Source organism: Scatophagus argus, chromosome 15 (genome assembly GCF_020382885.2).
Source record: "Scatophagus argus isolate fScaArg1 chromosome 15, fScaArg1.pri, whole genome shotgun sequence".
NCBI lineage: Eukaryota > Metazoa > Chordata > Actinopteri > Scatophagidae > Scatophagus > Scatophagus argus.
The window spans coordinates 2,002,658-2,282,705 of record NC_058507.1 but is presented as its reverse complement, the minus strand read 5'-3'; the positions used below and the strand labels follow the sequence as shown (position 1 = coordinate 2,282,705).

Here is a 280,048-nt window from a genome sequence, read left to right as displayed (position 1 = left end):
TTCTCGTCTCCACACAGAAGAGTCTGACAAACATCCAAAGAAAACCAGGACTATACTTTCAGGGATCATTTCTTTAGTTGTTGACTTGAGAAATGTGCTTCTGCAGAGTTTGGTCTCGCTGTCCATGATGAAGAGTTCAGATGTTTCCTTCAGATCAGGAAGCTGGTGGAGGAAGACTTTGGTTCTTCTCCACTGTTGAAGACTGTTCAGAGTTTGACTGAGACTCTGATGGAGGAAACACAATCTGAGTGGGCTGCTCATCTTATTTCACGGTTAAAGGTTTACTGGTAGAGTTTCCTCAAAGTTCTTACACGGTTCTGGACTTCAAACATCTGGTTGTCAGTGGGGTTTATTACTTTACTTTGACTTTTATTCAACACAAACAACATCTTATTTGTTGCAGTGACCTGGCAGAAAACAAAACCTCTTGAGTGAAAAGGTAATATGAGAAGTTTCAGAGCAGCAGTACACATCCAAACATCATCAGACATCATCGTCATCACTGACAGGGGAAATGTCATTGTTCAAAAAGTTGTCTTCTTCTTCTTCTTTGCAGCGTCATGTTGTTTCCATGTTACAACTTAAAAGTTGATGAACACACTGAAGTCAGAAGAGCAACTTTCAGCTCAGGAAATGTGACGACTCAAGGAGGAGGAGGAGCAGTGACCTTCTGATCCACAGGAGCTCACCAGGAGTCAAAGTTCTCGTCTCCACACAGAAGAGTCTGACAAACATCCAAAGCAAACCAAGACTGTACTTTCAGGGATCATTTCTTTAGTTGTTGACTTGAGAAATGTGCTTCTACAGAGTTTGGTCTCGCTGTCCACGATGAAGAGTTCAGATGTTTCCTTCAGATCAGGAAGCTGGTGGAGGAAGACTTTGGTTCTTCTCCACTGTTGAAGACTGTTCAGAGTTTGACTGAGACTCTGATGGAGGAAACACAATCTGAGTGGAACTTTATTGTTTTTACAGCAGCTTTTCTCTTAGCATTTTGAGGAGCTGATTGGTTAGTGGTGGTTCTTTTGCAAATGTTATTTTTGTTTTGTGAGTGTCTCTTATCTGAAAATACTAAAAATGCTCAATATTTTTATTTTCTGCTGTTACCAAAGTTGAGTTGTTGTTCTGATTTTGTGAGACCTGCACAGGTTGGTTGGTTTTTGAGGTCACAACCAAATAAAACCAAATCTCAGTTTTGTTAATTACGTTACTTCAGACTTTCAGGTCATCTTTTGAACTGCGACAAAATCCTTGAGGGAGTTTCGTCTTCGCCGTGACGTTATCTGAGGATTAGGATGACTTTATTCATTCAAGTCAGCTTCTCCTTGTTTCTCCGTGTCGAGGTAGGAAATCATCCAGTGAGCAAACATGTGCTCACTGCCTCCTTACTGTAAAACACAGCCTGTGCTGTTGTACAGGATTACACAACTTCTGCTCCCAGATATTATTGTGCAAATCAAGAACAAAAGGAATGAACTTTGAAAGGAAATTCATCTTTTTCTAAATAACTAAATAAACTAAATAAAGAAAGACATAAAGAAAACATCTGGAGCTGGCTGTAACGTGTCTCTTGTCTGTGAGGCTTCTGTAAATTCTTTCTTTCATTCTACCTGTGGGTGCTGTGGTTTCTGCTCCTGTGTCACAAGACCTTTACTGTCTTCTGTCTTCTGGTGCTGATGCAAATTTAAAACCGCAGCAGTTCTTATGCTTTCGCTTTCGACAAGCCATCACAGTGCTGTTGTACATTATTGCACATTATTACACAACTGGGCGGGTCTTGTGTCATTCTGGAAGGAAATATGATCAAGTAAACCCTTTCAGACAAAGACAAACATGAGAAGACAGACGTCCTTCATGTGAACAGCGTCAAACACTGACACTTATTTAAAATCCTTTTCTAGAAAATGTGCCATCTGTGAACCAGCACATCCATGTTAATCTTTTGAAACACTGCCTGGCTCAACAAAAACTTTTTGATTTTGCACTGTAATGTTGTAAAAAGGAATTCACTGAAGATAAAACAGCTTTTATTTTAAATTATGCTTGGCTGAGAAACAAAAAAAGCTAAAATTCAAAATCCGTTTTTGAGCTTGGAGGCAGCTGCAGCTGTTCTGCAGATTTTCATCCCGAGTTTTTAGTTCTTTATGTTGGATGATTTGCTGTTAGATTCGGTACAGACATTCATGGCCCTGAATCTCCTGACTTTTCACCATCTGGTCCAAATTTCACTTTAGCTGCAAACCTTATCAGCAGGTGGTATAGCGAGGAGGTTTGGCAAATCATCTCCATAGTGACCGGAGAATCTGTCTCCAAAGAAACAGCAGTGTTTTTATGAATATTACATTTTATTCATTTTTAGTGTGAAACAACATTGCTAAATGTTCAGTATTCAGTACAACTCAGACATGAATCCAGGATTCAGTCTGCAGAAGTTTAACTTGCTATCCTTCAGACAAGCAGCATTTGGTGGATTTAGGTTTTGCGGGTGTTTTGGCTGCCAGGTTTGCCGCTGTTCCTGTACAGAGTCCCACCACAAAAACAGGCAACTTGCACCACAGGCGGAGACACTTTCAGCACATAAGCCCACTTAAAACCGAAAGCTTTCTAACCATGAGCACTGAGACCTTGTATTCAGTATGAACAACAATAATTGTTGCTTTAAGTCATCACCTTTCAAAGTGTCAGTGGGTGCTAACAGGTTAGCTGCTTCTCTTCAGGTCTTAAGCTAAGCTAACTACATCCTGACTCCGACACACACACATAAAACCCAAAATGCTGTTCAGCCCAAGTCACACATGCTGATCAACATCACATGAGATCATAACAGCACAGCTCACTTCTAAAGGTTCGTGAAACACTGCTGTGTGACCTTAACATAATTAGAAGTGAGATTAGTGGCAGACTTTCAGGCTTCTCAGTTTCTTAGGTAAGTGAAAACTCCTTCGACTTGCAGGGCAGTTTGTGGTGAGAACTATTTTCACCTTTGTGAGACAAAAGGTAAAAATGTATGAATGATCTGTGGATTTGCACGAACCTTGCTTGGAAGAAGTATAGGCAGACTTTGATTCACGGAGGAGAGGCAATGAGCAACTGTTTTCTGGTTGGAAATAGAAAAAAACTGAATTTGATTCAAAAAAATGAAATTATTTTGCCCTCCAAAAATATAATGAATGACAACATTACTGTGTATTTTTGCAGCTAAAATGAAACCTTTCCCACGGCGTGAGACACTGGTGACATTTTTAACTCGGGCAAGTCAGTTTACTGACGTTCATATCACCGTTCTCAGAGGAAATGCGGTGCATGCAGCTCATAGGTGCATGAAGTTAAAGCAGAGACTTTTTTTTAAGCATGACTTAACCAGCATCCTGACATCAAACGTTCAGTCTGCATCTGCTCAGTTCAGTGTGAACTCCACACACACACCTGTGAGCGTGACCGCCTTCAGGAGTCATGAACCAGAGGCTTCGCAGCTGCTTTCCCTGCAGATCCTGCAGAGTGGAAGGTAAGAGAAAGTGTTTACCATACAGCACTGACCAGGTCGTCCAAGCCTTCAGCAGGGGCAGATGTTACTAGTGACCATGCAAATGATGGTAGACACGGCTGACCCAAATGGAAACAGTCTGTTAGAGTCATTTATATCGTAAAACATGCAATTTGAAAGTTTTGTACATTAGCGTAGGCTATGTACAGAGGCTGACAGGCTATCAGCCTGGCTGATATGACAACCGATTGTTGGCATTCCTGTAACTATCAGTATCAGTGTTTTTTTGTCCAACTGATGAAACAATTTGATTAATTTTAGATTTGTCTTTTGTACTATTCATCAAAATATGCAAAGTAACTTGAGTTATCCATCCAAGAGCAATATTTGCCTCAAAAAGCGGTGGATTGGGAGCATCAAGTAGCAGAAAAGTAAAGTCCCAGAGGACGAGTGCTGAACATCCATCCATCCATCCATTTTCTATACCGCTTATCCGTCAGGGTCGCGGGGGAGCTGGAGCCTATCCCAGCTGACTACGGGCGAGAGGCGGGGTTCACCCTGGACTGGTGAACATTATAGACAATAAAACCTAAATGTGGGATTCGTGGCTCAGCTGTTGTTTTGAACTGCGACAGACTGTACAGGTGGGATTACTCACGTGACCACAGGAGGTGAACGTGTTGGACAAACACGGACAGATCAGGAAAATCAGTGCTGCTGTTTTTCTGCTGAGGGGAGTCTGCAGTCCCACCAGCAGCACCTGGAGGCTGCGACTCATATCGCACATGTGCAGGGCTGCAACAGCTTTTCCAAATGTATGATCTGCAAAAACTCACACTTTGATGATTCACTGATCGTCTCAGTTAACTTTTAAGAAAAAAAAATGCCAAACATTTGGCTCAAATGTAAGAGGTTTGCTGATTTCCTTGTTAAATTATAGCTCAGTTATAGACTTTGGGCTCTGAGAGATCGTGATGAGCAGTTGTCAGAGGAATGAAAATAAGTGATGTATGGATGAAAAATTAGACAGCTTTGTTTTTCTTCACGCTGAAGTGCTGTTTGTTGTCAGAAATCTCTGACAGAAAATTGGCCTTTAATTTTTGAGGGTATCCAATCCTGAATTTGAAACTTTGACTAGTTGGTGGCGCTAGAAGGAAAGTAAAGGGACCACTGAGGTCATTAAGCTTCTGGCCGTGAATGTTTGTACAAAATATCACAACAATCTATGAAGCGGTTGTTGAAATATTTCTCTCTTAACCAACGACAAGAGACTGATGTTGCCTCAGCGCCAGCGTTTCTAAAAAAAAGGTCCAACTGAGTGTGTGTGTGTGTGTGTGTGTGTGTGTGTGTGTGTGTGTGTGTGTGTGTGTGTGTGTGTGTGTGTGTGGACTTTCCACTGCTCTCATTTTCATGCACATCAGCTGCAGCAGGAGGAGCCTGCTGCTATTTAAAAACGCTCTCCAGCTCAGATCAGCTGTACTGTTACTTACCAACAGAGCAGCGACCCTCTGTGAGAGAACAGACACTAGGATACAAGGATATTTATCTGCATCGTGTAAGTCTCTGAGCCACTTTAGAATTATGATATTAATTTTAAATGTAGGGAAAAATGCATGCTATCACCATTCAAACTGTATTTTTCTGCATTGTCATTTCCATGTCCATTTTTTCTTTTTTTTCCATCAGGCTGTTTTTTGTGATCTCGCTTCATGAAGTACTGGATTTGTTTTTAGGTTTTTTATTTTATTTATTTATTTATTTTTTACTTTCTACTTTTAAAATGTACTGTGATGAGGATGATGGTAATATGGTACTAACAGACACTGAACTGTTACCCTCTTCTGTCACTGTCTTTTATGATTTTATTAATTTATTTATTCCTTTGTTGATTTAAAAAAAGTGCTGTTTTATTACATCTAAAAAACAACTAATTTAGGCCTTTATTTTGAAAATGACACAGGAAGCAAGTGCCGTCAGGAGCAGCTAGCGAATTGTTGAGTTAGCTAACTTTTAAACTTTATTTTTATTATAACGTATAAAATAATATTATGTGGTCATTTTTAATGCAGAGAAAGTGTTTGTCTGGAAAAATAGCAAACCGAAACATAAATAAGCAGGAAAGTAATGGACAAGTTACACAAAATTAAAATAAAAATTAGCTAAAATTAAATGTCGCCAAAGTTAACTAGCAAACACAGTCAGTGTTAGCTAGGTGAAACACTAACGTTAAATTTCATTTCATTTCATCTTTTCCTATTTCCATTGACGAACATTTGGTGGTTTTGTGTCTCCGTAGAGTTTTCATCGCGGTGTTTGGATTGTTGGTCCCGTTTCTCCGCTTGGATAACAATGCGGCTCCGCTCACACTCGGCAGAGACGGAAGGCCTCAGTGGGAGACCCGCTGGAGGGAGACGGTTTAACGTCAGACTGCCAAAGATCTTTGGGGGCCAGAGAAGACCGTCCGGTCAACACGCGGACAACACCTCCACGACTGATGGACACCAGTCACCCCACGAAGAGGAGCCCCGAAAAGGTCAGTCAGCAGCCATAGAAAGATGACTTCAAGGTCACTGAACGCAACGCCTTACACACAGTAAGTCTGATGGAATTAAAACATGTGACAGAAATAGTGATTTTAACTTCCTGTGCTTCATGGCAAGTAACATTTATGGAAGTGAAAAGATTATTAAACCCATTTAGTACTTCAAGACCGGAGATGCTGATGCAGAGAAAAATACCAAATCAACTGAATAAAGTTGGCTGTTGATCTCTGTCACAGTTATTTATAGCTTTAACATAACTTATAGACCAGAAAATAAGATTAACAGTGGAACATTAGAGTGATAGAGACACATGGAGACACATGGAGACAGGCCATCCAGTATTATGTATGTGAAGAAAAGCTTTAAATCTTTTTGACTTCATTAGCTGAAGTGTTTTGTCACTGACGCGTCAGAAAATTATTAAAAGTGTCCATCTGTCTGACTTTTCTGCTCTCTGCTTTTCTCCCATAGTGAACCTGACATTTGAGCAAATGCTGGAGGAGCAACTGTTTTGTGAGGCCAGCCAGCTGCTGATAAAGAGAGAGGAGCGTCTGTTTGGGGAGATAACTGAGGCAGATGCACTCAAACGTCGTGAGGAAGAAGCAGACAAACTTGCTGCCGACTACAGACAGTTGGCAGACCTCATAGTGCAGGCTCTGAAGCTCTCTCTTTCCCCGGGAGAAGTCAGCGTGGAGGCTCTGACGTCTGCTGTGAAGGCCATCAACCAGGAGGTGGTCCAGGACAAGCAGTGGAAACAGAGGGATCGCACACAGCCGGCCTGGAGGCCCAGCGAGTGGAAGAAGCTCCATGACGACACACTTCGCAGCTTGGTGGAGCAGCACATGGATAACCCCTCGACGCCCTCGGCTATAGAGATGGAGCAGTCGACTATCCTGAAGGACATCCACGCTATGGGCAGGCAGCTGAAGGAGGACCTGCTGTTGGTGGTGAGAACAGTGAAGAACTGCTACCCGCCCGAGATGAACATCTGTAACTTTTACGCCAGCCTGTACCACCAAAACCTCAGCGCCAGACTCAGAAAGATTGCAGAGTTTGTTCTGGAGGACAAGGACTGTACTTTTCTCCTGCGCTGGGTGAACGAGTTTTATCCAGAGTGAGTGATGACTTTAGTTTATATTTGAAGTAATCGGTGCTTTGTATTTCTGTGTCTGTTCCGTGCTGGTTTTGGTCCCAGTAACTTGGTGGGGGAAGAAGAAATTCATCTTTTTCATCATTTTATTATGTCAAACCAGTAAAATTAATGAGGAAGCGCTACGCTCACCCTCAGCTGCTATGGTTGGCTGGTGAACATAGCAGCTCAACCTGAAGCTGAAAACAAGCTGCTGCCTGTCCTCGTTCTGAACTGAAGTAGAATAATATGACACGAACAGACTGAGGATAAAAAACAAATCAACTTTGATGCTTAAAATGTCTTGAGGTACTAATGAACGTTGTCATGTTTGCTCTCTGTGTCAGAATCCTTCAGAAGCCGGAATTGGCCGCTGACATCGACGGTGAAGCGTTGGAAAAGCTGCTACCAAAGGAGTTACTGGAACCTCTGGAGGACCAGTACTTAAGCAAACAGGAGGTGAGCTGCTGCTGCCGCCTGCCTCACTCTGTTTCAGTGTGTTTAATTAGATTTTAGTAACATCTGGCTGTTTTTAAGTTGGAATTGGTGGTTTTACTCAACTTTCAAAGTGGAAGTTAGCGTTCAGAAAGAAGCTGCGTTTGAAAGACTGTACGTTACAAATGACTGCAGCGTGTTGTCGTGTGTTCAGGAGGAGCTGACGACTTACATCGGTCGCGTCCTGGACGAAGCGAAGGAGAAGTGGAGTAAGGGAGAGGAACCGACAAGAGAGGACGACTGCTACGCCAGTCCGTTGGCCTATGACATCATCCAGGTGAAAAGAGTGTGACGTCGTGTTGTGTGTATAGAGCCAAAGGAGAGCGAACGTTGCATTCACATGTTGCTCTGTAACTAAACGGCTTTCAGCTTCTGTCATGTCGATGTTGTGATCGTAAGTTTTCCCCAAAGTGGCCAAAAGAATCGAAGAAGATGAAATGTTTTCTGTCTTCTTCTGATCATGACCTCAATCTAAAAGGTTTTGCTTTGCTGTAATCACAAAACATTTCTGTTACGTCCATTTGGTAAAAGGCTTGGACAGATTGTGTAATGATGGAGTTTCTGCTTTAATCCCTAAATCACACGTTCATGAAACATTCTCCTTGGGATCATGAGACACCTTAATGTAAAAAGAAATTACTCATATCCTCTAAGAGGAGGAAGAGTTCCCAACACAATACTTTCTTGGCTGTTTCACATATTAACTAAAGCCAAACCAGAAAAGAATCAAACTGTCCAAATGAAAGAAAATGATTAACCAACAAGAGGGTACGCTTTGAATTATTTACAGAAAGTCAGAGGAAGGTCACATTGTTAAAAACTTGCAACCTGACAAGTTGGGTTTGGAGTTTCCTGCGTTAGTTTGACTAATTGGAAAAATACAATCAGTACACAGCTTTGAATCTTTCATTCACGTAAGGAAAATTGAAATAAAAGGGCCTGTAAAATAGTATCTTCCCTCACTGTCTGTGTCCTCCCTCTGTGTTCAGGTTGTCAGTGGGATGGTGAAGTCAGCTGAAAGGGTCGTGGGAGACCAGCACAAAGCCCAGAGCATCACGTGCCAGCTGAAAGACTTGATGCAGAGGTAACAACACTGATGACTTTCTCTTAAACAGTGTCCTTGTAAAGTGCGCTTCATGTTAGTGACGACAGCTTTGTGGAAATAAAAAAAAATAAATCTTTTCATTGGACTCCTGCAGCTTCAAGAACTTCCAGAATGACATCATGAAGCAAAGCAAAGCGAACAGCGGGGCGTTCATCAAGGCGAATCTCGGCTGCATCAAACAGTTCAGGTGCGTGACCGATGCTGTGAGATTGTGCTAAAAATCACAGGGGAAAATTTCCCTGCGAGCTGACGTGACTTTGTGTGGCCCGTTGCAGTGACGTCCTGCAGCAGCAGAGCCATCTGTTCCCAGAGGATGTGCGGAAAACATGTCTGCTCATTCTGCCCGACATGAAGCAGTCTGCCCACAGATATTTATTAAAACCTGTGCACGAGGCCCTCAAGGTGAGCTCATTCACAACTGATTTAAAGGCTTTTTCACCTTCGGTTTCAGCCCTGGTGAAGCATGCAAACACAGTAAAGCCTCAGGGATTCAACACACGGGACGTAAACCCTGAATTTGCTGTGTGTTTCAGTTCACGTGCAGAAATTGATTTTTGTAGACTGAAAATTCTCTACTGCTGTGGGTGAAAGTGTTCGCTGTCTGATGCATCGTGTTTGTACTGCACACAGCCACATTACCGCAAGCTGGGAACCAACGACTGGCTGAATAAGCCCGTGTTTGAGAATCTGCTGGCCGGCATTGATCAAGAGGTTCAGGATCTTCAGGGTTCGCCTGACTCGTGTCACCAGGTAGACCTCAGAAAACACATGAACCGTAGTATAACTGACCACCATTTTCCAAAGAAGGATTTAGTTTAGAATGTTTCAGTGTGTTTTTACTTTGAGGAAGCAACTTGTTTGCGTACAGTATGAACATCAATTAGCAGAACACAAAAATTGATCTTAACTGTTAGATTCAACAACTAAAGGAGGTATCAACAATGTGCACATTGACTGAAAAGTCTAAAATCAGCTTCATCGAGTAGAATTTCCAACATCAGTTTAGCATCTTCGTTATCTTCATCTCCATGAAATAAGTCAGAATGAAGCTGAAACAATTTATTTTATACTCAGATTTCTCATTTGCCGATTGGGTTTGTTTCAGGAGCTGATTGGCCAGCTGCACCAGGAAGTGACGACTGAGTACGTGAAGAGGCTCCTGAAAGGAGAGATCAAACTGAAGGACAAGAAGCAGCAGCAGGAGGCTTATGAGCTCATGAAAGACAACGCGGAGCATTTGTGCAAGTTATTTGACCACTTGGTGAGACTCGAGCACATGAGTATTTTAAATTTTGACAGAACATTATTTTTTGGTTGCAGCACCTTGTAGTTCAGCATCTAAAAACAAAACCTCAGAGTGTGATGAACAAGTGATACAGGCAAAGTGCAGTGGGAAAACTCGCCCACAGAGACCCTAACAGGAGTCCTCTGACGCAGCAGCTTTGTCTTCACAGAGCTCGAAGGAGGACTGGCTGAAGGACGTCCTCACCAAGATTGCAGAAGTGCTGAAACTCCAAGACCTCCCAGCCATTCAGATGCACATAGCATCACTGGGAACTGCTTTCCCTGACCTCAGGTAACCTTTGCATTTTGGATTAACTTGAGTGTTGAAACAAATATTTAGGGCATATTGTACACAGACGTGCTGTGGGCCTGTCGAGGTCTGTTTACGTTACACTGACTGAGCCTGAGATCCAGCTCAGAGGCTCTGCAGCACAGGTTTCTCTTCTTGTGGTGAAGAAACAGAGAAGGAGCTGATAAAGCAGCAGAAAGGAATTCTGATTCTGATTCTGATAAAGCTTGTTGTGATCTGTTGATGTTCATTGTTGGGTTCATTTGTTTCTAAATGTTTCTCTCAACACACTAAGTCATCCACACACTTTTGACCGTATTATGTGTGTAGACTCTGTGGGAACAACCAAGCCAATCAGAGCATTTCTGTGCCAGAAAAGATACAAACTACAGCTCCGTTCATGAATAAACAGTTTTGTTAGATTAGATTAGTATTTTTCTTTAACCGAATAGAAGAACCTAATGAGATATTATATTATTGGGACTAAAATGTCGATTCCTAACCTCTCTCCCCTTTCACCCACAGTGAGAAACACGTTTCAGCCCTCCTCAAGCTCAAGACCAACCTGTCCAGAGCGGACAGGAAAGCCGTCAAAGCCACTCTGTCGGATACTTTGAGGGAAACCAGCTGTGTCTCAGCGCGGACGTTTTTCTCCGACGTTCAGGTCAAATGAATGTGTGACGCTGCTGCTTAATCCCGTCTGTCGTGAGCAACGATGAACGTAACACAGAAGAACAAAGCTTAAAAGCCTTGAATGTTGTGAGGGCTGGGAAGAATACTGTTCTGTTTGTACTGTACGGATGTATAACATTCACTTCACATTGCCGTGGTAAATATGCTGCTTTTTACTGCTGAAACATCTGGTCAGGTGTGTGTGAGCAAAGCTCAGTGCTTGAATGTGTAATTCACTGTTAGTGTACATTTTTTTTTATCAAATCAGTGTTTAAGTTTATTTTCCTACTCATGTACAATTAAGGTAGAAGTCAGCCTTAAATTTTATTGTTTATCTCATGTCAAATGATGTACAGAATATTGCTGGAGAATGTGTTAAATGTAAATTAAGTTTATAAATAAACTGGGTGAAATCTCATTGTGATTTGATTTTTAATTCCAAAAGTTTAAGAACATAACTCCTCCAGAGCTCACCGGCTGTCTGCTAATTAGCAGACTGACTCGTTAAAGCCAAACACGCAGGTGACTGCAGTTACCTGACGTTAACACGTTTGTTTCTGCTGTCAAGTTGGAAACCTCGTGGTGATGCTGAAGGAAAAGTCAGGGAATCAAAGTGGGTTTCATCCTCTGGGGTTCATGAATGTGTCTACCAACCAAACAAAAGTCATTACAGTTTATGCAGATGGAAATATGAATGTGCTCATCCAACCTGTAGTTTTGGAGACATTGTAGTCTTGAGTGCAGCACTGGCCCCCCTTCACCCCCAGCTTGACAATGACCGAGATACAACGAACTGGCTCTTAGCAAGTCTTTCTGAAGAAATCAGAAGTATCAGGAGACCACTGAAACAACTGGCCCTCCACTTCAAAGACAAGTGATCAACATCACAAGCAGCCAAATCGGCCCTGAGCAAACAATTTCGGGAAATCATTGACTCCCCTGGTGTGGGAATCGAGGCTGTAGACCCTGAGGTGAGGGGTTTCCAGTTTGTCATTATTACCGGATCATAACGACACCCTGAGCAGGGGAAGGATGTAGTGTTTATAAAGGATGTTGCTGCAGATTTCTGTAAGTGAGTATTTTATTCCTGAAAGCCCGAGTGAGGGAGGATGTGCTCAGGAAGGCGAGTGGGAGGCGTGGAGGTTGTAGCTATGAGTGTCTCTCGGAAGGCCAGACGGAGGGGAAGCTGTCGAAGCCATTAGTGGACTGAGATGGTAGAAAATCCAGGGGCTTTCCTGTCGTACACTGACTCAAATTCTGGGTTCCTTAACTCAATAACAAGGACGGCTGCCAGTTTGTCTCTTAGGGTGCGTGAGCCTCTTCGCTGATTAAAGCCGTGGTTTACTTTCTGTTCTGAGGTTAAAGGAAACAGTCTGTCTCAGAAAGTCACGAAAGACCCCCCAGACTAAAGCAAAGTGTGCTTGTGGGTGGTTTGTGCGGGTCATGTGGCCTCAGTGCTGACCCGAGCTTTGAGCAGTTAAACTATTTTTTAGGCCTGAAGGGGTAAAAGCCACAAAACCACAGAAGAGTGAGAGAGAAAAATGATAGAAATCCATCCATCCATTTTCTATACCGCTTATCCGTCAGGGAATGATAGAAATAAGTCAAGAATTCCTGTCCATTGGATCATCGTGGGATTGCTTGAGAGGTCACATCCTGCGGCCTGACGGACACCCAAACATCGCTTTCATGTGAGAGGAAGTCAGCTGTGTGCTGGAGCTTTTCTCTTCAAGTCCCATTTTGGTGAAGTGATGTTAGTCTCCATCTAGTGGTGGAATGAAGCCACGAGCAGCTTTATAATTGAATCATCTTCAAGTTTATTCATTACACTGCTGAGTGTGTGTGTGTGTGTGTGTGTGTGTGAAGGAGAAATCAAACCAACACAGCACATGTCTCACTCTGTGCTTTCAGGGAACTGCGTCATTAAAACAGCATGTAGAAAACACAGTAAAGCCTGTGAAATGAATCAAATCATTTTACAGCACATCCTGAAGTGATTCAAAAGTCCAAAAGTCAACAGACTCTGAAGTACCAAAACCAGAAAAAGGATTTCATATGATTGATGGCAGGCTTGCAGATACTGGAATGTTTCTGTAACAAATGTATATATTCTCATAATTAAATAAATAAATATATTAAATCTTATCTCTGTCTCCATCCGACAGTGGGGGAAACGGTGCGTCTTGGTCAGTGCTGTTAAAGTTTTTACCGGCGTGTCGGATTGAGGGTCAAAAATGAAATATTTACAGTCTTGTTTTTGAAAGAAGTTTTCGCTACATAAGAATGAGCCTTGTTTCTACAGAAGCCCAGAACGGACAAACCAAATGTGTTGGCAGCAGCCAGCGGGAGAGACGAGGGGTAAACACGCCACCAGACGCCACAGAATCCGACATGCTGGACCTTAACGTTGCTGTATGAAGCACCAACAAAGCAAACGAAAGGAAACAAACTAAAAGCAAGCTCGAAACAGGAGAAAGATCATCTTCTACCCGCCTCACAGAGCGCAAACAGAACACCAAAACTGTGCTTTGGACTGTCAGACCCCAGCAAAATAATCTTCCCTTCCGACAACAATTTAAGTCTTAAATTCACCTCTTAATCCTCTTTTTTACAAACACATAGTTTACTGCTAACGGCGTATAAACATTCTGTAATTTTCCCTCCACTGTAATCCACAAGTAAACATTTTCAAAAACACACACACACACGTGTAAAACAACTCATACACAGGCAGCCTGAGAGCTTACAAGAACCTCTTCTTCTCCTTAACTACACCTTTAGATCCACCTTACAGCAGGTAAGCGAAGGCGGTAACGGGTGTCGGGTTTAACAGCATTCAGATGAGACGAGAAGTTCATCCAAAGTCTCTCAAACATTTCAGACAATCAGCTCTGTCTTCTTCTCTGCTTGTTGTCGTTGATGCTCAGCTCATCCATTGACAGCAGCAAATAGAAGAGTACCAAGATGTAGATCTGGGTCTGGACCGCTGCCCGGGGAGGGCGTCCAGCACCTCCCTAACCTTCCTCCCAGAGAGACCTGTCCATCGCAGCAGTGCGGGCAGAAGATCCTGGTCCTCGCTGCAGTGGAGGCCAAAACAGGGAAGAGTGAGACGGAGGTCTTTGTCACCTTGTCAGTCCTTCTAAACATCTACAGAGGACAGGAAGACTGGACACAGAAGTGTGTACAGGAAACAGCAGGATGACTTACCTCCATGTGAGACTCTCCTGCTGCATGCTGGCAACTGTGAGCTTCACCTCGTCGGTGCTTTTGCACTTCAGCAGCTCTGGGATCTTCGACAGCGTGAGGTTCCACTGCTGGACGTCAGGGGCCTGATCGTACACATCACACACATCTCATCAACACACACGGCTCATCAAGACTGACCCTCTGGACAAGCAGTCTGTTTCCAATCATTGACGCTGTTGCCGAGGGTCAAAGCACAAAAACTCAAGCTGGCTGCAGTTGATTACAAATCCAGTAGTGGGCAGTATTGTGTAGGCTAATGAAGAGTCAGAGCATTAGCCCCAGTGCATTATGGGCCGGTCGGTGGACGGCTAATAATCAAACAGCTTTGACTTGGATCAGGATTTATCGTTCTGGATTTATTTAATGGAGACTGCAGAAAGACACACCAGAGGCCTCAGTAACACGGTAACGGTGAGTCAGCCGCTAACATGCAGCTTTCTGCACACAATCAGCCTCTCAGACATGACTTGTTTTGATGTCATATATGACACAGATGACAACAGATGAGGAGGTCGGGTCATAACATGTCACTTGACATAACGAATGTAATATTATGAACAAAATCCTGCTAGAAATGCATCATACTTTGTTACTGCTAAAAGGGAAATATTACTTTTATCATGCGTTACACTTAATATCCACATCATGATATATGTGTATATACATATACAACATCCTCACCATGTCTGCGAAGGTTTTGTGAAGTAGCTCAGCATCTTCAGTGACTGCTTGAACAACATCGATACTCCAGCATCTGCTCAGTTTGCTTTGGCTGCTTTGGATAAGATGTTTGAGGTAAACGTGAACGATGAGCTTGTAGGCCTCATCCATCACCCTCTGAGGGACACAGAGACAGACGAAGACACGGGTCGGTTTTTGATGTGTTATGATGTAAATACTTATTTTTAATAAATACACGCTTGTTTGATATGCTGCGAAAATCAGATTGTGTTTGTCAAGATTTTCACTCATTTTTCGTTAAAATCCAGATTTTTAACGTACGTTGTGTACATCCTGACACCACCGCAGCTTGGGAAAATGAGTCTCTACTTCACGGATCAGAGAGAAGTACTTCTCCTGCTTGAAGTAATTCTTGAGGTGGCTCTGTGGGATGGATATCGTTAAAAATGTTAAGATTTGTCCTAAAAATGTCATCTAAAACAGTCACTCTGTTATTTCCAATAGAAACAATGTCATAAATAACCAAAAGAAAGCTGAACGGGTACCTCTGCAAAGTCAGCAACAATTTGCTTTAGAAGTTTCAAAGTAAAAGCCTCCATGTTTTCAAGAGCTGCTGCGGCGGCCTGGAGAAGGGCTTTGCTGATGCCTTTATTTTCGGTCTGGATGTGCTTCCTGAGGAGAAATATCATAAACATTAACTAGAAACATCCCGCTGTGACATTTCTATAATGTACTGGCTATTTTAAAAGGTGTGTTTTTTGGTGTAAAGACAGTTTGCAAACCAAATAAATTAAACGAATGACGAAACTGTTAGTACTGAGCTGACTCAGCAGAGAGACAGAAATGCTCAAATACTCACTTGAGTTCTTTACAGGTTTTCAAAGTCTTGAGGAAGTGTGTCATTTCTGGTTTGTCTAATTTTGCTTTCTTGTTGAGAATTTTACTCTGGTGAGTCGTATAACTGCAAACCAAAGAGAATATATCAGCTAAAATGTGCCAAATACGGACTTTAAAGAGTCAGATAAGATCAGTTGTTTTAGAAATCTGTGTGGATGGAAAAACCTGTGGATTCTCACCTCTGCAGAAACATCAGCAGCTCTTGGAAACAAACCTCCTGGACATCAGCAGAGAGTTTTGAGCTGATTTTTTGTGCCTCTTTGGGTATGGCATCAATGCACTTAAAGAGAAACCAAAAATATGAATATGACTAATATCAGATAGATATATACTTTATTGATCCTGAGGGAAATTCAAGAATGCAACAAATAAGGCGAATAAATTAAGAAAAGTGCTAAGTACCTGAATAGTGTCCACATAAAGTCCAACGCAAGCCTCCTCATGATCACAATCTTCTTGGCTCTTCTCAATCAGCAAGATTTTCTCCAGAGACTTTCTGACCTCTTTCTGTGGACAAAAAATAAACAAGAAAATAAACATCTGTGCCAACTGCTAAATAACCTGTAGTATCCAGGACTTGGACTCGAGTCCAAATTCTTGTGACCTGACTCGGACTTGAGCACTGTTGACTTGGACTTGGACTCAGACTTGTGCATTAACTGCATTCAGACTCGTAAATTAGAGACGAGTCCTCAGATTTCTATTTTATTTTGTGTAATGTACCGTGGGCTATGATAATATCTACGTCTAGATTAAATTTTATATTATATAATAATTATACAATAATATATTTGGATTGGACTTGACTCAGACTCGAACACTGGGAACTCGAAATTGGACTTGGACTCGAAGTTTGGTGACTCGACTACAACACTGTGGAACAGTCCAACCACAGCCTCCAGCCTCTTTTTGTGACATCTAGTGGTCATCCTAAAAGGGTCAGTGCCACAGCAGGGACTCAGTTCGGACTGACTTTTACCCTACTGCTCTCCTGCTGCATTTCTTCATGACTGAGAATGAAATAAGCTTTTAGTGATCCCAGTTAGAAGCAGTCCTAACAGTGTACGTTAGTGATCTTACCTTCACAGTTTCGAGCAGTTTGTCCTTTGTTTTTGCTACCCATTCAATGCACAGCAGTAGGTCGACTTTTTTTATGGCATCCATTTCTTGAAGGCTGGGATGACCGAGTAGATCCTGACTGAGAAAGTATCATAAACAGCAACATCAGAATCTCTCATCTCTCCACACCTGAATGACCTTGTCGCACATTAAAAGTATGGCTGCACCTATGCTGTGTGTTGGAATGACTCAACTGAATTCAGAGGTGAATCGGCGACTTTACAACCGCAAATAATATCAGTAGTGTTGGGAAATGTCTCTTTCTAGGTTCAAATGTTGTTCAGGTGGCCTGTGGTCTTACTAGGTTTTGTTTGGGATCTCTCACATTAATTTGTTTTGTGAAAGCAGTGAGTAAAGTTAGTTTTTTAGCAGTTAAGAGTTAAATGAGAAAATGAAAACCAATTTCACATTTGTCTGTTAGGTACAGACGGCTGGGTAGTTGTTTCCCCCTGTTTCAAGTCTTTATGCTAAGCTAAGTATTTGCAAGGGTAAGATTGATATTTATGCTAAAGACCAGTTTTATCAGTTTAGTTTTCCCATCTCACTCTTGGTGAGAAAATGCATATTTCCCAAAATGTCATTGTTACAGGCCATCAGATGCACAAAACAACATGCTGAATATTTAAAATAAATTAAGTAAAAGAAGATACAACAGGTGAAATTGCAGGTACCTCAGATATGACTGTAGGACCCACTTCATTACCACCAGGTAATTCTTGGAGAACTGGATGTTCATGAGAAGATCACTGAGGTGATCAAATGTCTGACGATGGTAGCAATCAAGCAGACATCCCATCAACCCAAAGCGTTCCAGCAGGGGACCCATCTTAACAAGCGTATTGCACATCCTCTCCTGCATATTTGAGAGGTGCTGCTGAAGGTTCTGGTCCAGATCTGCTGGCAGCTCAGGGAAGTTATTTGATACAGAACTTTGTATGAGGCAGACAGCGTTTGAATTCTCCTGTCCTGAGCAGCAAGGTCCATCCTCAGAAGTGCTGGCATCAGGGTCCACACCCAGAAATTCAGCTAGTTCCTCAAGGACTATGTTTACTGTGCTTTGGTGGCTTTGTTCCTCGATGTTGTCTGTCTCGTCATATCCTATGAGAGAGAGACAATCTTAAGCTTTAGGGTGGAGTAAATATAACTTCAGACATACAAAGAAATTACACATGCCTGTCACACTTTTTGTGACACTGTTAAACTTGTCCACATCGCCAAGCAGTAGTAGTGACAAAGTGTTAGTGACATACTTTATATTCAGCCGTGCTAACAGTGTGCTTCTATGGATGACAAAAGTAAAGTCATTCCCATCAGTGTCAGCTGTATTTTGTGATCAGTGCTAGTGAAAAAAAATATTAGTATGCTAGATTTCCAAAATTAAGACCGTGAGCATGGAAGGCATTATACTCACTGTGAGCATATTAGCATGCTAATGTTATCATTTAGCTCAAAACTGCTAGCATGACTGTAGTCTCTTATTTTGGTCTTGCTCCTAATGCTCCTAAGTCCTGCATACAATAAAGCTAATCATTTTGTTATCGGTTTAAGTTCTACATTTTTTGCTCTGCTCTTAATTTTCGACTGTTTTAGCATGCTAACTTTAGCCTTGTGAAACAATAGCAGCTCCGTGTTGCCACGCTACTAAACACTACCTGTTTTCTCATACTATGTTCATTTTGACGGTCATGCACCATCATAAAAAGGCTAAATGTCTTTGTTAAGACCTGGAGGCTACTTGGCAGGAAAACCAGTTTGTGATTCTGAGTCTGATATGTTTTTAATGTACGCCATTTTTCAATAACAACTGAATGCACATTTGATTTCTGGTTCAAGTTCTTGTTAAGCATGCCTTTAGACCCAGTCATATTAATGCAGAATAATGGATTTGTTTTATTTTGAAGGGTTTATAAAGTAAAATCAGGGCAAATAAGAAGTTCACACAGACAGAAACAGGAAGAAAACCTGTCTCAAGGTCTGTCAGCATTGTTCTCTGCACAACCTTTCTAAACATGAATTCGGCTTGATTGTGGGTTTAATAGTTGGGAATCCCCAGCATGCCCAGAGGCCTGCCACGCTTGCCACACTGTGCTTTGGTCAGATTGGAATGCGTGCACGTTCCTCTCTGCTCTACAGCTTAAAAGTGTAATCTTAAAACACAGCTCATCAGCCCTCCTTTTAGAGAGGTGAATCAGAAGAGAAGAATTTACCGTCATCTGTCTCAAGTTGCTTTGTTAGTTTAACACTTTAGTTTTCATTGGTTTCTTAACTGCATTTCACACACTCATGAGAAAATAATATTTACATTTGACCAACTTGGATCACATTTCAAGCTGAAAATAAAAGTCTACACTAACACAACTGACAGGTGTGAGGAGTGTGATAATGATGGTCTAAGTAAGCAGAAGCTCACCAGTGCATATAAAATATGCATACAGAGCACATCCATCATAAAAACAATAATAAGTCTTACCTTCTTGCATGTCGTTGTTATTTTCCTCTATTAAAGGTCTCCTGCTCCTGGTCCCCCAGCGTCTCCTCCTGCCTTGAGCTGTCCACACTGTCCACAACTGTCTTTTCATCTCCAGTGTTTTCTGTTTGCAGTCAGTTTCTCTCGAGTGATACGCACTCCTTATTACAACTGAGTCTTATTCAGCAGCTTCAAAGCCATTTATAAAAGCACATGAAGGGATTTTCCCACTGCATCACTTTCATTTTCCACAGGCACAGTGAAAGGAATCTCATTGGATCACGTTGCTACAATGATGGTGACAGGGAAAACGAAAAAGAGTCACCTGACAAGTACCTGCCTACATCACAAATGCCACTGCAGTCATGTGTGAAAAGACGTTGCTAGTTACACACTTTACTGGTGATTGTTGTGAAAATAAAAAACAGACAAAGCTAATTCGAAATGTTAAAAAATTACAGCTTGTCCTTTTATTCAACATGAGTTCTTCTCCATGAATGAGTCACATTTATTGTATTTAGGTGACCTTGATATAAAAGATTAAACACATCAATCATTAATAATTCATCTATTTACTGTGTATATAAAGCATGCATGGATTAATCCGCATGCACAGTTTTCAGGTGTGTGTGAGCGTGTCTGGTGTCAGAAATGAGGAAAACAAATTTCCCACTCTGAGAACAAAAGCTTTCTGTGACTGAAAGCCATAAAGAATTTATCACATCCTATAACTGGAGAGCTTGGGGATATCCATTATCCTACTCTAAGGCACCCTGGGGGGATTTTCCTTCTAACAAACTAACACAGTAAAATTCAACTTTTGAAAGAAATAGATCAATAAATTTCATTGGCTGAGTTCAACACTGGAGGGTGGAGCCAACATGGCTAACTGATATGTGGCTGCTTTCCACAACATGTTGGAGTGTTTCTGTGGGAATTTGTGCCCATTCATGCAGTAGAGCATTTGTGAGGTCACACACTGATGTTGGACCAAAAGGCCTGGCTCACAATCTCCGTTCCAGTTCATCCCAAAGGTGTTGGATGGGGTTGAGGTCAGGGCTCTGTGTGGGCCAGTCAAGTTCTTCCACACCAAACTCATCCAACCATGTCTTTATGGAGCTTTGCTTTGTGCACTGGGGCACAGTCATGCTGGAATAGAAAAGGGCCTTCAACAAACTGTTGCCACAAAGTTGGAAGCATAGCATTGTCCAAAATGTCTTGGTGTGCTGAAGCATTAAGATTTCCCTTCACTGGAAGTCAGGGGCCGAGCCCAAACCCTGACAAACAGGCCCATAGAGAGGTGTGTCTGCATACTTTTGTCTATACAGCGTTGTTGTTTCACTGCACAAACTGGTAAACTTTGTGCTCTTTTGCAATTTCTCATCAGTTGTTTTCAGTCATGTTCATATCTCAGTGTTTCACAATTTCTTGGTTATACAAAATCAGACAAATGTCTGATTCAGCTGAGTTTAATGAGCACAAAAACAACATAAAAATAAATTAATTTGAATAACATCAAATCAAATAAAAAAACAGTTTACAGAATGAAGTGTTTCTTGTGCAAGGAAACATTTAATTTTTCCATTTATTTTTATACTTGTATGTTTCAGAGACTGAAGACTTTAAACACCACACATCAGCTCAAACACTGAAGGGTAAGAAGAGCTTTCAGACTCTCACTGAGTTTGTTGTTTTCCCTCTTTGGTTTCACCAAATTGGCTGCAGCTTTGTGGGACGGGACAGGACGCGCCCACTTGTCCTTCAGGTCCTCAGTAAGATCAGCCAACCTCTTTACTTCAGGTCTGTGGACTGAAGTGGACTGAGCACGGACGGACCTCAGTGTGTCTGAAACAGGAGTTAAACTGGCTGCTGCTGCTGCTGAACCAACATGAAGAAACAAGTGACATTTGCAGAAAGTCAGGTGGTCCACAGGCTCCATCAGGACGAGGCTTTTCCCAGGTGACGTGATAGTAACAGCAAATCTTCTGTCCTAATTAAATACTTTGACTTGTGAGTTTGTGTTAATGTCACTGAGATGAGATGTTGTCTGTCTGCTGCAGGGGTGCCGGGACCAACGGGACGAACATGGGTACGTTTAAATCCTACAAAAAGTCACTTTGCATTAAAACTAAAGAAGAGGAACAATACGAGCAGAAATAAGAGGAAATTATGACTGTCCCGTGTCAGATTGTGATCCACATATTGAATCTGTCATATTCTGTCCACTGGGTAGTCTTTCCTTGGCTCAGATTTGAGACGTGCGTGCACTACCTCCCTGTTAAATAAACCAAACACGTCTTGTATCCTGTCTGCTTTGAGAGTCGAGAGTCAGGTTTTCTACCAGGGACAAAGCAGTGTGAGGACAGCAGCGGAAAGGAGAGGAAAGCCGAGCCCTGAACCTGACCCGGCTCACGCATGATACGTTACAGGAAGAAAGCTCACCTGTGCGGCACCGTTTGGTCTGACGCTGACCCACATACGAGCCTTTAGAAGGCAAACAGGAAGTTCGTGTCATGTTTCACGCTGCACCTCAGCCGAGTGTAAAATCGCTTTCCGACATATTGAGCTCTTTTATCAGTTTTCTAATGTTTCCTCTCAGGCATAAGAACAGAAGGATGTGAACACTTCGTCACACTTGAAGGTCTCAGAGAAACAAAGTGCTTGTCAGACTGTCTCTTGGTCTGGCCTTTGATTAGTTGGCGGGTTGGGTACTTGAAGTGGTCTCAAACTGTGGTATCTCGTTTGGCAGCCGTCGTCAAGGAGTCACGTCACAGACACGCCAGCATTAACTTCAGCAACGGTTTGAACATCGCCAGGCCACCAGCCACGAGATGTGAACCGCAGCTGCAACACGTGACGACCGTGCGGATCCCCCAAAGCGTGACGGCAGCCCCGTTTCTGAAGGTAAACCCGCTGGTTGTTGTGGTCTGTGTTCACATCACGCTGTGCTGCAGTGACTGAGACCGTACGGGTGCCTGTAAGGGAGCCGAGAGCTCGAGGCCAAAGCGATTCATCTGGTTCAGACTAGTGAAACCTGAACCCGTGTCCGCCCCTCAGCACGCAGCGCTCACGCCGGCCCAGAAGGAGTTTCTGCGCACCATTGCAGTCTCCCACAGCAGCGCACTCGTCCGCAGCCTCATCACGCAGCACTACATGAACGTCCTGCACAGGTGCACACGAGCAGGTGAGAGGGGAAAAAAGGCGGGTCTAAAACCCTGATGCGGGTCAGCGAGACTCTGCCTCACCACTGATTTGATCGTTGCTCTGTTTGTGGGCTACGACCCTGAAGCAGGAGACCTGGCTGGGACTTCTGGTGCCTCACCTGGGACTGACGCGGGCCACAAACACCAATCAGAGGTCAGGGAGAAGATAAACACTGCTGCAAGGAATCCTGGGAAATCATTTCTGCCAAAAATCCCAAACAGGTGAGCCAAGCAGCACACACAGGTATTGGTGTACAATAACACGATTCAAAGGACATTACAGGATGATATTTCCAACGCGATTGGTCATAAGTTTGGAAAGAGACAAAATGGAGGACTGAAATTTACTGTCATATCATAAGAAGCAGGAGAAAATATTATAACTTTGTTTGTGTGCAAGTTTTCTTTTGACTTTAAACACGTGTTATACTCCGGCGCCTCATTAACACTGCAGGCCTGCCAACCAATCAGCGTCAACACAAAGAAAGACGAAGACACGTGCAACAACGTCAGCGTCAGCGAGGAGGAAACGTGCGAGACGTAAGTCAGCGAAACGTGTGGGACGACAGCCGCCTTCAGCTGTGTGGTCCTTTCAGGGATTCTACCGGATGTGGTAGGCCTCATCTAATCAATCAGTGCATTGATAAGTCTGGTTTCTTTACCAGGAAGCAGGATAAAACTGCTGGAGGAGGAGGAGGAGGAGGAGGAGGAAGGGCCGGACGACTCGCTGACAGAATGTGTGCGTTCACTGTCCGTCGGAGATTGGGATGAGGACGCTTTTTTAGATTTGTGACGTTTCTTTCTTTTTTCTTTTTAATTAATTAATTGTATTTACAACACAAGATAGGGACAATTGAAAAAAATGAACACAGGAATCAACCAATCAAGGACGGAGATCAGCAACCGAATATAACCATTAAACAAAAGAGAAGTCATATTGAAGAACAGATAAGAAAAAAACAAAACAAAAAGAGACAGAAAGAATGAATTGCAAGAATGAATATGATATTTACCCATCATAATAACAAGACTGGTAGTATCGGAAATGTTTGCATCCAAGTTGTTCATATAAATAATATCATTATAGGAAAAAGGGGGTGTATTATCCATTTTCAAAGATAACCAACATTCAAAAAATAGATTTTTAATAGTTTCGGCCTCTGAACAGCAAACTTAAATCTTCTATGCAGGAAGTCACTATCAGAGTAAATTGCTGATACTGTTTTAAAATGGGTTTCCTTAACTTCAGGAGCAACAGGGGAAGTTATATAAAAAGAAAGCGCCTGTCTCTTTAGGGACACCTCTGTGTTATTCTGAACAGAACATGAGTTAAAGTCACCAAAAATTATTTGTTTAAAATGCAGACTTATCATTTTGTTGTTACATTTTTTATCCAATAAATTAATGTCACCAGTTTTTAGAGTGGGCAAAAGGGGTGTAACAGACCAAAGCTGCATACTGTTATGAGTCAGTTGGGTTACAGGAGTAGGAATTGCTTTGCAGATCTTTTTCTTTGAGATGACAGTGTTACACTTTGAGGTGAAGTCAGTCATGCGTCTGGCTTCAGTGGATCATAAACATTACCTCACTGTTACACCAATCAGATTTGAATATGGATTTTTTTTGTTTATGGTAATAACCCTGTTGTTCTACAACAAAGAGTCGTGTGGTGAAAAGTTATGGGTAAATAACATCCTTCCGAACTGCAGCGCTTGTTTGTGGAAATTGGATAGTATTACAGGAACGATTTGTGACGTTTGTGCTGCAGTAATATTTTGTGTGGCCGCAGAATGACTACTAGTGGGACTTTTCTTCTTCTCCTTTTCCGTCCACTTTCATGGCTCCAGACAGGAAGTTCAAACCTTTTTGGTCAGCTGTGAAACAGAAAGCGGCTCAGTTTGCGGTGTGAAACCTGCGCCCTCCAGTGGCGGCCAGGGGGAACTTCTTGAAAACTTCATTTCCGGGAAATGATTTGTTTGTGTCAGTGAAAACCGAGCGATGAGTTCAGCTTCAGGTCAGACAAAAGCCAGCAGCTGCAGTCACCGTTTGGGCTGCTTTTTTCCTCAAAATAATAATAATTAAATTTTAGATTCATTTAACTACTTGGGACTAACTGGTACTACATGCTATATATTTGGTACGATATAGTTTTACATCAGCTAGAAAGAGGAGATACTCAAGTAAAAGCAGTAGCTCAGAACTGTACTGAAGTACGGCACTTGATAATTAGAATTAATAATGCAAGGTTTTCTGTTTTGCAGAGTATTTCTGACACAAAATTCACTTTTTAAGTAGTAAATCTCACGTTCTCCACACGTCCGCTGCAAGTTCTGGGAGAAATGTATCAAGAATAAAAGGCATCGCTAATTTATTTGATGTAAGCACTAAATATTTCTGTTTCTTAAACCCCTTCAGTGTGTTAATGTACACCACAATATTTATTATTATTATTATTATCAATAAAGACAAAACAATGGATAGAGTGAAAGTAGATCTTTATTGTGGGGAAGAAATAACTGAAAAAGGCAGACTACAAGAAGCTACAGGTCTCTTGGTTACATGAAGAGGGCAAAAAAAAAAACAAAAAAAGAGGAAATGGCACCAAATATTTCTTTTGATAACAAATACATGTGACATTATTGCATTCTCTACAGTTACCAAATGACAGCTTGGATACAAGCAAATGCTGATGACAATATAAACAATATAATACACAGGTCTTTAGAGTTAACTTACTGAACAGCTTGTTACAGCATTAACATTGTGGTGACTGCAGGGCAGCTGCTGCCCCCTGGTGGACAGGAATGAAACGACACGCTGAGCAACGTTAACCCAACTCCTCTCCTCCTGCTCCTCCTCCTGCCATCCTTTAAGATTTCTTGTACTCGATTCTCTCCACCTTGACGTCGTCGCCGATCAGCTGATAAACATACGTCACCACGGTGGACGCCTGGATGTCCATTAATACAAAGGAGGGGATGATGTTGCTGTGAGGAGAGGACACAGATGTGTTTTAGGTCGAGACGTTTCCTGACTGCTGCTGGTAATTATCGTCAGTCTGGTTTCTATGGTTACACCTGTTGCACTGTATGTCACAGAGCAGACGATCGTCAGCTGCTGTAACCTTCTCAGGGTAGAATTAATCCACAGCAATATCTATTATTTTATCTAAAATCTATTAATTTTGCTGCAGAATGCACTAAATGTAAACTTTTGAAAGCTACGGGCAACCGGAACCTCAGAAACAGCAAATTTCAAAGCTTATACTGAAGTGTGAAGGACTCCTCTACCTTTCCAGTGCGCTGTAGGCTCCAGTGGCCGAACCGGGGTTGATGTAGAACTTGTTTTCGTTCTCAAAGGCCTCGAACTTGTGCGTGTGCCCTGAGATGAGGATGTCGACGTCCAGCTGCCTCTGGAGCAGCGCCAGACTGGCCATGTCGCCCCAGGGGATCACCTGGTGGCCGTGGATCAGACCGATCTTGAACTGGCCCACTGTGACCACCTTCTGCTCCGGGTAGTTCAGGTTCTGAACACGTGAGAAACAGCACATGGAGATTTATGCACAGTTGTTTTCATTTGCAAGTGCCTTTCTTATATTAATACACGTGTTCTCAGCGATGTGCACGAGTTTAACCAGGCACAACAAACAGTGAAATCTGCTGCCACATCCCTGGATTAAAGGACGCCCACTCTTCACTGTGGCTGTTTCTAAACATTGTGAACCAGGCAGGTAAAACTCAATTTGCAATAGGGGGCCAATTAGAATTTCATCACGCTGAACTTGTGGCATGAGATCCATTTACTTCTCTCTTGCAACTAAATATTGAGACAGATAAGTTGTCTTTTTCCCCGTTTGCAGCCTTAGTTGCGAAGCTCTGATTCTAATTCTGTACAATGAAAACTGGACTCTGAAGAGCATGCGCTGCCCCCAGTGATTCTGCACCCACACTGAGAGCCCAGTTAATGTCACCGAATTAATGAATCCCTCACCCAGGGCTCATTCTTATTGTCACAATAAGACACACACAGACCTCGTCGAAGTCTCCTCGGACTATGTGGACGTCTCCTGCGAGAGTCTTCAGGTAGTCATAGCTCTCCTTGGTGCACAGGTTGCCCGTGCAGAGAATGTGCTGGATCTTCCCCGGGACCAAAAGCTTCTTGAATTTGGCTGGCAGGGTGTTGCACCGGTGGGGGATGTGCAGGTCACCTAACACCAGGACCAACTGACAGCATCGCACACACACACAGACAGACAGACAAGTAAGTCAACCCTTGATGAAGCCTCGGGAGATTCAGGCTGTAGCCTCTGAACACTGAAAAATGAGGTGTGCCGAGGACAGAGCCCTGAGGGACGCCGCAGGTCAGGTTTCACACAGACTCCACCAGAACTGATGTACTCTTCACTTAGCTATTAGTAAGTCATCTTGTAACTTTTTTTAACACTAGAAAAATACTGTCAGGCTTTATTTTACCACACCAAAACAACAGCCTACACCAGATTAATACAGTAAAATGGATAAAGAGACTTCATACATAAAGCTCAAACTTGTAAATAAGCAGTAGATAAGGTTGTGAGTAACAAGCCGAGAATATTAAGTGTCTGAACTCAAACTGAATGAATGTTACTTTTGACATAATCTAAACTAAATCTAAACAGTTAATGCTGGAAAATATAGATTGATTCAGCACAGCTGAATTTCAGACACTCAATAACAGATGTAGGACAAAAGAGCAAGATTATTATGTTTTCACACAACACTATAAGTCAACGAAAACCAAACACCAACAAATATGAAGGTTCACACTGAACATGACACCCATGAATAACCTTATAACTCCACTGGCCAGCAGAAAGATGCTGCAAATGTTAATTGTGGTTGTGTGTTACTGCTTTGGTGAGAAACAAACCAACATTTTAAGGTTCTGTCCTAAACCATATTTCCTCTTGGCTGATGAAGCAGTGCATACACCTGGTGAATTTCAGACAAACCACAAAGTGTGACTTCTGAGTTCAGTGTGTGAGGTTATATTTTTGTCACTTCACACTCATGTACTGACAAAACATTGGGAAATTTTTCAGCCTAAACTTACAGTAACTGTTCAAATGTTCATCAAATACTCAACAGTAAACCTGGTTTGGACTGGATTTCCTGACCAAAGAATTTCTAAAAATGTGCCAAATCAGGACAGCTCATTGGGTGGAAAGCCCCTTCCCGTGTTCCAGTTTTGAAACGGATGCGTTTCTTGTAAGGATTCCCCAAAAAAATATCACTTTAAATTGAAAAATATTTTCAGGAACATGACCTTGAAGTCTGGCTGAGTCATTGTAGTTATCCATACTGGTTCTCGAAACCTAATACAGGAGCTTTAGATTTCCTACTTATTTCTAGACTACTTTGGATGGAAAAGTAATGAGTAATTTCTTTTTAGGACAACAGCCGAGAGCAGAGAGTTAAAACACCACAGCCTGTCAGGCGCCAGATGCACTTCCTGAATTAGCAGCGGCAGCTCGTTGCTCTGAAACGCAGCAGACCTCCACAGCTGTGCAATCCCAATCCCATGTTAGTGTGCCAGGCAGAAGAGCGAGCAGAAAACAGGGACCCAACACAGAGCGAGGGCACTTACCCGGTGACCAGCCTGGTTGATTGGAGACAGGCAAGGAGGGGTGGGAGGACGAGAGTGGGTGAGACAGGGAGAAAGGCAGAATGTGCATGGAGAGAACGACACGAGGCATCGATCAAAGACAAAAACAAAGTAAAGAAAGAGTTGGGACAAGAAGGGAAAACTGAAATTAGAAATTAAAAAGTGAATGGATTAAGTAGACAGATATTAATCATCAAAAAAAATAAAATAAAAAAAGAAAAGTTAAACAACATTGTGGTTGAATCGATTGTTAATTTGATGGTTAGTGGTGATAATAATAAAGCAAATGTAGTTTTAGCCTGAGTCTGCAAAATCATGTGGTGGAGCAAATCAATGCAAATCAAAGTACTGACTGGATTTATATGGATCCAATTATACAGATTTAAACTGTACCTAAACTTGCTATTTTCTACGAATACCCTGGTCCAAAATACTGTGCAACCGAAGGAAAATCCAGAAAGGAAAAGTAAAGACGGAGAGAGTGAATGAATGAATAAGTTCATGAATGAAGTGTACTTGTGGCCCTAATGTAGTTATGTCTAACTCGGCAATTTACCTCAAAACTCATTTAAAGTTACAGTTGGGGTTAACTACTATGTGATTAACATTATTGTTGCTGCACATGCAAAGTGACTCGTAAGGTAAAGTAGCTGTTAGCCTGTTAGCTCAGCTAGCTAACCGAAAAAGTACAAAATGTCGTGACATCAATTAAACAGACAACAAAAATGGTTGATGAACAAATATGACAAACCGAAAGACAAGCGCGCAAATGAAAGAGTGACTTTAGGGAGTGCTTATGGCTTGTTGTGTTGAATTTTAAGGCACTAAACTGTTCAGATGTCATGTGATCGTTGCTCCATCTCGGAATGAAGCTTCACTTAATACCCCGAAATTGACACTGTGTTTACGCGCCGAAACCATGATGTCGCACTCCTTACATCGACAAGTGATCTAAGACAACATCATGCAAACAAAGTGATCGAAACGCCGCCTGTAAATATGAGAAACTGTGGCTTTTTCGCCATTTCATACTCACCATCTTCTATTTTGCTGTTTCTGCTAGTCAAGTTGAGGAAGCGCCTACGCACGTACAGCGTCAAACCGCCAGCCAGTGAGAAGAGAGTATAGTATTCAAGCTGAGTATAATGCTTCCTTTATCCTTTCAAAATAAAACAATCGAAACTTATCATGTCTACAGTCATTTGGGAAAAATTCCATAAACAATTTCAATCTGTTCTGAAAGACATATTACATATTTTTATTATGTAAAACATCTTGTAAATCTACCACAGAAAACTCTCACATTTTGTACCTTGTATATTATGTGCCACATTTACAAATACGAGGAAAGCGGACGTTTACTTTAAAATGATGCTACCACCGGACGTTTCTAACTTTGTTGTATCTGTTAGCTTGACACTTGTCAGTAAAAGCGACGTGAGTAGCAGTATTTCGCAGAACATTCGAGAGGTAAGGTGCGAAATAATTTCGCCACATTTTACTCGACTCATCGTGACGTGGATTGCAAAGTGATGGTCGAAATTCCAAACAGAAAAATTAGCTACATATCCATCGTTAAGACTACTACTTAATCAAATGATCCTTACTCGATCGCGTCGACGGAGCTTGGCTAGTAACTGCATTAGCTGCGGGACGTTACTTGGCTTCGCTTTAGCATTGGGCTATGACTATTTCCTGGAGTTCTAATGTTACGGGCGACTGTTTTTGTAACGGACTTGACTGACGGCGCTTCTGTATTGAGACGTAGAATTTACCTTCATCACTTTGTGATTAACCACACTCTTACCAACTTATACTCCAATTAATTTGTCAAAATTTGGGAAAATCTGCTTACGAGACACGTGTAATGCTATCTTTAGCCAGTTAGCAGGCTGTCGTTACACAGTTAGCTTTGCGTTACATAACGTTAAAACTCATTGACATAACGGAACGTTTGAGAAATATTCTGGTTTTGTTAGCGTTAGTTCTTACAACAATTCCATTGTACGTGACAGTTGTGCCGCCCACCCAATGAACGACAACGGCTGTCACAACTGATGTTGCTAACGTTAGCGTTTTAGTGCGCAGTTTGTATGAATAACAACGTTACGCTTCATCTCCCAAAGGTCCCCAAACCCCGAGGACGTTCCAGATAAACGCTCTTCTGTCGCTGAGCTTGGCACTTGCACCGTTCGGACGCTTTGGGGTGTTTAACTGTGCATCTTCGAGAGCCAAAAAATCATTAAGAACCCTGCTGCAATCAATACAACACCAGCACCAGCTATCGACCACCGTTCACTGCGGCTCTTGGACGATCAGCATTGTGTTTATGTCTTTGTTTTGCGAAAACGGTAAGTGGTGTGAACTATCGATGATCACTTTTAAATGTTTGGCGACATATGTGATATGTGGTTGTGTCTTCTCTGAGTTATTAAGGCGATAGTAAGCGGTATTGTGCAATATTAGATGATTTCTGTTCCTCGGTATCAAAATGGCGTCTCCCAGGCGCCCCACTCGTGTGCAGTGACTGTATGACGCACTCTGCACCAAGCAGGCAGCGGAGCTAGCTAGCCTCCTTCTGAAATAGACTCGACCTCTGCCCTTCTGAAACGCCTTAACCCTGGACACAGTCACACCGGTTGTGAGTCATTTTATATCGAATCACGCTGACATGGCTGAGAAAATAACTATTAGAGACTTGGTGGTTGTTGGGGAGAGCGGTGTGGCAGCTGTTAGGCCTCCTGTTTTTGACCTAATAACAAGAGAAGGCCTTATGTGACTAAAGCCAGAGGCCCTCATGTCACACAAAGGGCTTTCACAAAACAATTTTTGTACGTATATAGCCACAAAAGCATCCAGTTTAGTTGCTGGGTTTTATTTTAATCTGCCATGCTTGCTCACTGTTGGATCACATGGATATTTGTTGGATTCAGTTTTGTCAGCAGTATTGCTTGAATGCAGAGGCTTTTGACTCAGCCTTTTCATATTTTAATCCAGCTGTCAATGCAGTTATTTATGCTCAAACTTGTCAAATGTTGAGAAATATTTGTATAAGAGTTTCTCTGTTGACTGACCTTCTGGTTTTGCAAACTTGAGTCATAATTCAGTCTAGTCTGTCTAAATAGTCATTCAACTGTCATTATTCACCACAGGAATCGGTTATTATCCTCTTGTGAATTGTGGGCCACCAGTAGTTCAAAACCACTGTTAATTACAGAACAAATTACATAATCGGATCTGCAACCAGCGATTATTGTCATTAATTGTGTCGTATGTGCTTATTTCTTCAGTTGCTTGGTCTGTAACTCTCAGACAACAATGAAAACATTAGTCTTATAAATTTCTTTCTGAGTGCTGGCACAGATGAATGAAATGTTGCAACACAACTTCATATGTACCACTTTGGCATCAGTGCATGTTACGTGGTTTAAGAATTGACTAAAACTTTTAATTATGTTAATCTATATTTCCTAGAGTTCACACACAGAGTTGCTGTTGAATGATTTTTTTTTTAAAATGTATTATTAATTATTGATTTCTGTCCCTCCCCTCTTTCAGAGCTGTTGCGCAGCCGTTGGAACCTGTGTGGTGGAAATCTAGCCTTCAAGCAAGGAGCTTGCGGCCACAGCGGCACAGCGTTTTTCATGTCAGAGACCGAGCACGCTTGCAGTCGTTTATGTCATCCCCTCTTTTCCAGACAGAAGATCCCGAAAAATCCCCAACCAAGATCCTTTTATCTTACTGATAGTGCTAACATCAAGCCAAAATGTCTGTCAACGTCAACCGCAGCGTGTCAGACCAGTTCTATCGCTACAAGATGCCCCGTCTGATTGCCAAGGTAACGATTCGCCGACATCGCTTTGTCAGTTTGTGTTTTGAAAAGTTATTGCACAAGTGGAAAAGACCAGCAAAGTTTAAATCAATGTTTTCTGATAAAACATTTTGATGCAAACTTCTGAAAGGAGATTTCTCCCTCTAACAGTTTGGGTGTTGATGGTCTGTTTTGTGTGTGTTTTCGTCTGTCTGCATCTCACCCAGGTTGAAGGCAAAGGGAATGGAATCAAGACGGTCATTGTCAACATGGTTGATGTTGCAAAGGCACTGAACAGGCCTCCAACATGTAAGTAGTAACACCATGTGCAGCATCATTCTCTGTTTGTCCTCTTCCCGCCACTTGGCTGCTATTAGATCAAACCCTGTAGGTTGGTCTAAAGGATTATGTGAAAAGGCTGATATTTTCCAGGAATTAAAATGAAAAAAACAAACAAACTTATTGGTACTTTTAAAAAATAAATGGCATTTGTTTTCAATCCGTGTCCACAGATGGGGGCTAAGTTGTGGCCAGTTTATGCTTTCATTTCATTTTGACATCTGAGGTCATTCCTGATCTTCTCCACAGACCCGACCAAGTTTTTTGGTTGTGAACTCGGCGCTCAGACCCAGTTTGATACCAAAAATGACCGTTACATCGTCAACGGATCCCACGAGGCGAACAAGTTGCAGGACATGCTTGATGGGTTCATCAGAAAATTTGTGCTGTGTACCGAGTGTGACAACCCTGAAACTGATTTGGTAAATATTTTGCAGCATCTGTAGAACAGGTTCTAGGATGTTTAAGAATTATTAGTTTGTTGGACTTGAACGAGTAGTTTTTAAGATCCAACCTGATTTTTCTCTTTTAACAGCATGTCAACCCCAAGAAACAAACCATTGGCACTTCCTGTAAGGCCTGTGGATACCGCGGCATGCTAGACACCAGACACAAACTCTGCACGTTCATCCTCAAAAACCCACCAGGTGAGAATATTTGCGCTCTCTGATATTCAGAGTGTGGCAGTGGAAGGGCCAGATCCCTCTGGGCTCCAACCTGATAGGAACTGGCACTGATGCGTGTTTGATTGTAACCACTTTGCTTCTTCGTAACAGAGAGCACTGACAGTGGATCCGCATCTGTGAAGAAAGAGAAGGAGAAGAAAAACCGCAAGAAGGACAAGGAGAACGGCTCTGGCAGCGGAGAGGCTGGGAACCAAGACAACTTCAATGCTCCTGAGGCTGTGGTGAGTTTCCCCCTTCATCAGATGTCGTGCTGGGCTTTTGATCCAGTTCAGCCAATCAGAGAGTCTCTTCAGGAGCTTCATTTCCACTGGTGTGAGAGTCAGACGTCACCAGATGTGGGATTTTCTCAACAGCAAATACATGATAACAGTTGGACACATGAGTTCAACGCTCCAGTGAGCAACTGACTGAACTCCTTATTGCACAAACCAGCACTGCTTTTGATTCTTATTTAGTTTGCATGGTGTTGTTTTAGGTTTTAAAAACTAGTAGTTGACGGCACACGCTTTATCTTTCATACTGACGTTTCATCAGTGCGAGTAGTTTGAACGAACTCCATTCAAATATTTTTTGTTCCGCTCACTCTTCAAATAATAAAGGTGAGATTCTGAGTTTTAACCTTTAAACAAACAGGTTTGGTCAGCTCGAACAGACAAGGTGATGAGGTTCTAAGGTTCTGCCTGGAGCCACAAACCACCAGGAAATGAGGGTTGTGATTAGTTCAGTTTATTGAGTCAGAATGACACCAGTGTTGATGTTGAAGGAAACAAATAAAAATATCTCGCCCAAACAAATCATAAATCTAGCCTTTATATCATGTCAAAGTTCCATAAATAATTTAAATGATGATTAGCGACACACGCACTTCATGATTTTTGTCATTAATGTTAATCGCATCATTTAAAGATTACTCATAGCCATTTTCATTTCTACTTGCATCGAAGATTATTCGAAAGACACACAGCAAACACTCCATCAAGGTGAAGAGGAGGAGCCTCCTGCCCAGGCCTCTATTTATAAAGTGGAAGGAACCACCAGTATGCTGAGCCACCACGTGGTGTCTCCTTGTGGGGTGGACATAAACCTGTGGACAGTCATCTGTCTGTGAATCAATCGTCTCAGTTCGGTTTTTAGCCTTTTTGTATGAGCTGCAGTAAAAAACTGTGAAAGTGTTTTTCGTCACTGCCAGCCTTTCGCTTTGTCTGACCTGTGTGTGTGTGTGTGTGTGTGTGTGTGTCTGTTTCAGGATGGAGACGACGACGATGAGGACTGGGCAGAGGAGACGACGGAGGAGGCGCAGAGGCGGCGAATGGAGGAGATCAGTGACCACGCCAAGAACCTCACGCTCAGCGAAGACCTGGAGAAACCCCTCGAGGAGAGGGTCAACTTGTTCTACAACTTTGTCAAAGTGAGTTTCCCCTGACAGAGACTTCCTGTTCACAGTACATCTGATGTTGATGCAGCCATAAAGTTTTGCTAAGTTTCAGGGTTCTTGACAAGTCAGTTGTTCTCATTAGTTAAGCGAAAAAGTTCCTCATTCTGTAAAAATATAAACGACTTCCCTGTGCAGGACTTATTGGAGTCAAAGTGTGGGGGGACTTGAAGTATAACATTCATGAGCTCCAATTTGATTTCTTAACATTGATGAAACAGTAACCGACAGTGTTTGATATTTTTATGTCGAAAGTGATAACTTTGGGATCTTAAATTTGATCTTCAGTTGATAAACTGACTGATCTTTTAAACATTTAAGAAAAAATATCTGGAAGGAGAAAAGTGATCTTAAGCATCATTGATAACTCTACTGTGGAGATAAATTCTGTTGCTCACACACGTTTCAGTCCAGAACTCGTCCAGGTGACTCTTGCATCTCGATTTGTGTGTCCACCTGCTCACTTGACTGCCTTCCACTTCCAGCAAAGGAAGGAGAGTGGAGCCATCGACGGAGCTGATAAGGAGATCTTGGCGGAGGCGGAGCGTCTGGATGTGAAGGCCATGGGTCCCCTCATCCTCAGCGAGCTGCTCTTCAACGAGAACATCCGCGAGCAGATCAAGAAGTACAAACGCCACTTCCTGCGAGTAAGTCGACTGATGCCTGACTTGTTTTTAAACGTTGAGGATGATGCTGATGTCCATCGCTCCTGCACCGCTGAACATTGGTGTAGATGACCTTTTCCCCCTGAGCTGAATCGTGTCCCTTCATGAGTGTTGGGTATTTGGCTCATGTTTTCTGGTTGAATGTTTCCCTCAGTTCTGCCACAACAACAAGAAAGCCCAGAAGTATCTGTTGGGAGGTTTTGAGTGTGTGGTGAAGCTGCATCAGGTCCAGCTGCTGTCTCGGGTTCCCATCATCCTCAAAGACCTGTACGATGCAGACCTGCTGGAGGAGGACGTCATATTCGCCTGGGCGGAGAAGGTGGGCACAAATCCCCACGCTTTGATCCCATATTAGATTCACCCAGCGGTCGCAGCGCTGCGCTTTGTGATCCCGGAGAGGGAAAAGTGAAAGAATTAATGCTGAACGTGGATGTTTATTTCAACCAGGAAAACTTAGCTGATAGCTTTTAAATATAAATGTTCAGATCAGGTCTGCTTTAGTTTTAGTGCTTCTGGGTGTCAAAGATTTAAATTGCTATTAAAGTAGCAACCAGTTTTGCACATTTAATGCTAATGTATGTGAGAAAATATCAGATATTGGCTCTGGCTTCCGAAAAACATTTGTCACCTGTTCCTGTGTGCCTTGAAATTTTCTGTAGATTAAAATCGCTAGAAGACTTAAATGTCCTCATAATAACTGTTAGTTATTGCCACATTATGAAATATTTTCTTGTGTAGATGGAGCGCAGATGAAGGTGCCTGTAATTAAGCATTAGATCTGAAAGAAAGCACAAAGTAAAATGACTTTAAATCTGCTCCACCCCTAATGTGGATCATCTTTTGTTGTTAATTTACAGTGCGACACTAAATTGGATTGTGATTGTGTTTAATCTGGCCGACTTCGTTTGCGTCCACCAGGTTTCTAAGAAGTACGTCTCCAAGGAACTCGCCAAAGAGATCCACGCCAAGGCTGCTCCTTTTGTCAAATGGCTGAAGGAGGCAGAGGAGGAGAGCGAGGGCAGCGAGGAAGAAGAGGAGGAGGAAGATGAGAACGTCGAGGTGAGCGACAGATGTGGGACACTCTGGTTTGTCTGACGTGGCCACTTAACAGAACACTCTGTGTAATTTGCATTTGCTTACATGCAAATGTAACCACAAAGCTTCCGTTTCACATCAACAGTCCTGTTAGTGGTGACGTTCCAGTAATGAACGGCTCTAACGGCAGATGAGAAACTGCTCTTCCAGTTATGCTGAAATAATAAACGATTTGTCCGCAAAGCAGCAGAAATACAAAAGTTCTCCACCAGACAAACGAGGAGTCTTCATCTGCAAAATGAACGTGACTTTCAGAGGTTTCATCTTAATTAGAAAAATCTACTTTGTGCTGAAAATATGGAGGCCAAGAAGCGACTCGCTTGAGTTCCACACTCGCCAAATCCAGATTTAGTGTGTGTGTGTGTGTGTGTGTGTGTGTGTGTGTGTGTGTGTGCGCTCGTGCGTGCGTGTGCGCGCTCGTGCGTGGGACTCTGACACACCAGCTGTGTGAGACTGGGCTTGCAGTCAAACTTGTGAAATCCACAGTATTTGTACATTCATGAATTCTGGAGTGGATGTGATCAATTTTTGACCAGGTAATTGAACTGTCATAAATTATTAGTGGGAGCAGAGTGTTAACTCGTGTCCGGAGGCTGTTTTTTGTTTTTTTTTTTGGTACCAACTGCAGCGTGAAAACAAGTACTGAAAGTCCTCATCTTATTCTTTTGATCAAAGGAGTAAGTAAATCCGACTCGCGGTACAGCTGCGTCTGTTTAAACGATTCAGAACTTGGAGTTCTTTTTGTAAATGTCATAAAGGGTTTTGAGGAACAGCGTACTCGTGGTTCTGGTGTCGGTACCAAAACCTGCAGGTCACGTCAGCACTGAAGACACAGGATCCAGCTGCAGTCTCAAAGCTGTGGCTAACAGGAAGTGTTGTTGTCTGTCCTCAGGTGGTGTACTCGTCCTCCGCCCGCGAGCTCAAAATGGAGACGGTGAAACCAGACACGCCTGAGAAAGAAGAGGACGACATTGACATTGATGCGATCTGAGAGACTCGGAGGAGGAGGAGGAGGAGGATGATGATGATGATGATGATAATGATGCTGATGCTTTTGTTGTGTTGTGGCTTTGATTCGCGATGCCCTGTACGACCTAAACGGCTGGCCTCGCCCTCCTTTACTTACTCCACCCCCCGCCCCCCTCCTCCACCCACGGCCCTCCTCTGCTTTGTGGCATGACTTAACATAGCGCTTTACTCGCTGCACATTAACTCTGTAATTCTGAGACGTAGTCAGTTGATGAAATTAAGTCGCTTCGGGGGATTTTAATCACGGGTGTTTGGGGGAAGCTTTGACTGCACAATTATTTTGTTTTTTGTTTTTTTTTGTTCTTTTTGGTCCTTATATTTTTCCAGTCAATAAAGAATGAATGTTTTACTATCCACCACACTTGAGTGTTTGTGTGGTCGCTGTCTGTGGTGATGAATGGGCGACTTTGAGCGTCTGCAGCGACGACTCGTGTTTGGGAACGTCTGCAATCTGAATAGTTTTGACTTCTGTGATGGCTGTTTTACCTTCTGAACTTCATGATTGACTAATAATGAAAACGGTCTCTGTTTACCAAATGGGTGGAATTAATCGAACAACAGGCCAGTCTGATTCGCATTTCATTTTGTTAGCCTGTCATGAAAAAACATTGTTTAATTAGTAGTTGAAGGCAGCTTTCAAACCACCTCTTGAAACCTTTAAACCAGCCGGTGGTTGACAGAATTGTAGGTTGTCATGTCAAAAAGCAGTAAGACTTTTAAATCATGTCATATTTCAGGATAAAAAGTTGAGAAATTGAATTTATTGTGCTAAAGCTGGACATAAAATGGAAGTCAAGCAGGAACATGACATCCAGACAGCATCAGAAGTGACGTGCGATGCCGTCCTGAGTTTCAATAATGAAAGAAAAGTTCTGAAATGTGAGTCATTTTGAAAGCGGGCTTCAATTCTTTTCTTTATGGAGACGAGTGCAAACAAGAAGGCTTGTGTGAACAAAAGCTTTGCTGATGTGCAAATGTTTAAGCAGCGCTGGAGGAAATATTCAGACCTTTAAAGTAAATAAAAGCGGATAAAACCACACAAAGCATTGATGCAAGTCTAATCGTACGAGGCACCTTACTGCATGGTGTACTTTTAGTACTTTAAGTCCATTCTTTCCTGACATCTGATCTCAATGTAAAAGCAGGGTTTTGCTGTCAGAGTTGGTTGAGGTGGAGCTCCTTTTGAACTGCTTATTTATTTATACTTTCACTATGATGTGCTGTGTCTTCAAAATGTTCAACCTACCGACCAAACCTCAAGGTATTCATAAATGCACTACTAAAAATAATAAAGGAGCGCAGCAAATCTTAATATTCAAGAGGCTGGAATCATCAATGTGGATTTTTTATTTTAATTTTACATGAACATGTTCCTCCTGAGTGCTGACACTCTGCTCTGGACTTCTCGGTCCAATGGGACTGAGCTCAGCCGGTTTCCTCACTTCCTCCACCCGTTCAGCTGGACAAACTCATGCTGCGTTCAAGTGCAGTCGGAAATATCGACAGCGAAACCTCGCACAATCCTGCAGTGTGTAATGTGGAATTTTAGTGTTGTAATTGTATGTGAACTCACGTGGTAGCTGTTTCAAGTGTGTAAATGCTCAGTAAAATTTACAAAATTCCACATATTAGTTCACGTTACTTTTTAATTATATATCGATATATCTATACCCATATATAATGTAGGCTACATGATGATGATAGTTAAATAGAGATTAGGTGCTCTGGTTTTTAGTTGAATGTAGATTTTTTGTCTCCATTTCTGTTGGAACCGTGAGAGAAAAACCGGATTCAAAGTCCTTGTATGTGAACACATACTTGGCCGAGAAAGCCGATTCTGATTTTATTGCTGCTCCTGAGAAACACTCATCATGTGTGCGTAAATATAAAATCTCAGCTGCACCTCACCATGTCATGAAACCATGCCAATATGCAGAAGTATTATAAGGATGCGACTCTGGTGTCTTCAGTGGTAGCAACCAGCATAGCTTTTAGAGTAATGCTATGCATTTATGGGGAAATTTAATTTTATTATTTTTATTTCTATAAGCTTTCTATTTTACAATATTTAATTTTTACTTACCTATTTTTTGATAGTGGGGACAAAAAGAATTTCACTGCACATTGTACCGTGTATGATTGTGTGTGTGACAAATAAACCTATCTTGTATCTTGTAAACAGTGACAAACCCTGATTATGATGAAATTGTTTTCTAACGTGACTTGGATATTCTAGCTATACGTTTGTTGTAATAACAAACGGGAAACTATTCTTAACCATTCAGAGACGTGGCGGCCAGCTCGTGTTCTGGATGGCCTTCATTGTACTGCATCACATTTCTGCACTGAAAGGCACCCTAAAGGGCTCTTTGTCATGTTGTATCTACCATAAAGGCATCCATTCATTCATGCTGCATTCACTCAAACATGCCAACTCCTTGAGTCCACCAGATGCCTTATTTACTTAATTAGGACTTTAGTGACATCAGTTTAACCTGAGAGGATGATGTCTTATTTTGAGATGGCAGATTACTGCAGTGGCCTCATCGGTGGCCAATTAATGATGAGAAACTGTGACGTGGTGGAGGAAGTGAAAGGAAGTGAGTCTTTTCTATAATAAATATTAGAAACTTTTGTCAAACTCCCTTTATGTTGTAACATTTTCTAGAGCTGAAAGAATGACCCGTGAAGCTGATTCATTTCAGACGCTGACAGAGTTAACTCTTAATTAAATGACCAGTTGATTGACAGAAAATGAACCGATAACTATTTAGATAAGATTATTCAAGTCATTTAATAAGCAAAACATTCTCTGTTTCTTTTTTCACTATTTTTTGACATACAGAAGCCAAATGTCAGACTAATCAGTAGTGACAATTACAATTCGTATAGTTTTTTCCTTTTATCAAATAAAACGGATACTTTCTGCATAGTTTTACAAATATGAAAACATACTTTCTTCTGAACTGAGCACTCTGACATTATATGACTGCTTCAAGATAAACTGATGCATCTAGTCGACTAATCAAGAAAATGCCCGACAGAATATTCGATAATCAAACAGTTGTTTGTTGGATGGCAACTCTGACGTCGGAGCCTGGGAGGGGTCCGTGAAGGCAGCCTAATCCAGCCCAGCCGCTGAGTAGCCATTTTGGTCCCACCTAAAACAGACAGACCAGCTTCACTTTGGGCCGACGGAGATGGAAGAAACCGAGTCGACGGCGAGTATATCGGCCACCCAAACCTTTTAAATCTCTCGCAAGAAATACTGACTGGTGACACTAGAGACCATGGCTTGTTTCTAGACTGAATTTGTTTTGTGGGGGGAAAAAAAGCCTTGGGCGATTTTTGGAAGTGGCGACCGACAGCGCCTTAGTTTAGTTAGCTTCACTGACTGAAACCTAAACGGACAGACGGACAGTGATTTCGTTTGCCTGTCGAGTTTGAACACAGGCCATGAACGGTATGTACGCGCCATGTAAACATTGAAAATAGGATTGTTATGGTGTTAAGTGAGGATTTTTTTCCGGTCCCTAACAGTTCAGGTGCTCGGCTCTAACACGTCCGGTCTCGTTTGAAAATTGTCACGATCCATGCTGAGACTGTTTCCCCCGGAGAGAGCCGCTAAGCAAAGCAATAATTTCATTTTTCGGTTGTGGGACTGAAGACGGTTTTGGTGGATTTTGGACAGCAGACGGCGACTGGTGGAAGAAGGACGAATAATAGAAGATGTCAACAAAAACTCCTTTGCCTACGGTCAACGAGAAGGTGACGGAAAGTGTAAGTATAAAGAGTTGTTTGTTGGGTTATTTAGCTAGCTGCGCTTTGGGTCATTGTTGTAAAATAGCATTAAACTGTTCCCATAAAAGGGAAGGGGGGTGTTTTCACTGAAATGGATCTTGGTTAGTGTCGCTTTATTGCTTTATTGGGCTGGATGATTGCTAATGGTTTCACTTGGAGGGGTTACACTTTGTTGGTAAATCGTAAACAAGTATATCGTCTACGTCAAACACGCCCTTTAATTTTATTCAGCGTCTACTTTAGGCTTAATTCACGTTTTTAGATATTTTTGTGTAGGTGAGTGATGAGTTTTGGTGTGACTGTCGGTGATTAGGATGTAGTCAGAATATTTAGGCCCAGCCAGGAACATAACTACAGTACTTTGCCTGCTGATTCTGGCAGGCAACAGTAGACTCTGTTCAGGCCAGCTATTGGTCCCCCCAGCTGTCACTCAAAGGTTTCGACCGTTCAGCTTCCAAATATGGGCTTAATTAGTCCCGCCTTCTCGTGACCAGCAGACTATCCTGTCTGCAAGCACGTTGTCAAGCTGGCCAAAATCGTAGCTTCCGGTCTGGATTTTTAAAATTAAACTCATCCCACACCCGTGACATGAACGACATGTCAGTTTAGCTGTTGTTACCTTCTGGCTTTTTAACATACAGATCTTAGAATTGTAGAAAAAGAAAAACCTCAATCCCAATTTTCAACATCCTCATGCATTCGGAATTTCATGCTTCTCAGTTTTTCACAATGCGAAGCAACATCCTGAAAATGTTTGACATTATAACTCTGAGAATGATTAGTGGCTGATCACTGAAGTTGGCACAGATTAATTTGCTGCCAAGGAACTAATTTAAGGCGGCAGTGATTATATCGACTAATCTGTTGCTTATTTTAGGCTAAAAGATGTCAGAAAATAAAGATAAAGATTACACTCTTCCAGAGTCAACAGTGATGTTTTTCTTTGGTTGATATTTTTGATATTTTTTATTAAACTCCATAAAACATTGGAACCCCCCCCCCCCCCCCAAGTCTTCACAATTGAAATGCTGGGAACAACAGTTTAGCTTCACAAATAACCTAAGCGATAAAGTGGTCATCCTCAATCGTCAGCCTTTAATCTGCTGTCGATCGACTAAATGTTTCAGTGCTGCCGAACATTAACTCTTGGCAGGAAATGAACCAGTGTGAGCTGCTGCACATACATATTTTATTACCTCGAAACTGCAGATTACTTTAACCAAAAAATTGCACAGCTCCTTTAAAGCTTTATTACGTCATCTTTGTGAGCAGTTACGTTTATGTATCCGTTTGGCAGGACATGTCTCACTGTTGGATTCAGTGGGTTTTATAAACTCGTACAGTAATAATCTCCTTTGTGTTGTATCTTCACTATGCATCCCTTTATTGTCTCCATATCCCCTCTGTGTAACTGCAGCCTCCTAACGTCCACATGTGATACCATGAGAATCTCATGACTCATCACGGTAGCAGGAGAGAGTCAGCTGGAGATAAGTCTTATCCTGCACAGACAGAGAACAGAGGGTTCAAAAATGTGGTGAAACTTTATTGATCCCTGTAGGGGAAAATGCAGCCAATCAGTAGCCAGAAAGGCCTCTTTGAAACTTGTGGAAGCAATAATGGAAATGGAAGAAACAGTAAGACTTTGTTGGATCAAAAGACAACTTTCGTGAGAAGCGATGAATCATTTGAGCCACTTTTGTTTAACAAAAGTGCCGAACATTTGATGGTCCAAGTTCCAACGTGAGGATGTCCTTTATGTGGCCTTTATTCTCGTGTACATTTAATTCACATCACAGTAAATTTAATGTTATGTTGGGGTCTTGGACTGTTGGTCACACTCTAGGATATTTTGATGGCCATTATCCGGCATGTTCTGGCTAATTCGGCGTGAGAGCCAAACAGCAATTGAAAAAGAGATAGATTAGACTGAAACTCCCCAACTCCGAGAAAGCGTCTGACTAAATGCTTTTAATCTGAAAGGACAGTTCTGGTTTCCGGATTTCGGTGTGTCAGGCTGCAGCAGGCTTGACATGGGATCAGTGCATCCCCACCACCACCACCAGCTCCTGCCGTTTCCCTCTCTGGTCTTTCTGTGGTTATCTGGGCTCTGAGTTGGGAAAATCTGGTGTTGTGGGAATCTCTATGGGCATCGTCAGCAGGGCAGAGCGTTTTCCTGTTCAAACATGACGGGCTCCCAGTCAGCCAGGAGGCACCGCAGCTTTGTGAGTAACCGCTGAAATGGAAAGGATCAGATTGTTTTGTTTTTTAACTTACAGGAAGTTTGAATCAGAAAAATGGAAACCGTGTTTTTCCTCTTTCAGAAAGATGTAGCTTCTTCCGTGTCCTTTATGTTTAGCAGATCATACGGTAGAAGAAAAACACAGTTAAAGGCTCCCACAGGGTGTTTTTGTGTGGTATTCAACAGTGACCTTATCCTACTTGATGGTATTTTTATCTCCGCTGCTATCACCGTAGAAGTCCTAAAATATTCCTCAGTGACTTAAAGTGTGTGTGTGTGTGTGTGTGTGCTGCTTAGTCGAGAGTTTAAAGTGACCTTATTGTGGTTTGTGGCATTTAATATCTCCTGTGGAACCTCTAAAATAGCTCATATTGAGATTTTTATTATCCGTAGTGTTTGGTTTTCTTGAGCCCTCATCCTACCTACTGCTGCCTTTGCATTGACTTTATATTTTTTAGCTGTAATGTCTGCACAGGATCTCAAAGATGTGACTTACTAACGTGACCATAAATCTTTTTAACTGGACTGATGCACTTTGGAGTGAAAATGTGAAGCAGAGAGAAAGATGTTTGATCTCCGTTCTGGATTTCGATTAAATTCATCATCAGTCTAAAGTCTTCCCGCTTTCATTGCTGTCCTTTTCATTGTCTCCAGGGTGAATGGGGTCAGTTGGGTTTGTGGACAGGATGGGAGGGGTCGGGTAGAGCCGGGCGGGGCAGAGGGCACAGCCACTGCTAATGAACCATCGGCCGGACAGTCGATACTGAGGCCGCACCGAGTATCTATCTGATTTTTGTTTTTTTTGTTTTATTAGTTGTTGGGACACAGAGGAGTGCATTTGAACACAGCAGCCAAAAAAAAAAAATCAATCCTTCCATTGGTGGTGCTGTCAGAGCTGTGCATCGCAAAATCACAACACCGAGCGCTTTGCCTTCGATTTCACCTTAAAGACGTGGTCCAGAAAGCACTGGATTTTCTGAATGTTTAGGTTCCTGTTGTTGAATATTTTCATTTTCCGTCTTCTTTTCACAGATGGAACATCAAACATGCACGTGTTCTGATTCTGTCAGTCAAAGCTGAAAAGTGCCATTAGCTCCGTTAAAATCCCAAGTGTTTTACGTAAAAATGCAAAACTAGATTTTTTTTCCAATAACTAATAATTAGCGGCTTCTCACTGCTGAAAGTCCAAGTCACATGTTGGACTGTCTCGTCTCGTCACTGTGTCGCTCCACTGAGGTGCAGCAGTTTGACGTCATGAGCAACAGCAGCTTGCAACGCTTGTTGTTGTTGTTGTTGTTGTTGTGCTCGGTTTGTTTGTCTCTCCTGCTCTTGTGGTAGCTAACCGGCTGTTGTTCAAAACAAGGCAAGAAAATGAGAAGGACGTGAGGCAGAAACATATGGAACAAACAAACTAAAGCGTCCTCGAGTCGAGTACAGACGTCTGCTCCTCAACGAGGTCACATGTTTTCACTTTAGTGTCCTTTACTTTGTGTGCGAATGTGACCTTCATTAAGATGTGGGAGCCAGTGACTGGGCCTGTCTCTCCAGTGCATTATGGGTAGGAAAACAAATCAAAAGTCTGCTGGTCACATGGCCATAAAAAGTGATCTTAAACGTCTAAAATCTTTGTTCTAATTCAACTTCATACAGATGTTACCAGTGTAACTCTGTGGTGTCGATAAACTGGAGGTTCATCTCAAACAGGTTTGATAAATAATAGATCAGTCACTGAAGTCATTTTTCGGGGAACATATTTGAAACATTAACTGGTAAACTGAGTGTTGTGTGCTTTTTGTGGTGTGACGTGAGAGTGAACAGAATGTCTCTGACAAAACAAACTTTTTGAATAAGTCACCAAGGAGTCACATTACAGAATTATTACCTTTTTGAAAAAGTTGGAAATTTGGAAAGGAGGCAAAAACCTCCCACAAGTAATGAAATATCTTCCTCTAGTTTTGATATTTGGATGATGAAACAGTGAAACTGATTGGAAAAATCCTGAGTGTTTTATAAGCAGAAAAGCTTCCCTTCCTTGTCTGCATGCAGAAACAGTCAGTAGTTTTTCCTGCAGAGCTGAAGTGTACGTCACAGTGAGGACAACCAGCACTCGTCTAAAATGACCCGTCTTGTCCACAGCACACGTCTCACAGTAATGGACGTCAGGAGATCAGCACACGCTCGGGCCGGACCGGCGTCCGGTCCCGCAGCTCCGAGGAGACGCAGCAGCCCCACGTCGGGAACTACCGGCTTCTCAAAACCATCGGGAAGGGCAACTTCGCCAAGGTCAAACTGGCCCGACACATCCTGACCGGCAGAGAGGTGAGACACACACTCACACACACACACACACACACACACACACGCGCTGCTTTCACATGGAGAGAAGTGAAGTTTTGGCTGCCATTGACATTGTCAATGAAACAACAGAATCACACTTCATTTGTGTTTGATCATTACATATCAATAAAGATGTAAACGACCAAAGCGAGAGCAAGCTGAGAAATCTGGTAAATGATGTTTTTCTGCTTTTGGAATAATAGAAACACAGTAGGTTAATGAAAATGCACTCAGAGGAGATGTGAGATTTGTGTAATTTTTCCAATACCTCCATGTCCCTGAGGGGGGAAAAGGGGCCCCATGTGAATTTTATATCAAATCTAAATTCATATTAAAAAGCTCGCACACTGCAGGTTTGACTAAATAAGTGAGACCACCCGTAGTTAAACCTCCGCACTCATGACGATGAAACTAAAAACAGTTTTGTGAATCTCAGCATCGCTGCAGCTTTTGTGCTTTTACGCTTCGCTCCAGGTGAGCTCGTCCCACAAGTCTTTTCTTCATACAAGTGAGAAGTGAGAAAACTCTCAAGAACCAGAAGCTGGCGTTGAATTTCCAGTCAGATTCACACGCTTGTTTTCTTATTCCTGTTTGATGAGACGGTTCCTGATTTAACTAATTGTATTTAGGATGTGTTAAAACACTGTGCTGCTTGCGTTTGGACATTAAAAATTTCAGAACTTCTTTTCTTAAACAGAGTAAAGGCTTTTAAAACCTTGCTCGCTCTGGTATGGGGTGCATTTCAAACGCTCAGGCCTACCAGCTGCAGATACTGGCAGGTTCGTCGCTCTAAACCTTGTTGGCACTAATGGATGTTTTCAGGGTGAGCTGCTGCTGCTGCTGCTGAGCGTTTGATTTGTTCATAATTGATGACCAGAAAGAGCATGAGCTTCTTCTTAACACAGCGCACGGCATTTAACGAAACGACGGTGCTCTTTTCCCCTTCCTGATTCGCTCTTTAATTATTTGGTAGCTGAACTTTGCCGTGTTTTCATTCTCTGAGAGGAAGCTGAAACCGTCTCGCTGCTCTCTAAAGACGTTAGTTTTCCTGACGAACAAGATCGATTTGGTGTCAGTTTCCTTTTCTCTTGTGTTTGTCTTTTTGATTTCAGTGTCATTTTCCACTTCCTTGTTTTTCGCAGCTGCTGTGTCCCATTTAGCTCAGTTTCGATGACGTTTTTTTTCTCTCTCTCTCTCCACAGGTGGCAATTAAGATAATAGACAAGACGCAGCTGAACCCCAACAGCCTTCAGAAGGTAATTCAGCCTCCTTCTCTCTCTGCTGTTGTACTCTCACGCTGTGGCAGAGTTCGTTTACAAATTCATGAAGCACAACAGATTGACTATTAATTGTGTAAATGGGGAGCAGGGCATGCTGGGACTGAGCATGTGTTCCCCATATAGAGCGAGGAGCTGTTATTATTTTAGTGTGGTGCCTCTGCTGCAGCTGTTCTTTTGCATGAAAAGTTTGGAGTATAAAGCTTGTTAAACGGACTTTTCACCCCAGAATCAGAAGTACATGCTTTTCCTCTTGCCTGCAGTGCTGTTTAGCTAGTTAGTCTGTTTAGTTTAGTTAGTCTAGATAGTTTTGGCGTGAGCTGCTGAGTTTTGAAGATGTCTGTCCTCTCTTGAATATGGTGGAACTGGATGGCGCTTTGGATATCTTCAAAATCACGACCAACTCACACTGGAACAGTCTGAATAGCACTACAGATGAGATAAGGCACATGTATTTTTGAATTAGTGGTGAACTGTGCCTTTAAAATAGAACCCGAGTGCTAAAGAGATTCAGCCTGTTCTGCTTGGTTGTCATGCAACTGGGAGTGACAGTTTTGTTTTCTTTGTTAAATCAACCAAATCAGGAAACGGGTTTGCTTTTAAAATGCAAATTTCAGAGGCTGCGAGCGAACGCTCCCCAGTGAACAGCAGTTTCAGTTTGCAGATTGAAGCCCGCGTCCCTTTGTTCTGTGCACGCTCATTAGCCGAGGAGACGCGTGTGCCTGGTTGTGTTGATCTGTACGTTTTGGCTCTGTCTCTCGGCGTGGACGTGGTTTCTGGGAAGTCAGAGCGATATTGACTCGGCTGGTGCAGCTCCGCAGGCTTTTTGCGCTCATCAGAGAGGAGGGAGGACAGGGCAGAGGGTGGTGGTGGCGGCGGCTGTGGCTGCTGGTGATGGTGATGTTGTGTTGACGTTCAGCTGGCCCCTGCCGCTCGGCCCGTCTCTCTCTCTCTCTCTGCTCCCGCTCAGCGATCGGCTAGTGGTTTTCCATCAGTTTTTCCAAAGCTCTATTGATTCTGGCCTTTGTATCTCAGAGGCCTGGGCCCTTTGGCGTTGGCTGTGACACGACGCTGACAGAAAAACACTGAGTCATGACAGCGCCGTTCACGGAAACACAAAGCGTGAGGCTTTTGTCGGCAGTCCTTGTTGTTTTTAGGTTACTGCTTTGTCACAGTCAAAGGATAAAAAAAAGAAAATGCTTTGAGGAATTTGTCAGGTTGTTTTTCCTGCCTTTCACCATGGATTTAGATTTCTTTAAATGTTTATTTTAAGCATTTGGAGCACAAGAAACCGCTTTAATCATCCTGTAGTACTTTTGCATGACGGACACATTGAATGTTCTCGTTTCTGTCTTGTGTTTCTATTGACAGGCCAACTCTGTGTTTTTTCTTTGTTGCTTGATAAACTGGATGACCAAATGAAGGAAATCCTGACGTGTTAGATTGTGTTTTTTTAAAACTTATTTTAAGAGAGTGTAGTTCAGCAATTGAGTCCCAGCCATGCTGGCTTCATATCCACAGGGATCTCTGGTGTTAAAGGAGTAGTTTGACTTTTTGGTAAAAGGACTTACTCACGCTAAAAGTTTGATGAGAAAATCAGTACAGCTCTTCTGTCTGTATAATACATAAAGTCCCATAAATATGCTGTATTACCCTGTGGTTTTTGTGCAGATCAAACAACCGAGACGCAACTTGTTAATTAGCTTGTAGAGGTGCTGGTAGGTGGATTTTGTTACCTTTCTGAAAAGCCATGCTAGCTGTTTTCCATGAGCGGAAAACAGCCAATCCACAGACTTTGTTGTAAGCAGTTTTGTATAGGAACTATTTTTTGTCTGTATCACTGCGCAGAAGGAAGCGTGCGTCCACTCATGTGCTCATGACAGACTGGGATGAAACATTACGGACGTCCTCCTCAGCTGAACTGTAATGTTAGCTAGCCTCTCCATGCATCCCTGCTTTGGGTGGTGATTGAGAAGAAAAAATGTCCACATAGTTAATTGTATAACTCTAAATGAGCCACACATTGCCACAGATAATCACAAATGCTTGTTGATTTACTGAAAATAATCCCCAATAAATGCTGTAGTTACTTGCTTTGGAGTAATTTTGTGCTAAAACTGCAGAGCCCCAAATTAATTGGTGCTAAAAATGATTTAATGTATTTGTGACCCGTTTTTTAAAGATTTAAGACTTCAGTAGGAACCAGTGGGTTGGGCTGAGAGCCACAGACAGACTGGGGAAGGTGGGACATACTGAGAGACGGATTAGCACACAATAGAAAAGCACCAGCTTAATCCTTTAACACGTTTGCCTGAACGTCATCTCAGGTTTGTGTATCAAATGTTCAGGTTCAACTGCGGTGGACTGGGTTTTTGTTTATTTTCCTTTATTCTCTTCAGCTGGTGCTGCTGTCACGGACCAACCTGCATCAGAGCCGGCGCCGCTGCGTCCTGACCTCTTATGTAACTGGAAGAATTGGCGAGAGGCTGATAGCGCGGGATATCGTCTCTGAAGCCTAAATGTTTATTTTCAGCCTCTGTTCTTAATAGTTTGGAGGAGCTGAGTGTACGTTCGCATCTGTCATCGGCAGCTGGCAGTCGGCTCTCAGCTCTCTCCCTTTGTGTCCTCCTTCGACCTGCTGTGGTCTGCCTTGCCGTGGTCCTGGTCAAAGGTCAGGGAGGGAGTGCGACACATGGAAGTCTTGATTAAACGTAAACACAGTCTGTCATGTGCTCTCCGTCAGAGACGACCTCCGCTCCCTGTGCTGAGGTTTTGCTTTTCAGTAAATCGGCTGTAGAGCAGTTATTAAGGCCTTATACGTCATTTGTGGCATCACTTTTCAACCAGGAGGCAGGAACTCCGCCGTGCCCCATGAAAAGCAGTAATCTGACAGGAAGAAATATATTTGTGAGGAGCCTTTCTTCGTACTTCCAACTATCAGCTGTTTGAGCACTGACTGGAGTAGTGAGGCGCCGGGGCTCAAACCTGTACTAAAAGCTGGCATCAGTCTTGTTTACTAATTTTTTAATTGTGGATATTCTGACTGCAGGTTGTGTACTGGATGACTGCTTCAGAGTACCTAACAGTTAATTTCAGTACTTACTACTGGAGTGATTAGACCTTTGATTGACTGATTTGATCAGTTTAGAGTAAGTCCATTTGTTTTAATTCATCTACCAAACTTTACATGCAGTCTGGACCCCCACAAGGAGTCCCACAATAATTTCTGTGGGGGCAAATCCTGAATTGTAAAAACAAAATCCTGCTACACAAAATTAGTATTGTACGATTAACATTTTTAGGACTCTAATCTTTCTTTTGAAATGCCGTATAGTTGTACATTTTCAGGCCTCTAAATATTGTTAAACAATCTCAGTGGAGTCTTTTCTGTCCTGTTTGTGGCCACTTGACAGGAAACTTTTCCATATGGAGTCCTGAACTCGGTGTGATTGGGGCAGCTAATTCGAACCAGATTGTTTATTCCGTCAGGTTGATTGGTTGTTTGGTTGTTTGTCCAGATGGGAGCAATAACATTGGAGCTTCAGAGGGAACCAAATAACTGCATCAAGAAGCAGCCTCTGTTGCTTAGAAAGCTGAGCGACACAAAATGCACTTGGGGTAAACTGCAGTCTGGATATTTTCTCTCTCCCCTGAAGTAAACACCGGAGGTCATTTACAGCAAGAAGTGCACCGGCATCCACCCTCCTCGCTGATGTTTCAGGGGCTGTAATCCGATTTGTTGTGACTCACCTCAGAGTCTCTGACCTGGTGGGATGAAAGTTAACCAAAAACATGCAGTAAATGATCTAATGGTGAGCCCACAGGATTTGGTTTACAAGCCTCAGATCAGTTGTAATTGAGGCAGCGAGGGGAAGTTTTCCACTCAGGTCTGGACTCTTTGGGGTTGATTTCATCCACAAACCATGTGTCACTTGGCCTGAAGGTGATTTGTATTGATCACAAGACAGGTTGTGTAATCAGGACAGCTGTGCATCACTGTGGTGGTATGACTGGATCCACCAGCAGGTTTACGTCCTCGACCTAATGCTTGTATTATGTGGTGAATCATCTGTCTACCTCGTGTTTTTTCCACTAATTCTGTTTACTGGGCAACATACCTGACAAAGTGTTGCCATATACTCTTAGGTTTGCCGTTTCGCAGCCTCCCCGGGTGTCGTATCTGCTATGTAGGACAGCACAGACTGTGTCAAAAACTCGACAAAGTCGCTTAGTTTCAAATAAAAGTATTACAGTACAATCTACAATAAAGATTTCCACTACTAAGAGTTCAATTGTTGATATCAATTACTGATATTTTGACTAGTAGGAACTAAGTTGTAGATATCATTAATTAGAATTCTAATGTGTCAAAATTACATCATGCATGCGTTGACTTCTGATTGGTCTCAAGCGACTGTTGACGCGTGCTGATTAATGTTTTGCCATCTGAGCAAACATGAAGTTCCTGTTTCTGCTGTCACACAGAAAACCAGCTCAGATTTATTCCTCTGTGCTGTGTCAGAGCTCAGAGTCTTTTCACTGTGATGATGGGCAGCGAGCAGGATCACAGGCACAGTGTAATGACAGCGAGGAGACCTCAGACTCACCACAGAGCTGCTCCTCTTCATCTTCCCTCCTCCTCTTCCTCCCCAGCTTCAGCAGCCAGACTCATCCTGGTTCAGTTTGTTAATATGGCTTCCAAAATGGTCGACTCCATCCTGAAGACTTAGAGTTCATAGTTAGCCCTTCAGTTTTTTCTAAACCTGAGAATGAGATTCATCTCAGGACCTCCCACAGGCGGGGGGGCTCCAACTAAACTTTATTTTCATTTTTGATCATTTTAAGTACAAAAAGCCGAGTGTTTCAGCTCTGAAGTTTTATGTAGCCAGGCTGTGGCAGGACCAGATAGCCTCTCCGCCCCATTTAGGCCTGCTGTTAAAATGGCCAAAAAGTCATGACTAAAAAAATGTGAGGAGTAGAGCTGTAGGATTTATCAAGGCCTCGTGAATTTGTCAGAAGTTTTTACATTGGTGTTCTTGAGAAAATCCCCGACATGAACTGGGTTCTGGTTTTGAATTCTGGTTGTGTTGGCATGCAATGACCCAATATGGGGGCAGAACAGAAACCCACAGACACACAGGCCACGTTATGATTGGCCACACTCTGCGCAGTCAAACCCTCTGTGAGTAAATACTGTTGTGTTACTGCAAAGAAGAAAACATCGACGGCACAAGACCTCCACCCGAGTGGAGAACCCGTCGGTGCAGAGGCGTCAGGGTGAAACATGAAGGTCAGGCGTGTATCTCTGCATCTAATCCCTGTATTTTCATAGTGTTGAGTAAATCGGCGCGTGGTGTTCAAGCGGCTCGTCGTGCAGCACCAGTGCAGAATGTGAAAACATCACCCGCTGTTTGTCACCATCTGTTTGCCTCTCGGGCAGACACCAGCAGTCCAGGGTTCAGGACAGAAGGCTTCATCAGGGCGTCCCGGTGGATCTGCCGTGGGTTCGGATCTGTCAGTGAACTTTTTGTTTCTTTCGCTCAGGAGTCCCTGCTCGCTTTACTGTCGTTATTTATTTCATCCCCCCTTCCCGCTGAGTGAACACATTAAAGATTAGAGATAAACGCCAAAAATGAGCAACGATTCATTTTCTCAATGAGGCGTGTCAAAAACAAAGCCAAAAGAAAAAACTCACAGAGAGGTGCTGAAGCAGTTTGTCAGGTCAGTGATTGGTCGATCGACAGGAGAAAATACGTCAGTTTTAGCAATTCATTAGGATTTTAATCAAGTAAAAATGTCAGGTATTGGGAGGTTGTACTTGTAAAAAATGGGACATAAAAATGAGATCTGATTACTTTAGTCATCTTTTTTTTGTTATTTCATGATTATTTTATCTTAACATGGTCATAAAAACAGCACATTAATTGATGAAAATGTTGAAGGAAAGTACCAAACGGTGAAGCCCTGTTATGGCTTTATGGATACGGTTAGGTTTATTATTGGCTGTCGTCCTGCTTAGTCTTTGGTTCTGCACTCCTTCCATCAAATCATACAGTATGTTTTCTAGGCTTTATTTGCTTAATACTTCCATGTTAATGTCACGTCAGCTATGTCAGCTAGAAAAGGGAAACGAAACAAGGAAAATGTGTTTGTATTGTACTTTTTCTGTTTAAAGGACAGCTGTGAAGAAAATGTCAGTTTGAATAATTAATCTTGTAGACGAGTGGCTGTTGCTGCTTTACGAATGTGATGTTTTCTGTCGTTGACGGGACAGTCGGCGTTCAGGCTGCAGTTTGAGCTCTGACGAGTTAAACTTCGCCTCTGATGAAGCTGCACAGCAGTGGATGATCTGTCAGCTTGTTTGAAGGTTTATGTGTCTGCATGTGTTTTCCTGCCGCTCAGCCTTACAATTCGTTTGCTTGAACGCCAGCTAGCAAACCGTGGCTACTCCCACCTCGTGAAAGATTGATACCTTTTTATATTTCCATGGAAGAGCAGAGGGAGAGAGAGCGAGGTGTAGTTAACAGTGGATCAATAATAAATTGCACTCCCTTCCTTTTGTGCCTCTTTCAGCGGAAGACTTAAAAGCACTTTTGGCCGTTACAAATCTGCTTGTCTGTTCACTCTGCATGCTGATGGAGAGGAGAGCGTGTGTTGACGGAGTGTCTCGTTATTAGTGCAGACGGAGGGAGATGTGATGCTGCATGTTTCACTTAATTCAGACCCCCATCTGGTCCCCGCCGGGTGGTGTCGGCTGTTGTATGAGCGTCTCTCAGGCTGGTTCGAACCGATGCTGAGCCGCAGGAGGTCCCGCCGTTGTGACGATGTGCCAGCGGTGACAACGCGGTCGCATTTCCTTGACAAATGTGTTGATGCTGGCACAACACAAGGCCCACTGTTTAGGTCTCTGAACCCGTGATCTCATGCTGTGAGCTGAATATGGATAAGAGCAGCAGTGTTGAAGGGGGGGAACCCGATGAGGAGCTTCTTCATCGTCAGGAAAACTTATTTCAGATTCATGTAATCTGAAAACAAAAATATTCAAAATAAAATATTAATTATTGCTCTCTGATATGGAAATATCATGTAAATGTCATTAAGAAAAAGCCAGGTTGACACGATTTAAACAAAAAAAAACAACAAAAAAATCCAGTCCACTGAGTTGGCCCATGTGCACAATAATGTCCTCGAACTTTAGAGATAACCAACTGCACCTTGAAGTAAACAGGAAGTCCATGTGTTTACACAGAGGTTCATTAACTTCTGAAGTGTCACAGCTCATTTTGGTCAGATTTACTTCCTCTTTGTCAGTATTGTGGTCTTTGCCCAGTGATTTCGAATGAGGTGGTTTTTATCACTTGTTTTGTTTCTCAGTGTAGTTACTGCATGCTCTCTCCTCAGCTTTGTTTTTTATGGGCTGACCGAACTATGTTGAAATATCCAAGTTCTGAATCTTGAATCCTTAAGAGTGAATTATAAACGCTCATGTTGTCTTTCTTTCCAGCTCTTCAGAGAAGTAAGAATAATGAAGATCCTGAATCATCCCAATATAGGTAAGTGGATCTTTGTCCGAGGCGTGACCGACTATCTGGAACATTTTTATTGCCTCACCAGTTTGATGACTGTTGTCCTCAATAACTGTTTCCGACTGATGAGACTAAAACAGGACGTTCATTCTTGGCACTTTGTTTTTGGATTAGAAAGTGAAGCAGTTTTGATGAATAAACGCACTGCCCAGAAGCGGCGGAGACGCACACACATCCAACTGCATGAGGAAATGACATCTAACACCAAACCACTGCAGCAGCGCGAAGCCAATGTGATGAAAACCTCAGCTGCTGAAGGCTTGAGTCTGAGCCAGTTTCGTGGCCTTTCAGCTAACCGTTGTTTTCATCATCAGTTAGTCTGAGTGTTGTCTCGAGCTCTTCCCTGCACGTACCGAAGACGAGAACTGGAAGATAATATCAGTCGTACTTCGAACTTTTTCATGTAGCAGATTTCTTAGGAAAAATTGCCTCCAGTATAAAGACACAGAGGAATAGAAACATTAACAACAAAGCAGAAAGGCTTTCATTTGAAGAAAGAGACTGATAACAGGTTTAAAAGCCAGTAAAACCGCAGCCAAAGATGCAAGTGACTCAGAAGTCGAGTGGTTTGATTCTGAGCCCGCATCTCCTCTTGTTTCTGTCTCAGCTTCACTGTCGGCTGTCCACTAAAGGCAGCAATGAATGAAAAATAATCTTAGAATTAAACAAATAAAGTATATTGTGATTGAGGTTGAAATTTCCAGGTAAATACAAGCTTCAAGCTGGAATTCTTTGCTTACAAACAACCAAGACTTAACTGATTACCCATTAGGGCTGCATGATAAATCGTTTCAGCATCGATGTTGCAGGACACGCAGTGAGCCAAATTAACTTAAACACGCCGTGCAGTACAAAAGAAAACACAATTTGTTTTGTCTTTTGAGCCTTTGTAGCTCGCACATACATTTGAATTGTTTATTACATTTAAATAACTAGTTGGTGCTTATTTTTCATTTTACATTTCAGCCAAAGTTGTGTTGATCACAGCACAAAAAGCCCATTCTCCTCATTTCCTTAAACTTACTGCTGCGGTGCATTTTGATTTTGGAGACGGGATTCCCTTCCCTAATTACTTTACATTTCCTTTCGCTCTCGCTCCATGGTTTCCTATGCGTGATTACAATTACCAGGCTGATAGTAAGACTCCCCATCTCTGCCTCTCCGCTCGCTCTCATTGTCGTCCATCCCACCTTGTCTATATTTAGCGGTGCAGCCCTCAGCCGCTCGTCACACAGTCTTTTATATCCTCGAACACACTGCAGTAAAAATAAAAAAAGAGAAGCTTTTGGGCTGTACAGTAAATATTGAGTGCTGCTGCGCTCGGCTCGATGCTGCACTTACATGGTCACGACACACACACACACACTTTGCTTTTCCCCTCTACTCTCTCTAGGTGTGTGTGTAGACAGCTTTTCTGTTTGTGTCCATGATTTCATTGCCATTTCTGTGCAAATCCTCCATCTTTAAACATAGTTGAATTTATAATGTCCTTTCTCTCTCTGTCTTTTCTTCAGTCAAGCTTTTTGAAGTGATAGAGACGGAGAGGACGCTCTACCTGGTGATGGAGTACGCCAGCGGAGGTGAGGCTGACAGCAAACCGTCAACATTTTGTCACTGTAAACTGAAAACCACGTCCCATCCCTCATGTTTTTGTTTTTTAAAAAAAATGGTTAGAAAAACAGAATTTCCTCAGCCTGAAAAGGAACCTGTTGTAGTCACGCTGACGTGAAACGCAGGTGTAACTGTAAACTAAAAACGTTTCTGAACAGCTGCTGCACAGGAGATCAGATGCAATCGGCAGAAATCTGCACACCGTGTGCTGCTCCCGAGTATGATTTATTAACACCAAATGTGATAAATGTGTGCATTAATAATTTATATACATTGGGAGCAGCATACAGTCTGCAGACTCTACTTCTGCCTGAATGTCCAGTACAAAAAAATCTGAGTAAACTGCTAGAGCTTTGACCTTAACTGAGATTTGAATAATCGAGTGAAACGTGATGAATCGTGCTGTTCATGCATGCTGAATGAGTTGAGGTCACTTGCTGAAAGAAAGGAGTCTGCAACTTAAAGAGTTTACAGATCTGGTATTTTCTAATTTCTTACCTTGTAGATCATAGCGGAGATCAAAAATAATATCACAATATGTTTAATCGCGATCACATTCTAAGTTTCCATCTTTATTCTAAGTTTTGAAATACAAACTCCAGTCAACCGTGAAATAAAATATGAAATTCATCCTTGCCAATAAAGCCCAATACTTTATTGAAGTACTTTCTTCAATAAACGAAGAAAGTACTTTCTTCAATAAAGTATAGCCGCTAGCTTTAGCGCAGGTCGCCACTAGCTTTAGCTCAGTTCGCCGCTAGCCTTAGCTCCAGTCGTCCAATGTCATCTAAAAAAGAGTCACCCGAAGTGTCCGAGTTATTTATATTTTTGCAACTCAATAAAGGTTACTAATAAAACAGAATCTAAACAAAGAAATGTTTAATTTTTCCAAATATGAGAGCTGCATGATCTCAACACCAGTGAGTTTACGTTTGGAAGTTTTCCTTTGGGGGAAAGTATCCCTTAATTTCTCATTGAATGCTGCGTCACACATACGCAGGCCCTAAAAGGTTGGTGTCGTCATTGATTTCTTGGAAAGGTCAGACTCGCACTGCTGAGCCAAGCGGACACGACAAATTGTGAGGATCAGTTCGCCAGGGAGCAAAATCGCATTACGTTTGAGATGGGAACTCTGATCGTAGGCCAATTGCATTAGATCGTAATGAAGTAAATCTAATATTTCTCTCAGTTTGGGATTGATTGTCTTGGAATTCAAGCATAATCTCAAGGCGACCCTTCAGCTCTGTCTGCAGCGCAGCAGATTGATCTCTGCAGGAACTTTTCAGTTTCAGATCCAGTCATGAAATTTGTTAGGAAAAGGATATTAGAAATACAAACTCACCAGATGGGCGCAGATGTTCTGTCCAGCCTGTATTTCACTGGAAGAAATGTTTCCGTTTCAGGCTAAATACTGGTTTTAAGCAGTGAGGATGCTGGTCTGTCACTTGGTCCTCGACTTTGGCCCAGACTGAAGTATCTCTACAGCTCCTGGATGGATTGTCATGATGTTCTGTAGAGACATTCATGGTTCTCTGAGGATGAATCCTCCTGATTTTATGAGTTCCAGGATGGATTTCTGTCTGTTCGGGACCCCGTCAGTGTTACATGGTACTGGACTGCATTCAAACAGGCAATCTGTGGAGCAACATGGTTGCCTTTGCATTATTGAATTATTCAGTCATGTCATGCTGCCAGGAAATGTTTCAAAACTAATTTTACTTCTTCTCTTTACGCATTAAGTTTTTGAAACAAGTTCGTAGTTTCCTTGCTACTCTCCAGGTTTGGTCCCTAATCTGATCCCCGTGTACAGCACTCGATGTGCCCCGACATGAAAGGTGTGAGCTGGCACATTCTGTCTCCAGCAGATGAGTCACAGAGCGGCGATGAATTGTTGCTTTTCTAGAGCTCTGAAATATAGAACCGTACACTGAGACCGCCTCTGCAGGTCAGCACTGAGAGTGTGGGCGGGTTTCGAGGATTCAGGAAAAGTGGGGGAGGTGATTTTGTTGCTTGTTATGTTGTTAGTTGCCTTTTTTTTGTTGCCTCAACGTGGATGCGCACACACGCACGCACACGCCAGCCACTCGGATTTAATTAGCACACGAGTGAACGTAGTCACGTTTTGGCTCGAGGTGTGCAAAAGTGTGGGCCAACGGGAGGGAAGGGTTTGCTGCTGGACCCGAGCTCGGGAGCAGCTTTGTGCCTCCAGGAGAGGCTCAGTGTGGAGGAAGCAGTGCCGCTCTCGTCTCAATATGGTTAAGAAACACCCTCGAACCAAGCACATGGGTGACGGTGCAGCCCAGCTGCGTAGAAAAGTTCATCCTGAAGTTGTTTTTGTCTGCTTATTTTTATAAATTGTGACTCACTTTTTGGTTCTGTCTTCTTTGTATCTCATTCTCCACCTTCTCATTCATTGCTTTCTGTCTCTGCCTCAGTCTTTAATCTCAAAGTCCCTCTCTTTGTCTCTCCTTTGCAGGGGAAGTATTCGACTACCTGGTTGCACATGGAAGAATGAAGGAAAAAGAGGCCAGAGCTAAATTTAGACAGGTACGGAGCTCAACTCCCCCTGCAGTGCTCTGGTTTCACACCTCTGCTCCCGGCTCTGCCTCAGACAGGCCGCTGTCCTCTGTCCTCCTTCTGTGACAGCAGTCTTAAGACTGATGAGAGCTGTCCACACCTGCCTCTTCCCTCATCAGTTAACTCTCAATGACTTGTCACACACAGTCCAAAGTCATTGAATGTCACTTTGTGATAAGAAACTGGCCAAATACTGAACTATTTTATGTGTTAAAAGGCAGCTTTAGAACCTCTTGAGCACCCAGGAGTGCTAATCACAAACCGTGACCTTTCCCTCATGCATTTCGGCAAGCACCTGCACATCAGTGAGACATGAAGACGTGAATTCAGATCACGCCAGCGAGACAAGATCCATTAGATTTTTTCTTAGTGTGCTAAAACGTTGTTGTCAGAGTTTTATGACAGAGCGTGGCTGCAGTTTGGGTCAAAGCAGTTCCAGCCTGAGGATTTTCAAGCCTTTATTTTTCTCTTTTGGTTTGATCTACAGTCGACCAAAGTAAACTCTCAATTCACAGTCCAACTTTGAGCAAGCAGATGTACACAGTCAGTCAGCAGACACAGTGATGCAGTCTGTATTGTGAAAATGACAAATCATGACTGTAGCGGCCGCCATCGCTGTGTTTGGTACACCAGAGTACACACTGCAGCATCGCTCCCACAGACTGTTTGCAGTGTGTAAAAAGTGTGCGTTTCTGTACCCTAACATTGATAAAACATCACAGCTGTTGTGTACCATTTATGCAGGCTGTTAGCTGGACTGTGAGACAGATGAACACACAGTAGTCTCACCGCTCTGGTGTCTTCAACTTCTCCTGCGTTGTGTTTTATCCTTCCTGTCAGTGTCGACCACATCTCCTCCTCCACCTCCTCCACCTCCTCCACCACATCCTTTATCACAGCCTGAGAGCAGACAAGACACTTGACTAAACTCTTCTTGTCTTCCTCCTCGTACAGATTGTATCGGCGGTGCAGTACTGCCACCAGAAGCACATTGTTCACAGAGACCTCAAGGTGAGTTCAGAGAAGCCACGCTGGCTGCTACCAGAAAATTATCTCAGAAAAAGGCTGAAGCGACGTTTTTCTGCACCGACAGTGGCTTCAGTCGAGCAGAACGCAGTGCAGCCACATGAAGGGCTGTTCAGAAGGGCCGAGTGTGCAGCCCTTATCGTCTGCAACATCACTGCGTTCTCCAGGTTTTAGGCATTTTGGGAAATGTAGGCAACTACCGAGGGTGACGAGGTGAAGGTTTAAACATGAAAACAATGAAACATAAGAGCACAGGTCACTTTGTAAATAAATAAAATTACAGCTGAAAAGAGAAACTGGTTAATCAGTCAAGAGTAAAACTAGCTGACCAACCATGTTGATAAAAGATAAAGTCACTTTTTTAAACAAACGTTTTCAGCCTCTCAAACATGATTTATGGACCGAACCATCAATTGAGGAAATTATAGCCAGATTCATCATTCTTGTGTCATACCATTGCAATGGTTCATCCCGCATGGGAATTACGTAACACATAAAAAGTACATTTGTGTTCCAGAGAAAACCTCACACGGCTCACGTTCCTGAAACAAACAGTTCGTACTGCACAACCGTTTATCATCCGAACGCTCTGACAGTCCCAGAGTGTTTCATTTTCACAGTCCAGAAACGAGCAACAAGTCACCCCTATCGATTAAACAGCTTGTTAACTCAGTCCAAATTTAGTCAGAGCCGATCTCACTCTGTCTTTGAACTTTGATCACGCTGGTGATATCTGTGATCATTTGGACGCGTTATTCCCCAGATTTTCTGCATGATTTAATTCGTACTCCCCGAATTCTCCCCGCTGCACAAAACTTGATATTTAGGATGGTAATGAGCGCTATAGAAGAGGCACGTTGTTGGTGGTATTCATGTTAATCAGCAGTCCTATTAGGAGTTCAATGAGGCATCTCCACCTTTGAGGCTAATTACCCCTGACTCATATTGGACAGAAAGGTCACAGAGGAGGCAGCTGGCATCAGGGTTGCGTGTTTCATGACTGTCCTCTTAGCTGCCACACTCTCACTGATTACTCCAACACAGCACGTCTAACGCCAAAACATGGCGTACGCTGCTAATGAGGGCGATGCCTGCCCTTTTCCGATGATTCCCTTTGCCGTGCGACCAACGTATCATCGTGCCGCAGTCGGCCTGTGAACGTACATGTGGGCGTCCCTCTTAAAAGCTCACATGTTCAGCACCACATCACCCGTTGTAGTGTAAATGGACCCGTTCTCAGCTCTCCAAGTATAAATATTGATGCTCCTGTATTTTTATCCCATCGTCAGTGGGAGTCGCTCGGCTCAGAGGAGCCTGCGTATCTCGCTGCACGTTTGAGCTGTTTCCTCTGAAGAGCTTCATGAAACATCCATGAGGAGGGAGATGTGAGAGCAGTGTCCTCTGCCCCGCTCCATATATGCACTGGATACAAGCGAGCGACTGTCCCTGTGTGAGGACAGGTGTCCTCTCGTCACAGGACTGATTGTGGACAACCTTATGAGGTTAAATTTTAACCGCTAAAGGAGCCACAATCCCTCGGGCTTGAGGCTGCTTTGTTCTTCTGAAGCTCGAGCAGCAAATTATGTAATTAATTTGTTGTTGTTAGCGGTCAGAAGGGCAGAGTGCAGGTTCTGAAACCCTCATGCTGAGGATGGCAGTTCAGTTGTTTTTCTGCCCTCTTTGCCTCCTAATTAGTCTATGGCCCTCAGCTTCATGTGAGCACCGAGCAGATGTTTTAGCTGAAACCTTTCATTCACAGAGACGACGTTCACTGTTTTATTAGATCACATGATATCAAACAGGCCACCCCATTAATGTGCAAAACCAGAAGTTATTGCAGAAATGAACAGGGAGGTGAAGATCTGCTGCTGTTCTGTTTTAAGTTGTTGTGAACTGAACATCTTTGCAGTTTGAACTGTTGGATGAGGAAATTTATATATAATTTAAACTCACTGTTGACCAAGTTAAGGCTGATTCTTTTCTTGAAATGTCTTAACATTCTTTATTGATACCTTTAGAAATTTTTCATGTCAGAAAAGGCTCATAAGCCCCCGACTTTGGTGTGTCTGTGCTCAGGCTGAGAACCTGCTCCTCGACGCAGACATGAACATCAAGATCGCAGATTTTGGCTTCAGCAACGAGTTCACTATGGGCAACAAGCTGGATACGTTCTGCGGTTCTCCACCGTATGCAGCGCCAGAGCTTTTCCAGGGGAAGAAGTACGACGGGCCGGAGGTGGACGTCTGGAGTTTGGGGGTCATACTGTACACGCTGGTCAGCGGCTCGCTGCCCTTCGATGGACAGAACCTCAAGGTAGGATAGTGCGGGTATACTGGACCTGACCTGGTGTCCACTTAAAAATTACATTGTGGGCTCTGTGATCCTTATGTTGCTATGATTCTGTAAGAATATGACGCATTGTGTGTGTTGAAATGCTCTGCTAACTTCCTGTCCATCGACCTCTCTGCAGGAGCTGCGGGAACGTGTGCTCAGAGGGAAGTACCGCATCCCTTTCTACATGTCCACAGACTGCGAGAACCTCCTCAAACGCTTCCTGGTGCTCAACCCGGCCAAGCGGGGTACTCTCGAGGTGAGGGAGGACGCAGAAAATGTAAATATACCTCTCAGTTCTTAACACTTGCACCCCCCACAGCACGTCTGCACCATCGGGGAATGCCATCTATCCTCCACCTTTCCAGCAAGCCCCCCTCCTCTCCTTCTGGTTCCTGCATCCCCCCCACACCCCGCCCTGCATCATCATCATCTTCATCTTGACACCCATGGTGTCCTGTTTTCTGTGTGCGCCCGGCTCACACGCTCCTCCTCCCTCCTGATGTAAGCCAGGGATAATACGTCACCGTCCTTTTGTTTGTACCAAAATGATCTTCTCAAGCTTCTCTGCCTTCATCTGTGAGTCGAGGGTACGTCACGGCGTGAAAACCAGCTCGAGTCGAATCCATTATTAATAAAACAGAAAGTACAGCTGAGTTCAAGTGATGAACTTCATTTAAAGCAGGGTTATTCATGACTGAGACAGGGCAGATGGTGTCTCATGTCGGGGCCAGTACCAAATAGACAAATCATGAATTTTATCATGACAAATAAACAGAAACTGAGTTTTTCTCTCCCACTTCACACTGAGGTTTTCATAAGTATTGGATTGTTGATGCTTTTTCAGTACCACATCTTTATAATGGTACGATAGCCGCATTTGATGTTACTGAAAGATCTGAAACAATAAAAAAAAAAACATTTTTTTTTTTTGTTGTGGTGGCATCAGAGAGTCGTTTTTTTAATACTGGTATTGTATTGTGCAACGTTAGTCTGAACTTCACACAAATGATGAAAGATCAGGTGATTTCGCACCTCAGTGGTCAAAGTAAAAGTCCGTATTTTACAAAATGGCCCCTGTGGGTTTTTGATTGTCATTATTATTGACGCATTAACATTTTTGCTTCGTATTTGGACAGAGTGATTTTGGTACTAACTGTACTGCATTACCCTCTGAAGTACTTGTTAGTGAACTTTTGCGTCATAATTTGTTAGTGACGAGTCAGCCCACATTAGCAACATGTGACCACAGCCACAAACACGTTCTAGTTTTTAGCCTGATACTGTGAACAAAGTCTGTCAGAGGTCATGTTGTGTCAAAACGTCCAGACACATTCTCGTTAAACACGTTGAACTGCGAATCGTGATTTTATTTTCCACCATTCATAATCGGATAATAGCGGAAACATTTAGACATTTCACTTCCCTTGGAGCTTCTACTGAGATTAAAATAGTCGTGTTTGATGTCAGAGGCAGAAAGGACGGCGAGACAGTCGTTCCACAGATCAGTCAGTCAGATCACCTTCTCGGAAAACTGTTAATGATCGTCTTTTTAGTTCTAATCATGCTGCCCCACCTGACACCCAGCAGTATAACATTAACATATAAAACCTTATTTACTTTTGAGTATTTTTGGCTCTTAAAGTCTAATTTGGATCAGCTTTAAAGGCATTCTTGTGTTTTTCATAGCAGCCATTTAATTAAAGAGATGCTTTCCATCTGTTATTTGCTTCTGAAGAGAAGGGAACTTTAACTGCATCTTGTTGTTTTCTGTCCAGCTGAATGTAAGTGAATTAAACAAAATGTTGTTGGCTCAACTCTCAGTGTCACATGTGTCGGCCTCAGATGCCACACGATTGCTCTGGAATATGGCAGAAGGTCTGGTTACATCAGAGCATGATCAGTGATAATTAGTTTGGCTCTGTCCTTATTAAAACTCCATAGAGCGATTGATTGGCTGCAAATTAAAAATAAAGGTGCAAGCAAGCGAGATGCAGCACAACGTGGACGTTACTGTGAAAGGGCAGAGTAATAATTTAGGTTTAACTGTTTAACTGACTTTGTGCAGCAGTCTGTTGGCCCTTTTAAAGCGAATGTGAAACTTGCGGAACAAATAAACTGTACAAAACTCAACAGCAACCACAATGCTCAAAGAGACTCCTGTTGGTTGTTCAGATGGGAAAAAAAATATTTGCCTACATGATAGCTTTAGGGCCTGCTCTTCTAGCCACAGTTTTATGACAAATAACCACTGGACATTTTAACATGCGCTTTTATGAAGCTTGAGTCACTATTGGAGCCAGCTTCAAGTGGCCTTTCAAAGAGCTGCAGTTTTTGGCACTTTGACAATAGATTCAGTTTTTAGCTGTGGAGGCTGCTGCTTGGTTTCTTCCTACAAGTTTCTCATGTCGGTGGAGATTCTAGAAAGTAAAAATAACTACAATAATGAAGACTCTGTGATCACTGCTGTCAGAGACTGCTGCAGTGATCACGTTGGTGTCACAGGATCTTCACCATGGACGCCAGGAACTTGGTGTTTTGGCCAATACGTCGAATATCTGTGTCAGTCGGGCTCTAATTGTCTCACTTTGCTTTTTCAGCAAATCATGAAGGATCGATGGATCAACGCAGGATTTGAAGAGGACGAGCTCAAGCCTTACACTGAACCAGAGCTGGACATCACGGACCAGAAGAGAATAGGTAACCAAAAAAAAGTAAAGAAAAGCAGACTATTGTTGATGATTGTTGAAATCACATAACTGCATTTTTTTCCCTCATCAGAGGAAAGTTTATTCAGGCATTTAACTTTATATAAAGCTTTATGGCCATTGTGCCTGTGATGCCCTATTGCGTAATCACAGAGGTGCGCAGGCATCAAAACAACCCCCCCTTTTTTGTTCATTACAGTAAAACATCAGTTTGGTTTTTGTCCGACGGCAAGAAAATGTCCGAGGCGTTAAACGTGCAGCTCTTACAGTCGGTCTCATTATTTCAGAGCTGAAGAGCTTTAAAAGAAAAGATGAAACGTGATGGTGAATAAATAAACACGAACGTTGGTGCTGCTGCATGCAGAGACAGCGTGAAGACGGCGAGCGAGAGAGAAGCCTCCCCGTCGCGGCCTGGATGAAAGCTGCAAACGAGGGGGAGCTCTTACGTAAGAGCAGCTGAGGTCGGCTGTCGGTGCACATGTGTCGGTGCAACCTCAGAGTCAGTCAGTGCAGCGCCAAAAGCAGCAACAGAAAGCTTTGTCTTCCTGAGGAATCCCTGAATCCTAAATAATGCATGTAAAACTTTATTTAACACGTTTGATTAAACCTCTGAAGCACTTTAACATAAAAGTCCCCGTGGCAGTTTTACACAGTCGGACGTGTTGATGTTGTAACACTGAACGCCGTCAGATTAACGTGAAGGCAGCAGAGATTAATTCTTCTTCTGCAATACATTTATCAACAATCATCAGTCTATCACAAAACAAAATCAGTTTATTAAACCAAGAAATGGCGAATGATCCGAGATGTTTTGTAATTAACTGAATCAGAAAAGTGTTTTGATTATCAGTAATTGTTTTATTTTCAATCAATAATACCAAAATTCTCCATTTCAGCTCGTCAAATGTGAATTATTGCTGATTGTCTTCTATGAAAGGAAGTTGGGCTTTGCTCTTGTGAAGGTGTCATTTTAGGTCGGGGAAACTGTGATAGACTCTTTTCACTATTTGACATTAAATCGACAGTTTGAACAGAAATGAAAATAATTGTTCAGTTGTATTCTCGGACGAGATTCGTTTCATGTCAGCTCAGTCTGATGCTGTCAAACGACACATGAGCTTCGTGGCTCTTTCTGTCATGTCTGAATAAAGCTGTAACAAATATTAACGTGACAGAAACCCATGTTTCCTAAAAGCTACAAATGTTACTCATTACACGTCCGATAAGGACCCAAATCATGCACACTGTGGTCCTATTGGAACGTCACCAAATCAGATCTGGTCGTTAAAATATCCATCGATATGCGCTCTGAAGATGAGCCTCTCTGGATCCGATGCATCGATGTTGAAGCACGTCGAGGAGAAGAAAGGAGCAGAAGTGTTGAGGGGGAGCGGGAGGGTGAAAGTGAGAAAGAAGAGAAGAGAGGGAGTGTGGAGATGGATGAGCGATCACACATTCTGCCTGGTTACAGCAGCAGAGCCAGTTTCCCACGGCGGACTGTCATGTTTTACCCTGCGGGTCGATCACAGTCAGAGTGTTGGCTTCCGGGGTAAAAACACAGATGTTCTTTTTTTAAAAAATTATGACACAAGGGTTTTTTATTAGTTTGCTTAAATTTGTCCTTCCTGCCAGGCTGGATTACTCGTGCTGGTGTGGAAAGATTTAAGTCGACCAAATTAGAAGCCTGCGCAGGAGAGCCGTTAACCCACCGAGAATAAATGCATTAGTGCGGCTTTCAGTAGCGAGTTTCAGTGTGACGTGATGATCGGAGTGCTGCCCGAGAGGCTTTTTCCAACCTGACAGCAAGAAAACTCTGTTGGACAGGATGAATCATTTTCATTTGTAGGGTTTTTGGCATTTAGAAAACCCAAAGGCTGCCAACAGCAGGAATCGAAACAAGCACTTTTGGCTGCTTTAAGTTGATACCTGCAGTGTGTTTTTGTCAAGAAATTCTGCTGATCTGTAATCACGATCCAGGCAGGCTTATGTCAGCTGTAGGCCAGCTAGCTCCACAGCTGACTGAGCTAACGGTAGTTAGTTATTTTGGAGGCTGAGACCAATATTAATATTTGAGACTCTAAAACTATGACAACATTTGATAATATGTAATAAACAACAGCAATCAAAATTGACTTAAAATGTGCACACAGGATGAGTGTCAGCCCCCTCTAGTGGATAAATTGTGTAATGAAGGTGCTGTTTTTATGCTCCCGTTTAAGCATATCTTTACAAATCTCTACTGCAGTTTCTTGTGGGTTATTGGCGGGCATATACGCTGCTACCAATCGAGTCATATTTTGTTTATGACATTACCAATATAATACATCACATTTTACAGTGAATGCCGGTACATAGCAGTTGTCTGTGTGCACGGCTTCTAACTGCTGTGTAAACACAGCAGCCAGCTTCAAGGACATGTTTTATATTAGAAGCTAACATTTGCTAAAAATACTGAGAGGCTCTGACGCACACTCACTCACACTCTTCACTGTTAGCATCCCTGTGAAGCTGCTCTGCCTTGCAGCTCAAAACGACTTAAGGCTACACATAATTAGTGAAAGTCAAAATATTAAAAGTAAAACCAGATTAATGTCTGAAGAGTTTGATCTCAAAATGACAGAGTGATTCATGTCAGGGAGTCGGAGCACATTAACGGGCGCCATGAAGCTCGTGACTCATCTTAACACCTTTCACTTAGTCCTGCCTCTGAAGATGTAATCTGCTTTGATGAGAAGTGTTCTCCGACATGTTTCAGACAGAAGAGCGTCTATTAAAAATTAATAGGCTGCACAGCGTCGAGATGAAAGCATGAAAGCCTTCATGTGATGCGTGTTGGGCGGAGGGACACACAAACAGATAAATGTTTAAAGCAGATCAGGCTGCAGCAGGAAGCGCCGCTCTGCTTCACCTGACATGCTGCTGAAAACGTGAGCTGGACGATGGGGGGCGGGGGGGGATCAAAGCTCTGTGTGTGTGTGTGTGTATGTGTGCGTGTGCGTGCACTGTACGCTCTCTCATCAGCAGCTTTCCGCTTCCGATTGATCGAGGCAGGATTCTAGTTCAACATTCACGTTATAAACATTGAGAAGCTTCTGCAGGACGGCGAGACTGATGATCTTACCTGAAATGTTAATCTGCTGTGTGTGTTGTTGTTTATCAGGGTTGTTGTCTCTTACTGTTTTATTGCTTCATGTGGAGCAGAAACAGTAAATGCACAAAAAGCCATGTGGTTTTGCTTGTGAATGACCTGTTGCTTAATTAGCTGCAGTGATGATTTCCCACTGTGAACATCAGGCGTCTGTTTTCCTGCCACACACTGAACAAAACCCCTCAAGTTTTCAGTCATTTGTTGCGTAGAGTCAGCTGAGCCTTGTTTGTGTTTTGGTTTCGTGCAGATGTGATGGTGGGGATGGGCTACAACCTGGAGGAGATCCAGGACTCTCTGGCCAAGATGAAGTATGACGAGATCACAGCCACCTACCTGCTGCTGGGCAGGAAGGCCTCTGAGGTACGAACGTCGTTATCGTTACGACACGTCACGGTCGATCGACAGGTCAGCACAGAGGAGACGGGATGGTGGCCACGACCTCCTTAATCACAAATCCATTTAAAGTGCTATCAGTGAGTTGCTTCAGGATAGCAAGTGGTCAGAGCTGAGGACTGAATTTAATTTGGGTAAAAAAGGAAATTAATTAACAGAGATAAGGTGCAGTCCCATATAATAACTCAAGATAATACAGGCTAAGAAAAGTGCTCGAGGTTTTGTCGGCTGTTCGCCTTATTCTTCACGCTCAGTGAGATTGTCAGCACACATGAAAAATTAAATGAACTCTACCTGCTGATGACAGTGTCAGAGGTCTGAAGGTGGGGTTATGCACCTGTCTGTCTGTCTGCCTGTCTGTCTCCCAGCTGGAGCCCAGCGACTCGGCCTCCAGCAGCAACCTGTCGCTGGCCAAACCGCGACCCAACAGCGAGCTCAACGGCCAGTCGCCCTCCCACCTCAAAGTCCAGAGGAGCGTCTCCTCCAACCACAAACAGAGACGTTACAGCGAACAAGGTGAGCAGGACGTTTTGTCTCTTTGCCTCCTTTGTGCTCTTCATCTCAAAACAAAAGCTTTGTGGTCTTTTTTTGAGCTCAAACTCTGCTATTGTTGTCAGGCCCAATTAAAGCAGTTGAATCAAAGCAGTCACACGGTGGAGGCACTTTAACCTTTAGCTTATTTGCACAGCTCAACGCTGTCCACTGTGATACAATGCTTTGTCAATAACCTCAGTTTGTACGACTGCCTCTCTGTTGGACCTGCTGCTCGTATGGCTACATTGAGAACCTTTGAGCTCCAGCTCTAACACAGCGATTCACAGGCATCGTTCACTTTTAAAGAATCACAGGCCACAGAATAGCAGCCTACTCTGATACCATTCAACACCAAAATACGCACTGATTTACACATGCAGGACTGGGACAGAAGGCTGTTTTTATCTTTAATTAAGCTGTTGATTATTATCTGAATGATTGTTTGCTCCCATACTGTAAGTTTAAATAGCTTGTTTTGTCTGACCAGCAGTCCAAAAGCCAACAATATTCAGTTTGCTGTCACAGAGTCAAGAAAACCAGCAAATATTCTCATTTGAGAAGCTGGATTATTGCAGAATCTGCTGACCTCAATATTTTGTGTCATTTTCCCTGAATGTAGCTCATCTAGCTTCAGATAAAATCTCTTCAGCTGAGGAGAAGTCTTCTTGTCAGAGGTACAAACAGCACCCACACGTGGCTCACCTGCGTCTCTGTTTGCTGTCTCTGCAGTCGGTCAGAACGTCCCTCCAGGGATGGCTCATCCAAAGAGGAGTCAGACCACCACGGCGGACAACAGCACGAAGGAAGAAGGCGGAGTGCAGCTCCGTAAACCCAGCACCCCGGGCAGCCGCGGGGCTCCGCCCTCCAGCCCTCTGCTGGGCAACGCCAACAACCCCAACAAGGCTGACATCCCTGACCGCAGGAAAGGCGCCACCACCGGCCCGAGCGTGAGTTACTTTGTCAGTTACACAATACGGAAATACTGACCTGATCCCACACAGGAGCTTGTTACACATCTCCAGTCTGACATGCCCTCCTCTCCGATTGGTTCAGCCGATTTCCATGGGAGAAGGAGATTCGATTTCCCCCATTTGACTTTGCAACCAGTTTGTACGTACCAACAGTCTGCCCGAATATAACGTCATCACAGGACGACGATGACGAGTTGTCCTGCCAGCATGCTGCTTTGGTGTTAAGAGTGAAGTAAAAGCAAACTCCAGCAACATTTTCTCCATGCAAAAGCAGCAGCGGTCGCCATTGTTGATGTTACTCTGACAAACATGGTGTTAGTCCCGCCCCTGCTGCTGATTGGCTCAGCGTTAGTCCTGACTTTTCCTGACACTTTCAGCCAAGAAACCGCTGGTTCATGTCACAACGCTCACAAGAGTCAATAACTTCTTCATTTAACAACAAGCCATTTTACACGCTAATCTACATGGTGACCAGCCCACGTCAAATATATGATCAATCCAAAAACCTACAAGTGGAATATATCAAACTGTGACTCATCAGGTACCAAATGTATGACTTAAAATTTTATTAGTCTTTGTGATGTTATTTTGTTTTAATTTTAACAAATTTTTACATTTCTTCTATCATTCATGGTTCCAAAAGACCAGACTTTGCATCAGCAGGAGCTGTTGTCGACCCCAGATACAATAAACTGTTTTGTGAAAAGAATTTCTTAATTCTTCACAAGTTGTATTCATGCCGTGTCACCAGTTTCCTCCTTCCCTGTTGCTCTACAGAATAACACTGCGTCGGCCGGCATGACCAGGAGGAACACGTATGTCTGCAGCGACAGAAACAACACGGACCGCCTGTCCGTCATCCCCAACGGGAAGGAGAACAGGTGAGGCAGGGCGTTGGTTGTCTTGGATCTGGTTTTCACTTAAGATCTGCGTCAACACAGAGAGCCGCCGGCTCCTCTTTATCACAGACACAGAAAATTTAATCATTACTTCTTGGTTCAAGCAGTTTTTAATGAGATTATTGAGCCTGTACATTTTTGTGGAACCTGTTCAGGAAGCCAGTATGTTTATTTTTTCATTTCAGCCCCAGTCAGTGCTTTCCTCTGCCAGTTTTGTGGTCTGAATGCTGTTTGAGAGCTTTTTCTACCCAACAAGAATGCAGAAATTCTCATCATGAACACGAACGTGGTCAAATTCAAAGCTAGTAAATATGGAGATATACAAAAATACCCAAGTCAGCCTTCCAAACTCATACTGGTTGAACTCTTAATAGCAGTGTTTCCACTTGAGGCCAGATTCCTTCCTTTACTGTTGAAAGAAAATCCAAACAGGATCAGGAGAAACGATTTCCTTTGTTTCATTCCCTTATTTTCTTTCTATTCCTCCTCTCTTGTATTTACTTTCCCCTTTTCTCATCATCTTATTTTTCGTTTCTGCCTGTGTGTGTTTGTGGTTCGGGGGTGGGGGGTGTTCTTTTTTTTTTTTTTTTTTGTCCAATGTGGCATGACCAGCATGACTGAGATGGCTTGTGCCACTAGCCCCTCCTCTGCCTTTGCGGCCACCGCGTTCGGTGCCTCGTCCAGTTCGGTGCGGCTGAGGTATCAAACCGTCGGCCCTTTGTACGTTTGCCAGGCAGGCTGGGCCACGCTGCCCCACTCCTACTACGCTCTGGACTACTGCTCGCCCAAGTAAGACGGCAGGGCCTTCAAACCCCCCGTCTGTCTGTCTCCTCTCGTGTCTCAGCCCTCGTCTGGTCCCTCGCTAACCCTCACATCCAGCCAGCTTCACACTCTGTAACCCCACAACTAAACCATGGACACCATTTCCTGCAGAGGACAAGAAGGAAAGTGTGCGTCCAACTTGTTTTTTGTTGTCAGTGTCTGAAATTGGTGCTTATCAGGAAGCAGCAGGTAGAAGAAAAGACTTTTGTCAAAGTTAATCAGGCCACGGTGTTCTGACTTTTACCACGTCCAGTATTGTGCTTATGCTGATGCTTGTGCAGAGGAAAACACATCATTTGTATTGTGTACAAACAGCTCTGAGCCGCTGTGATAAGACATGTTCTGATATCATTACCAGGATGGGAAATGGATCTGGTTCTGCCTAAAATGCGGGATTCTGATCCAGCGGACTGAATGTGTCACATTTCCTGTTGTTTTGTGCACAGTATCAGACACAGCGTGACCTTGTAATTGAAAGCTCTCATGATGACAGCGGAGTAAGGCTGGAGTAACGCGGCGTCGTCCAGGCCAATCAGGTGCTCAGAAAGAAAGATTAAATGTTTTCTGCAGTCCTGTGCTGTTTTTCACAGGGCTTTTACCTCTTCAGCCACCACAGGCAAGCGACCAGTAATTATCCTTTTAAAACTGGGTCAGGTTTTTGCTTCTGTTTGATTTTTCATAAGCACAATCAGTTTTAAATTTAAAAAGTCCGCACTGAGTGAAATATCAGATTTTCAGATGAAGAGCAGTTTTATCCAGCAAAAACAAATTTTACCTGCACTTGGAACCTGATGGGTGTTGATTTCAGACCATAATTGAAAATGGAAGCACAAGTTGAGAAAAATATGTATCCTCACACTGAAATCAAGCTGCCAGGCTTTGATGAACGAGCTCTCAAACTCTGTGTGTGATAATATTTTTCCTCGTTCGCATCATCCCTCTGCCAGCCATCATCCAGATGGCCTCTTGTCTCCTGCTGCAGACATTTGCAATAACAGACTCTGACAGCTCTGTTCCTGATCTCTCTCCTCCATCCTGTGCTGTGACCTCTGACTCCTGGTCCTCTCCGTCTGGATCCCTCACCTGTCGGTGTCCGACACGAAGGCCGAGCTCCGCCGCTCACCGGCTCCCCTGCTGTCCCGACACCCTCAGACCATCGTCTGTTTCTGTTTAACTGATCAGGGTCGCAGCTCACTCTTCACATCGTTAGGAAGCTTGATGTTCAGGGTGGGAAATTAGCATTGGCTGAATGCTCTTAAATTTGAATCACAGATGTTAAATTTTAATCTGGACTTGTTGTAAAATGATCTTGGGCTGGTGAATTTCTGCAAAACCATCTCTCACACTTACTCACAACATTTTATTTAAAGGTGTTTTTGTCCTCTCGCCTCGGCTACAGCCAGAGGATCAGCAGACTTTCCATGAAAGCTCCTGTCATAATGTGTGGCCCCCAAAAAGTCCCTCAAACACACAAACTGGAACCTGCTGCACCTTTTGTACGGGTTCACTCATGCAGTAAACCAGCACGAGATGAGAGGAACAAAACTTAATCTGCTGTTTGTTGCATTGCAGTTTTAGCCTAAAGCAGGAATTAATAAGCATACACAACTTTGGAGACAGACGCTTTCAGTCTCCTCTTCCACCTTCTTTGTGACGTCCACTCAGATAATCAGAGTCAAGCAAACAGGAATGAGCTGAGAGAGATTTTAGTTCCTGTGGCTCTGTGCTTCATAAAGTAATCTGGTAAAAATGAGGCATTATAAGCCATCATGAGAGTAAAGTTTATTAGTAAAAAGATGATCAGAGGGCTTTTGGAAACACTGACCTGAGTGCTCGCTGTCTGGATCCACCAGCTAATCAGACTGGATGATGTGCTTTTTTTATTTTTTAATTAATTTCCTACCCTGTTGACATCTAACATGCAAGATTCATTTAGTCCAACCCCATGGCAACAGTAGAAATCCATGTAGGAATAACAAACTGTCAGCCATTTCAGAGATAAGGAGGGAAATGTGCTGAAGCTGTGATGAGCTTTTCCACTGCAGTCGTATGTTTGAGCACCAGTCCGTACAGCAGCGGCGACCTTTCACACAATCTGCAAAATTCTGCAAAATTAGTCATCGTTTGTGACTGAGGCAGGAGGTGTTAGCTGCTGCTTCAGGTGAAGAACGTCTGCGGTGGAAAAACGGTCAACCTGTGTGTTTTCAGGTGTAAGTGCTGACCGGGTCTTGACTGTTTCCATGTTTCTTCCTCCACCCTCAGCAGTGTCGCCGTGTCGCCCAGCAGCCAGAGGAACCCGGTGGCGTCGATCCACAGCATCGCCAACGCCACCACACCCGACCGACTGCGCTTCCCGCGAGGCACCGCCAGCCGCAGCACCTTCCACGGGGGCCAGCTGAGAGACCGCCGCACGGCCACGTACAACGGGCCGCCGGCCTCGCCCACCCTCTCCCACGACGCCTCCCCTCTCTCCCAGACCCGCAGCCGTGGAACCAGCAACCTTTTCTCCAAGCTCACCTCCAAACTCACCCGCAGGTAGGAGAGGAAACGCCCCGTGTCAGATTTAAGTGAAGCACCGCGGGTTGGAGTTTAGCTCTCTTTCTGTTCAGTTTAAAGCTAAAAATTAGAATTAGAAAGTCAGAATTAGAAAGAGGACCGACTCCAGACCCGCTGTGTGCGCTGTAACCTTCTGTGACTGTTAGAAGCCAATCAACACAGGGCCTTGTAGAGTTACGGTGATGAATTACATGCTGTGGGGGGAACCCTTCACTGTCCTGTACGATGTGATTTATACTAAAGTATGGATTATTTATCTGTCGCTGCCTGGACGCCTGCCACAGAGACCTGAAACCACTCTGGATGAGCCACAATTTGACCTCTCTTAATGAAAATGGCTGTTAACGGTTTATAGCAGTGGGGTGAATTTCCCCACTGCGGGATCAATAAAGTTCATCTTAGCTGAAGGATCTCAGGCCGCAACACGACACGTGACTTTAACCAGCCTTAGTCCTGTGATTCATTGAAGATGTTTGCTGACCGTTTTCTTGCATTTGGTGTCGTGAGGAGATCTTTTCATGCAGTCCGTACAGTTTAAATATGAAATGGTGAAATCACACCTACAGTTGGTTTTCTTTGGTCCAAATCTGGAAACATTTCTGGGGCTGTTGAAGTTCACGCTGTCAGCACAAGCAAACCAGAGCTCCAGTCAAAACAATCAACTGTTTTCACAACCAATTAAAGTTATTTTTCAAGCAAAAAATGAAATAAGCCAGCTTCTCAAATGTGACTTTTGGCTGCTTTTCTTGTTTTAGTAAACTGAATATCTGAAGGTGTTGGACTGTTGGTTCAAACAAGACACCTGAAGGCTTAACTTTGGGTTGCGTTAACCGTGTAAAGTAACTACAGTTACAGTATTAGTAGAGTAGTATTTATTCAAGTACTGTACTTCAGTACAATTTCTAGGTACTTTTTAACACCAACCTAACAGTCAACTATTATAAATAACTGTAAAGAAACAAATTAAACAAAGCCCAAGCATCTGTTCTCACATTATGATCATCGTGATATTGGACAACATATATGCTTATACAAATACGCCACTTTTACTCAAGTAGATTTTTGAATGCAGGACTTTTTCTTCTAACTTCGTGCTTCTTCCACCACTGGCTCTAGTACTTTGTGATGGTCTTTTTTTTTTCTTATTCCAATAGATAATTCAGTTAATCGAGACGGTAATCAGCAGCCAATGAAAATAAGTGTAAGCTGGTTTGGTTAAAAAACATCACATATCCTCCATCTCCTGCATGAAAAGGCTCTTAAAGTGGCAGCCAGGCCAGCGACATCACTTCCTGCAATGACTGACCTAAAATGAGGAATTGAAATCATTTGATAACCAATGAAAAGAAATGAATCTTCCCCTTCACTGTTGATGATTCCAATCACCCCATTTTTGTTCACTCATTCAGCCTCCTCATGCCTCCCTCCCTCCCTCCTTCCCTCCCTCCTTCACCATTTTCACTGTTTCTTTGTCTGATTCTGTTGTAGAAACATGTCATTCAGGTTTACCAAAAGGTAGGACTCTTGTACTGCCTTTCGCTCTGTGCCAAAAATAACGAAAAACACTGAAAAACTTCCTCTGAGACTCTACAGACGTGTGGGGCTGCTGGCGCTGAACTAACACACTGCTTAGCAGAACAAAAAACTCTCTCTGGGTACATTCACACACACAGTTAATGATTAGGATGACGATAACGTCGTGTCATTTGTCCAAAAGGCTTTTTTGGAAATTTGCTTATTTGCTTTCTTGCCAAGAGTTTAGATGTGAAGATTGAAGCCGCTCGTGTGTCTGTGCAATACCTATGAAGCTGGAGCAAGCAGCCAGCTAGCTTAGCTTAGCATAAAGACTGGAAGCACAGGGAAACGGCTAGCGGGATCGATCCGTCGCTAACAAAATTAACAAAAGTCCGTCTTTGCCAGCCGTTACAGTGTTAACCATTGTAGTAACCCTCCATTTTATGGGGTCAACTTGTTCACACTTGTTGATGGTTTATTAGGCAGTTGATGGTTTATTAGGCATTAAGATAATGAAATCTCATACTGCAGTCGTGCAATAAATACTCTCTGCATGAAGGTTAGAATTTTTATTGAAACGTTTATGTTTTGTTTTTTTTTGGTTTTTTTTAGAAGAGAGATGTTGATTTCACCGTCGATTTCATTTTGGGAGTCTCCAGATGTTTCTACTGTTTTGTCCACCCCACTTATATCAGTGATCGCAGGTTAGATAACAGAAATGTACAATTCAGCGTAATTCTCATGAAGATGCAGCTAATGTTAAAGCCTAATGTTAAGCTAGCTGCTGATGGTCGACTGAATCAGCGTCTTGTTTTTTAATTCTACATGTGTTAAAAACAGGAAATTGGCGATATTGAGCTTCAGAGGTTTACAGTCTTTATGCTAAGCTACAGGGGTGGGTACCCTTCACATTTGTATTCAGTACCCGTGAGTACCTTATTTCAGTACTCTTTCCATCCATAAAGTTTCTGACAAACAACCGGCTGTTGGTTCATATTCGCTCAGCTTTAACTGTTGACAAGAAAGCTAATAAAATGCCAGACTGTTCCTTTTAAGAGCATTGTAATTCAACATGATCTGGTGATAGTTGACAAAAACTACTAAATTTCTTTATTTCAGTATCAGAGCCAGTTTGTTCAGGTGTTAACTAACAGAGATGTTATCATGAATGAGAGGTCTGTCAGTTCTGCGTTAATCGGGTCTTAGCTGGTCTTCCTGTGTGTGTCGGTGTACTCAGCGTGGCTGTGGTTGGTCTGAGTGGATAAAGGCTGATTGGGAGAGCAGACCAGAGCTCCTTGAACAATCAGTCGATTAACCAACAGCAGCAACAAAGCAGCTTGCCACTAATCAATCGCCAACGCCTGCATGGGGTTGCTTCTCACAGCTGCCATTGATTGTGGTTTGTTTTCTCACCACGATGATTGTTGTTAACGACTGAACTCTCTCTCCTCTCTCTGCTGTTGGTGCTGCGCACTTTAGACGGTGCCTCAAAACGTTGCTCTGATGCTTTTATTCAACACAGAGCAGGTCTTTTAAAAAACGCTCTCTGCCCAGATGTGGTTTCATGTGGCTGTCAGAACAGAAGAGATCAGCGAGGATGAGATTTGTTCCCGTTTTCTGACAGATGAGGAAGTTTTCAGGCCATAAAGAGCTTTATAAGTACAGGCTTTGTCTACATTGTTGTGTTTTGTGCAGGACTTTGACTTTGCTGCATAAGGCTTTGCATTGCATATACTTACAGCTTTAGAAACTTAAGTTAAAAATGAAAACCTTCAGAAAGGCCTGTAAGTCAGTTTTGTCCGTTTTGCAGCTTCCTGTTTTGTTTTTGGGAACAGCTGGTGTTTCTGAACTGGATTTTTGGCTTTGGGGAATTTTTTGGGCTGCCTGACCCTCATCTGAGTGGCGTCACAGGTGGTTTCTGTAAATGCTTTTCATCTGTTGATCAGCTATAGATCTCCATAAACAACTGTTTTGATTGAAAACTGTGCAAAACATCACATTTACTCTCAATCGGCTCAGACATTTAAAAGAGCAATATAAATGACCACTTTTAAAAACCGTACAATAACAAAATTAACTCTCCAGAAACATAAACTCTTAAATGTTGACTCAAAGCAGCCAGCACACAGTGCACTCAAAGCCTTTCCAACATTCTCCTCATGTTTATGGATAATTACTGTAATTTCAAAATCAATCTTGACCATAAAATAGAGATTAGACTCGCATTTTTTTTCTGTCTTTGAACAACACTCACATCCTCATTTGCACAAAAGAGCCATTTGTTATGTAAATGTAGTGTTTGTAAGGCAGGACAAAATCCACAGCCCTCAAATTATTTTTTTTAAATTCACCTCTGAAACCTTCTGTTTTTTAAAAAGCCTTTGATTATAAATACAATGTGAGCCCAGAGGTTCATTTTTCCACTTTCCGTTTTCGTCCAACAATCACTCCAAAACCAAAAGAAATTCGACAAAATTTGCCGACAGAAATGACAGACGTGATAAATAAATCATCAGGGTGGTTGGACAGAAATGTGTGTTGAGTCTCTTTGGGCTGAGTGCAGTTACAGCAGCCGACAACATCTTCAGTGTGTGAAGATCGACATGAAAAACTGAACGTACCCTTTAACAAAACATCCCATTCATATAAAAGAGATATAATCCGTCTCTGTAGCTCTTCTTCTAAGCCTGAACAGAAGGTTTATCCCACTCATCACATCAGTACTTCCTGTTGGAGCTTGAAGCTTTCGGGACAGTTTCAGTTCCTCTTTTGCATGATGTGATGCGATGGCTGGGTGAGACGGAAGCAGAGGAGCTTTGTGGCCCTCGCAGGGTGCCGTCTCGGGGCTCAGCAGTGCCCCCCGGTGGCTGGCTGGTGGACAGTCTTCTTCCTCTGGCATCTTCATCATCCACAGAGTTGTGTCGATGAACTCTGGTGTCATCACCTCACTTTGATTTATGTGTTTGTCCTCATTTCTGTGGAGACAAAATGTGGTAAAAAGGTTATCAGAGGAGTCAGGAATCAAACTGAATACATGAATAAATAATGTTGATGGGTAAATATTTAAAATGGAGTAAAAAAAAAAATTATAAAAACTATAAACTAAAAAACTTATTTCATTTTCTTTGCCTTTTTCAGTTGTTTGTTTTCAGTTCATTCATTTTTCTGTTAACTCTGGACCAATCGCTGCTCAGGTGTCAGACAGCAGCCAACAACAGTTTAACTCATAGAGTTTTTAGAAAACAGTGAAAACGATGGAAAATGTCCATCAGTTTTCCATCAGTCTAAAAGGACAAGCTCAGAAGTCCAAAACCCAAAGATAAACCATTTAGAGTGATTTAAAACAAAGCAGATGAAGAATGTTCAGCGTTTGTGCTTGACAAATCACTTTGATTGATGTCGTTTTCTGTAGAGGTTCAGACTCTCAGTTTTAATTAGTCACCAAGCAATATTATCTGTTCATCTATTCAGCTGTGTTTTCGACTCGTCTGATGACCTTGTGCATTTTGTCAGTTTTGACCCTCCGTACGTTTCAGAGGAAAACCCTCATCACATCTTAACCGACGAGTTTTTTGTCAGGACGTCTTAGGTTCGGTCACCTCCTTCCACCTCCTCCCTTCGGTTTGTGTGTTTCTTTTGTCTTCCTAACCTTCCTGTGTCCTTTAACCTTGACCTCTTGCTGCTCTTCCTCTCCCGCCAGGGTCACTATTGACCCGGCCAAACGGCAGACGGCCAAAACAGGGCCTGCCATCCCCTCTACCCAGGGAGGAAAGAGCCTTAGTAAGTCTTCTGCCCTCTATCAGCCTGTCCTTCCTTCCTCTCCTTCCTTCTCGTCATCCCTCCATGTCTTTTCTTCTTCTTCTTCTTCTGCTTTTTATTTTTAATGGCCTGTCTTCATGTCATACATTTTTAATATTCTTTCCCTCTCTCTTCCTTTCTTTCTTGTCAAGTGTCCATTGACAAAATCGTCGTCTTTTTTTCAGATTCCCGTTTTTTCTTTCAGATTCAGGAGCAGAAGATATAGAGAGTTGTAGGAAGATGAAGATCTAGAGTAAGGGGCTGTTTCAATCCCTCAATCGCTCTTCTGAGACTGAAGTCTTGAGTGTCAGTTAATGTGGAGGGACTCACCCGCCTCACCCCTCCTCACCCCCTCCTCAGTCTTGTGATGTTCACGGCCTCTTTGGCCGACCCAGGACCTGCTGTCAGTCCTGTCTGTTCACTTGTCCTCTTGTTGTCGAGTCTCTTGAATTGTCGGGGAGCTCGGAGTCACTTCCTCCTCCACCCGTCCTGTTTTTCTGTTCTCCAGGCTGCAGTGCATGCTGGGAACCCGTCCTGTCGGGGGATCAGGGAGCTTTTTTGCTTTTAATCTAATCTTATGTTGCATTACTCAGACGTTTTTCTTTTTGTTCGTCGTCATTCGGGGACTGTTCTTCTGTCTGCTGAACAGTTTTCGCCCAGTGAAAGTCCTCGCGAGTCACAGCGAAGAGCAGATTAGCACAAAACCACGGCTGGTCTGTGGGGGTTTGCTGTCTTTAGAAAACTTTTCTGGCAATCTCGGCTAAGATTAACCCATAATCTTATGGTTTGTTTGTTTTGAATTGATGACATTTGGAGAAACATGCAGAAATTAGCAGATTAAATATCTGATGAATCAAAGTACTTGATCACGTTGATGCATAAATCATATAAATATTTATTGTTGTCATAAAGCTCATTTATTGCCCACAGGAGCCTAATAAAAGGCAGTAGTTACCACATGATAACCGTTTGGCAGAACATGTCTGACTTATGGTGGAGCTGACACGATTTTGATGCAAATTGATTTAAATGAGTTTTCTGTTTCGATCATCGAAATCAAACGCTGGATTGTGCAGGATGTTGCCTGATGTTCGTGAACAAATCATTTTTCAAATTGATGAACTGAAATTGAAAACTGATGGAACTTGAACTTGTTCTCCTTCGGGAGTGAGACGGTTGTGGGCACAGATCTGACCAGAAACCCTGGTCACCCTGGCCACCCTGGCCACCCTGGCCACCCTGGTCACCCTGGTCACCCTGGTCCATGACTTGGCTGACGAGTCTGTTGAGCGTTCACACGTTGACGCAGATTTAATCCCGACTAACATCCGACCTCTGAGTCCATCAACACTTTGCTGCTTCAGCCTCAGGAACTCATCAGTGGGTTTTATGTTCAGAGTTTCACCCACCTGCAGGTTGGAGGCTCCCGTTCGGATTGTGGACGGAGCTTTTCCTTTTAGCGTTTTAAAGAGTCACGATAGCGTAACTACATAACTTTATTCAGTAAAGTGACTTTGAAAAGGGACCTGAGAACAAAGACGTACTCAGAAGCTAAAATGGAGGAATTCATGACTCCAGTTTAACAAATCCAAAGTTAGACGAGCAACAATCACCAAACGATGTGACGTTTAAATCCTGTTGTTTGAATTAATACTCAGCTAAATCAAAACTCGTTAAATTAGCTGCTAAATGTAAGTTTTCTTAGTGTCAGAGAGTTGGTCGTAGTGAACATGAAGGTGAATAAGATTTCACAATTTGGAAATGAAATCTTCTTCGCTTTACAGTCTTAACCACAACTTTCTACGTGCTTGTGACCCCTAAATGACCGTAAATGGAAGGGTCCAGCTCGAGAGCTGTTTGCAGTCCTGACTTCACCGTCTCCTCACCTTGGAACCCGGTCCGACCCGAATCTCGAAGCCTGTTCGACGTCGTTCACGGTTCAGGAGCTTCATCTCCGTCCTGCTTTGTGTCAACACATTTTTCTTTGTCTTGCTTTCAGTTTGGGCTCACAGTCATCGTTCACGTTCATCACAGTTTATTCATTTCTGCTCATGATTCTTCACTGGAAGTCAAACAACAAAAACAATCTCTTTGTGTTTTTCTGTTTCTCGGTGGTGGTTTCACGTCGGTGTCACACTTTTCTCTTTTTGATTTTAATTCACTTGAAAATGACCTGAAATTATTTCTGTCGTGCACAATCCACATCTTTTGTTTTTGTTTCTTCTTTTTTTTTGTCCTCCTTCCTGTCTGATGTTGTCGTGCGTCTCAGAGTCTCAACCGAGTTTGAGAGAAACGGGAGACTTGAGGGCTCAAGGTGAGGTCCCCCCCGTCCCCCCCATCCCCCCTTTAAACGTAGGCTTGAGATTGTCCTCGTCTGCAGTCCCGAGGTGCTCGTCCCGCCTGAATAGGACCCCCCTCCCCTCCCCCGCTTTGTTTAAGGGATGATGTTTGAGTGTGTTTGGAAGCCTGCGTACTCGAGCTTTGTCTGTTGGCTTGTTGTTGTTTTTCTGATTGTATTTTGTGTGTTTGCATGGCGCTGCACTCGCCTGCTGCTCTGTTAGCTTTGTTAGCTTTGTTAGCATGGCATATCCGGGTTCTTGTCAACCGGAAAAAAATACCCCCAAAAACGCCTGCCGTTTTTAAAAAGCGCGGATGTTTCCAGCCCCAGTTTATGTTACATTCACAGAGTTTTAAATCCACACAGACGGCATTAAAGACTATTTTAACCATCTGGATGAAGAAATACTTCCTCCGCAGTTTTGAAGTGTTATATAAATTAATTAAGCATATTAAGCACATGAACTGTTGTTCTCTGAGCCTCTTGAATGTATGGAAACAAAATTCAGAGCAGCTCTGCCAGCTTATTTAAGTTTACTTTATCTTTTTATCTGTTGAGCTGAGAGTTTCTGCTCACTTCCCACTGCATGGGAATAAGAAGACAAGATACTTTGTTTGAATGAATAAAAGTGGGTTCTCACGCTGCGTAACTGCAACATCCCAGACGGATTCTGTTAATTCAGTGTCATCGAATGGGTGCAGAACTGATCTTTAAAATGACATAACATCAGTACAGACAAATTTACCAGGTAATTAATTGTTTTGAAAGGACATGTGTGTCTGATGTGTTAATGATATTTCATGCAGATGGTTAAGATTCTGAGAAAACGAATGCAGTCAAACAAAGTTAGCTTTGACTCTTGGAGGTAGAAACTGGGGCTAGAATGTGTCCTGATGGAAACTAACAGCAGCTGCAAGCTAAATGTTATTTAAAGGAGCAGTTCAACATTTTGGGAAGTTCACTCAGTTGTTTTCTTGCTGAGGTGGATGAGAAGCCACTTAAGACTCCAGGAAAACCTAAATGTGTTCAGAATAAGCAGAACACATAAGCTGGTAATTAGTGAGCTTTAGGGGTGAATCACAGCCGTCTTTATGCTAAGCTAACTGGCTTCTGTTCTCAGCAAGAAGGTCAATGAAACTCCCCAAAATGTCGAATTATTCCTTTAAATGTTTGACTCTAGCTGGCAGGTTTGTCTGTTCTTCCAGCCGCTTCCACTGACTTTGTGTATTAAAGACATGAAAGGTGGATTTTTTTTGCACGAAATCCACCTTTGTGATTCAAAGAAAGAGCAGCAAACCAAATCTGGGGCACTCAAACTGTTGTTGTCCTCCTCTCTGCCCCGACAGTCGCCATGTACCTGGGGATCAAAAAGGGGAAAATAAAGACGGTAAACCCCGCTCCCTCAGATTCACTTGGAGTATGAGGACCACCAGCTCCATGGAGCCTTGTGACATCATGCGGGAGATTCGCAAGGTGCTCGACGCCAACAACTGCGACTACGAACAGCAAGAGAGTTTCCTGCTTCTTTGCGTCCACGGGGACGGGCGAGCCGAAAACCTGGTCCAGTGGGAGATGGAGGTTTGCAAGCTGCCCCGTCTCTCCCTCAACGGCGTCAGGTTCAAACGGATATCCGGATCATCCATCGCTTTCAAAAACATTGCTTCCAAAGTTGCCAACGAGTTAAAGCTATGAACAAAAAGGGTTTAAAAGTATACATATATATATCTAGAAGTATTTAAGCTGTACAATCATCCAAGTAGCAGTTTCCAAATGTCTCCTTTTTTTAAACAAAATACAGAGTATGTATTGAATATTATAATGTATAGATTAAGGCTTTTGGCAATAATCACTGAATTACCTACTAATATCTCAGTCTATTCTGACCACACGGGGTCGACATTAACGAGTTGAATATGATTTGTCATGCTGTGAATGTGGACAAAAAAAACAAACATTTCTAGTCTTATTTATTTTTTTTCCTTCATGGAAAAAGAAAAAAAAATACGTAGCGTTTTGTTTTCAGTGTAAATAATGTATCTTACTTTAAAGACGGCTTCACTGCAATACTCATTTTGTTTTTGTTTTTTTTTTCTTTTTTGTATTTCGTTAAAAAGTAGAGATGATGGGGAGTCTGTGTAAATGCCCACATGGTTTAAAGGGTCACTCATGTCTCAATTAAAGTGTCTGTCAACCTGAACGTCTCGCGCTGGTCATTTGTAACCCGACGCCGTCCTGATCGGAGGGTTTGAAGGACAACTGATTTGGTAGAAGACTGACATGATCCACGTTCTGGATGGTTAAAAATAAAGAGCCGTCAATAAAAATGGACATTTATGTTAGAAGCACAACATGTATTTAAACAAACAGCACATATTGATATGTTTAGTCACTGATTGGTGTTTTTCAAAGATACTGAACTAAGACAAATTGTTTCCTGAGGGTGAAATGTAAGGTTCTTTTATTTTGAAACAGTCCTCCTTATATTGAGTGTATTGTGTGTGTGTTCTATAGCACAGGATCCCAGCAGGCATTTTGAGGTCCAGAGATGTCAAACAAGGCAGGAAACAGTTGAAAACAGGTTGTGACCTCGATGCATCTTTTTTCTTCAGAGCTGCAGATCCCACACGTGCAGCCGAGTTTCCTTGACGAGTCGTGAGTTTGAGTTATTCGGGTGTTGCAGCAGGTCAGAGCCCAGACTTGGTGACTCCTGGAATTTATATTTAAATCAGGCAACTGAGAGAACATATGTGACGTTTTCACTGAGAGAGTGAAGCTCCTGTTTGACACATCTGTCCTCCCACCACAGCTGGACGCCTCATAACAAACTACCTCACAACAGCGTCTGGATACTTTTGGCCCGACTCTGCAGAATAAACACGTGCAACAAAGTAGGAGTCCAGATCTTTTCAGGAAACTGCTTTTCTCAGACTTATGAACCCACTGCTGCTTTCAGGAGCTCATCTTCACAGTATAATCGTACATTTGGAGACAAACGTCATTCATTCGTCATGTGATGTCACAATCTACAGCATCAGACAAGTTCAGATACCTGAAGAAAACTACAACGCGTAGGTGCAGGCTCCATTAGACTCAATGTTGTAATTCTTTAGATTTTAATTTTTTTTTTTTTGTTTGTTTTTTGGTAAATAAAATCAAACTCTGCGTGGATTCGAGAACTTAAACCAGAACATTTTATTTCCTTTCCATCCTCACCACACAGGAGCAGTTTTGTCTTAAATACAAACAAATCCAAACTGTAATACAGAGTGCATTCCAGGAGTCAAACAGTCATTCAGAGGGAGGGGGTAGAAGGGGGGTTGGGGGTAGAAGGGGGGTTGGGGGGAGGAGGAGGTGGGGAGGTGGGTTGCATCAGGATGGTTTTACTTCTGGGCAGGCATGAGGTCGTCGATGGACTGGCCCTTCTCCAGCTTCTTCTCCATCTCCACCAGCAGCTTGATTCCATCCACCACCATCTGCACCAGCTCCACCTCAGAGAAGCCCAGTCTGTCAGCATTGGAAATGTCAAAGACTCCGCCCACAGCAGCTGTGTCCACGCCACCTGACGGCAACAAGACCGAACAATAAAATCAGAAGCGCATCAAAAAGAAGCTTGCCACCATTTCCAAATACAGGACAAAGTGTGTGTTCACAAAGACAAATAAATACGTTTATACACACCTGTTCCACGTTTCTGAAGCCTCAGCCTCTTGAGAACTTCCTCAAACTTGGCGTGTTTGCTCATGTTGGGCAGCTTTACGTGCACACCTGCACGCAGGCCGGTGCCCAGGTTAGATGGACAGGTGAGGATGTAGCCCAGGTGCTCGTTCCACATGAATGCATGGCCTCTCTCCTTGAACAGGTTCTCGATCTAAACAACACAAACAGGTTCATAAAGTCCTTCTGCAGAGCAGACGGTTCTCTGTTCACTTCGGTCTTGTGTGAAGGTGTTTCCACTAACCTTGGTGAGTCCAGTACAGAAGCGTTCAAACACTTCCTTCATGTTGCCGCCTTTCTGCATGGAAATCACACGCAGGTGGTCCTCCTCATTCACCCAGACCAGGAATGTCTTGTTGTCGTTGTGCCTTCAGACAGAAGACATTCAGTTTCACTCAGTAAAATCTCCCAGGACAAAAGTACACAAGGTTGGCTGAGAAGTGACAGTGAAGATGACGCCTCACCAGATGCCTCTGGCGTCGGGCCAGTCGCGGGCCATCCCTGAGGCCAGCAGCAGAGGGGACACTGGCTTGTCAAACAGGAAGTGGTCGTCAATGAGCTGCTGCTGCTCAGCATCAGTCATGTTCTTCAGGGCGTAGTATTTCCCCTTCAGGTCGCCGGTCAGGGAGGCCAGAGCTGCAGAGAGAGACAGTTTAAAGATCCCAAACCCAAATACAGGCAGCCATATTGGATTGTCACCCTGTGAACGACTTGCTTCAGTGTGGGAGGGCAAATTCAGGTTGACCTTCAGTGTACGGCATTATAATCTGTCATCTGTCATCTCTCGTGCTGCCACTAGAGGGCACCCACTGCTACACAAATGAGACCAACCAGCATCATGCTGACATTAGGGGATCCCTGATCAGACCACAGCCTTCCACTCTAATGCTGCTCACAACACAGTCATTCAGCTGCAGCCATGTCTCCATCTGAACGCACAGCAGTCATTATAACTGACAGTCAGCAGGGACAGAAGCAAAGCACCTGCGCTTAGTAACCAAATGTCCTCTTTACCTTCGATGGACAGCTTCTCCACAGCGCGTCTCTCTCCTCTGCTGCAGTGCGGAGGCAGGCAGAAGCCACAGATGCTGCGGCCTGTTCGGACACGGGAGCTCAGGACGTAGTTGGGGTCCAGATCGTCACCACCCTGTGGAGGACAAGACCCGTTAGCCTCTCTTCAGTCCCACAGTTACATTCAGTCCTGTGCACTGACAGGAATGTGGTACCTTCAGGTTGCCTGAGTTCAGGTCAGTCTTGTGCTTGTCTGTGGGTTTGTATCCTCCATGTCTGTCCTCGATCACGGGGTCCAGCAGCTCTTTGAAGACCTCGTATGTCTCCTCGTCTCCAGCAACACAGCCTACAGTCATGATGAAGGGATGGCCTGCACACAAAGTCAACAGGGTCAGCGAAGACCGGACAGAAGGACAGACAAAACAACATCTTCACTAACTCAATGTGCCGAGTGTCATCAGGTCTCAGGATGTGACTGTACCAGGATTATCAATCCCTGTCTGAATGACACCATCTATGGTGAAGCCGTTGGGTGTAGCCCGCTCTCTCAGCTTCTTGTACATGTCCAGGCTTAAGAACTTGGCCATATGGTTGTTGTGCTGGCTGAGATCTGGGAACTCGTCCTCAGCCGACAGCCTCTTCAGCGTCAGCTTGGCCACACTCTCAGAACTAAACAGAAACACAGTCTACATGGTGAGGGGAGGCCAGCTGCCTTACTTCACTGACCCGTTCATCAGAGTGCTCCTCTGAATGTTTCAGCGTGAGACACACTGCAATCTAACTGGCCTCATGGAACAGTGAAAGCAGCAGTGGATTATCAGCTGCTGCCCTGCACACATTATGTAACACTGGGATTGTGTAGCCTTTGCTGTAAAGAGGAGCAATGCTGCCCTGGTAATGCAGGCCCCTTTAGAGGAGGGCGACAGTTTCTAACTGTTTCAGCTCAACACACGTCTGAAAATGCTGCTCACAGTTTATCCCCTCGGCAAGGTCACAGTGCAGAAAGCTGTTAGTGTTCCCCTCAGGAACACGACGCACCGAGCGCCGCTGCGGCCATTAAACGCGCTCGATCAGGCATAACAGATGGCGGTTTGGCCGAAAAGCCGCTTGGGTTTTTACCTGGGTTATCAACCCCAGTCTGAATGACATCATCCAGAGTAAATCCACTGGGTGTCTGTTTGCTCCTCAGCCGCTCGTACATAGCAGGAGTCAGGATCTTGGCCATATGATTGTTGTGTTTGCTGAGGTCCGGGTACTCCTGGTCCGAGGTGAATTTCATCTTCATCTGGTTGTGCGTGTTACCGAAAGGCATGGCTGATCCCTGGGCGGAGGATGGAGGGAAGAGACGGTGAAAAGCAGCGAAACAGACCTCATGCAAAGTGTGCAAAACCAGCATCAAGTCCACAGCTCACAGCGACATTATTGTGGATTTACATTTTAGCTCAAGTAACCGAACCAGCGCAGACAGACGCTGAACAATCCCGCAGTGAAACAAGTGCCCTGAACGCGTTTAAACAGGTGCCGGAATGTGCATCCGACACGTTAAGTGAGCATCCTATCATTTTATATTATCCTATCAAAGTCTGTCAGCTAACACGGATGCTTGTGGTGGGTCGAGGCATTCATAAGACCAAGAGAATCTGTCTCCGCTATCATTTAATGTTTAAAAGCCAAGGATTCTCCGCCAGGGTGACGGGGTTCTGACTGAACGAACGATCCTACCTGTTGTCGTCGGATTTGTGGACTACTACTACTACCAGTGGTCGATACAAAGATCCCTATGTTTCCGGCCGAGGAGCTCACACACCACCAGCAGCGTCCCAGCAGCTCTCCGCTCAGACTCCTGACTTGAGATGGTGATTTATAGCGGACCGTCTCTCCTCCCATTGGTCAGTATTTGTAGTCCATTCATTCAATTGGCCGCGCTGCTTTGGCTGCCGTGCGTGAAGTGGGGACTCCTTCTGCATGCACAGAATGCAGCGCTAACGCAACCTTTAGTGCAATTTACAAATAATCTAAAATTATTATAAGATGTCACGTGTTCAGTGGAACTGAAGTTACGTTCAAGTGATCCTGTGTAAATCTATGAATTCCACAACTAATCAAACTAAATATGATCTTGTGATATTAATTGACTTAAAGGAGTAACAATATAAATTTACCGTTAAGAACTTAAGTACTGTTTTGAGGTACTTTATTTTAATATTTGACAGCTATTTAATTAAATAGAACAACAAACAAAAACAAGAAATGTAAATACAAAACATGTGACCATCTCATGAATTATTTGTTATGAACAGCCTATCATATCATCATTGGTTAGTTAGCACCACTTTGATCAGCGAAGATAAAATGCGTCAATACTAAAACAAAATGACCAATAATGTTACACTTGAGGCATCCCTTTCAGTTTTGATGCTTTACGTGCAAATTCCTACCAATACTTCTGTACTTTTAAGATTTGTTTTTCTGTACTTTTATAATTTTTTGTTGTTAATTTTTTAACTTACAGCTTTTCCTACAATTTAACACGGTGTAATATTCATAATACAAATAATAAAATATATATTTTGGGGGGGTCCGTGTGTCTGCGTCTGTAAAGTGTTCGCTCTCTCCTCATACATGAACAAAACAACTTTGCGGCAGCTGCGGATGAGAAGCAAACGTAGCAGATTTACAGATCATCTGGACTGTCTCTTTGCATCCACTTTATCGACGACTCGCGTTTATGAATCCATGAGGCGGCTCAGTATCCGGTTCTGTCGACTCAACTTCCTCCGAAAACAACACCACGTGTGGCGATTGAATGGGTCGCTGTCAGTGCGATCCACATGCATCGTTAGGAGCAGAATTTGCCGTTTACGGACCGCAGTTTGTGTTCGTTTGAGATCCAGAAGCCAACACACGTCACTTACAGAGAAGGTAGGCCGAGAGTCGCCAACGGTTCTGTTAACTGCGAGGCGTAACGGCTGCGGCTAGCTAAGGTTAGCATGTTAGCTAGTTAGCATGTCGAGCTGGCGTTAAAACACAAAATTCTGTTGTACTCGTTAATAAATCGTGCTCCCAGACATTTTGCACTGTGACGTTTCTGGCTTTACTTTGATGTTGTCTTAATACTTAGCAACATTTAGAAAGCGAAGTTAGAAATAACTGAAATAGTTTATAACATGTAAAAATGCGACCCAACAATGTTAGCTAAGTTAACGTTAGCTACCTAACGGTCCTCCGTCATCGATAAATTAGCTATTTAACGTTAAAGAAAGCCTTCCTCTGATGTTGTGTCCAAGTCTGTTTTCCAACGATTCTCATTTTACGTTATTTTAATGTGGGTTTGAACTTAACTCTGACTTCAGTAAGTTGAGCCAATTAACGACGCCCCTAAAAAATGAAGCCGAATCACAGAGGGCAGGGAAGGGAAACAGACTTCAACACAAATTCAGAATTATTCCAAGAAATATGAGAAGTGCAGTCGAATAGAGACAGCATTCAGTCATCTCAGCTCACATGTTCTCCATGTTGTCCGACATGTTTTCGTCCGTTTCTCTGCCGCGGTGAAAAGCAAAGCGAACCCGCCCGTGTCTCTCTGAAGTGAAGCTTATCCACAGCAAACGAAACGATCGTTGTTCTTCAGTTTGAAGTTCTCACTTTTTTGAAGAATAACTGCTTTTTATGCGCGTGACCCGTGCGGTGGGACAGGCGGTTACCGTGGCAACAAGAGGCCCCTGCTGCCAGCATCAGCTGGGACGGTCCAGCTTCAGTGAAACTTCACGTAAATAACGTATTTGTGTGTGCTCATCAGATGGTAACTGTTTATATCAGATTACACCACGAAGGAGAGATTTGCTGGTCCCGGGGAGTCCTTTTACAAAACATAAAACCTCTGTGGCTCCAGAGGGACCTGAGAGGAGACTTGAGGTTTAAAAGTTTGCCTTCAGTGCTGTGTTAATGTCACACAGGACAGATGCTAGAGACAGGAGAGGTTCCCATGTTTTGACTTGAGATATTTAATATAACAAGGAGCCGCACAACAGTTTGCTTGGTATTTGACCAGGATAAGCAACAACCACAGCCCACATATTCAGTTCTGGTGCAGTGAAACAGAGAAAAGCAGAAGATCCACACGTTGGGCAGACACACTGACATGTCTGTGCTCTGTGTGTTCCAGGCATGGGTATTCAAAATAAGATGCTGCTTCATGCTGTTTGTTGACCAGTAGTTTGCTAACCTGAGCACTCTGACCTCCTCGTCGCAGGGTGGTCACCATGAGCTTTGTGGAGTACTCGGACTTCATTCAGGACGGGGACGTTGCCATCGTCTACCTGAGCCACGACTCCATGATGCCAGTCAAGGTGCAGCAGGGCGCCCAGACGCAGACGCGCTACGGAGTCATTCGCCATTCCTCAGACCTGATCGGTAAGCGTTACGGGTCGAAGGTCACCTGCAGCAAAGGTGGATGGGTCCATGTGCTTCACCCCACGCCGGAGCTGTGGACGGTCAGCCTGCCACACCGCACCCAGATCCTCTACACCACCGACATCGCCACCATCACCATGATGCTGGAGCTGAAGCCGGGATCCGTCGTCTGCGAGTCAGGTGAGGGTTAAGCATCACATCGCATCCTGGAAACACCTGTCAGGAACCTTAATATGAATATGACACAAACGATGCTAAATGGCAGAATGAACGAAAATGGCACCGAGCGTGATATCGAAGATGGTAATGCAGAATGATTTTTAAAGCTCAGTATGATTCACATTCTTACAGAAATGTGTTTTAATGGATTATATGAAGCATCAAGGTGGGACTCTGTGTAATGAACTGGATTATTTTGGGGCTTTGAGCTGTGTGGCTGCAGTGGTACAGGAGGGCAGAGAAGCATATGTAGGGTTAATGTGCACATGGGGGTCCCTCTGGTTTCCCCACGATAGACGTTGTTTAAAACTGAAGACAGTGTCAGGCAAGCCTGAGAAAGGCTTAGTGATGTCCTCCTTTTCAGAGACACACTTTTATGTAAGGCTGTCTAAATGGCAAACTCTCTCCACACGAGACAAACATCTTCATTATGCGCTTTATACCACAAACTGAATGAAAGAGAGTAGAGTGAGTCACTGTGGGGGAAGTCTCACTCTGACCTTCACTCTAAGTATCTACAAGGTGGAACTGCTTTGAACCCTTTGCATCACCTTCTGCTGGCTTTATTCTATAATCTTTCATTCTAATCTTCCTGCTTTCACCTTTTAGCGTGCTGTTTTATCCCTCCTCAGCTGCTGATATTAAACATTACGTCACAGCCACAGATGTGCCCGAGTACATTATGTAACACAGTATGTGACACCGTTTCCCTCCCCTCTGAGTCTCCCTCGCCTCCTGCTCCGACCACTGCTTCGCCTCCTGCTCCGACCGCTGCTTCGCCTCCTGCTCCGTCCTCCATTTGTTTAATTGCAGTCACTCAGGAGTGTGTCAGTGTGTTTACAGGCAGCCGCTTCTGTTTCTTTCAGTCTGAGGGCAGCGAGTCTGGGAGGGGGATGGGAGAGGACCTTAATTTGGTGCAGTACTTCAGCTTATTGATGGTACTTAGTGAACGTGTGTGTGCGCGTGTGTATGTGCGTGCACTAGTGGAGATTGGAGGGGTGATGAATGAGTCCTGTGGGAAATCTGTTGAGTCAGCACACTCACTAACAGTATGGAGAGAGCTGCACTGGAGTCATATAGCACAGGCGCTCTTTGCATCCACATGTGTGCGTTAGATTGAAACCATCTCTGTGGTTTTGATGGTTTTAAATCCACAGTGATAATGGTTTAATTATCTGATTAAATGCCCAGTTTATTAACTCGCCTCTGGAATGCAGCATTTTATTAGCTCGTCATTATAACACTTGAGTGTCATTATGTGTCGACGAGGTGCTAATCAGTGTTTTGTACGACCCAGTGGCGACTCATACCGTTCAGCATTACAGTGGTTAACCGGTACACGGCGTGCTGTGGAGGGTCATTTCGTTCCCCCTCGGCCTGCATGTGGAGGAGTCACCTTGTGGAGGTGGTTGTTCTGGCTGGCCAAGTGTTTGGAGCTGTTTGCTTTGCGTTTTATTTGTCTCCGCTTGTATCAGGGCTTCATGTCAGGCAGCAGTGCCAACATACTCGATAAATACTCACCGTGACTCCAAGGGCTTTTGAGTCACAGTGTTAAAGCTGTACAAAAATGTCAAGTACAAGTACAGACGGTATGATGACCCACCGACAAAGAGACCTCGAGTCCAGTTCAGTGCAAACAGTTGCCATGTAGTCAGAAGGAATCGCTGATACGTTCTGAGAGACTCGCGTAATGTTCTGATTGACGTGGAACAGGAAGGAAGTGGCGGCTTAAATATGGGAACATTTCTGTGTCGCGTATCGAGCTGATTCACCTCAACATTTTGAGTCCGAGTGCTTTTCTACAGACACAGAAGAGAGTTAATGACGGGAGGACGGCACCAATTGCCTGCTGGGAAAATATTTCTGTGACCTCTGTGACCTTCTCATCCATTTAATAGTAAATGGAGAACAGAAAGCAGGGATGACCTGCAGTTCAGGTCAGCTGTCCCCTCCCCCACCCACATTTCCCTCATGGCTTCCTCTCGTACTGTAGCTGCTCACTGCTTGACATCACGACAGAAGCTCTCATTAAAGGGCAGTTTCACCGTTGTTTGTGCAGCCATCTTCAGTAGCGGAAAGACCGACGACAACCTGAGATTTCAGTGTGTTTCATCGTTTCTGTCCGCGATGAAGAGCAGCTGCTTAATGTGGCCAGCGGCTCCAAATCCTGCAGCTGACTCATTTCTCAGAGGTCAAACTGAGGTGAATTTCCTCTTCACGAAACCCTCAAGTACACATGGCTTGACACCACTTCTTTATTTCATGATCCAGATAGCATCACACAGTACTGATACTGACTCAGTGCATGTTTTTAGCCTTTAGGTCCGCCCAGTGTTGACCCCGTGGTCACAGATTTGAGTAATTTCCTCTTTGATAGCAGAGATGAGAACAACAGAGATGTTAGTAAAACATTAATATGCACTTTGTACAGATCTGTAAACATATTGTAAAAAATGTAAAATACTCAAATTCCACTTGGGAGTCACTGATGACTCAGCAGCTGCTGAGCGTCAAAACATTTTTACCTTCAGAAGCAGTTTGTCACGATTTGTCTTTTTGTTGCTTTGTCGTGGGAGTGTTTCATGCTTCGTCTTTGCTTGGAGGAGTTTTTGACTTCTTGTTTCCATCTCCTGCATGAAGAGCTTCATCTTTGTCTTTTTCCTGTTACTGCTGCAAGTTAACACGTCGAATCGGATCGTAGCTTCCCGTCTTCCGATCTGTTCTTGATTGAGTAGTCACTATTGTTTTGGTGTATCTCTAATCTGAATTAAACTGTGTGTCAGCCTGGGACTGCAGGCAGATGATGTGCGGGTTTATAGGAAAGTCTTTGTTGGACTTGAAGACTGTCTCACATTCCCAGTGTAATAACTTGTCTCCAGTTACAGACACTCTAACAGCACCAGACCATTTTTGTTATTAAATTTGTCCTCTTCCAGATTGTTCCAGTTGGGTGGAAAATGCACTTTGTGTACTCAGATCCCTCTGCTGATGAATAAAAACGTCACTTTTTAGAACAAAGATCGGGCATTTGTGCTCTGTGATCACATTTCATTTTGAATTTACAGATTTCTGACATGATTTCAGACACAATTCAATTTGGCTGCGATCCATCCTGTTCATCAGGATGAGCCCCGATGGAAACACGGAGCCCGGAGTCCAGAGTCTGGAGTCGGGTTCTGTTTGTGTGGATCAGGTTCAGGCAGTGTTCATCAGTGAGACCGAGCCACACAGCTGCTTCCTCTCAGCAGAGGCGGAGGAGGCGGAGGGGGTGGTGTTCAGCCTGTTTGACAGCCTTACAGCGTCATGGTGGTAGTGATGAAGGCTTGGTTAGCCAAATAATAATAAATCAAGATCTATTTTGATGAATGACTCATCATTTAAACCTCTCAAACCAAATCACAGCTTCTCGTTAGTGAAGATTTGCTGCTTTTTCTTTGACTGTAAATTTAATATCTTTGGGTTTTTGAGTGTTGCCAAAAGGGCAGCTGTTGTGGGTGTTTCCCACCATTTATTAGGGCCGTCCACAGCACCATGTTTGGCTGCCTTGTGTTCTGTATAAACTGTTATCACATAGCTGACGGTGTTTTGTCTTCGCTCTAACAGCCGGGAGCGACTGTGATGTCGGCGCCCGAGCTGTATGTCGCTCTTTGCCTTTGTTGATATGTTGTTAGCCTACGTTTAAAAATACAAAACGTTTCCAACAAACAGTCAAATATTTGTGTCCACGCCTGCATTTTATAGATGATTAATTGAATAATTGGTGGTTTCAGATCTGCACCGCCTGCAGATCTGTTTGTTTCTGGTCCTGGTCACGTAGTTCCTGAAAACTCCTGCTGACTGCAAGGGAAACCAATGGGAGTGAAAACATAACTTCCTTAGAGATGATGACCCATAGAGATAATGATGCAATGCAACAATACAACAATATGAAAACAAACAGCGTCAGGAGCTGCCACAGAGCTGAAGCCACGACTCATAGCCTCCTCGTTTTTGTTCTGCAGTTGATAAACATGTGGTGCTCAGAACTTCCAGTTCAGTGACAGAACAATCGGCACAGTTAGACCTTCACCCAGAGCGATAAAAATGTTGTCTTTATCACTAATCAAGTCATAATTAGCTTCCTCTCTCTCTCTTTTTCTGCTGCTGCCATTTCCAGCTTTTGCTTCCAGCTTAACTCTGCTTATTTACATCAGTGTGAGGTTTGCTGCATCCGTTCACAGCGTCCCGTTTGCTGTTCCCAGCGCAGACCGTCGAGCTCAGCACTGCGAGCTTTTAGCAAGTCAAAGTGCGGCTGAGGGGTAAACACTGAACTCTTTGTCGCCAAACAAAGGCAGCGGTGACGTAATATCAGGAGAAGACGGAGGTGGGAGGAGGACGGGATCCAGTTGTGTGCTTGACCCCCCCAGCCTTATCCACTAGTCACATGACTGCTGTTATTTCTCTTCCTGTAAAACCACACACAGTCACGTCCTTCTTTCACAAACTGCACATGAGGGGCGTTAAGGGCCGACCGCCGGGCCCCGAGGGCCCACTCAGCTTATCGAGTGCTGAGAAGTCCAGACTGAAGACGTGGTGTCGGAGAGACAGCTGTGAGCTCTTTGTGTAAACGTCATTTCTGAGACACAACAAGACGCTCACGGCTTCACCTTCACACTTCAGTGAGGAAGTAGAATTTGACCTTTTTCTTTATCTGTGACCAGACATTTTCAGAGAGGCCTGCTCAGTCAGTTTCAATGCAACAAAACAATCTTCCACGTGTCACTTCTGCTCTGTGTGTCCTCGTACTGTTTTACCAGGGATGGATGAGCGATGGCTTCATGTTTCAGGGTAGAAGAAATCATTTTAGAAAACGGAGCCCATTTATCTTTCAACACAGTCCTGTCCTACAGCTACACCCACTCAGTCCCAGCGAGTGTGGAGCATACAAACATCTTCTTTGTTGGCATCTTGGACCTCCAGAGAGTGGTCCACAACAACATCATCATCATCATCACTGTCAAAATGGCAACCGCTGAGCTCCTTCATGTCGAGGAAGATGAATCTCTTTTTGCATCATCACTCAGAGTGTTGAGGTGCACGTGAGGGGAAGCAGAGCTGAATAACTCGTATAATAACAGCACATCAAACTGTACCTGTTCTGTCTGAAACATTGGCGTTATTTTAACTGTTACCTAAAACAACATTTTCTCTGTGTATTTGTCACAAATGCACCAAACCTTTCGTCACTTTTGATAGATTTAAGGCCACACAAGCACATGATGTTTATTTTTAAGAATTTCTCCGAGTCCCTGCTGTTCTCACCGTCCCTGCGGTGTCCGTGTTGTAGGGACGGGCAGCGGCTCCCTTTCCCACGCCATCCTGCGAACCATCGCCCCCACGGGTCACCTGCACACGGTGGAGTTCCACCAGCAGCGGGCGGAGAAGGTGGTGGAGGAGTTCAGGGAGCACCGCGTGGATCATCTGGTCACCGTCAGGAACCAGGACGTGTGCAAAGACGGGTTCGGGGTGGCCGGGGTGGCAGACGCCGTCTTCCTGGACATCCCCTGCCCCTGGGAGGCAGTGAGACACGCCAAGGCTGCCATGAAGAAACAAGGTAGGACACCTGCGTCTGTGTGTGTGTGTGAGAGCTGTGACATTAGCACTCAACCAATCAAATCCTTCTAAAATGGTGTCTGTTGTCTGCCACGTCTGTTTCCTGTTTAAAAGGAGCTTTAAATGTTATGAAATTTATAACAAATAGCTGAATAGTGTAGTTAAAATTTACATAACAGCAAACACAGATTTTGTTGCGTTGTGGCACCTGTGTATGGGAGCGTATGTACAGTGTGTGTGTGTGTGTGTGTGAGTGGGGCCTCAGAGGATTCATTCAGCATCACCTGACGCTGACTTTACTGTGACTCGTCCTGGCTCAGCAGGAAGCGTCGTGACTGTGACTGAGCACATTTTAAAATACCAGCCAGTGAATTTATTTTCCCCGCCGGCCGCCTCACCCTGCAGTCCCAGAGCGCCCATCGATCCTCGCCAACACACATTAATTTTGTCCTTGTCTGTGTGTGTGTGTGTGTGTCCATGGGCACAGAATAAACCGAGCCACTGAGGCAGAAAACAGAGTGACGACCAGCCGCATGTTGAGGCAGGCTGGCAGCTCGCTCAGGTGTTCAGAAGTAAAGTCAAGGTTTGTGTTAGGCAGCCAGAGCTCATAGCAACACGTCCTTTCTCATAAACATTCAGGTAATTTGTTAAGGATGCGCCAGATTGAACCTGTACTGCCCATGGAGTGTTGTTGTGTTAGCATCCTACCCTGCCACCACATCCACTAAAATCGCTTTGCTCAAATCACTTTATCCAATGAGCTGACTGAAAAAAGAGAACAGTTGGATGAACCGTTTATGAGCCTAAAGGTCTCGGGTGTTCCTGAGGCACATAAATGCAGCATTTTAAAAAGTAAGCTCCAGTATGAAGAGGAACGCAGGAGGAGTGAGGATGCTGCTCTCCCTCCTCCTCTCTGAATCCCTTTTAAGGTGCCACTGCTGCATATTCCTTTCGTGAGCTGTTGACACACACACACACACACACACACACACACACACACACATACACACATACACACACACACACATATACACACATACACATACAGATAAACAGAGTGCAGCCATTGTAGGAGCAGTCTCATGACCATACAGGGTTATGCTGCAGGGAGAGAGCTGGTCAATGTGGCTCCATAAGGAAAGACTTGATTTACTTCCCACTGCTCAGGCTGCATGTTTTCTCCAGAGAGCCGGAGCCAAGCTGAGCACCAGGGCCCCCCTGAAATGATTCAACCAAAGGCCACCAGATAGAAAAGTTAACAAGATTCCCCTGGCGAAGGCCTGAGGTGTTGTGCCCACATGGGAGGAAGGTATTTTCTTTTGTTAAAGTGACTGTCAGGGTGGAAAGAAAAAACACCTAAAGACAAGAGAAGACAGGAAAGCACAAACTGCAGGAGGCAAGACATGTTCTTTTCTTTGTCTGGACAGACTGACCCCAGATCTGTTCTCAGGCTCAGGATGAAGTTGCTGAAAGCTTGTTTAAGACGAGGGGCAGTGAAATATTCCTCTTTTTCTCAGAGTTGTAATTCTTCTGATTTTTTGGCCTGCAGCCTGGGCCCCTTTTTAGCTGCTCTCTGTGAAGGACCGTGGAGCCTAACAGTCCCGACCCCCCACGCCAACACCACCACCCCGCCCTCGCTGCCCACTCAGAGACTCTTTATTATGCAACCATAAAGCAAACATGAACACAAACACTCAACAGCCTGATAAGGATTCATAGTTGTACGCATTTATAGATCCTCAGATGTGGACTTGAGGCAGCTTGAGGCGCCCTTGTATAATGATCAACCCGACCCCTCCCTGTGTGTTCGTCCTGGTTGCTGGGAGACCATTGAGTTGTGTTTATGGCCGTCTCGAGGGAGAACACTGGTCCTGTTAGCCGAAGGAACGACTGCTATCTGAAGCATCCCATGATGTTCACCAGCCACAACAAGGCTGCCCTCTGCAGAGCCGCTGCTCGCCGTTACGCGTTGATGGCTTCAGAATTTGAAGTTTGAATCGCAGACGTCAGCCTGCCGCTCATTGTTAGCGCAGATTAAGTAAGATTAATCACACAGACTGCGACACAGATGGGTTCTGTGACCCTCTGAAGCTCGATAGGTGAAAGAAGACACATTTGTGGTGATTAGAAGGCAAGAAGAATCATGTGGAAGTCGAAACGCTTTTATTTATACGTCTTGAACTTGAACGTGACTCGCTGGCAGACATGCAGTAGATGTGCTGAGCAGTGAAATTAAAACACAACCGTACAGAAAGACAGTATTAGCTATTAGGTTAATAGATTCTACACATGAAGAGGTTCCAACTAGCGCCATCATCAGGCCAGTGCTGTGACTGCACTGCACCTGCAAACTGTACACTTCCTGCTGAGCAGCTACCAGCAGACAGACTCAGTCTGGGCTTAGATTCACCAGGTGGACTTAAATCATCTTAAAAGTGAGGATATGTCAGTGCTGTGTCCATCTTGTTTCTGCGGTGGCAGAAAAATCAGCTGACGCAGTTTTAACGTGACATTTAATAATATATATTTTTTTAAATTAGTCATTTAAAAGTTAGTAAACTAATTGTGATTTTCACAGATTTTTTTATGCCCCACCTGCACAAATTGATTCTTTTCTTCATCCCCTTGAAATTATTTCTCACCCATTCAGAGTGAGACCACTCTGAACGCTGAAACTGGTTGGTTGTGTTTCGTTAACCTCGACTCCTCCCGTCTCCAGCTGCACAGGTCAGAGCCACATTCTTCCCTCTGCAGGTCAGCGGGTGAAAGTGTTGTTGTCCCGTCGCTGCGGCGTCACACTGCGGCGTCACACTGCGATCCCAGCGGGGTTTCGTTTGGAGCCGAGAGGCCACAGCCGGCATCTGGTCTCTGGTCTCGTCCTCGGACTCCAGTCTGGAGCCTGGCAGGTCACAGGCCTGCTTTGTTAAGGAAAAAAATCTGCTTTGAAAGTGCTTATGGGTGCAAGAAAAACAAATTATTAATAGTAGTAATAGTATCATGGGTTTCCCTTGAGTGAGTCTCAGTTTCTGAGTCCATATTGAGTTTATGAGTCTGGTTTAGATTATTTATCTTTGTCCATGACTGGTTTGTTTTTTTCTTTTTTTTTTGAACGGGCTGCACACAGCGATAACAGTGAAAATACACTCCTTCTACTCTCCTCTCTGAGATGTCTGAAACTTTGAGGAAGATTTAAAATGCAATCATGGTAAATGGTGTGATATTTCTGAGTATCCTTATTCATTAAGGGACCCTTCTTCTGTTCCCACGACGCTAAATTAGCATATCTGTTCCTAATCATGGTTAGTTTAGGTTATGTTATGTTGGGAGGTGTTGTCCTCGGTTGTGGACTTTCTTTAACCCGCTATAGCGGCTTTTCTGTCGTCATTAATTCATCGGCAAACACGCTGACATGTTGCCAGGCGTCTCACATTACCAAATATAACTCCATCCTGTTGCTGGACAGGGTGCCTATTCGGCCTGTTTGACATGAGGTGATGCCTGCCAAAAATATCAGCCGTGTTTGATAACAGTTGGGACATCCAAAATGAGATCCGAAACGTGGAAGGTCAGTTAAAAAGCGTAGACGGGGGGGCTGGGGTGATTTTCTTTCTAAATATCCCCAGAAACACTGATTTGGTGCTTCACAGGGCACAAGTTCTTCTTGATCTTGATATCATGACGTAGTTGAAAAGACAATGATTTTAGACATCTAGCATACAGCTAACACCTTTCAGCATCCCAGAAAGCCAGAAAAACACTTCAGACTTTTTTGATACATCATCTGGGAACCTCGAATGTCTGCACAAAACGTTGTCCCGAACCATCCAGTAGACGTGGATCTGATTCTCTGGATTGAGTGCAAAGTTCAGCGAACTGCGTCTGATTCAGCCTCTGGGGACCATAAAATGTTGGACCGGACCAACATTAAGACGAGTCCAGCTGGCCCAAAAGGAGACAACAGTTGGTTGTCAAAGGAATGAGGCGTGTTTGTTTGTTACTGACTGTCCAACAACTGTTCTGTCCGTCTCTCTGTGTCCCCAGGAGGTCGAGTGTGTTCGTTCTCTCCATGCATAGAGCAGGTTCAGAGGACGTGTGAGGCCTTGGCAGATGAGGGCTTCGAGGAGATCAGCACCCTGGAGGTCCTGCTCAGAGTCCACGATGTGCGGACCGTCTCCCTGCCGCTGCCCGACTTTGGCCCGGACCCCTCGGCTAAGACTCAGCCCGATGGCTTAGAGAAAACACCCTCCACCTCGGCTCCAAACCAGACCGCCGTCACCCTGAAGACCACCACCCCTCCCAGAGAAATACCAGGTCACACAGGGTACCTCACCTTCGCTACCAAACCAAGAACCTAAACCTCTCAGTGATTTTTCTCCACTTTTCACTGCCAGTAAAAGGCTTTATAATGGCTCCAGTGTGTTTTCCATGTACATTAATAGGACTGTGATAATCCAGCAGGGTACCAGGGTCCTCCTGGTCCTCCACGTCCCGGCTGGCACTGGAGCACCGACAGGATTTACGGTGGTGTGTTACATAATGTTCAGCTCCTGTCACTTGGCACCAGTTGGTTGCTTGCATCAAGCAAGAGTGAAAATCATTCGACTGCGACTTCATTTGAGAAAAATATACGTTGTTTTTTTCTTTTAGTCACACCTGATAAGAGGCCTCCCCTTTTATAAGAATCTCTTTTAATCAGTGTCTTCGTTTGTTGGGGGAAGAAATAGACTTATTTTTTCCTTTTTTGCACTTTTGTATTTAGGTAAATACAATAAATGTGTGAAGAGATCCTTGTTTTTCTTTGCCTTATCTTAATAAGTCCGGTGTTCCACCAGTTAATGTGACATCAGCCAATAACCAGACTGAACGTAAGTTCAGAACAGAAGTCAACAGATCGACACACTTGTCACCTGAACAAACTCCATCCTGATGATGATGCTTTTGGAAGCTGTGGGAAAAGCGAGATGGTGGACCTTGAGATGTGATCGTTTTGTCAGACGGTTTCCAAGTTGAAGGATGAACTTTAATGTGAAAGGTTTTTATTTTTGTTTATTCCTTCGTGTAAAAGCTTCATTCACGTTCAGCTGTCTTTAGTTAAAGTAATAGTTTCAGTTTGTCTCATGTCTGCACCATAAACATGAAGCTACTGCAGATTAGCAGTGAGGCTAGCTGTTTCCTCTCGTTTCCAGTCTTTATGCTAAGCTAGGCTAAGCTTCATATTGAATGCACAGATATGAAAGAGGTCAAATAAGAAAATTTACCCAAAAACTGTTCCTTCAGATTAAAGCTTTCTTTTCCTTTAATTGGGTAACAGATCAAAGTTTCATTTTCAAGACAAACTTTGAAAAGGCAGCAAAGAAAGGTCCTTTAACAGTAAAACAGACAGTATAGAGTATAAATAGACATTTATACAGTATAAGCACCCACACTACACAAAAGAACAAAGTATCTGGTGGAGATGCACATGAAAGTATGTCAGTTTTTAAGAAATATCCAAGAAGTTAAGAGTGCTGTTGTCCAACTCATGATTAAACTACATTGATTATCTCTGACACTTTCAAGTCTGTGCGACACATTAAACCTTCTTGTTTAATCCTTTCAGGTTTCGATATGTTTAATGTTCCCGTTAACTCGCGTCGCTCTCTGCTGAGGCTCAGCACCAAAAAAGGCAGCGAAGCGACTGCAGCTTCTGCTTCTTCCTCCTCCCAGACATCCACACAGTCACCTGCACCTTTCATAACCCGCCTGACTGCTGGCCTCTCTGAGAGGAAATCATCACTGCTTTTTGGACTCCGGCTGCTCCCATCCATCTTTGAGGGCCACTTTCTTCTCCGGAGCTTTACTGGAAGACTTTGTTCAGGGTTGAAATGTGCTGAACAAAAGACACACATTTGATCTGGTCTCATTGAATCAGGCCTTTTTTAAAAATGCTGTAACATCTGACTGCTGCCACTGTTATTAGTCAAAGCCTTGTGCTACATTTAGAAGCTGATGGTGTGTGCCGGGGACGTTACGGGCTGGTTAACGGTTTAATCCTGGGCTTTACTGCGGGTTATAAAAAGCTCGGTGGTTGTTTTAGTCTCCTGTGTTTGACAGCTTGCAGCAGTGTGTTTGACTGAGTGGCTGAGTGAGAACTGCCAGTTTTCCACTTCTGGACCAATCACAGCCTGAGATTCTGTTTTTATTGTTGATATATCACTGAAATTCACCAGCAACAAGACTCAAACTCACCTGGAGGTGTTACAAGCACCTGGCAGCACTGTAAATGATGTGTTAGTTGAAGTTGGAGTGAAATCAGGAAGCTCACAGATGATGAATAAGCCCCCGGTGGGCCTGGTAAACAGTGGAAACAGGGAAGTCGTTGAGCTGGAGAAATGACTGTTTGGGTGTCTTGAGTTTTCTGGTTTGTATTCCCCGATCAGCAGGGAGTGAGTGTGGGTGGAGGAAGTGAGTAACGCTCCCTGACGAGGAGGTAGGTGTTGCTGTGATTAAACCGGATTCGTCTTCGTGTTGTTAGGAGAGAGAAAAGGTTGTGAGGCTTCATGATGATACTGAATCTGCTGTCATTTTACCCTGCAAGTAAATTGAAAAAGAAACGTCCCAGCAAATATTTCCTTTTACTTCATGCAGTTAGCTGGAGATCGTTTGGTTTATGAGCAGTTAAAGCCGCACCGATCGATATTTATGTGTTTTCAGTGAGTGAGACGAGTCATGATAATCTCCTCAGTCTGCACTTCACCTTCGGCTCGGTGGCGTTTTAGCTTCTCTCAGCTCGTTGTTTTGGTTTTACAGCCGCAATTTTACTGCTTTGGTTCAGCTGATCAGCTTAGAGTCACTGAGCACCAAATCACCACCAGGAGGCTGACGGGAATATCATTCAGCCCTCCATTAAAGAAACACTCGCATCTCTGGTCAGCTTCCAGTAAGCTGAGTCATGTTTGTGAGTGAAAGCTGCATTTCCCTCCCGCAGACCAGAAGCTTCACGCAGCTGCCGAGGGTCTAATCTGCCCGGCCGAGGCTGGGAATAGCTGCTCTGAGCCGCTCGAAATCCTGCCTCCTAATCAGCTTGTCTTCTGCCCTCCTGAGCTCAGCGCTGAGACCCGGCAAACACTCAGGCCTGAAACCAGTGCTGCCAGAGTGTGAGGAGGGTGAGGAGGGTGAGGAGGGCGAAGAAGGAGAGGAGAGCGGGGAAGGTGAAGAGGGTGAGGAGGGCGAAGAGGGTGAGGAGAGTGAGGAGGGTGAGGAGGATGAAGAAGGAGAGGAGAGCGGGGAAGGTGAAGAGAGTGAGGAGGGCGAAGAGGGTGAGGAGGGCGAAGAAGGAGAGGAGAGCGGGGAAGGTGAAGAGAGTGAGGAGGGCGAAGAGGGTGAGGAGAGTAAGGAGGATGAGGAGGGCGTAAAGGGTGAGGAGAGTAAGGAGGATGAGGAGGGCGTAAAGGGTGAGGAGAGTAAGGAGGATGAGGAGGGCGTAAAGGGTGAGGAGAGTAAGGAGGGTGAAGAGGGCGTAAAGGGTGAGGAGAGTAAGGAGGGTGAAGAGGGCCTGCTCATGATGAGATCGCAGCGAGCCGTGAGGTCGTGTCAGGCCTCCACTCTTGTCAGTGAGAACAGGAAGTGGAATCAACACGTCGACGTGGGCTCATCGTTTTAAAGACTGAAATAGTTTCTGCTGATGAGCTGACGGCTTCACAGAGAGGAGACGTCACTGAGCTTAGACGTTTCATGTTACAGAGGAGACATGAATTATGATTGTAATTCATGAATTCATCAAATGAAGGACAGAAGAGTCTGTGTTTCCAAGATAAGAATGATTTCACTTCAGTTCAGAGGAAGTTCACACGTAGTTTCTGACTGAATTTAACAGCATCTGATTTCAGGAAGGAAAAACACAAAACACCTTCTTCAGTGTTATGAAATGTTAAGATCTCTTCACTTCACAGCTCATAACTTAACGTAAAGGAAGTAAGGTGTGTGTGTGGGGGGGGGGCGGGGTTTCTTTTTTTCTTTTAACCCTTTAATCCCAGTGGGTCTAAAAGAGAGTGAGAGGGGGATGAGAAAAGCAGCGATGATGGGATTAGAGGCTGGAAACGGACTCGAAGAGTAAATCTGTGCTGCTGCCTGTTGCTGTTGGTAAACCTGTTACACAAGTCTGCCAAAAGAGCTGCAGAAATGCATTTTAACATCAGTCAGAGAGTTTGAGGTGTTTGTGGCAGGAGATTAAAGAAGTTTAGGCGAACGGTTTCATCATTTATTGACGACCACAGTCAGTCAGAAATCGTTTCTCGGGAGCAGAGTTGCTTTTCAGGCAGCTGCTTGTCCCCTTCAGTCCTGACCGACTGGAAGGATTTCAGTAATTAATCTGTCAGAAGGCAGATTTAACTTTTTATACAGTTTGTGACCTTTATTTACATGTGGCAAAGCTTCATTAATCCCCAAAAGGGAAACTGGTTTATCACCTTCAACAAAGACACAACAAACACAATATTCATCTGCATAATCGACAGCACTAAGCAAACTTAATGCAATCAGTAAGTTTGATCAATAAGAAGAATATAAAACCCAAAAAGATGTCGATGTTCATACGTGTAAACAGTATGCAGACAGTAACAACACAACAGCTGCACACAACGAATGAGGAAATACTGAAATCTCATTAAAAAACCAAACTGCTGCAGGTTCAAAAGGAGCACAAATCCTCTTTTATAGGTGGTGGAGGTGGAGGAATTTCATCTTTTGTATTCATACGGTGGCCCTGAAGCGCAAAACACAATAGCACACAGAAAATGTAATGGACAAGACCCAAAACTTTCAGTTTCAGTCTCCCGAATTCCGTGTTTTGCACTTCAGGGCCTCCGTGCTTTGAGGCCAAAAAGAAACAAACTTGTGTTGATGCTGTTGTGAAGCATGTTGGAGCAGGTGATAACACAGGGAAGCCATTAGAAGAGAAGCCTTCTCTGCAGCCTGACGGAAACATGCTGTTAATGTTTTCATCCATCAGTAATAAAAATGTGTGTGACCCAGTTTGTCTGCGTGACGGTCAGTCAGGGACGAATGTTTCCATCCTGCAGAGCATTGAAAGCCACCGGCCTCCTCTGAGCTCTAATGACTGCATCAAATATTGACGAGAAGCTTGTTTGAATCTGTTCCAGTTGTTTCCTAAATTACAATCGATCTCTTTTGGGGATGGAAAGCTGATGCCACTTCGTCCTGCCAGGGAAATACAAAAGATGCCACTGTGTTTTATAATTACACAGCCAGTCTGAAAAAACGATCGTAGCACTATAGGGGTGAAATTACAACGGTGCTTTTGTATGAGCACCATGTAAGTGAATAATTTATTTACTTTCCATCTTGGAAAGCCGCAGCCCACAGATCTGCAACTGATCTTTATTTTTTGATCTATGATTTTAATCGACAAAGAAATGAGTGAAACATATCCAACTTACTTGTTTTGTCCTTTTAAATGAGCAAATATCTTTTATTTTTCCTCAGATATTCATGGAGGATAAATGGTAACATCAATAGCAATAACAGTTTTCCTCTAGCGCCACCATGAGGTTAAAATTCATGGATGTTTTGCTGTGACGTTCATGGTTCCCTCAGGATGAACTGTAACAACTCTCATTTATGACTAAAACTAATTAGCCAATTAGCCTCAGCTGTATGTGGACTTTAATGCTAATGCTAACTAGCAAAATAAAGATGCGAACAACGAAAACACGCAAGCTAAACATCAGCTTGTTAGCACGCAGATGTTAGCATTTAGCTTAAAGTGTCTGAAGGTAGCGTGACACAGTTGTAAGCTAATTTATTAGCCAAACAGATTGCAGTTTTTTGTCTGTCAATCAATCAGTTTATTGTAGTTGCTGCAGCAGTGCACCAATCACACACTGCTTTAAATCTAAGAATACTTCTGGTGATTGGCTGCAAGCAAAAACATCCAAACACTCATTTTTCCCCCTACATTTTACCACATAAAGAATCAAATGGTACCGTTTGACTGGGAAAGTTTTGATACTACTTGTGCTAAAGTTGTGCCCCAGTTCTGACTCTGGGAACCAGGCTCATTAAAAACAAAGCGTCCCTCTGGTCTGGTTGTGACCCTCCATCAACGTTCCTGTGATACAGTTTGGATATCAGCCAGTCGTCGTTATGACTGAGGCCAGGGGTCGGCCTGGAAGTGGGACAGCAGTGGAGGGTTAATCAGCGTTTCACGGCATTGGGTCAAAGAGAGAGCAGCGCCGCCCCACTCGTCTTCTTTTAACGGGCGATCTGGTTGGCGGGAATCCAGCGCTGAAAATGGGCACTCAGCAGTGGGAACACTGGGGACCATTATGGGCCTGGGAAAAGAGGATTGTTGTCAGCGTTTGAGGGGAGTTTGATCAAGAGGAGCACATTAGGAAAACTGTGAAGACACAGTGTGACAAATGTGCAAAAACATGTTCCAGATTTGTTCAGATTCCAGATTGTCAGATGTACATTCAGATAATATCAGCAGCTTTAGCCCTTAATGCTGATTTTACCTGTGCTTACTGCTTACTGCATACTGCTGCTGAATCAAGTGCAGAAATAAATGAAGGCAAAGCAGCTGAAAGTTGTTTCTCTGCACCACAGAGGAAGTTAAAAAGAAGACGACCAAATGAAACTTCCGTACAGCTTCATCAGTCACAAGTCTTTACCTTGCATGAGGCGTAGTGAGAAGGATTAGGATACGTTTGCTGTTGGTTCACATGCAGTCTGTACGGAACCTCAAACGGAAGTGTGTGTGTGTGTGGCCGTACTGTACGTCTTTGTGCCTCTGGCTGCCTTGTGGTCGCTGTGTGTTTTCGGTGGTGATTTCTCAGAGGTCAGAGGCGAGGCTTTGTTCTGCCTCGCTCTGACGTCACCCGGCCGTCAGCTGAGGCTTTGTTACAGTTTCTGCCGCTCTGAAAATGGATCCTGTGTTCTGCACAAACCACCAGGACTCTGAGAGGATTCACAGAGAAAATATTTCTGATACATTTTTTAGCAACATGCTCATAAAGTTGACGATGAATACCCTCTCATTGCACCCTCACATACACGCCTACGGCAGGAATTTCATGTAGTGTAACAAGTCACACTTCTGATTTTATTCCCACTGTCCTCTGCTTTGGGACCATTCCCTGTTCAGCCTAAACCCGATGCTGATTTGGACGACAGGTTCAAACCTTTTGCTTGAGACCATGATGTAATCGTGTCCCCGGCTTTGACTCCACGCAGTCACCTCTGCGGCGTCTCGCTGCTGGTAGATAACAGCCTGCGTTCATGCAGCGTATCTGCTCTCATATGTACTCTGTCTGCAGGCGCAGGACAGGCTTCACATTTACGCTTTGTTCAGATAAGATACACAAGACGGCTGCAGTACTTTTCCTACAGTTCCTGCATGTGCACACAGCGTGTGAGCTCACTGGCAACACGGACCTTATTTTGACTTTACCAGTTTGATTAGTGGTTATGTAAAGTGGCTGCATTTGGATTTTCTGTGCATGGCAGCGTTTTATTTGTCTATTTAGTAGCCACATGTTGGCTACTTTTCCTCATCACAGCTGAGTTTGTTATTCTCAGGTGTTGTCACATTTACAGTCCATATTTTTCATTAAAATTCAACTACAAAATAGGAGCCATGAAAATGTGTTTCCATAAGTTTTAGTTCTGCTTTTTTAATTGTGCTGTTTTGTTGTTTGTCAAGGTTTTCATTTAATTTAATCAAATGTATAAAATTTCCTTCACTGGGCTGAGTTCATATTGCACTAAAAGCACTTTGTTGTTGTTGTTGTTTGTTTGTTGTTACTGTAGCTTGTAGGGGTTTGATGGTAAGAGCAAAATGAACAAAAAACACAGAGAAGCTGTGAGCTGGGAAAAATAAAAATTAGGGCCTTGTATTGCTCCACTTTATCAAACTCATTCCGGTCGAACACTCTTTCCTTTGTCACAGTTTTACAACATGTTACACTGGCAGTTTATCGGGGGGCATATAAAACCCTGAGACGGCATCGCTACAGCCTTTCTGATTGGTTGCTGGTGATGTCACATGCTGTTCACCGAGGAAGTTAAAAGTCATAGAAAGGTGATATGAGACAAGGAGTGACCTGCATGTTGGCTCAGCGCCGGGCCTGTACACACTGACAGTCACAGGTTCGACTGACAGAGTTTAACCTTGTGATAAGAAAACAGGACAATGAAACCGACTTTACAGGCGACACACTCACGCAGAGCCGCCTGCTGTGGAAAAGAAGAGAAAACATCTTCCACAGCAAGAACTGTTCCAAGAGACCAGGAACATTTTAATGTTTTAGGAACTTTATTTGAACAGGGTCTGAATTTAGGTCTGGGGCCATCATTGGTGATTGATCAGGTGTGCGAGCGTTTTCCACGACTTTTTGAACAGACTCGAAATCCCACAGCAGCACAAACTGTGTTTGCTTTGCAGCTCTTTGTTCTAAGTTGTGGTGCCACAGAAATTTTATGATTGATAAATGGGCGTTTTCCCTGTGAATACCCTCCTCTGCATGTTCGAGGTGGATGAATTTGATGAAAAGCTGCATCATTAAAGCTTTTCTGTGGTAGCCAATTCTGCAGTCACGAGGGCAAAAGCGATCTTGATTTATAAAGGATCTCTCACAGCAGAAAAAAATAAATAATATTATTTGTGGCTTGAATTTGATTCAAACAAAAGGAAAACGACCATCACTGCGATTTGTATTCATTCCAACATTCAGGCTGTCACAGCCGAGCAGCGAGGAGTTAAAATCAGATCTATGTTTTCCATGTCTCTGAGTACGTGCGGCCTATGTGAGTCACTGTGTCATGGGATGCACTGAGCAGCATCCAGAGTATTATGGTTTTTCAGAAAATAGAAACATGGGGACGAGTGTGAGACAGCTGACATCTGGCTAACAATAGAAATTACAGCCTTCACAGAGAAAAAAGAAATACACCTACACTGCCAGAATGAATGACACGCAGACAGTGGCTAAAATATAAAAATGAACAATAATTAAATAAGATAAATGACACAGATATATAAACAGTGGAGTATAGCGGAGTGAAACAGGAAGAGCAAGACTCCACAGCCATGCTAGCATCTCTGTGAGGCTGCACCGTGCTAATGTTATATACATTTGAACTAAGAAGTCAAGTTCCCAGTTAGAAATTTCGAATCAAACACCCCCTGAAGTCAGATTTCTGACTCAAAAAGACTCAAATTTCATGCTAATCCATGTGATAGCTGAGATATTCCACAGCCTCACGGAGGCATTAGAGGAAAAGTCAGGGGGTCACCAAACCACATCTGTGTGTATACCAAACCACATCTGTGTGTATACCCTTTTTCATGGCAACTTACACAGTATTCCTTAAGGTCTTTCTGTTAGGACCAAACTGGATGACTGAGCCGCTAGTGAGGCTAACACTGTGTGCTAAAATAACAATGACAAGCAGAAACAGTGTTGTAGCTTTTCTTTATTCATGCCGTGTGGTAGCTGTGACAAGAGCTTGTGTCACATTCCCGGTGGTCCTGCGAGTTGCAGACTGTGTTTGTCCTCAGCTGTGTGAACGTGCAGCAAGTCAGGAAAGCAGACCTGAAGTCCTGGTTGGACTTTGACCAGTGAGGCAACACTGGAGCTCAGCAGCCCAAACGTTTTACTCCATCAGCTCCATATGGTTCAGTTATGAATCAGTACTTATCGAGCTAATAGCCAATAGCTTTCGGTGAACCTTGCTCAACAAATCAATTGGTAAACTGGTTTGAACAAAGATCACCGTATTACGCCACAGTTAATCAGTTCCATCAGTAATTAATAACTTAATTGTCCTTCATCACTGCTCATTTGTGCTACCGAGCTTTTGATTTTTGATGTCTAAAATGGCTTTGGGTGACAGTTAGGTTGGAAAACGAAGCTGATACAATGACTTCGTGCACACTTGCATGTACACACGACTTGCGATTCCACACTTGTCCACTAGTCCCACATATTATTATACAGTAGTTCATACACCTGCACACCTGCTCCTAATAACACCATTCGCCCACAGCACGATCAGTTACTCCAGTCTCTTCTCAGATCATCAGTGTTGTTATGTGATTACTGCCTACATGAACCACCTTGTTGTTCTTTAATCTACTCTTTTTAACTCTGCCTGCTCTGCCAGTGTTGCTTCTGAGTCCTCTTACACTTTGTCCTGAGCTCTGAAATGGGACAGAAATCACATAATCGGTGCTTCAACTGCAATTTCAGTCATAAGAAGTTCACCTGACTTTACACGTGGACTGATGACAGGAACGTTAAAGTCGAATTCAAGGTACACAGAGTGTGCCAGAGTTTGTCTCACATTTCCATGGGAAGGGCCTGTGATATATTTCCCTGACAATCATTAGCCAAACACAGGATGTACTTCATGTTTCTGTCTCGTTTCACTTCCTTATTGGTTTTTGCACGCAGCCTTAGCCTGACTTCACAGCCTTTTTCTCCCCTTAAGGACTCCCAACCTCTCTAGACTAAACTTATTGTAAGCAGAGCACAAATACAAACTGAAAAGGCTGGTTTTTTTTTCTCTTCCCCTCTTGTCTCTCTTCTTACCTTTGCCTGGAAGCTCAGGTGTGGAATAAACTGCACAGATTCCCACAGGGGGGTGAAGGAGAGGGAACAACAGCTTCCCTCTGTCCTAAAATCCCAAGGACAGAACACATCTCATTCAAGGTGAGGGAAACCTGTGTGGATGTGGCGCGATGGTCGGCTGCCCCCTGCAGCTCAGATGTGGGTGTGCCAGCCTGGTGTCATTCAGCCAGCACTGTACAATAGTTTGCTTCCTGAAATAGAGACGTCAGCTCTAAGTGGACTGTTTTCCCAACAGATGGCACTTCACATTAGATGTTATGGATCTGAATAAAGCATGACATTCAAGCTCTCACCCATGCAGGCGTCAGCGAGGGCACTCATGCTATTCCTGTCTGTCATGCATGCTTTAATAAAAAATACAGTGCATTTTTCCAGGCAGGAATTCAGGAGAAAACAGTGTTCTGGGTGGGGGAAATGACCTGTATTTATATGTTTGGGTGAAGGATAAATAGTCACATTTGTTTTTTTATTTCAGGATGAGCTGGCTTTAATGTCCACAAAGGCTTCTTAAGCAGACTTTTATGACACTAATACTCTCCCTGTCTGCAAATCCCACATCACGTTAGGTAACTCCCTCACTATTTCTGCTGCCGTTGATGCACTTTGCATCTTCCTCGGCTTGCACTCTGGGCTCAGAGTGAATTGCAGATGTAATACGTGGGAGTGGAGACACACAATAATATCTGCGGGGCAAACAGAGGGCAGCTGGAGCGGAGGAGTGAGTTAATTCCTACTGTTGCTGTGGCAACTGGCCAAAGATGGCACCATCACTGTCAGGTACCAGTGTTACAGGCACAGAGATAAAACCAGTGATCCAGTACACACATCCAGTACACACTAGCTATATTTTGACAGTACACATCTGTCAGATGTGTACTGTCAAAATATAGCTAGTCTCATTATCTTTATGTTATATTTATTATTATATTTATACTTTTCATTTTACATCCAATCAGTGGGTAATAAGAGAGAATACTAATTAATCTTGTCATTGTAGCTCATTTTGTTTTTAACCTGTTTGTTTTGGTTTGTTTTGGACAAGTAATCCTTTGTCTGCTCTTCTCCACAGGGTCAAAACTTTGTATAAAATTAGCAGAGGCCAAACAACAATGCACTACGCTCTGCAGCTCGTGATCACTAAAGTTAATTTACCTTTTGATGCTCCAACATCATAGAAATTAAGTTTATTATCCCGCCTAAATGAAACAGCAGCTATTTCATTGTGGGGAAAAAGCAGCTCAGATAAATTGGTCCTGCTAAAAGCTACCTAAACTATTTTTGATTCTTTTTAGATTATTTAAACACAGAGTGCTGTGTCTGCTTTTGTTTACTCAGCTTGTAGTTTGGTGACTGCTGTCTGCCTTTGTAGAACAGTATTGTTTATCTAGCTATTTTAGCCAGCAAGCTAATGCTAAAAAGTTAAGTTGCTAGGAAGACATTTTAGTTTGCTTGACATTATAAGAAAGGACAGAATGTAATGTAATAAATAAAAAAATATATTTTCATTGTGGTCTAAATTTCACTTTAGCTAGCTAACTCTGTTGTTGCCACGCATGTTATAAGAGTTAGCAGTTAGATTGTGGTGCCATATTTGGCCGACTGCAAAAGCAACAACAGAAATTAGTTCACTACTGCTAACGGTAACGGTTAGCAGTTAGCAGGCATACAAATACTCGTACAAATATGTTCTCAACATACAAATAGAAGTCATGTTATTATGTGTCTCTGTACTGCAGTCCTTCAATCCAACATACAGTATGTTGTCCTGTGGTCGGGACTCCTGGCCTGGACTGAATGAAGTTATATAAATTCTCATTCAACTGGAGCGTGATGTGCTTTCTCCAAATGTCTCACGTCCTCGGGCTGTCAGGTCACAGCAACCTAAAAGACATGAAACTGGTTTGTTACTGGAGGGTTGCCAGTTTGGATCCCTCATCTGGCATGAAAATAAAAACAGTTGGTCTTCTTTCAGTAGGACACAAACAGTGAGGTAGACAACCCATAAGTAAGTTTCTCACAGCGATGGTTTCTGTGCTGACTGTGAGGCTAAATGATGCCACTAATAGATCACAAACAGGCACTGAAAGTTTTATCTAAAGCCTGATTTTGCTTGTGTTTTATTTTTTTATCATCACATAACATAAATAAATGTTACTGAGCTTGAAATCTCCTCACCAGGCCTTCTCTAACTGTGATTTTCTTTCTAATCTTTAGCAACAAATCAGGAAAACGTTTGATTGATTTGCATTAGTACCAGGCTTACATGAATCCTGCAGTGGCAATCCTCTTTCAAAGCAAGTCAATGACAGAAAAAGAAGAATTTTTTCTAAGCCAAGTTTGCATTTATTGTATCAGGTTCCTAACAGGATCGATTTAAAAAAAAATATAAAACACCTGTGCACTAAATATCTTCTTTTTGCTTTGATGCTGATCTGTGAAAAGTAATTTTCATTTGATAATTAGGATTTTATGCATACAAACATAAGAAAGCAGACACCACATGAGGCAGGTTGTGGAAATTTGAATCATAACTAAAATCTCATTGACTGTCACATCTCCATTCGATCTGAAATCTGTCTTTTCACCGAATGACCGTGCAAAAATTCAGTTAACTCAGTGAATTTCTCACAGATCCAATGGGGGTCAAAATGAGTCTGCAGCTGAGTTTATCTGTCCAAGTTCCAGCAAAATTAGTCACCAAAACTACATTTACAGCAGACAGATGGACCTTGGACCGTAAGACTTCCAGCCTCAGCAGATTTACAAAGACCCAAACAAAAAAAGATTCTCCAACACAAATGTTGAATTTTTTTTTTTATTATTTATTGGTGTGTGAAATCACGTGGTTAGGATTTTGAATATTTGTATGTAGTATGAAATTATAAGAATTTAACATTGTTGGTCTCCTGGGAGGTCAAACATAAATAAAAAAAAATATTCAAAGATTCTGAAAGAGCAAATCCTGGCAATAAAGAAATGCAAGCAGGAAGAGTCTACAGGAAGACTGACTGCTAGCTGTGAGGTTGTTCTCAGAAGCAGTTCCAGGCTGTTCGTCATGATTAACATGAAATGCATGTGTTTAATAAAATGTTTAGTCTAAAAGATCTTGATAAAATATGAAAAAAACCAACACATTTTCGCAGGTCCAGAGGTCTTCAAAATATCTATTTTATCAAACTATTAGTCCATTGGGTTTCAGGGTGACCGAGGAAAAGCTGAAGACCTTCAGATTTTTGCTTGAACAATTGCAGACAATTAATTTTTAAAATCAGAATTGTTGCTGGTAAAGTAAATTCATGCTGTCCACAATGTCAGTACTTCAACAGACAAATTAAACTTTAATGTTGAGCCCACAATTAACTGTATAATAATATCTCCTGTAAATAGCCTCTGTATGGGTACACAGCCTGTTTAAAAAAGGCCAGAGATACCAGAATCACCAGGCCCTGAAGCTCAGATAAATTGTTTATACAGTGAGGACCAGCTGTTTGTCCTCAGAGAGGAGGAAAGTTCCTACAGTTTGACTGTGGGGAGATTTGCTAACTCCCACAATGCTATGAGTACAAGTACACAGATGCTGTACTATCCTATTATGTTCATTAGAACAAGAGCTGATTAAAAAGAGAACTAATTCCTTCTTATCACGGTCCAGCAGGATGCCTGCTCTTTACAATCAGGTGACTTTCAACTGCTTATTTCTTTTCAGGATTGTAATTTTCATTAATTTGTGTGTCCTGTGGGAATTATTGTCTAATTAAATTAATAAATGAGCGTTTAATCATTTTATTGTGAAGAAATTCTCCTCAGGTCTCAGACATTTCTGAGTGAATTCAGAAACATAAATAAATCCATACTTGTTAGTCTTCATTATGGAATATTAATCATTTGAAGATGAATTTTACATTTAACATGATTAGATGATGCAGGGTTTTATCAGACCGAGCGGGAAAATCCAGATGAAGCTGATTACTGCTCAGTTTTTGAGGAGATGTGGATGAGGAAAGAAAAACACTTCTGATTCTGCCAACACGTTCACACACACACACACACACACACACACACACACACACACACACACACACACACACACACACACACACACACAGCATGTAAACAACAAGGTGCAGAGTGAAGAAAGAAAAGGACTAAAGGAAAACTGGGGTTTGTGCTACTGACTAAATTTAGTTCTCTAAGGCTTTCTTTTATTTTATTGCACAACTACGGTACATCTCCCATGAAGAGTCAAAGTGAGGCATCTTTGAGTGAATATGACCTGGATGACTGAGAATCTCCACAGATATGCATCTCCCAAGAGACTAACTAACATTACTTTATTGAAAGAGAAGCCGTCTACAAGACACAACAAAATGTGCTGTTTTCATCAACATCTGTATGCCAACATAACAGTCTGGTTTCCCTCCAAATGCTGTGCAAAATTTCATCAAAATTGCATAAAATGTTATGTAATGTCAATCATATGCATTTCATCCACTACCCTCATGTGACTAAGCTGAACGCAATTCGGGCAAAGATTTCATGGCAGTCCATGCAGACATTGTTGAATAAAAATACGTTTTGTCTGTATTTTGCACATGGATGTTCATGTGGTCTGCTTCACTGTTTTATTACAAATATGTTTAGTGCTGCAATGCAGAAGACTGGAAGCCACTTTGTCACCAGACCTCATGTACAGACATTTTAAGGGTTAGAGTGCCGAATATCCAACAAGGCTAAATTCAGTCTTTTGTGTTTGTGAGGGCAGCAAACCCAAACCAGAGTCGAACCCACTGAGCCAGTTTCCTGACAGCCGGCGCTCCGTTGTATCTGCCACACAGGTCAAACAGATTAGAAACCATTTTATTTTAACCCCGCCGGCCCCGCAGATACAGAAGCTTATGCTAATCGACGCAGGCTTTTCTCACCCAGTAAAGAGGCCCTGGGAATATTACATAAGCTCCTCTGTTTGTGCACCGCTGCACAGCTGACAGCACCAGGGACCCTGCTGCATACTGCATGACATAACCCTCCACACATCCAACCACACACTGTCTCTCTATGTTTTCCTCTTCGTTTTACCCCCCTGGGTGCTCTCTGCAGCTCTCTGCCTCCCTCCCTGTTCAAAGATATTCTTCTGTGTGACTATTTTCACACGGAAAAACTAGACACACACTCAGTTTATTAATAGGCACTTAGGATTCGTCTTGAGGCTCTGCACCACGTTCTCGCACTCCTCAGAGTCTCATGCTTTCTCTGACTAATCCTTTTCTGGTCCTTTCAGGATCTTGTGTTCCTCATGATCTAACCCTCAGCACACAGTGAACACACGGCCATCTTGTTACTGCGCTGCGTTCAGCCCTCTATGTCCTCCTCCTGATGCTCTTCAGGCCGCAGCCTGACTCTCCCTGGTCAAAAAAAGGTTTTGTTGTGACATTTAACAGTTGAATAAGTGTTTGTAGTGGTGAATCAGCTGTTCTGATGTGACTTGTGTGCCCAAACCATCTAATTTTGTTTGGTTTATTTTCTCCCAAGCATGCCAAAAAAAATATAGGATTATATCTGTGGAAGCTAAGAAAGCTAGAAAAAAACATTGGCAAAGCTATAGCTAAACTATCAAGCTACAGCTAACACAAGGCTACTGCTAGCTACCATCTTCTTTTATATTTGGTTTATTTTCTGACAAAGACACCAATGAATTTAGAAGGTAACTTTTTTATCTGAAAAAGATGCCTTAACTCCTTAAAACTAACAGCTAAGATCAGAAAAGTTAGAGTTAACATATTGAGGATAAGCTAATTAAATGCTATTGGTAGCTACCATTTTCTCTTGTTATTTGGCACATTTTCTCCCAAAGACGCCAAAGAATTTACAATTTTTTGAAAAGGATTTTAAGAAAGCTAACATTAGCAAACATATAGCTAAAGATTGCCATCAAATCTGTCTTTTTGTGCAGACATTCATGACGCTGGCACGAAGACGACAGATTAGTTGATTATCTGAGTCACAGAAAACCAGTGCTTTGATATGGTTTTTGTGGATGTGGATACTATTTTCATTTCAAAATTCACCCATCACATGAGAAAATTAATTATTAATGAAAATGAATTTTATCTGCAGCCATCATGGATTTATATTCATGTCATATATTTTTTGTGCATTTGGATAGAATTACTGCGTGATAAACTACATTTCCCATGAGCACAAGTGACACAGCACAAATGTGCTCTGTTTGGTCTCATTAGTCGCTGATGAATTTGCACCTGGTCAAGTGTCTGAGGCTCTAGAGACTGAAATGTTTGGTAGTTTTTCATATTTCAGTAAAATATTGGGTCAGAACTGTTAATGTTCTGTTGGGAACTCCGAGGGCCTTGTGAGTGCTCCTGGTAAGTAGCTGTCTAATAAGATAATGTATGATTATTAGCACAAAATAAGCCTATTACCACTGTTTTACTTTGAGGCCTTAAACAGCTTATGATCGATATTTTTACATTAACAATGGAACTGCTTGTTTCCACTGCCCCTAAAGGCCCAAACAGTCTGATTATTGCAAGTTTAAGTTCTGCTTAATTCGTTTTGAAATGTTGGTATCACAACACTGTAATGGAGTTACCACTGAAACTTTGTACAGTGAAATTTAACATGTTATGATTACTGGTAATCATTTGTGTTTAGGAAATCCACATATCCTCCTAACAACTGTACTGGAACAAATAAGTGTGTTGTTATTTTAAAATGAAAAAGACAATAGCTAAGAGAACAACATAACTCTTCAAAATCATATGTGGTTGAAGGTTAAGTATTATAAAGTATGTAAAGTTTTAGAAGTAATGATGAGTGCTCTCTCTGGTTTTGTTTTGTTGATGTGGGACATGAATATGATTGGTTGATGGACTGTATTCATCAGGAAGCAGTGGTGGACTCAGGCAGGTGGTGGGGCAGAAAGTCAGAATACAAACCCTTTGTTAAGATTAAAATAGTTTTATTATGTGACTTACTGCTACACCTCATCGGGCGCAGCATCATGTTGTCTCCACTGTAGACATGGGGTCACCACTGATAGCGCTCACATTATGTGCAGCGTAGAATTTGATTCTCACCTGAAGTGTTTATTAAAGCCCCTCCTGCCTGGAAGTCATCACAGCCTCGATGAGACTGTGGCGATCAGGTGAAATGTTTATCACCTTTGTGTTGCAGCTTATGTAATTAGCACAGCCTCACAGAGCTGTGACACGCCACTGTCTGCTGCCACCTACACTCTGTGTGTGTGTGTGTGTGTGTGTGTGTGTGTGTGGGGCCTCGCCCAGAGCCCGTCTGTGCATATGACCCCCCCCCCCCACTGCTGCCTCATAGGCTGCCTGCAGAGCTGAGTGCGAGGCGCCCTCTGGTGGCTCTATGTAAAACAGTCTGATGCTGATGAGATGTTTCTTTCCACAGGAAGGTCAGAGGTCACCTGGCACGGATTCAGCAGGTGTGTCTCCTCTTTTTGTATCTTTGTGATCTGATTCTCTTCTCTTCCCAACCTTTTTGTCTTCTGACCCTTTGATTTGTGAGCAGTAGAATCAAAATCAGAAAGTGCCGTACTTGTCTGAGGTGCTCGTATTTCACTTTTAATCTAATGCCGCTTTTTGCTTCTCTTTCACAATAATTCAGAGGAAATGACTGTACTTTTCACTCCAGTTGTTTGACAGCTTTAGCTACTTTACAAATTAAGATTTTTGCATTAAAAACAAACTCAAAACTCAATCATTTTAATTTTTCTCACTGTTTTCAGAATTTGTACAAACCAATCAATCGATTAATGGGAAAATAATCAGCAGGTTAATCCATCGTGAAAGTAATCATTAGTTGCACTCAAAACGGTTCAAAATGAGCTCTGCTTCAATGCTGTACGTACATTTCCTGCTTGTTCTCTTACTGAAGTGACATTTCCAATACAGCACTTGAACTTGTAATAGAGCATCTTCACTTTTGGAGGTCTAAAGAGATGAACATATTCAGCATTTCATTTGAACCCCCCCCCAGGTTAGGGCCCACTGCTGTCGGGACCAAAATAAGCTTCTTCATTATCTCCTCTGTTGCTGCATTAATGCAGGGAAATTACAGGTTCCACCCTCGAACGCAGACAAGCTGCTCTGCCCAGAATAAACCTCCTGGTGACAGAAGCAGCTGGATTAGAATAAAAATCAGCTGTGTGATTCATTACACTCTGATATGTTTTCAGATTTAGGCTAACGTGGGATTAATGTCACAGTCCTGAATTTAACTGCAGATTCAGATTTGATGACATAAGTTTGACAGAAACGGGCAGCAAAAAAGTGGATGTGGATTATATTTTATTTTCATTTGGGTAATTTAATTTATAGCAGTGTTTCATATTTTATAAAACTGATCAAATATTTTGCTTGCAAAATTTTAATCTGTAACCTCAGCTGTCAAGTTAGAGTAAAATGTACAACATTTCCCTCTGAAAGAGTAATGCATAGCATAAAACTGTAATACTCAAACAAAGTAAAAACACCTTGAATTCATCGTTGCACACAGTATTTTAGTTACTTTCCACCAATGGAGAAACAGCAATAAAAAAAGACTTGGGACACATTTACTGAAGTACTTAACTACAGTCCTGAGGTACTTGAGTATTTCAATTTCATGCTACTTTACTCGCCTACATTAAAGTAATTCAAACAAAACAACACATGACTGCGTAACTTGTGTAACTAAAGCAGCCAACAGGATATAAAGTAGTTTAAAACAGAAGACTGCAGCAGCGATATGAGCCCAAACACATCACATATAATAGTAAAACACTGACAGAAAACGTTTTACTACACAGTGAGTACTTTTACTGCTGGGAATCTGTAAACTCCTGTTAAATATTTTCCTGAATTGTTGATGCTTTCATGTAGCTCACATCATTTATTTCCTGTCCATGTAAGCTCAAAAAAGGAGTAAAGAAATCTGCTTTACGGTCGTTATGTTTACATTTTTGGATGTTTTACAAATCTCATTCATTAGTTTCAGCGACGTACGCCCGTCTTTAAGTGTTATTAAGCAGATTAAAGCTTTTCGCTACAAATCCCTGCGGCAAGTAGTTTGGCCCTGCTTCAAAGACAAAGAAAGAAATGTGGCATCTGGCAGAAATTCTTCACGAAAAGAAGAAAACAAACAAACTGGCTTTCTAGGAGTTCGTTCTGCCTTTTTCCGTTCCACCGGATGCCAGCCTGAGTGCTGAGCAACAACAGAACCAAATCCACAGAGCGTGAACGCACTTGACCTCAGGGCGACTCGGGCTGTTGGCGCTGCTGATGGAGGCCGGACGTGAGCTCGAGCTGCGAGAGGTCACCTCCCACACACGGGAGCCTCTGTGTGGAGGCGGCCCGGCGCTCAAACACTGGAAAATGTGACCGTGGTCTCGTCCCGGACCCTGCTTCCTCCCTGTTGGTCTCTGGGAAAACCCCACAATCCTCTGGGCCGAGTCCCATCGCCAGCAGGCCCTCGTTCACTCATCAAATCTCACCCAGCAGCTCAGAAACAAAGTCTCTGATGGTCCTGGGAGAAGGATTTGTCAGTCAGATTACTGAAGGTGTCACAAGACCCATTGAGATCTCCAAACAACAAGTGACATCGGTGTTAAATCCTGTCAGTGTCCATCCAGTCCTGTGATGTCAGTCGCTGCCACGTCCATCAGTTTGTGTCACTTTTATTTTTAGTTAGTTAGTTTAGTGAATTATTAGTTATTATCGTGTGCCTTCTGTATTTAACTGTATGTGAGTGATTTAGCTTCAAACAGATGATTATTAATCACTTACTGGTCTGAGGATGGCTTTGTGGGGCCTGAATTGAATTGATTTACTTGACTCTCAGCTTGAGCACAGCTAACATTCTGCTAGCATGTTAGCACACCTGCAATCAGAGGAAATCTCATTTATGTTAATCTGTATTAAATTATTTATTTCAGCAGACTTTAACACATTATCTTTTCATACAGCTGTGGCTAACTTGTTAGCAAAGTGGAACAACATTAGCTTCTACTCTTTGATTCCCAAAGATTTGTCTCTTTATCTGCTAAATGCTACACTGTGTTAGCAACAGTAAATGTGCCGTAAAGCAAAACAACGAGCTGAAAGAAGCTCAAAGCTGCTGCAGACATTTTGAAGGGCTGCGTCACTTCCTCTGCAGCATGTTTGTACGGTTGTGTGGCGGCTGATAAAACAATCCCAACTTGTTCTGGGTTGGGGTTAGCTTTCTGTTGTCCCACATGACCTTCATCAGCGGATGTCACGGCGCTGAACTCATTCTCAGCACTTTCAGTTAGACTGACATAAAACCTCAGATACTCAGCAGATGTTAACAAAAGCGTCCTGTAACTGTCACATGACAGGTTTGACTCCCTCACCTGCTCTGGATGACAGCATCGGCTTAAATTTTAATGCCCATCTCCAGCAGGAAGTGAGTCTGTGGTGTGCGAAATGCCTTTTATCCAGCGTCCCTCGGCGGGACTGTATGCTTTCTTAAAATAACCCTGAGCAGGCATTTTGAAAGTTTGTTTGGCTTGTGATCACCGTTAAAGGAACTTGTCGGGTTCCTGTTCGTTCTCGTGAGAGCTGCCAGATTCAGAAATGAAAAACAAAAACACAAACCCTCATTAACATAACGCTGATCAACACACATTGTCTTTATTTTGCAGTGGGGATACAAATTGAAAACACAACCATCCATGGAGCATTCACACAGCTTGTTTGTTTGTTTTTTTCCAGTCTCAGTGTGCTTTTTGTACAAGCGCGTCTCGCAGGAGAAACAGCAAAAGCCTGTCACAATCAATGCAGTTAAAGGCGACTTATAAGAAAACATATTTGGGGGAAAAAAAGAGAGATGCAATAACTTTTCAATCACATTCCTGTCGTTTGCATAAAGGAAGGCGAAGCAGCAATAACAAACAGTGACTAAAGAATATAAAAAAGTGCATTTGAATGAAATTATTTTTTCCCCTCATGAGGGGGATCATCCTTGCTTTCTAACATCCTGTCTTTTATTTATCACCACATTTAAACGATAACTTTGGTCCTGCGTCGTACGATCGAGACGTTGCACCAGCTGACCTGTAAGATCAAATGCAGCTTCGCTTCAGTGTTGTTTCACTTTCTTCTCTTGATGAGAAGGTTGATACCACTCACGTCTGTATGCTGAATATGAAGCTACCTGACAGTGGATTATCAAAGGCCAATTTAAAAACATTATACTTTACATGAAGGAAGCCAATAGCTGATCAATCGGCCGATATCAACCTCCAAAAATGTGGAAATCAATGATTTTTGATGAATAAATCTAGAACTGATCAAACTAACCATGACAGAATTGTGTCGGTCAGAGTCAGCGACTTCAGTTGAGAGGATGCACAGTCATCGTTATCGTCCTGTCGGGGCCAAACCGATCGATCGATCTACGTCTGATTCAGAATAAGACAACGTTCTTGCATGAGGCCAAACGTTTATCTTCAGGCAGTCAGGCTGTAGCAGAAGTACAGAAGGTGAAAATGAACAAAGTGCAGAGTTTCACGTTGAAACCGTCAGTGTTTGACTCAAACCTCCGATCGAACTTAACGGTCAGCTGGTGCAACCGACCGCTCATCTTTAAACGTCAGGTCAACCTCAGGCCTCCGTAACCATCATGTTGACCCGCGAGATCTCAGGGTCATTTCAAATCAACTTTGGTACAACAACAAAAAAACCAAACGCAAAACATTCCTTGGTGACTACATTCAGTCGAGGGCGGGAAAAATGAAAACTTTAGACCTCTAAATGTGCCAGTCACTCACTCACAAACCAGACCGCTACCCTTCAATACCCACTGGATCCGAATCTGTTAAAGTCTAATGGACTCCAGTGCCACCGAGTTCAGATACTCGAGACGACCCCGAGCTGCTTTTAGCGGTGCGGCTGTGCGTTGGGGAATACGGAGCGTCCGGGTGGAGACGACCGTGAATACGGGCAGGACGAAGTGGACGGCCAAATTCTTTCAATCTTTCAAATCTTTCTTTAAGTGCTGATTCAAATGTGTGTTCAGTCAGTTTAATGAACAACTGATATCTTTCTCAGAAAACAAATCCATCAACAAATCCCGTGAAAATACCGAAAACAACCGTGAATATCTCCTCCAAACACGGATGATCTGTGTATGAAAGGATGATTTACCTGTAGCAGATCATCACGGAGCTCCATTGTTGGCCAAGGACTGTTCAGACACACCTGAACTGTCCTGACGCACAAAATGCCCATAAAGAGCAGCAAAGGTAGATTAATCTACAGCCGAAAATACTCCCAGACAAATGCACTCCAGTGCCCACCTGCTTTTGGAAATTACAGAAAATTTTTACAGAAAAGTAAATATTTGCTGCCCGTTTCTGCATCTGAGAGACACGTTCTTGGTTTTGGTCTTTTCACAGGATTTACTGAGAAAAATTAAGAAAAAAAATCTTTCAACTGCTTTTTCCTTTAAAATGTTGGCTTGTGACTTTTCATAGGCCTCAGCAGAAACCAGCCATCTGACAAACTTACACACTCATGCAGGGACAAAATGTAGAAATATGTTAGCCTTCTTTTAAACCTCTAAAATCCATTGTTTTTTCTTGTGTAAACACATGCAGCTACAACAAGAAAAGCATAAAAAAACTCTTATGATCTCCAGTTCTTACAAATTCAGAAGTGAAACTGGTTTGTAAACCTGTTTGGGACCAGGATTCAGACGTATAGCAGGGAACAAGATTTTCTTTCTCCATCCTGCTGGCAAAAACCTTCACTTCAGTAAAACGTTTAGAAAATGATGCTTTAGTGCACTCTCATCCTCCTTTAAGTTTGTACTTACGAATCACGGAGTATAAAGGTGTGTGGTTGCCATGACGCCCGCTCATCGAAGCGCCATTAATACTGAATAAAAAAGACACAGGGCTTCGAGACACTGATGACACGTAAGAGTAAGATTTCTTAGTGTAAAACCTTTGATAAGTAATTCAAATGAATGTTTAAATAAGAAGCAATGTACAGAGTAAATGTACAACTTTTATATATTACTGCATACAAAAAAGGAGCGTGCGAACTTAAGGTGTGTTCGGGTTGGTTTGGTCTGAGAGAGCATAAGGTTCGCTGTGAGAAAGCATCTGTTGCAGCTACAGCAGCCAGGCAGGCGGGCTGATGATATTTAATGAGCAATGTTTAATCAGATTCTCTCCCGTGTGAGTCAGCGCCGTACCCAGGAGGCCGAGCGGCAGGCCTGCTTCCAACAGTGGCTTAATGCACATAAAAAGGGTCTGTGGGAGTTCACTGGAACATGTTTTTGTGATTTCAGAAAAGCAGTGATACACAGGACAGCCTTCAGAGCAGCCGGGATGAGCAACAAAACCTCACAGCGTTGCTTTGGTTACTTTTGAGTAATTTGGGAAGCTAATTGAGACCAAACGTTTAGCTGGCGTTCAGACGGCGAACAACCAGGAAGTCAGAGGAAGACCATCCACACTGAGGTGAGAGAAACTTTACTGTCAATCAGATCAATCCAAAGCTGCTCTCGTTCCCTGCGACATCAGATGCTCATTTAAGGCAACCAATTGGAGAAGGCGTCTCTTCAAGATGGTGATGTGGAGTTTTTAACTTTAATTCAAATGTAATTTTTTGGCCAAAACAATCCAGACGGCTAAACAGCACTATGAAGGACAATATGTATTTTTGATTCTCCAAACTGCCCCAGTTTGAATGACGACTGGGCAAACTGCGTGTGCTGAGAAGGATCACGAACAGCGACTGAACGACGTGTGACGGGTCTGTCAGCTGTCCAAAGCGAACAACGAGCTCTGAAATTCAGAATCTCCTGCAAAAATCAACCGTCTTTTTGAAAAACATCACTCCGAGAAAGGTTCATGCGCCTTTTTTTTAGGTCAGCTGAATGCTGTGAAGTAATTTAATGGGCTCATTATTCTGTTTTGCCAGTCGATTTGGGGCGACCGTTGCCTGATGAAGAGCGGCCTCCTTAGCGAGGCTGTTTGCAGCGTGAAAGCACAATGTGATTCAATGTGACTCATTTTACGGCCTGCTGCACGGAGCGCCGTCAGACTGCGTCACCACGAATCACCGGAACGCCACCACCTTTAGTCTTAATCAGAGAGTGAATATCAATTGGGGAAAAAAGCCTCAATTTCTGACGGGTAGTGCAAATTTCTTGTGGCGATAGCGGCCAAGGTGCTTCTGATGCGTATCAACATGAGCGGCTACTTGCTCCTTACTCAGGCTGCTTTTGTCACGAAGCCGGTTCAAAGGGAAGGGTGAAAATAAAGGCACAGAGATTCGGACTTCTCTTCCAGTCCTTTCCCTCCCTCCTGCTGTCGCGAGCAGCAGCTTTGAGAACTTTCTCGAAGGCTCCGTCTGTCGCCTGCGATCACCATCAGTCCTCGCTCCCGCACAGGACGCGACTGCTGGCCCTGCGAGCTTCAGCCTTGATGTGTCAATCCGGTGGATCTCGCCGCCTCCCTTCCTCTTCCTCTCCCCAGGGATCTCTCACAGTCTCCACCAGGAGAAAGCAGCGGGTAGAAACAAAAACCTAAAGCAGCAGCAGCAGCAAAATTTCGCCTCCTCCATCTCTGAATTCAAACCTGATCCATTTTTAGCCTCATACAGAGTCACAACAAACATCTGAAGCGCTTCACACACTAACGGCTAACACAAGCAGCGAGGGGGAAAGGTGCTTTTATCTTTTCAAACATCCTGCTTTCTGTTAAACATCCTGTTCACGGCTGGCCCACAAGATAACGTCTCCACAAGGATTTTTAGTTTGCTGCTTAATCGATGCCTCTGAATCGAAGCTGTAACGGCGCTTCCCTCTTTTCTTTCATCGTCTGACCGGCTGCCCACCACAGCTGTGGTCTGCCCGAGTCGTGCGAACTGGACTGCAACCAGAGACACGGACCAAATGCTGAGGGGATAAACAGGGTCACGCAGGAGTGCACGGTGACCTTACATCAATAATGCAAACTCTCACTGTTCTCCCTCTAATAGCGGCTCTGTTTAAACACAGACTGCCTGGCTTCGACACCAGCTTGATGTTGGTGAAAACAGCCTCAGAATGTTTCACCTCCGCTGCTAAAATGCCCCGAATTATCTCTCAATTGTGGACAAGCACATTTCACTGCAGATTAAGTTATCTGAAAACAGAACAGATGTTCACAGCAGTCTGCCAGCCAGAGTCAGACCGATTTCAATACTACAGTGAAATGCAAGAAAATTTCACCCGTCATTTGAAAGTTTCTGATAAATTTGGACGTTTTAAATTGGCACAGCACCAACATGTATCTCAATCTAGACCGAGTTTCTAGACTCTAACAGCAGCAGTGGATGACTCTCACTAATTAGGTCACTGTATTTAACACATGCATTGGCTGTCTCCATTTCCAATCAGGCCAGACGGGAAGCCACCGCTAAGCGATCCATCACGCTCTGCAATTCATCGACATCAAGTGCAGTCGGGAGGATACGACCACCGGAACAGGCTTTGTTTAGTGCTTTGGCAGCAGGCTTCAACAACCACACACCAGGTATGACAACAACAGACGACAACTCATACACACGCACACGCACACACACACACACAAACGTCAAGGGAGGGTTAAAAATAAAATCTTCAAAAAGCACAAAAAAAGAAAAAGATTTTTCAAAGTGTGTTTCACAAAAGGAGTTCTGTGTTTTCTCAGCAGGGCCGACCACAACTACCACAAAGAGACAAAAGAAAAGCGCTGCTGAGGTGCATTCTGGGGATTCGAGTCGATATTTACAGCCCATAGAATGATAACGCACCAGGTTTTTAAATGTACACACATCATCAGCTCCTTTCGTTCCCGCAGCGACGTCCATCCAGTGTCCCCGCCTGCAACACGTCAACCACACTGTGCGTCGTGTCTCTCAACCAATCAGTACTCCCACTCGTCTGTCTTCATGTCCAGGTAGTTGAGAATGTTCTGGGCGAACTTCACCGCCTGCTTCCGCGCCATCTTGGTTGTCTCGTCCCCCTGTGGGTCCACGGCGTCCAGCGTCAGCAGCTGTTTGGTCAGCAGCTCCTCCAGCATCATGTAGCTCTTGTCAGCCCGCTTGCCGTCGAAGCCCAGCACCTGAGCCTGGAGGTCCGACAGGCTCCCCAGGACCAGCCACACGGCCCGGTGCGAAGGGTGCTCATTGGGGCCTGGCTGGCGGCGGGCCAGAGCCTCGCGGAGGTCCAGGAAAGTGATGATGGCTTGGACCTCCACCACGGCACGACGACGGGCCTCTCTGATGCACGGGTTCTTGGCCGTGTCTACCTGGTCCAGTTGAGTGAGGAGGCTCTGCAGCTCGGCTTTGGGCCTGAAGCTCAGATCCCCCATCACGCAGTGCCGCAGGACGCCCTCTCGCAGGTGGGACACGTGAGCTCTCACCGCCTCGATCTCACGGATGGAGTTGTTCTGCGCCAGGTCGTACCTGAACAAACAAGCACTGAGTCACCAAACCTGTAAGAATCATCTGCTGTGAGAATCAGCACCGTCCTGGAATCAAAGTACTCACAGCTTTATCATCAAAATATTAATATGGATATCTTAATATTTATGTCATATACTGATTAATGTACGATAAATTATACCTAAAATGATTAAAAATGTTACTGAGAGAGATTCATTCTGTTCCGTTACAAAATAAAAGAGATCAAATACTTTGCTAATCTCTAATTCTGACGATAATATTTTTAGATTTTACTACTACTTTCAAATATTGGTTGTCAGTCTCCTTGATTACTGATAATCTTTATCAGCCCTATAAAAGCACATCAGTCAATCTCCAATAACATTTTTCTTACTCCACACATTCTCGTTCCTTGTTCAAATCTGGAGCCTGAATTACCCAGAATGCACCTGGACCACACACAGTTTGGTTGGAGATTTCCATGTGTTATGCTGCTAGTAAGAGCTAAAGTAGCATCTAGCCATTAGCCTGCAGCAGAGATGAGGGCTGCAGGGAGCTCCATTTAATAACTGACTTAATAATAACTGTTCTGACAGCTCGTGACGAGCACAGTATGATTTTGATAACATTTTTAAGTTATCGCCCAGCTTCCGGATATTTCAAGGAGCTGTACTTTGTTGCAGCGAACCGCTCGTGTGGCAGGAGGGAAACTGTCTGCTGTGTGGGGAAACGGAGGCGTCTGAAAGCAGAGGAGTGGAGGAGGCGAAGCAGCTCCATCACACCCGGCCAGAGAACGACATTTAACACCACCAAAATAAAAGCACAAGACAAGGAATGTCATTTTAAATCTACCCAGGGTGTGCACATGCAGTGGGGTCCTACTAGACCTTTTTATTTTAGTTGGCTGGACAGTTAATAACATTCAAATGCTGAGATGTTGTTCTGAGTGAAAAAGCGTGAACATGTTTATTTTCAGCACATACTGCATCAGGCAGCACAAAGAAAAACATGTGAATGAGTGGTACTTTAATCAGTACTCGAGTCTGCCGTGTTCTACATAATGAAGTACTACGGTGGGCGTATTATTGCTATCAGTGCTTCTCTGGTGATGCGAGTCTAATTCACTCCTGACATTGCGGCATGATTCAAATCCACATTCAACAACACTAACCAGTCCCTCCGCCAATTCCCCACCCAAGCAGCTGGTGGTGTACAGTCACATCAGCGGCATGGACGGCACTGAAGTACAGAAAACGTTAAAGTGGTACTTCTGAGTGGGGATGTTGTATGTCTTTAATATGTACACGAGAGCTGAAACGGTGAGCCAGTCAGCAGAAAGTTAATCAACAGCCATTTTGATAACCAGGTCATCATCTGACAAAAATTCACAAACTTCTCAAATGTGAATATTTAGTCACAGTAAGTTGATTATCTTTGGTTTTGACCTGTTGGTCAGACAAAACAAGAAGCTTTCACCTTGGAATTGTTGGGATCTTTCCCTTATTTCTGACTAAAATTATTAACAAAAAGCATCATCAGTCGTAGCCTACCTGCGCGTGTCGTCTCCCTCCCCCTCAAGGTCCAGATGTTTCAGCAGCCCGTTTATCTCCTCCACCACCTGTTTCCGGTAATTTCTGATTGCCGCGTTCCCGGAAACATCCAGAGCGTCCAGCTCTACCTGCATCTCTGTCAGGATTCGTGACAGGTGGGCGCAGCTGTCCCTCCCACTCAGACCCATCAGCAGAGCCACCAGTTGACTGCGCGCCACGCTCACCTTCACCATCACCTGGTTGATGCAGTTCACGGCCTCGTGGGTGTCCCCCGACAGCGGCAGGGAGAGGGTCTGCTGCTGCGTGCGCCCTTCGATCACGTCCTGCACGGCGCACAGGCGTGTCAGCGCCCGGTAGCGCGCCTTGCGGAGCGGCACCCTCCCTTCCGTCTTGACTTGGGTGAGCCTCAGCACGAGCTCCTGCAGGGCATCCACCAGCTCGTCGTTTATTTCTGCGACCCCGCCGGCGCGTTGAGGCGCCACCACGCGTTCGTCCACCAGCCGCCGTGCCTCGTTGCTCAGCTCCTCAATGGCCAGGCGGGACGGATGAGTGACGTTCTCCTCCAGGTAGCGTAGGAGGCCCTCCACCTCTTGCGCTGCTCTCTTTCGCGCCCCCTGCAGCTCCGGTTTGCCCTCCGTGTCCACCTGGTCCACGTCCAGCAGCAGCCGTGTCAGTTCACGCTCCAGACGCTTGTAGTCGCGGTCGTTTTGCAGGCCGCTGAAGGTGCAGACCTGAGGCCCCAGAGATGCCACCTCCTTCTGGACCTCGTACAACCGCATCATGGCAGGGTGCTGGGGATAATACGGCTGCTGCTGATGCTGCTCCATTGGATGTTGCTGCTGCTGCTGCTGGCCGCCATGGTCCATCCTCTTCCCGCCATCAAAGGGCTTCCCAAACAGGCTGGAAAGAAAGGCAGCATGAAAGCAAAGTCAGAACAATGAGCAACAGTTCAGAGCAGGCACAAAGTGAGCCTCGGCAGAGACAACACTATTGTCTAAGGGGCCAGAATGGGTGGACTACTTGAAAAGTTTCCTTTCAGATCATCAGAGCCAACGCTGGTTGAATAGGACCTCCAGCTAATGTCGGGATCCCAGCCAAAGCAGCTGGCACAAAATACAAACGCTGTAACCTGAGCCTAACATTTAAATTCCACCAACTCCAGGGGAATTTACAGCAATGTGGTCGGCTCTAAACACTTTTAGCCCTGCTCACAGGCTACTTATTATTAGATTTATAATACATTTTTGTGAATGTTTCGCCATATCTCTAGTGGGATCAAAAGCATCAACACATGCTGTCTTATGATTATAACTTATGACCTTTTGATATAACTCTAATGGCTGATGTTTTGCATTGAACACAAAAAAAATCCAGCCTGTGGGCTAAAGAGTCGTTAAACATGAACATAATCCATCCACCTGAACTGGACCTGTCAAAAACGGAATCTCAGTTCACAGTTCAGTTTGTAAAAGCTCCTAATCCCTCGAAGCCTTTTAGACAAACTGTTTACAGTTTAAAAACACACTTATCACTGCTCTCTGGAGGACTGACCGTCACCTTGTATTAATTACCTCCCAAAATATTTCTTTCATATCTGTTCCTCAAGTTCTTGTGAATTATTTCATGTACCTGCAGTAAGCTAAAATCGATCAATATGTCTGCCAGGCCGTATCCGTTATACATACATACATATATAAGCAACTAACATACCCAAAAATACAAAAAGATAAAGAGTAACAGCTGAAAAAAATTCCAGGCTCTGTTGACCCCCAGGGATTCAAGTTTTGTCCCGCTGCACAATATGAACTAACAGATTAAAAATGTGGGGTTACAGCTGCAGCAGACTTAAAACTTTTAATCAGAAGAGATTCACTTCGTTTATTTGATTCAGAGTCACTGATCTCTTCACTTAAAACAGTACTTAGTGTTAATAAGCAGAAAACTGGGCCAAACAAACACACACATTGCAGAAAACAGCCTGTGCGATTCTGGAAATGTGTTCTCCAGCCAACTGAATGGTATTGGCTATACGTATAAAAATGTACAAAAGTCTTTCCTTCACCTTGACCTCCTGTTGAGTCTGCTCTTATTTCTCTTAAGACAGTCACTCCTGATCAGTCAAGGGACAAGCCTGCTAAAGGCAGCACAAGAAGAAATGCCCACATAATCATATGACATTACAATCACACAAGGAAATGAATAAGGTTAACCTACATTTGGTGTCGACAAGGAGAACACCCACACGACAACCGTTTGGAGTATCGCTGCGCTCTAATCCGTATAACAAAGATCCTTCCTGCACATCAAGCTTTAAATACTGAGGAGGAAATAAACACAGCTGACCAACACCCAAACTACGACACACATCTCCTCACTCGGCCAAACAGCCTCACAATCACAGGCGCCTCGAGCTTGGAAATGTTCTCCAAATTCAGCACTATTCAGAATTCTGATTGGCTGCAGGATGTCCTTTAACTCCTGATAATGAACATCTAAGGGTGTCCAGTTTCAGTCAAACCGTTGTTCACTCTTCTGACTTTGTGCTCTGGCTGCAGACTCCATGCGAGTATAAAAACTGAGCGTAGTCCTGCAGTGTCCCATCCTCACCACAGGGTGGCGACTGTAACACACAAGCTGCAGCAGCCCATCCTGCCTGTCTGAGCTTCCTCTGTGGGCTATCAGAGATCCTCTCACATCCCGGGCTGAGCAGACAGCACACATGGACGATCATCTGTTGGTGAAAAGCTCCAAACTGATTTGGGGTCAAAAACACAGCTGGATAGTCTTGTTGTTCAACATGCTATCAAATTATAATCGCTGTTTGTCAAACGTACCCAACCTGATCGACTTTGTTAGCATGACAGTGCCTCAATTTACTGACGAAACAATTCACCGATACTAGAAAATAATCTAAAAGCAAACAAACAAACAAACAAACTGGAGGTTAATCAATAATGAAAACGTAGTCATTGCACATGTTTGCAGTCGTTCGTGCAACTCTTTGTAGTTGTTTCACATCTCTTTTTAGCAACATTGTGCAGGTGAACCAGAACACCTTGGCGCTGCTGTCGGCTCAGTAACAACATCTGAACTTCACTCTTTCACAGTGGAGATGGAGAGCAGTTGTGTGACTTGTGTCCAAAGCTTCTCGTCACAGCAGAGTTATTACACCAAACACTACAGCACACTAAAGGAAATATTATGGGAAAGCATATAAAAAAGAACCTGAGATGCAGTTATTATTGTTTTAAAGTGGAGAATAAACTGCTTTATTATTTGTACTGTATGTGAATGAAGTAGTCCTTGCTGTGGCCTCAGAATCTGGAGCAGTTGCAATAAGAAAGAAAAATAAACAACAACAAATGCTGAACTGGACTTGTTTGGCAGATAACACATGTTAAAATCATGAGCAACCGATCCGTGATGACAATGCAGACCTCAAGTTTGCTGAAATGAAGAACAACCTGCAGCAGATTTTTTAAAATGAACAAACAAGAGGAAACAGCAAGTAGGAAAACAGTTACTGAGGAAACGGCTGCCCAGCCAAAATCAAAGTGAACTTTCTATACCTACAGGGCGAAGGATTAAGATGAGGAAGAGATTTTAGTCTTGACAAAAGAACATGGCTCAGGGGACAGGTTGCATCACGATACAGACCGTCATTATCAGTCGTGGTTCCCGCTGGCATGAGGTGATTGTTTGATTGTTGCATATGAACACTGTAAGCCACAGTATGATGATTTGTTATCCGCGCCATTGATAACACATATTAGAATAGACAGGATTATGTATCCCCCAAAATAAAATAGTTTTATGTAAGAGGGCGAGGGGCTGGGCATTTCCAGAACAGTGGATGAGTGCATGCAGAGCCAGAGCTTACAAATGTGAGCATTTATTCAGATAAGCTCAGCAAAACCTCATCCCTTCATATGATCCAAGACGGACAAGAAAAGGGGCCGGCTGCAAGCTGATGTGATGCTCGTAAAGACAGGTTTGCGAGTGGGGATCGGTCTTCCCTCCCATGAGTCATGCAGCATGGAGGCTACTGAGCTGGAGGTAACATGCAACCAACACCCCTTGCTTAAACCTTCCCCAAACCGTTCGTGCACCTTCCTCATCTCCAGGCTGCCCGCTCAGGTCCTGCAAGGCTTTGCGCATTATGTCACCACAGCACATCATGTTTGTCCAGCCGGTGAAGGCAACAGCCTCTGTGGGGACCTGCAGACCAGCCACAGCTGCACCAGAACCACCAACTACCACACCTCCACATCTCACAAAACACCCCGAAGCATCTCCAGAAGCTGTCAGCCGTACACACGCACACACACACACACCAGTCGTGTCAAACGGCACCCTTATTCCTCACCTTTTCAAAACTCCGAACACATTCGCGCACATTTTTGCGGATGTCCGTTTCCATCAGCCAAAGCAGGGCGGCTGGTGGAGCAAAGTGGCATCCAAATGGATAATCCTAAAAACGGGAGAGATTACGGCGGTGGCGCTGATGCTCCGGTCAGCTTCAGCACCTAACGGCTGACTGACTGCTGCGGTCGGGCTGGTGTCGCCCCTCCCACAGACTATCCGAGGTGCTTCCCCCACCGAGGCTCGCTTCAAAATAACTTGCTTTTCAAACAGATGTGACACTGAAGCTTTCAAACTATTTATATATAAATGGACGTTTTGAATTTAATAAAGCAATAACCGGAGTCTGTTTTCCCACGTAGGTTACTGCGCTCTGTGAATGCTATTGTCTGTGTCTGTGTGTTAAGCTAGCTACCAATGATCACCTGACTCTGCCCCACCTTGGCCAAATAATTTCAGTTTTATTTAGTCCAAATACAACAACGAGGCTTCGTCGCTTTAATGCTGTCAGCCTTACCTGCATAGCCAGCGTACAGCCATCTGAACTGTTGTGGAAAAGTGCGCACCTCGTCAGATTAAATCCAAACATTAGCTCACCTAGCTACCTTCTAGCAGTTACTTTCCGGCTCCCGCGTATGAACTAACACGGAGTTTCCGGGAGGCTATAAAACACTTTCATCAACGTTTGCTTAAGTCGACATATAAAAGGTGAGAACCAACGTGTGCTTAACATACAATAAATTCATATCGACACAGAGGAAGTTGTATTGACGAGTGATTTTGCTGGTGATCGGCTTTACTATTTTTAACATAGCGTAAGTTTTGGTCGACCAACAATCAGTGCGCTCCTTTTACACGTGCCGGCGTGCCGTTTGTTACGTGGCGCCGAGGGCGGGAACCTAACTGGAGTGCAGTAGTACTAGTAGAGTACAATATCGACGTCCTTTGTATACTGTTGGTCTTGTGTGTTTGAGTTTTCTCATGTCTTGTTTATATTTTTATGTCTATTTTATTTCATGTAATTATTTAGTTTCTACTTCATCTCTGCTTGTTTCCGTCCTCAAGTTGCTCCGACGCCTCATTCTGTCTTGAGATTTACAGACAAAACATTTGATCATTTTTTAAGATAATAGGACATAACAGGTTGCATTATTTTATATCGTCATCCATTGTCTGTTTTATATACCAGCACACAGTTATGGATTATCGTTTTCATATTGTGGTATTACTTTTGTTTGAGTTAAAATACGTGTGGAATGTAGCTATAAGAACATTTACTTGTGTACTGTACATATATACAGATTTGACGTATTTTACTTGAGTATGTCCATTTTATGCTACTTAATACTTATGCTCCACTACAATTTGGAGCCAAATATTCTACTTTTTACTCTACTGCATTTATTTGACAGCTTTAGCTTTCATTTTCAGATTCTAAATATAAAATACAAATCAACCAGAGTTATTTTTTTTTAGATTTAAAGTATATTGTCGTTCTTTTCAGTATTTTTAAACTGCATTATTGCCCCTTTTACATCAGTAAAAGATCTAAATACTTCTCCCACTGTCAATCAGAGGAGAAACAGGGTCGGTTAACCCCGCCCTTCTTTTTCATTCCGTTGAGGTTTTGGAGCTCACCCTTTTTGGACTCACGTGACCAAACGCCCGGTTACACGCGCAGAAGGACACTGACATGAACTCTTAAGAAGTGTAGTGTGGGTTAATGTGAACAGCGGGTTTCTCTGACCCGGAGCGCTAACTGGTTCTCTAGAAAACAGCCGTTTGGTTCCGGTTTATTAAAATGGCGTCTAAAGCAGCGGCGGACCGTTTAATATGGAGGATCTTCAGTCCACTGCGGCCTCACCGCTTATCAGCGGCCGGCAGTCGGCTGTGCAGCTCCAGACAAGCAGCCCAGAACGACAAAACGCCAAAGGTTTGTACGGTAGACCATAACCCTGAGTGAATATACCTGCTGTACCTGCTTCCAGTGCAGGTGTTTTACTCAAGTACTAATACTACCATGTCAAAATACTCCATCACGAGTGAAAGACGTTACGTTTAAATAAATGGATAAAACATCTTAAACCTCTTCTGTAAATCATCCATAAACAATATTAATGAATGATAATATAATACAGTTAATGCATCTCATATGCCGCCTTTAGAGGACAATTTGCTGAAAGTACATGAATAAACACTCAAAGTGTCTGCTCGGTATCCGATGTGATCTACACTTTCTAAACGATTTGTTACATGTTTGTAAATCTTATACATTATAAATATTACAAGTAATATTTAATTTAAAAGTACAAGTACTCACAATGCAGCCAAATGGGCTCTTTAAGTTGTACATTAAACATTATAAATTTATTTTTGATGAATGCATTAACATGTAGGCAGCAAGCCTCTGTTGTCATAATTGTAACAATATTATATATTTAAATAGGAAGCAGAGTACTGTAACAGCCATTCAGTAATGTACATATGCAGTAATTGTACACCACAGAACAGTTGAAAGTGCAGTTCTTGCCTCCTAAAAGTAGTGAAGTAAAAAAAAGAACAACATAAGATGAAAATACTCAAGTAAACACCACATTCTCCGCTGTAATCAAACAACTTTACATTTTTCCACAAACACGAGCTGAAGTGCAAACGGAAACCTCAGACTGCACCGCGTGTTGGCGTCCAGCTGATTGCGTTTGTAGCCTGACTGAAGCAGCATTAGACGGTTTTGTCTACCTGTTTTCTGCCCTGCGACTCCTGCCGTGTGCTCTCTGCCTCCCCGCTCGTCTGCTCAGGCAGCCTGCCTAGAAATGATAAGTAAGTTCCTGTAAGTCTGCTGCTAAGTTAAGCCATGAGACATCCCTCTGCGTCTGCCTGTGCAAACATGAACTGTTTACTCACCATGACTTCAACTCTTACATCACTGACACCACACCTGCACAGGTGGCCCACACCTGCACAGCCTCTCACTTCCTTGGTTAATAACAATAATGCAACACATAGCAACCCAGTGAAAGATCCTCTGTTTTGCTTGTTTCTGTCGGCTTGTAGAGATCGACCTCTCGACCGGTGGCCAGCTCCACGCACGACTGGATCGGTCCACCAAACCCTCTTTCCAACCTGCGGCCGATCGTTTACCACATCCCTGAGAAGGAAACGGAGCTGGAGAAACATCTGCGACACCTGAGGCAAGAGACCGAGGACTGGAACCACGACTTCTGGACCAGGCAGAACATCACCTTCTGCAAGGTCCAACCGTTTCTATCCGTCAATAAAAACTTTTTAAGGTCATGTAAAACGTGCTGTTAGCTGTGAGAGGGAGTCAGCGCTCGAAGGCGGGGCGAGTCGTGTTCCTCTGCTGCACAGAAGAGACGCACTGGAAGGTTATGGAAAAATCTTAGAGATAGAAGCTGGTAATAAAACCAGAGAAGCAACAAATCCTCACATTTGAGTGTATTGATGATTGATGGATTATCAGTTGCTGTTATTTATTAATCTGTTGATGGTTAAATTGAGTAAATGTTTCAGTGGTTATATGAAGAAGCAGCAAGTCATAGTCATCTTATCTTTAAGGTCGGTGGTGTCAGTGAATGTGGGTGTCTTCTGTACGCTGAGCTCCTCTGTAGGAGTTCTGATTTTGACCAGCAGGGGGCAGCACCACACAGCAAAGCTCAGACAGTCTGACGTGCTGTTCAAGGGGGAGGAATTACACAGCTTGGGTTTGATTGCATTTAACAGCAAAAGTTATTTTTAATTTTATGATAATGTGTTACTGTCATGCTGTCAGATTATTTTCAGATTCATCAGATTCATCTTTAGCTTTGTTTACTGTGCGTTTTCTCTCTTTTTGGAAAATACATTATGTTCAAGTTACGAGCGTAGGGATGTCTACAGATGGGCTGTAACTGTGTTCATGAATAGTGAAAGGACATCCAGATCAACTGGTGAACAAAATAAGGCCTAACCTCTGCACTTTCATTCATTCACACCATTTCATCATGTGTGTACTGTCATCATGATATCAGTATTTTATCTGTTGCGGGTAGCGTCAGTGCGGGCATATTCAACGCTCTGCGTATTCGATGTTGTCTCCACACTATACTCAACCACGTGATAAGTCGCTGAAACAAACAACGTGATTTTGTGCTTTCTGCAGGAAAAAGAGGATTTCATCGTTTCACAGCTGAAGGCCAAAGGCTTGACTGCACGCGATGAGCAAGGTGAGGACACGCAGCTTGTCCACATCCACCAAAGTGTTCGCAGGTTAAGGCACCAAACGCTTTCCTGTGTAGCAGCTTGACTAAGAAAGGAAGATTAAATTCTTCAATAGAATTTAAAAACTCTCTTTTCAGGCTCTGCTTTAGCATAGGTTGTTCAAAAGGAAGCCTGACAGGCTTAAGTCTGACAGCTGAAAGCCAGCAGAGGGTTTAAGTAACAGCTTTTGATTTAAAGAGGAAACGTATCTGAACCACAATGTTTGTCTGCTGCGTCTCCTCTCCCCCCTCAGGACGCCGGCGGTCCCTGAACAGCGAAGAGATGGCCATGTTTTACAAAAGCTTCCTGGACAAAAACAGAATAAGACATGCAAATTATAACAAGTGAGTTGTTTTGCAGCTCGGTGTCTCCCAGGATGCCGCTGGGCGGGCGGGTACGACTCCCACCTCGGGAGCCGTGGGCTTTAATGGAGGCTGTCGTGTTGCTGTGCCTTGTGCGTGCAGAACAACAGGCTGTGCAGAGCTTTCTGTGAATTAGCATTGCAAAGTGTTCTGACGTCAGTGAATGGAGGATTCAAGAAAGTTTTGTGCCTGCACATCAGCGGGATTTAAACTTTAACTGTGTTATTCCTGTTACTGTCTCAGGTTAGAGTAAATCAAAGAAACAGCAGCATCCCCGGGTGTTGCTGCTTTATACTGTACAAATTAGCCTCCAGCACAGCAAACCTTTTATTTCTGTGTATCTACTTTTATTCTTACTCGTGCAGTTGAAGTCAATCAGCAGGGTAGTTTGTTGAAGCTCTTAAGTCACACTTTTTCTTCTTTCCATACCCAGAGAGTGGTACCGACGCAACTTCACCATCACCCTGCTCATGGCCCGGGTCGCCCTAAACAACATGTGGAAGACGGTAACTGACAGACACGGGGGAGGGAAGAACAGCACCCCCACCACCTGATGAGAAGCAAAGTGTTCAGCCACCCTCCTGTCTTTGTTTTTTGGTCATCTGTTGGAATTTGGAAACCTGCTTGTCTCACCTGTCTGATGTGGTTAGAGCCCCCTCAGGCGTTCAAATGTATTTCTGGACACACAAAAAGATGAGCTGCTGATTTCATTTAGTGAGTCTCAGCATCTGTCTTGTAATTGCACTGAAAAACTTCAGAAATCTTAAGGGGTTTCCCATCAGCAGGGCGATGGTGCTGCAACAGTGACAGTGAATATTGCATTGAAAATAAATGTCTATTATATTTTGTTTTAATAAACTAAATCTGCAACATAACTTAAATCGTCTAATAAACGCTGTGGAGTTAAAAGGACAATATTTGCCTCTGAATTGTCGTGGACTAGAAATATAAAGTAGCAGAAAATGAAAAAATACTCAAATAGAGCTACCTCGACATTGTACCTAACTGCAGTACCTGAGTACATTAACTTTATTATTATTATTTTTCCACCAATTAATACACACCGCCAGCCCCACGAATATCAGACGACCAGCAGCGCTTGTTTCCGCTGCTGAAGTATGAAGTCAGTCTGGCCGCTCACCTTCACCGCAGCTTCCTCTTTAATCCTGCCGGGATGACATCATCACCACCGAGGAAGAGTCGTGGGGGGCGCCGCCGGGTAACGCCATTTTCACGCACCGCTCAGTCAGTCATCCAGCCAGCGGACCAGCGGGCTGTCATCTTCATGGGCGACTTTTTCCTTTTAGCCCCATGAAGCCGCTATCCAGTTAGTTTTGCGGAGCCGTTCCTGCCATGGAGCCGAAGGAGAGCGGGCTTTTCTCGTGTGGCTCAGTCTGAACTCGTTGTTTTGACAGATAGGCGGCTAGCTATGTAGCTAGCTGGTCATCCTCGTTAACGGCGGTTAGTGCAGCGAAGCCCAGCGTCACTCGGCACCGCGTATCGCCACTCGGAGACAGTTTTCGGAGACAGTTTGGACATTTTTGTTTCAGGACTTGTATATTTTTCTGCGCTTAACGGAACACGCTGTCGGTCACAGGAGCAACACCCACATCTTAGAAAAAGACGTGATTTAAAAGGTAAAGAGGGGAGGAAAACCAAAGCTACAGTCAGGCTACATTGGCAACGGATGTCCTAGAGAACGGTAAGAATGGCTCCGTGTATTTCCTGGACTGGTCATTAGCTAATTAACCTCTTTCGGATTTTTAAAGGTGTTTCTTCAAGTGTCATTTTGTCAGTCAGCAATAATTTAATTTATCGTGGTTGTATAATTTGGATGCTCGTGTTTTAAAGCATACAACCCTTTGATGTGCGTACGATGTTTACGTTAATTGCAGGAATTAGACGCCGTGAGCATATTAACTGTCACTGAGAGGGCTAGCTGAGAGTTAGCACCGCGGCTGGTCTGTGTGACAGGAAATTATTTGCCAACTGGTTCTGCAGGTTAATCCGTTTAGCCGGGACAAAGCAGCAGGAACCACAGAGGCGTGGACGCGACTCAAACACATCTGTTCACCGGTGAAAGGGTGCACTAGTTGGCCGCTGCAGCACCGTAAAGTGTCGATATTTGAACTGTCATGTGATGGTGTGGCTGTGCTGGATGTGCTTTTCATTGATATTCAGTGCGGGGTCGAGAGCTGTGAAAGCTGCCTGTGTTGAGGGGACAGCCTCAGGGGGACAGTGGATCTCAGTGTGGGGACTCACAGCTGGGATCTGAAAACCAAGAAGACTGACAGGATGAATATTTGGGATGTAAAACACACAAGCAAAAAAACAAACCTCTGAATCTACACTACATGACACAAATCCCAGGAATACACACAGGTATTCCTGGGAGTTTTGTTTATCCTGCCCTGCAGTCTTTAGTACTGAATCCACCCTGTTCCTGACGACCTGCAGGGCGCCTCCCCCAGGCTGACGCCCCTCTGCTCTCCAGGGGCAGCTTGTTGTTGCCTCAGAGATCCCACAGGTGTTGTGTGTTGACCTTTTTATAGAGTTCTTATAGAGTGCTGGTGGGAAATGACGATTGCGTGTTGTCTCAGCAGGTTTCGTGACGCTGCAGGTCGGGTGAGAGGTGCGCAGCGTTTGCACCAACGTACAGCCAGAGCACGATGGCTGACAGGAGCTGTAGTTCATGTGTAGCTCATTTCATAGCCCAGGCAGTACTGCAGTTCTGAAGTTGAAACCAGTATTAATGTTTGAGCGACCTGTAATTATTTATATTTGTGTTTTCCTGATTCCTTAAATTAGCTTAGGACACTGTTCCTGAAGCACCTTAGGCATCTTTTGGCATTTCTGTACTGTATTTTTTTGTAATTTATTGCCTGATGTATGTGTCTGCGCTAATATATCTGGCCATACGAATGACTTCGGAACAGTTGGTCAGGATTAAACAAGTGATTTTTGCTTTGAGGTTCTTGAAATATATCATGTATTAAGAAACTTAATGTAGAGCTACGAGTTTAACTCTTACTCATTGGCATCAATGCAGCAGATTTTCTGAATAACCAGACATCCTGCTCCCATGTTGAAATGGCTCTGTCATATGTGCCAATCAGACAACCAGCTCTTTCATAATTGCTGAATAGTGAAATGATACCATCAACTAGAAGAAGTGACCAGTAGAGAGATGCAGAAATGCTACGTGTTCTAATAAGGAAATCAGAACGAGTTCTTTTTCAGCCTGGTTTGGTAACACGATCCTGAGACCTGAAACTGAATCTGTGGAGAGGCTGAAGCAAGTTATATATCAGAGTCTGTTAAAGAACAACTCCAGTATATTCTCAGTGCTTTTGAGCCTTCAGGGTGCTACTGCTGTCTCTTTGGATCACAGCATCTTAAATCACTTCAGTGATTCGACTGATAAATTTAATCTCCTGCCTGAGGTCGGCTCATGGAAATAAAAAATGATTGGTGTTCTTGTCATGTGAAGACTCACCAGAAGTGAGCCTGCAACTCATTTTGGGGGATGACTCACAGTTTAACAGCAAATTAATTAACACCAAAGCAATTTTCTGTGTTGGGTTAATTTAGAAAAAGAAATACTCAGAGTTCAGCTTCCTCTGGATTAATGTCATGATGTCCGCCAGACTCAGAAGACCAAATCTGTGAGTTATTAATGCTGATCTTACTTGTCATTTCCTGTGTTTGTGCCATGTGGGTTCATGTGACTGCCTCGCTTGTTAACCCTTTTCTTCTGAAGCTAATAGCCAATACTGTAACGTGATGGTTGAGTATGAATGGACTGATAATTCAGCAGCACTAATCTTATACAGGAATAATGACGTGAAAAACTGCAGCACGTGGGAGATCATATGTGATCCGTAAACAGACTACAATCAGTGTTTTTATATTTACAGTGGATCACATGACTTGACCCTCCAGCTTCATAGTTTTACAGGATCTTTCAGCTTATTGTTGTCTTTCTTGGCTGTAGTTTATTGCTTTGTTTCACTCTCTCTGCTCTCAGCAGGCAGCTGGTTTCACCTTAAAAGCTCTGATTAACTCACTTTCCATGACCAGATGGTAAACAGGCCAAGTTAGAGCCGGGCTGCTGAAGGAAGAGGAATATTTAGGAGTGAAACAACTGCTACTAATGATTATTGTCATTATCAATTAATATGCTGATTATCTTCAGAATTAATCATTGGCGTTCTAGCAGTGAGAAAACCAATGCAGCTGAAAGGAGAGACAGTATTAGGCTTCAGTTTGTGGCACACGATGATGGGTTTAAGGTGTCAGTCTGAAGTTAGTGATATTAATTATAGTTGCACTGCATTTTTCCAGTTCTCTTCTTTTGTGTGTCTTTAGTCCTCAGTGCTTATTGCAGCTCCATTTTAGACTTTTTTAAACAAAAAATCCCAAATAATTCAAAGTGGGTGGTTCAACGCTGTTGTGTGGTTTGGGTTGGTTCCTTTTTTGTTTTCAGCTGCAGTAGACACAGCTGATGTTGTCAGTTACCCTTCCCAGTTCTAGTTTTACCTGACCGACTGGCATCAATTTGTGTGCAGCAGAGCAGCAAATGCATAATGTTTTCATATGCAGGTTACAGGCAGAACATTGCTGGCCTTTGAGTCATGGACAGAGAGCATCGACACATCGATGAGTGTGTCCTCAGTGGTTGCAGATGAGAAACTGTCCAGTAAATGTAATCTGTAGAGGCTCAGAGCGTCTCAGACTTTCTCTTTCTGTAAATGTGGTTGTGATTCACAGCTCTCATCAGCTCACACATGGCTGACTAACGCTGTTCTCCACAGTGCTTCTCCTCCATCTTCATGCGCGAAGCCAGAGCCAGCACTCGCTGTTCCTCTTCTTCACTGGTCCCAAACACATCCACACCCCCTGCCTCCTTACCGCTGCATTCGTCCTCAGCCTCCCTGTTGTCTCATATCACTGCCTTAACCTGCTTATATTGCAGCGTTCCCCCGGGCGCTCAGCTTCAACACAGCTATTTACATTTCAAAAGTTAACATCAGAAATAGTTTTCTCTGCCTTTCCCTGTGGGCCTTTGTGCTGTGAGACTCATCTGATGCCAGAAATAAAAGATTGTTGGATCAGAAGAGGAAGAAAGGCTTGTGCTGTCACTTTCACTTCTGCGTTACGCAGCCTGCAGTGGTAGTTGTTCTGTGTCTTGTTCTTTGCACTTTGGGATGTTTACACTGGTTGAAGATTGACTTTGCTGTTGGGGAGTAAAGCAGTGATACCCACATTCACTGCATGGCTTGTGGTTGAAAGGTAATATAATCTGTTGTGCTTCATATTGAATTACTGTTAGCGATTTAATAATGAGAACATTAGAAAAAAATCTTTTATAAATAAATGATTAGTCAGTTAATCAGCTGACTAAATTGAATGGCAGCTCTTTAATCCTTTCTTCAATCTTATCATCCAGCTTCTTAATTGTGAGTATTTGGTGGTTTCTCTTTCTGTCTTATGGAATATTAATAAAACAAAATAATTTGATCTTTGGGTGGATTTTGATTTTGATTTTTATTTTTTTCCTATCTTGAAAATGATTAATTGCCCTAATGAAAAGCCCCATTTTGTGAGTGTTCATGGGAAAATACCAGCATTACTTTATCTTTTGAAACTGATGAGAAGGTTGAATCTGAGAAACAAGTTAGACAGCAACAACTGGATAAACTCCAGTAAGTAACCTTTAACAGTCTGCCAAGACAATATGAGCCTTTCCTTCTGTAAATTGGACTCATCAGGACAAGGCTGAGGTTAATATTTATTCCTTCAAGTTGATTTCACTGAAAATTCCCTCATCCTGAGCAGCTCAGTGAGCTCACCTGAAGCTGCTGATTTCCATCTCCTCCTACGCACAGCGTCAGCTTCCTGCCCTGCTGTCAGCTGATAGGCTGCAGGCTGGTTGCTGAGTCACATGGCACGATCAGGGCTCTAACTCTTCCTCCGTCTGCCTCGTGTGCTTGGGGTGGCCTTCAGCTATTGTTTTTCTCTTTTCCACACTTTGAAGAGAAATGTGAAATCTGAGGCAGTTCAGGACAAGCCTGCTGTCTTCACCTGCTACCACAGCAGCTCTTACACTGAGGTGGGAAAGCTGGTTCAGCTGACTGTGCCATTGCAGCAGTAAGGATAAAACTGATGTTAGTTCAGTCACACCCGAGAGTGGTTTCATTTCTGTGCTTTTCACAGAGCCATGTAGTAAAACACAACTGCAGTCAGCGTTTCTTTAACTACTCAGTACAGAGAGTGTTTGCAGTTTGTCTTGCAGAGATTTATTAGGCAGCTTGCCCCAAGTGCTACCGAAGCGATCAGTCATAATCTTCTTAAGTTTGTTTGTATAATGAATACAACGCAAACAAAGTCTGTATGAAGTGGGAGGAGATGCACTGGGAGTGTGTTGGGGGGTCAAAGTCAGAGAGACAGGTATTAACCTGCAGTGTTTGGCTAATATACATAATGATAGCATCTGTTTCTACATACTGCACCGAGTGGTCTTCCTCTTTAATCACTAAGGCTGATTCAGGATCTGATTATGTGCTATGTCCGCATTATTGCAGCACTAAGAAGCTGAGTATTACTGAAGATACTAATCATGCATATGAATAGGTTGGTATTACTTTGTATTTTGTAACTGCAGTGCAGAATTAACATTCAAGCTTCCAAAAAAAGGCCTCTCTCTCTGCATGCATCCTTTCTGTGATGCTGTCAGACACTCAAAGTAATAAAAATAAAAAGCACTTTTAGTGGACGTAGCTTTGTCTGTTTTCCCAGACGATTACGTTGCAGCCTCTGCAGCCATGTAGGGCAGGGTATTGGTACTTTAGGATAGCAGCCACTACCGCCAGGTACCAAGTAGTGTCATTCATAGGTCAGATCCCAAAACAAAGTTAGTGTTTGTATGGTTTTGCTGGCAGGAGAAACGATAAATGTGAAGACCTGTGGCAGCCTCTCGTGGTTTTTCCCTCTCTGAGTTTCCTCACCTCACATCTGCTGTTATCTGCTAAGCCACACACATCTCACGAGCCTCAGCTCTGGATTTGAACTGTCAGCAGGCAGCAGGTTTAATGTCTGTGCTTTGGTTTATACCTTTCATCACAGCTGCACAGCTTTATTTTTTTTCCAAAAGCATCTCGAGTGATGACTCCTCAGTTTTTTAAGTGCACTTCAAACTGCATTTTACAAACGCCACATTACATTTGACGTTTGTTTATCCAGCTTTTCCTGGTGCAACACCCTGCTGCTGAGATGTGCTTCAGTCAGACTCACTCAAAGGCACCTTGAGTGTAGCTGGAGAAGAAAGCATGGATGTTTCTTATTAGCCGTCTCTTCACAAACACACAGGTCTAACCTGTTGTGTAAGCCAGTGTTGTTTCTCACTCTGACCTGAGAATCGATTGTAAAGGGAGATGAATCGCTGGCAGGGCTGTGAAAGGCGGTAGCAGCCATGAGACCAGGAAAGGTCAGGAGGATGCAGCTTTTAATGAAACATCTGAGAGTTACCTCACTGACCACTCTACAGTAATCAGAATGTCTCAGATTCCTGGTGAGGCCCAGTCTGTTGCTTTGTCAAGTGACTGATTCCTGTTTTAACAGCAGAGAACGTTAACTGAACCTTCTTGTGTTAAATTTGAGTTCTTTTCCTGTCGGGACTAAACAAGCAAAGAAGTCACGAGAGGAGTGGAAATGAATGTCAGCAACTTTAAAGCCTGCAGATGACAACAGGCTTTTGTCAGGATCTAGAACATTGTTTTCCCTCTTGCTTTAATGGGACACTGATGTACGTACTCTTAAAGTTTTAAGGAAACGCATTTCATATTAATTTCCTGCTGTTGTGTTTTGCAGCGTTTTGGCTGTGAATTTTCTTGTTTTGATTTGTCAGAGCTCAGTGGACGTACAGTATGAAACAGCATTAGTCAAAACAACTTTAGCCTCTGTAAAATGGATCTAAACATCATTTGGACGTTAACTTCTGCAGGATGCGTGAGGACATGTCCACCATGGTGTGCGTGAAGGAGGAGGAGGACCCTGGGGAGAAGCTGTCCCAGGATGAGATCATCTCGCGGACCAAGCAGGTGATCCAGGGCCTGGAAGCCCTGAAGCAGGAGCACCACTCCATCCTGGAGGGCCTGCTGGGCACGCTGCGCTGCCTGAAGCAGGACGAGGAGGGCGTCCTGGTGGAGGAGAAGTCCCACATGATCCGCAAGTCCCTGGAGATGCTGGAGCTCGGGCTGAGCGAAGCACAGGTACGATTGTCTGTAGGCTCTGGGAAGCTGATCTCAGGCCTGCTTTGATTTTATAGATTGATATTGATTGATACTGAATATCCAGCAGATTGAGGATCGAGGTTACAAGCCACAAATGATTCACACTTTTGTTAGAATAGAAATGCATTGATTTTGTGAGAAACAAGAACAAAACAAAAAAAATGCTTCCAATGTGGATGTTCCTTTAGTTAACAGCAATTTGTCCTGCTATAGTGAAGCACATAATAGTAGACGAACAAAAAAAAACATACGCACAAATTCCAGTGCAGAGTTATGAAAGTCACCTTATGAATTCAAACATCATAGTGCCTTTTTCTCTGTCTTTTATTATCTTTTTAAATACAAGCAGCATACTAAAGTGTTTTCCAAAAGTTCCTCTCCTGTGGTTGAAAAGTCACAAAGATTTTCCTTCTCCTGAAGAAAGACAACAGAAACAAAGATGGAAGCTCTGACCGCTCAGCAATAAAACATTTAAAAATGCATTATTTTTTCAGAGGAAGTTTGAAAATTTGTCATTGTTCGGTTGACGAACACTGGCCTATGAGTCACTGATGAGTCATTGTTGAAGCTTTAGCCCGTCATCTCTGTGTCCCAGCAGGCTTTGCCTATTTAATATACAATACTCTGCACCGAACAGACTCTAATATCCACCTTGAGCTGTTTGAGTAGCTGGCACTTATGGTAAAGTGCAGTGTGATTCATATTTTTCTGCATAATTTTGCTGCCATAACACCTCTAATGCCTCTCAGCCTCAGACTCGTCTAATTACACCCCTCCCAGCCTTTCACCTTACAGCGTATGCTATTAGGTGGCTGCTTTTACCCAGAGTGCCTCACAGTAACATTAGTGTACACATTTTTAGCTCTGATGGGGACTGTTGTCTGATTACTGGCAGTTTTAGTCCAGCACCCCACATGCTACGCTGCCACTGAGTCTGTCACTGTATCTCCTTGGATTAAGATGTCGGTGTATGTTCTATTCCAATTCTATTTTGTATTTTTGTTGATCAGAAGTTGTTATATTTATTATTTATTAGAAATATTATTTACACACTAGCTCAAGAATTGAGCTTCAGATCAGTATTTCTGATCACAAGAGTAAGAGAAATATTTACTGAACAATGAATAAACGCGTACTGACGCTGACACATTTTACTTGAATGACGCTTGGAAAAGTTTTAACTCAACCCTGTAAATATTAAACCCAAAAATGAGTGTGGGTGGTTGCAGTCCGTCCTCATGTTGATGTTTTATGTCATGAACAGCTGCTTGGTGTGTGTGTTATTGATCTGTGAAAAAAGCTGCCCCGCCCCTCTTTGTCCAGGTGATGATGGCGCTGTCGAGCCACCTGAGCTCCGTGGAGTCGGAGAAGCAGAAGCTGCGGGCTCAGGTCCGCCGGCTGTGCCAGGAGAACCAGTGGCTGCGGGACGAGCTGGCCGGGACGCAGCAGAAACTGCAGAAGAGCGAGCAGAGTGTGGCTCAGCTGGAGGAGGAGAAGAAGCACCTGGAGTTCATGAACCAGCTGAAGAAGTACGACGAGGACCTGTCTCCATCTGTGAGTCCTCAGAGTGTGTCGCTCAGGCTTGTGTTTGACTGAAGAAAGAAACTCCAGTGACAGGAGCACACAGATCTGATGCAGTGGGTCAGGTGTCAACCATGAAGTGGCTGATCCAGCTTATTCTTCAGCATCTCCATAAAATCAGATGATGATTTTAGTACCGCAGCGGTGCGATTTTAAAACTGGAAAAAGAGACAGTGCATATTTTAGATTAACACTCTGCGTTGAAAAAAATTTAATTCATCCTTAGACCAGACAAAGAGAGTCCAAGCTATTCATAAAAGACTAAGAATAATACTGTCATAGATTGTGACTAACCAGTGAGAACAGATGGAACTCCCCAAGATGCATCACATTCAGACTAGCTTGGGCAAATACAACCTTACTGTCTGTCGCAGTCGCCACGTGTCTGGGTTTAAAGTGTTTAATGTTATTACTCCAGCAATTAGCTGCCACTACTGATGGGAATACAAGGCAGGAACTCAGAGAGCCCAAAGGCTTTACAGTGGAAGTTTTTATAACAGAAAATGTTCAGACTTTTCGGAGTCTGCATTATATTCAAAAGTACACATAGTGTTAAACTATTATGGGATACATGATAGAAGTGGTTGAGACTGGCTTTTGTTCGACTGTACCTTCTCTTCTGTTTCAGGTTTCTAAATCACTTCCATTGAACTCCTTATCAGCAGTAGAGTTGATTAAAAGTCCAGTATAAACAATCTCAGGCATTTTAACACACTCAAGCTGCAGATTGACTGCATCAGCTGATAAATGAGGAGTTTGTGGTCAGTTTATTCATCGTCTTCTAAATGAATCCTCTCCTCTCTTCTCTCCCCCACTCCCCTCTCAGGAGGAGAAGGACTCTGACTCCAGTAAAGAGACTCTGGACGATCTCTTCCCAGATGATCAGGATGACCAAGCTCCAGGCAGTAAGTGTTCCTCCCTCTTCTTCTTCTCTCTGCCCGTTTTCAGTACCTGGACCTGATTATGAAATCCAGTTCCTGTAAGAGAGGCTTCTCTTGTCATGTGGCCCACGTGGGTATTAAATATATTAAAAGTATTCTGTTTGCGATGCTCTCTACGACAGTTACCTGAACTGTATTATGGAACAGATGAAAGGGAGTAAACTCCAGCTTCCACATCGTTAATACTTCTGCAGTTGAAGGCTTTGACTAATGACACGCTGGTTTTTAGATTAGATTTTCTTTTCTTCGACGGTGGCAGTAATTGCAAAAATGTCAGTGCTGTAAAATTGATTCCTCCTTTGGCAACGAAATCTTAGTATACCACAGTCTGTTCAGTGAGCGTCCCCAGAGGCAGAATATAGTGCATAACGTTATGTGCCAAGTTCCTCCTGACACTTCATGCACTTTCCTTAAGCCTCATGAATCTTTTTTCTTCTCTTTGTGCCTCACTTCACAGCTCTCTCACACACCCAGTTTTCCTCTTCATGTGTTCCCCTTCCCTCAGTGTTTGATGGGATTGTCTTTCAGTAGCTCTGCAGCCCAGACAGTAAAGCTGTGTTGGCTGTAAAGACCCATTAGTCAGGACCCAGTTTGGCCTGGACGGAGGCCAAATGGGGAGAAAACCTCCCAAACAGATTTGTGTTATATAGCTGCAGGATTTCTACAGTGTGTTCTCGCTGTGTGGCTGTAGTCAGGTGAAATAATGTTTGTCAAAAGACCACAGTAGTGTTGCTGTGAAGAGTTTATTTGGCTTTGAATGTGAATGAAATGTTTAAAATGAAGCATATAGTAATGGCTTCAACAGGTTTGTCTTTGTGGAATCAAATACAAAAGCCTCATTAGAACTAAAGTTAAGCTCCAACAGAAGAGCAGCTGCAATAATTTGAACGATCTTAATTTAGAGAACTATACTGTAGTTTTGAGCTTGTTTGGGACAACAGGGTTACCTTTACGCTCTGACAGCCGTTTGCTCCCAAAGTTGGCATCACTTAGAGTGTTTTTAACTCTTCGATTTTTGGCACTGAGGTGATTCCCATTTGGCTCCTGACTCCAGTTTGTCAGCCAGTTTAAATCGCTGACAAAATAGACAGAAGACTGGTTCACAGTGCAGCTACTGCAGCTCTTGCACTCCTGCCCTCTTTGTTTCTTCTTTGTTCAACTGTTTAATTTGACCTACCTGTTGGAGGTGCAGTCACAGTGGGCATTTCTCTTGCAGAACACATTTGATGAAAGTTAGAAACTGTTGAAATATAATTCAGCCTTTTTCACATCTGTATCAAAAGATGGCCAGTTAAGAAATTGTATTTTAATTGTTGACTCAGTCCTGTTTACATGGTCCTGCTGCCCTCAATGGTCACTGTGGCACCAAATGTGGATTAAAACACTGCTGGAAATGATCTCCAACAAATGCACAGTTTAGTGCTGTTTGAGTTAACATCAGTGACATCAGAAATTACTGAGCCAAAGGGAGAGAATGACGGGAAGGACAAACTACTGGCATTCATCTTTTCATGAGATTTACTGACTAAAACAGAAGTACATCACCAGGCTAAGTACATCAGAGGCTGAGACAGCAACACTAAGTGAACTGCACATTTATACTCTCATTTGTTCTGATATTTTTCTGTTACATAAAACAGAGTGTGTAAAATGTCAACAAATACTGATCACAATTGCATTTTTTTCTTTTTTTCTTTTCTTTTACTGTCATAAATGACAAGGAAAAGTAGCAAATCTTGACTTTTAAGTAGCAAGAACCAGCACAACAAGAACAATTTTGCATGAAAAAAATGACTGAAATGATTAATCAGTTGTCAAAATGTTTGGCGATGAATTTCCTTTCAGTCTGCTCATCCGTTGATCAGGTAATCGTTGCAGCTCCACTCACAAAGACATCAGACTTTTGTGTTTTTTGGCCGAAGTTCTGACTGCAGTGCAGGTTGTAGAGCAAAGGAAGCAGAGCAGGTTGTTTTTGGGCTCCTGTGTCTAGTTAAAGCTCTACATTTTTCCATGTTTTTAGATGGAAAACTGGCTTCATTATGCTGATTCTCAGCATTTTCCCCGGCTGTGTTTGCAGAGCCTTTGCTTCATCGAGCACCACGGCCAGATGTGAATTATGACCTGACAGAAGATGTAGACTTTAATAGAAGTAGCTGTGAGGGGGGTATCAGGCTGGGGAACGGGGCGAGCGTAAGATTGACTCACTGCAGCATAAATCTCAATTAAACTGGTCTCACTTTAGAGGTCAATACTGCATAATGATTAAAAAAACTGAATTTATGTGACATTTCTCCTATGAGTTACTGAGATTGAAACATAATGTAAAGGTGTATTTCGAACAAGCCCTGGAGCTGCAATCAGAGAAGGTGGACAAACATTTAGAAATGTTTTCATGGACATCTGGCACAAATACACACAATTCTTCACTCCATTTGGACAAGAAATGATATATTTTGAATATGATAGCAGTTATCATTAATCACTGGTTAGTGTGGAAAATTAACCATTGGTGTTTGTGAGGTTTGAGACACATCGAACACAAAGGTGTTTTAGATGCTCATTGTTACCCTCCCGCACACACCCACTGCTACATCTGCTTACTGTCAATACAGTCGCTACGTTTGTGGATGGGATCAACAGACCTTTAAGGACTCGCAATAAGATCCAAACAGACGGGTGGTAGCCTGGAGGGTCGAGAAGCAAGTTTATTGGTTTCAGGTTTCCAAACCACTGTGTGAAAGGAAAGATGGAAAGATTAAATGTCTCCTCTCTTTCATGTAAATACTACAAATGAGCAGATGATGTGTTGAGGATCTGCTGGTGCTCATGTGAGAAGAAACACATCACTGGATGCTTCTCAGACTGGCATTAATCCTCTCTCAGTGTGAAACAGAGCTGCCTGAGACCCTGTGTGTGTGTGTGTGTGTGTGTGTGTGTGTGTGTGTGTGTTGGAGTTGATTACATGTATTTCCTCTTCAAGCATTATTCAGACTGCTTGAAAAGCTTTTGGGTTTTGCTAAATTGCTGTCAGCAGGAAGAAGATAATGATGGAAGGAGGATGATGCTGTCTTCATTTAAATCGGCCTCAGGCTTATATACACTGCACAAATATTTAGATTTCAGTCATTTAGTTAACTCTGTCATTCACTGTGAGTTATAGAATGAGCTTGTAAAGCTTTAGTGTCCCGTTGCTGTTAAACTGAACGAATCGGGTGCTGTTTCAGTTAAACCTGCAGTATTCATTGAAGGGATATTCCTGGCATTTAATGCTGGACCTCATACAGATTTTGACACGTGCAGCTTGATGTTCCCTGGGTTGACTGACCCTCATGTTAAAGTGGTCGAGTTTGGGGTCTCCCTGTCTCGTTGGTTAAGATGTTGAACCTGATGAACCACAGGGTCCCCGGTCGGGTTGGAGACCCTTATAGCATCTCTCTCTCCACTGCCACCACTACCACTGCCAGTATCGAAGAAAGAAAGAAAGAAAGAAAACCACAAAAATAATTTAAAAAACATGTATAAGAACACTCACATTTTGTCAGTTAAACCAATACTGAATTTCATTTTGTGGTCATTTTTGACCTAAGAAATCTGTTCAAACTTTCAGACAGCTGAGCATCGAATTGTGAGGAACTGCCCTTTATGGCACTCATGGGTGAAAATTAAACCTGGAAATAATAGTAATAATAAAGATGCTGAGTATTATGTTGTTGCTGTTAAGATTCCACAAAAATAGCAGGTCCCAAAGCAGGTCAGGTCAATAAGTTAAGCTGCTTCGGTGCAGACTCAACTTAGGAGAAACGCAACCCAACATGACGCTGCAGTGACCACTCAGAAAACTTGGCTATGAGACTGTCTGGTCAACAGTATTGTTGTTCAAACTGTGAACAGCTTGACTTGTGGATGTAGAGAACTTCCCTGATAGAGTTGTTGCTCCTAAGCCGAGACCCGGAACCTGGAGTTTACGGATCAAGTCCCAGACCTGTCCTCCCACACTACCACACAAGCCAGCACTGATCTCCACACCCGCCTGATTGTGTCTGAATGAGGCCTGATTCTGGACTAGCCAGTGGTTCTGAACACCTGGTATCACTTCACTGTGGTCAGTGTTACTCAGGCAGTGGGCGTTTCCCTCTCCAAACCCCACCGGCTCGCCTTCAGAGTAAATATAGAGCTGCCTGGCTTTAATAAGAAACCCAATCAGGTGGTTTCCTGACCTCTTGCTCACACCCACGTTCATACATTCCTACACACACACACACACACACACACACATGCAGACTGCATGTCGTGAGAGAACATTCCAGCCATGTCCTCCTAACCCTGTTAAACAGCACATTTTGCTGTGCATCACAGCCGAATGAGGACTCTGTTTTTGAGTGAATAATCTTGTTTGTAGGGCAAATGTTTAAGTGCCAGTATTTGTTTGTTGTGGGTTCAGCTTGGACCCGTTTGTAGGAGCTTGGATAACTAATGAAACTTCAACTTCAAAAACTTCAGACTTTATTGCCAGTATATTTTCACACACACTGAAATTCTTCTCTGCATTTAACCCATCACTGGTTGAACACACACACACATACAACATGCAGTGAAACACACAGGAGCAGTGGGCTGCCACGCCAGGCGCCCGGGGAGCAGCTGGGGCGGGGGGGGGGGTTAGGTGTTTTGCTCAAGGGCACTTCAGCCGTGATTTTTTTTAGACAGAGTTGTTTGTCCTGACGTCAAATCTTCTCTTGTTTTCTCTTTGTGCCTGCAGTCCAGCCGAGTCACGGCAGTGCTGCAGCAGCTGCTGCCCAGCAGGGCGGCTACGAGATCCCAGCCCGTCTGAGGACCCTCCACAACCTGGTGATCCAGTATGCCTCTCAGGGCAGGTACGAGGTGGCTGTGCCCCTCTGCAAACAGGCCCTGGAAGACCTGGAGAAGACCTCTGGACACGACCACCCAGATGTGGCCACCATGCTCAATATCCTGGCCCTCGTTTACAGGTCAGTCATATATGAGATCAGGGAGGACTGCCTTTATTAAATGCGCTTCCATTTGGCCAAAGGATCTAATGTGGAATGCGGGAAATATCGACCACCTGCTTTGATGCATTTTTTATGATCGGTGGCATATTTAATAGAATTTTAAGTAAGAATTTTTCTCTCATGTCAGTATTAAACTTGTACAACTGCAGTGAGTGCTGGGACTGCTGTTCTGTTTGCAGGAAACGTTTCTGGCAGCACCATGAAAACAAAAGTCTTGATGAGCTTGTAAATCTTTTAAGTCCTGGCCTCTCGGACTGTTTTACAAGCCCTCCCAGGATTTCAGAATGAAGCTTCTTAGTGAATTCAGGGAAAGTGTTTGGTAGTTATCAATGAAAGGAATGTGTTTAATCTTGATGGTGTCTTCAGATCCCACAAAAACCCTCAAGAGAGAAAGCTGTGATGACAGTTGTGCCGTCTTTTTGTCCCCCCTCACAACACGGAGGCGTGTTCCCTGAAAGCGCTGTGCAACAGGCCTCCCTATAGGACCTCCAAATGACAGTTGGATGCCTTTCGACGTCAGAAGTGGAGCATAGCAAACATAACAGACACGAGCAAAGATTTACAGTACAGTAATGGAACTGGGCAAGCGTTAATTTCCTGGCTCAAGGAGGAAAGAACAAAAGAAGGACACACAAGAACTGGACCAGTATTTTACAGGGCTTGATCGCATGTTTTTTACTCTCACAAATCTTAACCTTTGAATAGTCAGTGCAGGTTTTTGGTTTGGTTACGCTGAAGGAATGAGAGACTGGGCCGACCTGTTGTCAGCAGGCTGTTGCGCTGACTGTGGGAACTGCTGCAGAGTTATTTGGACCGCGTCACCTGAAAATAATATAAGCAGAGTTTATGTTTGGTGTCTTTGTGTGCTTGTCTGTGATGCTGTCCATCTGTGTTTGTGTGTTTCTGTCTGACTCTGTTTGCTTCTGTCCGTCAGGGATCAGAACAAATACAAGGAGGCAGCCAACCTGCTGAACGATGCTCTGGCCATCAGGGAGAAGACTTTAGGCAGGGACCACCCAGCTGTGAGTCCATCTTTCTCTGCCTTACATCAAAGTTATTCACTGAAAACGTCCTTGTCGTTAGGTGCAGAAAAACATGTATAAAGACTCACAAAATGCCCAAAATAAATGTAAATGAAAGAAGAAACACAAGCCATATTTTAGCACCTTAACAACATTAAAGTACAGTACTATCATTTTCAGTCTTGTTCAGTTTCTTTGGGAGTCATGCTAGCTTTTTCCATCAGTTTCCTGTTTTTATGCTAAGCTGATGAGAGTAGTGTTGCTCTTCTTATCTCACTCTGAGCAATAAATGTATTTCCCAAAATTATGTCCTGTTGCTGTTATGTGACACTGATGATTGATGCCTGTCTGCAGCGTAAAACACTTTACTCTGAGTTATTACACTTAATGAAAAAGAAAATAGGTTTGTTACTTTGTTATACTGAGCCTTCCATCTTCCTTTTATTTCCTATTTGCTCACATGGTTATTGCCTTTTCCCCCTCCCCCTCACTGATCAATAAAGTTCATTTCAAGCCTCCCCTCAGGTAACACATATTACAAACAGAGACAGCCATAAAAAGCGTGCAGCCAAAGGTAGTGTTTGAAGTTATTTGTCATTGTTAAAGAGCCAGACTGCTGTTACTATTGCTGAAAAATTAGCGTGCTGAAATTGCCTGCTGTGTCTTTAGCCTTAACTTATTAAAAACTCCAGTGTAGTAACTTCCATGATCCACCATTTCCAAACAAAACAACAACTTCTGTGCAGCTGATATGAAGTTGGGAGAGAGTAGTTCATGACACCCTAAAACCTGTTCAAACCTCCTGCCTTACACGTTAATAACTTAGATTTCTAAACATACATCCCCTAATGTATTTGTCCACGGTTATGACTGTGGTTCAGATAACAGTAGATTTAATAAGTAATTGACTCAGGCCTCCTCTCAGACCCATTAATCTGTTTTGTCAGTGTGACTGTAAACACTAACTGTGTTAACCCCAGCAGGCCTGTTGTCTCCACTGTGTGGACCTCCATCACTCTCCATCACTCTGAGGTTAGATCCCTCCCCTCCCACCTCCTCCCTCTCATCCTGCCACCACGCCCTGATCCTTCTTTTCCACACGGAAACAGTGATTGTTGTCACCAGAAAATCATAGTTTTGACAAGAGTGTAGCCAGATATCTGACACTGATCCACCGTCTCCTGATTTTTCCTTTGCCTCTCGTCTTATTCTCCTTTTTCCCCTAATCTCCCAGTCTCTCCAGCCTTGTCTTCACCCTGTATTGAACCGCCAGTATAGGGAATCTGTTCTAAATTTGAGAACCAGCTGTTCACTGAGAAACATTATCTTGAATTCAGGTTTAAACTTGCTGGACTTTGTTCTGCATCACCAGCTGTGCCTGTACCAACACATCGCCTTCACATAATAGCTGACTGGGAGGCCTGGAGCTTTGCCATTTGGGTGGCAGGTGAAGGCAGGGCTTGGCGTGGTGGTTCCTGGCCATGAAAACTGGCATGAAGAAGCTGAAAGGTGGAGTTATTTGACCTCTTAACTCCTCTTACTGAACCAAAGTCTTGAACAGGCTGCAGTCTTTCCTGGGTGTGGGGCAACAGCTACATATGGAAGTAGTTTAGAGCCCCCCAGCTGATGGTCACGGTGGTGGAAGTCTCTCCAGACTCCTCTGATTGTGGTCTGGGCCTACACATCGAGCAGCTTTGAAGTATCTGCGAAGTGGAGTCCGCCTCGGGATGAAGCCTGGAAGAGATTCTGACTTTGATCTTCTAGTTTTGGTCAGTACTGGACCCGTCGTGATGACCTGAATGAGTTCAGCTGCATTCAAGTCTTTAATGCTTATTTTTTCATTAAATCACTAAATCTTAATGGAGCACATATACTTCAATACAACTTTCTGCACGGGCACACCTGGACATTTTAGGCTGAAGATGGGTCATTGACTTTGAAGCCACATGTCTTGGACACATGGAAACAGCCTTGTTCTCTGATATCTTCATCTTTTAGAGAGATTTCTTATAGACTGCGAAGGAAAAGTAAGGATTCATATAAATTGAACCGAACCAAAAATGAAGATAAATTAGTTTTGTGAGTGCAGTGGCTTTTCCTTTTCTTCCTGTTATAGCTCCCCTTCCTCCACTCACCTCACCCCTCTGCCCTTCCTCTCCCTCCTGTCCTCCCACTCTGTCCACATGGCCACCAGAGCCCGTCTGAATCAGAGATCAGAGGTGACCTCCAGACGCCTCGTCCTCCTCCTGAGTGCACGTGCGGGGGAGTCATCGTACGTGATTCAGATTAAATTACAGCCCACCATAATCACTTCCTGTTTCACCATCCACATCTTTTTCCTCCTCATTAATTACTCTCTCACCAGATCAATGGCACTGAGCTGCTGTGGTGGAATCTTGCGGTTGCATTAACACATACTGTGCACGTGGGTGAAGATGATCGAGCCTCATCAGCAGCTTTGAGAAACATTTTGAAGTGATGAAGGTTTCTGTGTCCCTGACAGGTTGCAGCCACCCTCAACAACCTGGCTGTCCTGTATGGGAAGAGGGGGAAGTACAAGGAAGCAGAGCCTCTGTGCAAGAGAGCGCTGGAGATCAGAGAGAAGGTGGGTCAAAGGTCATCGCACACCATGACTGAACAGATAGGAAGCTTACTTTTCAAATGTTGCAGGTTACTGGTTACCTTGTCAAAAGTAATACTAGTTAATTAACTCATGTTGTTAGCATTGAAATATCACCTCATTCCTGCTCTCCCTTCACTTTGTGCTGTTCAAAGATGCATCCGACAGCATGCATAGGCAGGGCGGACGTCATTGTTTTGTCTGGCCTCTGGATTGGTGCATGCAAAGATGCCGCTCAGCAACCCTGAGAGAACTGAAGACACTTTTTTTTGCGTGTCTGTCTCTTGCCTTTGAACAGAACCTCCTTCGCTCTGCTTTCCACTCCTCTCAGAATGAGACGTCAGCTTTGGTTAAGCTGAGCGCTTTCTCTTTTTTTTTTGGTGCTACTTAGACTTGGATGATAATGCGCTCATTTAAGATGAAGGATTTTTCCTGCACAGGCAGGGCTGTGCATGGCGGCTGCTGCTGAGCTGCTTCCCCTGCAGTTTGTCTTGTTATAGAAGTTCAGGAAAGCTCAGTTTGTGAGTGTGGTGAGCATCAGGGACACTGGGAGATGAAGCTGTAAAACTGCTGTAGAAGCTTTTGGCTGTTGAGTTTCCTTGAGAGGAAATAAAAATATTTGATTCTGAATAAAACGTGCAGAATTTTCATCTTTTTTGATGGGAAAGTCCAAATCTGATGCTTTTTCAGACTACAAAGCCACCAAACACTCTATTAAAGGGTAACTCTGGTTTGTTTTGACTCCGTCTCACATACAGCAGTTGGTAAATGTCCAACTGTTTGAGGAATTATTTCTTTTCAAGAATTTAATTGTTGACCAGTTAGAGTAAGTAGTAGTAGTAGTTAGTAAAGATTTACGTCTTCATTAGCACACAGTGTTTTACCACAAACAGGCTGGGACAGTTGGAAGTATTGCCTTGTTGTTTTTGGTGTTTCTATCAGGTTTGTTAATAAGCTTATCAAAAGCATATAAATAATTCTGGCCTTGTCGTTTAAATGAAACAAACCCACAATGTGCGACGTCTCCAACACAACAAAGACTCTCACTTCTGCTTTTGTCTTTTTAAACAGGCATCAAAGTTTCTCTCAAACTTAAAAGCACTAAATAAGTATTTAATTAAGTTAGTGCTTAATGGAGAGAAGAACCCGAACATCCTGTAACTGCAGTAAGAAATTTAATTTTCTGCTCAAAAGTCCTTGAACAGGAAACTGAAGCTTTGCCTGCTGTTGCTGCCTCTTTGTGTCTCTGCTGACGTTTTTATTGAAAGATGAACGTCTGTCTCAGCGGGATAGAAACAAACTGTCTGCTCAGAGATTCCTGTATTCAGTAAATATTTGGGTAAAACATGGATTCAGTCAGTGCCCTAAAGTACAGGCTGTTCTGCTTAATTTTGATGAAGGTGGTGTTTCTAAGAGCCTCCCAGAAACCACCACAGACTGCAGCACTTTTTGGCATTTGTAGGCCCGGCATCCCTCAGTAAACACGATCAATTCCTCGTCGCTGCGTGTGACTTGCGGCACTCCTTTTCCAGCTAACAGTGTTTCGAGAAGAGCTGTCAGATGTGTGGTGAGGAGAGGGAGGAGGAGGGGGAGGCGTGGGAGGCCAGGACTGAGTGAATACTGTAGGTGGCTCCGCTCATAAAGCTCTGCAGCATCCTGTGGATCACAGACAGCAGGAGGCTGTCAGCCTCCAACAGGGACGGAGGTGATCCTGTAATGATCAGGAGGGGTTTGATCTCAGACCTCCTACAGACGTCTGCTGCCAAAAAATCTGAGGCAAAATTCCTTTATGGACAAATACGAAGCTACTTGGTTTACCTTTCATATCTGATGCTCTAACTTTCCTCCCAGTGCTTTTCTTTATCCGTCCGGATTGTTCACATCCCCCTTTTCTTCACTCTTTTTAAAGGCGTCTCATTGAGCAGCAGCCAGCAGAGAGTACCAGCATTCCCTGACTTCATCTCATTTTCTCTTTAATGTTCTCTCCTCCGTCATCCTTTTGGAATCATCTTTTTGCCTCCTGGCACTTTCTTCTCCTTTTCTTTTTTCTTTTTATTCTGCATTTTTCATTCCCTCTGATCTCCCTCTCTGCGCTGGTCAGTCAGATTCAGTTAAAACCCTCTCTGCAGTTTCCTTCTGTCGTTTTCAAGCCTCCTCAGCACACGGGAAAAGCTCCCACCGCTCTTTTAAAGATTTTAATGGTCGTTTTTCATCTTTCTGCTCTCTGCAGACGGGAGAGGAGGTTGTTTGTTGTTGTTGTTTGTTGCTGCACTGATGTGTTTGTCCACTGCACTCAGGTTTTGTTTAACCAAGCAGGTCAATAGTCCACCAAGCAGGTCAGACCTTTAGTGGAGGTCGGTGTGAACACCAGCTGCAGCTTTGATTCCCAGTATGGCAGCACAAATTTTTGGATGTATGATGGCATGTGTTGCGCAGGTGTACACTGCTGTTGAATATAATGTGAGAGCCTAAACATTACAAACAAACTGCGAGGGTCAACACAACCTGACACGTTTCTTGGTTCAGTCGTGTGTTAGTTTGTGTTCATTTTCAGTAGCCCACAGTTTTGTTTTCCAGGAAATCCAAAATTACAAAGCTGGACATGAGGAATAAAACTGTGTTACTTATTTGAACTTCAAGGTTGACACTGAGGGAAAGTCAGAGAAGTAAGTAGAAGAATTGCCGACCAGTTACTGAGTGAGAATAAGCTAAATGGCTTCCCTGAGCTTCCCTGGCACCTGGTTTCAGTTTCTCAGCGTGGACAAGGGCTGTCAACCAAATGGCACAACTGAGACGCTGGTTGTTTGAAGTAATGACTGTCGCACTTGCTTGCATTCCAGGTGCTGGGCAAAGACCACCCAGATGTGGCCAAGCAGCTGAACAACCTGGCCCTGCTGTGTCAGAACCAGGGCAAGTACGAGGAGGTGGAATACTACTACATGAGAGCGCTGGAGATCTACCAGACCAAACTGGGCCCCGACGACCCCAACGTGGCCAAGACCAAGAACAACCTGGTGAGTGGCTTTAGAAATAATGATTTTACAACAAGCTTGACATGTTGGATCAACATTTTGTGTGCTGCAGTTGTGTGTGATATGTACCCTCCTCTGCAGACTCTTAACGTTTGGCTCTCTGCGTTCTTCAGGCATCCTGTTACCTGAAACAGGGCAAGTTCAAGCAGGCTGAGACTCTGTACAAAGAAATCCTCACCCGCGCCCACGAGAGGGAGTTCGGCTCAGTGGACGGTACGACATGTGACTGGATGATAACATTTTGGAGACGTCAGCCTTTAACCTCGTATCCAGACTTGATAATATGAAAAGTCAGACACACACACACACACACGCTGTCCCCTGCCTCTAATGTAAAGGTTAATGTTATCATTTTGGTGGCTGTAAACAAAAATGACCTTTCAGCTGAAAATCAGAAACCAAAGCTCTTCTTCACACTTGTCTCCTGCTGTTTACCTGCGTGAGCGTTTGTCTGTGCTGATTCACTGCTTACCTGCCGTGTGTGTGCGTGTTTGTCTGCAGATGAGAACAAACCGATATGGATGCACGCCGAGGAGAGAGAGGAGCAAAGCAAAGTGAGCCAAATCTGTTGGTATTTTTCAAATGCTTTCATGTTTGTCCCCAAAGTGTGACACATTCGCCAGTTAGCTGCCTTTAAATTACGCTGACTGCAGCGTGAAACTACTCTGACAGCTTTATAATCTTATTTAAGATGGAAAAGGAAGGACTGACTTTACAAAGAGTTGGATTAGCAGATTAAGACGCAATAATGACCATCTAATGCTGACCCGAATTTCCCAACAAGAGGTTTATTTTCGTCATGGTTTAAAAGGTTTAGTAGTTCAAGGAACGAACCCTAACTCGACCGTAATCCCACCATTTAAAATCCCTTCGTGTTATCTTTGATGGTATTAAAAATGGGATTAATTTAATGCAGAAATCACTTCACATTTTAAAGTTCATGGGTCCAGACATGAAACATTAATGTAAGTCCCTGTGGCTTCCCAGAAGCAGTTCTGACTAATGAACATGAGTTTTGTCTTTAAAGGGGAAGCAGAAGGACGGCTCACCCTTCGGAGAATATGGAGGCTGGTACAAAGCCTGTAAAGTCGACAGGTCAGTTTCATACGAGGATGCAGGACAAAAAAGGTTAAAAACATCAAACGTCTCCTTACAACAATGCAGAGACGAGTCGTGAAACAAAGTACTGCTCATCACTGCTTGTACACGTCTGCTGGTTCTCACGAGTGCATGTTTTTTTGTGTCTGTTGTTTTGCTAAAGCATCTTATTCAACTGTACATGTTAATCATTTGTATAGCAAACATTACATTTGTTGTTGTGTTCGCAGCCCCACAGTGACCACCACCCTGAAGAACCTGGGCGCCCTCTACAGGCGGCAGGGCAAGTTCGAGGCTGCCGATACCCTGGAGGAAGCTGCCATGCGGTCCAGAAAGCAGGTGTGGTCTCTGGATGGTGCGCCTGGATTGACAGACCGACTGACTTACCCACACTGCGTCAGCTCAGCAGCTACTGCAGATTAAAAAGAAAGAAAATGAAAAGAAAATGAAGAAAATGTTCCGTCCAGCGTAAAATTAGGGACGAAATGAGACGCTCGGGATGCTGAGCAGCTGGCGGTTGCAGCTTTTAAACATCTGAGACGTTATGGGGTCTCCTGTGGAGATGAGAAGTGTGCTGCGGCGGTGAAGCCCTGCAGCTTTTATCCTCAGGAATCGAATCTCTCATTTAGGGAATCAGACGTGATGGTATTTAAACGTGATTCCTGTGGCTCAGTGTTACAGCTGCGGAGAGTTTGGACAATTAATCACACTGTAAACAGATAACTTGTGCGTTAAATCAGTGTTTTGGGCCTGTATTTTACTGCTGAGAATGTGAAACTGAAGACAGTTTCTAGGTGTTAGAGGGCATGTTAATTTAAGCAGCAGGAAACTGAGAGATGTAGTGCTGCTGTATAAACTTAAGGAGCTTTTACAAATACGCGTGCACTTTTTTAGGCCGCCTATTCACACATTCAGAGCGTTTTCAGTCAGACAGCATCAGCGTTCTGCAGTTTGTTCTCCTGTTTCTTGTGTTCTTCACGTCTTGGTTGTTTTATTCTTCAGACAGGAAGCATGAAGTCTTTGCTGTCTGCGCTGTGGTGTAGCAGCGTCGATCGTCCAGCTTTAATTATTTGCCAGCCTGTTTCTGAAGTTACTTTCACTTAGAAACTTGCTTGGATTTTTCACCTTCACTGTAGAAAACGTGTTGAAGTAACTTTAAACTTCCTCTAGTGTTTTCTCTATGAAGACAAGTTGTGCTTCCAGCCTCTTCTCAGGTTTTTTTTAACAACTTTTTATGTGGAAAACTCGTGTTAAACAAAACATTCATGGCAGTATTTTTACATACTATTAAAACGTGGGAACTCAAAGCTGAATGTAACTGTAATTGGTTGTAGTGAAGAATCAACATCAGCTGCTGCAGGAAACGACAGGCTTGTGTTTGCTGTTTCCTTAACAAAAACCCGCTGAGTTTTCCTGCATTTTTCTTTTGTCAGTGACTTTGTTTGGTTCTTATCAGTCCTGATGTAAATGAGTGTCAGTGAGGGCCTGATTCAGCACAGCAGGTGGCAGAAGCCTACAGCTTCTATATTAATTGGATTGGTTTGAATTGGTGCTTGTGCCTGTCAGCTGAACAGCATCCGTGTGTGTGTGTGTGTGTGTGTGTGTGTGTGTGTGTGTGAGAGAGACAAGCTGCAGGTGGCCAAAGTGCTCAGCTTTTACTTTAATTGGATTAGATGAATTGGTATTTATTGCTGCTGTGTGTGTGTGTGTGTGTGTGTGTGTGCGTGCGTGTGTGTCAGGGTCTGGACAATGTGCATAAGCAGCGCGTGGCAGAGGTTCTGAGCGAGCCAGAGGCCCGTGAGAAGCAGCGAAGCCGCGAGAGTTTGACCTCTGACACGGTGAAGTACGAGAGCGGGCCGGACGGTGGCGAGGAAGTGAGTATGAGCGTGGAGTGGAACGGGGTAAGTACAGTACACAGCCCTCAACACGATACTGAGAGTCCTGACCAGGAACACACAACACGTCCGTATGACAGACAGCCTCCATCTTTCTGGACAGAAGCCACAAACAGATGTTTTACCAGTGCGAGGTCACATCAGACCGGTTTGGACAAAATGTTTCAACTGTGGAGCGTCAGCTGCTTCATCCAGTCGTTTTGATGTGCTTGGTGACAGTAAAACGTTTTGTATTTTCAGCTAGCAAAACAGTTGCTGATCTGTAACTGACCAAAAGTGTCAGCTAATTCTGTGTCCTTATGGCAACTTCATCTTTAATGAGCCTGAAGTCAAAGTCTGACTGTGGACTGTAAAGTGATGAGCTCTGAGTCTCTATTGCAGTTTACCCGCTAATTTTAATTAAGATCTGTTCAGATTGTTTAAATGTTGCTTGACAGATCGCATATTAAGACAAAATTGTAAAAAAAATGTTCATCTGTGGCTTCAGTCAAGAAAGACACCATGAGGTTGTTACTCAGGAAATGGATGTAAATTCTGTCAAAGCTGTTAAAATGTGCAAGTAAGATATATTTGTGCTGTGCTACACTGATAATGCTGATTGACTGTCAGAATTACTACAGTAGTTCCTGCTTGTACTTCACTGTTACACTGACTGATTAATAAAACCAAGCGAGAAGCTGCTCTGTGGAGACGCTCACTTGGCTCCATCTTAGATCGCCGACAGCAGGCGCTTCACTCGTAGCGTTTCGCATTTTCTTTTTTTAGCGCTTTGCTCGTAAGAAACTTCTCGGCTAAACTTTCCCTCCTGTAGAGGTTTCCTAGCTGTCCCCCCCCTCTGGCTACTGATGTCAACAACAGCCACCTAACACTCTGCTGCAGAGCCTCTCGCGACTGCAGTGTCACAACATGTAGATGTAGAGTCTCTGTAGGCTGCCCACCGTGTCATCTCTGAAAGGCTGCTGCTGCTGCTGCTGCTGCTGCTGCTGCTGCTCAGAGCTCGCCTGCTCACATAGCAACAGTAGTCATAGCGCCCTGAACAACCAATCAGCATCTCCTCCTGTACCTCAGCTCGTGGCTCTGGGAGGTTTGGTGTGAGGCACATCAGTGTGTATTTACACACGCACGCACACACACACACAGTGTGTCCTGTCAGCCAGTCATTAGCATACAACCTCCTGCAGACGATCTCACATCAGCAGCTGATCTTTGGGCTGGTTTTAGGCAGGAAAGCAGCCTGTTCTGTCTGGAAGAGCTTCAGCTGGAAGTCAGGAGAACATCAGATCAGAATTTACTGATCCCATAAAATCTAATGAACGTATATGCACAACAGATTTAGATCAAAGTGGCATCGCAGACACAGTCTGTGTGAATATACATATATAGATGCACAATGAATATAATGAAGAATAATATGAAAATGTATGCAGTACATTGCAGTTTTCTAATGTCATTATGAACTCAATGGGCTGCATCAGATGGGTAAAAACATGGTTTTTCCTTCCGGCCTGTCAAACAGATCATCACTTCCACTTCAGCTCTGTCCACAGGCAGGTTCACTCTTATCATTATTACTGACAAATGCTGTGAAAAGCTCGGTGACTCATCAGTGTGTTCATCTGACTCAACATGGGCTCTGTACTGTACTCCTTCTGTGTCCTCTGGGCACTTTGTTGATGCTTGTCACCTGTGTCCACTGTGCTGTTTGTCCCTCCTTTGCATTTCTACGATGAGCTGCTGCCTGAGAGTGTAAAGTGTGGTTTTTCTCATCTTCTTCTTTTCCCCTGCTTGCTTTGTCAGCATGTCAGCAGCCAGACAGGAAGCGTGTTTAGGTGGCCTGCAAGCTAAACGCGGACACATGAAATCTAAAAAACACTTAAAAACGCTGATTATCATTCAGCTGACTCGTGTTAAATCTCTTCTAATTGGTCTCCAAAGCCCTGTAATCTCTAGAAATGTGCCGTTCACTTTATACTTAACATTTTAGATTCAGCTCCATACAGACTGTAATTTATTATCGTTGGGTTTTGTACTGTCGGTCAGGCAAAAACAGCAATTTAATAAGTGAGTTTGGATTTGGGGAAATGGTGATGGACATTTTTGCTTATCATTAGTCCAAACAATTAATCATTAATGAAAATAATCTTTATTTGCAGCACCATTTTGTTCCCGTGTAGCCAAAAAATACAATCAGCAGAAGAAATACTGCGTTAGTCCAAAGTCTGCGTGAAATCGTGTGCAAATATTGAGTGAGTTGACTCAGATGTTCAGTTAGCGTCTGGCTGCTCTGCCCTGCGCCTCCTCTGTGTTTACGCTGTGCTCTGACGGAGTTTAATCTTGTTCTAAGTGTTCTAACAATGTTCCACATGCAGACACAGTATCTCTCCATCATCACACGCTACAAAACCTCCCCCTAGTGGTGACGCCTGTGAATTACAGCTCAGTCGCTCCTCAGCTGGAGTGGACTGAAGTTAAACAGAAATGATTAAAAAAATAAAAGAAATTTCACCGTCTGTTGCTCTGATCCTGATCTCTGGACGAGTCTAATTGCTGGTGTTGAGACTGTAAAGGCTTGTGCTCTTTTTTTTGGTTGCTTCAGTTAATGAGTTTACTTTGTGGTTTTCCATTTTCCCGTCGCCTCAGGTTTTTAGCAGCGTTAACAGTCGGCTCCATTCAGAACCTCCTCGTCCAGTTCTGCAGCATGTGGTGTGTGTAACAGTAAATCATAGTCTCTCAGTGAGGATCATTTATGTTTTGACAGAGTCTTACCAGTTTGTTCCTTGATTTGTACGGTGAGGTGGACGCACCGGCTGGTAGAGACGTATTGTGTCTGCTGTGGAAACCCTGCTCGTCTCTGTGATTTGCTGTTCCCCTTCCTCTCCTCTCTCCCTCCCTCCATCCCTCAAACTATTTGTCTGATTCTCATCTCACTTGTCTTTTATTCTCTCCTTCTTTCACGGCTCTCTCTCTCTCTCTCTCTTCACTTCCTGTTCCATCTGACCGACAGGCGTAACTCCAGATGCCTTGTAATGGTTCTAAAAAACTTGTCTTCTGCATGACGGATGCCTCGCCTCGCCTCGCCTCGCATCGCCTCAGCCCCTTCAGCTTTGCAGTTTTCTTCAGCTCTGACTCCCCCCCCCCTCTTTCTCCTTCTCCTCCTCCTCCCCCGCTGGGATTCTTCATGGGCCGGGTCGAGCCGGAGCGATAGCGTTGCTTTTACACGGAGCAGGTTGGGGGGGAAATGTGGAGACGGTCTGTGTGTCCAAATCCAAGTCCTGAAGCAGTGGACTGTGGGCGGGAGAGGACTGGGGTGGAGGTTTATTTGAGACAACATGAAACTTTAACACAAGCTTCTCTGCTCTCTCTCTTTCAGTCAGTCCAGGGTCTCTAAACTCTGCTTTCACACTGGCTGTAGACTCGTTTCATAGATCATTGGAGACCTTGTGAGGGCAGACTGACCGTACACCAGATTCTTCTTCTTTGTTCTAAAGCACAACTTTGTCCACTTTGACCTGGACTCTGGACTTTCTAAATCCTACCAAATCAGCACCAGACTAACCAGAGTCGCACCTGTTAATTCACTTTACAGTCTCGAGTACAGCCGAGAACTCGCTCAGCCCTGCCTGACAAACATCCAGAACTGTCTGTGCGATTAAAACAGATCTGCAAAAAGCTGCTTAGAAGCAGAAAACAGGAATGACAAACAAAGCAAAGGATGTTGAACATAACCTAAATATTCAAACAGTCAGTCCTTCACTCAGGGACTCGTGCAGGATAACAGATCAGTTTGACGTCCTGTTGACATCATGTTCCAACAAAAACCGCCACACATCACTTATGATCCGCCCTTCGACAGGTGCGTCCAGGTGTGAAATGGTCAGAGTTGAAGCTTTAACCTTTGTCCTCCTGCCTCTCCGGCTTTTCTCTCTGCGGAGGTTAAAAAGTTTTCGTCTGTCGTCCATTCAGCTAAAGCCATCGTTTGTATGTAAAGTCGTTAGTGGTGACTCGAAGCTCGTAGTGTTTTGACATGCTGTAAATAAGATCGGCGTGACTCGTCAGCATGACCGAGAGTGACTCTTTCTGCTCCTGTTAGAGTTTTAGTCATTAGTGTGTCGCACTGATATCAGACCAAACCGTGTTGTGATGTCGACGAGAGGACGCAGTCAAGGTAACAGGCTTCATGCACGATGCGTTCAAAGTCTGCAGCAGAAGAGAGAGCTCGCCTGATCAAGCTGCGATGTGAAACTTTCCGTCTTTTGGCCGATTGGAAGTGCAGACGTCGTGCATGCGGCCTGCGTGCCGTCTGTATATCTGTGTACATAGACGTCAGGGTGGGTGGGGGTGCTCAGGGGTCTCTGTGAACAAGCACAGCTGCATTGTGGGAAACGTGGGAATTGAAAAAGCCTCCTCGTCTGTGTTCTCAGCTCCTGCTAATAATAATCTGCGTGTCCTGTCCTGTTTGTGCATCTTACACTTTGTCTTTCTTAACTTCTAATAAAACCTAAACTCTTTGCTCACCTTGAAGCTGTGCCTGTCGCCTCTTTGTGTGTCCCCTCTCTTTTCTGTGTGTGTGCGAGCTCTAAACATTAACACCCCTCAGCCCTGCGAGGACGCCAGCTGGAGGCAAAGCGGTTGGCGGAGATGAACTGAACTCGTGTGTGATGAATGTGATCGAGTGTGGACTCAAAAGCTCTGCAAGTCAAACGTCACATTTGTCTCTGATGGAGGAGACGCCGTCAGTCAGACAGTCAGCCAGTCAGCCTCATCCCTCAGAACACAACAACATGACGTCCATTCATCATCACATTCATTAGTTACTTGTAGACGATCTTCATTAAGGACGCCGTTTTAGTGTGTGAAGTCTGTTCTCCAGAAGGAAACCCAGAGTTGAGCTTTTGATTCTGTTGTCTGGTTAATCAGTTTCCGACGCAGTATTGATCTCAGCAGACAGACAGACACACTTCTGTTCTCGTCAGTGTGACGGTAAGTTACATGGATGGGATGTCTGAGGTCCTGTGAGCTTTAAAACGTTTGTCTCGACGCATGTGTTGGTCACGTTTAGGAACTTCTGGTCAGAAATGTTTCTTATTGTTATTGTATGTAAGAAGGCCTTCAGCCTGGGTTAAACGCAGTGTGAAAAACCCTCTACTGCACTATTTTGAGGTACTTATACTTCACTTGATTCAGATGTGGTCGCATCCTCTGTATAGCATCAGACAGACTTTTTTGTCCAGCCACATGACCGACTCCGTGTTGGGACTGGTCCAGGTCCAGGTCCAGGTCCAGGTCCAGGTCCAGGTCCAGGTCCTTTGCACAGCCACACAGGTGTTAGCTAGAACAGGTCAGGTGGATCAAACCTGTTCAGGTGTTCTGGATCAAAGCACGAGTCTGCTGGTTTCTGTTTTACTGCATCGTGTTTGCACGTGAGCGTTTGCTTGGCACTCGTGTTCGTATGTTGGCGTCTGACGAGTGACGGCCGCCGGCTGATCTCTGACTGAACCTCACAGCCTCGTCTGAAGTTTTAACTCCCCGATCAGACCTGTGGTTCATAAAAATCCCTAAAGTTACTAAGAGTACATCAGTCCGCCTGATTCAGCGCTGATACTGAATCTTAGTGATGAAGGAAAACCACTAAAGGTTTGCAGGGAAAATAAAAATCTTACTCAAAGTACAATTTACTCAAGTGCTGTACTTGTATTTCCATTTCCTGCTCCCTTGTGCTTCCACTTCACTACACTTTGGAGACAAATACTGTAGTTTGTACTCCTTCACATGTATTTACTAACTTACCAGTTACATTGCAGATTCATGTTATTAATATAATTCTGTTTTGATGGATAGTTATTTTTAAATGAAGGTATTTTGTGTACAGCAGGACAAATGCTGCTCGATGTTCAGCCTACAGTCGGGTTTCAGTCCAAGCTTTGCAGACCAGAAGCAGTTCTGAGTCTGCTGGTTTTCACTTCCTGTTTGTGTGTGTGTGAACGAGTGTAACCCTGTGACGTCTCCCATCAGGACGGCTCCGGCTCTCTGAAGAGGAGCGGCTCCTTCAGTAAACTGAGAGCGTCGATCCGCCGCAGCAGCGAGAAACTCGTCCGCAAGCTGAAAGGCGGCGGCGGCTCGACCCGAGACAGCGAGCCCAAAAACCCCGGGTAACTATCCCCCCCACCCCCACCCGACTGACCCGCCACAGGTGACTCACTCTATGCACTGGAGGCCTGGAGGAACGAGCCGAGCCTCCAGCCCTCGGCCTGGTGGTGGTGGCGGCGGCGGCGGCGGCGGCGTACTACTAACCAAAAGTAAAAGAAGGGATTGGCTCTGTTTTGCTGGTGGTGAAGTGGTGTAACACTTCTGCTGTGTTTGCACATGAAATGTTCGAGGGAGCTTCTGCTGACACACACACACACACACACCTTTTTCTGCTCTGCGTTGGTTCACCTTTCTGTTCTCACGCTGCGTCCGTCCAGCAGCCGAGTCCTCCGCGGTTCAGTCCGGGTCTGAGTTTGGGGGAAAACATTACAGTAAAATGTCGTACTGTTTTCAGAACAGTGAAGTTGTAATGTTGTCAGGAAAAATACTCTTGTGCTTTTAATTTTTTTGCTTTCTTTTCAACTTTGTACTTAATTACAGTTCAACTTTGGAAATATTACAACCTTTTACTTTTTACTCGAGAAGACCAAACGTGAGTGTGAGAGAAACAGAAAGCTAACGAGGCGCAGCGAGCAGCGCGAGGACAGAAAGGTGCTGATGAAATGGGAACGTAACGCTTTGACCTTAAAGTCCACTCACGAGACGTGTAGAAAATCACCTGCGGCAGCACACAAACCACTAATGTCAGCTTCTGAAACGCCTTCGTGCTCCTGAGGCCTGTGGAGCTCATTGACTCTTATTGTTTTAACAACTAATAGTTAAAACTATTTATTGCATTTTGTGGCTTTGGATGGTTTATTTCAATTTGTTTTGAAAGATCACTTTTACTCGGCTTTGGTTTTTATCCCTCTCATTTCCTTTGTGGTTTTAAGTCTGGAAGGACACACCTGTCTGCATGGCTGTTTCTGTCGTGTTGAATTTTTATTTATGAATAAATTTTTTTTTGAACGTCTCCTTGCATGCCTCATCTGTGTGCTCACGGGTTTCCATTTTCCTTTCTGTGCTGCTCTTCTCTGTGGCTCCTCGAGATGATGGTGATGAAGATGTCACTGCTTCATCATCATCATCATCTTCATTATCTTTGTTCTGATGGCTCACAGTGCTGTTGAATCACTGCAGAAAGCTCCATTTTAACAAGTCAACACGTTCAAAACCCCCACAACTTCCAAAGATCTGCTCAGTCACTGCTAATTTTTTCCCCTTTTTTAAAGATCATTTTTGGGTGGCATTTTTGCCTTTTTTGACAGTTTAACAGGAAACGTGCAGGGGGGAAAAGAGGAGGACATACAACCTTCTTCAGTCTTCAGCAGCTGCTTCGAACTGGATGCTGTAGTTAGTTGGTACATGTTGCTTATCACTCGGCATGGAGGCTGCATCTTCCCTTCAGCAAATAACAAAACAACAAAACATAACAGATCAGCTAATCGCGAGGTTCTCAACTCACCTAAACGTTCCTTACTCTGGTGCCATCTAGTGGACACGTTAAGACTTACACCCTTTCACATAATAAAAACTCTTGTAATATTTTAAGAAAAAAAATTTAGAATTGAAATAGAGTGTTTTTTTTTTTTAAATAAAGAACTGAAATTGTCATAATATTCAGAGAAAGCAGTTGCAATGCTTTGAGGAAAAGTCTGGAAATATAAACATTTCCAGATTTAATTTCTGGAAGCTCAACTTTAAGTCTGCATTAGGATGAGGATCACATTTCTTGTTAGGATGGACGTGTTTCTGCAGTGTCTCCTCAGTGGACTCAAGTTTGTGTTCCAGCATGAGCTGATGTGAATATCAGACCTGAACCTTCTGATAAGGAACTTTTTTATAAAGGAACGGCGAGGTAGCTTCATTAATGGTTAGTAAAAACAAAATGCTCAGATCAGTTACAAGCCATTGGTAAGAGATAATTACAGGGTTTTGAGTTGTGAAAAATGTCTGGCTGGTAAATCCTTAGACCATCAATCAGTTTTCCAAATGGGCGAATAGCTTGACTGTAGCTGTTTTAATTAATGAGCCAAAGTGTGAGACGTGGATGAACAGCAGCCAAAGGTTTTTCACAAAATTACAGGGGCTGTCATATCAAAAAGTGATGTAGAAATGAAACATTTAACCTTCTAAACTTTCTAAGTGAGATGTTGTGAAACCACTTTAAGAAATATGAAACTAACCTCTGTGTGAAAATATTATGGATGTCATTAACCAACACATGCTTATCATTACTTCCATTGAGCTAAAATCCTCACAGCTGACTCTCCATCCCCCCCCCCCCCCCCTCACCCCACCACCTCCCTGCATGTCACCGCTCTGGGTGCAGCATGAAGCGAGCCAGCTCTCTCGGGGTTCTTAACATGGCGGACAAGGCTGCGAGTGACCACTACCAAGTAAGGAGACCGAGTGTCGGGCCTTAAAGTATCTGCAGAGAGTCGCTCGGTTTGTCTTTAGCCTTGCTGGTGGCCTTGGGGGATAACATCCTGTTATGGAAAGGTCAAAGGTCGACCTCCAGAAGAACTCCCATCTGCTTCTATTAAAGGACCCCCAATAAAACGGCTCGTAGTAACACTATTACATTAAGTCAATCAGCTCATTGCCCATACTCTCAACCATTAAAAAATATTTACATGTATGTTGATTTTTTTTTATTTTTTTGCTTTAACAAATAGATAACCCATTTCTGTATACAAAATGCAGAGCTAGTGAAATATGATTATTTATTATAAATTCGACCACACAACAGTACCACTGTAGCTGAAACAGCAGATTGGTCTCTTAGCCCTTCGACAGAAAATAAATTGGCAACTGTTTTGAAAATCAGTTTTCATGTAAAAATGTTAAATGGTTCCATCTAATAGAGAAAATAATCAGCACATTAATCCATAATTAAAATAATCATTCCTTGTATACAAAATGTTTCGGAGTGAGCTCCACCTGAAACTAACTTCAACGGTAAAATCCCGTTTTACGTTAATGCAAGGTTAGAAGCCTCTTCAGTCACCATCCTCATCTTCAGTTTCTTCTTCATGTCGAATAGTGAAACAGCAGTGCAGTTAAGTTTGATTATCATACATCACAGACTGTGAAGTAGCAGTAGATGAGGACCAGGAGCCAGCTGTATACAACAAAAACTAGATTACAGCATTTAATTTTGAATTAAGTGTGGCAAAAACTAAATTCCAAAATACATTAAAAAAATAAGAGTTAAGTTAAGCTCTTAATTCAACCCTCTGGTTTACCAAGAGGGTTAAAACAAATCCTTGAACTTTTTGCAGATATTTTTGATCCACTCTTTTGTTTTTAATGTCTTTATAAACGGTATCTCCTCAGTGTTTGTCCTGTCAGACTTATTTAATGACATGACTCACACGCTAACTTCACACCATCATTATTCTGACTAATCCACACAGATTATTAACAGGGAGATTGTTTTCTTATTTGAAACTTTAACTAGGGTTTGTTATCAAATATCACATTACTTTCACACCATACTGATAATTGGCTAAAATTGTTATTGCTGTTGCAATAGTTCACAATAATATTAGTCATAAATCATAATATTGTTTTAAACAATGGATCCTTGATTTCAGATAGCAATAGACAAAATTGACTTCTAGTTTCTAAAGGGAGAGACAGTCAGGCTGATGGCGCCTAGGGGCAGTCGTGGATCAGCGGTTAGGGTGTCGGACCCGTAACCGGTGGATCGCTGGTTCGATTCCCCGTACCGGTGTCCATGGCTGAGGTACCCTTGAGCAAGGTACCTAACCCCCACTGCTCCCCGGGCGCTGCACGCGGTCCGGCCCCGGGTTTGCTGTGTGTGTGCACGTCACTTGGGTGGGTTAAATGCAGAGAACAAATTTCGTTGGAGTGAGTTCCCTCCAATGACAAAATATGTCACTTTCTTATTCTATTTTCTTATTCTTCTAAAATGACAGCTGTCACTAGCTAGCCATAGTAGCTAACGTTAGCTCTGTCAGATGATTTAAAACCCTGACCTTTTAAATGTTTCTATCAGAATTCATATATGATATTGGTGGTAAAATATAAGGGTAAAGCTAACAGAAGGTAAGAGAACAGCTAACAGAAACTCAGGATTCGCCCCAGCTGTTTAGTTTAAATAGTTGGATTTAATGTAATGCTAACACTGGCTAGAGTCGCTAGTGAAAACCTCCCTAAATCCAATAAAAAGCAGGACAGAGCTGTAACGTTAGCCTAATATCTCAGAGCATCAAGGACCAGCCTCTGCCAGTTAATTTCAATTTATCAAGCAAAAGTGTAAAAATATATTTAGTTGTGGTTTCTCTGTTATGAGTAAATGCCACTTTTTTCCGTTAGATTATATCTTTCGGTTTTTGTACTGTTTGTAGGTCAAAACAAACAATTTTAAGATGATAACTTAACAGAATGTATGCTAACGTTTGTAGCTTATGTTTAAATCAGTCCTGAGACTTTTGCACATTGGTCAAGCCAAAATCAAGGTGGTTTTTTAGAAAGATGGCTTTTTAAAAATAAAAAGACAAATAAACCACATAAATTCTTAACCTTTCTTTTCACTACATTCTTTGCAGGAACGAAATAATCGTCTGAGAAATAGCCGCGACCTGAGTGCCAGCCACACTGACCTGGCGCATTGAAGGTTTTTTCAGCCATGTCAGACTTGAAGGATGAATCGTGGTGAGGTCACAGAGGTCATGAGGATCCACTTCCTGTCCACAAGCCTCAGAGCCCTCCTCACTGTAATAAACTGTGTGTGAAAGCATCATATCTCCCACATTATACTTAACACCAAGTTTCAAAGTTTCATTGCACTTTTGAAGGTTTGTGCTCTTAGAGCGGGGGTTTGTGGTGGATTTTCTTTTATCAATACATATCGAGGATCAAGAGGAACATGAACATACAGTGATCTGCTCTACCTTTGTGATTCGAGTGTGTATATCTTTCCTGTGTATATCCTTTTTGTACGTGCGTGTACTGTATGTAAGTGTGTGCCGGTGTAAGCGACCGCCCTCCCAAATCAGACGCAGAGTTCAGCTTTAGTTTTATCAACACTGGTTCAGTTAAACTGTAGTGGGTGAAGCCAAAGATCTACAAAGGTCAAGTCCACATACATTAATTTCTTGTACCTTCTATGTGGAAATTCTGTTAGAATTTGTGTTACATTTGGGTGGACATCTGGCTGTAATTCAGCATTAATTTGCACCTGGTGAATCCGTTTTGCTTCACTCGCTGAGGTTTAACTGAGGCACTGCAAGTGGCTCTGCCTCACCGGAAAAGTTTTAACAGCTTAAACTGCCACCTCTGCAGAGAAACTCGTCCAGCAATGACGTCTGTTTGTAGGCTGACCCGGACGTTAGCTTAGCTCTGCGTTCACTCAGCAGATTTCCAATGGAAGTTCTGCATTGGGTTTTCTGATTAGTTTAGAAAATACGTGCAAGAAAATCCTCCCAAATCAACAGGTTTTATTTGACAATATTTGAACCATGTGTAGTTAATATACAACTCTGAACATGTTTCATTTTCTGCTTTGATTCACTAAACTTCCATATGTGTTGGGCACCTGCTGAGTGAAACCTTCTCAGATGCTCCTCCTTTTCTTCTTCCTTTTCTTTGAATTTTCCTGCCTTTGCCGATTGTAGATTTTGCTTTCGATGTATGAAGTTCTGTGTTTACATTTGAGGTTTTTGTAAGTTATGTTGTGCTCTGTAAAAGCTTTGAGAATAGCAGAGCCGTCCTCCTGAACGTTGAGGTTTAGAAATAACGAGGCAGGACGGTGACTTTTATTGGCACATGAAGGCCGACCAACTCGTTCTCAGGATTGAGGCTGTAGTTTCACACACTGACTGCAAAGTTAACGCCACTCCACACTTTTACACATTAAGGTCATTTTCATCGATCGGATGAAATGTTACAGTTGTTTGTTTTGTTTTGTTTTTCCTTTTTTTATTCATGACAACACTTTACTATGCCGGTAAAGTTGAACAAATCCAACCAAAAAGCGCAAATTATGACTTATTTAAAAATTATTATTGATGCTATGTTAAATAAGACGGTGTATTTCTCCTATGGGTAACTAGTTAGACAAAGTTTAAATTTTACATCACTGCAATTCACTTCCAAACGTAAAATCCAAAGTGCTGATTAAAACTGGAACTGCTTTACCGACAGAATACAGAATATGATGTTGACTGATTTTATACAACAGCGTTATTTATGTGAAAATATTTTCAGTGTTTAAAATCTGGCAAGCTTCTGTTAATTTTTCTGGTTTTAGTTCACTGTGCGAAGAGCAGACTTCAGTTCTTTAAAGGGAAATATGAAATCATGTTATTGTGAAAAGCTTCCAACAGAAAAGCCCTGAACTTACTGATTTAAGTCTTTGCTAAAGATTTTTGTACATTTGAAATGAAAATGTGTGATACTGGTGCAGATAACAATACCTGCATTTCTTTACCAATACTGAAAACATATGGTGTCATACATGAATAAACCTATTTTTAAAAACACTCATTTTTCAAACCAAACCAAACCAAACAACAATACAACAACAAGTGTCCAAAACTGGAGAAATTATTGATTTAAGTTTAATTTAAATATCTGATTATGGGGTTGGGCTGCAGCTAAATCTTTTATTTAATCAATAATTTAGTCTATAAGATATCAGATAACACAATTTCCCAACTCATGAATTCCTGTCTGAATTGTTTGGTAAACCAGTTCATGTTGTAAACGTGTCAGTCGTGAAGACTTTTCACTGGAAACATCAGATTTAAAAGAAGAAATTCTTATTCTGACTTACATCAGATATTGTGACATTTACGGTATCATAATGTAAATTGTTTTTCCCGCAAAAGTTTCATAAGCTTTTAGTTTGATTTTAGGGGTGTGCAATAATCTTTTGTTTGACTTTACTCTCCTTTGTTGAAAAACTCTTCACATCTTACAGTCCTGATTCTGATTTGTAAATCTGATGAAAATGAGTTCACATCTGCGTGAAGGCTTTCATTCCCTGACATTAAACTGTAAATCTCTGAGAAGAATTTGTTCTCACTACCCAGAAAACAAACATGCCCTGAAATGTAAATATAAGCTGAACAGATTTGATAACTTGAATAATTTTTCCTCCTGTGCTGGCAATAATTTAAAGTTGTGGTGATTTATAAAAATGTTAGATATCTCATTTTGATGAATGAAATTCTTTGATGATTTCACTGACGTTTTGTCGAGTGTGTCGAAGCTTCTTGTTGACTGTTGATCAGTCTGCTTGTCAACCTGCTTTGCGCTCATTTTTTATGCTTTTTGTCTTCCTGTTCGAGATTCCACAAAGTAATGAGGCACATAACGAAGTCTGATGAGCTGGGCAGCATTTTGAGCAACACCTTCAGCGACGGGCACCAAAGTGACAGTAATTTAACGTTTTGAAGTCCTGAATGTGCACCTAGATGTTTTTTATTGTTGAGGCGTTGTTTCGGTCACAGTTGCCCAATGTCAGGTGAAAGTTGCTCAAAGTGTTGCCCCGTTGCACAGGACAAACTGCAGCAGCCTGATGCTGCTGATCACACAAAGGAAAGCTACAAATTATGATCAGGTTTCAGTACAAAAGAAGCAATTATGATAAAGTGAATGTAAATTTAAGGATTTATGGAAGTGCAGGCAACAATGACAAGTTTTTGTTGACTTTATGTTTGGTTTTTTAAAGTGGTGAAGGTTAAAGTCTCACAGTCCGCCCTTTCTTTTTGATTTTTTAATTATGTTTTGTTTCTGGTTGTGGAACTTGTTGATGGGTGGAGTGGAAATGTGGATGGTTTGGTGAAGTATATTATCAGCTTGGAACAAACTTCTGACTGTATTTAAAAATGGGTAATGTGAGAGCTCCCCAAAAGTGAGGCCAAGACTAAGAACATTAACTCCAATACTCAAGTTTAATTCTGGGAGTTTTACTAGTCACATGGCAGACAGTTACCAAGCAGTCATCGCCAGTGAATCTGAATAAGTTAATGGTTAGTTTTTCTGCAGAATAAATACTTTGCTTCCTCGTGTCCTGCTCCACAGTGTGTCCCGTCTCTCAGATCCTTCTTACTTTTATTAAATACAAAATTGAATCTCAAGTTGCACATAAACTCCCTCACAAACAGACTAAACTGTTTTTTAGTATGTGTGTGAAAGCTGTAATTAATTGAAGACGTTATGCTAACCACAAGGCCGCACTGTAGCCCCCCGTCATACAAATGAAACTAATCCGTCCCCTGTGTGTCTCAGAAAGTTTTCCTGGGTGAGACTGGTTTTCCATGAGACTACTTGTCCTCTGACTGCTGCTGTCTCAGACATGCAGGCTGTCCTGCAGGCTGAGGCTGTGCTGCGTCCCCTTTTCACCCGAGCAGCAGGGATGTTTGTTGTACAGCTTAACTGCATTTGAATTAAAAGGTCAAACTCGTGACTTTTGTGTTGTCGTTTTTAATAAGTTGATCAGATGTTGAACAAAACAGATTCAATACAAGTTACTGTACTTCTCTGGAGTACAGTGATGGGATGTAATTAAGTTCATTTACTCTTGATTATTTTACTTTTGATGCTTTCAGTACAATTTGCTGAGAATACTTATACTTGAAGATCACATACAAATGTGTATATTTTTCTGGGGATCGCTAAAAATCAAAACACTTCCCCAAGGTACCACGTGATGTCAGCTCTGTGCTCTGATTTGTTAAACGCCCTGTCAATCACTGTGGAGGGTGTGTCCAGACAGGAGTTTGTGGTTGAAGACGGAGTGTGGACAGTGTAGAGAAACAGCTGCAAAAGCAAAATGTCTTCAGTGCCTGATGGAAAGAAACTCGTCCGAAGCCCCAGTGGTCTGCGGATGGTGCCAGAAAACGGCGCCTTTAACAGCCCCTTCTCTCTGGACGAGCCGCAGTGGGTCCCGGATAAAGAGGTGAGACAAGGCGGGGGTGTTTGTTTGACAGCGAGAAGCTATCAGGATCACGGACACCAGCGAGAAGCTAACAAAGATGTTAAACAAGGATTTCCGGTCTTACATTTTCAAAATAAACGCGTTGGTTGACAACCAAAGTTTTACAAAAAGATATCTCAGAGAAGTGTAGAGAGAAATGTGAGCAGATTTGTGTAGTTACTCCCTCATACAACATATGACAATGTTACATTTAGTAATATAGCTTTAGCCTCTCGTGAGCGTCTCAGGTGAGGCGCTTTTATTTTCGAGGCGATGTCTCATAACTTCCGGTATCTTTGGCACTAATTGTGGCTAACGCTACGCGGCGCTGGACATGGCAGTTGGCCCCCGGACTGGGCGTTGCAGGCAGGCACGGCCAGCCTGGCAGCTAGCGGAGCCTGTTCGACAAGCAGTTAGCTAACTTAAGTTACGGTGTTTAACTTCACCGGACGTGTCTGGTGAAGTGACCGCACATCCGTTTGTTTTTGTGTGTTTTGTGTGACAGCTACGTCCAGTCTGAAGCTAGCTTGTCACATTAAGCTAGCAGCAGGAGCTGCTGTGCTAGCTCTGCAGTGACCGTTCAAACAGCCTTCTGTCCTGCCCGCTTATCTGTGTGTGTCAGTGCAATAAAAGTACAGGAGGAGGCACAGAAAGGCAAACACCAACTGTCTGCCAAAGTGTTAAACTGTGGCTGCTCACAGAGGCACTTTGACCGAAGTGACTGGACTGAAGAGCCAGCAGTTAATCATTTGTCACCTGCAGTGCAGAATCTGTAAATAAGAGGACCAGCATGATTATAATAAACTGAGCAAAAACATGACAAAACAGGCATCCCCTTCAGGAAAAATGAGAGAGAAGGTGTGTCAAACAGGAAGAGTAACCCACTGCAGTAACAAAAACAGTTCGTGAATGAATACAAATGAACACGGAGTAAACGGATAAGTGAAAATCAAATTAATTGTTTAAATCATTTTCCAAACAAAATAGTTAAACATTAACCACTTTTGACTACACAAAAGTGAATATGTGTTTTAGTCCTCTGTGATTTTACAGCAGATATCTTTGGGTAAGCACCAACGTGTTGCCTGTAAACTAAATGTTTGTTTTGTCGATGAGCTAACAGCAGGAAAGCTAAAAGAACTTCTGCTCTCCTCTCAGTCTGTTTTTGAGCGGCAGTTGGACTTGAATCTGTCCAGCTCAGCACGTTGTGTAACATCCTGTTTTTCCTCTTCCAGTGCCCGAGATGTATGCAGTGCGACACCAAGTTCGACTTCATCAGGAGAAAGGTCTGCTTTGTTTCGCAACGCCACGGTGACAGCAAATCACAGCTTAAATCTGACTGTGACGACAAACGCGCACGTAGCAGCTTCGTTTCTGTCGTGTTGTGAAACATGAGATGATCCACACCCCAGTTTGGCTCGTGGTGACATTTGTGACATAATGACACCACATCTGGTGGCTCTGCGAGAAAACACTTTCTTCTCACAGCGAAATCAGCACAAGAAATCTTCTGTCTGCTGGCGTCAGTTTGTACTTGCCAGCAGTAAGAAGTTTAAATGACTGAGAAATGAATCACTGAGTGTCCACTAAATGTCCAGGCCTGTTTCTGAATGTTGAATTGTGCAGCTCATGTCCTCTGTGTCTTTCACTTCTCCGTTAGTGTTGACACAGCAGTTTTAGGCATGAGATGTGGACTTTCTAACAGCTGAAAATGATTCATTTCCTGTCTCTTTAAAACGTTCAGTACTCATGATTTTGTGATACCACATGACCTCAGTATATCAGAACAGCGTTTTTTTAACCAGCTTCAGAGAATTCTGGTTAAAAAAAAACCCTTTCTGGCCAAAACTGCAGCAGATTCTGCTGATGGACTTCCTGTCACAAGCCACAGGCGCTCTGATTACTGTTGTTCATCTGTCCTTTCCTGATAACTTTGATTCTGCGTGTGAATATGCGGCCGATGTGGCTCAGAAATGTCTTGTTGCACTTTTACCGGCCTGATGAAGAGAAGTGTGACGGTCGCTCGTGTTTCCTGCAGCATCACTGTCGGCGCTGTGGGCGGTGCTTCTGTGATAAATGCTGCAGTAAGAAGGTGGTGCTGCCCCGCATGTGCTTCGTGGATCCGGTGCGGCAGTGCGCCGAGTGCAGCCTGGTCTCCCAGAAGGAGATGGAGTTCTACGACAAGCAGCTCAAAGTCCTTCTGGCAGGTCAGAAGATGTCATTTTGTGGTTGTGAAACACCTGTCGTGTGCTTACTGTAGGAAACAACACCTGAATGTAGACTGGAGTGACATCACTGTCTCAGGTACCAGCAGCAGAAATTTCATTTAAATATCGTCTGTTCAATTGTCCTCCTGATCTCATCTTTCTTCTTCCTTTAATCACAACTCAAGATTGTAACTGGACAGTCTGCATGTTCCCTTCTGTTCATTGTTTTTTCATTATTATATAATACATTTATTATTTTTTCATAATTGCAATTTCCAAAATGACATTCATTCAGACACAAAGAGTCCAATGTGCTCATTTAAGGAGCTAAAACATGTTTTAAATGTTGGCTTGAAAACTCATCATCATCATATTTTCTAATTGATTCTTTTTTATTGACTAATTGATTAATCCACCAATCCTTTCAGCTCTTCTGGTTGAGCGAATTCAGCGCTGAGAATAAAAATGATCAGCATGTTAAAATGTGGAATTAATCTCCAGGTGCTGCTTCACATGGATCAGTGATCAGATCGTGGAGTCTGTGCTCAGCACTTGATTGGTTTGGTCTTACGGCCTTCCTGTAGCGTGCGTCGCTCTGTGCACGAAGCTTCACGCGTTACTGATGACGGCGCCGTCGGACACGAAGCTGCGACGCCTTCACGTGACCGTCGGTCACTTAGGATGACTTATCAGAGCTGTTGGAGGTTCCTGCCTTTTCTGCTCCTCATGTTTGATCTCGTGTTCTGCTCGCAGGTGGAACCTTCGTCGTCACTTTGGGAACGTCAGACAAGTCAGAGACCATGACGTGTCGCCTCTCCAACAACCACAGGTGAGCCGTAAGTTCCACTTAGAGAGAGTGTTTAAAGGGACAGTTCACCCAAAAATCAAAAACTACACATTTCCTCTCTCACCTGTAATGCTGTTCATCCATCTGGATAGTTTTGTTGTGAGCTGCAGAGTTTTGGAGACGTCTTCCTGTATTTTTGATTTTGTGGTGAATTGTTCCTTTTGAGGGTCAGCAGCTGAAACCTAAACTCTGTGCATGACAGGATGTCACATGGGAACGGGAGGTAGAAATGTTTATTGTGATTTGAGTGAATTTGTCCTTTAATGAGCCTACGATGTGTTTAGAGGTCCTTAAATGATGTGATTTAACGGATGGCGACTGGGTCGTCTGTCCGGCTGGTTTGACTTGTTTTTTTTAAATTGGAACGTCAGGTATCTGTTCCTGGACGGCGAGAGTCACTTCGAGGTCGAGTTGTCTCGGATCTCCAGCATGCAGATTTTGACGGACGGGATGAGTCCAGGAGGTGAGACCCAACACTGAAGAGGTGTTTACAGACCTCATGTCCCGTGTTGAAATCCGAGGTTCACACAATGACAGCGAAAACTGAAACTGAAGCTTCTTGTTCGTCTCTGGTGCTTGTGTCTGCGTCCACTAACCACCTGAGATGTCCTGAGGGACACGAATCGAACACTAACCACCTCTTTCTCCTCTGCTGCCGCCTCTGCTGGGCTCAGAGGACGACGTCCACACGTACACCAGCCTGCTGGACGGTCACTGTGTCTCTGAAGGTTCGCTCCGTCCCGCCTCCTTTTCTCCACGTCTCATTTCCTCATGTGTTCATCTCACCAGGCTGGACTTTGTGTTTGCGCCTCACCGAGTCCCAAAAGCGTCCCGGCGGGACCTGAAACGGTCCCCGCAGTAATGCGACACTTGGTCAGCTCTGAATGGGTTCCGTCCTCTCGTGCTGACCAGGATGATGCTGAGTAACCAATCAGCTGATCAGCAGAAAATAAACAAGTTATTTAAAACTTCCTTATCGTTAACGTTTGCAGGGTCCAACTTCTTTAATATGGGGATTATCTGCTTTTCTCTGTTTTTATATCATCGTAAAAGTTGATATCTTGGGCTGTAGTATATTTATGGACGCTTGTCTCTATTCTTTAAATATATATATTTGAAATGTTAAAAGATATTATCAACAGATTCATTGATATTGAACCTAATTGCTCCGGTGTCATTTAATAAAGTTAGTTGTTTTGACTTTTGACCAGGCCACACATTTAAATTTAAAGCTCGCCTGCCTTACAGGCTTCGTCATCGGGATCTGAGCAGAATTATTGACGAGGTGATCAGGTCACGTGTCGCAGAGACAGGACGGATGGTGGACGTGTTCGTGGGCTTTCAGAGTCCTGCTTCACTGTGCGCCTAATTTAAATGGTAGTTTGTTTTCGTCTCCTGTCTGAAATGCTGGATCGGGTTAACATGAACACCAGAACGTGATGATTTGGGACGCTCGACCTCCTGCATGCAGCATGCGTGTGTGTGTGTGTGTGTGTGTGTGTGTGTGTGTGTTCGTTCTCATGTTGTCCCCCTCCGTGTTTTTGTTCTCCCATCAGTTTGAATTCATTTGTATGTGATTTTGACGCGTCTTCGTTGGGTGTTTGTGTACGTGTGAATCGTTTTGGCGTGTTTGAGGTGAATATGACCTCATGGGGTGTGTGCGTGCAGGAGGGACGTCGCGGGCCAGCGGCATGCTGCTCCACTACAAGCCAATGGGCTCCCAGGACAGCCAGCAGCTCCGCATGGAGGCAGCAGAGGACAAGAAGGTGGCCTCGCTGTGGTTGGCTGCGATGCACAAGGTATCCTCTTTAAAGGTGTTTGTGTGAACTCATGACATCACGTTCACCACGTGGGGCTGCTGCAAAGGAATGTTGATATCAGGCTCCTAATTTCATCTTATTCGGCTGATTTGAACAGCTTGATGCTAACATATTAGCATGCTAAATGTGAACATGGAGAGCTGACCGTGTAGAGACAACATGTCCTCTCCTCTGGCGCCCCCATCTGGCTGACTGTAGCTGTTGCTCACCCTGCAGTAACATGTTTGGTTTTTTTATTTCTTATTTTCTTTTCTCTTTGACAGGCAGCCAAACTGCTGTATGAATCCCGGGACCAGTGACGTGCAGGCAGCCTGTAAGACTGAACCCCCAGGCAGCACACACCCAAGTGTTTGGTACCCCGACTCACCGGGGTTTGGTATCGTTTGGATTTTATTAACAGCAGTTTTTATTCCGCTTATCCATCTGATTCCTCATTGATTCCTGATGCCAGTTCTTCTCATGGTAACTTCTTCAAGAAATGTTTATATAAGAAACACTTTATTACCTCTATAACCAGTACTTTGTACGTCACGTTTACCACCAGTAGGCTGATTGTTCTTCTTTTACTTTTTTTTTCCATCCATCTTTCGTCTCTGAGTTCTTTAATCCTGTTAAGTGTAGAAGATAAATCAGGGCTTGCTGCGTTAACGTTTCCACGGTGACACAGCAGGAGTAGAAGCTTTCCAACACGTGTTTTTATCTGCTTTTATCCGGAAGGTTTCTGCCTTTAATTCCCGTTCTTTGTCTTTGTCATATTTGAGATTTTGTTTTAATCATCCACACGATCCTGTGATACTCACAGTTTGTATGTTCCCACAGAAGGCGAACGTTAAAACATCCGTGAAACGTGACTTTCAGAAACCGTTTTTCCTAACGTCAGAGATGCAGTAAAACTTCAGAGAGGAACAGTTTGTACAGCGACAACACAGTAATTTTATACGCTGCTGTTGATTTTTTTTCTTTTTTTTATGTGCGTGTCAACAAGGATTTTCTTTCCTCGGAGAATTGACGAGACGCTTCTGAATCCCCGTGGGGACGTTGTATTTGTCATGTTGCTGACCGTCACATAAACAGCACCAAGTAGGGACTGAAAGTCTCGCTCAGTGGACCTTCAGCAGGACGGATGTTTGACGTGTGGAACCACTTTGAACCCGGGTCTTCCAGATGAAGCATCACGTCATGCAGATTAAAGGACACATCCACCATAAAAGTCTGTAATGTGGATAGAAAAGGAGCAATATGTGATGTTCTTTGCATTTCGGGATGTTTGAGACGGTCGTCCACCGGTCACAGGGGTCACAGTTCAGTCTCCAGCTCCTCCTCTGCACATGTTGAAGGGTCTTTGGACGGGACACTGAAACCCCGAACTGCTCCTGGACGTCTCGACTTAGCTTGTCGTCGCCTCTTTTCAACCAGATTAGCTCTGGTTCTTGATCGGCTTCGTTCGGGATTCTTTAAACTTGTTGCTGTCCAGCCGTTGTGGTCATGGATGCATCATCGACGAAGGCCGTTACGCAGTGCACAACAACCTGTCCAACAGTAACCGTGCTGGGAACCAGCTTTTCTGGTTCCATACTAATTTATTTTGGGGCCAAATCTTCCCAACTGCTCAAAATTCGGTGCTCAAACGGTGGAAGCAGTTCCACGTTGGTGGAAACGGAGTCCGTGTGGACTTGTCGGTGGGTTTTGCAGGGAGGATTTCCTGGGACGTCTGTGTTTGCTGTTTTCTGTGGACTCCCAGCCGACTGTGAGCTGAGTGGACATTTTGGTTCAGTAGTACACTCACAAGAGCTGAGGAAAGGCATTGTGGGAAATGTATGAAGAGGCAGGTGGAGGACCAACTCCTGAAGTGCAAAGAACATCACAGATTTGTTCACACTTTAAACACTTTAATTGACCTGCCGGTAGGACAGTTGGGGGTTTAGGTGACGTGTGTGTTAATAAATCTGCTCTGAGCTCCGAGTGTCCACAGACCTTCAGGCCTCGGCGTCTGAGGACACGACAGACTTTTCACTGATTCTAGTGAAGCATTAACAACACACACACACGTGCATAAATGCTTTAAATGTAGTTTCATGTATTAAAGTTTTGTATAAGCTATTTTGTTAACTATTCCTACTTTATGTACTTGCATAATTTTCAAAGCTGAGGTGTGACTGTTTTTGTTTTTGGAACATTTGTAAACAGTAATTTCTTTTGTCCTTCCTCAAAGACCTGAACAGACTCTGCTTTTCCTTTTTTATTTTGTCTTTATTGTCCAGACGTGTGAAGTCGAGCTCCTGTTCTGTTCGGGTCGGTGGGTTCGTCACCTTTTCTAAACAAACAGTTGAGTTTTGACTGCGATGGTGAAAGTGTTGAGTGCACGAATGCAAACTCTACAGCCAAACTTACAAACCGATCGACACCAACCGCTAAAGTCGACCGCGGTTCAGTTTGTGCCTTTTTATGTCATCATTACATCAGACTCACAGAGTTACTGAATCACCTCTTTGACACCATTTGTGGTCCACTGGCCATTCAGTCCATTTACATTCTGTGTTACTCCTTTAATGTCCGCCATTCCAGTGCTGGATTCCGGTAGCCTGCCGACATGTAAAGGATTTGCCGTAAAACAGCACAGCATGTAATCCAGCACAAATCCATTCAGACCAGCAGAAAGTTTTTAGCGGTTTTATTTTTACTTTTTCATGAAAGCAAACTGAACTCTGTGAGTCGAATGTAATGAGGCGCACTGGGCCGTTTGAAAGTCAGGTTTCACTTCCGAACAATAAAAGACATCCTAACATTCATTTTCCACCCGTGACCTTGTGAGACGATTTTGAAGATTTGGTCCCTCGTGTTGAGCTGCTTCTTCCGTAAATCACAGGATTGGTGGCATTTAGGTTTTATATCAAAGTCGAGATGTGCATCTTAAAACACGTTTATAATTTAGCATGAAGTGGATTCGTGAATTTGAGCAGGAATGTAAAATTGTAAGAAGTGTAAAACTCAACTCTGCTTCCTCTTTCTGGAGCTTTCAGTCACGACTCAAATCCTTCATTTGCTCGGTTGCCATCACTGAAGTTGTGGGCTTTTGGTAAAATGCGAGCAGGTCGTCGTGTATGAGACGCACGCGTGATGATGAAAGCTCCAGAAACGGCGAGCGAGTGGATCTCGAGCTGAGGATCTTTTTGGCTTTTGCATGCGTGACCTTTTAAATCTGTCAGAACAGCAGAGCAAACGGATTTTAAGTGCACAGTTGAATTTCAGTTGCTAACATTTTGTGCTAAACTTTAAAAAACTTCCTTGTGTCTTCCCCGTTTCTCTGAACAAAGAGCACAGAAGTGGCGGCCGTTCGGCCTTCGACCTTGTCGTGATGAAATGTGTGTCGTGTAACACTCAGCACTTCCGCTTTGTGACGTAAAGTTTTTTTTTTGTTTTTTTTTTACCTGCTGCTCACCTAAGAGTTAAAATCACACGTAGCTGTCTGGTTTGAGGCTTTGGGAACAGAGATGGAGGAAGATGAGGTTTGGTGGAGGAGGACGTGTAGATGTTCATGTTGTCAGGGCGATTTGAACATGTGACAGCTGCACACTGACAAACACTAACCATCATGACGAGTGATGTGCCTGTCAGGTACGTCAGCCCTTCAGGTGAAGTCTGAAACTCTTAGCTCGGTGCCTGAAGGCTCCGTCCTTCCAGCTCTGAGCCTGCAGTGCTTCCCATGAATCAGTTCATGGCAGAAGAGGCCTGATGATCCTGTCGTTTCGCCGTGCAGCCTCCTCAGTCTGTCCTCGGTTGAGTTTTTCCTTCCTTCACCAAGTCACGTTTGTACCTGCACTTTACATCCACCCTGATTACATCCCTTTTGTCCCTGTGCTTCGTTTTATTACGCTGCAGATACTACAGCCTTTGTTGGGTTATTCTGCTGAGAATAAAGTGTTTATACATTTGTGGTGTTGTCTGTGTCATTTGTGTGTGACTTCAGCTGCACAAGAAATACAAATCGTGCCATTAGTTCTCATTAGTACTTCATTTGCAGTACTTGATTTACCTGCAGCCTGTGTATACACCTGTTGTGCACAGGCTGCCTGTGGTTCCCCGTGTGGTGAAGCGGTGGACTGCTGAGAGCGAGGAGGCTCTGAGGGACCGCTTCAGCACTACTGCAGACTGGATCACGGATGACATTAACTTCTGCTTTGAGAACACCGTACCCTCCAGAACAGAGTCTTCAGACCAGGGAACAAGGAGGAGCTGAGGAGGGAGATCAGGGAGGGGAAGGCCAACTAAAGGAGGAAGATGGAGGAGCAGCTGCAACGACAGAACGTCAGCGGGGTGAGGCGGAGCCTGAAGACCATCTCAGGCTTCAAAGCACCCAACGTCCAGGCCGAGGGGGACCGACGATGGGTGAATGATCTCAATCTGCATTTCCTAAGTTTTGATCAATCTCCCTCCCCTTCCCCCACACGGCTGCATGCCTCCACCCTAACACCTGAACAATCCCCCACTCCCTCAGCCCTTCACACCTCTGGCCCAGCCCAACTCTGCATCACTTCACAGCTTCAGGCACTCATTACGCCTATCCTTAGCCAGCAGTGTGGGCTGTTGTTTAAGACTTCCTCCGTACAGTCACCCAGCCTCCCTGGTTTCCCGGCTGCTCGGTTAGCAGGAGCCACACTAGATCGGTCTGCACCGGCTAATGCAGGCTGGCTAACTACAGCAGCTAATGACTTTGTTTCCACGGTGCGAAGCCGCGTTCCTGATTCACTAAGCCTCGCCCCCAGCGCTGCAAATAAACTACATTTATTACATTTACCATTTTCACTAGTGCTTTGCAGTCTGACAGGGCCTGACTGCAACGGACAATCAGGGCTGAGGGAGGATCATTGGAGCTGACCTCCCCTCCACCCAGGACCTGTACAGGTCCAGGGTCAGCAAAAGGGCAACAAAGATCTCTGCAGATCCCTCACATCCTGGTCACAAACTGTTTAAACTCCTTCCCTCTGGCAGGCGATACAGGTCACCGTCCGCCAAAACCAGCCGGCACAAAGCAGTCACTGTGTTGAACACTCTGAAACAGGCCCCATCCTTACACTGGACGATGACAATCACAAATGTCATCCTCATCTACATCACTAATTTAACAGCACAGTACCATTATTATCTGCCTATTGCACAGCACTGCCTTGCACTGTATTTATTTATTTAAATCCTAGTCTACCTACACTGTCACTGCACTACTCCACAGATTCACTGCTATTGTATATAGTATTTTTTATCTTTATCTTATTGTATATAGTACCTTTGTGTTCTTACTGATTGGAGTTTGTTTTTGTACTCGAGAGCAAAGTCTAACCAGAGTCAAATTCCTTGTTTGTACACGCAAACTTGGCCAATAAAGCTGATTCTGATTCACTAAATGAGGCTGAGGAATAACTAAACATGAGACACACCCAGCAGGACAGCAAGGGGGGTCACAGAAGCTATCGCTAATAAACAGGCTAAGCTAGCGACCTTAACGATCACAAGATTAGCGTGGAAACCGCTAAAAGGAGTGCATAACAGTTTGACTCGAACAGGCGTTTAAAATAACAATGAAATTACTAGATGTAGTGGACAGTAGAACAGCTTGAGCGAGGTTAAATGAAAGAGCAGTGCAGAGCTGTTAGCAACAACAGGAAGTGACGTAGGACGCTTACTGTAGCCACGCCTCCACCTGTTGTCTGTGCATAGTATATAGTTCAGGTGAATGAAGCAGCAGCAGACAGCAAACCGTCCAGAAGTCAGCATGGATGTGAAGACAAACTGTGTGCTGCTCAGGTAAGTCTTTACTGTGTTAACCCAGCAAGTAATGCTGTGTTCAGGGACCGTTTGACAAACGGCGGTCAGGGTTACCTCCAACGAGGAGATTAACAGTAAATATACACTCACAACAAGTTAGGGATGTTCGACTTTCTGGAAAATGTAAAGAAGTTCATGCTGCAGTGATATTATGTCATGAAAGTGGGGCATTTAAGTAGAATCAAGCAATGGTAACTTCTTCAGCTCAAACAGAAACACAAGCTGACAACAGTGGTGAGTAAACCACAGCAACAAACGTCTCAATAAACTTCAGACTTTATTTTTTCTTCTCTGCGTTTAACCCACCACTGATTGAGCACACGTGCAGCACCACGGCTCCTCCCTCGTGTTGTCCTTTTAAATTGCTTTTGGCGCGTTTTTCTTGTTTTGTTTAATGTGGTCGATTCCTGTCCCTGTGCACACAGACACCGCTTTAATGAGTTTTGTCTTTCTGCTGTTTCCTGGCCTTTTCGGCACTCCGCCGGTCCCCCCTTCAGCTTCCGCCGCGGCCCGATTGTTTACACCCGGGATCAGCTGTTGGCTCTGTGCGGACCCGCTTATCTCTACGCAGAGAAACCAAACATTCCTGCGCAGATACGGAGGAGAAGGAGAGGCTGCAGGGCGGGACGGAGGGTCCAGGAGATGAAACTGAGGTACAGACCATACTCACCTTCCGTTATTATGGCTAATGTTCCTTCCCTCTCTAATAAGACCGACGGGCTTACGGCGCTGATGTTTCACCGAGACCCGACAGAACAGACTGATACAAGTCTGCACTAAAGACACAGAGTTACTTCCTGTTGGCATTCGGCCTCATTACGTCTCGGGGGAGTCTCGCACGTGATTGTGTTTGATGTCCCTCCCTCGGCCGACGCAGCAGCCGCCTGTGAGTTGCTCCACAGTGCGGTGACCAGGATGCAGACACATGACCCACAGTCCCTCCTGCTCAGTGGACACCCTCCCCACGTTCACACAGTATGTGAAGTGCCACACCTGGGACAACAACACGCTGGACCTTTTGGATGCTGATGTCAAAGACGCACACACCTCCTGTCATCTTCAGCATAGTTTCCTAGCAACAGTGTGACAGTGATTCATGTTGCTGCTTTGAGGCTGATGGCTGACGGTCCAGCAGCCCACCTCGGTGGTCTTGCACCAATCACCAAGACAAATTCCCAGTAATGTGAAACCTCTTCTCTTACAATGGCAGTAAAGACAATTCTGATTCTGATTTCTCTTGTTCCCTGACAGAAGGCATCACAGACAAGACTCCTGTTCTTCTGTCGAGAGCGATGGCTCTAAAGAAAACATTCCCATCCCCGATTTTGAAGAAGAATCCCTGTTCTCCTCCGATGAAGATAAAAATGTAACTTTACACACACACACACACACACACATTTAGGGTTTAGCAAACTGCTTGAGTTGAGGTCAGAGAAACATCATCTTTACATTTAAAAGAGGAGTTTGTGTTGGTTGTTAATGTGAGCTGCTACGCTCAGCCACGACGACGTGTGTGTGTGTTGAAAATGCATCGTGTGTTTCTGTCAGGAAAAGGACGAGACGAGCCTCCTCGCCGCCCAGCCGTCTGAAGACAAAGATGGGATGAAGACGTCATCGAGGCAGCAGCCAGCAGCTTCTGCTGCTTGTTGATGACGTCCCGTCTGCTGTTACTTGCGCTCATCCTGATGTCGCATCAGTTTTCTTTAGAAAAGTTCTGTTTTAAGCTTAGACAGTCACCTTTAAAGCATTAATGATTTGTACTGTTGAGAGTTCAGTTTGTTACGCGTCTGCACCAGCAGCTCCCTGAGGCGTAACAGAGCACGTAACAACAGGACCTCTCACTCTGCACATCCTTAGCAGCTCTGGGCTAACAGCTAACCCTGGGACAGCTTAGACCCTTTTCATGCATACGTCCTGCATCAGGATTAGAACGAGTGTCCTGCTCTTCCACTGTCTCCATCGTTTAGCTTGATTGTGTTATTGTTTAAAGTGTGAAGTCACCAAAATGACACCATAACACAAATAAGTTCAATATTTTTATAGTACTAATACTTTATAGTCATTTTTCTATAGAAGAGAAATTCCACTGCTATTTTTACTTTATACTAAGCAGCTTTTTTCTTTCCTCTGTATTCTTATTTACTGTATATTTAATTAATAGTCATTTTGAGTATTGGGGATGACTGTAGTGTTTTAAAATTCTGCAGTAAAACAACTTCAAGAGGTTCACAGAGGGAGCGTATTTGCAAACTGAGGTCCCTGCTGCCGTTCACAGACGTGTAGATTTCAGTGTTTAGGAGGTGCACCTGAATGCACCGTCACGTTCTGTCCACCTGCCCTCTGAGGTTTTGTGTTAAATTTCTGAGCGGTGGGCGTCTTTTACCTCCTGGTCCTGTCAGAAAGGAGCTTGTTCCTTGGATTGTGTTCGTCTTGATAATAAAACAGCATAATGCTGCTTATCTAAAGTTTTCTGTGGTTTCTGTTGTGTTCAGGTTCAGTCGGTCAAATGTAAATGTGCTGTGAGTTTCACACACACAACCCTCCATGTCTGTGATTGAGTGAGGTGGTCTTCTGCTTCCTTTTGAGAGTTTATTTCAGCCGAGCTACACTCGGTGATCCGAGCTACGAGTCCAGACTGTTTCTGAAGCTCTGTGGCATGAAGACGAGTCCACAGGCCTCAGATCAGCTGCTCGCTCAGTTTTCAGGACCTTCAATGGCCAGCTTGGAGCGATGACAGCAGGAAAAACCTGCTTCAAGTGAACCCAGAGCTCCCAGACCAGCTTCTGATGCTCCTGACCCTGATGCGGATGAAGACCATTTTACAGAAATGTGATCCCTCATGTGATGCTTTGGTGACGGTGATGGAGATTTTGAGTTTCAGGGCTTCATTTCAGCAGGAGGCAAAGTCTGCAGCCTGACTGAGTAAAACCTAAAGAGTCTTTGTGGTGCCTGTTATTGAGCTCAACACTTTGGCAGCATTTTAAGAAACCCTGTAGACATGAGAAGCTGCTGTAGTTTGTGAAATTGTTGTCAGTATGGAGCACTACGAATATTTAACTACATTAACACTCAGCGGGCCTCGTTCAGAAGGCTCATATCAAGCAGTTTTTCAATCCCTTCCTCTGATTTGGCTGCTATGAAGAACAAATGTCTCAATAAACTTCAAACTTTATCAGTATATTTCTACATACACCGAAATTCTTCTCTGCATTTAACCCACCACTGACTGAACACACAAACAACACCACACCTCCAACCTGTAGACCACGACTGCCAGCTTGTGGTGCAAGGGTCCAAACATGCTTTAGGTTTGGAGGTTGCTATCAGAGAAACTGTATTTGGTGGAGTATTACTGCCAATACTCACTCTGATGTTCACAGTCTTATCAGTGAAAAAAGTTAGGAGAAAGTTAAGAACTCATCACTGCTGAGTCAGGGGGATGCATGGCTCAACAGCACTATGGTTTTTAGTCAGCCTGGCTACAGTATTAAAGAGGAATCTAGGATGGTTCTGGTTCCTCTCTATGAACCAGCTGTCTAATTTTCTGTTTTAGGATGTGTGGATTTGCATTGTACCAGGGAGCTGCTCTCTTCTGGTTCATGACCTTCTTTTTCAGAGGGGCTACAGAGTATAGCGTCCCAAGAAGTGATGCTGCAGTGCTTTCTACAAGAAGGTCTACCTGTGAGGGAGTGAAATTGGCATAGTTGCCCTCCGTTGTATCAATGTAGGGTGTGATGTCAAGCTTTGCTGGAATAAGTTCTTTGAATTCAGATACAGCAGTGTCAGGAAGGCATCTGCTGTCATGGATTTTTCCCCAGGCAAAGTATAGTTTGCTAAAGTAAATTTAAATGTTATTAAGGAGCGGTCAGACAAGACAGGATCTTGGGGGGAAACTGTAAGGTGGTCAGCCTCAGTGCCATAGGTTAGCACCAGGTCTGGGATACGATTAAAGGGGTGAGTGGGTTTATTTACCCTCTGGGAGGAGCTGATTGAGTCTCATGCAGAAGTCAGGCAGTCATTTTCCACATCCACATGCATGTTAAAGTCTCCCACTATGATAACTTTGTCTGAGTTTATTGCCAAGTATGACAGAAAGTAAGGGAATTCATTTAAGAACTCAGAATAAGGCACAGGGGGACATGGAAAACTACGGTGTCCGACATTGTCTTAGCATAATTACACACCGAGCCAACAGTAACTTCACTAATCTCCGCCTGCAGTAGTCGGGTATCGTTAGCGCCGACATGAACTACGATCTCACTTCATTGAGGCTAACGCTTTGCCAGCAGCGTCGAGTTGGCTTCAGTGTCGCCCGCTCTGGCCCCGGGGAGGCACCTAACTATGCTGGATGGAGTCCCTAACTTCACCTTCCGAAGAACAGAGTCGCCAACGGCCAGAGTTGGCTTCTCAGCAGGTGTGTCGCTGAGTGGGGGAATCCGGTTGGAGACGCGAAGGGGCTGGTGGTGAACCACGGGCCGCTGTTTTGAGCTACGCTCCCCTCGCACTGTCACCCAGCCGGCCCGGTCTGCCCGGGAGCTGCGACAGAACGGCTAGCGGAGGCTAAGCTAGGCTGCTCCGCTCCGGCTACAGAGGCTAAAGGTTTACCATCCATGGTGCGGAGCCGAGACTCGCCTCCAGGGCCACTAAAAGGCTGCACTTGTAGTAGTAGTACCATTATGAGTTAACGAGGCGGAGGAGCAGCTGGTCATCAGGCACACGGAGCAGGAGAGAGGACATAGCTAAGTATGCTAAGTAAGCTAGCGATCCGACAGCAAGACTATAGACGAATGGATGAGTACAGAAGCAGTTTTCTATCAAGCTTCAAGAACTGACGCCTGTGGGCTGAGCTCAGGTTGATGTAAAGTAGCAATTAACGCTATAAAAGTTACAAAAGTACAAAGTTGGTGGAGAGCATGGAACACTACACGGAAGTGACGCAAGCCAATGCGCTCACATCTAACACACAAAAGAGCACACTAAAGTGAACCCAACCGGAAGAGGTGGAGTCTTAAAATTGTAATTTTGGGACGGAAACGGAGTTGCCTGACACGAAACAAGAGAGCACATGAATGGGACACCACCCACTGACAGTCAGTCAGAGGAGGACGAGGAATGTCGACAGATTCCTTCCCGACTTACATCAGCGCATCAAATGCACTTGCACTGCGGGTAAAGGATTGTGACGAGTCTGTAGTCCGCAGTCTGACCTCCGTCTGTGTTGTGTTTCAGCCCAGAGGAGCAGCAGACAGCAAACCGTCCAGAAGTCAGCATGGATGTGAAGACAAACTGTGTGCTGCTCAGGTAAGTCTTTACTGTGTTAACCCAGCAAGTAATGCTGTGTTCAGGGACCGTTTGACAAACGGCGGTCAGGGTTACCTTCAACGAGGAGATTAACAGTAAATATACACTCACAACAAGTTAGGGATGTTCGACTTTCTGGAAAATGTAAAGAAGTTCATGCTGCAGTGATATTATGTCATGAAAGTGGGACATTTAAGTAGAAGGGGAACTTCTTCATCTCAAACAGTTTATTGAAACAAAAGCTGACAGACTGACAGACATAGTGCAAGGGAGGTTTAAAGAATTTCCCCTCGGGGATGAATAGAGGAATTCTGATTCTGCGTCTCAGGCAACCATACGCCTCAGTTCCGTCCAACAAAACTATGCTGCCCCCTTGTGGTGTGATGACAGCATGACGAAGAGTCCTGTCTAAATACAAACTGTGCCAGAACATTTAGTGGTCGATTCATGGAGCGTGTGAACATTCCTGGGGGGGAGTGACAACACTCCGTGTCAGTATGTTTCCTTCCCACCCTGACATACACTCCTCCCAATGTGCACCCTGTCAGCTCTATAACTGCATTGAAGTTGGCCCTGCGGGTAAAGGATTGTGACGAGTGTGTAGTCCGCAGTCAGACCTCCGTTTGTGTTGTGTTTCAGTTCAGAGGAGCAGCAGACAGCAAACCGTCCAGAAGTCAGCATGGATGTGAAGACAAACTGTGTGCTGCTCAGGTAAGTCTTTACTGTGTTAACCCAGCAAGTAATGCTGTGTTCAGGGACCGTCTGACGGTCAGGGTTACATCCAACGAGGAGATTAACAGTAAATATACACTCACAACAAGTTAGGGATGTTCGACTTTCTGGAAAATGTAAAGAAGTTCATGCTGCAGTGATATTATGTCATGAAAGTGGGACATTTAAGTAGAATCAAGCAATGGTAACTTCTTCAGCTCAAACAGTTTATTGAAACAAAAGCTGACAGACTGACAGACATATGGATGAATAGAGGAATTCTGATTCTGAATCTCAGGCAACCATACGCCTCAGTTCCGTCCAACAAAACTATGCTGCCCCCTTGTGGTGTCATGACAGCATGATGAAGAGTCCTGTCTAAATACAAGCTGAGCCAGAACATTTAGTGGTCGATTCATGGCGATTCATGTTGTGATTTTTGCGGTTAATCGTCCTGTTAGAGAGCAGCATGTTGTGCAGTAAGTACTGAAACACTGAGCAGTCAGACCTGTGCATTCAGAAGTTTAGAGGTGGTCATCAAATTCAGTTCACCTGTAAAGCTTATCCTGCATTTTAGGTGCGTTCTTTCACCTGAAAGTCAGACATCCCCAACTACTTTGTGAGTCGTGTGTGTTCATTTGTCTCACACATCCACCAGCGGTTGCCAACCATTTCCAGAGTTTAGCCTTTTGTTCATCGGTGCTTATGATCGTCCAGAAATGTTGGGATTGTGCTATAAAAATGGACGGATGAGATCAGCTTCTCTCTGTGGCTCCTTCTCATGTCTCAGTCCGAGTTCACTGAATGCAGCTGCTACGTTAGCTAACGTGCTGCTGTTGCTACGGTGAACAATTCAGCTTCATTTGTATCCACACTGAAGTCAAACAGCTTGCAGATGTTGTCCTTATTAATGTCATCTTCAGCATAGTTTCCTAGCAACAGTGTGACAGTGATTCATGTTGCTGCTTTGAGGCTGATGGCTGACGGTCTAACAGCCCACCTCGGTGGTCTTTCTCTTGTTCCCTGACAGAAAGCGTCACAGACAAGACTCCTGTTCTTCTGTCGAGTCGTTTGAGAGCGATCGCTCAAAAGGAAGCGTCCCTGATTTCAAAAAAGAATCCCTGTTCTCCTCCGATGAAGATAAAAATGTAACTTTACACACACACACACAAACACACACATTTAGGGTTTAGCAAACTGCTTGAGTTGAGGTCAGAGAAACATCATCTTTACATTTAAAAGAGGAGTTTGTGTTGGTTACAAACAGGAAGTTGTTAATGTGAGCATGAAGGTGTGTGTGTGTGTGTGTGTGTGTTGAAAATGCATCGTGTGTTTCTGTCAGGAAAAGGACGAGACGAGCCTCCTCGCCGCCCAGCCGTCTGAAGACAAAGATGGGATGAAGACGTCATCGAGGCAGCAGCCAGCAGCTTCTGCTGCTTGTTGATGACGTCCCGTCTGCTGTTACTTGCGCTCATCCTGATGCCGCATCAGTTTTCTTTAGAAAAGTTCTGTTTTAAGCTTAGACAGTCACCTTTAAAGCATTAATGATTTGTACTGTTGAGAGTTCAGTTTGTTACGCGTCTGCATCAGCAGCTCCCTGAGGCGTAACAGAGCACGTAACAACAGGACCTCTCACTCTGCACATCCTTAGCAGCTCTGGGCTAACAGCTAACCCTGGGACAGCTTAGACCCTTTTCATGCATACCTCATTGTTAACCTAAGCTACAAGATTCACACAACACTTTGATTTTCAGAGGATAACCTTCTAAACTTTGGGCTAACTCTGCTCTGGAGCGGGCCAGTGAGTTCTATGCTAAAGGTTAGCCTGCTTTGGTAAGTGCTAACGTGAAAACTTCCTTACCCTGGGCTAACAGCCTCATTAGCTTCAAGCTAAAGGGTACGAAGGTTGTTTTCACACCTGCACTTCAGTTCATTTGGTTGAGAGCAAGAGAACAACGTGACACATTACTCAATTCTGCCGTTCGTTCGTTTTCTTTCACACCAAAAACTTCTCTAAGCTTTCGGTCACGGCTGCCCCTCAGCCGGTCAACACAGGAGTCGCTGCTCTTCCACTGCCTCCATCGTTTAGCTTGATTGTGTTATTGTTTAAAGTGTGAAGTCACCAAAATGACACCATAACACAAATAAGTTAAATATTTTTATAGTACTAATATTTTATAGTAATTTTTCTATAGTAGAGAAATTCCACTGCTATTTTTACTTCATACTAAGCAGCTTTTTTCTTTCCTCTGTATTCTTATTTACTGTATATTTAATTAATAGTCATTTTGAGTATTGGGGATGACTGTAGTGTTTTAAAATTCTGCAGTAAAACAACTTCAAAAGGTTCACAGAGGGAGCGTATTTGCAAACTGAGGTCCCTGCTGGCGCCCACCTGCTCTGCCGTTCACAGACGTGTAGATTTCAGTGTTTAGGAGGTGCACCTGAACGCACCGTCACGTTCTGTCCACCTGCCCTCTGAGGTTTTGTGTTAAATTTGTGAGCGGTGGGCGTCTTTTACCTCCTGGTCCTGTCAGAAAGGAGCTTGTTCCTTGGATTGTGTTCGTCTTGCTAATAAAACAGCATAATGCTGCTTATCTAAAGTTTTCTGTGGTTTCTGTTGTGTTCAGGTTCAGTCGGTCAAATGTAAATGTGCTGTGAGTTTCACACACACAACCCTCCAAGTCTGTGACTGAGTGAGGTGGTCTTCTGCTTCCTTTTGAGAGTTTATTTCAGCCGAGCTACACTCGGTGATCCGAGCTACGAGTCCAGACTGTTTCTGAAGCTCTGTGGCATGAAGACGAGTCCACAGGCCTCAGATCAGCTGCTCGCTCAGTTTTCAGGACCTTCAATGGCCAGCTTGGAGCGATGACAGCAGGAAAAACCTGCTTCAAGTGAACCCAGAGCTCCCAGACCAGCTTCTGATGCTCCTGACCCTGATGCGGATGAAGACCATTTTACAGAAATGTGATCCCTCATGTGGTGCTTTGGTGACGGTGATGGAGATTTTGAGTTTCAGGGCTTCATTTCAGCAGGAGGCAAAGTCTGCAGCCTGACTGAGTAAAACCTAAAGAGTCTTTGTGGTGCCTGTTATTGAGCTCAACACTTTGGCAGCATTTTAAGAAACCCTGTAGACATGAGAAGCTGCTGTAGTTTGTGAAATTGTTGTCAGTATGGAGCACCACAAATATTTAACTACATTAACACTTCAGAAGGCTCATATCAAGCAGTTTTTCAATCACTTCCTCTGATTTGGCTGCTGTGAAGATCTGAGCTTTGTTTTTATTAAGTTATCAACACAACGTATACACCAATGAGAATCAATACAGACATGGTGAGTCAAAATGCACAGTATTTAATTTTATATAATTCATTTATGTTTTATCAAATCTAATTCCTCAGGTCCGTTTTAGCTAAAAATCCATTTGAAAGCAGGACGTGAGGATGTGTCGTCACTCGAGTAGGGGAGACTGTTGCCGCTGCTAATTTCTTACATTTCTTAAATTTTTCACGCAGACATGATTTGACATTTTCTAACTCTTTCATGAAAAGAAAATCCTGGCTAATATTTCTAAAAAGTGACCCACTAGACAAAATTAATTTAAACCACATATTAACAGCGGTGCACCCCTCCGGTCCGAGTTGGTCTCGTCCGGGTCTACCCAGCATCAAATGCACATGTTGGGTGTGTTGTGTTAAGGGTTGCAGCGATATTACAGCATTTAGCAGACTTCTGCGGGTTGTCGCGTTGCTGTTTGCTCGTTACGGACACGATGCGATAAGGCTCACAGTCAATGAGAAATACTTTGAATATCAGAGTTGTCGTAGAAAACGCTGAGTCGAGCAGGCTGACACGCGTGACCCAGCGTGGCTGCTGCTGCGTGACTTCACCGGACTGAAGGTATGTGCCCCGGCGACACACACGGTCAGCATGTGTGTTTCACTGCCCGTGTGGCGGCTGCGTTAGTACACACTGTTTGCTGTGGTCAGAGCTGCCGGCTAGCGGCGCTCCGTTAGCTGTCAACAGCTCCATGTGTGAGAGACTTCAGACTCCTGCTGCTCAGCCACCGGCACACTTAAACAAAACCTGACTCAAACCTGACGTGGGAGTAAGATGATCCGTGGCTGTGATTTAGCAAATGTTTATCCCGCGAAAGAGTCGCCGTTTGGCTAGCAGATGAGAAAACGCCGAGTTAGCCGCCGGGCGCTGAGCAGCAGTGCCACGTAGCTAGCGGGGCTAACGGGAGCCGAGCAGCCGGTGAGGTGGTGCTCAGTCACTGCAGGAGGAGGACTGCAGCAGTACACACTGTGGTGGGACGTGGACCAGGACCCTGTACTCAAAGTACTGACACCACACTGTAGTAATACTACGGAACAAGTCAAAGTCCTGCACTGAATGTGCTGCTGTACAGTTTTATCGGGAAAATGTGCCGACAGCATTAGCACTGATGTAGAAAAGTGTCCCCCTGCGAGTTATATTTCTAAACATTATTGTCACTAATTCATCGGTGTGTAAGCAGAAAGTGGAGCCACTTTGAAGTATTTTGCGTACAGTCAGCTGGTTTACTCCGGTGTTTCCCAACCCGGGGGTCGGGCCCCTTCAGAGGGTCACCAGGTGAAGGCCAAAGGGTCATGAAATCAATGTAAGGAAGTAAATGTTTATTTAAATGACACCTCTTTAAAAACAAGGTTCTTACAACAGTCCACAGAATCAGCAGGTCTAATTGACTGGGGAAGTTTGTTCCGAGTTAGTTGTGGCCAGCACAGCCAAGGCAAGACCACCTTTTGATTGGAGGTTGGAACTCAGGTGGTTGAAAGGCCGAGATCAGATGAACGAAGTGGGCGAGCCGTTGGGTTAGCAAGAGATCAGGTTATGTAGAGACTTAAACGTGACCAGCAGGATTTCATCAGGTTTTGTGAGTCTTATTGGAAGCCAGGACGGGGGTGATGTGGGATCGATGACCAGTTAATGAACTGTTGAGCAGCGTTCAAGAGGACAGGATATAGACCTCAAAGACCTCTAAGCGGGGATCCAGCTGGATGCTGCTGCTGTGTCGGCTGTCAGATGAATAAAGTTTAGTGGAAAGTACATCATTTTCTCTCTAAAATGTAGTAGAGTACAAGTAGAAAGTGGCATAAAATGAAAATACTGACATAAAGTGTGAGAATCTGCCAAATTAATGGACTTCCTCTCCATCACACCCAGCAGCATTTTCACAGTTTCACGTCAATAAAAACTGTTTTCTTGTTTGTCTTCACATGTTTATTACATCAAGTGGAGATTTTTCCAGCCAGCTGAACCAACAGGGAAACGTTTACTTACAGAGCAGCTCACATGTTTCCCTGAAGGCCACACAGGGAGCCCACATTAGTGATCCTCAGTGTCTTTGTGTGTTTGTATGAGCGGGTGTTGCTACTTGATTAACGTCATCTCAGTGCAGGAGCTGAGACAGACTGGATATTTCTGACCACCAGCGTGCAAACTCCTTCATCGGTTAAAAATGTCACTTAAGGTAGAATGAGTGAAAAATCCTGAACGAAGGAGCTCGTGTCTTTTTGTGCTGACTGCTGAGGCGTTGATTTCTCTCCTTTGTCGTTACCCATCAGGCTTTGCGGCTCGCCGGGCGACACCATGAGCTCCAGGGTGTGTAAGAACTGCGGCAGCAGGGACATCGACGTGGACCAGGCCCGCGGCGATGCCGTCTGTATGGGCTGCGGCTCCGTGCTGGAGGACAACATCATCGTGGCCGAGGTGGAGTTTGTGGAGTCGGGAGGCGGAGGCTCGCTGGCTGTTGGACAGTTTGTCTCTGCAGAAGGTGAGAGCGATGAGATGACTCACCTGTGAGACTAAAAACTGTCTGCTGTCAGCAAAGCCCACATCTCACATCTCACTGCTGATTTTATTAGATTTTATTTGGCAGATTTTTGTCTTTTATTTTTACTGTCCTCAAGCACAAATTTGAGGTACTTTTACTTCACCTGTATACTACAATTTTCTGTTACCACTATATTTCAGAGAGTAAAAGCTTTTTTCTCCAGCCAGCCACCAGGGGGCGATCCAGAGCTTATGGCTTCACATTTGACGTCTGTAGTTATATTAAGTGATTTAATTCATTTTCAAGAACAGGCAAAAGAAATCCAAATATTGTCGGCCTTCAGTTTGACCTTTTCATTGATCTGCTGATTATCTGTTTGGACAGATTGATTGGTGATTGAAGACCAATCTGATGACTTTGCAGCTGCTCTGATTGTATTTTGGTTTATTTTATTCTTGAAAATCATAAAATTACTTATCTTAATGGTTGCTGTGCTGAAACAAACGTCTGAGAGAAACTTTAGGAGCTTAAACTCATGTCAGTTTTTCATCAGAACTTTCCATCAGAAGTTCAGCTGCGTCTGTTTTTCTGAACACTTTCAGGACGTCTCAGTGTTGCAGACAAGAAATTCTTCAAGCAAACATCCATCGTCTTGTGAAAACAGACTAAATTAAATTAGTTTTATTTGATGTTGTTCTTTTTCTCCATAATTAGAAATCTGTCATTTTAGGATTGGCTGATGTTGAGAATAAACAAGAGACGTTTAAGTCCTTGTCTTGGTGCTGCTGACCAGGAGGAGCATCGGGAGGTTCTGTTTCCCACATGAGTGTGTGGTGTTTCAGACACAGTTTGGCTCTTATGTAATGCTGATCTGTGTGTGTTGGTCCGCAGCTGCTTATGTGTGTGTAACATTTACCTGTAGATTGTATTTGACCTTCAGCCTGCAGGACTTTTCACTCCTGCTGCAGATGCACAGGTCTGAGTTTATGTCCTGTGCTGTGGTTCCTCTGAACGTCCACTAGAGGGTGCAGTTTGACCCCACAGGACTTCATCATCCACCTGTTTGGGACACTCCAAATGTACCATACTGAAACAATTAGCCGATTAGCTGACAAATTTCCTGTTCCAGCTTTTCACGCGTGCAAAGTTTCTTCATTGTCAGGTTGTAATCATAAGTTTTATTTAAATTTCATCCGTCTACAAATGTGAGCTACACATTCTGCAGCCACTGATCGACTGGCTGTCCACTGTTAAATTAATTGCAGACCACTTTGATAAGTGACTTGGTTTTTATTACGTTTTTAGGAAAGTTTCTTTACTCTGTGACAGTCATGTGAATGACTTTGGACCAATGAGTATTTTTCAGCATTTTACAGACCAAACGACATCAACGGTCAATTAATTGAGAAAATAAACAACCGAGTGTCACATTTAAACTGTCAGACCAGATCCATTCAGGTTTTGCTTTAAAACAGCCTTAAACAAAGAGTCAAGTATTGACATAATTGGCAGTTATTTTATTTGTCCATCAACAGCTTCAGTTCAGTATGTGGTTCATCTGTGCTGACAGGACTTTTATATTTTTGTATTTGACTTTTGTATCTGCTACACCTGCGCTGTGTGAAGGAGAGGTACCGCCGCTCCTTCCTGCCCCCTGCTGTCAGACTCCACAACAAGCACAGCTGATAGACTGGACATTTAATCTGATGAATGTGTTAACTGGACAATAAATCATGTGGAATAATGGGGACAAATGGTCACACCAGACCTACAGTAATAAATGTGTAGTAATAATTGTGCAGTAATCCATACTCATGTAACACTACTACTAGGATCAGTACCTACATACTTAGTCCCTGAAACAAATCTGTACAATAATCAATCCATCTACTAATCATAACTTGAGGGACTCTAGTGTGAATAGTCTTTTTCTTTTCTGTACTATGTACAGCTGCAGGTACTTGTTTCCTGTGTATTTATTCTTTTTGAATGCTCATCCTTCCCTTATCCTTGCATGTTTTGCACCCTCTGTATCCTGTTTACTGCTGTAACACTGTAATTTCCCAGTTATGGGACCAATAAAAGATATCTTATCTTATTGAAAACACTCTGTGCTGACAGGTGCTCATCACCAGGTCATCTGCCGTTTCATTTTCACAATCTGTAATGTGAACCGCAATCTTAAAATGAAACGTCACATTTGTTTGTGGTCTCCTGACGGCTGCAAATGCTCAAAAACCTGCAGCGTCCGGTGATGGCTGTGCACAAAGGAAATCTGTGAACTCGACACAACAAAAGTTTTGAAAGCCTGGAAAAAAGTGCTTCACTGTTTTAATGTGAAAGTCTTGTCCTTCCTCCTCCTGACACAAGTCTGTCTGTGTTTGTCTTCAGCCACAGGGACGGTCCCCTCATTTGGAGATGGACACTACACTGTGGGGAGGGAGTCCAGAGCTCAGACGCTGGCCAGAGGTGAGTGACCAGCAGGGGGCGCCGCCTGCCTTCATTAGAGCCACACTGACTCACTCAGCAGGAAGCCCGGCAGATGATTGGCTTCACACTTTGGCAGCTTTCTGTGTTCTCGATGTGAAATGTGTTTGTTGAAGCTGAGGATTCACACGTGTGTCACGTACAGGTTTTGTCTGTAGACGCAGATTAGCACAAAGTTAGGACTTTAGAAGAAATTAAAACGCGCTCTCTGAGTCAACCAACCCTGCAGCAGAGATTCTGCAGAAGAGGCAGTAAAGTATCTGAGATGTTGTTGATAATCAGCACGTTTTCACCTCTCCTGCGTTGTTTTATTCAGGCCTCTCTTCTTCTGCATCTCGTGCACACGTTCTCCTCTCGAAGCAGCTGCTGCTGCGACGCGACGCGACAGGGTTTGACCTCCTGTGACACAGCAGCCGAGCACTTAAAGGCTTTCCAGAGCAGATTTACCTTCAGTCTTTTTTTATCCTGCTTGTTCAAAGAAACTCCTCAGACAGTAAAAGCACCTCTGAAGTCGCAGCAGCAGACTTGTGTTCATGTAACATTTCTGATGAAAATATCAAGTCAATGTTTGTTAAACGTGTGTTTTTGTTGAATTTGGATGTTCGAGCCAAACCGCTCAGTTGTTGGTTTTTAAGCCGAGTCTCGGCTGATCCACGAGTCCGATCTGGGTGTGATTTCAGATTCAGTTTCATTCTCGTTCTGTGCAGTCCGTTTGTTTTGAGCAGATGAGAACGATGTCATCCAACAAGTTATGGGTGAAAATGTCACCATCACTGAAGTTTTTAAAGTTTCAGTTTGGAAATGGAAATGCTCCTGTACTTAGCTGCATGCCTGAACAGGATGTCACAGTAATTTAGTGGGAGCTCAGTGTGAAAAAGCCTTCACAGATGATGATGATGATGGTGATGATGATGATGCCGTATCTGTGATTGATGTGGAGTCATATCCAACAGGACAATATTTTGTTTACACGTTACCGGGTTGATTTAACTGATCAGGACAACATGTGGAGGAGGTGGCTGAAGGGTTTTTATCACGTCTGACTGATTCACTGAAATCTCTGGTCAGTAAAAGTTTTACTGTCCAGCTGTCAAAGTCCAAAGTGAGACTGTGAAAGTGAGAAGGACGCTCCTGCTCCTAGAGACTCGTTTCTCTTAGATTTTCATCTCGGCCATGTTGAATGTAGGGGGGGGCCCTGTGGGTGTCCCCAGACCCTCACGCTAATGGTCTGAGTCCAGTGTAGAAACATGTCAACAACTTGCAGAGAGACACAAAAAGCCCTCTTGGCTGAGGGCTGCCGGGCAGAGAGCCAGATCTCGGATACGACGGCGAGCAGCTGGTTACCGCGGCGACGACCGTCTGCTCTGCTGACGATGCTTCAGAGACGGAGCTGCAGAGTCACAGAGCTGTCAGACTGTGGCAGACGCTGAGTAATGGTGTGTGTGTGTGTGTGTGTGTGTGTACGGGGGATTAGTTTAGTCACACTGTCTGTGTGTGAGCAGATACGAGGATGAGGACTGAGGGAACACTGCTGTATTGTGATTCTGTGTGTGTTCAGGATGCCAAGCAGTTTGACTCTGTGTGTGTGTGTGTGAATATAAGGGTCATATCAGTCATGTGCAACTTAAAGGAACAATCAGAGAATTTTTGGGGGGGATCGATTATTGCCGAGAGAAGGTGCCACACACTTAGCTTAGCTCAGGATTGAGACTGGACCCCAGGGGGAAGCAGCTAGCCTGGCCAGCCTTTTCCACGGCAGACATTTTGACTCGTTATAGCAGCAAAACACACAGGTGCGATTAAACTTTTCCCGCTACGGTGGCTCAAAATGTCTGCCATGAAAACGACACATGAACATTTGTTATGCTCTGCACTGTTTATCGGCCGAGTCTCAGTGAGGTCCAGGAGAGCCAGGCTATCTGTTTGCAGTCTTTACACTAAGCTAAGTAGCTGCTGGCTGTAGCTTCATGTTTGCTGAGCAGACATGAGCCAATCGATCCCAGAGTCTGCGTAGGTGTGGAGGCTCGTCTGTGGCAGTGGGAATAGCCCGTGTGTGTGTGTGTGTGTGTGGAGATTTATGGCTGTCTGAGAATCTGCAGGCGTCTCTGAGGGAGGAACAGCTCCTCTTCTTCTTCTTCCCTCTTCCTTTCTGTCCTCACAGAAACTTTCCCCTGTGGTGGTCGTCTGCGCCTCCTCCGTCTCGCCGCCAACTGATTCATGTGTGGGAGCACAAAGCCGTTCTCCTCCTGCATTAGTGTTGGACAATAATGCATCAGCGGTCCCTCGTGTGTGTCCACAGTGTAGGCGTGATGACTGGAATTTAAATGTAGCGTTAAAAACGTCTCCGGGCGAGATTTATGTGCAAACAGTGTGAATCCCGAGCTGGAGCTGCGGTGAACACACATGTCTGATTCCACAGCTGGAAGGTGTTTGAATATGTTGATACCGAGTCGTGGCTCCAGGGCCCAGAGACATCAGGACGAAGACTGAGGCGACTGAGACACTGAAGTTTTAACTAATTCTGTCTCGCTAAATTCTGTGTCTGGTTTATTTTTTATTAACTCTGTTTGTGTTTAGTTTTAAGTTTCTTTCAGTTGAGCAAAATAAGTACAATACTTTATTTCCTCAACATCTTAATGATGTTTTTACCATGTGACTGGAGATGATCCTGACTGTTCATGACACGTCCTCACGTCCAACCAGGCCAAACATCTGTTTTCTCATCCAGGTGTTTGTAAGTGCTGCTGTAAATGGTCCCATCAGACCGTGTGGAGGAATAAATGCCACTCGGCTTCTTCTGGGTGTCCCACTTTCTGTTCGTGTAAATGTTATTTATTATCCGTCTGCTGGGCTGTTTTGAGCTTCTAGCTGAAGAGTCACGTAAGGGCCAAGCGAAGCTGAGGAGAGCCCTAATTACAGCGCCGAGTGTCTGCCCTACTTATCATCTGAGACACGAGCTCGCTGGAAAATTAGGATAGCAATTAACTTTAATCTTCACAGTCGCTGGTTCAGACCGACGCTGCAGATACAAAACTTCTTCTGTACCTCATGTCACATTTCTGAAGTGGGTTTTATTTTGGTCTCCTGCCTCTGAGGTCTGTTTTGCTTTTGATGCTGTCTGGCTTTTTGTTCGGTTATTTCCTTACATTTCTGTATTTCTGTTACGTCTTCGGTTTGGTGTGTAAATACCGCGTAGACTCTTGTTGTTGATCAGTAGCATCTCGTTGGTATCGAACATGTGAAACTCGCTGCAGGGTCCTTTTTAAGTGGACATTCTGGTACTCGTGTGTGTGTGTGTGTGTGTGTGTGTGTGTGTGTGTGTGTGTGTTCTGAAGTTAACGACGTGACGAGACACAATGAGCTCAGAGCCTATCATGTACACACACACACACACACACAGCTCACTGGCAGTAGTTATGGACTCTTTGCTGCTGATTGTCCTGCTGCTACACCTGAACCGGTTGGTGCAGTGTGTTGTTAAAGGTGGAGCACACGTGTTTCTGTGTGTTGTGTGTCGTGACGCAGGTGTACAGACTTGTGTGTGAGACTGTAGGGTGTGTGTGTGTGTGTGTGTGTGTGTGTCGGCGTCAGACACCACACAGCTATGATCTCGTGATCAGGTGGTCGTAACACAGAGACGTGCGAGGCTGCAGGTGGAACTCGGCCAATCACGGCTTGTTTTTCACTGACAGCAGGTCATTGAAATGTGATGAGGCGGGAGGGGAGCTTGGAGGATTAAAATAATATTCCCATGCTCGTATGCAGCATATGTAGAAGCAGCTGTGGGATCATCAGTCCTCTTGTCCGTGTCGGGTGCAGCCCTAAATTTAATTTACTGCGAGCTTTTTTCTAGATCCGCCATCAGGTGAAAATCCCTTTGACAGTCACTTCGTTTCACGGCGAGATGTCTTGAAAGCACTTGGCTTTCTTTCTCACCGTCAGGCTTGGGTTTCCAGTCATAAATGTTAAAGAAAACTTAAGAGTTTCTGAACACGTTCATGCACACACAAGATGATTCTGAAGCCTTTGGGACATGAGCTTTCTGCTTAAATATACTGTTTAGTGTATATGAAAATAACCTGCTCGTTTTAATGAAAATGGGTTTTCTGTTTGTGCGTCTCCTCAGCGAAGCAGAGCATCAACTCTCTGGGCCACCAGCTGCAGTTGAACCAGCGCTGTCTGGACACGGCCTTCAACTTCTACAAGATGGCGCTGACCAAACACCTGACTCGCGGCCGCAAGGCCTCGCACGTCATCGCCGCCTGCATCTACATGGTGTGTCGCACTGAGGGGACGCCGCGTATCCTTTCTCTTCATCCTCTTTGCTTTTCTATCAGAAAGGCTTTTTAAATGTTGAAAATTGAAATTGAAATTGAAAATTGTTGCAGCTCAGGAGCGAAGCGTCTTTTTGATCAGATGTCGCAGCCAACATGGCCGAAACAGAACCAGAGATCTGTTGAGGGATCGTGTAAAAGAGAAGCTCCTTGTAACTTAAGAACGTCCCTCAAGTTCATCAAATTTAGATGTTTTCTACAGAAAATACAAAAATCAATACAAATCAATGTTGTCTGTATCCGTGGTGACAGTGCAAACAGGAAGTGCTAGGCTAAGTGTTTTTCAAGCACGCACTCACCAAAATGTAAACAAATAAGATGTGTATTCCACGGCTACTTCACAGATTCCATGGCAACGTTATGCTTCCTGTTTTCACCACCCAAAGCATGATGGGAACTGTGAGTCATCAGTGTTTTACACACTGACATGATGAATGACTGCCATTAGCGGCGAAACGCTGCATTATCAATATATTGCTGATTTAATTATTTCATCTATAAAATATCAGAACACTGTGAAAAAGTCCTCTGAGGGAGGCGTCTGAATCCATTAATTTAGTGTCAGCTCTACAAGCCATAAGCCTGTAAACAGAGAATTAGGAACACTTAGAAAAGGTTAGAGTTTAGAAACGGTCGTGTTGTGTTAGCCTGCTGCCTGTGTGTGTGTGTGTCACTCTGATTAAAATCAAAGCCAAACATCTACATGTGGGAAACTTTTTATCCAACAGCAGAGTGAGAGTTTGTTTGCTGAGCCAAACGAACACATCAGGGTCTGATGTGAGCCAGCAGAGTCCAGGCGGCCTGTCGCTGCCTTCCTTCGTGTTTCATAACCTGCTAACGGCAGCTTAGCGAAGCCGACAGTGATGTGTCATCATCGGGATAATGGCACCTTTATTCTCAGCGTTTTTTCCCCCGAGCGGGGAGGCTCTGTCGGTTTGCTCCTGACTCACTTCACCTCCGAGGATGATTGTGTTGCGTAACGGCAGCACAGGATAGGTTTACCGAATTAAAGAGCGCTGAGGGTGTGATACGCCTTCCTGCTGCATTGTTTACCAGGCGTGTGCGTGGCTGCGTGCGTGTGTGTGCAGGCCTGTTTGTCTGTTTGTGCCTGTTCGGAGGAGTGGGACCGGGGTAAAAATAGCTCCGCTCACTTCCTCTTCCACAGCTGGGTGAGTCTGTAATGTCGTCGCAGGGGAGAATCGGGACGAAGACGAAGGCAGAAGGAGAACATGCGTCTAATCTGGAGTTTTGTTTAAGGAGGCCTCGCAGCAAACCGGACCGCTTTCAGACCGCTTCTTCTTTCCTTTTCTTCCACCTTTTTTGTCTTTCAGACCAAAATGCCTCTTCCTGCCTTGTTCAGAGCGGGTTTATGGCAGAAAGGAAAGTGCGCATACCCATTAAAACAATCAAATCAAAGCACATGAGAAGCCCATCAGTCAGGCATGTCAGCTGTCGCCGTGCAGAGACTTGATGAATGACAGCTAATTATTCACACTTCGTTTGATGCTGCAGTTGGTTGCTTCTGTTCTGTCTGTAGTCATTAATCTTTTTTTTTTTTTTTTAAGTCCAGTTTCTCCCAAACCTTCTGCCTCTTCATTTTAAGGACCCCGTTTCATAGTGCTGGGTATCATTTCTATCTGTCATGATACCATTGTGCTATTGCGAATAAGGTCTGAGAACACCAGCATCTTTAGAAAGAAGTCAGACGAGGAAAGAAAACAGGCCAAAAACTGCAAAAATGAGGCGCCAGAATTATTCTTCAAAGGGCCAATTTGTGAAATATGACCAGAATTTGAAGCTACAGGAGGAGCATATCACCAGTATCACCACCACCAACTGCTGCTCACCATACCAGTTGATGTAGTCGTCTTTGGCTGCAGCTGTAGCCACAGTAAGCTCAGCTCAGCAGAACACAAGTGGACCCAGACACAGACAGACGGGAAGACACGGCAGGCGGGGACAGGAGAGACATCAGTGGAGAAGGAGGAGGAAGGGGGCTCTGATGTCTCATGGCTGCACGGAGACAAAGATTCACACATCTGTAAATGCATCATAAAGGTGTCATATGATCGCTGCATCACTTTAAATGTTCATATTCACCGGACATTCGAATGACTGACCTGTCGGGATCCTTCCTTCCTGTTGCTCCACGCCAGGTGTGAGGTGTGTTGAGGGACCTGCTGCTGTTTATTTTCCTGATTTAAGGCTGTGGTCTGTAATCTCCAGACGGCGCGCTGAGATTATCGTCTCCGTTTCGTCTGCGCCGCTGCTGGTGTCCATTGTGAGGCCATCTTACAGCAGCTAATCCACCCTGGAGACAGGTGCACCCGTCACCACGGAGACCGATGTGTCCGAGCAGGGCCGCTCACGGGGAGGATGGGATGTCCAGAGGCTGCTGTGTGTGTGTGTGTGTATGTGTGTGTGTGTGCGAGGTCGCAGTGGGGGAGGCGACAGGTCCGTCAGTTCATTAAGAAGCGTCGTGTGGTCACAGCTGATGCCTTCAGTGTCTCATCAGATGTTTCACTTCTTTAATGTGTCACTCAGGTGTCGTCTGTGCAGGTACGAAGTCATAAAGACCAGCCATTAATCCTACCTTCTGGCACCGACCTATCGGATCACCGCGTTCCCTCCTGGTGCTTGTGTTCACTGTGCCCTTTATTAAAGGAACAGTGCACGCAAAAATGAAAATTCAGTCATTATGTTGTCATGGTGATGGAAAGTTGGGTGAATTTTCTTTATCCATAAAACATTTCTGAAGCTTCACAGCTTGAACAGTGTTGCCTTGTGCTAAACACCTGAAGAAGATGATTTAAAACGTAAATGTTTCAAAATGTGGGAAAAAAAATATTTTGTACTGAGCAACAAAATTAATTATTAGCTTTGAATGTTTTGGTTAATTCTCCTTAACGAGTTTTCCTCAGACATGCTGCTGGATCTCAGTGACCTCCTGCAGGTAAGATGACAAGTCATTATTGATTAATCTGATGGTTGTCTTAATTAATCCACGAACACACGAGAAAATGTGAAAAATGTGCAGAATTTCCCAGAACCAAAGTTAAGTTGTCGTGTCCCGATCAATCAGGCTGATAGGTTGACATCAGCTGATGTCGCCACATTTTACCCACAGTACTGCATTTAATTACAAATCTGATGTACTAGTACTTTTCTAAAATACTAGTACGATTTTCTGCTACGTCTTAATTCCACTCTGCTGCACTTTGGGGTCAAATTTTGTACTTTTACTGCAACACTTTCATTATTCTGTAACTCTTAAGTTATTTTGCATGTTGCATTCGAGCTGGAGTCGCATTTTTAAAGTTTAAGTTTTACTCGTAGTTTTGTATATTTAGTATCACATCCGTAAGACTTTTTGAAGTACTGTTTGTGTGGGTGACTTTCACTTTAACCACAGTAATATTTGAGTGTGATATCTTTACTTATGACAGTGTCACAACACTGGAAAAAAATCTTTTCCAGACGTTGAACTTCTGAATTCCCTCTTTAATGTGTGCTGATGGCCGCCCTGTTAGCACTTTAATACACACTCCTACCACTCAGCACCAGTCCCATGATGCACCTCTGCCTGACCGCTCACTCTCAGACTTTCACCCGTGTGATTAAACCTGAGTCGTGTGTGTGTATATTTAGAAACGCCTCCATTTGTGTGCATATTTAATGGCAGCCGATGGACGGCGAGTCAGGGGCGTGGTGGACATTTCTCAGAGTCACAGCTGGTCAGGGGCTTTTATTTTTATGCACCCAGCTGTCCTGGAGGAGCCGGCCGCCCCTCCCCCGTTGTCCACACCCCGGCAGGAGGAGGCTGGGAGTGGGTTTGGAGTGGATTTGGGGTGGGTGGTGTGGAGGAGGGTTATTAACGCCCAGCACTGAAGCCTCTGCTGCTGCTGCTGGGGTGGAGATATTCCACCAATCACATTTTTATGGATCCACACCCACGCCACTTGTCCCCCGTGTGGCATTGTTTGGATGAATGGCGAGCCTGCGCCACAGAGTCACTCAAGCATATTGATCAGTGCTGAATCAATACCGGCTGTAAATATCAGCTGCTCGCGATGTGTGGAAGCTTCCAGATTTTCATGAACACAGAACAACAGGTGGTTTGGAGAGTCAGCGTGCAGAGGATCTGGTCCACGTCTCCATCTGTCAGGGGTCTCCTCAGGCCACCGGGAAGCTGATTCCAACGTTTTCTGTGAATCAGATCTTTTATTTAAATCTCTGGACTGAATCCTCTCCTCCCTTTTTTAAAAATGAAAAGTCTTCCTTTCCTCCAAGCTGGTGGGTTTGTGAAGTTTAGACTTTAATCTCAGTCTTTATTTTCTTTAACAGGGACAGAACTCTTTATTTTACAATAAAAGCAGCGTAGCTTAGCCTTGGAAGCTAATTTAGGAGGCTTCTTGTTGTTCTCTCTTGAAAGGTTTGATTGATTGATTGCACTTTAAGTAGATTTAAGACCAGATTTCACAGAATGAGACTGAACTCTGGACCTGCGTGTGAGCCACCTTTTTGGACACGTGTCGTTATTTTTCAACCAGAGGAAATCTGGACAGAACCCTTGTGGCGTCCCGGCATGAAGTTCATTAGGTTTTAAGGTGTTGAGTGCTCCTGCAGGCCCGTTTTTGAGCCACGTATGGAAGAGCGGCGTCAACCCGGCAGATATCAGCATCGGGTTTTCTTCCTCTTTTCATTGTGGGCTTGTTGACAGCAGCTGCTTCGGTTCTGTTGTTTCTCCTGAATGTGCTAATTGAAAGCTTTGCTCCCTGAACCGTCCGTCGCTGCGTCCACCTGTCGAGACTCGGCCGCGAGGTATCGAGTGACTGCGCTGTGCTTTTGATCGCACAACGTTTCGAGTTGACCTCCGACCCGGAAAGTTTCACTTAGCGGCGTGGTGCAGAGGGGATTACATTCCTCTCAGCTTCTCGGTTTCAGCTTCAAACACCTCCACTGCCGGCACATCAGAGTTGTGATTAAATTTAATTTTAAGTCTTGAGCTCAGAGTTCAGTCGAGCTGATTATAACAGCATTTTCGGACCAAATAAGTACACAAAATAGGAAGTTTCCAGCTGGTGTACGAATGCATAAAAACGTCAGACTTATGAATTTGATGCACACATTATGCAAAGTTATGTAAGTTTTAGTAATAATAAATAAATATGTAATCATGGATGATGAGCAGTTCTGTGACTTATCTTTTAGTCTGGATCATATTGGGTGGAAAAAAAATTGTCCAAAATTGTATTAGATCATTTCAAACGATCCCTCTCGACACTTTCACATCACAGCTTATCATCATCATCATCATAAAAATCTTTAAAATTTAAAATGCTGCTGATTCCTCCTCGTCTTTCCGCCTTTCTTGCTGGATTCCACTTCCCAGAATAGCAGAGCAGCATCTGCGTCTCTGCTCGACTCCGGAGGGGTTTGAGAGCGAGAGTCCGTCTGTCTGCTCCCAAAAACCTCCCCCACCTCCTCACCCCTCCTCACCTCTCGCAGCCCTGCGGGTCCGAAGGCATGACAGAGATCTGAAGTTCACGACCCGATCCTGCAGCTTTCACTGCCGGCATCCCACCAAAACTTAACTCTGGACTGTAGGACAGATTAATTTGTGTAGAAGAAGATGGATGTGCACCCCTGCGGCTTTGTGGTCCATCAGCAGGGGGTGGGGGAGGCCAGAATTTACTGCCCAGCCTTCTGGAGGTGCTGTGGCTGAAACACAATGGAAACATCTGTGATGGGAGGCGCCAGTGTGATAACCCCGATGACACACTCATCCACCGCCACCACCCAGCCCTGCTTCACCGCCAACACCCTGCCACAAACCAGCCTTCCAGTTTGCTGCTCAGCTCAGTTCATGAGCACACATCACATCCTGAATCAGATGTTTGACCACATTCAGGAGTAGATACTGTTTGAGTGTTTTAAAGTCTGGCTTTAGTGCAGATAAGCCCTCCAAAGAAAAGCTTAAAAGAAGAAATAAAGTCTTAGATTTAATTTGCAGGCGTCTTATATATTGGATCTTGCCTGCTGTAGGCAGAAATGGTCATAAAAAGCTGCTGTGTGTGTTTTCGGGCTCTCGGGAGGATATACACCTTATAAACTTCAAGCTGGCATTGTGTCTCCTGTGGATTGAGGCTGTTTGATCCTTTTCTATCGAAATGAGCAGCAAACTTTGTCGTTCCTGCAGCGACAGCAGCCTGGAAACTCATGTGGGCAAGAGTCGATGTTAAGAAAAACAGCAGCTGAACTTGATGAATACTTTTTTTGTTGGTGAATCCATTTTCAGCTGTTGCTCTGGGCCAATGCACTGAACGGGGAAATAAGTATTAAATTTAATTCTCTGCGGTATGAAAGTCTTAAAAGGTCTTCTACAGGTGAACCCTGTAGAAATCCAGTTTGTGTTCACTGTGATAAAATGTCAAAAACACAGACTAAAATTCCCCAAGGCAGCATCTTCACCCTCCTTGTTTAGCCGACGGTTGGTTCTAAACCCAACAAGAAAAACAGCAAAATTAAGATCCAGTCCTGTCCGTACACATGGGTGCATCAGTGCGATTTGTAATTTGCTGTTTGAGGAGCAGAAAATCCCTTCAAACAGCCCCGGAGCTCAGTGTTTAATCACACGTATTGATGCAAAATGTTCTGCAGCCTTTGGGTCGATTATGTAACCCGAACACTTAACCTGACGGAGACATAACAGCCTTATTTCATATCCCAAACACAGCAGTCATCCTCAGTCACAGTAAAACATCTTGTGAGGTCAGACTGATGCTCACGCTGTGGGAGGACATGCTGACGACATGAATGTCCAGCTGTGTGTTGTCTTCCGTCACTTTACTGCTCATCGTTTTATTTTCTAATAACTGTTCTCCTCCACAGGTGAACGTCTACATACTGGGAAGAACCTTCCTCGTGCTGGCCAGAGAACTGTGCATCAACGCCCCGGCCATAGGTACACACCTCACTTACCTTCTCCTTGTTCAGCTGGAGTCACTGTGCAACACTTTAAACTGTGATTCAGCCACCATCAAGCGCCATTATGTGGGTAAATAATTGTTAGAAATACGGCTACAGATGGTGATGTCTTTAAAGCCTCATGTGACCAGCAGTCCAAAGCCCAAAGAGCACCAGGAGGCTGGAACCACAGAGTGCTTACAGGTCCTTTACTTACTATCAGATCAGAATCTGGACCAGCAGATCCCTGACAGGATGCCGATCAGAACAGAATGCCTTAGCAGCATCCCTACTTTTGACTCTTCAATGAACAGTCAGTGAACATAAAAAAAGGGGCCCCTGTACTGCACTGAGGGCCCATTAAGTACTCAGTCCCCAGCTGCAACAACCTTCTGATTTCATTCATCCAAGGTGTAGTTCACACTGATGTAACCAGAGGGCGCTGCAGTCCCTCGTATCCCCACTCCCTCACCCAGGTGACATAATGATGGGACATCTGTGGCTTCAATCACATTATAACCTTTATGTTTTATCATCAGGTGTATAAGCATTCTTGTACAGAACACATCTGGTCATCTTCAACAGCATCAAGCTGTCAACAGTTAAACTTTACAAAAGACACGACGTTTCTGAGGCCATCCTCTGAAGTGCAAAACAACTCGGCTTTTGACAAGGTTTCTACTGTTTTTGCATTTAGGATCATAACACTACATAAAGTTTGCTCCTCGTGTAATATCGCTGCTCAGACTATAGCAACAACATTGTATTATAGACTTGCAATTACACAATTTGAAGCAGTCCCTACTTGTTCCAGTTGTGGAGCTCAGCGTGATTACATAACCACAAATCACTGTATTAATGTTGTTTCTACAGCAGCTGCAGCCTTTGAACACAGGCATCAAAGCAAATAACGTTAACCCAGGATTTAAATTAAAAAAATAAGATTAAATTAAATAAGATAAAACAACAGCTCCTTGGCTTTTAAAATAGTCTCTCAAAGAACTAACCAGGCCATTTAGTGTGACATTAGTCAAGAGTCTTTAATGCTACATTACTTTGAAGGCTGGGAGGACGAGGCCCTCGTTTCCCATCAGCAGTCCAGAGCAGCTTATGCATAGAACACAAGCTCGGGGATCTGTCCTCCCTGTACCCCGGTCCCGTTGGTGCTGTCGGAGGAGCACTGGAACTGAAATGTCACCTTCCCACACTGCACCTCCGTCATGCCCTCCTGGCCAAAATAGCTCAGCTCATTCCCGTCCAGCACGGCGCTCACAGTGTAGAACGCGTCCTGCTCCACCTGAACGGGATGCTCGAACCACACCTGAAACGTACTGCTCGACCCGTCCGACACAAACTTTGTCAGGTTCTGCGCCAGGGTCACTCCTTGTCTCTTCAGTTCAATTTTGACGCTGTATTCGGCTTTGCCGCCGCTCGACCCGTACAGCCCCAGACCAGCGATAAAGATCCTCTTGTCCACTGCGAACTGAATGCTGTCGCACCGGCCGCGGTAGCGCCACTGATTGCTCCGGTAGGCCGAGGACTGGAAGCGGTGGCACCTCTGGGGCACCAGACCCTTCCTCGCAGTCAGAGGGAAGTCCAGTTTGGGCTTTTTAGCTGCAGTGTACCACAGGAACACATTGTGCGTCTCCTCCAGTGTCAAGATATCACATTGCGCCGCCCCGTTGGCAAACTCCTCCAGGCTCATGGTGGGGATGCGCACTAAGAACAGCGCCTTGCCAAGGACATTTCTTTTGTTACGGGTTGTGGGCCCCAAACCTTGTCTCTTGCACTCCGCCGTGGCCCAGTTCATCACGGCCTCAAACACCACCACTTCCCTGGTGTTGAGCGTCTCCCTCCGCAGGATGATCTCCAGCGTCTGCAGATCGATCTCACAGAAGCCCTCGGAGCCCAGCGAGAGCTCGGCCTGAGCGTCGATCACCTCCCAGCAGCGCTGCGTCAGCTCGGGCTCCTCGAACAGGCGGCTCTGCGACAGCAGCACGCAGGCGTTCTTAGCCTCCAGGCTCGTTTCCAGGAAGGTGACGCAGGCCTTGGCCAGTGCAGGAACGATGTACTTCTTGGCAGCGTACAGGGTGGCCAGCACCGTGTCTGCTTCCAGGTCGATCTCATCGCTGTACATGTACCTGGAGAAGGACGGAAACCTTTTAATCACACGTACCTGTGCAGGACGTTATCTGACTTAGACAGAACAGCTACTCCTAACTATACGGTTTCTTGTTTTTGGCCTGATGTCAACTGCACAAAATGTCCAAAAAGAAGCAAAATGTACAAAAATAATATTTATTTTTTCTTCCCAAAGAGGATTGTATGCAGACTTAACACAAAGCCTTCCCTTTTCACAAAAAGCTTTACACTCAACAGTCTATGGAGCTGGCTTAGCCCAAGCCACTGACTGAGCAACAAAGGCAGGTTATTTATAACTGCTGGTCTGCATATATCCCCCTCTAAGAAAATTGTCAGGCTGTGGATGAGGAAAAAGGAAAAAAAAAATGTTTCTAGTTGGACAAAGAGCACTGAGAAAACCAGCAATTACAGAGCACTGTGCTGCTGCCACTGCTCTCCGGCGCTCCCAGCATTTTGGCATTCGCCTCTGCTAAGCTTTGGATGAGTAATAATATGCTTTGAAGTGACACTGACTGCGCTTGTCATCTCTCCTTCTGGTTGGCTGTGTGAGGGATGGTGAGTGGCTTACTTCAGCAGAATTAGAAAAGCAGCAGGTTCCACATCTGGGATATGGATCTCAGACTCCTCCTCTGCCAGATCGCCGTAAAACATGGCACAGAAGACCGAGCTTCCCACGGCCAGCACATACTGGGAGGGAGGGAGGGAGGGAGGGAGGGAGGAGCAGACAGATGCGTCAGAGAACACATGCAACCAAATCACTCTTCTGTGCTAAGTTCAATAAAAGAGCAGGAGGAGTTCTTTTCAGCGGTGCTGCAGAGACGGACTCCTCCGAGTGGCATTTGAATGTAACAGACAAACGCAAACATGCCTCCGTTTTGCCCTCGGAGCCTCTCACAGAAAGAAGTAATGAATGGTCTTTTCCAAGGAGGTGAAAATGTCTTTACCTTGTGTGCTGGAACCCTCTGCGATCCCCCCGCGGGACCAACGATGAAGTGGACATCAGCCATCAGCTCATTGTTAAACATCAAGGCATTCCTGAAAGCAAAGCACGTTTCAGCAGTAAGCCTCAGTCCAGTATTGTATAACACAAGTCCTCCCACACGCCTTTTGCCTGGAGACACTGGTTATTTTCACAGGTTTGGGCAGGATGTAGCAGCAGCAGTGGAAGGCCTGCAACTGCTGCTTAGTTTCTAGATTAAACGTCTGCTGATTCGTGAGGAAGTTTCCAGTCAAATGTTTTGTGCAGTTTACTTTTCCTTAAAGGCAAAGAAATTATTCACAATCGAGTAGCCGAAACGAGTGGCTGTTGAACTTTTTTTTTTGCTTTAATCAATTATCCGAATTATTGCACATTAATACTGACTGAATGGACGTGTCGTTGCAGCTCTATACGTGGAGCACACAGCCTGAAATGCGTGCTCTTATGAAGAGTCTGGTATCTAAGTAGGTCTGCTGCACTTAAGGTGCTTACTTTCCATTACTATGATGTTAATGCAGTACGTGTGAGTGGCCGCCGACACTTCTTAATGCCCTTAACGTTATTTACGGTCATTCATATGAGCCGCAGCCACTTTTCTGGAACATGCTCCTGAAATGCCGTCCGGTGGCGGATCATTCGGCCGGGGGTGTTGTGCGGTTACCTCTCTCTCAGTGTGGGGTGGCTGCACTGCCAGCTGGGTGGATCTACGTTGTTGTTGTTGATGTTTTGCTGGGTGGTCGGGGTGGTCGCCGCGCTGCTGCTGCTGCTCGCCTGGCTCACCTGCACCTGCTTGGTCTTCTCGGCGTCCGCCACCGTGGTGCCGTTGGACAGGTTGGTGTTGTTGGTGTTGGCGGCGGGGTACAACTCCGCAGCCATCTTCTGCTTCTGCTGCTTCTTCTTGCTCGTCAGGGACAGGGTGAGGATCTCATAACATACCGGCAGCCTGCCCGGGAGCTTGCCGACCTTCTTGGACTTTTTCAGTGTTTCTGGAAGTAGGAGCAGATAAGTCAGACACCTCATGATCCGGCCATGATGGAGCAACCTGCAGTCTGCCGTTGGCATCGGCACAAACAATCCCGATCTTCTTCGTGTTAATATCCGGTGAAGCGAATCACTAGCGGGCTCTGGATTGAAGTGTACGTGGGGGGGAGAAATCAGCCTCTGCTGCGTGAACCCGGGCTCCTACAGCGCCGCTTTAAAACGGCATCGGCAGCGAAGTTTACACGACAACATCTAAATATCCGTCCAGGCCCGGTGGAGTCCGTTTCCCTTCCCGCTCGCTTCCAACTTCGACCGCCGACACTTTCGCTCCGTTTCCTGGCGGTCACCTCATCCTCTCCGGGCGGAGAAACGTTCGCGAAGCGTCGCTTGTTTTCCCTTTTTTAGCGAGTGGATAATCCGGATAGTCGCAGCTGGTATTCAAGTCCTTCCTGTTTATTTTCTACGCCGCCTGTGCGTTAATCCTCTCAGATTTTTCTCTCGCTTTCCCTCAACCGACTGTCGACCGAGACGAAGCCAGCTACGCTGTTCCGCTGCGGCCGCTCACATCCGAGGTAAACAGTCATTTGTCGGGAGTTTTTAAGGTCTGCTCCTTTTTTTCCTGCTTTTTTTCCTCCTCTCGTCGTGATCTCCTCGGACGCCCAGGGCTCGCTGAGGACCAATCAGATTGTCGAGCCGCGGTGACGCCAGGAGGGCAGAAGCCCCTCCCCCAGCAGCTCCGCAGAGTGCGTCACCGGGCTGCAGGCTCCGCCCCCGTCCCGCTGATTAGACCCGGCGGTGGGATAAAAATAAAATTAAAAAGAAGGTCGGTTGAATATGACCCTCCAACCCGGCACAGTAATGAGGCGAAAAAAGCCCCAAACACAAAGCGGGGAACTCAAAGATTTCAGTTCCAGTTTGAAGTGTGTAATTAACAGGGAAGAGAGAGAGGAGTCCTTCATCAGGGCTTTATTCCACACCCCAATACTGCCCTTATGTGCTATATCATCAAAATGCTCATATTTAAAGAGAATATAAAGATTATAACGACCTATTTCAGTCCCCAAGAAGGAGAGAAAGAAGCACTGATTTATGAATTAAAATGCTCATGAAGTTAAAAGTAAGATGAACTAAGGTTAAAATAAGAATGAAAATATCAATAAAGCTGCAAGTATAAAGTAATCATTAAACAGAAGTCTAACATCCAAACCACACAACAACAACAGTGAGGCTGTGTTACATAAACACGTGAGAAGTGGCATGTAGCTGCAGCGTCACAAGTTACAGGTAAGTGTGCATTAGGTGTATACATAATATACCACCATCACACACTAAACAAAGACAAGCAGACAGAAACATGCGCATGAAGAGCCTCCAAAATGATCATTAAATTCAATCGACTCATCACTTAAAAACAGTAATTCTGACTATTGTGATCACGTGTAGCCGTCACTGATGAATTTTGTGATTTAATGCTGGATAACAAACCAAAGCGATATTACGATATGAGGGGGGGGGTTGAAGTAATTTTGGGGAATGTAGGGTCTCAGGGGGGCGCAGACGTAGAAGGCGGCGAGCAGGTGGAGGAGGGAAGAACACTGCAGCTCTCCATCACAGAGTGACTCGTGGGCTGTTTGAGCATCACAGATTGATTCTACTCAACAGTGAAAGAGGATTTGAGGTGGATTTTCCTCCGCCCCTTAAACACCCTCCTTTTTTTTCTCCCTAAGAAGATCTCGCCTGCGTTTACAGACAGTAAAAGTTGGAGCAGTGATGGCGAGCTCTGCAGACATATCATTACATGGCGCGGAGGGGGGAGGGGAGGGGGCCCTGGATCTTATTACCAGCTGGCTCTACCAGCTTTCCACTGGACTGCTCTTTAAACAGCCGCTGACTTCAAAGATATTCGACTCCACTGTCACTGCCGGGCCATGAAACCCTCCTCATTGTCTCGCTGCTACAGAGGAAAGAGGATTCCTCCTAGTGTTAGTGTTAAATTAGATTTCTTAGCAAGGTAAAATCATCTTAAAATAATAATAAAAACACATCTAAAGGCAAACTGGCCACCTGCCAGGCTGTTTCATGGCAAAAGCAGGTGTTTCTGATGGTTTTCTCCTCTCCAGCTGAATCCATAAAGTTTATCATATGCTACAAGTTTCTCAGAGACATTTGAGCAGCAAAAAAGGTTTCAGAAGTGAACTCGTGACTGGAAGGTTGCCCATTCGAAAGTCTTTTGCCAGCTGCAAAAATCTGGACGGAGACACCGAATTAGAAACAGGCGGCTTCGAGGCGCACTCGAGCTAAATGCTAATCCTCAAGCTCTCCAGTGGAGCTAATTAGCAGCCAGCGGTAGGAGACTGGTTTTACTGGGACGCTCACAGCTCCCAGTGAGTTTAAATCTGTAGGAATCCAAAACGTGACAAACTGCATTTTCTTTGGTCTGAACCAGAGTGGAATAAATTACTTGGCAGCAGCTTTGCTTTATTTACTGCTGAGATGCAGGCGAGCCAGGCCAAGCAAACAAGAATCACATGGACGCACAAGCAGGCTGTTTAACCGAACCAAAAGTGCCGACCTGACAGGGTTTTGGCTGCAGGGTGAGGGAGCCGAACAGATCTGAGGTCAGCCCCCTGAAACTGCGCCATGACGGACTCTTATTCTGCCTTTTTCCATCAATTGTCCTCCACACGATCACACACGTGGCAAAAGCTGAATGTGGTCGTTACAGGATAGTAAACTGTGCAGTTTTGTACACACTCAGAGTTTGAACATCAAAACAAACTGGTGGGAGATCAATATAATGCGGTATTTAGTGTTAATAGTCACTTGATGGCCTCTGAGATGAGGAGGAATTTGCACTGTCCTTGAAATTGGGTATTTTGATAACAATAAATACTCTGACTATTCATGTTTGGATCTATAATTGTGTAAAAGCTCACAGTGTTGGCTTGTTTTCATATTACATGTTTAGTACAGCTTACTACAGTGAAGAAAGAAACAAATAATAAAGACACAAAGAGTGACATTGCCAGCGACTGCTTATGATCGCCACAACTCTTGGTGTTAAGAAATCTTTTAAAATCTTCTTCAGTAACTCCGTCCACATCTGTTTGAACCACCCAGCTCTCCACCCAACATGAAGGTCTCTAAAATGCTCTTGTCTCCACCAGACCCGTGCCTCTACATTCCCCGCTTCGCACAGCTCCTGGAGTTTGGGGAGAAGAACCACGACGTCTCCATGACGGCGATGCGACTGGTGCAGAGGATGAAGAGGGACTGGATGCACACGGGACGAAGGCCGTCGGGACTCTGTGGGGCAGGTAACCGCGAGGCGGTGGCGATGGGTGTCTGTTCTGTGGATGATTTTTTAACTTCAGTGGAGCAGCTGTGTCTTCAGAGGTTTCTCATATGGGTCCTCTGAGGACAGAGTGATTAAATCTCTCTGCTCTGTTGGCATCTAACATGAAGGTGACTCCTGAAAAGCTGCCCAGTGCCCATCAGCGTTTCTCCCTCAGCCCTGCATGTCTTATTCTAACCTGACAGTACAATACAGGGATGAGGATAAGTGGATTTGACAACTCTGGCAAGTTTACTGCCATGTATTACTTGGCTTTGTGTGGTTAGTATAATTAATTCTGATGGCGCTGAGTTCCTCTGTTAGCGAGCCAAAGCCGAGTGCAGTTAAATAAGGATCTTGTTGTGCAAAGATGAGAACTGGTTACTGGTGTTCAGCAGGTCTGACTACTGAAAATGTTCATACACTATATGGACTAAAGTATTCGGACAGCAATTGTTTATCAGGTGTTGGACTTTGACTTCCATTGAAGGCGAATATTCATGCTTCAGCATACCAAGACGTTTTGGACAATGCTATGCTTCTGACCGTGCAGACGAACTGGAACGGAGATTGTGAGCCAGGCCTTTTGGTCCAACATCAGTGTGTGACCTCACAAATGCTCTACTGCATGAATGGGCACAAATTCCCACAGAAACACTCCAACATGTTGTGGAAAGCCTTCACAGAAGAGTGGAAGCTGTTAGAGCTGCAAAAGGGGGGACCAACTCCATGTTAATGTATATGGATTTAGAATGAGGTGTAATGGGTAGGTGTCCCAATACTTTTGTCTGTATAGTGTATATAAGCTGGCAGTGTGTTGTGGCAGTTAGGTTTTATTTTACTCTCTTGCAGTGCAGGATCCTTTGATTATAAAGGAGGAAACACATCTCTTTAAGTGTTCAAGGACACTGAAATGTTCATGTGAAAACTCTCTTGAACAGTCTCAAAATAAATGGATAAATTTTACTCAAGCTCATTTCAGTTTTAGCCACATTTGTGCTTTCCACAATATTACGGCAAATGCAGAGGTAACGCAAAAAACAAACTGTTAGTCGTTTAACTCTACAGCTGAATCTGACCTCTGACCCCTTCCTGTAGGAGGAAAGTGAAATGAGAATCTCCTTACACCGATCAATAATGTAACGCGTGCACTTTAACCCGAGGCCGAGGCTGGTGTGGAGCACCGCGAAACCGATCCAGCAGCTCGCGAGTCTTGACACTCACCTTTTTCTTACCGTTTGGTTATGTGCCAGAGAGACTCGTAAGGGAGGCAAACCTGCCAGCACCTGCCTTAACTTCCCACAGTTTGTCAGCTGTTGATTTCCCACCTCTGCAGCCTCGACGCGCTCAGCCGAGACGTCATGAGGTCGAGTCACCGGCATCCTCCGCTTCCCGGCATGTTTACGTTCACGGTTTCAGTTTTCGTCATTCTCTTCTCCGCTGCTGCATTGCCTGAATAATTAATCACTCATCATAAATCATTGAGAAGGATACACAGCCAGACTGAAGGAGTTGGTTCCCAAATATGATGCAAATCTCAGTGTTGACAAACCAGAAACATGCAAAAAAACACGAGGCGGACGAATTCTGAATTCACATCACGGATTACTTTTAACGAGTTAAAGGACAAAGTTAACTCCGCATTAAAAAACCAACAAGTTTGAAGTTACGTGATTTCAAGGTAACAGCAGTAAAATGTTTGAGAAAGTCCTCAGCGGAGCTAAAAGCCGCCACTTGAGTCCTGCAGGCGGTTAGAAGTGTGCATGTAGAAGCAGAAGCATCCATCTTTTAACAGGCTCTTGAGTGAGGCAGCTCTAATGACGCTTATGTAAGTGTTCCCCTTCAAGGCTCGCGCTGCACTTCATTGCATAATATTAGTGTTGTTGTTACTCCTTCTTTTAAAGCTGTGTTTTTGTGTGTGGGCGGACTGACTGAGGCGCTCCTGTCCTGTCGTCTCTGTCCTCATGTCTTCAAGGAGGACACGCGGAGACGCCTTAAAAACCACACGTGATGTTCATGTGTCGGGTCCCACACGTGACACACGTCTGCGCTTGTCGTGGACTCGAGTCACAAACCTAATGACTTTGGACTGGACTTGACAAAGAGATTCGAAACCCGACTTGGACTTTAACAACACCTTTTGACTTGAAAGTACTTGATGCCTTCACACGAGCCCAAAGATTAAAAAGCAAAGTTTATAACATTTTATAACATTAATGCCATGGGCCCAGAAATACAGGACGTGGACAGGAAGTTCGTACCAGAGTCTCTGTCGTGCTTTGACGTCTTTTATGATGGGAGTTTCACACACGCAGACAGGGACTTCATGGTGCATTCAGGGACACCTTGTGAACTAAACACTTTGCCATCAAAAGTGATGTATATTTTTTTGTTTGAAGTTTCACGAAGAGGGCTTGTTATTATAAAGGGCGTTAACACGTTGTGTTATGACTAGACTGAGACTCGTGACGTCATCTTCTTCTCTGTTTTCAGCTCTTTTGGTCGCCGCTCGCATGCACGACTTCTGCCGCACCGTCAAAGAAATCGTCAGCGTCGTAAAAGTGTGTGAAAGCACGTTGAGGAAAAGGTGGGTGTTAAAGGTTTTGGACGACTTTTCTCGTTCAAAAGCTGTTGGATAGCACATTCGTGTTGAGTTGTCTGCCCGAAGGAGGAACTTTGCTTTATTTTTTAAACCCAGTCGTCGTTTCATCATGATTTGTGGTTTGTATGACAAACTGACTTCTCCTGCATCAGACTGGTGGAGTTCGGGGACACACCCACCAGTCAGCTGACCATCGAAGAGTTCATGAAGGTCGATCTGGACCAGGAGTGCGACCCGCCCTGCTTTACAGAGGGGCTGAAGAAGAATAAAGTGCGTCAGGTATGGATTTCATCCCGTGCACCGTTGCTTTAATTTAAAATACACGTTCCTGTCTGCGATTTTTATTAGTTTTTACTGAATTTAATGAAATCAGTCGCTGACAAAATGACCCAGTTTCCCCTCAGAGATGTTAGGACTTCATCTTATTTTTTATTAATGACTACATGCAACCCTCGAGCTTCCTCCAATAATTAATGAAGGGTATTAATGTTTGCAGAAAAATCACTCATTTCTCTTCTGTTTGTCCACTTCTTCGTTATTAAACAAACTAGATAAAATGAGTTAAGCCAGGCTAGCTGTTTCCTTCTGTTTTCAGTTCTTATGCTAAGCTAAGCTAACGATCTTCTGGCTGTAGCTTCATATTTACAGCACGGATCAAGCTTCTCCTCTAACTCTGAAATAAAACCTAATAAGTTTATTCCTTCAAGCCTTTAGCCTGTAAGCTTTAACAACACGTGGTCTTCGGGGCTCTCACAGGTCCTAAATAGACATGGCTTACCGAAAGTGCTTGAATTTATTTCCTGCAAGAGTAGAAATTTATGTTTTCTTGGTGTTTTTTTTTTTTTTTTTGCAAAAATAAATCAGGCAGATTTGTACTTGAATCCACGTCAGCGGATTTGTGCTTCCGGGATCTTACATCATGAAGTTAATCCTCTGAGATGCTGCAGTCAAAACCTTTCCAACAGTAATCACTACAGTACAAGGTCAAACTTCTTGTACGTCTTTCAACCCAGAACTCCTGCTCAGTAATTGTTAAGAATATCACAGTGGAAAAGACCAAAATGAGTGTCAGAAGGTTTCTCGAAGATGCGAAGCAGACAAGCATCATGATGTTTTTAAAGATTCGGCTGTGGGTGTTGTTCTTCAGCTGCCTCACACAACCAAATCAAACTTGGTCTTATGCACTTTTTTAGGATGAAAATGTTTCCCTGAGAGAAGAGGCAGCAGCTGTCAACCGCCCACAGTCCTTGTGTTATGATGTGCTTTTATTTTGAGATGTTTTACAATGTAATTGTTTCAGCGTGGACTCGCTGGGTTCGTGAAAGGCTTTCATTCGTTTCCTCTGTTTTGTCTTCCTTCCTCTAGTTGGAGATTGAGCTGAAGAAAAAGATGGAGGATGTTGAAGGTATGAACGTAAAATGTTTTTGTTTTTCAGAATGAATTGGGTGGTCAGATTCAGGTTCCTGTCACTGAGAAAGACAAAGTTTGCTGACGCTTTCGTGTTCGCTCTGATGTGGCTGTGATTTGGCTGACCTTGACTAAATGCAGATCAGAGTTGGATGTGGTTGAAGCAGGGAAAAAATACTACGAGGCTGCAGTACACGGAGAGGAAACGGTTCCCTGTCTTTTTACACGATGTAGCCTCAGCACAACATGTAATCGACCGTACGTTACAGTGGAAACATATTATATTGTAATTATGGCAGATCTAATTTAAAGGGTTTGTTCAGTAAGCACAGGCTGTGATCAAGCACACAAAAGACGTATAATTTCTCTTCCCTGCTTGTGTCATATGCAATCATTTTGGGCAGAAAGAGAAAACTTTTCAGTGCTGCATCTGGGATTATTGATCCAGGAATCATTCCAGGTTTAATCATCATTTTATTATCACCAACAGATGAAATCCAGGTGTACCAGGATGAAATAGACGACGAGCTTCAGAGCAGTAGACCCAAACTGAGAGGAGTTTACGCTGCCTACGCTCAGGAAGGTACGGAGCTGAGAGGAGTGTTGGCTTCAGGTTGCACGTTTGACTGCAGTTCGCCTGAACTCTCAATATTAACATATGCAAGAAGGTAATACACTAACTGTACACATGCACAGTTAGAGTATGTAAGTATTCATTTACCTGAGCCGCATCGGCAAAACTGCCCTGCGTTTCTTTGCTGGTTGGCCTTTACGTGGAAACAACCTGTTCAGGGGACTGAAGTCGCTCTGTGTTTGCTACCTTGTGCGCCATATTTACTCGTTAACATTTTATTTGAGTGTAGAATACAGTATATGCAGTATGCTGCGCCCAGAGAGATAAATAATACAACAATGAAAAATGGCATCGGAAGCACACAAACTGTGCTTTGTCTGCAGGCGCACAGTCATGCAGTGCAGGTGGCTGCAGGGTAAACTGAACGACTGAATGATTATGGACGCAGTCACATCACATTGCCGTCTACTTTATTAGTCTAATTAACTCTTTAATCTGAAGCTTTGGCAGATGAGAAGTGAGAGCAGTCTGGCAACACAAAGCTGCCAAGTCTGAAAAATGTCCTAAAAAGGCCACCGTGCAGACGATAAAACCTTATCTGTCACTTATCAAACTGTGAGTAATGAGCATTAACTCTCCCAGAGCTGCTTCAGACTGACTGGCTTTTTAAAAACTACAAGTTTGTAACATGAGATTTGAACACCAGATTTGTCACAGGACTGAAATTTAAGCAATAACACGACTGGATGTTGACTCGGTTTGAGCAGGACGTCCAAATACAGAAATACATCAGTGCCATGTTTAATGAGTAATGGTGCTTTTATTTATCATTCTGTTTGCCAGTCAGTCAGACACACACACACACACACACACACTCTCACACTCGTGTCCTCCTGTTCAGGCTCCTTTCAGGCTTGTTGCTCTTCCAGCTGCTGCGACTCTTTCAGATCCCGGCAGCATTTCGTTTCTTCTCGAGCTGATAACTGAGCTGCTGTTCTGACTTGTGGGCTGAAGTCTGTGTGAGCACATTTTAATTATGGCTGATTAAAGGAAACATTTTAATTAGAAGCCAGGACCGCAAGAGGACGGCCAGAAATTATGATCCCAGTTATTTTGTGTTGATGTGATTATTTATCACCATTTCTCTTCTTCTTTGTTTGGGGAAACAAACATTTCACTGCTCTTGTGGTATTTTATATCAACTGTTTTTTTAATACTGTGGTTCTAAATGCAGTGAAATATGTTTTTTTTTCCCTTTTATTATTTTTAATTGGGATGTTGGAATTCTGATGGATAATTGTGCTCAGCTAATTATGCAATCTGACCATAAACTGCGAGTCTGTGCTGCTTTATTGATCCTCTGGGAACACCGAGGAGTCATGAACCGAATAATAAAATGCAGCACAGAAGGGGAGACAAACTATATGTTATGATCTGGGGCCAAAATTATCATCTGCCAAGCAACGAATGCAAGGAGAAATTTACGAATAAAATGAATGAAGTCAGCCAACGTTGGCAGGTGAGCGTCAGTAAGTCTGCTGCGTTTGTTTGACCCTCGCTGTCCACCGTTGTTACACTTACATAAGATTTACTAAGAGGTGTTGCTTCAAAGATAAATGGATGAGGAGGAATTTTAATGATGTTGTATCTCACTAGTTTTCTGGCTGTTTGAAAAGTGTTTTTTCCAGTTTATTGGCAAAGATAAGCCAGAAAGTTAGTTTTTGAGCCCATCAGTGAAATTTTTCATGAAATGCGTCCGTCCGTCCTGGACAGATGTGATCAGTTCCAGGCTGAGCTGGAGCTGATCCTGACCTCTGGTGTTCCTTTAAAGAGTTTCTTTAATGGGATCAATCACATACCACATTGTTGAACTCCACGTGTCCCCCTCTGTGTCCCAGACGGTGAGAATGACGACGACGTCCTCTCCACGATGTGCAAGATGGCGGACAGCGAGGAATCGGAAGAGGAAGACGAACTTCAGGCCGTGGCCAAACACTTCGGCAAAGAGCTCGACGAGCTCACGCTGGAAGCTCTGATAAAGCTGGAGCAGAAGACACCAGAGGGGGACGATGAGAACCTGGACCTGGAGGAGGACCTCCCACAGAGAAAAGCCCCGACGCTGGCGTCCATCTTGGGCACCTCAGCAGCCGGTTTCAGCCTGACCGAGTCCATCGGCCGCTACGTGGAAAAAGAGAAGGAGATCGGTGAGTGCAGCCTGAATGTGCTGTGTGTTTTGGTTTGTTTGTCTTCAGATGCCTCATTCTTAGGCAGAACAATCCCATTTGGAATCACATTACCTGAAATTAGATTAACTAGATCTTGGTTTTGTCTCAGATTATTGATGTTTGGGGCATAATAATCTCATTTGTTGGTGAAAAATAGCTCTCAAGTTTCTCTCCTTGTGGTGTGTTTAGATTTGTCTTCTGAGTCATCTGCTCGTACTTTTCTTCCTTTGCATTTTGGTGTGTCGTCAGCACGATCCAAGCTGAGTGGTTGTTTGTTATGAACCTCGATCATTCACACGGTAGCTGAAGTCAAATCAGATGTGTTTAAGGCAACATTTCGGGCATTATGTTGTTTATATTGTGCAAACATGTTGATAAAAGCAGCAGGATGATCTGTGAAGGCTGCTCATCTTTCAATGTGTCTGCTATCTACAGTATCACCGTAATAACCCATAATCAAGTTAAAGAACACTCTCTCAGATTTAATTGTTGTAATTAACTCTGCTCCACAATGAAATTGGCTGAGCTGCATGTGAAATTTGTCATCCCTTATTATATTTTGCCGTCTTCAGTCGACGACAGACAGGGAAAGGAATGTGTGGGAGACTTTCAGGAGACTTTCTCAGCCCTTGAGGTGGTTGACTTGTGGTTTGTGCCAGATTACTGGAAGTCGCTGCTGGCGTTTTGTTCATTTGCGGCACATTTGAGTTTGCCTCTCAGGAGAAGTCATCTGTCGGGTTTTTGTTTTGTGCACATGGGAACAATGCCATTTAAACCTCATTACTGTGCCAAAACTAGGGTGTGGTTTGTTAAGTGAATTTGACCCACTAATCAAATTTCCCAGATTTAAGATTTGAAAGCTGACTTGGATTTAACATTTGAGCCTTTTTGAAACGACTTGACGTCCTCCCCAGCCTCGGTGACTTCATACTTGTTGGTGTTGACTTGGAACTTGGTTCCGTGACTTCTTAGTGTTAAATTTAGGTTTGACTTGATGTGTTATTTTTTTTAATTTTTTGTCAAAAACACCCAGTGAAAACACCAAAACCAACTATGTGTTGGTCCATCTTTTAATGCTGTCTGCTGCCTCAGCTCATTGGTTCCTACTGAACATCAACAGACATGAAGTTTATGTTTTTCCAAGGTGTGTGTGTGTTTCCTGGTGATAAAGCAACATGTCAGTGAAAAGGTGTGTCTGATTGATGTGACAGTAAAAACAATAAAACAGAAGTCAGTGCAGCTGTTGTTCAGGTGCAACCAGGTAATATAAATCCGAATGAGCCAAACACACAAACACATTGAATTTCTCTGCTGTGGTTCAGGTTGGGGAAAAGAAAACAGAGCACAGAAGTGATCACATCGTCAGTCAGCTACAAAAACTACAACACACACAGGGATCCATCATGCGTTGCCTATAATTACCTAATTACATGAGTAGGATGTTCTGCACCCTCCCCACCCCCACCTTATGTGAGTGTGCAGAGGCGTTGATGGATGCGAGGTAATGGCGTCATGCGGCTACATCTGTCCTGATGAGCGAACCCGCGTTTTTATGGCTCTGAGTGGGCAGACGGGGAGCCTGGAGAGGTGAGGGGTGGGATGTGAAGTGTGTTTTGATGGATGGATGTTGTGAGGGAAGGGGTGGTGGTGAAGTGGTCTGATGTTTGGAGAAGACTGAGTAACTTAAAGGTCACACGTTTGAATCCCTGCAGAAGCTTCTTTGCCATCATGAGTATTGACCCGAGCTCCTGAACGGCGCTTAATGCTGAGTGGATGCCATTTGGAGCATCTTAATGTTGGCTTTTGGTGCTGCTGAATAATGTGGTGTGTTAAATGGTCTGTAATCTGTGCTTTATGCTAACATGGTTTACAGCCATGCTAACGGCTTTGTGAGGCTGCCTTTAAGCACTGCGCCGCTTACAGCTAAATGCTAATGTGAGCATGCTAGCATACTGCTCGCTATCTCAGGTTAGCATGTTAGCAAGTTCACGAGCCAAAGTAAGGGTGGGCTATCTGACCAAAAAACAGAGTATCACACTCTATTTAATCACAGCCACAGTCGATTTAAATTGACTGCAGCCAGACTTGGAAGCTCCTGTGGATTTCTCTATTTTCACCACTAAAACACAACATTGCATTAAAGCTTCTCATCCACCGTGCTGGCAGCTAAAACTCTCGTTGTGTTATTTCAGCGATTTAATTCATCCAATCAGCATAGCCGTCACCCCCGCACTACACACTACGTCTTGGGAAACACACGCTAAACTTAAGATTCATAAAATGGCTTTTATGATAATGCAGTATGAGTTATGATAATAATAAAGATGCTTTTGGGAAACGGGTCCAAGTGTCCCTTTATGTTCCCCTTGGAAAGTAAAATAAAGTGTCCACTCAACAGCTAAAATGTAAATTATGTTGGGCTTCATTTGGGACACTCAGTCGCTGCGTCAGTTCACTGATGAAGGTTATCAATTCAAATGCATAAATGCAAACCTGAGTCGAGGTCTCTGTGAAAACCTGCCTCCCTAAAACACCCACAGCTGAGGTCAAACCCACCATTAACCTGATGAAAACGTCCCCCCGTTGTGCTGCTGACCTCATTTCATCATGGGAATACACAGCGGGGACGGAGAGGGAGAGGAGCCACAATTAACCGAGCTGCAGTGAATCACAGACCTCTGAATCATAAGCTCTCGTGTTGAATGGGCCCCCTCTTTTAAAAATGAGTTTTTCTCGCAGCGACGTCAGTTCAACTCATCTGTCATCTGTTGTGAGGCTCATTGATACCCGAATGACGAAATCGGCGTTATAAACATGAAACATGGCCAGTGATTAAGATGTTGGTCAGTGGGATCTGAGGCTGATCTCACCAGGAGGTGTGTGTGACCAGAGGTTAGCTGAGTGTGTGTGTGTGTGTCTGCTTTGGCTTCTGTGACAGGATTGTGTGGCCATCTTGTTCAGATCTCTGGAGACAAGAACGATCTGAGGTGTGGAGCTTTGCAGGATGTCCAGCTTCGACTTCCCCCTCAGGAAAGTTTTGTTTGCGGCTGCGGCTCTGAAGATCTGGGTTTTGGTCTTGTAGTTTGTTTGTGCTCCTTTGGTGTCAAGTCTCTTGTATTCTTTGCAGCTCGAGCCTCAGTATGTTAAGCGAATTGGCTCCATGTTGTCCACCATTTTGAGACACCCAGATGAAAGCGTTTCATACCTTGTTTTGGAGCCTGAAGTGACCATATTGAGATCAGAGGGTGGAGCGGGTTGTGTCCTGGTACCCTGATTGGATCTGGACTTTACTGTGAAGGAATAAGGTTCACGCTGCCCCACAGAGCCACCTTTTCCTCTGCTTCTCAACAATGTGAAACCTGTTGGTGGGGAGAATTGCCGGATCTGGTGCTAACGGGAGTCTCTCCTGGATCCCCTGCCTCACCCATGTGCCCACAAACAAAGCAGCAGCAGGATGAAGACTGGATTACATCACTCTCATCTTTTAAGGTTTTGTCTGCAAAGGAGCAACACAAAAACAATTTGTCCTCAACGGAGAGATCCTGCATCCAGCGGCCGTCTGTGGTGGTCATCTGTCTCTGTGATGTGGTCAGTCAGTCAAGTCTCCTGATGGCAGAAACCCAACAGCTTTAGCCTCGTTACACGTTTACCGTGTTTAAAAAAATCCTGTCTGAAAACACACACATTTTCTGTCGGTCTAAGAGGACGACCAGTCTGGTCCAAAGGGGCCGTTGATCTGTAAGTGGGCTGCTGTGTTTACGTATGTGTAGTTTTATTTACGTGCGTGTAGACAGCAACACGTGTGTCTGGTTAGACTTGAATTAGTGCGTGTTAGTTTATGTATCTGTGTGTTTTTTCCTGCCTCTGTGTTTTTGTTTGGAGGCTGGATGCAGATGGAGTTTCTGTGGAATCAGGCTGGTCCTGGTTTGGTTCAGGCTCTTGCTAATTGTGGTGGAGATGGGTGGGGCGGGGGGAGGTGGTGTATCAGGGCCCCCCCAGGCTCAATCTTTGAAGTATTAAATGGACAGGGTACCTTGTCATTAGGGCTGAGCCTTTCATCTGTGTGCTGGAGAGAGAGAGAGTGTGTGTGTGTGTGTGTGTGGACATTGTTAGTGCAGGGCAGGGCACTGGAGGAAGAGAGGCTGTAATTTTGGATCCTCTCAGGAAAAGAGAACAAGGAAAGGAACAGTAATGCGAAAAGAAAACAGAATGGAGATAAAGCAGCGATGGAGTTTGAGCTGTAGTCACTGATCTGCTTTAAGGTCTTAGTTTCTTACTTTTTGTTGTTATGGATTTCACATCCCAGTCGCCCAAAAGTCGTGTGCACGTCAGTTGTTTTGACTGATTGAAGATAATCACATCAGTTATTGCTAAAAACAAGGAGTTCTTTGGATGCTGACGGCTGAACGATTGCTTCTGATAACTGAGAGTTGAGATGAAAAGGAGACGCAGACGAAGTGTGGGTAACATAAAACACCAGCCGAGCGTTGGCCCTGCTATTCTCTCATATCTAAAAATCAGATATGTGTCCATTATTATTTTTGTTCTTGGTTAAACTGTTGATTTACTTTCACAATTAATCAGTTAATCCCAGGCAGACGAGATGTGAAACAGATCTGATTAGTCTCCCAGAGCTGAAAGTCTCCTCATCTGCTGTCCCAAAAGACAAAGAAAAGCAGCACATCCTGACTTTAAAGAAGCTGGAATCAGCACAGCTCAGCTGAAGTTTCACTTTGTGATCAAAATCAACTCCCTGGAAAATCCCAGGATGTTTCTGCCTGTTATCGGTGATCTCGTTTTCTGGGTGTAGAAACTTCCTGGAGACTCCGGCGGTTGCCTGGCAACCTCAGAGTGGCGATGATCCTCCAGGAAGTCGCGGCGTCCTGTCGTCCTCTAACCCCCCACGACGTTCAGTTTTTCCTGATGAGTTTTGATGACACCGATATGAGGTGCTGATCAGTGAGCTCTGTGAAGCTGTTTGCTTTATCGACTGTTGGCCTGCCTCAGTTTTTCATGCCTCAAAGAAGCACACAAAGTGAGTTTTTGTCTTTTATAAAATCTGTCTGTCCTTCAGCCCACATTAATTAACAATCAATTAATGTGTTATTCTGTGTCTAATCAGTAAAAACAGTGAGTGAAGTTGGCATGGTGTCACAGCAGCAGCAGCTTAAATACGTTACACTTATTAACTTTAAGGTTTTCTGATGAACCCTGCAGGCTGCAGCCGCTGAACCGGTGACAGCTCGGCCTCCCTCGTTAAACTCTCTTCTGTCTTTTCCCCGTGTTTTCCGCCGCGGCCTCATCGACGGCCCGTCTCAGCTAATGGCATTTTCATTAACTTGTGTCATCGGAGGAGAAGCCGAGAGCTCGGAGCAGCCGGGCCGGCCGGCAGGAGGGACGCCACTCTGCCACCTCCACATGACTTTGTCACATTCGTCTATAGCCGAGGTCTTCGGGGAGCTCCGCCTCGCACCATTAGAGGCGGCATTGATTGAAGCACACTGTTTTCAGCGCAGCACTTAGTTCAATCAATGGCGTTTGCCCTGACCTTAACTACCTCAGTGAGCACAGCTCCCCAGCTCTTGTCAAACCATTCTGCCGTTTTTATTGCCCGAAAGCGTTTGGCAGAAGAGCCGTTTGAAGTGCGTGGAACTCGAGATTTCAGCGGCGCCTTTTGCTCTTTGAACAACCCGTTTCGTTTTTAACATCTAACTTGGTTTCACACCCCATTTTGTAGCCCTTTTCCAGGCGTTGGGCTGGATTTAAAGAGACATTTCCCACCTTACATCCTCCTCACTAGCACCAGTTACTGCAGCAAACCGTGACTGTCAGCGTTTCGGGCCGTAGGAGAGTCTCTGCGCTCTGGCGGCAGCTCTGCTGAGTCAATTACAGGCTTTTAAATGAGCGGCATCTGTCTCATCGCTGTCTGTCCACAGAGGGGTCGTTCAGGGATGAAAGAGAGTCTCATCCTGTGCTTCAGCAGCATCACACTTCACCACCTGAGCAGTCAGATCTGTGGAAGAAAGATCTACAAGCCCCTTTGTGTTGTGGGGTTTGAAGGCAGCCCTTCAAACCAGGAAGTCACTGGTTTACAGTGCTTCCAGCTCTGTAAACAAAACAAAACAAAAACAGTTGCTAGTGATTGCTTCGAGATAGTTTCTCATAGAAAGTGAGTGTTGAAAACTGAGCGACAGGTGAGGGGCAGGTGTGATTGTGTGTGACGTAAGGAAACGAAGCTGTGGTGGGCGAGTGGGAAGATGCCAATCTCTGTATCGCTGCAGCTGTCAGATAAATATTTGATTCGGTGGCTTTGTTCAGTCAACAGTTTCAAACCTGTGGCCGTCTTCTGCCACGGGACGGTAAAAGTTGAGTGTATTGTTCCTTTAATTAGTAATGACTTGTTTAATAATTTATACAGCTAATCCATTAACAAAATTTACTTGTTCCACTCATTTCCTCTGTGATGCTGGGACAGCTGGGTAGCCGTGTGTGTGTGTGTGTGTGTGTGTGTGTGTGTGAGAGAGTGGTGGGGCGTTGCTGTTTACAGCCTGGCGTGGTTCAGTAGAGCTTGATGGACATATGGCCGGATGGAGGGGAGCGACTGGACTGTATGGCAGGCAGACAGACAGGCGATGACAGCGCAGGGAGACAGGCGTCAGTGATACGCAGAAGAAGAAGAAGAAGAAGAAGAAAAGTCTAATGTTTATTTCAAGCTTAGGCTTCTCTCTGTGGACGGCCAATCAGAGCTTTCAAGAGAGTCAGTGTGAGCTAAGCTACATCAGCAGCAGCAGCAGCAGTGTGGTGAGGAATATGAAATCAGGCTGTGTGTGTGCATGTGTGTGTATGAGCGAGCAGTTAGCAGTCAGTCCCTCTGGTGAGATGGCTGTAGCGGCCCGTCACGGCAGCCAGCTGTGATTGGATATGATGTGCGTCTTCTGGCCCGAGGAGGGAAAAGGATGCTGCCTCATCCGCTGCCGCCAGCCTGACGGGAGATGACAGCTACCGTTTAGCAGGCAGGCGAAGGCAGGAAACTGCTCGCCTCTGGCTGTTGCGTCACATTTCACCCTCCCTTCCCTCCTTACACAGCAGGTCTGTGGGTCCCTCTGAGGTCAGGCAGTGATGGGGATCGAATCCAAACGTACCGAAAAAACCTCAGGACAAAACATCAGCTCATATATGACAAAGCAATTACCCAATATATGGAATATACAACATATGAATGAATAATCATGCTAGTTAGCAATTAATTTTTCTTTCAATCTACTCATCGCTTGATCAGCTGATTGTCGCAGCTCTCCTTGCAAAGATCTGAGGAGGAAGACGGCGTGATGCGATGGAAAGCTCCAGAGCTGCCACTGATGGGCCGCGTGATGCGTTTGGACACATTTTAAAGATTTAAAACATCAGCAGTGGAAGTCGGCTCCTCCTGTCACTTTTAACCACGTTTTAACCCCCACATTTACACAGAAAGGGAGAGAAATCCTTCAGAGAGGACATGTACGGTCAGACGTCTACACCCACACTTCAACAACAGTTTCAACCAATAGTCCAGACATTTTGTGAGTCACGGCTGTGGCTTCCTGACTGAAAAACAGAAAAAAGAAAATCAATTTCAGAACATACGTAAAAAAAGTGCTTTTCACCACAGAATCCGCCTTCAGCCCCTCAGATGGTGCTGATGGTGAACAGCAGCAGAGGAGGACCTGAGGGCGGATTTTTCCTTCTGATCACTTTCATGGAAAGTTTGTAAATATTTTTGTGCAGATGAACAAGCGGTTTGGTGTACAGAGCGCTGACTCGTCGGCGTGGCGAAGGCAGCATTTGGACAAACATTCCTGTGGCCTTCGTCTGACATTTCAAATGTTTGATTCTCGTGCACAACAAAGCAGACGTTAAACGGGTCTTGTTGCCATGACGGGATTCTCTGAATTCTTCAGCTGAGCTGCTGAGGCCGCCGTGACGGACCAGAAAGAGTCCTCCTTGTCCACCACGGAGAAACATTCAGCTCTCTTGATGTTCTCACACTGTGGATGCACTCAGTGCTGCTGATTAATTCATCCTCCTCCTCCTGAGATGTAAAGTTAGTGTTCTGGAGAACAGGCCGACTATCCAGGCAGGACAAACTGACAGGATGTCTCTCTGATCAAAGCCGTTTCTTCAAAACATGGAAAGTTTTGCTCTCAGTGTTGAAAAGATCCGTCGCTCTCAATCTAAATATTTTTCTAAATCATGAGTGGACACACAGATGGTGGGACACGGAGGGACAACAACCTGCTGCTCATAACAACAGGAACAACAGTGATGTCATGTCGGCTAATCCAGTCTTAAGTCCAGAGCGCCTGCCACCGTTTAGGACGCTTTTCTGGTCAATATGCATGCAGGACAGTTAAACTGGACACATGTAAAACCTTACCCGGAGTTTGATCACCCTGAAACCAGAAGGTCTGAAGGTGTGTTCAGAAGTACGAATCCACCGGGCACTGCAGGTTCGGGTTAATACTCTCCCTCAGAGCTTGTGCACCAAAACCTCCGTCCACTGGGTTCTGAAGTCCATGTTTTGTTGTATTCGCGGCGTCCCCTGTGGTTCAGGCCGAAGGTCCTTCAGTTGGCCTGTTTGCGAACAAGATGTGCACCCTGATGATTGATGACGACGGGATGGATCTTTTATAGCTGTTTTCCTCCTGGTTATTTGGGTTCGGCCGTGTTTTTTGCTCACCTATAATAGAAGTGTGTAATTAAGGACAATGCTGATGTCACTTTACTATTTTTAATGTATGCTGATGATAAAAAATCCATCATGGTAGACTTTGATGGTCCAGGAGACTTTTTGTTTTACACTTACATGAACTGTGCTTCAGAGTGTCAGATGCCAGTTGGACTTGGCAGTGTGAGGGATGTTTCCAAACACGTGCACATCAGCTTTGGTTACTGAGTTGAGTTTCATTTTTGCGGCAGACAAATCATAACAATAACAATAATCATAATGATAATAATAATAAACCGAGACAAGCACAGAAGAGTTCCGCCTCTTGAGCCTGTGCTCGAGGACACGTACCAGGAGGGTCACCATCCTGAGTGTGGACTGAGGAGACAAATTTGAATAAGATAAATGCCATCTCAGCTATGAAATGTCATGATGCAGCGCAGTGACTGAGGCTTGTTTAATAATCTCACACTGTCACAACCTGTTGAGATCATTTACAGCCAAAGAAAAAGTCACACAGTTTGGACAGCTCAAAGGACTTTTAGATCTACTCCCAGGCTGGTTTGTCTGTTGATTTGTTAAAAGAAGAATCTGTACAAATACTGACAAAATGCACACATTTCTGAGTGTGGCTGTCAAATATAAACACGTGGGAGGAGGGTCATCGTCCACCATGCATACATCCCCCCCCACCCCGTGTCCTGGGTGGGGAGGGGGAGGAGGAGGAGCAGGTGTTTGAGTGGGCGTACGCTCAGTCTGGGCTCCTCCAAGGTCGAGGAGGTCAGGCTTTAATGGGCTCGCCCGGCCCGCCCGTGTCAGCGAGAATCCAGCACTCTATTTATTGCCTCGGCCGGCTGGTTATTTCTCTCCGGGGCAGAGTTGGCACCGAGCCTCATTACCTCATACTGCTGCAGGGGAGGACTTTTACACCAAGAGCTGTTTTGTTTTTTGCTTTTTTGCATTTGGGGCGGTCGGTCTGATCCACACATGCCTGAGTGTGAAGAGTTAACGCTGCAGACGAAAAGCGTCCTCAGTGCTCAGATCCTTTATGTCGTTAAGCCGCAGAACGAAGAGCTTTTCTCACATGCAGGTTCATGTCAGTTCATTCTTTATCATGGGGCTGAATTTGTATAAGTATGATATGTTTTGGCCTGCGGTTTGGCAAAACAGATGCAATTGATTAGCTTTCCTCAACACACTCCTGTCCTCAAGTAATGCAACATTTGGTGATTGATTAGTCAGATTTATTTGTGTGTCTGCCTTCCGCCTGCTCACATCAGTTAGCTTAGCTGCACTTCAGGACGCTCATCCTGTGTGCCTGAGGTGACTCTGACGGCATCACACGTGTTGGCTTTGTCTTCTTGTTCAGAGATCCTTGATTAAATTGTTTGGGTTGAGGGTTTACTCAGGACACATTTGAGAAACTGAACCCTGTAACAGGCTGAACGTCTATCTTTTGTTGTTGAATCGATTTTTAGTTAAACTCTGGATTCTTGTCTTTCCCTGACCGGCAAAAGCCACCAGGATAAAGTCAAGTCGTTGTTGTTGTTGAAGACTCCTGTCTGTCTGTAAGATAATTTAAAGGAAAGTTTTCCAGATGTGACAGCCTAACGAGCGCACAGCTGCTCAAATCAAATCATGGATTTGGAAGACCCCTTTCAATTGGACTATGCAGGGTTAGAACATCTGTATGCATCCAAAAGCCAGAGTCCTGACAAAGTGAAACATCCCGCTGCACGCCTCTCGTGGTCGAGCTCGGTGCAGGTCGGCGGCGTTTCTGTAGGAGAGGATCAGGATTGTTGCTGACATCAAGAGCTGTGAGTCGGGCTAATGTGGGCGCCTTTTGAAGTGTGGATGATGGGTGATCCTGCAGCATCGGGGCTGCACAGCCCCATTCATCCTGCAGTTCACACACACACACACACACACACACACACACACACTCTTTGTTTCTCAGAAAGAGGAAGGAGGTGGTGGAGAGCCTGAGTGAGGGAGGCAGAGGACAGGAGGTGTGGAGGAGTCAGCAGACTGACACTTTCTTTTAATTTAGCCAGCAGGACTTTTTTCATTTGCACTCCTCCTCTCCCCTCGTCTTCTCCTCCTCTGATCAGAAAATGAAACGCAGCTCAGGATTATAAGGAGATCAGCGGACTCCTCTCCCCTGTTTTCTCCCCTTTCCATGTTTTTGTCTCGGGCTTTCTCCTCCTCCCTTCTCCATTAGTTTCTTTCTCTCAGCGTCTGACCCTTTTGTCAGATTAACTTTCTGTCTGCCTCCTTTTGTGTTTTCTCTGTCTCAGCTGCTGTCTCCTCAGTCCTCCATGTCTTCCCTCCTGCTGCTTTCCTCCATCGGTCTCTCTCTGTGTCTTTCTTCCTCTCTTAATCTTTCCTGCTCAGCCTCTCTTTGTTTTTCTCTGCCTGCTTTTCTCAGTTCTTTCTCCCCTCTGCGACTTTGTTTCCATTTTCTCTGTTTGTCGTTGCCCTTTTCTCTTAAAGGAAACTGCTGACGATGTTGTATTTTCCTTATTGTCGACAAACCCGACGAGAAGACACGATTAAAAAATGTAATATTTTCACTTTCTAAAAGTCACCTTGACTGAAACGAGTTTAACTGTGTTAAGAAAATTTAATTTTATGTGAAACTGAGACTTGCGTCTTCAGTTTGGAGCTGAGAACCACAGACAGGAAGTGCTGAGAGACGGTTTTGGTCTTTTCACTGGATTTGTTGACAGACAAAGAAGCAGCAGTCTTATCCTTCAGCATCTCTGTGTTTGGCTCAGTCTCTCACCCGCCGACCCTCCCCCTCCCTCCCCCTCTGGAGCTTGTGAATCTCCTGTTCTGTCTCCCCCTCCCTCCTTCACCTGTTTGTTCCTGCGGGGCACATTTTCTCTGTTTCTTTGTCTTTCTTTTTTCTTCTTCTTTGGTATCATAGCAGTGAAGCATCTTATTCTGACCACATCAGACAAGCCTGTCGTCGCCGCTGCTGCCCGGGACACCGCGGTGTGTGGGAGACGGGGGAGGGGAGGGTTGAACCTGGGGTCAGGTTACCTGTCTGTGAGGACCAGGAGGAAACAGGGTGGAGGACTTCAGACTGCTTCGCCGTCTTTCTCAGTTTCCTGCTCGATTAACCTCCAGGCTGGCTAGCACACTATGAGTCCTCACCACAGCTGATTGTTGAGGTGTGGACGGGTAGTCGTAATGCATTATAACCCCCTTCAGTAATAAAGAGCAACCGTAAGACACTTGAACTTAGAATTCGTCATAAGTCACACCTGTAATGTCTTGTGACTGTTGACATCAGAAAGCTTAAACTTTGTGTTTATGAATGTAGTCATGAAGCATAATGAATGCACTTTAAATGCTGTCGTTTCTGTAGATGTGGTCTTCATAGGAAATACATTAACACTTATAAGCTGCTCCTGGAATCTGAGCAAGCATTCAGAAGGTAAATTTCGATGCTTTGAACCACCTGAACGTCTCCAACAGGATGTTCAGTTAAACTCACAAGCTTTTAGTTTGGTTGTTTTGCTGATGGCAGAGAGAAACTCCCACCTTCTCAGATTCATTCAGGATTTAATTATCTGTGTTTGGACTCGTCCTCCTCTTCAGTCCGTGTTTACTCGGACTGACTGATGAACAAATTCCACATTAAACGCTTGACAGAAGGTGCAAAAAGAAACTCTTCAGGTGAAGAAAATTAAACATTTTTCACTTCTGTTTGAATGTCTGAGGACAGATGTTTGAGGTTTAAGTGTGGATACCAAGAGGCCAAAACTGCTGCACTCTCTCTCTCTCTCTCTCACACACACACACACAAAGAGGAATTTTCTCCCCTTTGAGAATAAAACTGTCTGACGTCTCCTTATTAATAGGAAGCAAAATATCTGCAGCCGTTTGGCCTTCATCAGTGGAAACAGTTGAAGGCCAAAAACATTAAGTGTCGCACTGCATAAGACGGATTACATCATCTCGTTGGCAGGGAAAAAAAAGTGGCTTGGAGCAATTTTTCACTAAACTCCTCGAGTCCTCGAGGAAAACAGAAATCACCTCCCTGGTGAGCTCGTACGCACAGAGAAATGAGCTTCCACTTCCTGTCCGGGCTGACTGAAGCCTGAGGTCTTTTGGCAGCCGTTCGGTAACTCAGAGGTTCGACTCGCAGGCTTTTCTGTTCGAGGAGCTTCTGCTGTCCAACAGAAGACCCCTGTGGACACACCTCCGACCTCGTGCCGAGGAGGGCGCAGAAGGAGAGAACCGTCCTCCGCCCGGCGCCGTCGCAGGGAGCAAATTATTGTTAAGAGAAGGAAGGAAGTGATGGAGGGAAGAGTTCTGATGATCTGTTACTGGTATAAACTTATACTGAACTGGAGCATTTCAAAATAACAGAAAGGTCTTTAAAGTGTCATTTTCACGAGGTGCTTAAAGGGTCAGTTCATCTAAATTACAATGACATTCTTCTGTTTCTTTTCATTTCTCGGCTTCTTAAATGTCAGGATTTGCTGCCTTTCTTTGCCATTTATGACAGTAAAAGAAGAATCCTTGGGTTTTGTCGGTTGTGATTATTTTTTTTGACATTTTGTAGACTAATCATCCTCAGTTGTCTCCTTGCTCGTCCTCGCTGAAAGTCTTCCTGCCTCATATTTAAAGTTCAGCCAACACCACATTCTGATCCTCAGGTCTGCAGATTCTTCTGCACGCCCACCAAGAACAATTTTATGGGTTTGATCAAATTAGCGAGTGCAGATATATCAAAGCAGTGGCTGAATAATAACTCTGTAATTGCTCCCTCCCTCCCCTCCCTCCCCCCGTCACTCCCCCCGGGGTTGGACCGGCGTTATCAGCTCTTAGTCTCGCTGCCTCCCGGAGCTGCCAATCTCTCCCAGGGCTTGTCACCATCTTATCTCCCCCTCGCACTTCACGGAGAGGAAGTTCTTAGAGGGCTGGGCTCGACAGATAGCGACTGACCCGTCTCTTCCCTCTGGAGCCGTTTCTTTTTTAGGCCCACTGAACTGGCTGACTAGATTACCTCCCCCACCTCCCATCTCCACTGTGGGAGAACACACCCTTTACTGTCTGGAGGACGGGTGTGCTCCTCTTCCTCGTCTGTGCACCTGTCTGTCCTTAATGAAGCGGGAAAGCTGCCTGTGGACTCAGGTGGCTCGTCTTTGAAGCTGCCGCCCTGTTGGGAGTTTGAACTCGTGAACGTGTCAAAGGCAGAAAGCCGACAGAAGTTAAATGACGCCCATAAAGCTGCCGCTTTAAAACGTTCCTCTCCAACTTTCCTCCTTTTGATTGACTGTCTGATGTCTGAAGGCAGGCAGAGAGGAGTTGATCCACAGCAGCTAATCAAGGTGGAGGATCTTTGGAGTGAAAGCTGTTGGTGGTTTTCTCCTGCGCTCGCTCCCTCCTTTTGTTTCCTTTTATCAAAGTCGATCAGAATTTCTTTGAACTTCTCCCTCCCAAAACTGAAGCGTGCACGCCGAGGAATTTCAAACACTTCAGTCTTCTATCAACACATTAAACTGTCTGTTGTTTCATCATCTCCATCGCACAGGTAAAAAAGCGGGGAGCGGCGTGAAAAATGCAAATTTCAGCATTTCCCATTTCAAAATAAAGCACGCCGCAATCTAGAAAGCGTATCGTAATTGAAAAGAAAGTGTGTTAAGGTAGATCCGCTTAAACGCGAGTTAAGCCTATTAACGTCTTATCAGAAGTCACAGTGCGTTTTATTTGCTGATTAACCCCCAGATGGAAGATGCTTCTATGCGGCGAGATGCAGCAGGATGCTGGAGGTGTCCCCCCCCCCCCTCGCCCAGCTGCTGTTTCCTGTTTCAGCCCTCTGGGATGCAGGAGCTCCTGGAAAATGCGTATCACAGCAAATTTTCTAAAGTGTGTCCGTTGTGATTTTTGTGTGCGTGACAGATGGTGCTGCTGACAGCGGGGAGCTGGACCTGAGTGGGATCGACGACAGCGAGATCGAGCTGGTATGTACCTGCTGATTAATGAGGTCCACTGAAACGTGTGCAAGTTCCCGAAATCCACATCAGAAAAGTGCCTTTCACTGCTGAACTCCGAGTCTCCTTCCTCAGGATGCTGTCGGAGCTCTGCAGAAATGACCTGTGAACTGTTCACAGTGTCAGTGTTGTGGTTTTCTGTTTAAATGTAAATTTACTGAACTGATAGTTGAGATGCAGCACCTCGCAGCCACAGGGCTCCTATACACATAGATACAGCTGAAACATTCAAAAGAAAACATTACATCACAGAAATACACAGGAAACACACAGTTTCTTACTCTAACCCAAAGATAGATAGATAGATAGATAGATGCTTTATTGATCCTGAGGGAAATGCAGGTGCAGGACTTCAGTGTTTTTGCCTTGTTGACTTCAGCTTTGTCTGATTTATAGAATATTAGTTAATTGCTGTTTGCAGGTGTAGCAGCTCAGAACCAAACGCTCTTCCTTCCGGTCTGCCGCAGACGCTGGCTCAACTCGTTCTCCCAAGACTTACAGTCCAGATGTTTGATGACTCAAGTCTAACATCCAGTCAAAAACAACCACAGACTAAGAAGTGCATCGTAAGAATGTGACTTGAAAAGTCGAACTGTGACGGACGATTTTAGATGAGGAACCGCAGCGCTGACACACATGCACTGAGCTTTCGGGACAATTGAGGCATTTTAATCATAGGCTGCAGAACAGGTAGTGTTTGTTGCAGGGCTGTCTCACAGGATTACCTTACAGTATGGACAGTGGCAAGACAACTTGGAATAAGAGATAAAGTATTTAGACTGAACGGTGGTTTGACCGGTCGGTCTGACGCTCCCTCTGCCTCTCTGCAGTACCTGCTGAGCGACAACGAAATCAAAATCAAGACGGCGCTGTGGATGGCAGAAAACTCAGACTACCTCAAAGAGCAGAAAGGTTGGTTTCTGGCCTCAAGGAAGATTTTCATTCATCCGCTGGTTTGTCCCAGAATGCACCAGTCAAAGAGTCAAACCTACTGGAGTTTAGCTTGCCGTCGTTTCCCGCTGTGTCGTGTGGATGCGGTTTGTGTGTTCAGACTGTTTTCTTGCTTCTGATTTCAGAGAAGGAAGCGAAGATAGCAAAGGAGAAGGAGCTCGGGATCTACAAAGAAAAGAAGGTAACAGAATCCAGCCTGAAGGACTTTAAGATAAGGATGTGGGGGGGATTACAACGATAGCAGCAAATCTTCACATTTGTGAATCTGATAATATTTGGTGTTATTGTTCTTCCATATATGATTGTAATAGGTTGCTGTCGTTTAGTTTTCCACCAGCTGACTAATTTAATCACACACGTGTACGTCGGTCACATGCTCAGACGGTCTGACAGACTCTGTTAAACTGGTTCCCACTTATTTCCCCATTACTGGTTTTGGCCCAGTGCAACAACATCTGTTCACTGGTTTAACTGGCTGGATTAGCTGCAGATCTAATGAGACATGCAGCCTCCTGACAGCACCGATCCAACCAACAGCTCACAGACGAGCGAATAAATAAATAAAAGGCAGGAATATTCTTGTTCTCGTTATGCGCAACAAAATCTTGTTGTAGCTTCTAAAATCTAACTCGGTGAGTTGATGAGCTGCTGCTGTTGGGGGTCAGTTTACTGTCAGCTGACGGTTTTCAGTTTAATTGCCCGAATGTGTGAGCGGTTTCAAGGCCACGACACTGCTGCGTGAAATGTGTGTAAATGTTTGTGTTTTCACTACAGAGAAGCTGATCTGTTGCTGTAGTTTTGAGTGACGTCAAGGTGGGGTGATAATCCCAGTCTAATAGTAAGACAGAATATTTCCAGATAACATTTGACCTTCATCTGCTGGTGGAGGTAGAGAGACCACAAGGTCTTAATCACGACCTGATTAAAATGTGGCGTTGCAGTTACAGCCGTGATGGATAAGTTGTTAATCAAAGAGAAGAATCTTCATACAAAAAGCTTCATTGTGGACCTACGGGAGGACAAGTTGTTACTGCAACTAACAAGTCAAATAATCAACAAATTCCTAATAATTGCGCCTGCTGTGAACATCATTAACTCCATTTAGCATCACCTAATAGTTCGATGAAATTTGGTTCTATCAACCAACGATCAACTTCTGTAACGCCGACACGTCTCCACTTCCTCCCACTTCGCAAAGTGAAGCTGAAATATTCAGGATATAAGTGCTGCCATCTTGTTCTGGTGATGTCATTTGGAGCCAGAGTCTGTGCAGTGGTGATCGGGAGGTGGAGCCTCAGTGTAGCCAATCAGGAGCAGCGATGAAATTTCAGCCCTTTTTATAGCATCAAATAACTAATTAAAACCAAACTGATCAGAAAAAGGAACACTTTGTTGAATGAAATAATTTAAGAATAGGACTTATTAAATATTCTGTGTGAATACATGATTTGTTTTAATTCATTTGATCATTTATTTTGTGCGGATGATTTCATTTATGTAAAGTTCTCCTGTTTTAAGTTTTAAGATGTCTTGAGCAGTAGAGTCACCACCTCAGGTTTCTGTGGAGCCTATACAATAAGCTGTGAACTTTCAGCAGATGTTACCCAGATGTTTGCACACTGTGATAAAAGTTCAGGGTTTCTTTGACTACAGCTGATTTTGGTTTTGTTGTAAATTCTTACAGCGTAGAGGACCTGTGAAGAAGCGTCTGCCGATCCGGGCCAACACCGCCGACGAGGCCATCGAGAAGATGTTGGAGCAGAAGAAGATCTCCTCCAAGATCAACTATGACGTCCTGAAGGACCTCAACATTAAGCCCTGCGCCAGCCCGACTCACAAAGCCGAGTCCCCAAAGAAGGAGCCGACTGCCACCAAAATAACTGGACGCAACCGCAACCCTGCACGAGCCCCGCTGAGCCTCAGCACGCCGCTCAGCACCCTGGGAAAAAGGTGAGTGCGCAGCGTGTTTTATACCTGAACAGGTGCATCGCTCAGGTTTTATCAGGTGTTCAAACCACAAAGTACTTTCATGTTTGTCAGAAAGGAAGCCTTCATCTTCAGACAGGAAAAGCTCTCGGTGCCTACCACAGTCACTTTGACACAAAGGAGGATGTTTTCAGGAGGTTTTCCAGACGCTGCAGAAGGAATTGTGGGAAATGTAGGCAATCACAAACTGAAATCAAAGGGTTTAAACCAGGTTTGAAAGGTCGCTTCTCAAAATAAAACCTAGAAAGCTTTAACAATGACCGAGTGTGTGTGTGTGTGTGTGTGTGTGTGGAAGGCTTCATCAGCCTCTTGTCGAGGGCACAATAATGTAAAATACAACATAATAAGCGCAAAAAGCCCATTAATTAATTAGTTAATGACCGAAAATTTACAGCAGTTTTGATAATGGATTGTTTGCCATTCAGCAAGTTTTCTGCTTTTAGTTTCTGCGCTGTGCAGATTTACTGCTTTCGTCTGTTTTGTGTCGTAGAAGGTTTCGTGTTCTGGACTGTTGAATGAACCAGCTGTGTTGGCTCTGGGTTTGACATTTTATAGACCAGATGACTGACTGGTCCGTGTCTCCTAAACACCACGCTAACACTTCAGACAGTCATTGATTTGACGATGTGACAGACTTTTAATGTGTTCATCACCTTTTAGAGCAAAACCACTCGAGCAGAACCTGGAAATACGAATTTCCTTCCTCTTTACATCTGATTTGATGCCAGTCTTTACCGTGTTGTGAGCGTATTGAGCTGCTCTGATGTGTACAGAGTAAACACGAACCTCTTAAAGACAACAGCTTCATTAAGAGCTTTTTCTCGCTTTCTTTAAAAATAAACAAATATTTAAGCTGCAACAATTTCCTGCCTGTCATCTTAAATGCTTCTGACATCATTCAGATGATTTCTTTTCCTTCTCCTCTTGTGAACACTTATTGCCTGTAATGTCAACCAGCACACACCCCTGATCAACAACACCTAAAGTACATAAATCCATATTTAATTGTGTTTGGGTCTGCTGAGTCCCTCAAACCCTTAAATAATCCTCAACGCAAACAGCAGATGCTCGGCTGAATGACGGCGAGATGGATGCAGAGTGTTTACTCGTGTCTGCGCCGACACCAGCCGTCCCTCCTCAGCCGCGGAGGTCAAATCTGCCCATTTTTTGGTTTTCTGGCAGACGACGCTGGCTTCACTCCATCATGATGAGGCTGCACTTCTTCTCTTGCCCAGAATAATCACCTGCGACAGGAGGACAGATGCTCAGTTTCCCTTTTTTTCTGCTTCTCTACCCCTGTGGGATTTTCTCTTTTTCCACCCTCGTGATGCACCTTCTCAGAGAGGATTTGTCTCCGGCTGTTGCTGCCCACCCCCACCACCCCGAATCCTCCTTTCACGACATGCATTCACAGGGCTGAGTCTTTCAGATGAATTTAATGGGTTTTCTGCAGCACGGGGGAAAGCTGAGCGAGGTTTTTCTCAGTTTGTTTGCCGTCGGTGGAAATCGACCTTTCCTGTGGCTCTGTTTTTAAAGCCCTCTCAGTTAATGTTGGTTTTAGGTGCCATCTCAAAGCTTTGTGGGAGTGTAGGAGGCAGCTGTGTGGTGCTTAAGGGAAGCCCGGCCCACCTCCCCTTATTCTGTGGTTAGTCATCTGGAAGCAGTTTGCCAGGCCTTCATAAACCCTGTCCAGAGCTTTGCTGTATCTGGTCTCAGATCCACCACGGGATTTAATAAGTCTGCTTATTGTTTGTTTGTTTCTCATTTATGGCTGTTGGGAGTCTTCTCAGCACCAGTTTCTCCTCAAGACAAATGAAGAGTATTTATGAAACGCTCTTAATCATCAGTGGGGTCTCCACAGACTGAAAGGGGACGTCAGCACGGATAAAAACAAGACAACAAACACGTTACAGACTCTGAGAACTGAGGCCAAAGTGTATTTGTGCGGTTGCATACAAAAGAGTTGAAAACAGGTCATGGAAACAAATCCGAAGCCACGAAACAGAAATGACGTTAAACTGCTGCGACCTGCGACTCCTGAACATCTCAACCTGCCATCACAATGTTTTTATTATTTACCTGACAGTCGGACAACCAACTCAGGGAAATAAAGGAGTAGAAAAATATAAAAGAGAAACAAAAACATAAAAAGTAAAAACATAGAGAAAGAGTACATTTCAGAAATAGAAAAATAATCTTGACAAATAGAAACAAAAAAATAAAATGATTGACAAACAAAAACAAAAAAACAATAAAAATGAAAAACAAAACCTGACGTTTCCTTTGTGTTCCCACGGCTCCACGGCCAGAGGTCGGCCTCAGCACAGTGAAGTTGGCAGCTATACAGCGTTTTGCTCGAGGACACTTCGGCACAATGTCCCAAATACTCTGAGCTGGAAGATCATTTGATGATCACAGTCTCATTTTTAATAAGAAATCAATCTAACCGGACCAACTTTCTTCTCAAACTGCACCAATGAGTGAAGTGAGTCCACAGGCAGAAAATGAAGCTGATGTGTGGGGAGTCTGAAGAGCAAAATGTGGTGCAGAAACGGCAAACATGTCAGAAACCCTGTGACGGTGCAGAATCCACCAACCATGAAGCACGTACCACAACAACCAGCCGTGTGGAACTGGAAGTTCCAAGGTTCCTTTGTGTCATCAGGCTGGTTTTCATGCCGGGTTTGGCTCCAGACACTCCGAGGTCGACTCAGCTAAAAGGACTGCTAATGTTAGCTTTACGACTAACTGAGCTAACTGTCTAAGAGCAGCTGAAGTTCTGTAAACCACCTTAGTACAGGATTCCCTGTCCTCAGACTGGCCTCAGTTCATCTTGGAGGGCATGTTTGGTGAGAAGCGTAGCCATCTGTTCAGCACAAACTTTTTATTTAACCTTTAATTGATGAGTCAACATTCACTGTTGAATCTTTGTGAGGACTTATTGCTTTTTTTAATGCTTCGTATTCTTCTAAATTACTTTGTTTTGTTGGTCAGACACATTTTTTTCTCTCTTTTTGACGTTACAATGATGAAACCATCAATCAGTCAGTTACAAAGATCATAATTTAGTGGATCCAAAGCCATTTGACAGGCTAAAAACTAAAAAACATGTGTTGAGACTTGATTTGAGCCCAGTTTATGTGAAGGGTTTGTGAACAGCAGCCATGTTTACACCAACACAGTAACAACAGTGGACTACAGCGGATCTGCTGGATTTGAGCTGCTCCAGTTGGCTAATGGCTGCTGCCAGAATCTCGTCCTTGGAAAGCTGACATGCTAAGTGAATGAAGGACCATCTCCAGTTTCATGTTTTGGCCCTCTGAAGAGGAGCTTCACTGGAGCGAACCCAGTCTGGTGTGTTTTTAAGAATGGACGCTCCTTCCTGAGGTGTTCAACCCTTTTGAATTTTTAAAATCCATTCCTGTCGTATCAATGAATCATTGATGGGCATCTACGTTGTGCATCATTCATCTCACTTTTTCGTTCATTTGTCTTTCTTTTTCCTGAATGGAAGCTTGCTCCATCCATTTATTCAGAAACCACTGAACTCTGCACTTTGTCACGCTGAATGCACAACAATGTTTTCGACCCCTGCGGTTTTTCAGTTTTTAGTGGTTCTACCCACAAGCCACCAGCAACAAGAAAATGCCCCACGGCCCAGTTAGCAACAACGTGGTGATAATCTCCCATTCTCTCATGGCATGTCAGTCGCAGCATTGGAATGAACAAAATCAGAAGAAAGACAAAAACGATCTCAAACAGCGACCGTTGAGCGCAGAATGGTCTCTTTCAGCCCGGCGGTCGAGGAGCAGACCGTTGCTCCGAGCCCTGAAAAGGTTGTTGTGCTGGTTATTGAGAGAGAGGGGAGAGGCTTGGTGTTGGGCAGACCTATGAAAGTGCAGGAGAAGGCCTGCTGACAGTGCAGCCATTGTGCCTTGTTTCGAGGCCTCGCTGAGGGGCTACACTGAGGCATTGTGCTCCTCCGGCCTGCCCTCCCTCCCTCTCCCGGATCCTCCTCCCGGTTCCTCCTCCAGGCTCCTGGCTGCTCCCGGCGCTCTGCTCCAGGGTTTGCTCTTGTGGATGTGGGCTGTGAAGATCAGCCTGAGGTTTTTCTCTTGTTCTCCTCCACTTTTCTCTCCATCTCTTTCTGTTGCTCTGAAAAATTTTCCACATCTGCGTCTTTGTGCAGAGCCGATTCTGACGGTTTCAGTGCCGTCACATCTTCTTTTGTTTGGCCCAAAGTTTCTTTAAAGTTTCCCTTGTGGATGTTAATATTGATATCCAGAAATTACATATATGTGATCCACTCATCCACAGCACCGTGTTGGCTTCTCTGACTTTGTTTTAGCTACACTACATAGACAAAAGTATTGGGACAGCTGACATCACACCAACAGGGACTTTGATGACGTCTCATTGTAAACACACAGGCAGCTTTGCAGCTCTAACAGCTTCCACTCTTCTGTGAAGGCTTTCCACAACATGTTGGAGTGTTTCTGTGGGAATTTGTGCCCATTCATGCAGTAGAGCATTTGTGAGGTCACACACTGATGTTGGACCAAAAGGCCTGGCTCACAATCTCCGTTCCAGTTCATCCCAAAGGTGTTGGATGGGGTTGAGGTCAGGGCTCTGTGTGGGCCAGTCAAGTTCTTCCACACCAAACTCATCCAACCATGTCTTTATGGAGCTTTGCTTTGTGCACTGGGGCACAGTCATGCTGGAATAGAAAAGGGCCTTCAACAAACTGTTGCCACAAAGTTGGAAGCATAGCATTGTCCAAAATGTCTTGGTATGCTGAAGCATTAAGATTTGCCTTCACTGGAAGTCAGGGGCTGAGCCCAAACCCTGAGGAACAGCCCCATAAAGAGAGTGTCTGGATACTTTTGTCTGTATAGCATATGCACTTTGACAGGGCTTTCCTTCAAGGTTACCTTCTCCCATTAAACCAATCATATTTGTCTCCTCTTTGCTCCCATCAGCTCCTCCTCTTTCTCTCCCTCTCTTTTCTTTTCCCTCGTTCACAACTCTGCAACTTTCCTTCTCCTTCCTCTTTCAGTATCTCTTTATTGCTTTCTTGTTCTTTCCCCTCCGTCTCCTCTCACTTTGTGTCCCATCTTCTCTCTCTCTCTCTGTCTCTCCCAGGTTTTGTCATCGTATGTTTTTCTTTCCTCCCGACCTCCTTCTTTCTCCCCTGCCTGTCCTCCTTTTGTTCACCTACTTTTCTGCTCCTCACTGAGTCTCTCAGTTAGAAGCCTTCAGCAGCTACAGGCCTGTCGTCTCACTCTGCACCATCAGGTTGTTGCTTTGGGCTTTTGCAACTCGCTAACGAGTTCTTTGCCTTTCTTGTCCTCTCTGTGTCCCCCTCCTCCTCGTTTTGTCTCTTTCATCTTTTCTCTTGATCTCCCCACTGAAGTGTTTGCACTTTACGAAACAGGGTGTAAATTTGCGTCTCTTCGCTCAGACAAGTTTGATGGTTGGACTTGAAAACGAGCATCGTGGTTGGTGTGACGTGTTCGATGAGAGCACTTAGAGCAAACAGAAAGCAGCGGGGTTAAAGCCCTCACAACTCGCTGGGCTCCGCTGACGTCTTACTTGTCTTGTTACCGTTTTTAAAGGTCAGAGAGGATTTTCTTCCATTCATATTTTAGATTACATGAAGCCAATTCCTGCCCGACGCTTGGCTCCTTCTGGATAACTGAGCTTCAGTCAGTCAGTTAATTTACAAGCATCGAGATTTAACTGTAGCAAGAATATTTCTGACTGATGTGCCAAGATTAGAAACCAACTGTGCTGATCTGGAGTCTGTGAAACAGTCAGATTCAGGTTTTTATAAAATTCAACCTTTCAGGTTTTGTCAGAGGTGGAAAAACAACAAGCTGAAAGCAGCTGAGGGAAACTCTGTGGCTTCATCACAACACGCTTTTAGATTTGTCTCGTCACCTCATGTTTATATTCGTCTTGTTATCTGCTGTTACTTGCATTTGAGCCTCCTTTTTTTATTTTCTTTCTGAGCTCGGTGTATCAGATCGTCTTAATCCCACTGTAAACCAACAGATAAATGTTTGTCCTCCGTGTCCCCTGAGTCATCCATTTATCACTTTTGCTTTCAGCCTCAGAATGTCTTTAGCTGTTACAGATGAAAGCTTCTCGAGATCCTGTTTTATATAAATAAAAGTCTCTTGGCGTATGTGCCTCTGTTATCTTTGTCTCATCATGTCACTCCATTTCACCTCTCTCGTTTCCTTTCCTCCCTCCCTCGTTTCCTTCCCATCTCGACCCTTCGGGGACAGCAGAGCCCTGCTGGACTCGCTGTACCCGACAGTCTTTGGGTTCAGACGTCCCGTGCACTCATTCACTTCTGCTCCTTTCTTTTTGTGCCTCCCCCCTCCTCTGTCTGTCTCTCCACCCTCCCTCTACCTCCTCCAGCCAGCTGCCAAACAGACCCTCCCTGTTCCCTCCATCCCTACTGGAGGATGGAAAAGCAGTCTTCCAGAAATAGCCCAGATAATTGCCCTCTGGTGATATTTTTTCCTCCTTCTCTCTCGCTTCTCTGCTCCTTCATCTGTTCTTTTCCCATTCGAAGCTTTTTTACTCCACTTCTCTTCTTTTTTAGAGTGCTTGTCTGACTCCAGAGCTTATTCTGGAAAAAGAAGAGAAAGAAAAAGAGAATTCCTCCCTACATTTTTGTTCCTCAGAGGGAAACAACCGCTTTGGCCTGTGTTGGTTTTCCACAAATGTAAATCGGACCCACAGACTCAGCCAGCGCTGAGGACAAACTCAGAACTCAGCAGTTTTCTGGCCAGATGTTGCCACTGCCACCGTTTCTCCGAGGCGAAGCCAGAAGGTGGGAGGGGGGGAAATGCTTTCCATTTTGTTTTGTTTTTTTGAGCAGGTGTCACGAGAAAGTCAAAAAGTCAAACTCCTCAGAAACAGGAAAAACTGGGTGAGAGCAGCTCCGGTTCAGCCTCCACCCGCAGCGGAGGGAAAAGAGGGGGCTCTGCAGCGAGTATCAGATTCTCCTGCTCGGCGCACTCGATTGTAGAGGATGTTTTTCCTTGTTATGCGACCAGCTGTGTTAGGGGAGGGTGTATAATTTGTCTGTGGTTTGCAGCCCCTCCCGGTAAGCCTCTGATCCCCCCAGCGCTCCCTCACCTCCCCCTTTCAAACTGTGACCAATGAGGCATCGGATAGTGGTGGAGGTCAGCAGACAGACAGAGAGGCTCATGGGTGATGCCAGGCCCACCTCCCCACCCCCTCATGTACTCACTGGGACTTCCCTGCAGCCACGTGACGCACCACTTACCGCTGATGAGATTAAAAGCTTGTTTCTGCAAAACACGAGCTTTTCAGGAATTAAAGGCACAACAATTGTTAGTTTTAAAAGTCATGTGTTTTCAAACTAAATGAGTGTATGCTGAAAGGGCTTCACAAAACCCCCAGAGCGGTCATATCCACCTGGCATGTGGTCTACACCTTTGTCTCCCTCCAGTGAGACACTTCATGAGTCCAAACGCAGTGTGAGAGACTAGGATTCGGAAGGAAGGAAGCAGGGTGGGACTCAGACTTCCTGGGGACCCAGCAAGCCGACGTGTTGGTCAACCAGGAAGTCAAGAAGAGAATATTTCTTGTGTTTTTTCTTGGAGAGTGTTAGCAGAGCTGAGTGATTGTTCATATGAATTCTAAGAGGACATTTTATCAGGAAAGGAAGGGAGTGGCGCTGACTTTACTCAGTTTGTCAGTTAGTGAATTAGATGTTTGTGTTTTAGCTAGCAGTGATTGTGGGGCTCATTTGAGGCATCACTTTAGGTGACTGACATTACAGCTCAGACACCATCGATGTTTATGCTTCACCCTGTCATGAGTCGGTGCTTCTTTCAGAGAAGTGATATGGAAACAAAGTTCCTACATGAAACTGCTCACAACAAGTTCTGTGGGTTATCTTGTCATGATTTCTGGAAAGGAAAAATTTTGCTGTCTAGTTCCATTATATACAGTAAAACTATCTGTACGGATAAACAGCACTTTTGGGGTGAACTGTCCCTTTAACTGCTGCTGCTGCACCTGAGCTTTATATTAAGGAATGAAACCAAATGGACCAAAGTGATGAATAATAAATCATTGAACAGCAGTCGTCCATGATGTTATGGACTGATGGGGTGAAATGTTAGCTGAACGCTCTCAGTATTTTGCATCACAGTCTGCCCGGTGATGCCTGACGTGTCATAGTCAGTTCGTACATGACAGTCCACGGCGGAGGCTCTCGGCCTGCTCCAGCGCTGCTCGCATTATGAACGAAGCACGGTTCCCGTACATTTACATGAGGGTCTTCAGCCTCCACTCTCATCCAGAGAGATGTTCGCGTATTTAATCTCCCCCCTCCTCCTCGGACGAACCCATTTCTCATGGAGCAGCGAGAAACGAGAGCATCTCTTTGATTCTGGACATCCGGCTCTGCTCGCAGCAGCGACAGCAGCTTTTCCTCCGCAGCCTTTTCCATCCAGACAGCTTTCAACGGCCAAACCTTTGTTCTCCGGCGCTCCTCGCACTGTAACTAATGGGGCAGCCAGGGCTGGAATTTCGAGGGGAACTCTAAAACTGGGCCATTTGGAGAACATCCAAGTTTTTATCCACTGCTTAGCCACAGAGGAAAAAGAAAAAACAGCCCAGCCAGCGACTGAAAATGTTGACACTAACAGAGTTGATACTATTGTGGTAGTTCATGGCCTCAGAGAGCCGCAGCGTAGCTTAGCTTGTGAGGACTTTCCCCTGGAGCCACAAGAAGGGATGCTTCAACACTTGAAATACACCGAGTTACTTCCTCTTTTGTCCCCCTTTATCTTCACTCTCAAGTCGGTCTCCACTCTCTTAAAACCCGGGGTGATATGTTAGTTTCATTTTTATATTTTACCCTCCTTCCCTGCTTAGTTTTATTGATGCCCCCCCCCCCCCCCCCAAGCTATTGCCAGTTGTCAGCCAGTGGCTAAACGGCCTCCCTCAATCGCCTTTTCAGCTCAGGCTTAGTCTCATTGGCAGTAAGCTGATTAGGAACGAGACGCTAAGCCCGGCAGAGACTGATAGCCTAACAGAGAGAGTCGCGGCGGAGTGGATGAGTGAGGGAGGGTGAGACGGAGGGAGGAAGCCAGTGAAAGGATAGAAAGTGAGGCGGGCAGGCAGGAGGGAGGCTGAGATTAATAGATGGGAGACGGACGTGAAGTTCTGTGGTCTGACGTCTCTGTAGGGTGAAACACGCTGCTTTGTTTGTGGGGAAGGCGGAGCGGCAGCTACGTCGAAGTCCGGAGACGTGACGCGAGCGTGGCTGAAGGGCCAGGGAGGCGCAAACACAAAGTCAATGTACGTCAGATGGATGATGGAGAGAAATGCAATGATGTCACATAATCAGAAGTGCAAAGAGAGTTAAAAAGCAGTTGAGTGTACTTTGATTTACACAGCTTTTTGTTTGAAAAGTGTAATGACGTGGTATCTCTGCAAGAGCTGTGATTGGTCAGTTGTCTGCTACTTTTCATGAACACAAATGCAAATAATTTATTGCAAAGAAGAAAATGATTATTTTAAAAGAAGTTGTGCTGCACCTGAAGTGTTGTTGAATAACACACAGTCCTATTGAAAATACTCACATTACTCACATGTGTACGTGTTAAGAGCTCTGGTGCAGTCATCCCGGTGCTTTATATGACGATTTAGATTTGTTGGCAAATACAACTATAAGCTTAAATTATTCTTAAATATTTTCCCTACATGTTGTTTAAATAGTCAATATTTGGTTAAAGTTAAGTGATATTTTAAGCTTGCAGTTATTTGAAGCAAATGTACCTTTTTCATAAGAACGTAAGCGCAACATCTTCACAGATTTAAGTAAGAAAAACTGTTGTGGGAGTTGAGCTTCCATTAGAGAGGAATCCATTCTCAGCAGCGTGGTGACGGAGGTGACGGAGGTGATTCTTAGGCAGCTTTTTATAGAAAGTTCGGAGGGGAGAGTGTTGATGGAGAGAGAAACTGTGTCAGAGGAACAGAAAGCCGTGACCTCCTCGTGGAGGCGAAGGAGGCAGGAAGAGACGAGCGGTGAGGATGAAGTCCAGCGGAGAACAAACTGGCCTTTCAAAGAGGTTAAGAAGGGACGGGAACGAACTGACAGGGCAGAAGCTCGGACCTTTTAGAGTTCACAGGAAAAACACAACCTGAAACACTTTTAAAAACGAGCTGTCGATGATGCAGCTCACACTTTTCCGTCAGTGGAAGACTGAGGCGACGCCTGCTTTAAAATCTTCTGCAACTTGCTGTAGTGACTGAATTCGTGTCGCGGTACCGAACGTTTCGTCAGTCGAGGCGAGTCGAGTTTGTTCTGACAGGACTTTTCAAACAGAGGTCATCAGAGTCACCATGCTGTACTGAGTCCAGCAGGCTCTGGGTGTACCCCAAAGGAGGCACCCAGCACAATCCTGATCAGCTGCCTCTTGTCCCCTCCTCACCTCCTCACCTTATCTGACCCCACCGCCCAGGGGAGGGAAGTTCATTTTGGCCGCTTGTGTCCACAGTCTCAGTCTTTTGGTCACTGCCAGAAGGTTTTGGCCGCTGCCGAGGGTTGGAACACGGATCAACTCTTCACCACAAAAAACTGGTTTGGGTTTTGGCGTCCGAATCGATGAGAAAGGCGTTTTTTTTTTTTTTTGTTTTGGAGAACTTGCTTTCACAGTCAAATCTTTTTTCTGTTGGGTTCACTCACAGAAACACACCTTTAGGCCTGATCCGGGCTCCCTCTCTTGGCTTCCTTTAACATTGGCTGAAGTAGAAGTCAATGAAGTGTTGTGTGTTTGCGAATCAGACTTCATGCCTGGATGACGACTGCAGACGACTAAACGTGACAGCTGCGGCGCTCTGGTCATGAAGTCATCGGACAGGAATGTGTGCCTGCAGCCATGTTACCTTAGCGAGTTACCTTCTGCTCCAGCAAAACATGCGGCGCGTAGTTACTTTAACCAGTTCTTTAACCAACCAGAATACCTGTGGCCCGACGGTGAGCGATCGGGAGGGCGAGAAGGAGTTAGAGTCGCTCTGAAACTCCATCCTGCCTCTTTTAAGAGCAGATTACAAAAAATCCCAGAGGAGGAAGAGGAGGAGGAGGAGGAGGAGATGTTCAGTACATGAGGTTCCTTTGGAAGAGATGAGCTTCCCGCCCACAGTGAGCGTGATTTCTGCAGACACAAACGTTCCTCTGAAAATACCTCCTCTTCTCCTCAGGTCGCTGGAACCGAGCCTGTAAGAAGGCTCGTTTCACATTTTATTCTCTGAAGTCGAGTCTCCGCGTTTTCACGTGTGGGCTTCCATATTGTTTGTCAACGTGCAGGAGGACGCGGGCGGCGCAATTCACTTCCTGCCAGCAGCCCAGTGAAGAAGACGGCTGCTACCGCGTAAACACGGCTGTAAAAACTGTAGGATTTAAAATGTGTGCGAAACGAGCTCGCGGTGACTCTCGGTTCAGTTTGGTGAGAACACTGAGTGTAAACACGAGCTTTGATTGTTTACAAGGAAACTTCACGGGGCGTCTTTAAGCTCCTCGGCTTGTTGTGTCTTTTCATGAGCGAAATGTGTTCGTGCCAAAGTTCAGATCCTGGATTATTCTGCCGTCCTTCATGTGTCCTGACTTAAAACTGATTTTTGTTGGAAAATGTTCTCAGAGGGCTGCCTATTGGAGTCCTGACAGATGAATTTTGTTCTTTTTGAAGATGCTAATCGTTTAGAGACAGACGGGAAACGCGGGCGAGACAGACGAGTACAAAGTCCACCGGCTGGTGTTTCGCTGTAAAAAAATCATACAACAGTTTAGTGGAATCGACTGGAATCGAATTTATTTTATTTCCACTTAATCAAACTTAACACTTCTATCATTTCTGTTCTGGATTTTACATTTTTACAGAATACACTGACAAAGCCAACTTGATAAGATATTTTTTAAATTTATCTGTGAGACTCTGTGTGTGTGATGAGATGTGATGAGAGCCCTGCATATGGCCCCATTCCCCGGGGAGTGATTTATACATGGCCGCCGTGTCACGCAGCGGGGCCCGACCGGGCGTCAGGAGCCACTCCCTGCTGCTGTAAATGGTCACCATGGAGACGGGGTCTGCCGAAAAGTCTGCCGCCGGCAGCGCTGTTTGACGGCCGTTTGACCTCCGACCTCCACAAGCGACTCCGAGACTCCCAGTGAGCTCAGATTAATCGCTGCTGTCACACACACACACCACACACACACCACACACACACCACACATACACACACACACACACACACACACTCTAAAGTTTATGCTGGCGTAATCATCCACCCATTTTTTTTCAGAATTTGTGTTGAAATAAAACGGGTTTCTCCTGTTGTGCTGCGGAAGATTTAAAAAATAAGAATTCATGACAAAAAAATATAGCAAGACTTGACAAGTTAAATAAACAAGTAGATGAATAAGGTTAGCCGAGTAGAGAGTGTGTGGGTTCTCACTGATTTTGTAGGAAATGAAATAATTTTGGGCTCAGATAAAACACATTTGAAGACCTCATCGTGACCTCTGGCTTGCTGTGACAGCTGGGTGGTTTTTTTTGTGTGTTTTCAGACGTTTTCTTTAGATCAAATAATTGAGAGATTAATCACAAAAATAATCAGGGGATTAATCAGTAATTTGAATAATAATTACCTGCAGCCCTGAGACTTAATGCGAAGATTGTGCAGTGCGATTCACGTGTTCAGACGCTCCTGACCTCCTCCTACCTGTTCACACTTTGAAATTTAAAATGATTTGATCAAAAAACGTCTTTGACTTTTTTGGATTTCATTTAAAACGTGCGGTTCTTTCACAAAGTGAGAGAACCGAGAGCTGAAAACACATCACAGCACCGAGAAAAGCGTCATTAATGAGATCAAACTGGGAGTCATTCACTTCATTTAATGCAATCAAATTTCCCTCAGTCCAAAAACAAAATACTCATTTGTTTCTGTCCCTCGAGGAGAAGCTTTGAAAGTCGAATCAAACTGGAGCTTCTCTCGTGACTTGAGGTAAAGTGAGATCGAGGCTACGAGGTGACCTGAATGAGAGCGAACAGAAGGAGGACGTCCGCCTTTCTGGAAATTCATTAACGCGTTCAACGAGTGAACAAAAGACTGAGAAAACTCAAAACAAACCAGGGCTTCACCTCAGAAAAACCACAGGAATAAAAGACTGCAGGGGGGTAAAGTGAGGAGAAAATGAAGTTCTGATGAAGAGGAGGCGCCTTGGCGAGCGAGCTGAGTAAAGTCTGGACTGTGCTCTTGAATACTAAGAAGACGTGATTTCCTGCTGATGGTGGGAAGTTCGGCCCGCAGGGGGAGATTTTAAATGCTCACTTCCTTTTGATTTGAAGTTTAAGAATTTCTGCGTACTAATGAAGAGAAAGTTTCCTCGACCGAAATGCCAATAAATCCCCAACATCTGCAGGGCGCCGCGGTCGGGTCTGTGGAGGAGTTTGCTGCTGGCTCTAACAGATGGTTACATTGCATGACGATGACGGCTTGTGACGCGACAGGATGAAGACGATGTGAAAGGTCGGAGATGAACCTGCAGCTCTCTCTCACAGTGTCGTAGGAAGGAGGGAAGGTGGGAAGGAAGGAAGGAAGGAAGGAAGGTTGATCGGTTGGTGGGAACGCTGACAGTAGATGTAACCTCTGGATTTGTTGGATGCATTTGCTGACTTCTGCTTCAGTAAAGCAGGCGGCAGTTTGTAGGACATCCAGAGACGAGAAGTCATTCAGCCAATCAGAACCGAGCAGCAGCAGGAAGAGGAGGAGGAGGAAGAGGAAGAGGACCTTGATTCTGCACATCAGTAACAGAACCTCTGAGGTTTCTGGCACCGTTTTGTGCGACTGCCTCCTCATCGACGACCTGCAGACTGGATGGAGCAGCTCAGGCGTGCGTGAACCAATGAACAGCCTGGATTCAAACCCGTGGTTTAGTGCGGCGATGATGGCGAGGACTCGTCGATCACGACGGGCGGCGAGAGGCGGCTGTGTTTCCATGGCACCGGAAAAGATGGAGGTGTTTGGTTTGTTTCCTGTTCCTCTCACTTTTACAGAAGCTTCCTGGTCACTGCTGTCGCTGTGGAGAACCAGTCAGAACCAGTTTGGAGAAACAATGGACAAACAAAAGCCGCTCACGCAAAGTCTGAAGCACATTGAAAAATAGAAACCCGTCTAAAATATTATGGTGTGCTGTAGCGTGGAGCCCAGCCTGAGAGAAGCTTTGGCTCTGTTTGAAATGTGCTGTAACAACGAGGTTTCACACTGTGCAGGAAGTCTGTGTTGTGTGTGTGATGTGCTGTGCTTTAACAACAGACAACTTTTTCCTAATTACGGTTCATGAAGTTGGGGACGTCAGAACCTGCAATTAGTTCTCATAAGATGGTATTTATTTTTATTTTTGAAAGCTTTCTTCATCTCTTCGGCTTTAATTCTTCTTGTTTTGAGACCTGAGCTCACTTCGAGGACACTCGGTGCACGAAACTCAGACGTATTGTGTGTTATTTTGCTGCGTTGCAGCAGGAGGTTAATCTGCCGGTGCAGATTAAAGGGCCATTTCACTGCGCCGTCAGAGAGCGTGAGGCTGCATGAGAGGAAAAACTAACGTGTAATTTAAGCGTCATGTCAAATCGTGTAATCTAAGAGGTGAAGTGTGTCGAAGATCGAATTTTTCAAGAGTTTGTTTTAGAAAATCAAGTGTGACTTTGTCGCCACAAGGTCTGAGTTTGTAGTACGAGGGGGTCACGTGCGTGTGCGTGTGTGTGTGTGTGTGTGTGTGTGTGTGTGCGCGAAAGATCATGTTAACCCTTTGATCTCTCAGACTTCATGACTCTGATCTGTGTGTGTGTGTGTGTGTGTGTGTGTATGAGAGAGATCCTCCCCATTTGTGTGATTAGTAGTGTGTAACACTGTGATCCTCCCCTCTGGTCACGCCACCAGCCTCACACACACACACACACACACACTGCTTTATAACTCTCTATGATCCTTTATGAAACATTTGTTCTTTCTGTCTCAAGCATACGCTTCCTGCCATTACAAAGCTGCACTGCATGTCTTTTCTCGTCACGCTATCTCCCATTAATGTGTGTGTGTGTGTGTGTGTTTAGCCCGCAGCCTTTAAGAGCCCTCCCGTCTCAATGAATGGCTAATCTCTGTTCACAAGACCAGTCACGGTCCCCAAAATATCTGCGAAGGACGAGCCCAGCGCCGCAGTGCGCAGCCAGCCGCTAAATGACCCAGAAATCCCATCCATCTGGAGAAATGTCACAGCTCTCATCAAACAGCCACGGGTGGGTTAGTGGCTTATTAAATATGGCCGTGTGTGTGTTTGTGTGAGTGAGTGTGTGTGTCTGTCCCAAATCTTAAAAGTGCAGAGAAAGTGATGGAAATCCTCCCAAAATGAGGGAGCCTCCCTCACTGGAAACACGAGTGTTGTTGTTCATGTGGAGTTAAAGTCCAGTTGGCCTCTTGGTGAGGAGACGCGTATGAACCATTAACGTGTGTCAAGATGGCCGACGCGTCTCCTCTTCCTCCCACTGTACTAAAGTGAAGCCAAACTGTCCCTGATAAGAGTGCTGCCATCTTGTTCTGGTGATGTCATTTGGAGCCAGAGCCTGTGCAGTAGTGACCGGGGGAGGGGCAGAGCCAGCACAGAGAAAAGAGAAAGAGGCTGAGGGTTCCTAGTTTGTGAGGGCGTTAGCAGTTAGCGCACCAGCTAGCGTCGCTATGCGGCTTCCTGGCCACAGCACATCTCAAAACGCAAGCCTTCACCTGCACGTTGAGGTTCAGCAGTCAGAGGTTAACCACAGAATGAAGTCCCCACAAGTATAGCAGCAGTGTGTGTGTGTGTGTGTGCACACGTGGATGTCTATATAATCCTGTCTCCTATGAATCGGCAGTACCAGGTGCTGTGTGTGTGTGTGTGTGTGTGTTGAATGGACTCAGTCCTCGGCAGAAGAAAACACAATCAGTTCTTTTGGCTGACTCTGCGTCTCTTCCTGCCAGGCTGCGCACCAGCCCCACAATGCACTGCAGCCTGAATGGACACACACACTCTCACAAATGACTGTGTGTGTGTCTCTGTTGTTTGTATACAAGGTTCTGTGTATTTTGTGTGTGTGTATCTTACTGTCTGGGAAAGTCTGAGTGGGCAGGATGGCTGAGTGTGTGTGTGGGGGGGGTTTGTGATTAGGCCTGATTTAATTATGAAGGTGTGTGTGTGTGTGTGTGTGTGCCTCTGAGGACACAGTCGTCCCCAGCTGGAAAATCGAGTCGGAGGCTCAGATTATTATCATCGTTTATTTACATCTGAGCTGGTTGCAGAACTAATTTCAGTCAGCGTCCAGTTTGCAGATTATTGCTGCCTCATCCGTCCTGCTCGTTGTTACTGATTGGATTATCGTGCGAATAACGGACTTATTCCCTCACATTGTTTTGTCACTTTACTCGTGTGGAGCTGAAACACGCGAGCAGTGATTGGAAATTGATTTAAAAATAATAAATTGAAAACAATCACCGAGGTTAAAATCGAGAGGCTCGTAGAAACGTCTCACGTCGGCGCTAACGGGCAAACACAACACGCGACTGTCAAGAGGACGCACAAACACGGCGCGAGAAGTAAACGAGAGGAGACACAACAATTATATGCTCTGTAAGACGGGGGTTATTAAAATGGAAATGGCTGGAGATGAAATCACTGGAGTCAATGTGATAATGAGAGAGAGGATGTGTGTGTGTGTGTGTGTGTGTGTGTTTTGCCTTTACACACAGCAGCAGCGACTGGTTTCATTAGAGAACCTCTGAGTGTAAAAGACTCCAGATCGTCTCACTAAGACAAAGTGTTTGTAATAATTTCACACCCTTTGCTCCAACTCATTTCAGATCTTTCTTTAAAATGACTCCACACGTTTCTTCTTCTCCTCCTCCTCCTCCTCCTCCTTCTTCTCCTTCTCCTTCTTCTTACCTTGGGTTGAGACTGACTCTAAGGTCTGTGTGTCAGACTCCTGAGGAACCAGGATCTTATGAGACATGACGTTGCTGATGAGAGAATCCAGATGAGACGTCAGCATTTCCACAGCGGAACACCTGGCACAAGTCGCACGTTATGTATTTATGTGTTTATTAGTTATGTGTAAACAGTGTAAAATGTAAAAATATTCAGGTGCAAACAACATGTCATTTTGCTTGATAAATGACTGTAACGATGAAACGCTGAGTCGCTCTGCTGTCTCGAGCCTGTGATGAGCGATGGGGGATCATTTGTGTTGCATTGATTATTGATCCACATCTGATTGGAGTCACACGCTGGTCAATGATCTTTTGATGGAATTTAAACCAATCCCCAGCTCTCCTCTAAAACTACTTCCTTTTAGCCCTCCCCCATTTCCTGTTCCCGTCCGTACTTCTTCCTCCTCTCCTTATTCCTTCCCTTCCCTCCTTAGCTTCTCTGCTGCCTTGTGCCCTCACCACTGGTCCATCTCATTATTCTTCTGCTCACTTGCTCATCCTCGCCTTCACCCCCCCCCACCCCCACCCCCACAGTGTCCAGGTCAGGACCCAGGGGGACTGAGTGTAGTCTAGCACATGTACCGGGCCCTGAATGGTTCTCTCAGCGGGGTGCCATTCACCCGCCTGGTTGGGATTTTCTAATAAGCTTTGAGGAATGAAGGGGGAGTGTTGGGGGTGAAGATGCCACATTTTCTGTTCCCCCTCCTCCCCCCTTTTCCCCTGGTTAAAGCAGATTAATTAAAAGCTCACTCACGCTCTCTCTCTCTCTCTCTCTCTCTCTCTCTCTCTTATCAGCGAGAGTCGAGCACTTACTGTAAGCCTCGAGGGAGGGCTCAGCACCGGGCCGGGTGGGCAGGGAAGGGGGGCGGGGAGCCTCCGGGAACGATGCTAATTCCAGCCGGTTGGGACGGTGGGACGGCTGCTTAGGAATTACTGCCGGTGGTACGTTCATCGCTGATTATCTCTGACTGTCGAGGAAGAGATTGTGCTCACAGACAGGCGGTCGCTGTGCCTGTCAGTCACGCCAGTTTTTTTTTTCTTTCTTTTGTTCTTGTCAGCCGCCTGAAGCCTGAAGAGACTCAAAAGATCAGCCGAAGAAAACGAAATGAAATCGTCAGCCCATATTGTGTGCCATTATTGCAGTAAATCCTGTGATAAGGAGTGTAATGTATATAAATATTGTAATACTGCTTTCAAGGAACCGTGGCAGAAAACGTCCAGCTGTGCTCTGAGATGGGATGAAGCAGCAATAAGCAATGACTGTTAATATTACAGCCAGTAATAATCCTTATGTTTTTCACCTGACTCCTTTTGTTTAAAGTAAGGGACTGCTTGAAAGTTACTGAGGTGAAGAGGGACCTCAAAGGAGGCCGCGCTCGCAGACGGTTGGTCGACCCGCCGCTTCGCTTCACGCTGAAGCGATGGCGTTGGTCTCCTGTCATCACTCAGCGTGGAGGCTTTCAGCTAATGTAAAATAAGGTTATTATCATTTTTGTTGTTGTTTTTGGTGTGGGCGGCTCCTCAGGGTTCGGGTCGTGGTTCGGGACTCGTCAGGAACCCCTCCAGCTGGCCGACTCTGCTGCCGCCTGTCCTGTTCAGCTCCGAACAAAACAAAAACCCCATCAGGCTAACACCTCGTGTCTCAAAGACGGCTCGCGCTCTCCATGACATTAAACATTCATGTAATCAGGTTCATTATTAGAGGATTCGATTGTTGACACAATAGAAGCAAAGGATTTCATTAAGATTACGAGGCTCGGTATTTCAGTGTAAAGTCTTCTTAGTCTTGTACTCTTGCTGGCTTCAGGCAACAAACTCAGAAACAAGGAAATGGAAATGAAAGTGGTGAAAATGTGCAGAAACAGACTGGCTGTCCTCACTGCTGAGGTGAACAATGAAATTTAATCTCATAGACTTTATTGTCTTCTAATGTCAGGAAATGAATATCACTACTCTCAGGCTTTGGGAGGTTCATAAAATCTGCACTTTTAATTCTGCTGTGGACTCACTGGCATTTCAGACTGTCCTTCAGTGTGAATAACGGTCTTCATTTTGTGCAGCCACATGACTTTAAGGTCAGGAAACCTCGACGTTATTTAAAACGTGGCGGGATGAGGGATTTCCTGTGTTTGGAACGAGGCGTCCTCATAAAGACTCTGCTGAGCTCGTTCTGCGCTGCTGCTGTCTGCATGCATGAAACAATCCCTGAACACGAGGACACGAGTCAAGAACAGACATGAAATGTTTAATGTTTGTGGTTGGACTGTAGTTTTCATTTTATGTGTGTATAAATCAGAAACTTTCCAACAGGCTCTTTGTGTCTGAACTGAAAGCAGGATTGTTACGTCACGCGGAAGCTGCAGAACGTGAAGTCCTAACTGCTGCTGCTGTTGCTTGTGTTTTGTGTTGCAGGCTGCAGCCGTTCATCTCCGGACAGCCCAACAAGAAGCTCGCCGCAGAGCAGGTGAGTCTTCATCGCTTCTGCTGTTCCTCTCCGTCGCTCACTCGCTCGCTCTCGTGGGCGTGAACACATAAACCCGAACCCTCAGACAGATGAGGTCCTCCTGCGCTCCCTCAGCTGCAGAGACTCACCTGCCTCACACAGCAGCCTCACCGTCACCACTGTGAGGTACCAGAGCAGCTAAAATAAATCTGAAGCTAACAGATAATGGTTGGTAACGTTACTGGGAAGTAATGAAAGTAACTGGTGGCAGGTCAGAAAGTGAGACGGCTCATCACTACAACTTGATGACGCCCGCTGACAGTACGTGAGGTCACCTTTAAAGGTTTTGCTATTGTACTACACGTTGTTGTGCATGTTTTAAAGTTAACACCCACAGAAACCGCTGGTCCTCAAACGCCTCATCGCGGGTCCAACCTGCATTTCTGCATCTTATCTATGTCACTGTGTTACACACCTGCCTAAAGCACAGGTATCATCATGTGGAGAAGACGCTGTTGTCCCTTTGTAAGACATCTTGGACGTTTTTGTTTCTTGTCTGCTGTAGACGGTGACGTTTGTGATATTTCTTTTGTCGGTGTTTGCAGGCTGTCGTGACACGTCTGTAAGCAGCAGTGGACTCTGAGTGTGCAGGAGGCTGTTTAATCTTGTTATTATTATTGTTGTTATTGTTAATGTTATTATTGCCAGCCACAGTCACTTCAAAGCTCACCCATGCTGTGTGGACACGTGTCAGTTTTAGCAAAAAATATGGTTAATCCACCCATCAGGTTTGTGCTCACCTGTGTGCCAACACAAGCTCATAGTTTTGTGTTGGTAGCACTGCAGAAGGCCTGAACGAAGCACAGAGGACTAAGACGGTTCGGGCTTTGGCTTAACTCGCAGTCGTGTCATCGTCTCCGGATTCCTACGGCGTCGCAGTCTGAAGCAAAACTCTGCCCAGGCTGCCGTGTTTGATGCGATGGGGCTGAGACCAGGCTGCAGTAGGATTCATTCAGTGTTTGTTGACAATAAGAAAAACCCAGAAGATGCCCTGAGTCATCTACCAGAGGATTTCAGTGTGCACATAATGAAGCTGAGACTGTAGCTGCCCGTCGGTCCCTCCCGGGCGGCCGTTAAAAGCTGGTGGCTGATTGCTCAGATCTCCTGCAGGGCGGATGGGGGGGATAAATAAATCTACTCGGACCGTGTGAGAAGTGAACCTCCCTTTGTCTTTGTTTCTGCTTCCGTTCCTCCTCCTTCCTCACTGCCTTTCTGCCTACAGGGCGTTCATTTCTCCTGAAGAACACTCAGACGGGCTCTTAAAATAAATACTTGAACGTGAGCGTGAAAGCGTCTTAAACGGCGCCTTTAGAGCTCTTTCTTTACCTGCCTGCGCTGATGGGCTTCTGTTGGCCTGTTGCCGACTTCAGCTGAATCCGCTCAGAACAAGGTTACCGCTGCAGTGTGTGTCCTCTCTGCTTCACAGACGTTTGTGTCTTTGAACAGTTAATTTCTGGACGTTCTCATTATAAGCTTCAGAGCTTTCAGCAGGCTTCTGCAGGGAGAAAGGACGGTTTTCCCAACTTTGTCTCTTAATTTGATTTTAAATTGGGCCCAAATTCAATCTCACGTCGTATAACATCGTCTTCTGAGTCTAAAATTTCTGGGGTTCATATAAACTCTGTAAAGCTCTTTTTAATTTCATATCTTATTTTCCACAGTCCTGACGGTCCTTTCTTCTCCTCCTGCTTCGCACCACTGCTGCTCTCCTTTCTTATGTTTAAGTCACCAACGTCTGTCATGTTCCACCTCAGAAAGAAGAAAAGGACCACAAGTTATTTTGAGAAGTTCGTGACAAAACTCATATGGATATGAAGTCCTGAATCATCAACACAGAAGCTGAAGCTCTGTGCTAGAAAATATGTAAAAGAGCTGGAGTTTGCAGGCATTAAAAACCTAAGAGAAGAAGTCAGCTACGACTCTCAGGGTGCATTTCAGTAAGACACACCCAATCACAGGGCTTCACCTTCCGTTGTGATTGCTGACTTAAGTATCATAGAATAAAATGTAACGTCGACGGTCGGAGCAGTTGTTGCTGCTGTTTCGGTGATGTCCGACGTGTGGCAGGCTGTACAGGATGTCCTGGACGTGTCCAAGTGTTCATGTCACTGCAGTGATGGCAGCTCCTTCACTTCATGACACATTTTCAGGGAATCACATCAATAAAAGAACTTTTTAATGGGACTTTTCATTGAGTAGAAATACTAACACAAACTCCTCTGCTGTTTCCCTTCATCTTCTTTACGCTGTTCTCTCTTTTCCTTCTCTCCTCATCACTTCATGCTTCACTCCCTCCTCGTCTCTTCCTGTTAATGCTTTGCTGTGCTGCTGTCCCTCCTTTCCCATCACTCTCCACATTCCTTCCCGTCCCTTCATCCTCCTCCTCCTCCTCCTCCTCCCTCGGCCTTTGTCTCCCTCTCCATCATGTGCTGTTGGCAGCTCTGAATGGAGGAGCTCAGGGAGCTCAGGCTCTGTCGACCAGGAAGAAAACATTGCCACGAGGGGCCGGGTCAACAAGGCCTGTTACTTAGCAACCCCCCCGCCCCGCCGCCTCCCCCTGGGAACTGGAGGCAAACAGCCGTCCCCATTGGCTGGGGCCGCTCCTCGCTCGCTGCTCCCGTTATGTAATGTTGACGTTTGATTGCAGCAGCAGGACCAGATTGAAAAGACGTGTTTGTGCTCTGCCAAGCTTCTGCTGGTCGCTCAGCAAAACTGATTTCCTGCGCCTTCGTCAGTGAGCCGTCACTTAGTGTGTACATTGTCCGAGCAAGCCGAGGCAGGAGATGATCACTTTACAGGACAGAGGAGCAGGAACGAGTCGTTTTCTGCCAATTGAAACTGGCCCAGCTGTTCTCCGCCGCCCTCTCTTCTTCTACTCCTTTGACCCACATTGAGACTGGAGCTGGCCGAGGGAGCGGCGAGTGCAGTCGCAGATGTGGGGATTTTCAGAGAGGCTCAGAGAATCTGAAAAGAGTGATGAGGTCATGGGACAGGGGCTTTGAACTGCACACAGTCGCTCTGGTGTTGCAGCAATAGTCTGCTTATGCAAGCAATAGTCTCAGCAGCTGATGGCTGAGTCTGTTTGAAGTCGAGCTCTCAGAGAAGCCGTCAGGCCCGGCCGGCGGCGAACCACACGGCGCGTTCTCCTCACTGGGCTCGCGTTGTTTAGTTAGACATTACTGAGTTTCTGTGTTGACGTCAGTGTGAGAACAAACGAGCAGAATTAGAGCCACCGAAGTTATCAGAGTCTTGAAGGTGACGTGACGGGTCTGCTGCGGGGGTGACGGCTGCTTCGACACAACAGCCACAGAGGAGAAGCGCCTGCGCTTGCACGACTTTTGCCAAACACTCTGTGTGATCGGGGCCTTCATCGTGGCAGCTCCGATGTGGTCTCTCCTGGTAGTAGTGAGGAGTCTCCTGTCTGATCTGAGGCCTGTAAAGTCGAGCCGACTGAAGATAAACACACGGAGCGTTTTTGAATCAAAGCTGAATCTGAAGGTTGATGTAATCGTTGTGATTCTGCTGACGTTCTGCTTTGTGTTTTGTCACTTCATCCTGTGTTACTGACGGCAGCTTCCCATCTTGTTTGCTTGTGGATTTGGACTCATTTGTTTTGACTCGAGTTTGTTTTGCATCGTAGAAACTGATTTAATGCTGATTAATTCATTGGACCACTAATTATGCTAACCACGTCAGAAGGGGATGCGGTTGGAACCCTTAATCTGGAAAAGGTTTTATTTTTACACAACAGGGACGTGATTACTGTGACTTAACTCGCAGTTTTCTGTAATTTATCCCCTCAGGTTGTCGTGCCATTTAAAACACTTAAAGAAACCCAGACTGCGGTTTGCTCTCAGTTAATTCACTGCATGAGTAACTGCCACCGATCAGATGTCCTCACGCCCGTAAAAGCCTCTCGAGCGGTTGTTTCCTCTAGTTGGTTCGAGTTGCCTTCTCGCTCCTAACGAGCAGACCTCTCGTTAAAGCACAGCGAGTCAGACTGAGCTGAAAGCTTAAAAACACTCCTGAGTGTGCGACGTTAGTCCGAACCAGCAGTGAGGCCAGCACTGGTTTCTTCCTCCTTGTCCACAGCTTCATCTCCTCTCACAGACCTTCACCCTGACCCATTTGACAGCCGCCACCCCCTCGCTAGTCTGCAGCGCCGCGTTTACGATCTTGTGTGTTCTTTGGGATTATTTTTCTGAATGTTGCTGAAGAATGGAGGATGTTGGTAGAATAAAAGAGAGGCAACATAAAGGTGGGAGGAAGGGAAGGAGAGGAAAATGAAAGGCAAATTGGAAGGAGAGATGGCAGAGAGCGGGAGGCCTCAGCAGGGACTCCAACAGGCTGTTACTGAGGAGAACAGAAATACCTCTCCGTCACGCGGCAGACCCCTCCACCTGCTTCTCCTCCAGCCTTATAATTAGCCCTGGCTGAAAGGGAAGTGATAACACGCAGGTTTCCTTTTAGTCGCTGTGGAAAAACTGAACGTGATGGGTTTCCTCTGCACAAATGTTTCAGCTTCTCATTTAGAAAGTCTCGTTTTAGAGGCGAGTGGAAATGAAATCTTCCTCGCCGTGCACCACCCGGCCCCCGCGGTGTACGATAGTTTGTTTGCCTTTTGATATCTGTACAGTTCATCTCTAAGCGGAATAAATCTCGTTCTTCAGAATGAGATCAGGGTTTTCCAAGGGGAAATTTTCTTCATCCTGCAGCAGCACGCTTTGAGAAACTCTCCAATCACTCGTCGTCAAGTGCAATAAGTGCACACAGAATCGCCACATCGACGCCTTATGTGATGTTTTATACCGTGGACGAGAACATAAATCCTTTCTGACTGGCTGTCAGGGTCTGTTACGGTACACCTGCTGTAACTACCTGCTGTAGTTTTTGTGCTCATGGTTTCCCACATTTCCAACAACCAAACTGATAATCTGTCAGTTTGTTTACAAGCTCGTTACTTGTGTGAGTTGTCTCATTTGACTTCTGTCCTCCATGCTTCCACATCTTAGCAAATATTTGTTACCATAAGCGTTAGAACTGATGGTCAGAGCTTCAAGAAGAAGAATAAAGAATCAGCTTTATTGACAGTATATATATTTTTACATATTATTACCAACCCATACCATATTGGGGGGTTAAGTGCCTTGCTCAAGGGCACATCAGCCGGGTAATGGAGGGAGGGAGCATTTTTCGCATTAATCACTCCACCACACCCAAATTTTTCCTGCCCGTCCGGTGGGGGAATCGAACCGGTGACCCTCCGATCACAAGCCACTTCTTCAACCTCTAGGCCACGGCTGCCCCCCCCAAAAAAGGAACACACAAGCGATGACTCAGCAAAACCCAAATGGCTACAGAAGAACACGCCGGGCGTATTGTTCAGAGCCAAGGTGGTGATAACCCACGGGGTGTGGCTTACCTGTGCAGCTTAGTCACTCAGCTAACAGTCAGCTGAAGCTAAAGGCTACAGATTACAGCTGTAGAAATGTGCAGCAACATTTCAGGTGTGCAGTGTTTAGCTCTGTTATTATTACTATTATTGTACACACTTTGTTCTCAGCTGAGACAATAAATCTCTCTTTATTTGCCACACCTCTGATTCGTGCCTCTGACAGGTTTCATCTCCATAGCAACAGTGACTGAGGCTCATGGGTATCGTAGTACTCGGAGCCATCCACCGCACCAAACGAAAGCAGGTCGTTAAACCTGATCGTCAGAGCATCAACCTGTAGATGATCCTCCTGTGTTAATGAACGCTGGTGATGATCATAAAAACAAACAAAAACACTTTGGGAACCTGCAGCTCCGTCACGCACACACACACACACACACACACACACACACGCAGCGCAGGTTTCCACAGCAAACCTCTGACTGGTTAAACAGCTAACAGTGTGTGAAGCTGACCCCACACACACACACACACACACACACACACACGTTCAGAAGTTTTTATAGTTCATGAGAGGTGAGACGACAGGTTACCTCCCTGCCGTTTGTTTTATCGTCGTTTCCACTGCTGGAAAATGATCTCCTCTTTTATTGTGCCAGTTGTTTATTTTTTCTTCCTGCTGCCAGCGTTTCCTCCTGCTCCCATTTTTGTCTCCCAGCATGCACCTGGGGAGACTCTCCCAGTCCGCTGCGGGAGGTAAAGTCGTGGCGTTCGTGAACGTTGGACAGCTCGGCTAAGGCGATGTGACCGGGCTGAAATGAGCTCTAATTGCATCCCTGCCCCCTCGCTCACCCCCACCCTCCTTCATATTTAATGTCACTGGCTTTTTATGAACTTTGAAGGGTATTTGTGCCCCGAGGCGCGAGTTAATTTCTGACCCTTTAGTACAACACAAAGTGCAGCGTTGACTGTGCAGATGTCTGAAATGAGAGAATAATGTGTAAATGTGAGATAATAAAGGTCGTGGTCACGCTCTGATGCTGCGTTTGGTCACATGTGAGGACGCTGCAGCAGATGAAACATCCTGTCGCCACCATACTACACCCTGTTTATTATTTTTATGATTTTAAAGGAAGTGGGGCATATCAGATCAGATCTGGCTTAGATTTCCCCGGGGACACTCGAGTGTCACGCAGAGGAAAATATTAAAAATATCGAACGACGCGCGTCCGCTCACGGCCAATATTATTTCCTGTTTGCTCAGATTGCCAACTCCAACCCCCTGCCGGTGCCTGTGGGAGCCCCCGCCAGCGGCAGCGGCGTGGTGGTGGAGAGCGGGCCGGTCGTCTACGATGATGCAGCCGCTGACGAGGAAGACGAGGAGGAAGAGGAGGCTTGCATGAGCGCCCTGCACCTGCTGGGCGGAAACGGTCAGTTTGAGTGCACACGGTTAGATTAACGTGCAGAGTGAGAGTGTCTGAAATTTGCTTTGGTCTGTAAATAAAAACATGATGGGAAGAAAAACAAACAACACTTCAGGTTGCAGCCTTTCTGACATCTGAAGGTTAACAGTTGAACCGGAAGTTGAATCAGTTCACCCCAAAATCAAAACTACATGTTGTGATCATTTTCCTAATTATGGCAGTTAATGTTAATTGGTTTTGATTGATTGTTCCCACGTGGAGGCTTCAGATTCCTCATTTTCAACGATAACAAATACAAACAATGCAAATAACACTGAGTGTTGGTTTTCAGCGTGAGTCATAAGAATCTAATGGGCTTTGACTGGTTGGGTGGTAAATGAAGTAAATTAATTAATTAAAATGGTTTTTGATTAGTTTTTCAGTTGATTGACAAATTGATAATGAGTTGTTTTGTTTGTTTCTTGAAAGCAGGATCTGACGGCCTCTGGCTGATTTGAACATTTGAGTTTCGTTGGCACCGACCGTGTCAGACTGCTTGATCACTTCCCAGCTGGACACCGAGTGTCTGGACTGTGAAATAGTTAGGATCACTTTTTTAATGAACCTGCCTCTCTGGGTCACGACTCAGACTCCTGGTATGTTTTAATGAGGCCTCGGTCAGATTAAATTTCATGAATTTAAGGTCTCTGGCTGTGAAACTTTCAGGTCCCTGACTCTGCCGCCATAAAAAGTCCTGAGCTGCTTAATTGATTCCTGTAGGGAAACTTTTTGTTTGTCCTCCTGCCTGCCCCACAGTGAGGTCAAAGGTCAGGGTCAGGCTCAGCAGCACCTCTGGAGCTGGAAGAGACTCTGAGAGGGTCGATAAGGATGCACAGCTGCAGACACTGGAGAATAAACCACAGACAGTCAGTCGGTCAGTCAGTCAGTCAGTTAGCACATCTCCAAGTTACTGCTGTTAGTTTGTCCCATCTGCTAACATGAAGGGGAGGGGTTGACCTGCCCTGCAGCCGGCCACCAGGGGCCCATTCACGTGTTTTGGCTTGACTTCTGGGGAGCTCTTGTGTCGGACATCTTTATATGCTGTGAACGGTTGAAGCCCTAACTGATTCGCTATAAATTAAAAGCAGGTAAATGCTTTTAATGTGACAGTGCAGCAGTAGGAAGCGTTTGGTGAACATCAGCACGTAGTGGGCGTCTTTTCCTGTACGAAGTCCAGTGTAACACCGGTGTTTCCTCCCCGTGGCACCTCTGCTTGTTTTCGGCTTGTTACCAGCGTGTCTCTGTGGAGGATTAGTACCCACAGAGGAGAATCTAACCCCATCTCATCACTGTGTCTCTAACGCCTCCCTCTGTGTCTCTCACCCTCCAGATTATGGCTGTGATGGAGATTACGACGATGGATTCTAGCAGCAGTCGTCCCTGAGTTATTCTCCCTAATACTGAATCCTTAAGTTATCAAATATTTACCAACCAGGGACACAAAATGACTGCAGCCGCGGCTGGGAGCTGTGACGCAAAGAGGAACGAAGGATCCTCATTGGGAACAAATGGGACACGTATGCAGGAAAACCAAAATCAGTCGCACTGCTCGTCCCGTTTGGCTTCCCAGCTGGAGTGGACTGGGAGGACGTGCTGCTCGGGTGCTCAAAGTGAGGGATATGAGTGCGTTTATCAGTGTGCTGCAGATGATAATGCAACAGCAGAGGTAGGAAACACTCCAGCAAGCTTTGGTTTGTAGGCCAACAGACATTTGGGTTAAAACTGGGCTCAAACAGCTACGCTCCATGTTGTTTCAACAGCCTTTAAATGACTTGACCTTAATGTGTAGCTTCACTGAAACGCAGTCAGCTAAATGCTGCTGGAACAATACGAGTCATGTTGATGTCTAAGAAAACATCTGTTTTTTTAATCTGAATGTCTTTTTGTCCTGCAAAACACCAAATCAGCGGTTACCGTGAAGGGGACAGACGTGTCCCTTGTGGACTGAAACGTTTCCGCCGTGCTCAGGACGAGCCGGTCGCAATGCTAATGCTTAATATCCTTGAATTTTCCCTTTGCATTCGTAACACTCAGCGGTAAGTGAGTTCCTGACTCACTCTGATTCAAAGCTTGTATACTTAAGTGTCATGTGCTCAAAAACAAGCATCTAACAATCAGGGAGCGTAAGATCAGTTATCAAAGCGTTGGTTACCATGAGGCTGATCTTCAAACGGCCTCGCTGCTCAGATCAATATTTATTAAAGCCTTCAGTGATCAGTGGGCCGACTCACGCTGTCTGCTCTGCTTAAGCCAAAGTCTTACAGTGAGGTGGCCTTCCAACAAAGTGTGCTGAGATTTTAATTCCACAACGAGTTTGTATTGTGTGATTGTTTATTTTATTTAACATGGTTTGGCCTTTTCTTAGTTGACTCTTTAGATTTAATTTATGAGTTTGTGTCATTCGATGTCCTGTCACGGGCCACTGAGGCGTTTAAAGCCAGGATGTAAATACCTTCTCTGCAATATTCTATTTTTCAAATGAATGAGGGAGCCCAATCGGAGAACAGATCTATTTTGTATTTAAGCTTTTATGATTTTTGTGTTGGGCAAAATGAGGAAGTGCAACATAACGGTGTTTAACGAGGCGTGTTTGTCGACTGCCTGTGTGTCGCTGCTGCACGTCACGACGTCACATCACGATGTTGTTGTGTGCTTTGCTGCTACAGTAAAGATTTCACCACATGAAGAAAAAAAATGCTTGTTTGCTTTTTTATTAGCGTTTAAGGACGTAATGTGTAACCATCATCAACGTCTGTAAAGATGGCCGACGCATCTCCACTTCCTCCTGCTGTACAGAAGTGAGGCCATCATGTCCCCAATACGAGCTCTGCCATCTTGTTCTGGTGATGTCATTTGGAGCCAGAGCCTGTGCAGTTGTGACTGGGGGATGGAGGTGTGGTATCAGGTTCCCGCCCACACGCCCATTTGAGCCAATCAGGAGCCGCGCTCAGCTGTCAGTCATGATGTTTTAGGATCTTTCTATAGCATCAAATAACTAATTAAAACCAAACTGATCAGAAAAATGAAGAGTTGAATGAACACCAGAGTTTGGATTTGGTAAAATTCTGGTTTCAGCTGCACAAAAGCATGATGTTGGAGGGGAAACGTCCAGGCAGGACCTGAAAGACCTGAAACGTGACTCTGCCTCTGAAGACGTGTGACCTGACTTGGACTTGACTCAACTGACTCAAGACTTCATTTTCACTTGAAAGACTGGGAATTAAAACTGGGATGATTTGAGACTGTTATTGGACAGTCACAAAGCTTCCCGCTGAACTTCAGGGTCAAAACTGTCCCGTCTCAAAATACTCGATACTTTGGCTTGTCTCGAAGTCTTTAGACTTGACTCCAAAGCGTGAACCCTGCTGTGTTCAGCCCCATAAGGTTGAGTCTGATTTGTTTTCTCCGTGTCGTCTGCCTCGCCCAGCAGCTTCGTCGTTTCCACTCTTCTTTTCAGCTTCCCTGCGTTGAACCGAGCTCAGTTTGAACTCTTCGTGACAGCATCGGGGCTGTTCGTGACCTGACGCCGTCCTCCGTCACCAGAAATGCTTTTGATCAGACAAGACGTTTCGCTGGTGTTGCCGGATCATTTAACGCCTCTGCAGTATTACAGTTTTCTGAAGGTATTGTTGTTTCCAGAGATATTAGGTGTCTGTGGGTGTGTGTGAAGACGTTCTATTGAAAGATGAGTCACTCGTCCTAGTGGGAGGAAATCTGAAACCGACGCCGCACTTATGTCATCTGATGAGCGCTGAGCCTTTTCACGTAATCTTTCTTCTTGTCGGGGCAAACGAGCTGCCAGAGTTGCCAGCATAAATCTGATCTTTGGAAACGCTTCAACTTTTTTTCTTTCTTTCTTTTGTAAATGTGACTTCAGTCTGACGGCGCAAGTTTTTGTACCTGAAAACTGAGACGCTGACGGTGCTGCGGTCTGTGCTGCGGTCTGTGCTGCAGTCTGTGCTGCTTTGTGCCCACACGCTGAGGCCGCTTAAACTGCCAAATAAAGCCAGCGAATTCGATCCCGACCGTGAAAACAAAACACATTGACTTGACGTTACTATGGCAACAGCTGCAACTAAAGGAACGCTTCACCCGAATTTGAAAATTCAGTCGCGATCTGCTCACCTCCACGCTGACGGAAAGTCGGGTGAAGTTTCTCAGCCCACAAAGGTTTGGCTTTCTGGATGAAGGAATCCGAGCCCAACCCGGAGCAGATAACGACCGATGACTTTTCTCCACGCTCTGCAAGTGTTGTCAGAGCTGCTGCACCTTCGTCAGTTATTTCTGAAGGAGCTGAACTTTATAAAGCAGCAGTCGGTTTCAGAGAAAAGGTTGACGTCTCAGTTTGGACCGAAGCCTTCGTGTTTACAGTCTGTCTGCTCTGTCAGTGTTGAGGCTGCTGCATTGCTGCACAGAGAACGATTGATGTCCTCGAGTTCTCATGAGGTTCTGCAGGTTGGCTGTGAAGTTTTTTAATGCCAGACTCTGCTGCCGAACTTGTTTCAAGAGTTTTAAAAGCATAAATCGTGTAAATGTCCCAGTCTGAGAAGTTCAAGTTGTGACACCAGTTGTGACGGCTTGATGGATCAATTTGACCAGATTTACTGATGAAATTCAGATTAAACATTGACTTGTAAAAAAACGATTTAGAGCTTTTTAGAAGATAACAGCTGATCATTAAATATGGTATAAAAATGCTGTTGATGGCGAGTACACCAGTGTCTGTACGCAGTCCAGTGGGACCAACAGGAAGCCTGAAGTTTGTGTTGAGCACAAGTTGCAGGTATAGTAAAGTATTTTGTGTGTACTGGGTACTCGCTTCAGCCAAGTACTCACTCAACTCTACATGCTGTCCTGCCGAGTTACTCTGGATGATCCACAGACCTGATTGGCCAGTTTCGTGGAGGAACTATTTTCTTTCCGTGTCACTTCGCAGAAGGAAACGTGCATCTGCTCACGCCGAGCAATCCCGATGGACAAAAAGCAGAAAAGGTAAGAAGAAGAAGAATATGTATTTTTGATTTTGGGGTGAACTGTCCCTTTAATATTTCCTCACCTTTAACTGCCCTTTAACCATTTGTCAAAAGTCAGCATTTTAAGGACCTTCTTTTAAAAATCCCAAGATTCAGTTACCCTGACCAGCTCATCTGAAGTGTGGATGAATTAGTCCTCTTAACAGATTATTAGGCGGCGTGAAAATGTCACCAGTAAGCCAGAGTCTTCTCAGGGAATTATTGCCCCCCCGTAGCCGCCTACATCTGAACCTGACTTGAAACAGAACGACGCCGCGGGGCTTTTGGAACACATTCAGAGAAAACTATTAGATTACACTCCGTATGACCCTCTGCTGGTGTCCCCATTCAGGCTGACTTTTCTCCTAACTCGGCCCGGAAAATAATTTCATGCTTTATGATGCTCTGCAATTGTGCTGTCAGGTCAGACCCCCATCTCAGGTTTCCACCGAGTCCTCCTCCTCCCCCCTGCTCCCTCTCCCTCCTCCTCCTCCTCCTCCTCTCCCTCTCCCTCTCTCCCTCTCCCTCCTCTTCCTCCTCTCCCTCTCTCTCTCTCCCTCCTCCTTCTCCTCCTCCTCCTCCTCCCCCCTGCTCCCTCTCCCTCTTCCTCCTCCTCCTCTCCCCCCCTGCTCCCTCTCCCTCCTCCTCCTCCTCTTCCTCCTCTCCCTCTCTCTCTCCCTCCTCCTCCTCCTCCCCCTCTCCCTCTCTCCCTCCTCCTCTTCCTCCTCTCCCTCCTCCTCCTCCTCCTCCCCCCCGCTCCCTCTCCCTCCTCCTCTTCTTCCTCCTCTCCCTCTCCCTCTCTCTCTCCCTCCTCCTCCTCTCCCTCTCCCTCTCTCCCTCCTCCTCTCCCTCCTCTTCCTCCTCTCCCTCCTCCTCCTCCCCCCCCGCTCCCTCTCCCTCCTCCTCTTCTTCCTCCTCTCCCTCTCTCTCTCCCTCTCCCTCTCCCTCTCTCTCTCCCTCCTCCTCCCCTCCCTCTCCCTCTCTCCCTCCTCCTCCTCTTCCTCCTCTCCCTCCTCTTCCTCCTCCTCCTCCTCCTCGCTCCCTCAGGACTCACTGTATCTACACTGCTTTTCCCACACTTCAGAAGTTCTGCTGAAACTTAATCTTCCACCGACAGCAAACTTTTACTGTAACCTTTACGGTGCAGCCGGGGGGACTCGGGGAGGAGGAATAAAAATAAAGTTGGCTGTTTAGTTTTGCAGCGTTTGTGACCCCGTCGCCCTTCCTCAGTGAGGGAAGCCACGGGCGAAAGGATTTCTTCCGCCTGTGAAAAATGTCCTCTATGCAAGTTGGATTAAACAGGAGTTGCAGGATTTCTGCGCTGAGCCAGATTTTTTCCTCTTCTGTCCTTTCTTTGGCTTAAAGCGTGACTCTGAGGAAAAAATTAGGATTTAAAAAGAAAAGCGAGTCCTTTTCCTCTTCCTCCTTCCTCCCTGAACTTCCTCTCCTGCTTCCTGTTCGTCTAC

General features: G+C 44.4%; 14 protein-coding genes, 2 long non-coding RNA genes and 2 other non-coding genes across 62 annotated transcripts; 11 read left to right on the top strand and 7 right to left on the bottom strand.

Annotated features, from left to right (window-relative positions):
• The first annotated feature begins 46 nt into the window (after positions 1-46).
• Positions 47-253, top strand: LOC124072540. Its single transcript, XR_006845529.1, has one exon. It is a non-coding gene; the product is annotated as a small nucleolar RNA U3 (small nucleolar RNA).
• A 494-nt stretch (positions 254-747) lies between these two features.
• LOC124072537 lies at positions 748-954 on the top strand. The gene has a single exon (XR_006845526.1). It is a non-coding gene; the product is annotated as a small nucleolar RNA U3 (small nucleolar RNA).
• A 2,415-nt stretch (positions 955-3,369) lies between these two features.
• LOC124072133 (tumor necrosis factor alpha-induced protein 2-like) lies at positions 3,370-11,416 on the top strand. Of its 3 annotated transcripts, none has more exons than XM_046413320.1 (12): positions 3,370-3,502; positions 5,778-6,014; positions 6,496-7,138; positions 7,501-7,612; positions 7,803-7,925; positions 8,638-8,732; positions 8,848-8,940; positions 9,029-9,155; positions 9,384-9,503; positions 9,859-10,014; positions 10,208-10,329; positions 10,852-11,416. In XM_046413320.1, exons 1-12 carry the CDS (start codon positions 3,451-3,453, stop codon positions 10,997-10,999), a joined length of 2,028 nt encoding a protein of 675 aa, XP_046269276.1. In that variant the 5' UTR covers positions 3,370-3,450; the 3' UTR covers positions 11,000-11,416. The 3 variants fall into 3 exon arrangements, with proteins under 3 accessions (XP_046269276.1, XP_046269277.1, XP_046269278.1); XM_046413321.1 differs by lacking the exon at positions 3,370-3,502 and adding an exon at positions 4,893-5,036; XM_046413322.1 differs by lacking the exon at positions 3,370-3,502 and adding an exon at positions 5,447-5,474.
• A 1,370-nt stretch (positions 11,417-12,786) lies between these two features.
• Positions 12,787-19,659, bottom strand: si:dkey-196h17.9 (exocyst complex component 3). The gene is made up of 11 exons (XM_046413323.1): positions 19,412-19,659; positions 17,613-18,039; positions 16,903-17,020; positions 16,225-16,329; positions 16,002-16,102; positions 15,785-15,886; positions 15,471-15,597; positions 15,247-15,348; positions 14,926-15,081; positions 14,206-14,327; positions 12,787-14,075 (listed from the first exon to the last, which is right to left on the bottom strand). Exons 1-11 carry the CDS (start codon positions 19,518-19,520, stop codon positions 13,922-13,924), a joined length of 1,623 nt encoding a protein of 540 aa, XP_046269279.1. The 5' UTR covers positions 19,521-19,659; the 3' UTR covers positions 12,787-13,921.
• Positions 19,660-20,996: 1,337 nt separating this feature from the next.
• Positions 20,997-25,202, top strand: LOC124071658 (protein FAM216A-like). 3 transcript variants are annotated; one of them, XM_046412400.1, is made up of 8 exons: positions 20,998-21,367; positions 21,469-21,497; positions 22,158-22,312; positions 22,466-22,592; positions 22,698-22,833; positions 23,066-23,151; positions 23,277-23,350; positions 24,459-25,202. In XM_046412400.1, exons 1-8 carry the CDS (start codon positions 21,297-21,299, stop codon positions 24,489-24,491), a joined length of 711 nt encoding a protein of 236 aa, XP_046268356.1. In that variant the 5' UTR covers positions 20,998-21,296; the 3' UTR covers positions 24,492-25,202. The 3 variants fall into 3 exon arrangements, with proteins under 3 accessions (XP_046268355.1, XP_046268356.1, XP_046268354.1); XM_046412399.1 differs by having other exon boundaries at positions 20,997-21,367; positions 22,701-22,833; positions 23,277-25,202; XM_046412398.1 differs by having other exon boundaries at positions 20,999-21,367; positions 23,277-25,202.
• On the bottom strand, positions 25,090-29,432 carry vps29 (VPS29 retromer complex component). 2 transcript variants are annotated; one of them, XM_046412402.1, is made up of 5 exons: positions 29,291-29,432; positions 28,237-28,248; positions 26,643-26,834; positions 25,902-26,137; positions 25,090-25,598 (listed from the first exon to the last, which is right to left on the bottom strand). In XM_046412402.1, the coding sequence occupies exons 1-5, from the start codon at positions 29,291-29,293 to the stop codon at positions 25,481-25,483; spliced, it is 561 nt and encodes a 186-aa protein (XP_046268358.1). In that variant the 5' UTR covers positions 29,294-29,432; the 3' UTR covers positions 25,090-25,480. The 2 variants fall into 2 exon arrangements, with proteins under 2 accessions (XP_046268358.1, XP_046268359.1); XM_046412403.1 differs by lacking the exon at positions 28,237-28,248 and having other exon boundaries at positions 29,291-29,429.
• A 170-nt stretch (positions 29,433-29,602) lies between these two features.
• eif5 (eukaryotic translation initiation factor 5) lies at positions 29,603-37,672 on the top strand. Of its 2 annotated transcripts, XM_046412396.1 has the most exons (12): positions 29,603-29,724; positions 30,381-30,605; positions 31,813-32,092; positions 32,293-32,374; positions 32,654-32,826; positions 32,940-33,051; positions 33,181-33,311; positions 34,337-34,498; positions 35,008-35,169; positions 35,342-35,506; positions 36,106-36,246; positions 37,175-37,672. In XM_046412396.1, exons 3-12 carry the CDS (start codon positions 32,021-32,023, stop codon positions 37,271-37,273), a joined length of 1,299 nt encoding a protein of 432 aa, XP_046268352.1. In that variant the 5' UTR covers positions 29,603-29,724; positions 30,381-30,605; positions 31,813-32,020; the 3' UTR covers positions 37,274-37,672. The 2 variants fall into 2 exon arrangements, with proteins under 2 accessions (XP_046268352.1, XP_046268353.1); XM_046412397.1 differs by lacking the exons at positions 29,603-29,724; positions 30,381-30,605 and adding an exon at positions 30,707-30,895.
• A 2,770-nt stretch (positions 37,673-40,442) lies between these two features.
• On the top strand, positions 40,443-83,978 carry mark3a (MAP/microtubule affinity-regulating kinase 3a). Of its 21 annotated transcripts, none has more exons than XR_006845477.1 (20): positions 40,444-41,091; positions 45,491-45,673; positions 46,894-46,947; positions 54,473-54,521; positions 56,069-56,134; positions 58,642-58,712; positions 59,697-59,753; positions 61,845-62,081; positions 62,239-62,379; positions 64,700-64,799; positions 68,203-68,315; positions 68,717-68,864; positions 69,612-69,829; positions 70,631-70,734; positions 73,837-74,109; positions 75,619-75,645; positions 79,346-79,425; positions 79,629-79,696; positions 81,713-81,757; positions 83,128-83,197. XR_006845477.1 is itself a non-coding variant. In XM_046413668.1 (20 exons), the coding sequence occupies exons 1-18, from the start codon at positions 41,041-41,043 to the stop codon at positions 79,693-79,695; spliced, it is 2,019 nt and encodes a 672-aa protein (XP_046269624.1). In that variant the 5' UTR covers positions 40,444-41,040; the 3' UTR covers position 79,696; positions 81,713-81,757; positions 83,128-83,196. The 21 variants fall into 21 exon arrangements, 17 of the variants coding, with proteins under 17 accessions (XP_046269619.1, XP_046269612.1, XP_046269624.1 ...); XM_046413668.1 differs by having other exon boundaries at positions 79,649-79,696; positions 83,128-83,196; XM_046413663.1 differs by lacking the exon at positions 79,629-79,696 and having other exon boundaries at positions 40,443-41,091; positions 83,128-83,429.
• LOC124072328 lies at positions 66,185-68,791 on the bottom strand. Its single transcript, XR_006845481.1, has 3 exons — positions 68,643-68,791; positions 68,289-68,397; positions 66,185-66,319 (listed from the first exon to the last, which is right to left on the bottom strand). It is a non-coding gene; the product is annotated as an uncharacterized LOC124072328 (long non-coding RNA).
• A 945-nt stretch (positions 83,979-84,923) lies between the features above and the next one.
• Positions 84,924-90,167, bottom strand: ckba (creatine kinase, brain a). 3 transcript variants are annotated; one of them, XM_046413650.1, is made up of 8 exons: positions 90,011-90,167; positions 86,988-87,175; positions 86,722-86,876; positions 86,510-86,642; positions 85,960-86,131; positions 85,740-85,863; positions 85,460-85,649; positions 84,924-85,340 (listed from the first exon to the last, which is right to left on the bottom strand). In XM_046413650.1, the coding sequence occupies exons 1-8, from the start codon at positions 90,031-90,033 to the stop codon at positions 85,162-85,164; spliced, it is 1,164 nt and encodes a 387-aa protein (XP_046269606.1). In that variant the 5' UTR covers positions 90,034-90,167; the 3' UTR covers positions 84,924-85,161. The 3 variants fall into 3 exon arrangements, with proteins under 3 accessions (XP_046269606.1, XP_046269607.1, XP_046269605.1); XM_046413651.1 differs by lacking the exon at positions 86,988-87,175 and adding an exon at positions 87,626-87,827 and having other exon boundaries at positions 90,011-90,133; XM_046413649.1 differs by lacking the exons at positions 86,988-87,175; positions 90,011-90,167 and adding exons at positions 87,626-87,827; positions 88,229-88,408.
• trmt61a (tRNA methyltransferase 61A) lies at positions 89,242-101,515 on the top strand. Of its 2 annotated transcripts, none has more exons than XM_046413653.1 (4): positions 89,242-89,490; positions 90,759-91,099; positions 96,465-96,731; positions 100,772-101,515. In XM_046413653.1, the coding sequence occupies exons 2-4, from the start codon at positions 90,769-90,771 to the stop codon at positions 101,083-101,085; spliced, it is 912 nt and encodes a 303-aa protein (XP_046269609.1). In that variant the 5' UTR covers positions 89,242-89,490; positions 90,759-90,768; the 3' UTR covers positions 101,086-101,515. The 2 variants fall into 2 exon arrangements, with proteins under 2 accessions (XP_046269609.1, XP_046269608.1); XM_046413652.1 differs by having other exon boundaries at positions 89,244-89,428.
• A 4,992-nt stretch (positions 101,516-106,507) lies between these two features.
• Positions 106,508-111,642, bottom strand: LOC124072487. The gene is made up of 3 exons (XR_006845516.1): positions 111,322-111,642; positions 107,503-107,686; positions 106,508-107,061 (listed from the first exon to the last, which is right to left on the bottom strand). It is a non-coding gene; the product is annotated as an uncharacterized LOC124072487 (long non-coding RNA).
• A 5,949-nt stretch (positions 111,643-117,591) lies between these two features.
• LOC124071422 (cytochrome c oxidase assembly factor 8) lies at positions 117,592-139,229 on the top strand. Of its 2 annotated transcripts, XM_046411920.1 has the most exons (8): positions 117,592-117,740; positions 118,792-118,825; positions 126,796-126,931; positions 128,507-128,637; positions 136,790-136,987; positions 137,895-137,958; positions 138,246-138,336; positions 138,788-139,229. In XM_046411920.1, exons 1-8 carry the CDS (start codon positions 117,700-117,702, stop codon positions 138,906-138,908), a joined length of 816 nt encoding a protein of 271 aa, XP_046267876.1. In that variant the 5' UTR covers positions 117,592-117,699; the 3' UTR covers positions 138,909-139,229. The 2 variants fall into 2 exon arrangements, with proteins under 2 accessions (XP_046267876.1, XP_046267877.1); XM_046411921.1 differs by lacking the exons at positions 117,592-117,740; positions 118,792-118,825; positions 126,796-126,931; positions 128,507-128,637 and adding an exon at positions 135,381-135,668.
• Positions 122,009-136,657, bottom strand: bag5 (BCL2 associated athanogene 5). 5 transcript variants are annotated; one of them, XM_046411915.1, is made up of 4 exons: positions 136,640-136,657; positions 136,475-136,542; positions 129,374-130,273; positions 122,009-127,844 (listed from the first exon to the last, which is right to left on the bottom strand). In XM_046411915.1, the coding sequence occupies exons 1-4, from the start codon at positions 136,640-136,642 to the stop codon at positions 127,304-127,306; spliced, it is 1,512 nt and encodes a 503-aa protein (XP_046267871.1). In that variant the 5' UTR covers positions 136,643-136,657; the 3' UTR covers positions 122,009-127,303. The 5 variants fall into 5 exon arrangements, with proteins under 5 accessions (XP_046267871.1, XP_046267874.1, XP_046267873.1 ...); XM_046411918.1 differs by lacking the exons at positions 136,475-136,542; positions 136,640-136,657 and adding an exon at positions 134,253-134,527; XM_046411917.1 differs by lacking the exons at positions 136,475-136,542; positions 136,640-136,657 and adding an exon at positions 133,740-134,209.
• A 264-nt stretch (positions 139,230-139,493) lies between the features above and the next one.
• klc1a (kinesin light chain 1a) lies at positions 139,494-178,430 on the top strand. Of its 9 annotated transcripts, none has more exons than XM_046411907.1 (16): positions 139,494-140,056; positions 146,357-146,624; positions 147,969-148,199; positions 149,053-149,131; positions 153,927-154,155; positions 155,132-155,219; positions 157,723-157,824; positions 160,680-160,853; positions 160,985-161,084; positions 161,373-161,425; positions 161,899-161,966; positions 162,200-162,308; positions 163,709-163,843; positions 169,877-170,013; positions 172,323-172,389; positions 174,568-178,430. In XM_046411907.1, the coding sequence occupies exons 2-16, from the start codon at positions 146,358-146,360 to the stop codon at positions 174,631-174,633; spliced, it is 1,905 nt and encodes a 634-aa protein (XP_046267863.1). In that variant the 5' UTR covers positions 139,494-140,056; position 146,357; the 3' UTR covers positions 174,634-178,430. The 9 variants fall into 9 exon arrangements, with proteins under 9 accessions (XP_046267863.1, XP_046267867.1, XP_046267861.1 ...); XM_046411905.1 differs by having other exon boundaries at positions 139,499-140,056; positions 163,709-163,870; XM_046411906.1 differs by lacking the exon at positions 139,494-140,056 and adding an exon at positions 140,831-143,646 and having other exon boundaries at positions 163,709-163,870.
• A 288-nt stretch (positions 178,431-178,718) lies between these two features.
• zfyve21 (zinc finger, FYVE domain containing 21) lies at positions 178,719-198,252 on the top strand. 3 transcript variants are annotated; one of them, XR_006845329.1, is made up of 11 exons: positions 178,765-178,925; positions 180,179-180,229; positions 180,982-181,150; positions 181,904-181,979; positions 182,369-182,460; positions 183,666-183,796; positions 184,081-189,616; positions 194,867-194,938; positions 195,578-195,649; positions 196,680-196,797; positions 196,992-198,252. XR_006845329.1 is itself a non-coding variant. In XM_046411923.1 (8 exons), exons 1-8 carry the CDS (start codon positions 178,800-178,802, stop codon positions 184,114-184,116), a joined length of 735 nt encoding a protein of 244 aa, XP_046267879.1. In that variant the 5' UTR covers positions 178,719-178,799; the 3' UTR covers positions 184,117-187,749. The 3 variants fall into 3 exon arrangements, 1 of the variants encoding a protein (XP_046267879.1); XR_006845330.1 differs by lacking the exon at positions 195,578-195,649; XM_046411923.1 differs by lacking the exons at positions 194,867-194,938; positions 195,578-195,649; positions 196,680-196,797; positions 196,992-198,252 and adding an exon at positions 182,672-182,725 and having other exon boundaries at positions 178,719-178,925; positions 184,081-187,749.
• A 1,024-nt stretch (positions 198,253-199,276) lies between these two features.
• Positions 199,277-276,256, top strand: LOC124071417 (transcription factor IIIB 90 kDa subunit-like). The gene is made up of 19 exons (XM_046411903.1): positions 199,277-199,550; positions 201,257-201,465; positions 203,857-203,934; positions 208,079-208,252; positions 211,208-211,239; positions 215,178-215,250; positions 222,522-222,671; positions 225,182-225,275; positions 225,443-225,569; positions 226,656-226,695; positions 227,188-227,280; positions 229,170-229,475; positions 244,117-244,178; positions 245,039-245,120; positions 245,285-245,340; positions 246,844-247,109; positions 266,622-266,673; positions 273,372-273,537; positions 274,901-276,256. The coding sequence occupies exons 2-19, from the start codon at positions 201,282-201,284 to the stop codon at positions 274,936-274,938; spliced, it is 2,073 nt and encodes a 690-aa protein (XP_046267859.1). The 5' UTR covers positions 199,277-199,550; positions 201,257-201,281; the 3' UTR covers positions 274,939-276,256.
• Positions 215,760-220,025, bottom strand: btbd6b (BTB (POZ) domain containing 6b). Its single transcript, XM_046411904.1, has 4 exons — positions 219,035-220,025; positions 218,339-218,429; positions 217,963-218,081; positions 215,760-217,393 (listed from the first exon to the last, which is right to left on the bottom strand). The coding sequence occupies exons 1-4, from the start codon at positions 219,433-219,435 to the stop codon at positions 216,361-216,363; spliced, it is 1,644 nt and encodes a 547-aa protein (XP_046267860.1). The 5' UTR covers positions 219,436-220,025; the 3' UTR covers positions 215,760-216,360.
• Positions 276,257-280,048: the final 3,792 nt, after the last annotated feature.

Bases quoted from the DNA above. Each gene is read 5' to 3' on its own strand.
- LOC124072133 (XM_046413320.1), top strand. From the start codon at position 3,451: ATGAACCAGAGGCTTCGCAGCTGCTTTCCCTGCAGATCCTGCAGAGTG. The intron at 7,613-7,802 runs GTGAGCTGCTGC...TCGTGTGTTCAG, and splicing joins AGTACTTAAGCAAACAGGAG to GAGGAGCTGACGACTTACAT. The intron at 7,926-8,637 runs GTGAAAAGAGTG...CTCTGTGTTCAG, and splicing joins TGGCCTATGACATCATCCAG to GTTGTCAGTGGGATGGTGAA.
- si:dkey-196h17.9 (XM_046413323.1), bottom strand. From the start codon at position 19,520: ATGAAAAGACAGTTGTGGACAGTGTGGACAGCTCAAGGCAGGAGGAGA. The intron at 16,330-16,902 runs GTAAGATCACTA...TTTTGTCCACAG, and splicing joins AACTGCTCGAAACTGTGAAG to AAAGAGGTCAGAAAGTCTCT. The intron at 15,887-16,001 runs GTGAGAATCCAC...TTTGGTTTGCAG, and splicing joins CTGCTGATGTTTCTGCAGAG to TTATACGACTCACCAGAGTA.
- LOC124071658 (XM_046412398.1), top strand. From the start codon at position 21,297: ATGAAGAAACAAGTGACATTTGCAGAAAGTCAGGTGGTCCACAGGCTC. The intron at 21,498-22,157 runs GTACGTTTAAAT...CTCGTTTGGCAG, and splicing joins GACCAACGGGACGAACATGG to CCGTCGTCAAGGAGTCACGT. The intron at 22,834-23,065 runs GTGAGCCAAGCA...TTAACACTGCAG, and splicing joins CTGCCAAAAATCCCAAACAG to GCCTGCCAACCAATCAGCGT.
- vps29 (XM_046412402.1), bottom strand. The intron at 26,138-26,642 runs GTCTGTGTGTGT...TCACGTGTTCAG, and splicing joins TCCGAGGAGACTTCGACGAG to AACCTGAACTACCCGGAGCA. The intron at 25,599-25,901 runs GTAGAGGAGTCC...CTCTCCTCACAG, and splicing joins GCCTACAGCGCACTGGAAAG to CAACATCATCCCCTCCTTTG.
- eif5 (XM_046412396.1), top strand. From the start codon at position 32,021: ATGTCTGTCAACGTCAACCGCAGCGTGTCAGACCAGTTCTATCGCTAC. The intron at 35,170-35,341 runs GTAAGTCGACTG...TGTTTCCCTCAG, and splicing joins ACAAACGCCACTTCCTGCGA to TTCTGCCACAACAACAAGAA. The intron at 35,507-36,105 runs GTGGGCACAAAT...TGCGTCCACCAG, and splicing joins TATTCGCCTGGGCGGAGAAG to GTTTCTAAGAAGTACGTCTC.
- mark3a (XM_046413655.1), top strand. From the start codon at position 41,041: ATGTCAACAAAAACTCCTTTGCCTACGGTCAACGAGAAGGTGACGGAA. The intron at 68,316-68,716 runs GTACGAACGTCG...TCTGTCTCCCAG, and splicing joins TGGGCAGGAAGGCCTCTGAG to CTGGAGCCCAGCGACTCGGC. The intron at 74,110-75,618 runs GTAGGAGAGGAA...ATTCTGTTGTAG, and splicing joins ACCTCCAAACTCACCCGCAG to AAACATGTCATTCAGGTTTA.
- ckba (XM_046413649.1), bottom strand. From the start codon at position 88,393: ATGGGAGGAGAGACGGTCCGCTATAAATCACCATCTCAAGTCAGGAGT. The intron at 86,877-87,625 runs GTAAAAACCCAA...CTTTGTGTGCAG, and splicing joins GACTGGGGTTGATAACCCAG to GCCATCCCTTCATCATGACT. The intron at 86,643-86,721 runs GTACCACATTCC...TGTCCTCCACAG, and splicing joins TGAACTCAGGCAACCTGAAG to GGTGGTGACGATCTGGACCC.
- trmt61a (XM_046413653.1), top strand. From the start codon at position 90,769: ATGAGCTTTGTGGAGTACTCGGACTTCATTCAGGACGGGGACGTTGCC. The intron at 91,100-96,464 runs GTGAGGGTTAAG...TCCGTGTTGTAG, and splicing joins ATCCGTCGTCTGCGAGTCAG to GGACGGGCAGCGGCTCCCTT. The intron at 96,732-100,771 runs GTAGGACACCTG...CTGTGTCCCCAG, and splicing joins GGCTGCCATGAAGAAACAAG to GAGGTCGAGTGTGTTCGTTC.
- LOC124071422 (XM_046411920.1), top strand. From the start codon at position 117,700: ATGTTCTGTTGGGAACTCCGAGGGCCTTGTGAGTGCTCCTG. The intron at 136,988-137,894 runs GTCCAACCGTTT...TGCTTTCTGCAG, and splicing joins AGAACATCACCTTCTGCAAG to GAAAAAGAGGATTTCATCGT. The intron at 138,337-138,787 runs GTGAGTTGTTTT...TTCCATACCCAG, and splicing joins AGACATGCAAATTATAACAA to AGAGTGGTACCGACGCAACT.
- bag5 (XM_046411915.1), bottom strand. The intron at 130,274-136,474 runs GTAGACAAAACC...CTTTCTTTCCAG, and splicing joins AGTCGCAGGGCAGAAAACAG to CCTGTTTGGGAAGCCCTTTG. The intron at 127,845-129,373 runs GTAGGCTACGAC...TTGTTTGTTCAG, and splicing joins GAGGGAGACGACACGCGCAG to GTACGACCTGGCGCAGAACA.
- klc1a (XM_046411905.1), top strand. From the start codon at position 146,358: ATGCGTGAGGACATGTCCACCATGGTGTGCGTGAAGGAGGAGGAGGAC. The intron at 160,854-160,984 runs GTGAGTGGCTTT...TGCGTTCTTCAG, and splicing joins CCAAGACCAAGAACAACCTG to GCATCCTGTTACCTGAAACA. The intron at 170,014-172,322 runs GTAACTATCCCC...CTCTGGGTGCAG, and splicing joins AGCGAGCCCAAAAACCCCGG to CATGAAGCGAGCCAGCTCTC.
- zfyve21 (XM_046411923.1), top strand. From the start codon at position 178,800: ATGTCTTCAGTGCCTGATGGAAAGAAACTCGTCCGAAGCCCCAGTGGT. The intron at 178,926-180,178 runs GTGAGACAAGGC...TTCCTCTTCCAG, and splicing joins AGTGGGTCCCGGATAAAGAG to TGCCCGAGATGTATGCAGTG. The intron at 180,230-180,981 runs GTCTGCTTTGTT...TGTTTCCTGCAG, and splicing joins TCGACTTCATCAGGAGAAAG to CATCACTGTCGGCGCTGTGG.
- LOC124071417 (XM_046411903.1), top strand. From the start codon at position 201,282: ATGAGCTCCAGGGTGTGTAAGAACTGCGGCAGCAGGGACATCGACGTG. The intron at 245,341-246,843 runs GTAACAGAATCC...AAATTCTTACAG, and splicing joins GGATCTACAAAGAAAAGAAG to CGTAGAGGACCTGTGAAGAA. The intron at 247,110-266,621 runs GTGAGTGCGCAG...TTTGTGTTGCAG, and splicing joins CTCAGCACCCTGGGAAAAAG to GCTGCAGCCGTTCATCTCCG.
- btbd6b (XM_046411904.1), bottom strand. From the start codon at position 219,435: ATGCCAACGGCAGACTGCAGGTTGCTCCATCATGGCCGGATCATGAGG. The intron at 218,082-218,338 runs GTAAAGACATTT...CCTCCCTCCCAG, and splicing joins AGAGGGTTCCAGCACACAAG to TATGTGCTGGCCGTGGGAAG. The intron at 217,394-217,962 runs GTAAGCCACTCA...GTCCTTCTCCAG, and splicing joins GCTTTTCTAATTCTGCTGAA to GTACATGTACAGCGATGAGA.